Source organism: Barbus barbus (assembly GCF_936440315.1).
Source record: "Barbus barbus genome assembly, chromosome: 8".
In the NCBI taxonomy this organism is placed as follows: domain Eukaryota; kingdom Metazoa; phylum Chordata; class Actinopteri; order Cypriniformes; family Cyprinidae; genus Barbus; species Barbus barbus.
Window position 1 is genome coordinate 6,024,045 of NC_136736.1, and position 288,358 is coordinate 6,312,402.

At 37.3% G+C, this 288,358-nt stretch overlaps 12 protein-coding genes across 26 annotated transcripts in view; 8 read left to right on the top strand and 4 right to left on the bottom strand.

Moving 5' to 3' along the window:
* Positions 1-49,717: 49,717 nt before the first annotated feature.
* On the bottom strand, positions 49,718-60,811 carry morc3b (MORC family CW-type zinc finger 3b; the record flags this gene model as incomplete). Its single annotated transcript, XM_079423247.1, has 17 exons — positions 60,684-60,811; positions 60,096-60,168; positions 59,844-59,976; positions 58,780-59,004; positions 58,497-58,634; positions 57,507-57,621; positions 57,210-57,338; positions 57,005-57,124; positions 56,824-56,921; positions 56,634-56,741; positions 54,070-54,192; positions 53,702-53,776; positions 53,568-53,610; positions 53,329-53,404; positions 51,822-51,891; positions 51,197-51,722; positions 49,718-49,972 (listed from the first exon to the last, which is right to left on the bottom strand). The coding sequence occupies exons 1-17, from the start codon at positions 60,717-60,719 to the stop codon at positions 49,718-49,720; spliced, it is 2,343 nt and encodes a 780-aa protein (XP_079279373.1). The 5' UTR covers positions 60,720-60,811.
* A 126-nt stretch (positions 60,812-60,937) lies between these two features.
* cbr1 (carbonyl reductase 1) lies at positions 60,938-64,413 on the bottom strand. Of its 3 annotated transcripts, XM_079423404.1 has the most exons (5): positions 64,227-64,280; positions 63,805-64,103; positions 62,596-62,703; positions 62,071-62,503; positions 60,938-61,060 (listed from the first exon to the last, which is right to left on the bottom strand). In XM_079423404.1, coding segments are annotated over exons 2-5 (828 nt in total). In that variant the 5' UTR covers positions 64,091-64,103; positions 64,227-64,280; the 3' UTR covers positions 60,938-61,059. The 3 variants fall into 3 exon arrangements, with proteins under 3 accessions (XP_079279530.1, XP_079279528.1, XP_079279529.1); XM_079423402.1 differs by lacking the exon at positions 60,938-61,060 and having other exon boundaries at positions 61,105-62,503; positions 64,227-64,413; XM_079423403.1 differs by lacking the exon at positions 60,938-61,060 and having other exon boundaries at positions 61,105-62,503; positions 63,805-64,120; positions 64,227-64,363.
* setd4 (SET domain containing 4) lies at positions 64,283-69,034 on the top strand. 2 transcript variants are annotated; one of them, XM_079423394.1, is made up of 10 exons: positions 64,283-64,671; positions 64,760-64,855; positions 64,943-64,980; positions 65,074-65,162; positions 66,310-66,739; positions 67,154-67,328; positions 67,406-67,487; positions 67,619-67,699; positions 67,866-67,989; positions 68,067-69,034. In XM_079423394.1, the coding sequence occupies exons 1-10, from the start codon at positions 64,596-64,598 to the stop codon at positions 68,196-68,198; spliced, it is 1,323 nt and encodes a 440-aa protein (XP_079279520.1). In that variant the 5' UTR covers positions 64,283-64,595; the 3' UTR covers positions 68,199-69,034. The 2 variants fall into 2 exon arrangements, with proteins under 2 accessions (XP_079279520.1, XP_079279521.1); XM_079423395.1 differs by having other exon boundaries at positions 64,459-64,671; positions 67,154-67,295; positions 68,067-69,032.
* On the bottom strand, positions 68,367-74,437 carry cryzl1 (crystallin, zeta (quinone reductase)-like 1). Of its 6 annotated transcripts, none has more exons than XM_079423397.1 (14): positions 74,133-74,190; positions 73,711-73,789; positions 73,508-73,585; positions 73,291-73,363; positions 73,153-73,197; positions 73,001-73,069; positions 72,771-72,904; positions 71,952-72,063; positions 71,279-71,299; positions 70,997-71,095; positions 70,216-70,328; positions 69,953-70,058; positions 69,382-69,427; positions 68,627-69,197 (listed from the first exon to the last, which is right to left on the bottom strand). In XM_079423397.1, exons 2-14 carry the CDS (start codon positions 73,771-73,773, stop codon positions 69,098-69,100), a joined length of 1,059 nt encoding a protein of 352 aa, XP_079279523.1. In that variant the 5' UTR covers positions 73,774-73,789; positions 74,133-74,190; the 3' UTR covers positions 68,627-69,097. The 6 variants fall into 6 exon arrangements, with proteins under 6 accessions (XP_079279525.1, XP_079279526.1, XP_079279527.1 ...); XM_079423396.1 differs by having other exon boundaries at positions 74,129-74,190; XM_079423398.1 differs by having other exon boundaries at positions 74,002-74,139.
* A 2,530-nt stretch (positions 74,438-76,967) lies between these two features.
* Positions 76,968-127,011, top strand: LOC306873427 (intersectin-1-like). Of its 2 annotated transcripts, none has more exons than XM_079422698.1 (39): positions 76,968-77,167; positions 84,918-84,981; positions 87,107-87,202; positions 89,743-89,806; positions 90,942-91,102; positions 91,575-91,736; positions 91,831-91,909; positions 93,140-93,249; positions 93,620-93,683; positions 93,979-94,116; positions 94,284-94,390; positions 95,261-95,523; positions 95,610-95,759; positions 100,314-100,454; positions 100,769-100,856; positions 104,601-104,740; positions 108,705-108,814; positions 108,907-109,118; positions 109,262-109,383; positions 110,709-111,028; positions 111,136-111,307; positions 112,233-112,438; positions 112,732-112,814; positions 112,912-113,078; positions 113,185-113,230; positions 116,348-116,469; positions 116,764-116,887; positions 117,301-117,492; positions 120,917-121,038; positions 121,370-121,476; positions 121,743-121,926; positions 122,622-122,720; positions 122,902-123,069; positions 123,254-123,466; positions 123,567-123,688; positions 123,826-123,908; positions 124,014-124,097; positions 124,210-124,383; positions 125,686-127,011. In XM_079422698.1, the coding sequence occupies exons 2-39, from the start codon at positions 84,954-84,956 to the stop codon at positions 125,832-125,834; spliced, it is 5,172 nt and encodes a 1,723-aa protein (XP_079278824.1). In that variant the 5' UTR covers positions 76,968-77,167; positions 84,918-84,953; the 3' UTR covers positions 125,835-127,011. The 2 variants fall into 2 exon arrangements, with proteins under 2 accessions (XP_079278824.1, XP_079278823.1); XM_079422697.1 differs by having other exon boundaries at positions 76,973-77,167; positions 94,281-94,390.
* Positions 127,012-128,370: 1,359 nt separating this feature from the next.
* Positions 128,371-136,176, top strand: LOC306873428 (uncharacterized protein). Its single transcript, XM_079422699.1, has 7 exons — positions 128,371-128,571; positions 128,730-128,797; positions 129,321-129,423; positions 133,561-134,655; positions 135,637-135,700; positions 135,784-135,908; positions 136,025-136,176. Exons 2-7 carry the CDS (start codon positions 128,747-128,749, stop codon positions 136,054-136,056), a joined length of 1,470 nt encoding a protein of 489 aa, XP_079278825.1. The 5' UTR covers positions 128,371-128,571; positions 128,730-128,746; the 3' UTR covers positions 136,057-136,176.
* A 205-nt stretch (positions 136,177-136,381) lies between these two features.
* On the top strand, positions 136,382-154,771 carry LOC306873379 (homeobox protein PKNOX1-like). The gene is made up of 13 exons (XM_079422633.1): positions 136,382-136,458; positions 142,660-142,772; positions 143,588-143,724; positions 143,799-143,970; positions 145,489-145,659; positions 145,738-145,852; positions 145,946-146,043; positions 146,181-146,306; positions 147,347-147,423; positions 147,501-147,664; positions 149,268-149,472; positions 152,922-152,965; positions 154,322-154,771. Coding segments are annotated over exons 2-12 (1,317 nt in total). The 5' UTR covers positions 136,382-136,458; positions 142,660-142,721; the 3' UTR covers positions 152,923-152,965; positions 154,322-154,771.
* On the bottom strand, positions 153,213-165,073 carry LOC306873766 (transmembrane protease serine 3-like; the record flags this gene model as incomplete). The annotated part of the gene is made up of 13 exons (XM_079423248.1): positions 153,213-153,230; positions 154,246-154,395; positions 154,502-154,629; positions 154,814-154,909; positions 155,019-155,188; positions 157,207-157,372; positions 157,618-157,664; positions 158,461-158,589; positions 160,156-160,279; positions 160,492-160,611; positions 163,510-163,632; positions 163,841-164,123; positions 165,005-165,073. The coding sequence occupies 13 exons, from the start codon at positions 165,071-165,073 to the stop codon at positions 153,213-153,215; spliced, it is 1,623 nt and encodes a 540-aa protein (XP_079279374.1).
* A 3,926-nt stretch (positions 165,074-168,999) lies between these two features.
* LOC306873429 (1-acyl-sn-glycerol-3-phosphate acyltransferase gamma-like) lies at positions 169,000-211,242 on the top strand. Of its 5 annotated transcripts, XM_079422704.1 has the most exons (13): positions 169,000-169,303; positions 172,560-172,614; positions 177,567-177,671; positions 180,519-180,602; positions 181,246-181,280; positions 181,420-181,505; positions 181,749-181,794; positions 182,949-183,060; positions 183,349-183,485; positions 183,587-183,653; positions 185,233-185,706; positions 191,443-191,705; positions 200,226-200,284. In XM_079422704.1, exons 1-11 carry the CDS (start codon positions 169,223-169,225, stop codon positions 185,343-185,345), a joined length of 921 nt encoding a protein of 306 aa, XP_079278830.1. In that variant the 5' UTR covers positions 169,000-169,222; the 3' UTR covers positions 185,346-185,706; positions 191,443-191,705; positions 200,226-200,284. The 5 variants fall into 5 exon arrangements, with proteins under 5 accessions (XP_079278830.1, XP_079278827.1, XP_079278826.1 ...); XM_079422701.1 differs by lacking the exons at positions 169,000-169,303; positions 172,560-172,614; positions 177,567-177,671; ... (6 more) ...; positions 183,587-183,653; positions 185,233-185,706 and adding exons at positions 191,104-191,345; positions 201,679-201,909; positions 202,738-202,907; ... (4 more) ...; positions 207,396-207,594; positions 208,148-210,492; XM_079422700.1 differs by lacking the exons at positions 169,000-169,303; positions 172,560-172,614; positions 177,567-177,671; ... (6 more) ...; positions 183,587-183,653; positions 185,233-185,706 and adding exons at positions 191,164-191,375; positions 201,679-201,909; positions 202,738-202,907; ... (4 more) ...; positions 207,396-207,594; positions 208,148-210,492.
* A 212-nt stretch (positions 211,243-211,454) lies between these two features.
* On the top strand, positions 211,455-215,375 carry dleu7 (deleted in lymphocytic leukemia 7). Its single transcript, XM_079423312.1, has 2 exons — positions 211,455-211,884; positions 212,727-215,375. The coding sequence occupies exons 1-2, from the start codon at positions 211,621-211,623 to the stop codon at positions 212,931-212,933; spliced, it is 471 nt and encodes a 156-aa protein (XP_079279438.1). The 5' UTR covers positions 211,455-211,620; the 3' UTR covers positions 212,934-215,375.
* A 62,724-nt stretch (positions 215,376-278,099) lies between these two features.
* Positions 278,100-281,980, top strand: LOC306873637 (SPRY domain-containing protein 7-like). Its single transcript, XM_079423065.1, has 5 exons — positions 278,100-278,349; positions 278,726-278,842; positions 278,946-279,112; positions 279,501-279,603; positions 280,898-281,980. Exons 1-5 carry the CDS (start codon positions 278,244-278,246, stop codon positions 280,993-280,995), a joined length of 591 nt encoding a protein of 196 aa, XP_079279191.1. The 5' UTR covers positions 278,100-278,243; the 3' UTR covers positions 280,996-281,980.
* A 1,427-nt stretch (positions 281,981-283,407) lies between these two features.
* Positions 283,408-288,358, top strand: part of LOC306874173 (importin subunit alpha-4) — a 19,002-nt gene continuing 14,051 nt past the window's right edge. Inside the window, exon 1 of one of the 2 annotated variants that reach the window (XM_079424005.1) lies at positions 283,408-283,517. In XM_079424005.1, coding sequence (XP_079280131.1) covers positions 283,449-283,517 — 69 coding nt within the window. In that variant the 5' untranslated portion in view covers positions 283,408-283,448. The remainder of the gene's footprint in view (positions 283,518-288,358) is intronic. The other variant, XM_079424006.1, reaches the window with a different exon arrangement.

The following is a 288,358-nucleotide window of genomic DNA, read 5'->3' on the forward strand; positions in this document are numbered from 1 at the left end:
ATTGAAACGCTTTGGTCATTTTTGATGACCAAATGCTAATGGTCTAATCCGATTCAATTATCTATGCTAAGCTAAAAGTGCTACCGCCAGACCCGGAGATCGGCTGAATGGATTCAAAAACGGTAAAACTCAACTGTTTAACTTTAGGGGAGTAGTAAAATGAGCCTATTTCCAAAAAAAGTGGAGTGTTCCTTTAATTCATAAACACTTTTTTTGCACTGAAAGAAAACATTACTGATTTGTGAATCTTATCTTAGCTCTATTTTGATTTTAAGCTAGTTGTGATCCAATTCATGTGTGAGAAAACACAAACCCAGAGTTTTCCCTCTTGGTCACCCACAATCCAGCCACCATGTTTGCATATGTTTTTCCTCACACCTGAAAACAATTAAGCCGCCCAACAAGATGAGAGACCCTACGAATTTCTTGCCACACTAAGTTTTAAGTGTTTAGCTTCTGTACACCAGCTTCATCAAACACGCTTCTCTCCACAGACACAAAAGTTTGGGCTCAAGGAGTAACTTGAACTGAAGCAGAACCATTATAATGATCTGAAATAAATATTTGTCATAAAACAGCTAAAGGTGTCCATTTTGATAGGAAATCTGACATTTGACTAGTGTGAAATAAGGGATTTATTATGTTTGCTGCAGTCCAGGCTACATCTTTGGCCTATAGCTAACAGCACTGGGCAAATGGGGGATGGGAGAAGTGGGAGAGCAGTGATTGAGAGCAAAATCAGGAAAGATGAGGGGAGTTTCAGGGACTGGGGTGAGTAATGGATATGGAGAGAGACAGTATGAGGGAGGCGTCAGGAGGACCAGTGTTTATGTGTGTTGCACAGTTTACTCAAGCATGTATTTGTATGGAAAGAACATATGTGTGAATGTGTGTGAGTGTGTTGAGGCCCAGTGGTCTGGAGCCTGATACTGGCCCCCTGTATAAAGCTGCTCCCTCTGTCTGTCTATGACTCGCTCGCTCTCTATTTTCTGGCTTTCTCTCAGCACTGTAGGATGACTGGCGGTCACAACTATGCTTTCTAATTTCATCATACAACTGAGTGAATCTCGCGAAACCTCTTAGACACATGTCTTGATTCACCCCAAAATAAAAATAAAAGAAAATAGAAAAAATGCTTTGCAAATAGGAAATTAAGCCAAGGTTATTGTTTGCATTGTTGCATTTTTATGAAATCTGAATGGACAATTCCTTCCTTATTTGTGATCTATTCAGTCATGCATGTTATGTTAATATTAAAATACCAAAATATACAACAATTTATTTGATTGATTATTCATTTAATGAGTCATTTCCATTATTCTCAATGGTGGTTCTCATTACTATGATACAGTATTTTATTCATAAAATGTAATCAAAATATACAGCACTTAAAGGGGGCCTATTGTGCAAAAATCACTTTTATAAGGTGTTTGAACACAGTTGTGTGAAAACAACCAGCCTATAATGTTAAAAATCCACCAACTCATTTTTTAATAAAACCAATAAATCATGAACAGTCTCTCCAAAAGAGCGGTTTCAGATTCTCCCTCTGTGCACGTCACCGAGGGGGGAAAGTCCCACACATTTGTGACGCTCTCTGCCCTATTAGCATAAACACAGCCCTGAGTGAGAAGCTGAGGTCCGCCATTACTGGAGATATATACAATGTCAGCACCAAAGAAGCTTTACAAGTGTTGTGTTTTGGGATGCACTAATGAACATAGGAGTCGCCATAATCTCCCCTCATCTGAGCCGAGGACACTGTGGTTAAATGTTTAGGAATCAATATCAATGCTTCGTGCACGAATGTCAGTTCCAGACAAAGTAAGTATAACGCATTTGTTTTCCAAATTGCCGTTCTGAAAGAGCTTCTTGGCACTCGGTAAGGCTAATTGCTAAAGCTATCATTGTCTCTGTGTGTTTTCACTGATGCTCCCTTCAAGTGCTATCAGAATGATCGTGAATAGAAATGTGGTAGTTAAAAGTTGCATATGAAAGCAATGTGAGTCGATCGCTTGAGTTTATTGAGCTCATAATCACGAGTGGGACAAAATAAAGTTTGTGATAGCATGCCATGCACCATGAGACCAGCTATGTTGTTATTTTTATCCCGCCGTGCTCCCCGTCTGTGTAATTCATAAAAGCGAATTTATTATGCACAATATAATCAGACGATTGACTTTGAACTCTCATGAAAACATTGATGCAATGCAATACAAATAAATCTCTCCATTTCCTTTTTAACAAACTGTAATTTCTTATTTTTTAAAGTTGAATTGTGGGTGTGAAATGTGACCCGGACATGTTCTTGACAGCTTTCGTGCGATTCATCCCAACTTCAGGGTACAAGAAAATGAAAGACACACTCAAGACAGACAAACAGAGGAAGACAGAGATAAAGCGAGAGAGAGTGAGGCTGTAAAACAGAACCCACTTGTTAACAACCATATTACAAACAATCTCTCCACTCATGTGAAAAAGAATAAACAGGCCGTATCAGCAGAAACCACTTTCTGAATAAGAGCTCATTCAGCATATGAAGTACAGATGTGCTCAGCGAGAGTAAGTGATCACAAAAGAGGAAGACTGTTGACAAGGTGTTGCACAAGGAAGGAGTGGTGGAGGAGAGGAAAGCAAGAGGAGAGGGGAGGGAAAGAGAGAGCGGGGGGAAAGCAGCCAAGTTGGCAGGATGAATGGAGAGTGCAGAAGGAGGGTAATGTGGGAGTTTGATAAATTGTATGCGTTTTCAAGTGTGTGGGTGTTTATTTTGTGTGTGTGTTAGTGTCTTGCGGAGGTGTGCACATGATACTCTGTGTGTGTGTGTGTAGCTTGAGGCTGTAACACAGACACAGCGCTTCAGCGAGTCTAGCAGCAGAGACGGACTGGAAATGATTTTGCCTCTTCACACTGGTAGAAGCTGCTGGACAGTTTCTCTGTAAACTTGCCTGACTGGTTGCCAAAGTATATATGTGTGTTAGAAGGAGCGAGAGAGCGCGTTTGTGTAGTATGTGATGTGACACCTACCCTCAAACACACACACACACACACACAGCGTACCTATGCTCCTCCCGATACTGTACCTTTTTCAAAACATAAATATTACGGCTGTATGTCTGTTCATATGCATTGTTATTAACCACTTACGTATTTGGACAAAGCCCTGACCCAAAGTATTATTCCACACATTACTCATATATCACTGTTTGTGCAAAAGGCATGGATAATATCTCAAATCAAGCGGTTTGTTGAGGAGAGTGTTGTTCTACTTTCCTAAATGATCATGAATTAACTGGTAATAAAATAGCCAAAAAATAAAGATATAGAAACATCTCACAAAAGACTTACATTAAAGCATGGACACTATATATATATAAATTAAATTACTGTTAATATATAAAAATTCTTAGGTGTCCTACACATAATTCATTATTTAATATATGTAGAATTAAAAATATTACATGTATATAATTCATTACATAATGAACCCAGGTTTACTGCAGTTATTTACATATAAATAATATATTTAAAACTTAATATATTAAATATATTTAGAATTCGTTTTTTAAATGCAAATTTATTTAATTTTAAAATACATATTAATTTTACTTACACTCATATTTACTGCATACTGTATTACATCCAACAAATCAGAGCAATGACAGATATGCAGATTAAAAGACTGTTTAGGATTGACAGGGTTTTGTGATAATTCCACATTAAATAATAATGATTTAAATAAATTCAGATTCATAAACAGCAATTTCTCTGAGTTCTAAAAGCCGTTTGAGTGTTTGACAGTGATGAAGTGAGACTGATGGAAAGGTGAAAGCTGTCTGTCAACGGCACACTAACAAAACGGCACAATATTTGAGATTCAGTTTTGCCTCTGATTTTATTCTGTTTATACTAAGCAGCTTTTCTTGAAGCAACCTGACATGTTTCCAGTGACATGTCTTTTTACGAGCTTTCGTGTGTGTGTGTGTGTGTGTGTGTGGGTGGGTGAATGTGTTGCACAGCTGGAGGGACAGTGTGTGTGTGGCTGTAATCCTTCATCCTTCACTATCTCTCACTCTACCTGCAGTGTGTGTGTGTGTGTGTGCTCTGACAGCATCAACACACCTCTGTGGTAAATCAGCAGCAGCTGCGAGCAGCGATCACACGAGTCTGTCATCAAATCAGGTGGTGTCACCATGTGTGTACACGGCATGGGCCACAATCCCCGCAATGGGAGCTACGCAGAACCAGTGACCCTGTAAAACTGGACAAATGAATCAGTGGTCTGAGTCTAGTCACCATCGCTTTATAATCAGAGGTGTTCAGTAAATATGTGACCCTGGACCACAAAACCAGTCTTAAGTCGCTGGGGTATATTTGTAGCAATAGCCAAAAATACATTGTATGGGTCAAAATGATCCATTTTTCTTTTATGCCAAAAATCATTAGGATATTAAGTAAAGATTATGTTCCACGAAGATATTTTGTACATTTCTTACCGTAAATATATCAAAACTTCATTTCTGATTAGTAATATGCATTGCTAAGGACTTCATTTGGACAACTTTAAAAGCGATTTTCTCAGTGTTTTTTTTTTTTTTTTTTTTTTGCACCCTCAGATTCCAGATTTTCAAATAGTTGTATCTCGGCTAAATATTGCTAAGAATAAATATGGCTTCTAAGTAAGTAAATTATTTTAACATAACTTAAAAAGTATATATATTTATATCATTATATATGTCATATATATATATATATATATATATATATATATATATATATATAATGAATTTAACTAAATATGTTTAGATATAATATTTTATATATTATTATAATATTAAATGTATTCAGATTTTTTTTACACACACCTATATATATATATATATATATATATATATATATATATATATATATATATATAAGTTAGTGCTACACTTGCGCATGGCATTTTAGCATTAAAAAATGTGTCTTATTCACCCACCCACAATCCAGTTTAACCAGACATCGTCTATATTTCACTAGGTGTATTGACTTTAAATATTTATTTAAAAACTGAATTTTTTATCTGTTCGGGCTGTTTATTTGCCTAATTTCATTCATTATTCAGGTGCTAAAGCATCACAGCCAGCATTATTTTTGAACATTAAAAAACTGCTTACAAAAAAATTGTTTCTGTTTCGAACACGTCAAAATTTTTGCACTGAAAAGTCTGTACTATAATAAATAACTCTACCCTGCTCACTGTTTTAGAATATATCCAAACCGGAGCCTCTTAAAATCAGATAAAACATTTCACGTTGTTAATAAAAATTCATATAAAAGTGTAAGTTGGGAAGATAGTGTGCTTGAGAAATCATTTTCTTTCTGTTAATCTCTCTTTCTCTCCTCCAGTCTCTCTCTCTCTTTCTCTCTCTCTCTCTCTCTCTGCCGTGCTCTGGCTGGGTTGCTATGGGAACAACAGCAGACAGGTTCTCACATCCCCTCCTTCAGATTCTTCCTGGCTCACTCACCATTTATATTCATGCACAGCAGCTCCATAAACACACACAAACACGTACACAAACGTGCAAAAACATGCTTAAAACAAACACGGCGTCACTGAGCATGCACACAGACACACACCCCAGAGACACACACACAGACCTATAAACGCACTCATAAATACACAATCACACCCCGCGCTCAAACACTATCGATTCTCTCCTGGGGAGGTGTTTGTGTTTGGATGAAGCATTAAACCACACTGGCATTACAATTTCTGACACACAAAGCCGATAAACACCATCAGCTCAATACAAATGTGCATTTGGTTTGGGTTTTCGGGTTTAATCAGAACTAATGATTGTAGAGACGAACTGAAAAACACACCGATTTTATTATTCAGGCATGTGATTATTACAATAAAACACACCTGACAAGAAATATGGAACACCAGTGATGGAGGTTTTGGTGTAATCAAAATTAATACCCAGCAACACCCTTAACACATTAGCCAATGCGCACGCGACAGCAGAGGGATGGATAAATTCCTCCTCCTGTTTTTCAAAATGGGGTTATTAGAATAGAGGAGAGTAAGAACGCATGTGTGTGAGAGCGATAACAGTTTTTCTTGCTCTTTCTTGAGCTCATTTAGCAGGATCAGCATCGATAGAGAGAGGAGGATTGATATGCTGAATAATATTGCCATCTCCCTCACTGCGTCTACTATAAGTGTTTGTACACAATAGCTAAAACGCTCATGCTATGATCACATTAGTTGCATGCCTTCAGTATAAAGTGTGACAGCAGTTACGTTAAATTACAAACATGATTTTAAATGATAAATTAATGATACGTTTATTGTGTTAAATGATTATATTAAATCTTCACCATTTTTATTATTATTATTATTTAAAATAGAATTTAATAGTAATCTGAACCAAAATCGTGGCAGGCTGATTTAGTGAACGGGTTCATCCAGTTCAAGTATACTACAAGTGGTAACTAAATACATTTTTTACTACAGAGATAGTAAAGCACATTTTAGTTCATATTCATGGTGGCTCAAAATAGAAGGTTTGAGTACACTTAGATGTCCTTAAGATTATCTTAAGAAGTACTAAACGCTATTTGAGTCTTGTTACTCATGTACGTACTATGTCCTTATTATATTACAATAACTAGTTAGGTACCAACCCTGTATCTACCCCATGTAGTTACCTTATATTACCAGTACTTTCTTAGGTAGGTACATTAGAAGTATACTTTAAGTACATGTAAATTGACGTACTATAAAATAAAGTGCAACCAGAATATTTTTAGTATATCAAGTACAAAATTAGTGCACGAAAATAGAAGTGCAATTTTGGAAGTGCACTTATTTCACCTGGGTCAGGCTATTAATTAATGTTGCAAATAACATTCAGTTTCTTGCACAGAACAATCGTTTCACTTCACAAGACCTCAGTATATCATCAGGAGCCACGGGTATAAATTTTGTCTTGCCTATATGTGTTATTTTTCTACTATGAAGTGTCAGTAGCCACTAACTTGCATTTTATGAATCACCAAAAACCATGGTTTCACTGTTCCTCTGAAGAAAAAAGTCACGTATATTTGAAGGCGAGCAAGTTAATAGCAAATTTTTATATTTGGGGGGGGGGGGGGGGGGGGGGGCAACACCCCTTTAACCTTTAACTACGTATATTACAGTTCAAAAGTTTAAGGTCTGTAATTTTTATAATGTTTTGAAAAAGTCTCTTATGCTCACTATGGCTCACAACATACAGTAGAATCAGTAATATTGTGAAATTTAATATATCTGCTTAATATTTAAATATATTAAGAAATGTAATTTACTCCTGTGATGGAAAGCTGAATTTTCAGCATCATTATTCCAGTCTTCAGTGTCACATTATCCTTCAGAAATCATTCAAAATCCTTTCTTATAATTATCTTGAAAAGAGTTGCTGCTTAATATTTTTGTGGAAACGATACATTTGTTTCAGGATTCTTTGATGCACAGACAGTTTTACTTATGATCAGTTTAATGTATCTTTGCATCCTTAAGGTATTAATTTTTCAAAAATAAATTAAAAATCCTATTGACCATAAACTTAAAAATAAAAGAAATTGATTTCATATTTATAATCAATACAAAAGTAGTCTAATAAGTAGTCATTGTACTATAATAACCGATTCAGTTGTGTCATTCACAATGATTTATATTATAAGATGAATAGTTCATTGCCTCAAGTCTTTAGCTGTTGCGTCTGGCTGATTTTTCAGCGTCTTGCACCATGTGCGTTGCATTTGTGAGACAGAGTTTGAAAGATGTGACTCCTGCGTTGTTACATTCTATTGCGAGGGGTTTTTGAAATGCAAGATATGTCCTGTGTGAACAGCCCCGAAGCTCATGAGCTACACTGTCTGCATACTCATTAGAAGTCATTAGAATCATAATTAATTAAACAATGAATTAAACTATATCATTAATACTATATAGATGGATTAAATCTGTTCAGATTAACATGCATGTATGTAAGCCTTGTGTAAATATATGTTTAAATATGTGCCAGCCCGAGGAGGTGGGCTTCCACTCAAGATTTCTTCCTCATCTGCTCAAACATCTTTGGCAGTTTTTCCCTCTTCTAGCTACTATTCATTACAAAACTGCTTTAAAACAACATATATTGTGAAAAGCACTATGCGAGTTGAATAGTCGCTGTGCATTAGCATAAAGCTGACCTCTGCTCGCTTCTCCAACGGTCGCTGTTGCTTGTCACTTCAAATCGCCAACCTTCACTGCAACTGAACGACTTCCAGACGCTTTGTCGCTGCAAATCGGCATCTAGTATAGCTGTGTTGTTCATTTTCAGAGTAGACGGGGTCTCTCTCTCACCATCATTCCTACTTTCTTAAATCTCTCTCTCATACACACACACACACACACACACACACACACACACACTTCCATGTTGATATTGTTCTCAGAATACTAACCAGGCACTGAACTTCTGTAATAGACAGCACATCACTGCCTCTGAGATTAAGATGGACAGAGAAAGCGAGAGGTGGTTCGAGGTAAATGAAGCTGATTCTGTGCCGAAGCTCGAGCTGTGTTTTATTCCGTCTGTCTGTGTGTTTCAGTCCGTTACATCAGCCAGGTTTCCTACCTGCACAATAGCACCAGCATATGCCATATTGTGCACACACCATAAGAGGGTAACCGTTAACGAGATTCGTTGCTAATAAGAGTCAGCCACTAGATTTGATGAATAGTATGTTAATTTCTTACTCCCACAATCTCCCAGGCTGATTTACATGCGCTTCGTACATGCACAGCCACAGGAATTGATATGTTTGTAAAGGTCTCGCTGTCTTGCTGCTGTTTCTAAAGTCAGATTCTGTTCTTTATTGCAGCTGAAGGTCTGCTGGGTTACAAACCATAGTCCTGCATGCTGAAAAATACAAGTAATATTTGTTAATTTCCTTTTTTTTAAAGAAATTCATACTTTTATTCTGAAAGGATGCATTAAATTGACCAAAAGCAACGTTAAAGGTTTCTATTTCAGATAAATGCTGTTCTTTTAAACTTTCTATTCATTAATGATCCTGAAAAATATGTATTACGATATGTAGCGCAACTGTTCAACAATGATAATAATTAGAAATGTTTCAGCAAATCAGCATATTATCATGATTTCTGAAGGATCATGTGAGACTGAAGACTCAGCTTTAATAACACAGAAATAAATTAATAAAAAACAAATATTACAATACAAAACAGGTATTTTCAATTGTAATAATATTTCACTAAATTACTGTTTTTACTGTATTTATATCAAATAAGTTGTCTTTGTGACCGTCTTTTAAAAATCTATCTGCAAACTTTTGAATGGTAGTGTTAATGTTTTCGTAAGAAAAGGGAATTTAACCTATTCAAGAAAACAAAGTATTTGATGAGCCAGCAAGATACAATGCTGCTGTAGTTTCTCTTGGAAAATACAATCTGAAGGGTTTTATTTTGAAAAATTGTGAGTCAAAATGTCCTTATGCAAACAGTCAGACACTGTCTCATTATCTGACTCTCTTTCATTCGGTCACAAACACTTTACATGTTGCAGTGTTTTCATGCAATTTATTTGATTAAACAAATAAACAAACAAACAAAAGTCAGTTGCCCCCCTCCTCCCCTTTTCTTGTCTTCTTTTCTCTTCTCCTTCTTTTTGTGTCTGCAACATGGAGCCCATCGGGGATGGGCAGCCATCGTTGTCATGGTAACGCTTTCCACCAGGGCATCCGATTGGCCGGTGGACACGAAGCAGTCTCTGTCTGGTTTGGACGCAGCCGTTTGAGTCCTCAGGGACAGCGGTGGGGACGGGCGCCTCATGCAATGCAAATATGACACCTTTGAACTGACTGGGTGTTATAATTTTGAGTCATTTAAAAAAGGAAAATGTGGAGTTTTTAAGCGTGAACACCGCAGATGTGCTTGTAGGCAGCCACGCGTGCAGACCAAAAGTCATTTCACTAACGTCGAATGAGGATTCGTATACGTATAATTTATGAAAGCTTTTAGAAAATGGAAAATGTTCAATTTTACAGACAGAATCACTAAGTGGATCATGCCTGAACGAATCACTGTGTTCATTTTAAACATCATTTTCCACCTCGCAACTCTTAAACATTGTTTTATCATAAAACTTACAAGGCGCAAGATGTCAGACTTAACTAACATAACGCGTAACTATTCGGATGCCTATAATGTCTAAAAAGGTATAGTTCATCCAAAAATTTACATTTTGTCATTGTTTTCTCGTGTCATTTCATCAATGAATCCTGAAAAAAGTATCACGAATTCCTCAAAAATATTAAGCAGCACAACTGTTTTCAACATTGATAATAATAATAATAATGGTTTGTTGATGAGCATATCATCATGACTGAAGACTGGAGTAATGATACAGAAAATTCCATTTTTCCATCACAGGAATAAATTGCATTTTAAATTATATTCAAATAGAAAATAACTATTTTAAAATTCAAAAATATGTCACAATATTACCCTATTTATTGTATTTTTAGAGTTTCACCTGTACATTATTTTACATACTTTATACATTATTTTACATACAAACTTTACAAGGTACAAGATATCGGCCTTCACTTATACTGTACACATTCAGGTGTCTATTAGTTCTTAAAAAGCAAAAATTCACCCCCAAAATGAACATATTTGAACATGCTTATTATGACTTTCTATCTTCTGTGGAGCACAAAAGGAGAATCTTCTCAGAATATTCAAGCTGCTCATCTAAACAATGAATGCAGCATTTTGCAAATTTTTTCCTGCAATGACTTTAAGGATGGGTGTTATCATAATACCATCGGTTCTTCCATGTAAAGTGCAGTAAGTATGAACATGCAGAAGTGCATATGACTTGTGTGATCTATCAAAGAGGAAGATTTCATATGATCATATGACTTCAGAAGCATTGCAGTATACTAATTTTATGATTTTTCTCTATACTTTTTGAGTTTAATTGTCACTGCGTCAGTGGAACAAAATCATACAGGTTTTGAACGAGTGAGTAAATAATGACACATTACATTTGTGGTGTGAACTCTCTAATCTCTTTTAGTATTTTACACACACATACACACACCTCAGTTACTGGTGACCTCTCAGCATTGACTGGCCTTTAATCTAGGGGGGTCTTATGGGCTGAGGTCTACTGCCTAGATTAGCATGATCAGCACACGCTTGCTGTTTTTCATTATCCGGACGGCACAGATCAATACCTTACAGGAAAAGCCGTCTCTATTAATGATGTTTGCATGATTAACTGCTGAGTGCGATTTTACCAATTACCATATGCAAGGAAGAAAATGCCTAACCTGCATGTACGGGTCAGTGTTTGGATATCTGTATGTACCAAGAGGTTGTGAGTAGTTCAGTTTTACCTGGTTATTAGTAAATATTTAAAGGGACAGTTCACCCAGAAAAGAAGATTTTCAACATTTACCCATCCTCATGTCTTTCTAAATACAGAAGACTTTTGTTCATCCTCGAAACACAAATGAAGACATTTTGAATGAAACCTGGAAGATTTCTGTCCCTCCTTTTGAAAGTACATTACATCAAAACTTTGATACAGCAAACAAAAGTTCATTTTAAAAAAAAAAATCGATATGAATCCAGCAGCTTTATCCAAGTCTTCTATGGAGACAAAACTACTTTATATTAAAAATTATTTCATTTTTTCACAATTTTTCAAGCACATCAAATATGGCAAACGGAAGCTCAAACATGCAAAAACAACCTTGCTTTATGATGACAGAATTTTCATTTTCGGGTGAACTGTTCCTTTAAGGCTCATTCTCACTGCCAATTTTGCCATAGGAAAAATCATAAACCTCAATATGGTGACTAGGAACAAAAAGTGTGCTTTAAAATGGAAAGAGACCATTATTTTTCAATGAAAGTTTGTTTACTAATGCAAATTAGCTGGATCAGCCAGAAAAAAAAAAATCTGCTTTTTGGTGTGATTTGAGCTACATGCTAAGAAAAAGGAAAGGAAAGGAAAGGAAAGGAAAGGAAAGGAAAGGAAAGGAAAGGAAAGGAAAGGAAAGGAAAGGAAAGGAAGTGACATGTGGCCAAGTATGGTGACCCATACTCGGAATTTGTGCTCTGCATTTAACCCATCCAAGTGCACACACACAGCAGTGAGTAGTGAACAAACACACACACACACACACCATGAACACACACCCAGGGCAGTGGGCAGCAGTTGGGGGTTCGGTGCCTTGCTCAAGTGTCTCACCTCAGTCGTGGTATTGAGGGTAGAGAGAGCGCTGGACATTCACTCCCCCACCTGCAATCCCTGCCGGACCGGAGACTCGAACCCGCGGCCTTTGGGTTACAAAAAAAGACTCTCTATCCATTAGGCCACGACTTGATTGCACTGCCATACTGCACTGAGCTGCTCTCAAAAAATGCTTTGTCTTCCTTTATTTATCCAAGCCAAAGTGTGTGTTCGCGGGCCATCAGGACAGTGTGTGTGTGTTGTTGTGTGGGTGGAAGGAACATAAAAATGTGTGTGTGTGTGTTGCGGGTGATGACAGAACGTGTGCATGTGTGCATGTACATTCACATGCATCCATACAAACATGCATGTTAGGACAGAGAGACTAATGAAAGGAAAGTGTGTGTGTACATGGAAAGAAAGCAGAGAAGGGTGTAAAGCTGAACTAAACTAGGCATGAGGCCTTTATTTATACCCCAAGTCTTATTATCAAAATAATTATAGTCACGGACAGGTCCGCACAAACCTGCACCCACAGAACTCTGCGAAAGCTCTGCAGATTTCCACAGACTTCATGTCATTTATAAAGCTTTACATATCCTCTGTTAATGATAACCATCTGATAATGGTTTCAGCTACCAATAAGAGTGTGGTGCTCTCAGCTCCATTTAACATATCTAAATCTATCCCACAGATTCTGCTGATTTTTACCTACACTGTACAAACAATTAGGTATTTGTAGAACATGCAGAAAAGTAGAAAACAATAGAACAATGATGGCAAAATGTTTGAATTTTTTATATAAAATGATATAAAATGTGTCATAACTAGTAAGAGTTATTCATGTAGATAAGGTAACCCTGAGAATATTTCCTAAATTGTAATATCAGTTGAGTTGAGTTTATTTGACACAAAAAAAGTAGTAATTCACTGTTACAACCTTCATTGTCAAGGATGACACAAAGTTACAGTAACTTATTTCCATTGTGGTCCTTGCTTTGACATCAGGAAAAACTTAGTCCTATTTGGGAAAATAAATAAATACATTTTATATACACCTCACATTTTTATGCTTGTTGCTTCATAAAGGTTCCTGAATGTCATTAGGACAAGTAATTTTTTACTTAATAATATAAGAATCATTTGCAGTGCACAATCAGTGTAGAAAACATGGAAGAAGTATACAGATTCTGTGTGAGTTCTGGATTCCTTCTAGTCATTGGCCCTTCAACACTATGATGAAATGAAGGATGTTTTGGCATGTATTAGCAATATCAGTGAAATCTGCACTATGAAATGAAATCTCATGGATGCTTAAAGGGGTGGTTCATCCAAAAATGAAAATTCAGTCATCATGTACAAACCCTCAAGTTGTTCCAAACCTGTACGAGTTTCTTTCTTTTGTTAAACCCAAAAGATGATGTTTGGAGGAACCATTCTCCTCTTCTCCGCCAAAACTCTCTCTTTATCATTCTGTCTCTCTCTCACACACAATTACACAATTTCTTCTCAGCATTTTCACAAACGCTGATTGAAGAACAAGGACACCACACACACACACACCACTAATCTCCATCAGATAAAACAGAGAGCCTTAAGGTTCTGGTGCTAGCTGAGCCCTGTGCTGAAATGCCATTCAATGACCTTTTATCTGTCTCTCTCTCTCTGTCACTGAAACCCTGAAGCTGTTAGTCTTTAGAGGATGGGAAGACTGTCCCTGTGCGATTATGATTATTTATGTCTCTCTAAATTAAACATTTACACATCCCAATGGCGTGTGGTGGACTTCTGAAACGTATTTCGGCATTACACCCCTCATATTCACGCCATGTTTTAGGGCCTCAATAAGTGTGCTTACATGCACATTAAAAGTTCTATTTCTCTCGGACTAAAGCAATAATTCATGTTATTAAAATGTCATATAAATTCCTAAATCCAACTGGAATCATACCTGTCCAATTTTTCTAAAGTCAGATTAACAGAGTGTCGGTGCTCTGCTCGTGGTAGGGCTGGGTCGGTCACACGCTGGTATCTGCAATCAGTCAGAGATAGCACATTAGTTCTCAGCTTCATGGAGACCAGTCTCCCCGTGTGTTAGCCTCACGCGGCTTATGTGGCTGATCCAGCCATGATGAGCGAGTACTGGTGTCTCGCTTCTTTCTCCAGGGCAACGCTGATGAGTGCTCTGGACGCTCGTCGCCCCCCCCCCAAGCGTTGTCCTGGTCCTGGTGGAAACATATGGTAGCAATAAGGTGGAAACTGGGGGCAGGTGGGGAGTGACCCCTGACAGACCTGCGAAGGCTGACCAGATCCGAGATAGTCTGTCCGCGTTGGCGTTGGAGGCTCCGGCTCAGTGGCGGACGACGAAGCAGAAGTCCTGGAGCGTGAGGAACCACCGCGTCACCCTGGCGTTGGTGTCCTTGGCCCTGGCCATCCATTGAAGGGGCGCGTGGTCCATGAGGAGGGTGAATTTACGGCCAAACAGGTAATAACGCAGCTCCAGGACTGTCCACTTTATGGCCAGAGCCTCTTTCTCGACCGTGGCGTAGTTCTTCTCGGCTTTCGTCAGCTTCCTGCTAATAAAAAAGACAGGATGTTCTTCACCTTCCTGGACTTGGGACAGGACGTCTCCCAACCCTGTCTCGGACGCGTCCGTTTGCAGCAGGAAGGGGCAGCCGAAATCGGGGGCGTGTAGGACCGGTTCCTCCGTCAGGCCTCCGTCAGGGCCCGCTTGATCTGCTGGAAAGCCTCCTATGCCTCTGGACTCCAGGCGACGCGCTCAGGCTGCCCCTTCCTGGTCAGGTCTGTCAGGGGGGCAGATAGAGAGGAGAAGTTAGGGATGAAGCAGCGATAATATCCCGCCAACCCTAAGAATGCCCGTACCTGAGTCTTCATGCCGGGTCTTGGGGCGGCGCGGACGGCCTCCACCTTCTTCTCCTGCGGCCTGATGAGGCCCCGTCCAACCTGGAAGCCCAGGTACTTTACCTCAAAGAGGGCAAGGTGACACTTGCGGGGGTTGGCGGTGAGTCCAGCCCTTCGAAGATCCGTAAGCACCCTCCGCAGACGGTCCAGGTGGTCTTCCCAACGCTCCGAATGAATGATGCCGCCGCGTACTGTTGGTACGGCCGAAGGATGATGTCCATTAGCCTCTGGAAGGTGGCCGGCGCCCCGTGCAGGCCGAAGGGAAGGGTCCGGTAGTGCCAGTGGCCACTTGGGGTTGAAAAGGCGGTTTTCGGTTTGGCACTTTCGGAGAGTGGTACCTGCCAGTAGCCAGGTATATTTCCAGGGTGGAAATATACCTGGCCCTTCCCAGGCGATCCAGGAGTTCATCCACCCGGGGCATTGGGTACCCGTCAAACTCTGAGACTTCGTTGAGGCGTCGAAAGTCATTGCAGAAGCGGAGGGTGCAATCCGGCTTCGGGACCAGGACGATTGGGCTGGACCACGGGTTGCGTGATGGTTCGATCACCCCTAACTTCAACATCTGCTGAATTTCCTCCTCAATAGCCTGCCAACGAGCCTCTGGGATACAGTAGGGCCGTTGCTTTACGACTACTCCCGGCGGTGTCTTGATGTCGTGTTGCACTAGGTGGGTTTGCCCGGGGACTGTAGAGAACACATCTGAGAACTGACCGACCAGGTGCTGCAGCTCAGCCTTCTGTGCCGCCGACAGACCGGGGTTGGTGTCCACCAGAACGGGTTCCACGGTGGCAAGGGTAACGGTCTGTTCTCTGGTCCCCACCCATCTCTTCAGCAGGTTCACGTGGTACAGCTGCTCGGGGCTCCGTCTCCCAGGTTGCCGTATACGGTACGTTACTGGACCCACCTTCTCTACGACCGTATGCGGCCCCTGCCAGGTGGCCAGGAATTTGCAGGCTGCGGTGGGGACCAACACCATAACCCGGTCGCCCGTCTGGAATTCCAGAGGCTGAGCTGCACGGTTATAGTGGCGCTGTTGAGCCTGCTGGGCTTTTGCCAGGTGTTCCCGGACTAATGGCATGACACGGTCGATCCGTTGTCTCATCTCGGCGACATGCTTGACTAGGGACCAGTGCGGGGTGGGTTGTTGGTGCTCCCAGGCATCCTTTGCTACGTCGAGCAGCCCGCGAGGTTGCCGACCGAAGAGGAGCTCAAACGGCGTAAAGCCTGTGGACGCTTGGGGGACCTCCCGTATACCAAACAGGACATAGGGCAGCATCTGGTCCCAGTCCCGTTTGTCCTCTGCTGCCACCCGTCGTAACATTTGCTTAAGGGTCTGGTTGAAACGTTCGACGAGTCCGTCCGTTTGAGGGTGGTATACGGTCGTCCGCAGCTGCTTTACCCGGAGCAGGCCATTAGCCGGGACATGAACGGGGTTCCCTCATGGGTCAAGATCTCCGTCGGTATGCCGACTCGGCTGAACAGCAGGAAGAGCTCGTGGGCGATGTTCTTCGCTGTGGCTTTCCTGAGAGGAATGGCTTCGGGGTACCGGATGGCGTAGTGGACTACGACGAGGATGTGTTCGTGTCCCCGGGCCGACTTCGGCAACGGCCCTACCAGATCCATCCCGATGCGCTCGAAGGTCACCTCTATGATGGCCAGCGGAATGAGCGGCGTAGGGCGAGGTGTCTGGGGTGATGTCTTCTGACAGACGGGACAAGCTTGGTAGAAGCGCTTCACTTCGGCCTCCAGGCCGGGCCAATGGAACCGGTCCCGAATGCGCTGGGTGGTATTGGCCGCGCCGAGGTGCCCGGCCAACGGATGCGAGTGTGCCAACTGCAGGACCGTCTACGTCTTTGAGCGCGGTACCACCAATAGTTTTTTTTCCTCCCCCCTCCGCTGGGCGACACAATAGAGCAGGCCGTTCTCTACGACGAAGTGGGGGAGAGGATGAGGTTTTGGCCGTGTGTCCTTGCCCTCTAATACACAGACCTGTGTCCAACAGTGTTTTAGCCATTCATCCTCTCTCTGGGCACGGCCAAAAGAGCCCCCTCCCGTAACCTGTTGGTAGACATCATAGAATAGAGTTATGGGAAGGGGACTCACCATCTCTCCCACTGTCGGAGGCCAAGAGAACGGGGCAGCGGCTGGTCCTTGTCGTTGGGCGCCGTCCGCGGCGACCCCCTCTAGGGCTGACAGGCTGTGTGGCAGCGGTTAACAAGGTTTCGAAACCCGGCCAGTCTCGGCCCAACAACACAGGAACTGGCAGTCCCTTAACAAGCCCCACCTCTACGGGCCAGGATCCCGGGGCTGCGGAGATGGTGATGCGCCGAGCGGGTACCTGTCGCGTGTCCCCATGTACGCAGGTGATCGGTATTATGGTCTTGGTCTCAGTACGGGGAGGCAGAATCTCCGCTTTGACGAGACTGACTGAGCTGCCTGAATCAAGCACTGCCTTGAACAGTCGGCCGTTGATCTTGATCTTAGCCTCCGGGGCTTCCCTAGGCACCTCCTGGTGCACCACACAACCTGCCATCCAAGCCTGAGCTTTGGGAGAGGAGGGCGCTGTTGGCATGGACTCATCTTGGGGCTCAGGGGCCGCCGTCCTGTCTATCTGCCGCGAGATGCCCTCCGGCGTGCACTGCTCTGGAGCCACCCTCCGGGGAAAAGGCGGTACTCGCTCCCCAGCCTCCCGTCGGTGGGCCACCTCGGCCAGCTCGATCGCCTCCACAAGCTCCAACGTGGTGGTGAGGTTTCGCATGCCTACGGCCTGACGGTAAGTGCAGAGGAGGCGATCCATGATCACGCGTTCCGTTACCTGGGCAGCTGTAGGCACTCCATCATTCAGCCAGTGCTGGGCTAGGCGAGACAGTTCTGTGGCACGTGCGGGACGTCGAGGTTGGTATCTCCAGTCATGGAAACACTGGGCCGCGCACACTGGAGACAGCCCCACGCGGGCCAAAATTTCTCTTTTTACTTCCACATACATCTCTGCCATCGCTGTAGGGAGGCTGAAGGCGGCACGCTGAGCCTCACCGGTGAGAAGAGGGGCCAGTGCGCGGGCCCAGTCGTCCAGGTCCCATCCCTCCGTAGTGGCAGTGTTTTCAAACATTTGTAGATATACCTCAACGTCATCGTGGGCGGTCATTTTAGGCAACAGCTGAGCGGCTTGTACTCGCGGGTCCGGTAACAGAACGCGCTGGCGGGCGGCCGTGCGGAGGGCTGCGATTTCCTGGTCAGCCTGGCTCTGGTGGGTGGCAAGGTGCTCCACAATTTGATGCTGGCGCAGGCTGACCTCCGTTAACTGCCGGAGAAGTTCTTCCATCCTGAGGGGAGGAGTAACCGCCTGTCTGGAAAAGACAGGAAAAAAAAGAAAAAAAGACGTGAGGATACGGAGATTACTTGTCGGCGAAAACTTACACTTAATATGCCCGCATTCTCCACCACTGTGACGGGGTGGAAGAATCACGCGACAAGGAGAGCTCAAATAAATACCCCGGAGGGTGGATTTATTAACAATAAAATGTGCTGAGTGAAGAGTGGCTCGCTGAAGTAGTGCGGTGCTCTCCGTGTGTGATTTCCTTGGGTGCGGTGAGACAGTGCTGTGCTCGTGGCAGGGCTGGGTCAGTCACACGCTGGTATCTGCAATCAGTCAGAGATAGCACGTTAGTTCTCAGCTTCATGGAGACCAGTCTCCCCGTGTGTTAGCCTCACGCGGCTTATATGGCCGCGGGCAAATGGGCCACAGGTGTGGCCGATCCAGCCATGATGAGCGAGTGCAGGTGTCTCGCTTCTTTCTCCAGGGCAACGCTGATGAGGGCTCGGGACGCTCGTCACAAGAGCTAGATAATGCAATTGTAGCTCGGATTCATCCAGTATTTATGTTAATCAGACTACATCTGGCCTCAGAGTTGTCCACTTGCTCTGAAGACAGAAGTGATGTGCAACACATATTTAATACTTAAAATATTCTCCTATACATGTGTAGTGTATAATTGTACACACAGTTTAAGACATTAGCTATTAGCATTTTGGGATAGTGCATAAAAAAAAATAAAAATAAAAAAAACGCTGGATGGAAACGCAAAGATGCGCATAAATTCTAAAAATGCGCATAAAACATTTCTGCGCTCAACTAAGTTGGATAAATTTCTTATTGGTAAGAAAACATGCATAGACTACAATGGAAACACTTTTACCGAAAAAATTCCTTAATTCACTTCAAAAAAGACATGTGACTTTGCAATGGGACAGCATAAAGCTGGACCAACCAATGGACCGAATTCATTGTCCAGCACCTGAATTGCTACGACCAGAATTCCGGAAATGTTGGGAAGTTTTTTAAATTTGAATAAAAGGAAAACAAAGACTTTCAAATCACATGAGCCAATATTTTATTCACAATAGAACATAGAGAAAATAAATGTTTAAACAGAGAAATGTTACACTTTTATCCACTAAATGAGTTCATTTCAAATTTGATGCCTGCTACAGGTCTCAAAAAAGTTGGCACGGGGCAACAAAGGGCTGAAAAAGCAAGAAATTTTGAAAAGATTCAGCTGGGAAAACATCTAGCAACTACTTAAGTTAATTTACATCAGGTCTGTAACATGATTAGCTATAAAACGGATGTTTTAGAGAGGCAGAGTCTCTCAGAAGTAAAGATGAGCAGAGGCTCTCCAATCTGTGAAAGAGTGCGTAAAAAGATTGTGGAATACTTTAAAAACAATGTTCCTCAACGTCAAATTGCAAAGGCTTTGCAAATCTCATCATCTACAGTGCATAACATCATCAAAAGATTCAGAGAAACTGTAGAAATCTCTGTGTGTAAGGGACAAGGCCGAAGACCTTTGTTGGATGCCTGTGGTCTTCGGGCCCTCAGACGACACTGCATCACTCATCGGCATGATTCTGTCATTGACATTACTAAATGGGCCCAGGAATACTTCCAGAAACCACTCTCGGTAAACACAATCCGCCGTGCCATCTGCAGATGCCAACTAAAGCTCTATCATGCAAAAAGGAAGCCATATGTGAACATGGTCCAGAAGCACTGTCAGGTCCTGTGGGCCAAGGCTCATTTAAAATGGACTGTTTCAAAGTGGAAAAGTGTTCTATGGTCAGACGAGTCCAAATTTGACATTCTTGTTGGAAATCACGGACGCCGTATCCTCCGGGCTAAAGAGGAGGGAGACCTTACAGCGTGTTATCAGCATTCAGTTCAAAAGCCAGCATCTCTGATGCTATGGGGGTGCATAAGTGCATACGGTATGGGCAGCTTGCATGTTTTGGAAGGCACTATGAATGCTGAAAGGTATATAAAGGTTTTAAAGCAACATATGCTCTCCTCCAGACAACCTCTATTTCAGGGAAGGCCTTGTGTATTTCAGCATTACAATGCAAAACCACATACTGCAGCTATTACAACAGCATGGCTTCATAGTAGAAGAGTCCGGGTGCTGAATTGGCCTGCCTGCAGTCCAGATCTTTCACAGAACATTTGGCCCATCATTAAACTAAAAATACGTCAAAGATGACCGCCAACCCTTCAGCAGCTGGAAACCTATATCAGGCAAGAATGGGACCAAATTCCAACACCAAAACTCCAGAAAATCAAAGCCTCGATGCCCAGACGTCTTCAAACTGTTTTGAAAGAAGAGGAGATTCTACACCATGGAAAACATGCCCCCGTCCCAGCTATTTTGAGACCTGTAGCAGGCATTAAATTTGAAATGAGCTCATTTTGTGCATAAAATTGTCAAATTTCTCAGTTTAAACACTTATGTTATCTATGTTCTATTGTGAATAAAATATTAGCTCATGTGATTTGAAATCCTTCTTGCAAAAAAATTATCTCTATGAAGAATTTCAGTCAGGTTTCAGGCCTCACCATAGCACAGAAACTGCACTTGTTAAAATTACAAATGACTTACTTCTTGCTTCAGATCAAGGCTGCATCTCATTGCTAGTATTACTTGATCTTAGTGCTGCGTTCAACACTATAGACCATGATATACTCATAGATCGATTACAAAACTATACTGGTATTCAAGGGCAGGCTTTAAGATGGTTTAGATCCTACCTGTCCGATCGCTACCACTTTGTTCATTTAAAAGGAGAGTCATCACAATTATCACCAGTAAAGTATGGAGTACCACAAGGATCTGTCCTAGGTCCTCTGCTATTTTCAATATACATGTTGCCTCTTGGTAATATTATTAGAAAATACTGGATTAGTTTTCATTGTTATGCTGATGATACTCAACTATATATCTCAACAAGACCAGATGACTAAACTAAGCTAATAGATTGTGTAAAAAATGTAAAAGATTGGATGACCAATAATTTCCTCCTATTAAATTCAGATAAGACAGAGATATTACTTATTGGACCAAAAAACAGTACACAAAAATCTGGGTGTTATATTCAACAGCAACTTGTCCTTTGAAAATCATATTTCCCATGTTACAAAAACAGCATTCTTCCATCTTAGAAACATTGCCAAGCTTCGAAACATGCTACCTGTTTCTGATGCAGAAAAGCTAGTTCATGCATTCATGACCTCTAGACTGGACTATTGTAATGCACTGCTAGGTGGTTGTCCTGCATCTTCAATAAACAAGCTACAGATAGTCCAAAATGCAGCGGCTAGAGTTCTTACCAGGTCAAGAAAATATGATCATATTACCCCAATTTTACAGTCTCTGCACTGGCTACCTTTTCAGTTCCGTATCACTTACAAAATATTATTACTGGCCTATAAGGCCCTAAATGGTTTAGCTCCTGCGTACCTAACTTGTCTTCTACCATGCTACAATCCAAACCGCTCCCTAAGGTCACAAAACTCTGGACTTTTGGTAGTACCTAGGATAGCAAAGTCCACTAAAGGAGGTAGAGCTTTTTCACATTTGGCTCCCAAACTCTGGAATAGCCTTCCTGATAGCGTTTGGGGTTCAGACACACTCTCTCTGTTTAAATCTAGATTAAAGACACTTCTCTTTAGCCAAGCATTCACATAATGCATTTTATAATCTTGTACTGCAGTTATATCTGATCAAATGTACATTTATTATTATTCTTTAGCTTGGGTTGAACAAATCATTTTTGCTTAGATGGAACAGCAGCTATGCTAATTATGTCTCTATTTGTTTCTCTGTTTCTGTCACGGGATTAACATCCCGTGGTAACTAGGAATGACAGAAGCTTCAGTCTGGATCCAACCCTTAAATGATCTGAGATGACCGAACACCTGAGAAAAGATAATGCCAACCCCTCAGAGGACCTCAGAGGATGCCAATGCTCAGACAACATACAGAATTACCAAATTTTGCCATAAATCAAACATATTAAGGTTCTGCAATATATAAATATATTGTGGAAACTTAAATTCCTGTAGAGCTGCTTTGCAACGATTTGTATCGTAAAAAGCACTATACAAATAAATAAACTTGAAAAATAAATAAACTTGAAATTCTTTTAGTTGTCATTTTATTCAAATTTAAAAAATGTCGCAACATTTCCGGAATTCGGTTTGTAGTTTTGTCATTCTAAAATGCTTGAGCAAAGTGCTTCGCTATAATTAACTCCCAGAACTGCATTCCCAAACAGCAGGCTCTGAAAATAAGATAACTTGACCACATTTTATCTGCACGCTCTGAAGCTCGTAATTTATTGTATACAACTTTTTTTATATAAAGTGCCTTCTCCTACTGCAGCAAATAGAATTTTACTTCATGATATTTAGCAAAAGTTAATCAGGAAGTGACGATTTTGTTCTCTTCAACTCACTGGATGGAAACGGTGCTTTATTCTCAAATGTTTTATGTGATATTCCAATTTTGCACATAAGTTTAATTCGTAACATTGGATGAAAACCTAGTTATCGTTCCAAACATATGATTTACTTTCATCTGTTTAACAAAAAAGAAGATATTTTGAAAAACAGTTTTTGTCCCTAAAATGAAAACAACAACTCTAGACCCCATTGAATTTGATTATATGGACATTTTCAAAATATTATGCTCCACAGGAGACAGAAACACTTACAGGTTTGAAACCACATTAGGTTGACTAAATTTGACAGAATTTTTGTTTTTGAGTGAACTATTCCACAGCAAAGCTCAAGGGAGGCAAAAGTAGCTGCCTGCCTCTGAAACTGTATCTGCAAGTGTCTCAGTTTGGCGTTACTTTAGAAAAATTTAATTTTTTGAGCTCATAGTTTGTAATATTTTTGTTCTATTGTTGTACTGATTGTTATATATTTACAACGCCCATGGCACACCCTAACATTTGCTGTCCAATAAGTGGTAGATAAGCTGTGTACATATCAGAATGATACTGTGTATGTGTTGTCTATGCTCTCTCAGAGGAGCAGTCACCAGTACAGCTGCACAGATGCTGGTGTGACATGCTAGACTGAGCATAAGCACTGCTGCCATGCATCACAGCACACACACGCATGACTGTAACACCGTTTCATAGTGAATCTGCCAGTGAGTATTCACACTAAACACAGCTGCTAAATATAAATCCGCAAGGTATGTTTGTAAATCACAGACAAAATATAGGCGTTTCCAAACAGTGGTTAATGTACACTGCTCACACGCATGCCATCTGATGCTTGCGTAGGATATACAGTGTTCAGCTTTGCATAACCAAAAAACACCCACCCACATACACACAAGTTTTCTCAGTGAAGGCCGACTGGTGTTGTAGGTATAGTTGAGCTGAAAAATAAGACCCCGGTGAATGGCAGTTCTAAAGACCTGGTCTTCACACTGCCGGAGTATAATAGCCTAGCCAGTCGTTTTTCACACAAATACACACACACACATACACAGGAGATAATACCACTGTTGCCATGGGAGACAAGTCCTAAAGGTATTTGTCTGCAAACGCTATATTGAGAAGTGTTTCAGAAATCCATTCTCCCTGACTGTCCGCCTGAATATTCATCAAGACGATGGCTGGACGTGGATTGGGTTTTGCTCTGGAATCACATTGTGAACGAGCTCACTAGAAGGCAGATGATCAGCACGAATCAGACCTGAGAACTGCTTGCGTGCATTATGATGTCATTATGATGAAATACTGTCACAGAGAGCTGGTTTAAAAACAGTTCACGGAAAAATTTAATTCTGGTGTCATTGATTCACCTTTTTGATGTTTTAACACTATTGTGCAATGGAGAGGTTCCATGGATATTAAACGTTCCATATGGAACCAAGGCTAATAAATAGATCAGTGATGGAAATTCTAGGTTCAATTCTATCATTTTGAACTATTTGCAAATAATATTTTAAATATGCACACATTCACCCTTATTTTTATGGAATAGATGGCAGCTTTCATTAGTCAAGGCCCGCCCATGAGGCCGTTTGACCGACATGCCAAACAACCGATCACGGTTTGTTTTGTTCAGCGTCATGTTTTGGGGCGTGGAAATGTCACTACAAAAACAGACTGTAAAACTCTTGGACGTATTTTAAAGATTCTATGCCGCGAACTTTAAATATTTCACATACTTTTGAAAATCCAGCGTTTATTTGACCCTGGTAAGCGCTCGTCGTCACAGTTGTAAAAACGATGGCTTTCTTCTTTCATGAGAGGGTTTGGCGCCACGGCATCTTTGTTTCCAGGTGGAACATTAAAGAATGCAACACACACTCCGTCTCTCGGAAATCCTGTATAATCTAACCAATCCGATGACGACTTTGAAACTCCTGAAGTGTTTCCAGATAAGTGTGCCATATGCATCAGATGTTTAGCCAACGGTCCGTGGACGTCACGTGACGTCTGAGGCTGAGACTACGAGTCTTCCGAGGCCAAACGATAAATTTGAGGAACAGCTCAAAGTCATTATTTACTGAAAATCTCATTTGCACTTCTTCTGCATTAAGAGCAACTGTATTTTCATCAAATAATGGACTGTTTCTCATAGAGAAATTGGTATGGCTTTAGAAAACTTGAGGCCAGATTTACTAAAGAAAAAAAATATCAATGAAAAGGTGTGGACAGTTATTTTTGCGACTGACCTTATTTTATATGCATTTGTAGAAAGTTCCATTTCAGACACAACATTTATGGGAGGAGAATATTTAAATCATGCTATGTGATTTGCGGAGTTAATTTACTCATATTTGCGCCATTATTTAACACCCCCCAAAAATCATGTCTTAACCCATTTTGCTAATTTGTGGCAAATAAGTTGCTAATTTGCACTGCTCTTGGTAGGCTGGTCATTATGGAAATGAGCTGGATGCATGTGTTCTTTAATTTGCACACCTGCAGAACTTTCCACTCCCATCTATGCTAATGCTTTTATTGTAACACGCTAATTGGACCCGTTTAGTAAATCTAGCCTTTGGAATATAATGCAGAAGTCACATGAACTGCTTTTATGTTGACTGGTTACCATAGCATTCCAGTACAGAAAAGAACTACATCATCTTTTGTGTTCCATGGAACACAGGTTTGTTACAATATGAGGGTGAGTAACTGATAGCAGAAATGTCATTTTTGGATGAACTATTCCTTTAAAGATGGGCATATACAGGCTCTGGTCCAAAATTTAGTGAGCTGCATTGCCTGTCTACTGCCAACAAAGACATCAAAATTTAAATCAAATTACACCATACACATAGCGTTCCTTACACAAAATGCACGGGAATCAATTTGAGTTTATAAATTGTGTTTGTTGTGGCAAAATCCAGTAATTTCTATAGGAATCTGTGAGATTTGCAGCTTCACGTGAGGGCGAAATGTTCCCCAAGCAGATTTTGCTTGTGTTCAAGTTGGTCATGTTAATTGGCGACATTGACTGCTTGGTTTGAAGGTGACTTCTGTTCTGTGTGAGCAGAGCTTCATGCATCGCTACATTATTGACAATTTTGTCCAAGAGGTGACCACACATTAATATTGAACATTTCTTTAAGCATAAACATATACACAAATACTGGGTAAAATAGACAATTTTCTGAGCTTTTTTGAATTTATACTGATAGTTTTCACCACTATCTTGGATGTCATTTTTTACAAAGCTTTTTGCAGTTTATTATGGTATGTTTTGGACACATACCTATGCCTTAATATGTAGGCATCTCACTAGGTTTTGTACAGATCTGATGTCTGACAAACTGTTGTGTTTCTGTAACTAAAAAGGTAGAGCATGGTCTTATAAAAACACCAAGGTCAAGGGTTGATTCCCAGAATCTGCTACAGTGTGTACCTTGAAAGCATCTATCAAAATTCATATAAAGTAAATGAATGCACTGTATTTGTGAGGTGCACATTTCTTAGATTCGTTCTATATACTAATGAGCAGCTCCCTGATCAGAAGTGTGTTTACAGGAGCAAAGTGTTTAAAATCGAGGGGGCTGGGTTGCAATCACGACCAAGACACACACACACACACACACGGTGTCTCTCATTCACGGGAGAAGTGTCATTAGCATCTTTCCCGAAGCTTCCATGGGCCAATAAATGCTAGCAGTCAAGCAAGACTGCTCTGAATTCATCACTCTCTCGTCTTCTCTCTATATCATCCCCATATTTCTCTCTCTTTCCCCTCCCCATCCCTTCTTTCTTCTTTCTCTCTGTCTATAGATGTGAGCAGCGTGCCCCCTGATGAGTCACCTCTGTCATCAGAGCACCGCAAAGGGAGAGAAAGACACACACACACACACACAGAGAGAGAGAGAGAGAGAGAGAGACAGACAGCATCTCTTCTGCAAAGTCTCACCCCATCCTCAACCCCCACCACACACATAACCAAAATCGACAGACTTAAAGATGAAAATTTACATTTTTATCTTTTTTACTCTCTTTCTCTCTTTCGTTCACTCCACCTATCTGTCCCCCTCCCCCATCTTTCGCTCTCTCAGAATCAAATTTCTAAGATTCAAAGCGTATCGAATGTGCGGCATTTCTTTGTGCACTGAGGAGAGGAGAGGAACAGTGATGCTTTCTCAAATACCAGAGGAAGTGGAAGATTCCCCCAGCAGAGCAGCAAAATTATGGAAATAGATAAATAAATAATATTACGGCTGGCAGTGTCGCTTCCCTGCTGCTGTGACTAATCAGAGGGTGTGAGTGTGTGTGTGTGTGTGCTGATTTGGGACCTTCTGCAAAAACACACACATGGTGCTGCGGCAACATCGCCGAAAAGCCTATCCTCTCTCAATTTGTATTCACATTAATAGTGGTGTGAATTCAGTTCTGTTGGTTTAACTCAAAGTGCAAAACATTTCATTTCTTTGATGGAAAACTGAGATTTTGTCCTAAACAACCACAACTGGGACAAATAATACATTTTGTCAATAATTTGGTTTCTATGTGGTTGAGATTAGCCCCGCCCTCTGTGAGGTCTCATTGGTCCAAAAAACTGCATGTCAATCATTTAATATCTTCTGATTGGCTGTGACTGTGTCAATTTTGTATTCTGTGAGGCCAGAATTAAAACTAAAACTATTCAAAATCATTCTTGGTAATTGAAATAGTTGAGATAAACAAAATATAAATACTAGATGAAAAAATACTGCCTTGGCAACTACCTAAAATAAACGAGTATACGTACTAAAATTTCTAAAACAAAACCAGAAATAAAAATAAAATGAAGCAGAATTGAATATTTAAAAATTATAATAATAATAGCAATAACACTGTTAATAAAACTAATACAAATTTTAAAGGAATAATTAAGTCATTTAAATTTTCAAAACAACTTGACAAGTCAAAATGTTAATAAACACTATTATGGCATATGAGTAATAATAAAATAACACTGATTATATTATCTGATTTAGTTATCAATTGTTTTGGTCGGAATCAACGAGAAAAATGTATCCTGAAAATTCCCAATTGGATTGAACCTTATAACCTTAAATCACTTGCTTACAAAACCATTCACACTGAATCCAGTACTTGAACTGAATTTAATGTGAACTAAATAACTTGTAAAGGAACAAGCCATTCAACCATACAAGTTCTCTCACAAGCAACCTAACAAAAGTACAGCAACTATACTTTTCTTGAAAAACGTGAACCCTGAAATAGAGGTACACAAGAAGAAGAAGTAGGAGGAGGAAGATGACGATGAGGGGAAATGGAGACCACCGATCCAGCTCTTCCAATCGCTCTCGTCAGCCAGAGGGATTCTTTCCTAGAGACGTGCTGAAATTGGATTTCTGTCACCGCCGGAGAAGTATGGTGGCTGAACACGGCAAATAAAAATGGCGCTTTAAGCAAAAAGACCGACACACAGGGTGAACCGGAACGACATAAACTAACCCAATGTTCACCAACCACTCAGTGTTTATTCCTCTGTACAGCATGGCAGTTAGTTGCCAAGTTATGTGTTAATTTGATTAATTTTAGTAAACTATATACAGGTATCTGCTGACTATCATAATGACCTCTCAAAGCACTTCTAAGAACTATCAGTGTTTTGGCTTCACTGAAGAACATCATGCCAGAAATGCACTTCAAGCTTTCAGGTTTTTAGCCACTTTGTCATAAAAAAAATGCAACTGACAGTTTTTCATTCATAACGTCTGTTCTGGGAAGCTCAATAAATCCCTGAATTGCACTAAATTCGACTACAAGAAGCTGCAAATGTTTTCTTTTTGAAATTGAACTAGCTGAGATCCTTTGTAAATGTATAATGAATCACCAATACAGTGTAATACTGGATCATTTAGGTCTACAGAGAAGAATATTAAACTATTAATAGGCCTGTTTAGGTAGTTTAGACTGATGCAACATTGAGACACTAAAATCCACAGAAACCCAGCAAGCCTTTCCAGTCACAGACCTGATAGTTAGACATAGTCAGCCGTCTGGCTATTGGCAAAAGTCTGCCAGATTAATAGTTGAAAATGAAGAACGAAGATGTTTAATGGTAGAAAGACTCTTGGAGGACCCTGACTGCCGCACAATATATTACAGTTCGCACAGGAACTGCAACCAGCATTATAGAGACCAACAAAAGTGTCACGGAGCATTACTGGTTGTATTGCAAGTGACTACTGCCTTACGATTTTTTGCAAAAGGCAATTTTCAAATTGAAGTAGCTTCTGTTATTTTGTTTACCTCATCAGCAGTGTTGGTTGCTTGGTAACAGACCTGAGAGTGGATTGTCGAGCTTGATTATGCCATTTAAGATTTCCTAACTAGAGATAAGATACTATTTTGTAAGATAGGATAAGAATCCCAAATCAAGTTAAGATTTGCTTCTGTAATACGAATTTGCGAAAAATCCTAATTTAACATATCAGATCTTAAATTAAGACCTAAGATAAGAAACTTTCTGTAATACGCCCCCAGGGTCACATATAAAAGCATACAGTCAATGAACATCTATAACTGAGATTACAGATCTGATCAAAATTGCTAAACAATGTAATGCTAACTACAGGTTTAAAAAGTCATTTGGCTAAAGGTATAAACCTTCATTTATGGCATCAGCTCTCAGAAAAGCCCTTGATGCTAGAACTTGAGTATGTCAACACAAGACCAAAACCTGCTTGCATCTGTGACGACAATAGAAGGATACTTGTTCTATTGCAATAACACAAACCCTCTGTTTGAGAGGAGCCTTTTATCATTCAAGTCCATCTCCCTCTTTTTACTCTACTGATGAGTGTTTGATACTACTAAAGCAATCTGTTGATTGTAATCAAGTATCTTTTAAGAAGATGAGTCTCTCTTAGATGTTGAGGATCCTTCTATAGAGGGAGGAAGCGGAGCAGAGAATAATACATGTACAGAAGGAAAAGTGAGAGATTCAAAAGGCAAAAAGGCATAAAATTGATTTTCAGTGCTGAATGCAAGTTGATCAATACAGCATTCATTTTATATTGTTTATATAGGAAGGAAGGTATAGAGGGATAAAGTGGAATATGGTAGTTTTATAGAAGAAAAGAGGGAGAAAGAGGAAAAGAGATGCAAGGGGAAGGGAAGGTGGAGGTGTTGGCATTTCGCTGATGATTACACAGTGCAACCAGCGACACCATGGCAACAACACTTTTTACTTGGCAGTCCAGAGAGGTGATCTGCTTACAAGATAAGTAATCTCTCTTTTTCTCAAATTTTCTCTCCCTCACCATCCCTTAACTAGTTTCTTTCTCTTCTCTTCCTTCTAGGAAACCTCTATTTGCCTTTTATTTGTAAAACAAATCTACTGTTAACACTCACACACACATTGGGAATCTGTTAGGTTTGTACTGTTCAACATTGAAATCCGAATGAGCATCGGTTGTTTCCAAAATAGGTTCCAAAATGGTCGCAGGTTTAACCGGAGAGACGGGCGCCAAGATGTCTCTCCACCTCCAATCACCTGATGTCACTGGCCCTTGAGGGCGCCCTCTACCAATCGGTGCAAAGCACTGAGCAGTAATATCCCAGACCTTTGGATTTGAGTGCTCATGTTTGGATGTTCTGGTCTGACTACAGTAACCGGAGCCAAAATGGCTCCAGGTGGAGTGGCCATGACTTGAGCCAAGATGGCAGCCAATGCAGCATGTCTGGCTTGTTGCGGAGGGCCTCTGGTCTTAATGGGGAAGACGCAGACAGTCAGGACAAGGCTTGTTTCTCCTGAAATTGGACCTGAATGACTTCTGCAGTCTCAAAGACAGGTGGTGAAGTTATTAAGGAGAAAGAGAGGGGAAGAGAAGGAAAAAGAGAGAGATATGAACACCAGGGACAATCTAAGAATGTTGCCAGCATGTGCCATTCACAGAACGGTTGGCTGTCATACGCTAATGAAAACTGGTCCCTCGTCATCCAAACCTCTGGAGCATAAACACAGCAGCTTATATAGGGATCAGCCACAATGTCACTAGAGAATGTTATCCCCCTCCTCGTCCTCCGTCTCTCCTCATCCTCTTCCCACCATTTCATCTGCCTTCCATCACGACAGAAGCCACAAGCGGCATGGTTGACTGGGCAGGTCAGTGAAAGACTGTACAGTGCAAAGCAAGAAAATTGATCTCCATATCAATTATAGAGCTGCTGGGGTCTTTTTCATTCCTGGCTGGAGAAGCCTGGAGAAATTGCTTGGCTATAGCCATGGCATATTTTTCACCACTTTGGGCAAAAATCCATGTCGATTACGCAGCCAATCGATGGCCTGCGTCTCTTGCTCAGCAGTGCTGCTAAACGCATCAATGATGAGCCCAGTGTGGGCGGCAGAGCCAGAGAGACAGGGATGAAAAAGAGAGAGGGAGAGAACGAGAGTGAGACGGGCAGGGAGGGAGAAAGACAAGGCACTAAAGAGAGAGACTGTCAGGAAAAGAAAGAGTAAGCGAGAAGGATGGGAGATAGACAGGGGAGAAAACAAGAGTGAGGCAAAGAGGGAGGGAGAGTGAGACAATCAAAGAGGGGGAAAATGAGAGCAGGAAGAGAGAGAAATTAGGAGGTAAAGAGGGAGGGAAATTGACAGAAATAAGAGTGGTATGGGGAAGAAAGGAGAGAGGAGGATACACAGGGAAGGAGGGAGGGAATAAAACAGGTAAAGGGGGAGGTGAAACGGAGAGGAGTGAGACGAAGAGAGACAATAAGGAAGGTGAGAGACAGGGAGGCTAACAGAGTGAGACAGATAGGGAAAGATGAAAGCGAGACAGGCAGAGAAGGAGAACAAGAGTGAGATAAAGAAAATTGACTAATAGAGGGAAGGTACACAAGAATGAGATAGACAGGGAGGAAATTAAAGTGAGACAGACAGGAAAGAAAATAGAGAGGGTGAAAAAAGTGAGACAGACAAGGAGAGAAAGTGAGAGTGAGAGACAAAGGAAGCTGGAGAGGGTGAAAAAAGTGAGAGTGAGACAGATAGGGAAAGATGAGAGTGAGACAGGCAGAGAAGAAGAACGAAATTGAGACTGATAGGGAGGAAGGTAAACAAGAATGAGATAAACAGGGAGGAAATTAAAGTGAGACAGACAGGAAAGAAAATAGAGAGGGTGAAAAAAGTAAGACAGACAAGGAGGGAATGCAAGAGTGAGACAGACAGAAAGGAAAAATGAGAGTGAGACAGTTGGAGAATAGTCAAGAATAGTCAGGAAGGAAAACAGTCGGGGAGGACACAAACATGAGATAGAAAGGAATATTAAGAGGGCGAATGAAAGTAAGACAGACAGGTAGGCGAAATGAGAGTGAGACGGTAGGGGTAGGAAAATAGTGGGAGAAAGAAAGCGAGACAGACAGGAAAGGACAATAGGGAGGGCAAAAGAGAGTAAGACAGGCAGAAAGGAAAAATGAGGGTGAGACAGCTGGAAAGGAATAACGGGGAAAGCGAAGGAAAACAAGAATGAGACAGACATGCATGAGACCGAAAGGAAAGTAAATCGAGATGGTGAAAGAAAGACAGACAGGGAGAGGAAATGAGAGTGAGAGGGTAGGAAAAGAGAGGGAGAAAGAAATTGAGACTGGCAGGGAGGAAACGAAAGCGAGAGAGACAGACAGGAATGGCACATACCGGCAGACAGTAACAGAAACTAAGAAAGAGGCAGAAGAAAATGATTGAGAACCATTTAAAGAGACAGACAGACAGACAAAGAGAGACTTGATGCTTTCTCTTCCTTAAATCAGTAGTTTGGTTTCACTGTGTGTGTGTGTGTGTGTGTGTGAGTCGTCTGATGTAATCGGTCGTTGGAGTGTGCGAGCATGTCCTGTGTCACTAGTGGAGCGTAGCGAAAGCTGTGATTTACAGGAGGCTGTGGGGGAAGCTCAGAGAGAGAGAGACAGACAGACAGAATTCTCATTAGAAGTATGAGGATGCTGTGACCAGAGCATCCAAACCGCAATAAATGACAGCTCTATTGCCATCTCTCATATTGAGCTCATACACAAATACCCATACACTCTGAACACCCATGACGTCCATGATAAACATACACGCTCCCACAATGCATTTCTGCAAAAGCTAGTTGTGGTAAAGTGGCCCAATGATGCTACTCAACAGTACTTAAGTGTGTTGTTTTAGCATTTTATTTTACATATATTACATAAGTTTTATTTTACTATATAACTGACGATTATCACCAAGTTTGGTCCAAAAAAGTGCAAATGCCGCAGCTAGCTGGTGACAGCGCCCAGCTCCGACTGAATTATTTACGTCAGAGTTCTGACACAGTGTTCAGAGCAGATTTGCTCCACTTTACATCGGCGAACGGTCGGTTGTAACATCAGTACTCGACCTGAACCAGACATTTGGCATTCTGCTAGCGCCTGTCATGCTAATCTGGCTAGCCTCCTCCTAACGTCTGTCACGCTAAGGTAGCCGCCTCCTCTCTCGTTGTCTTCGCTCTCCTCCTCCATGACATGAATACAAATGTGCTTTAAAAAACCCAAGGCATCATCTCTCTGCACCCCACCCCCTCCATCCCCACATCTTTGTGTGATAGGCACCTCTAAATGAATTTGCAATCATCTCGGTGGCTAGGCACACAAGGCTAGTCTGCACATTTCCACCTATTCAAAAAGATATAAAAGCGGAGGATACATTGGAAGGCGAGAGCGCTCAAAAGAGAGATGCTTTTCAAAAGAGCGATTCGAAATCTTTCTCCTTTTTACAGCTCGAAAATCCCTGCTGACCGAGATGTGCCTCGTCTCCAATGAAATAATGAAACAATTATGACCGTGCAGACGCGCATCCCAGAATTAACTAAACTGTCATCTAACTAAATGTGTTTTATGTTTGCTGTGAGTTATTAGCCATCCCCTTAACACACTCGTAATTTATGCATTGGATATTTGACAACTGTGAAAAATAAATCCATTTATTTCCTTTGGTTCTCTCTCTGGAGGCACATCCCTCCATACTACTGATCAAATCCCAACCCCTCCCTCCATTTCTTCTTCTCCTCCTTCGGTAGCAGATCTCCAAGGCCTCTTATTCCTTCCATTTCTCAATCCAAGTCCTGCAATCTTCCTCCCTCATTGGCACACTCTTGGTATTTATTGGAAATTCACGTGGATGGATTTACCTATGGCGGCTTTTAGCGTAGTCTTCAGTCATATTTAATTTGACCCAAACGAAAATTGGCTGAAGGATAGAAATAAAGTCCTACTAAAATCTAAGCTGTTCTAAGTTGGTCTTCCAGCAATATCACTGGTTTTAGAGGGTTGTTGGATGCTTATTAAACTTGGTTAAGTTCGAAGACCAGATGGCCGACCAGTTAAACCAGATGAACACCAGCTTGGCCAGGCAAGAAGACTCGTTAAACCAGACTAAACCAGTGAAGGTCAAACAGAACAGACTTCTATCCCTCACACTGTAAAAAAAAAAAAAAACAGTTGAGCCAACTTAAAATTTTAAGGCAACCAGCTTCAGCAGATTTTTGAGTTTTTTCAACTACTTGTTTTAAGTTTATACAACAAAAAGTTGAGAAATTTCCTAAAAAATAAGTTGAGAACTCAAAACTCTGCTGAAGCTGGTTGCTTTAAATTTTTAAGTTTATTTTTTATTTTTTATTTTTTTTATTTTTTTTTAATACAGTGCACAGCCTTATTTTCATACACTTCTGTTATAGACTTTAAATGGACAATGGCATTTGATGGCCCTATAACGATTAAGATTATGGTTTGTTTGACAGGAATTTTGTTCAAGGGCCAACACAAAAACAAAATCTTGGTGACCTCACTATCCCCATGATATTCCATATCAAACATTAAACTGAAAACAGCATTTAGTGGCCTTGGTTTTACAGCGTAGATTTGAGCATTATTTAACTTTACGCAAAACAAACGTAGGCCGTGAGGGATAGAAATACAGATGTTCTGAAAACTAAGCTGGTTTACAGGTCTAAACTGGTCGCCTAGCCTAGTCAGTAGTGTTGTTTTTGGCGGCCTGATTTAATTTTAGTTGTGTGAAGCTGTCATTTTAGTTTTTATTAGTTTTAGTCACGTTCATACTCGTTTTAGTCTAGTCAAGTTTCAGTTAACCAAAAGTCTGAGCATTTTAGTCTTATTTTAGTCCGAATTATACATGACTATTTCCGTTTTAGTCGATGAAAACTGATGGCATTTTAGTCTAGTTTTAGTGGACGAAAACTGATGATATTTAGTCTAGTTTTCGTCAATGAAAATTGTATTTTAGTCTCTTTTTAGTAATGCAATTCTATTTAACCCAGTCAATATAGTTTAAGTACCTAGTAGTATAGACGAAACCAAATTTTTTTTTTAGCCAAACCCATTTCAAACATGGTTATCTTATTATATTATTGTTACCTTATAGACTCAAGAATACATCCATTCCAGACATGGAAGACGCTCTGATTTGAATTTACAACATTTATTTTACCAACCAAACATGTTAGAAGTACACAAACACATCTCCCAAAGACGAACCCGCACTGGCCGGCCATCGGTCCATTTCTCTGTGTCAGACTTAACTTTGTTGTCGTCTTCTAAATAATGCCGCGAGTGGGGCTTGAGGAAGTGACGTCGCCTGCGTCTGCACAGTGCGACCTGATGCAGCCCCTGAAGTGAGACACAGGAAACAGAAATACTGCAAAATAATAATAACGCGACTATCCGAGACAAAATAACATTATAACATTTTGTTTCGTTTTGGTCAACGAAAATGAAGAGACATTTTAGCATAGTTTTTATTTTGTGAACCACATTTAAGTCACATAAAGGTTCGTTGACGACGATAGTCATAATTTTCTTTGACGAAAGCAACACTACTAGTCAGGCTGGTTTTATTGGGTTTTCAGGCACTTGTTAAAGTTGGTTAAGCTGTAGAACGGATGGTTGAGCAGCTAAACCAGATGAACACCAGCTTGGCCAGGCTGGGAGACTAGCTAGACCTGATTAAACCAGCATATTGGATAGACTTCTATCCCACATAGACTTGTTTCCATCCACTTTTGGAATATTCCATGTCAGACTTTGAATGGAAGATGGCATTTCCTTGGTTTTAGGCATATAATGGTTAAGATTATGGTTTGTTTAATAGGAATATTGCTCTAGGGCCAATGAAAGACAAAATGTTGGTCACCTCTGTTTCAAATCATGAAGGAGACAACTGACTCTGTGGTCTTTACCTTTCTCATGCCCTCTGTCACAACCTCTCGCTGCAAAGCACAAAACGAACATACAAACAAAAAAATGGCAGGTCAGTGAAGCTTCCACATCAAAACGGCAGGATACATTTACATCCTCTTATTGGCATGTGTGATGCTTTTAAAACATGATTAATGAGCTTTTGCAAACCACTGTAATTTTTATTCCACTTGACACTCAGTTTGCGTGTAATTGCTATTAAACTCAGGGGACATATAACCATTATGTTCACATCAAATAAAACACTATTTTCATGTTCCTGTGTTCCATCTCAAACATCATAAAAATCTATTAAACTGTATTGCAGTAAATATTTTAACATGAACTATTCAGTATTTCATCATTTATAAAACTGTAGCTATTTATACATACATGGCCCATTGAATCCATGGAAAGTATTTGGCATAATTCTAGTAGTCCTCAACTACAGCAATACAACAAGAGCAGTGGTCTTTTCATGGTAAAAATCACTGAAAACCACCTGAACCATGGTAAAACACTGTAACATGGCCTTGTTTTTTACGTTACATTTATGCATTAAAAATACATTATTTTCCAAAGCAAGAAAAACAAAAGCATTTCATCAAAGAGCCAACAATATTTATAATCTACAATGCCAGATTTATTAGAGAACTAGATTAGGAAGCAAGTTAGATAACAGAAGAAACGCAGAAATTAATGTTTTATAAAATAGTGGCAACAGCAATACTCTTAAAATAACCTATTTTCAATAATTAGTTCTAACTTCTATAATCTAACTGTCTATGGTTACCAAACAAAATATCAACTTAATATAGAATGCACATTAATAGAGAATGTTCAACAACAACTGTGCATTTATCAGACTTTTATAGTGCGTTTGAGCGTGGCTCATCCAATCAGAATTTAGAATCAAATTTTTATAGCGAGATTTTTATAAGACATGATCTGCATATTTACGTAAAAATATTGCCATCAATTACTGACCGAGATTATTCTTAATATGAAACATTGACCAGAATGTCCTCTGAAATTGGAATTACAGCTAGGGAAACCCGAGTTACCAACAGTTTCAGTAGTCAATGATAGACAATTATGTTTTTTTTTATATCTTGCAATTCTGGGCATACACATTACTGTTGCTTCATATTGTAAATTTTTTAAATGTGCATGAACAGAAGTCCAACTCTTGAACATGACATGCTCATAATTACAACTTCAGCAATGTTGGATTAAGTAACGTCTTCCAGTTAAAGACAAGTGAAGGCAGAATACATCCTGCGACCTATGGAATACAAGATCATCATGGGAACAGTAGCGCTCATAACTCCAAATAAATAAATAAATAGTTTTGTCTTTTCCACCTCAGCAGCTGGTTTATACGCATCAAACAGCAATAGAAATTGCATGTGTGAGTGACACCGGAGACGATTGGATAACCTTTAGCATGAGAGACAGGCAGAAAGGAAGAGAAAATCACTGCAGGTTTTCGGAACAGCTGGTAGTGTAAAAGCAGTCTGCTACCACCATGGAGGGCACAGACTGAGAAACCCCCCTAGGCAGAATAGAACCGCCCCCCAAACACACACACGGCTCCAATCATTGCACAATTCACCCGCAACCGAGAGTGACAATCCTGACATACAGAAAGAGAAAAGCTCTTGTTGCTCTGCAGCTATCACACACACACAGATGAACCCGCTCCTGAATAACCAGACAATAATGAGAGGAGAGGAAAGGAGAGCAGAGGAGGTTTACACTGGCATGGAGGGCAACTCATCCAGACTATCCAATGACACATTCCAAACCATCCACTCCCCCATCACCCCCTGCCCTTTCCATACACCCCTATATCTTTTCAAGGACTAAGAATAACGGAGCGTAATAGTAGTGAACGTTTTTACCCATGCTCACCTAGCCAGGAATAACCACAATAATAACAGCACGCCGTTTGCAGCCCCAACTTCGGCTCCAACTCTGGGTCTACTCATTTTTCGCACACCCACCACCCTCGAACAAAAGAGAGAGATAAAGTAAGAAAAGGTAAAAAAAAAAGAAAAAAAAGAAAAAGAGTGATCAGGTGCTGAAGAAAAAGAAACTGTACTCACCCCCTCTCTTTCTCTGTGAGCCCCAGTGTACGAGCGTCTCCTCCTATTTCTCTCGCTTTTCTCCCTTTCTATGTGCCCTCTCACACACAGCGGCCATACAAAAACACGTTCAGGATCATTTGGGTTTTCATCATTTGTTTCTTCTCTTATTTCTCTCCAGGCTTTTGTACCCCTCCCTTTTGTCCGTGCTGGCCCAAAAAGTGCACACACATCCACACAAAGGGCTGCTCTTCCCTGCAGTCCCTGGTCCCCTTCAGCATCTAGACACTAGGACAACATCAAAGCAACTTGGGGGGAACACTTCAGGGGCCTATTGTCTCCAGTCTGATCGTTTTTTCTCGCCTCCGTCCCCCCCTTCACTTTTGACGCCACTTGGTACGGTCCAGGCATTCAAGCCAAGCAGCTTTCACACATGCAGGGGAAGCTTGTCTCAGGCAATTGCTGACAAGCTACAAACAAGACAGCCATCCCCCTTCACTGCACACACACAACCACGAGTGTGTTAACAACTCCCTTCTCTTGCTGAGACTCAAGCCCTCACTTACCAGTCGCCATCGAGCCTGACAACGTCATTCAACAACTTGTGTATCTCTATCTTACTATCTCAAAGTGTGAGCTTCAGCTTTGGGGAAGCTACTTTGAAAGTGTCTTGGAAAGCTGCAAGAAGCTTAAAATTGAAGGTAGTTCAACTACAGTCAAGTTTAGCTTTTGGCAAAAAAGCTACACCACATGCTACTTAGAAAAAAATAGAGCGTTATAAAGAAGGATACTACATAAGAGCCGTACGTATCAGTACGGATATCAGTTAAGTTGACAGCATCAAACAAATATATATATTAACACTAGGACTGGAAAGGTTATGCCATTAATGCATGCAATTAATTAAATGCTTAACGGTGTTATTTATTTATTCTTTATATAATGCTATAAGAAGATTTCTTAAATTTCATACTATAACCGTTCTGTGTAATTTCTAAAAACTGAAGGTATGGAGCGAAAACATTTTAATCAACCTATACTCAAACAGTAGTTCTAAACAGCAATATTTAGATAACTAACAATGTATTTGCCGAGGGGGGAAAAAAAAGAAGAGAAAGACTCAACTGAGCACTAATTCAAATGAGTCTTTTGAAAGAGCTCAGAACAAACCAACTCACTAAAATGAATCAAACCTCCTATAACATTACTAAATATAGAGTGAGACGATCGCTGCCTCAATAAATCATCCAAACAAATCAACTCAACTCACACCAGGTACACTGGTTCTGGCACATAGAAATTTCTAGTAAATTTCACAGTTGATTACAAAGAAGTGACATGTAAAATTAAACATGAAATTTTGAAGTAGAAAGACTTCGTACTTTCTTGTAAAACATACTATTATAACCTTTAAGTACAACTTTGAAAAATCACTTTTTACAGTGAAGTGCTTTGTCATGCAGCTTGTTGGAAGAACTTATTGAAAAAGCTGACTAAAACAACTGTAATTGTACATTTCTGTGCTTCTAGCTTCACCAAATGGAAAAATAATGAATGTTTTTAAACAGGTTTCCACAAGTACTCCCCCATCTGTCATTGGTCAGTAAAAGGATAGTCCCGCCTCAAACTCACACCATTGGCTGAATTAATTATTTATTTTTACTGGCCCTCCATAATATTCTGAAAATATTTTAGAAATGAAAAACGATACACATCACCTTTAAACTAGTTTTAAACTTTCCAACACTGGTGAGTTTCTACAAGTCATATGAACATACACATCTACGGATTCTTGGGAGGCTTATGGGATACAAGAGCTTTCTCTTTCTTCCTTTCGCTCTTTCTGTCCATCTCTGTTACTTGTGTAGCTCTCAGGGAGTGAAAAAAAAACAAGAGGGGGAGAGGGGGACGAGAAAAGTGAGAAGGGAAGGGGGGTAGGGTGGGACGGTATTCGTGCTCTCATCTGGCTTCTATAGCAGTAGGCAGAAAAAGAGAGAAACGGAGGGTCAGGGGCCGCAAAAGGAGAGAGAGAGAGAGAGAGAGAGAGAGAGAGAGAGAAAGAGAGAGAGAGAGAGAGAAGGAAAAAAAGGGTGATGTGAGGGTGGGGGGAGGAGGAGGATTAAGGAACAATGAATCCCAGACCCCAAACTGAGGGGTAAGAGTTCTCAAGTTGTGGGCCGTTAAAATCATGTCTCAAAGTGAAGCCCTCGTCGTTGTGCTCCGACTCAACACAAACATTTCCAAACATGCTTGTTTTCAGATCTAGATTCACTAGAGGAGTCTTTGCCAACCTTTTTTGTCTTCTAAACTCCCAGCTCAGTGAGGCTGTACTGAATGTCATTTAGCATAATCATTAATAATGCTTATCCTCAGTAATTACTTTTGAATATATTTAAATAAAATCAACTGCACTCACATGAGATGATAACAGCAGTTTTATTTTACATGGAGAGAGTCGCCTCATGGGGGCCGCCATATTGAGATCACATCCAGCCAAAAATGACTCGCTTTATCTCTGTAACCCCTCTTTTATTAGGCCATTTTTTCTCACTGAATAAATTAACGACTGAGCAATGCATCCACATGGCTAGATCTAATAAATACAAAAATAAAATAATACAAAATAAAAATATATAAAAATAAAAAGTAATGTAGCCATTATTATAATGACTCCTTTTTAAACTAATAAATCCAGTATTACAGGAACGTTGTAAAATAAATAAATAAACAAACAAACAAAATTGAAGCTGTAAATAAAGCAAAGATTATTGCAGTATGTTTTAAAAGAAAATACTATTTCAGTCTTTTTACTTCAACAATTCTACGGTTATTTCAGCGTTACTTGACGTTTCTTTGTAAATCAATGTTAAATTCACAAGTAATTTCTGAGTGAAAATTGTACATTTGAAAAAAGGTACAAAAGCTGTCACTGTACAAAAGCTGCCTTTTCAAAAGGTGAACTTAGATATTAATATGTACACTTTAGGCACTGATATGTAACTTTTAGGTACCAGTATGGGCTTTTAGGTACAAATGTGTTCCTTCTGAAGAGGTACCACCCCAGTGACAGCTTTTGTACCTTTTTTTCTGAGAGTGTACAATAGTTTTTTAAAACTATACACACAATATAGGATTACCTGCATTAAATCTCATACACAAAATATTTCCTTAAAAAGAAATCATGATTACTCATTGTTAATTTATTATTTTTCTGTTTAACAAGGTTAAAGAGATGAAAATAAACAAATCTGTCAACATTTGCTATTATGTAATTCCAAACCGGTACGACTTTTTATTCTCTGTGCATAAAAGATATATTAAAAATGTCTCTGTGTTTTTTGGGGTTTTTTTTTTTTGAATGGGCTCCAACGTTATTTGGTTACCAACATTCTTCAAATGTCCTTAGTGTTCTGCAGAAATAAAATTCATACAGGTTTAGAATGATGTGGGTAAATAAATGATGACAATTTTCATTTTTGGGGTGAACTGTCCCTTTAACAAAGCAAAATGAAAAATGTTACCCCCTGAAATATCCCCTGGGCACACTTGGCCCTGGTTGGGAATCACTGTACTAGAGGACGTGAAAGAGTGAAGAGAAATGAAGGAAGGAAAATAAGCATGGAAGAGGAGGGGTAATAGCTGGGAAGTAGACAGATGTGTCAATCAGACACAATTGTAAGCAGATGGACACAAAGACAGCAACAGCCTTCCATGCAGTTTAACCACACTCTTTACCACTGCACCCTTGTATTAAAAGTTCAACAAAAACAAATGAATGAAGGGGAGGAGAGTTACTGAGATAAAGATACAGCTCATGTGATTTCATTATCAGGCTACTTATATTGGATTCTTCATCTCATGCGAGTTAAAAGCACCTTTCTACTGCATTGCTACACAAAAGTACATCAGGAGGGAATCCAATATGATCCTTTTACTGATGTCTGTGTATCAAGACATAACAACTGTACTCCGCAGCAAGGCATCTGTCTTTGGTTCAGGACACAGACTGCAAGCTGCAAGCGAAGAGTTAATATTTAAACGGACTGGTTGCTGGTGTGGAGGATGGCAGGAGGGGGCGGAGCCACGGGACGGGCTTCCATTGAGAATTGAGCTGCCTGTGATTGAGCTGAACTATTCTGGGCCGCGGGGGGAGGGTCTCATTCTCGCATTTACCTTCCTGTGCATGTAGTGATGAAAATGTCACATTACACATATTTCCTCGTAGTCGTTATTTAATAAATAGCTGTAAATGTGTAAAAACGTCCTCTCTGTGGGTGTAACGTCAAAACAATAGTCGAAAGTAATCCTATCGCCCCTATGATAGTATTCCCAGCATCAATGAATGGTGGTGGATTTATTGGCTGGTATGTGGAAAAATACACTGTAGATTATAATAGAGGGCCAGGCTATTAAAAGAAACCTTAGAGGTTTGTAATGAGCGTGTTTACGATTTCAACAATCTCAGCTGCCGTAAACGGCAATATCGTCAAAGCAATTAAAGTTGTTTATGAATTGCAAACTGGCTTTTTGGTTTTGAGCCACAATTCTGTCCCATCGAGACTTTGTAAAGCAGCACTGTTCCTGAATCTGTTTCACTACTCTTTAAGATGATTCTACACCAAACAGCTGATCTCGAGTCAATCCAAATTGAGCAGTATTGCATCAGTAAATCATAAGCACATAAATAGTGTTATTTTCATATTAAAAATGTTCAAAGGTTTGGGTTCAGTAATATATTTTTAAAGAAATTAGTACTTTTATTCAGCAAGGATGCATTCAATTGATCAAAAGTGACAGTATTTGTATTTTACAATAAAAATATTAAAGCAGCACAACTATTTTCAACATTGATATTATAAGAAATGATTTCTATATTAGAATGATTTCTAAAGAATCATGTGACACTGAGGACTGGAGTAACGATGCTGAAAATTCAGCTTTGAATCACAGAAATAAATTACATTTTAAAATATTTAAAAATAGATAACAGCTATATTAAATTGTAATAATATTTCACAATATTCCTGCATTTTGATCAAATAAATGCAGCCTCGGTGAGTATAAGAGATCATTTTTTTCCTGAATCAATGAACACAATTATAAATGTTCTTCAAAAGAAGTCAACGCTTTGTTATTCTTCTTAATTTAATGACACACTAAAACCCACAAAAAAAACAACATTATGTTAACGTTAATCTGTAATAAATGATACCAAACGGGCCAGTCAACAGTGTTTAGGGCAAATCTGATTTACTGGACAAAGTAAGCTCAAAATGAGGCAGTTTCTAGCTGTCATTTAGACAATCGAGGCAATTGTATCCAATCACATTCCACTGCATTACAGGCCACTGCACATTTGGACAGCGTCCAGACGACGCTGTGAGACCTCATGCTGGCTGGGATGATCGCTAACATGCCATCAGCAGAACTCACAGCCTGAAGGGGAAATGCAGGAGACGCTGGACGACTCTGGGTGCGGGACACACATGGGATGGCAGATGCATCAGCAGGCGTTCTCCTGCTCTCTACGATAACATGCTGTTTCATTCTGGATGCTGGGACACCATGTCCAGCACTGAAGTCAAGGGGGGGCAATGCCATGGCATATGTCTATGCATATCAGAGGAGCCTTGGAAAGACCATGCACTGCTTCAAGGAGATACAAGGCAAGAATATTCGATAATATTCAAGTATAATCTAAAATAATTCAGATAATTCCTTGTCTCCTTACAAAACAAAAATACAAAAGTATTTTTGTTTTATTTTCCATTAAAATATGTAAACAGTCTTAAAAGGTTTTATGCAAATGTACCTTGAATTAAGCTGGCAATTTTTACTTGTTTTAAGCGTAAATCTAAACTAAATTGAGCGAAGCTTAATAACAAGTATTGTTGGGCAACGATTACTCGTGATTAATCGCATCCAAAGTAAACGTTTTTTGTGTACATATTATATTTGTGTGTACTGTTTATATTTATTATGTTTATATAAATACACACACATGCATGCACATATTTAAAAAATATGTTGTTTGTATATTATATATATATATATGTAAATACATGTAAATATTTTCAAAATATATACTGTATGTGTGTCATATATATATATATATATAAAATATACACAGTACACACACATTATATAAACAAAAAATATTATTTTGGAAGCTTTTAATCGCGATTAAGCACTAAAAACAAGAACAAAAAAAATTGCAAATGGGGTAAGAAAATACACACTTTATCTCAACATCTTACAAAATATAACATATCAAAGAAATGTATCGTTTAATGATGTTTAGACAAACATACTGATTAAGTGTAGTTGATTTTTGCTTCCTGCACTCATCCTCAAAACCTGGTTTAATCTCTTCAAGGGTAAATTGACTTCAAGATGTTTCAGATATTTCAAAGAGCTGAAGCCATTTCCAACTCATTGTATCCTAGATATAAGATGATGTAATGATCCTTAGTGCTCATATTGGACCAGCTTGACCTTCTTTTGACAGAAATCTTGCATCAAAGAGCAACTTTTACCGTCTCATTTCCCATCTATTAAGGTAGTTGAATTTTGTCTGATGAAGCAATAATGGCTTTAGTTCTGGACTGCCGTCACAGAATTACTGTAGAATCAGGGGCCGTATTGCAGATACTTCCTATCTTAAGTTAAGATCTGACAAGTTCTAACTCAAATCGCCATGGTAACTAAACAGAGAAGATAGGATTTTACAGTTAACATGCTTCTTTAATAAATATATTTTGAAATGTAATTTATTTCTGTGATGCATAGCTGAAATTTCAGCATCATTACTCCAGTCTTCAGTGTCACACGATCCTTCAGAAATCACTCTCATGTGCTGATCTGCTGCTCAAAAAAAACATTATTATTATATCCATGTTGAAAACAGTTCTGCTGCTTAATTATTATAATTTTTTTGGAAACACTGATTTCCAGGATTCTTTGATGAATAGAAATTTCAAAAGAACAGCATTTATTTGAAATATGAAGACATTATAAATGTCTTTGTTTACTTGATCAATTTAATGCATCCTTGTTTAATAAGTGTTTCATGAATTGTTTTGAGTTTTATAATATTCCTATATATATATATATATATATATATATATATATATATATATATATATATATATATATATAAATAAAACAAGGCTGTTAAAGGGACATTCTATTGTGACAACTAGCCCCAGCCTCTCAGTCGCTCTCTCCATCTATCCCTCCACTGGTTTTTCAAGTTGAGACATGAGCAGATCAGAAACACTGAGCCAGATATGAGACTGGAGGCAAATAAGTGGCCTGTTTTGTCCTCATTACGACTTCAGAGCTGTGACGTGACCGTACGGCAAAAATTCAATCATGTTCTCACTCCCTAGTGATGCTGCTAGTGCTTAAGTGAACCAGGAAGGGCACAAAAACATTCCCTAATGCAACCCTATGTGTTATTTAAACATTATATAAAGGCTACAGGAGTGTAATCACTTTATGGCATCTAAAGGAGGAGGAAAATGATGCTCGGGTTCGGAAAGAATGAACATTGTCCTAAAGGAGCTGCTCATGCTGATATAGTCTCTTATGAATAAATGATTTAATAACTGCACACTGATTCTTGTGATTCGTTTTGTTGCTTTGTAATTAATAATAGCAATAGATGAGACCATAATGTAAATAATGAATGTTTTCTTGTATTGTCCAGACACAGCATGCATTTTCTTGTGCGTTTTGCTTCATTAGCTGAAATATGTAAGATAAAACTGTGTTTGATAGCTGTAATGAAGACTGAGCGTCCCTTTGTGGACATTTGAGGAAATGCATTAGGGTAGATCAACAACATCAATTTTAGGTCACAATTTACTGACAAAATTACACTCTTTATGATTACTATTTTCCACATTTTAATGGATTACAACTGATGGGGAAGTATTTGAGTGTCTAAGTATTTTTAACTAACAAAAACACAAAACAGTATATTACCAGGTACGGAGTCAATGCAATCTTGCTTCCTAAGGGACTAATTTACTTCCTATCTTTTTGAAGGGCACACTTGAATGAATCATTGTGTTAAGACAGCTAAACTGTGATCTTAATTACAATTAAGCTAAATGCCAACTTTACGGAGAGTTTTCCAGAAAAGAGATGATGACAAGAAAACCATGAAACAGAAAACTGAAAATTGTCTGTGTATTCTCAACACCTCCTTATATACCACTCTCACAGGCCTAGTACAAGTTGAGATGGATTGATGTGAAGTGCGGAATAAAGTAGAGCTGGCTGATAAGCCCCAATCTTGAATAACTCCACTAATGCGACTCCATTAAAATCCATTTCGAGACCTGGATCGGGCTCAGCATGTGGGCCATAAATCAATGCAATATTCAGAGGAGGTAAAGATCGAAGAGAATCACATAACCCTCAGGATACTACTTAATACAAAACACTGAATTTGTAAAAAATGGACCTTTCTAATTTTGCAGAAGAAAAAATGTCTGACCTCCGGTCCTGGTGTGACAGTGGCAAGTCTGGCGACTTCAGGATTTGGGCTGGGTCATTTTTCAAGGCTATTTCATATTGACCTCCACTAAAATTCTGCAGAAAGCAACAGTGAGAAGTGTTTTGAATGTCAGGTTCCAATTGAAGAGTTCATTTGCAAAAACAGATAACTCCATTTTGAACCATTTTCAAAAATCGTGTTTTTTCATTGTGCATTCCAGTTCATCTCAGTCAAACTGCAGTTGGGTTATTTTGATTAGGTTAAAAAATAAAGCTAACTAACACAAAACACAATAAGAACATGATAGCATAAGATAAAAACATGATTTTTGAACATAAAAAAAGGAGTTATCTGTTTTTGCAAATAAACTGTTCAATTAGACACAAAGGAACTTTTAACTTCCTAGTTCCTTAAATCATCATTGGAACCAAGAAATCATATGTTGACAAGTAAAACCAGTAACTTTTACATTTTTTGTATTTCAAAAGAATCATACAGCCTACTGAATAACTGCACATAGTGAAGGACTTTTTTTTTTAAGAGTTTAAATCATCAACTGTCTTTTTTCCCGTACTTTTAAAAATCTACAAACTTCAGATTAATATTTTACTCCTTACCAGTTTGATTTTGATGGTCCATGCAGAGATCTTGGTAGAAGAGATTGAATAACATCAAATCTGGCACAAGCCTGGACCTCATGACCCCTCATGACTGCGGCATCCAGAAGGAAAAGGATTCTGACAGATACCAAAGAGTGTGTACTAGATAAAAGTTCAGTCTGGAGCTTTCAAGCTTCAAAAATCACTGTAAAAGTAGACCATACAACTCGAGCCCTATAAAACCGACTCATGCTCATTTTGTGAATTAGATCAAACGATTCACAGAAAAGATCCAACTCAAAAAAGAATTCATTATCAAACTAGGCATAACTAATTCTCTAATGAACTTGCAAGGTGGGCTATGGCAAGATTTTCAGTGAATAATGGCTTTAATTTTGGCCTATTTTGTTGTTTGGCTTCAGAATATAATGCATGAGTCATATATATGACCAACTTTTATGGTCCTCCTTTGTCATTTTGGAGCTTGACAGCCCTAGATTCTATTCTTACCTAGGAGGAGGAAAGTCATGTAGGTTAGGAACAATATGAGGGCGAGTTAATGACGACTTTTAGGTGAACTACTCAGTAATACTATCACAGTATTAACCAGGCCATGACAAAGCCGTCCCACTGCCTTCCAAGAGATTACATCTGACTCTTGTTATGCTCTGGCAGAGCCAGTGTAATATTTTGGTAACCTTAGGCATTTAATGAGCCTGGTTGCAATAAGACAGTCACGTAAGCTTCCCAGAGTCGTCCATTTATAACACTGACAGGTGTTGCATGAAATTCGGCCTCTCCATCAGCTGGTAGGTAAGTAGTCTGACGAATTGACATCTGCTGGGACAGTTATGCCTGGCTAGGGTGTTGTATTATGATTCAGAAAATAAAATAAGCATGTACACTACTGTTCAAAAAGACTTTTGCTCACCAAGGCAGCATTTGTTTGATCAAAACTACAATAATTTTGTGAAATATTATTAGAATTAAAATGGTTTTCTATTTTAATGCATTTTAAAATTTAATTTATTCCTGTTATGGCAAAGCTGAATTTTCAGCATCATTACTCCAGTCTTCAGTGTCACATTCAGTTTCCTTCAGAAATCATTCTGATATGCTGATTTGGTGCTGAAGAAACATTTCTTATGATTATCAGTATTGAAAACAGTATGCTGCTTGATATTTTTGTGGAAACCCTGATTTTCAGGAATCTTCGATAAATAAAAAGTTCAAAAGAAGAGTATTTATGTGAAATATAAATTTTTTGTTACATTATATATGTATTTACTGTGATTTTTTATCAGTTTAATGCATCCTTGAAGAATAAAAATATTAATTTCTTTCAAAAAATAAAAAATCTTACTGACCCCAAACCAGTTATTCTGTATGGCACTGGCAAATCAGTACATAAGGGACTGAGTGATCAACTTATGACCTTTAATACATAGGGGTTTTCATTTATTTTATAACTTAGTCCCTCCCTGGCAGAAGAACTGACTGTGATGGTAAAAATAAATAGACCTTTTATTGATTAGGTCACATCTATAGGTTTTACACAAATGGATGTAAGTCGATAAGTCACTGCTGAGTTCACAGTATACCTTTATTATGTATTAATTGGAGGATGTCTTTAAAAGGGGATTTGATTTATAGTAAGAGTGACCGTTTAAGTGGTAGATGGGTATGTGTTGAGGTCAGAAACAAGATAGGAAGAGAAGGACGACTGATATGTGTGTAAGGAGCAAGAAAGCATAGAGGTCAGAGTGGAAAAGAACTTCATTAAATCTATGATAAATGAACATCTAGTACCTGAATGTGAACAAATTAAGTCTTTATTGGAGCAGGTCAGTTCAGTCGATGGCTTGGTTGTGCTATTTCCTAGGCATGCAAATACAGCTTCTATGTACCTGATTGGGGAGAGACAGAATGTCACAATGAAACATTTTGTCATACATTTGGTTTCTTTAGCTCAAATTACACTGAAAAACTCCTTTACATTCACATAAGCTAGCCCGGCTAATGCTAGTAAAAAAAAAAATAACAAGCAAAGCCTTTTTCAAAGGAAGACTTCCATTCCCATAGTTGTCCTACTGAGTGATTTCTCCTGCTATACTGATACAAGTCCATCTAAAAATGTAAATATATGACAAAGAATATTAGAAATTGTAATATTTTCACCCGGTTATAACAATGAAAACAATTTTACGCTACCTCAAGAGATTGTAGGTGTATATACGAATGTTTAGAGACTCAGTCCTAACTTTGTAAATCAGAGAAAGCATTCTAAGAGACGTGTTCTAGAACCTGGGTGAGGATGGTATCTATGACATCACTGTTGTAGTCCACATGCTCAAGATGAAGAGAGGGAATGAAAGACACCAGCAGATGACTCAGGTTTAGACGCAGTGTCCTCAGTTTGGAGCTGTCGTCTTTCTCTTCCTTTGCTCTCTGGCGGTGTTCCCTGAGCTCTGACAGTTGACTCCTCAGCTGATGACACAGGGCAGAAAGCCTGCTCTTCTCTTCTTCTACACTCTCCAGCTAGACAAAGCACAGACACAATTTAATACTTTTTATTCAAACATGCTTAAATAGTTGCTTAATGGCCAAATGTCAACATATCCAAACCTATTAACACCTAAAACTAAAGCTACTAAAATAGTTTTTGTTAACTGACATAAAGCGGAAATAAAATATAAACATTAAATTAACTTAAAATTTTTTTATTTTTTTCTTTGTATTCGTCATCCTTTCCTATCAAAATGCTTGTTACGGATGCAAAAATGCAGAAAATCGAAACTGATCCGAATTTTCTTTTTTTTATGACGGACGAAAGTTTTGGAGGCAGTGTGTAAACGGGATCGACACAACGTAAGGTCGTATTTATTTTTAACGTGCGAAAAATTCAGATAAAAATTTCGGACTGTGCAATGACCTTAAGGCGAATATTGCGTGTTCACGGCAATCGTGGCAATCATTCGCATCTTTGCATTAACTTCATGTAATCTACTCCTGCAAATAATTAAATTCGCTTTTGGTGTGCACACCATAAAAATAAAATAAATCTAAAATTAAATCTACTGTAAACAGAAGTATTTAAACAAATAAAAATGGTAAAAGCACATCAAATTACTAAAACATACAGAAAATTAAAAATATAAAAGTTGTATATAAATAACACTAAAACAAGTCTCTATTTTTACCCATTTGCAATCTTTTTGAATAATGAAAAGTAACTCGCATAATATAGGTAACATTTTACAACTAGTTTGTCAAAAACTAAAAATAAAAATAAATTAAACCTAAAGAGTAAAATTCTTAAAAAAATTACAAAAGCACATAAAATAATTTTAAAAATAAAATAAATTAAACCTAAATACTAATATTTAAAAATTTACAAAAATCACATTATAAAATTACTAAACATTAAACTAAAATTAAAATATATAATAATAAAAGACCATTTAAGAATTATAAAATTGTATCTGTTAAATTAATGCACTATGAACTAACATTAACAATGAATAATTGTATTTTTCTAAACTAACATTAACAAAGGTTAATAAATGGTTAATAATGCTTTATATGTACAGTATTGTTCACATATATTGTTTGTAGTGACTTCATGTTAACTAATGCATTCACTAATGTTAACAAATGAGACCTTATTGTTAAGTGTTATCATGACTTCTAATTATAATTGAGGGTAGTGGCAAGAAACTAACAAATGTCCCACAGCTCAAATCGATCCCCTCTGCCTCCTACCCTGCTGATGAGCTGGTTCCTTTCGTCCTCCAGGGCGGCGCTGTGCTCTCTAAGCACCTCTAGCTCCTGACGGCAGGCGTCTCTCTCCTCTGCCGTCTCGTTCATCAGCTCCATTAGCTCATCCTGCCACTGTTGCACCTCTGCCAAGTTACATTCCTCTTCCTCCTGCTCTTCTTCATCAACAACATGACCTTCATGATGCACCACCCCTTTCTTCTCATTTTTCAGGGGCAATTCAATTATCTTCTCCGCAGCTGAGCTGTATTCCCTCCCTGTCCCAGATGATGCATCTCTTTCACATGTCTCTTCTGCAGCGGCGGGCCCCTGATGCGACTCAATTCCTTCCATCATGGCGCACGCGGCTTTGCTCACGAGTGTGTCGGATTGAGTGAGAGGCTTTCTCTCCTCATTCAAAGCAGGCGTGTGAGTCTGAGAGGAGTGCTCTTGTGGTGGGGTGAGAGAGGGGGCAGGAAAGGACGGCGTCACCTCCATCTGTGTTTCTATGGCCGAAAACTTCTGTTTTGCTCTAGAAATGGTGAAATGAAAGATAAAAAAATCTTAATGTTATATGAAACATGTTTCTATAGAAATACATATGAACAAACACCAGTTATATTATTCCTACCTTCTTAGAGAGTTGGAGACAGCAGTCAGGTTAATGAGGGGCAATGGAGACTTCTCAGCAAAAGACAGTCCTATGAAAATAAATTAATATAATGATCTTTCAAAATATGTGACTCTGGACCACAAAACCAGTCTTAAGTCACTGGGGTATATTTGTAGCAATAGCCAAAAATACATTGTATGGGTCAAAATTATTGATTTTTCCTTTATGCCAAAAATCATTAGGACATTAAATAAAGATCATGTTCCATGAAGATATTTTGTAAATTTCCTACCGTAAATATATAAAAACTTAATTTTTGATTAGTAATATGCATTGCAAAGAACTTCATTTGGACAACTTTGAAGGCGATTTTCTCAATATTTTGATTTTTTTTGCACCCTCAGATTCCAGATTTTCAAATAGTTGTATCTCGGCCAAATATTGTCCCATCATAAACCATACATCTATGGAAAGCTTATTTATTCAGCTTTCAGATGATGGATAAATCTCAATTTTAAAACATTGACCCTTATGACTGGTTTTGTGGTCCATGGACACATATATGGTAGTGCAACATGAAATTAATACCTAAAGGAACAGTTCACCTAAAAATGAAAATTCTCATCTCATTCCAAAATTATGCATTGTGTTACCTGGATGTGTGTATAGTTTTAAAAACATAGTTTTTTTGGTTCATAAAATGAAAGTCGGTGGGGTTTAATGTTGTATTTTTATTGTAGGGACAAAAACAGCTTCTTTTGTAGAGCGAAGAAAGTTTGAAATGACATGTGGATGAGTAAATGATGACAGAATTTAAATTTTGGGGTGGACTATCCCTTTAAGGCTTGAATGAAGTGTGAGATTTTTGAAAGAAGAATTGAATATACATTTAAAAGTAACATGTTACACTACCATTCAAACATTTGGGGTCAGTAAGATTTTTATTTATTTATTTTCATTTTATTTTTGAAAGATCAGTTTATTAATTTTATTATTAATTTAATTTAATAAAATATACATTAAATTGATTAAAAGTGACAGTATAGACATTTATGTTACAAAAGACTTACATTTCAAATAAATGCTGTTCTTTTGAACTTCATCATAAAATCCTAAAAAATATATATTTTCCACTAAATTTTCCACTAATTTAGTTTCCACTAAAATATTAAGCAACTGTGTAAAATACTGTTTCTTGAGCACCAAATAAGCATATTAGAATACGTTCTCAAGGATCATGTCACACTGATATTACTTGTTTAACTGTATTTTTGATCAAATAAATGCAATCTTGGTGAGCACAAGAGACGTATTCGAAAATTTTGTATTTGTACATTTACACACGTTTATTTTTCACATACTTAACCTTCAGTGTTGATTCTCCAAAACGACTGAGGATAAAACTAGACACACACTGACTGTCATGAAAAGATTCAGGGGTCTCTGACGAGGCATCTCTGAATCCGCGCAGTAAGGTGGGTCAAAGCTATTTTAGTATAGCTGTTATGTGGCATTGCATCTTTACCAGACATAACAGAGGCTGGTGGATGTCTGTGTTCCTGAGTGGTTGTTAACGCTGGTTGCTCTTGAGTCTGTATGCTCTGAAAGGAGAACACAAGATTCTGGTATTGATTTTTGGTGAATAATCAGTTTACAATCTCTTAATGAATGTTAAAATATTAAAATTAAGACACTTTTACAAATGCTGATTCATTAGCATTTGCTACTTGGTTCTCTAGCTGTGTAGATTATAAATGTTCGTACATCTGGAACTTTCTCCTCAAGGAGACTCTTTGTATTTCTCCTCCTGAAAAATACAGATTGTGCTGAATATTAAAGGTTCTGGTATTCTTAACAAATGTCGTGAAACAATCAGTAACAGTGACAGCATAACTTACTGGCGTTTAAAGGGTTTAGGGTACGACTTCTGATCTTCCTCCTCATCCTCTAGTTCTTCCTCAACCAAGCAGCTCCTGTGTGGAGCTCAGAGTAAGGTCACAATAAAACTAACAGTACGCATGTTGAGAAAGCCGGCAAGGAGGTAGGCATAACAAAACAAAACTTCAACTTGTATGGGGCTCAACTGAAAATACTGAATCCATTGACCAGAAGCAATGGCAGTTATTCTTTCCATCTGTTGAACGCAAATATTTGGCTTCCTTTGGGTTCCTTTAACCTTCATACATCTTCTCAGATATCCCAGACCCACTCAAACCCCTCCTTTTCACTCATGATATCATGGCATAACTATTTTGTTTGCCGTCACCTGAACTGTGGGTCATAGTTCATGCTGCAGAACCATTTATCCGGCAGCTCAGTGATGGCATCTGGAAGCCTCCTCCACTTCAGGCAGTTGTCACACTGAACCCACACTTGATCTGGAACTTTCCTTTCGGAAGAAGACACCGGTAAGATTATGAGATATTAAAGGGATAGTTTAATAAAAAAACATTTCCTCACCCTCATATTTTTCCAAAACCTAGACTTTTCTCATCCAAGGAACACAAAAGGAGAAACTTTGAAAAATGTGGTTTACAATGGATGCTGACACAAAACACCAAATTATAGATTATTCTTTGCATCTCTTCTTGTTTTTATTTTTTTGTTTTTTTTTATTTTTATCTTAAACATTTATTTTAACATTTTAAATTTTCATGTACACTATAAAAAATGAATCATGGGTCTTGTAATTTTCATTTAAAAAAATTAAGGTAATAATTAAAAATAGTGAGTATACTTTTTACTACTAAAACCAAGAGATGCGTTTTCCTCTCTTTTTTTTTAAGGAAACTTAAGTAACTTAAGTTAAGTAACTTAAACTTAAGTTTTGAGGCTTGAATTGAGGAACTGATTAAACTAAAAAAAATTAAGGAAAGAAGGCTACCTATTTATTTATCTGATTGGATGTCAATGTTTGTATCATCGTTCATCAGGTGGAATAAAATCATAAAAAGGGGAAATTAAGGAAAGAAGGCTACCTATTTATTAGCTCAATTTTGCAGTTTTATTTTAGAGGTGATTGTCAGTTCCCAGCATGCTTTGCATATGGCTGGATATGGAGAGTAAATTTTGAAATTAAATGCTATTTTGTGTGTTTTTGAGTGAAGGGAAACATCTATTAATGTTTAATGTTAAGTTATGTTTGACATTTGAAAGAGTGTCTGTTACATTGAAGTTTCCATTGTGTAGAAGAGTAGCAGTATTATTGATATGGATACTACTCCTCTAAGCCATTAAGCCTTGTTCAATGAGCAGTAGCTTTGCTAGTGCAGTATTTTCCTACTTTAGTGAAGTGAAGTGACATTCAGCCAAGTATGGTGACCCATACTCAGAATTCGTGCTCTGCATTTAACCCATCCAAAGTGCACACACACAGCAGTGAACACACACACACACACCGTGAACACACACCCGGAGCAGTGGGCAGCCATTTATGCTGCGGCGCCCGGGGAGCAGTTGGGGGTTCGGTACCTTGCTCAGGGGCACCTCAGTCGTGGTATTGAGGGTGGAGAGAGTGCTGTACATTCACTCCCCCCACCTACAATCCCTGCCGGTCCGAGACTCGAACCCGCAACCTTTGGATTACGAGTCCAACTCTCTAACCATTAGGCCACGACTTCCCCTTTAGCTGTTTGGCTGTATACAGTCTTTTAAATGTACAAAACAGCTCAGTCAAATACAAACAGGCCTCACTAAAAATCACAAACTTTTTGAGAATCAGGTAGACTCCATTAAAAAAAAACAAGCCTTAAAAACTACTCCAAAATATTAAGTGTAATATTGTTACCATCATTTTTTTTAAACAAATAGCCCATTCCATTTATTACAGTGTATGTTTTTTATCTGATATGTCTATTTTATTTTAATTCTGCTTTATTTTAATTGATAAATTATTTTTTATAGTTTTAGTTAATAGCAACAGTACTGCTTTTGTGTTCCATAGAGAAAGTAACTCAGTGTAGGGGAAAGTAATGCATTACAATATTGTGCTACTCCATAAAAAGTAACTAATTGCATTACATAGTTACTTTTTATGGAAAGTAATGTATTATGTTACTTTTGCTTTACTTTTTGTCACCCTGGCAGGCCTTGCTTATTTGTTCTTTTTTTTTTTTATAACAAAAAACCCCAAAGTTATATTTTTGAAACTGTAAGCCCTTTGTTCACACCAAGCACGATAACTATAAAGATAACGATAAAGATATAGTTCTAAAAAACGCTCAATATTAAAGAACAGCCGAGTCCACACCACAACTATAACGATAAATGCACAGAGAAACGATATCGATGGAATCACTTCCAGAACGATTTTATTCCAGCTGATGAACGATGATACAAACATTGACATCCAATCAGAATCCATCCTGCTATAAGGAGCTTGTGAATTTAAAGCGGCAGACTCGTGCGCTGAGAATAAACAGACGATATTGTTCGCTGATGTGGACGCTAATATCATTATCGTTCTTGGTGTGAACGGGGCTTTACACACCAAAAGTGAATTTAACAAGCCTCAGGCTGAAGTAAGTGAAAGATGTCAGTAAATAAATGAGAAAACAAAGTAACATTCATTACTTATTTGAAAAAATAACTCAGATTTTTTTTGTAAATTTAAATGTAATGCATTACTTTACTAATTACTTGAAAAACTGATCTGATTATGTAACTCGCGTTACTTGTAATGTGTTACCCCCAACAGTGTTGGAGATTGGTACAACATAAGGGTGAATAAATAATAACAGATCTTTATTTCGGAGTGAACTATTCCTTTAAATTAGCTAGAAATGTCCTTTAAACCCTGTGATTTGTTTTGTTACTGACAGCAATACTCACAACACATCCTCTATTGCTACTGTGCACTTTGGGTCCTCTTTCTTTCGTTTGTAGCGGATTTCGTTCCAATAATCCTCCAGCTTTATGCTGAGGTTGTGCATGATCTTCCTGTACAAAATAGTGCCTTTCCATCAAAGTAACCCAAGGGTATCATTTGGGGTAAATACCAGTAGAGTTATAAACAGCGCACCTGTATTTATCGGTGTCATCAAAGTCTTGTTTGTTGTGAGTGGGCTGAAGGAAATTGCACTCTATAACACCAATAACGCCCACACCTTTTCTTTCGGCCTGTTATAAACGCAAACCATGGCTTTTAGTATTGAATTTATGGGTAAAGGAAGCAGAAGAAACATGCAATCATTTCTGATTACCTTACATTGGCAGCTCACTTTCACATATGGCTTTATTAGCCTGTTCTTATGGTATATCATAATCCCATAATGCTCTTTGCTTTTGGTGTTGTATCCGAAGGTGATGCGTACACGCTTGTTCTGAGCCCTGAGTTAAGAAATGCTGAGACGGTAATGATGTTATATGTGTGTGCACTGCGAAAAACAATATATTTTGTAAGGATACAAGGAATGAGGGTCTATAGTTGTCCTGCGCAATATGAGCCAGACTTTTGGATATCAGTTGACTCTTCACTCTTTGCCCTCGAATAATGATTTGCATGCGAGGCTTCAGGTATAAGATGCTACAATATGCCTACAATTAAACATAAAACATTAAGAATCAATATTCCTCCCAACCCATCACCAAACAGTCCTCCAATTTACATATTTGCCTCTTTTAATAAAAACTAGACACGGTTATGTAGATTTCTACAAATGTTTACATATAATACATTTATTTCCATGCCACATTCTTGCTCACCCGTAAGGAGTATTCACTTTCTGGGGTCATGTTGCTCTTGTCATGGGTGTTCACCCTGATCAGAATGTCATACTTATCTGTGTCAAAGTCAAATTCTGTCTCGCCATTTGAGCTCCTGAAAAACACACAATTTACACACTACTGTTCAAAAGTCTAGGGTCAGTAAGATTGTTTAAAGTTTTTTAAAGAAGTCTGTCATGCTCAACACTGTTTCGGCCACGGGAAGAAAAAAAATACATTTTAACAATACTGACTTTGTCACAATTCTGAGTTTACATCTCTCTCAAATTAGTTTGTTTTTGCTATGGAATTAAAAAAAAAAAAAATTGTGACTTTATATCTCACAATTCTGATTTTTTTCCTCAGTTGCGAGTTTATAGCTATGTAGTTATTGTGATTGTGAGTTCATATCTATCTTGCAATTCTAAGTTTATTTCTCGCAGTTCTTTTTTCGTAGAATTGCAAGAAACAAAGTATGAATTGTGACACTCATTGCTGGAAAAATGTAATTATGAGAAACAAAGTCGCATTTCTTGTATTTTTTTATTCTGTGGCAGAAACGGGCTTTCATAGCTCAACAAGGCTGCAGTAATTGGATCCAAAATACAGCAAAAACAGTACTATTGAGATATTATTACAATTTAAAGTAACTATTTCTGGTAATTTTTTCCTGTGATGGTGAAGCTGATTTTTCAGCCAGTCTTCAGTGTTACATGATCCTTCAGAAATCATTCTAAGATGCTGATTTGCTGCTCAATGAACATTTTTATTAATGTTAAAAACAGCTGTACTGCTTAATATTTTTGTGAAATTCATGAAAAACTTTTGAGAGACATCTCTGAAAGTTTACAGCAATTATTAGAAATATTATGAGAAATATTCTGTAACACTATAAATGCCTTTAATGTCAATATAATGGATCCTTTCTGAATACTATTTTATTTATTTTTTTAAAGTCAGTCATTTCTGCATGTCTGCAGCGGAGCTTACGTGCGAAGGTTCCAGATGATGATGCGTGTTCCTGTGCGTCCGGCTGCGCTGATGGCGCGAAGCTCTGCAAACAGCTCTTTCTCTGAGTTGAAGAGCGAGTGTGTGAGGATCGCTCTCAGACTGGCTCCATCCTCTACACTGGTGAGGTCAAAGGTCAAGAATTCAGTTTATGTCAAAGCTTAAGAAATACATCCACATGAATGCAATTATAATACTAATTAAAAGAGTCAGCGATCTTTGCACAAGCTTTAATAAAACTGAAAAGAAAGCTGTAGAAGATTACTGGTTATGTCCATCGCGTCTAAACGTGATCATGGGCACCAAGACTCGCTGTGCTCCGATGGCCTCAAGGTAAGACTGGGACAGGAGTCCCACACTCATGGCGTCTCTGGTCTTCGTGAAAACAATGGCATCTTTTCCCAGACGCATGGACCCCGATTTAAACCCATTGCCGTACACACCAACTGGAATGTGAAATTTCACTGCTTTCTTCTCACTGAAACCAAAGCTTAAAAACATCAGGAAAATTTGTTAACATGCATTACTTATACTAGCATTTAAAAGAGTCAGTAAATATATATTTTTTTCAATTTATAGTTTTTAGAAAGGATGCATTATATTGATCAAAAGTGACAGTAAAGACTAGTAAAATAATACAAAATATTTCTTTTTCAAATAAATGCCGTTTTAAACGTTCTTTTTATCAAAGAATCCTGAAAATAAGGTATCACGGTTTTCACAAAAATATTAAGCAGCGCAACTGTTTTCAATAATTGAGCAGCAAATCACCATATTAGAACGATTTCTGAAGGATCATGTGACAATTAAGATTTGGGTAATGAATGCTGAAAATTCTGCTTTGACATCAAAGAAATAAGTTACATTTTTGATACATTTTGATCACATAAATGCAGCCTTAATGAGCACAAGAGATTTCTTTCAAAAACTTTTAAAATATTATACCGACCCTAAAGTGTTGAACAATACATCTACAGCAGTATATCACACATCTGATCATAGTTTCATTAAGAGATTACTTAACCTGGTCGAAAGTTTACACTAATAAGCAGCTGCATTCATTCACAGCATGATAAGTATAGTGATTACAAGAAGCCAATTAGGTGTCCTTAATTATTCTGGCAGTGGGCCCCAGCACTCCAGTGTTGGTTTAATGTTATAGGCTTTTAATACTAATGACATAAGACCACTGTGAATCCCTTGAATTAACTGAACAAGAGTTCTTAATTCTCTCACAATTATAGCAACCACTAATTACAAGTCCATTTCACACACTTCTTACTTGCTGTACTTAAAATGAATAATAAATTAGGATGTAGTGATTTGTACCTGAGCATCTTATGTAGTCTGGCTCTGGTCAAACCCTCCCCGTTATCCATAAACGAGAGGCAGTCGAGTCCTCTGATGCGTGTCCAGTCTATCCATATCTGTCTGGCATGAACATCTGGGTCATAAGCATTATCTGCAACACAATTCACAGTTCACAACATAAAGAATATTTCATCTGACTGGAACATCTGCAATCTTGCAACTGTTTTGAAATATGCCAATAGCAAATTTCAACATGTCTAGAGAACTCACCGATCAGCTCAGCTATAGAACTGAATGGCCAGGTGTGACTTGTGGAATTAGCATGAAGAAATTTTGGACTGATCTGCATGAAGAAAATAGGATGCCGATTGGAAAAATGCTAAAAAATTTCATTTAAAAGTAAAATGTCATTGCACGCATTTTGCTAATTATTTAACAGGAATCTTGCGATTACTACACTGATTTTTCAAAGTTGTAAAAAAGTATAAAGATTACTGTACATTTTACTTCATAATTTCATGTTTATTTCAATGTGTTACTTGCAATTTCTTTGTAATTATTTCTGAAGTTTACTAGCCATTTCGGAGTATAAATTATTTGACCACACCAACATTTTTTCAGTTACTAGTTCTATATATTTTTAAATTATGGATTATGTCATTGAATTTGATTTTGAGGTAAAATATTATAATGATTTTAAAAAATGTTCTAACAATAAAATGTATGAAATTGCAATAAAAAAAAAAATAAAAAAAAATACAAGCTCAAAACTATTGCATTCTTTCACCTTTTTGAACCCAATAAATAATAAAAAAGCATAATAAACTACAACAAAACTGATAAATGCATGTTACTTACTGTGCTCAGAGGAATGCCACATTTTCCATTTGCCATGTTTGCAGAAAGATCTGTGTTAGATACTGAAGAAAGCTGCAAAGAAGGGTTTGTTAACTTACTGAGGACCTTTTGCTGTCTGTGTCCAGATATAGCGCACACCCTGCTCTCACACTCCAGATATGCACCCGCTGAGACTTCTAAAGGAGTTCTTCACATATTATTGTGAGCAATAAATGCTGGTACAAATGTGTAACCTGACACATCTTTATGTTGTTCTTGGAAATGCGGCTTTTATTTAAACAAGTGCTTTAAATATCAGTGTATATACTGTACTTCAGACATGGCGAGGATGCTGGATATTCAGTGGCCTCTTTCAAATCAGTGCTTTCTTCCAAACTCTGCAGACACATTCATCAAATGCTTTAAGAAGAAGCAATACAATTAGGTGAAAAAAATCATTTTATTTTTGTAATTCAATTTTTTTTTTCCAGATGAATGACACTTTTATCAGTATTATTTATAGGTACAACACTCATCAGTTTGAACCTAACAAGAGGACTGTTACAATCCACAGAGTAAAATTAATCATGAGTTCAGGATAAATGTTATGTAGTAAATGATTGTATTTGTGCATTTTGTATCTTCAAATATTTAACATACACAAGCAGGAGATCTAAATTATAGGTCTCTCGATTTTAAAGGGATAGTTCACTGAATTATGAAAATTTGCTAAAGATGTACTCACCCTCAGGCCATCCAAAATGTAGATGAGTTTGTTTCTTCATCAATCTTCACCAATCTGTTCCAATGAAGAAACAAACTCAACTACAACTTGGATGACCTCGGGTTGAGTACAAGTTTTCTGCAATTTTCCACTTTTTGGGTGAACTATTCCTTTAAGACCACATACATTTTGGTTGTTAATTGATATTCAGTTTGTCTATTCACCAAAACTTTGATCAAATTTTTAAGATTTCTGTGTAATATTTACAAAAATAAAGTACACAATGCCCATTGTAGCTTTTTGAAATACCTGAAGCCTTCTGTCATGGGCTCAGTCTGAATTCAGCCCAAAACTTTCTAGAAATAGCCTGTCTAAAGGTCATTGCACACTGAGTCCGAAATTTTCGCATGCGTTTTTCTGTTTTTTCGTATTCCCCGTCCTTTCCTATCAAAATGCATGCTACGGATGCGAAAACGCAGAAAATCGAACCTGATCCAAATTTTTTTGGATGGATGAAAGTTTCGGAGGCAGTGTGCAAATGTGATTGACACAACGTGAGGTCGTATTTATTTTTTTAACGTGCGAAAATTTCAGACTCAGTGTACAGTGACCTTAAATCTTGTCTGAACTTGACTCCAGCTTTGCAACGCAAACATATACACGATTACTCTTTCTAGCTCTCACCATGGCTGCACATTCTTCTCTGAAACAAACTGCCCATGGGGCTCTTTAGCCCCAGCAGGCAGCAATGCCAAGTACACTGGAGTGACGGCGCCCTCATCTGGTGATTTGGTTGCATTTGGTCCAGCCATGTCAGTCCTGACCCATCCTGGACAGCAGGCATTGCATAGGATCTCATCTCCAGGCCTCTCTTTTGTCAGATTTCGGGCCATGATTCTAGTCAGGGTTGTGAGGCCAGTTTTGGAGACCCCGTATGCAGTGCTAGGCCAACCTCGCTCTGCGTGAACCCCTTCCTGAGCATCACGGACGAATCTCTCCATCAGCCCAACTAGCTCTCCCTCTGTAATGTCATCGCTTCGGAAACGGGCCTGGAGTTCTGGACTGCAGCGGCTTAAAGCCACCGAGCCCATTACGCTGGAGACATTCACTATCCGACCTAGAGAGAAAAAGGAGTGTTTGAGAAAAGAAAAGAGAAGACAAAACTCACCAGACAAGCAGGTTCTGCAAGGTATAACAGACATGACTTACCTCCTGGTTTGATAATGGGCAGGAACACATTGCACATATCTCTAGTAGCAAAGAAATTAGTCTTCAATGTCACATCTGCTTGGATGCCAAAGGGGGTCGTGTCTGCCACTGACATGAAGAAATCAAACATTGTTTTCATTACACATAACACAGTAAATGTATTTATTCATTTTAACTCTTCTTGTGGTCTTTCTCATTTTAGACTGAAAAGTTTACTGTTACTTGTATTTATGTATTTATTTATTTTTAACTTTACTAGAATGATACAAAACTTTCTGTTTGCGTGGGACTTGCTATATGAACACAAAAAAGCATGGATGTGACTAGAAAATGAGCACCAAATTAAATGAATGGAAAATGCAAAACAAAAAACACTAAATACAGAGTCATTTTTAGGAGTACAATCTAAAAATCAGCCAAAATCAAGTAGTTTTTTTGTATAATGTTTAAATATAAATGCAAGCCTATTAAAATGAAGAAATTACACCTGAAAATATTCTTATAAGCAACTAGGCAATACACATAAGTCACCCTAGACCACAAAACCAGTCTTAAGTCGCTGGGGTAAATTTGTAGAAATAGCCAACAATATATTGTATGGGTCAAAATAATATTTTCTTTTATGCCAAAATTCATTATGATATTATGCAAAGTTAATGTTAAATGAAGATATTTTGTACATTTCCTACCGTAAATATATCAAAACTTTATTTTTGATTAGTAATATGCATTTCTAAGAACTTAATTTGGACATCTTTCATTTTTTTTGCACCCTCAGATTCCAGATTTTCAAATAGTTGTATCTCGGCCAAATATTGTCCTATACTAACAAACCATACATCAATGGAAAGCTTATTTATTCATTTCAATATATAAGTTTTATTTATTCATTTAAAAAATTTTACCCTTATGACTGGTTTTCAGGCATCTGGTAGTTTAACCATTATATTATATATGATTTTTGTTATTTCTCCCATCCACCGAATGCTACAATCTGCCTTCCATGTATTGGATTTTAACTACCTTTTCTCTATTTTTAACTGTAATAACTGTAGAGAGAGAGAGTTCAGATGCATAAGTCTCTAAGTGCCTTTTGAAATTTTCTTCTAAAATGAGCATTTTTATCAGGCTTCTATGTGTAGCTTCAGCCATTTCACTTCAGTGGCAATGAATAGGTTCAGAGTGTTAATTTCTGAAGAAATGATTTACTCTTGAAGGCGATGCCAGCGTTGTTGACGAGCACGTCGAGGCCGCCGTACTTCTCTGTGAAGAAGTCTCGCGCGGAGCGGACGCTGTCGGGGTCGGTGATGTCCAGCCGGTGAAAGAGCGATGCCAGCCCCTCCTTCCTCAGACTGTCCACAGCTGCGGTTCCTCGACCGACATCCCGAGCTGTCAGGTACACGTCTCCGGCGAAATCCTTGCACATTGCCCGCACGATTGCGAACCCGATGCCTTTATTTCCACCAGTGACCAGAGCTACTTTATTGCTGCTCATAGCTGCTATGTGTCTGCAGTGGACAAGAAACTGAAAATAAGACCATATTCCGTGACATAAACAGCAGCCTATTTAATAAAATCACGACATTAAATGCATTTGGGAAACGCATGCATGATTAAAAAAAAACTCGTACCTGTTCAATTCACTTTTGTTTATGGCAGTTTTTGGTGTGCGTCACTACTTAACTGCGCATGCGCGGAGGAACACGCTTGCATAAAGCAGTGCCGTTCGATGTCTATGTCATGTGCATTAAGTTTTACTTGCTGATATAACAACAGTTATGAGCTGTAAATCTTTTTTTTTTTTTTTTTTACTAAAATATTTAATTAATTTTCTGTACGTACTGCGATTGGTTCGAAGACAGTGACGTAACGACGCCTGAAGCACGTGATCCGGCTGTGTTTTTGACCATGTGGATGTGTGTTTTGTTTCTAACTGCGGTTTAGAATGACATTCCACCCGATATAAGCTTTCGTTTGCGCCGTTATATGGAAACTTTAAGATGAATAAACTTGGCTGCCGTGCTGGGAGAAGAGCGAGGGAAAAAACACGGAAAAAACACGAGGATGTATACAAAGGTTCAGTTTCTATGCTGATACATTGTAACTTTGTTGTATACTATAGTATAGGAAGTTACAATGAATGTTTTGTATTTTGCTCCTGTAGTGTCTCTGTCTCACGAAGCTCAGTTTGTTCTTTTGAGGAGATGGTTGAAAGAAAAAGGCTTCACCTCACAGTCTCTCATCCCTGTCAACTTCCATGGCAAGATAGTTTCAATGGTTTTCAGAGCTTGTATAATACATTTTCACACGTAGTAATGTTACAAACTCTTAAATTTTTCCCCCTTAGGTACTGGAAGAGGCCTTATGGCAACTCAAACTATCAAGGTAATTATTTGTTTGAACTTGTGTGGGCATGCGTATGTGCATAGGTCCAAAATATGAAACCACATTGAAAGTGTTTATTTGTTACCTTTTCAGGCCAAAGACAGTGTGATTTCCTTGCCTGAGAAATGCTTATTGACCACCGAGACAGTTCTCGGGAGTTACATGGGTGACTATATAAAAAGGTATTTGGACTGATTGTTATATTGTATTACAAAAAAATTAGAAAAAATTGTTTGACCCCCTGCTGATTTTGTACGTTTGCCCACTGATAAAGAAATGATCAGTCTATAATTTTAATGTTAGGTTTATTTGAACAGTGAGAGACGGAATAACAAAAACAAATCTGCATTTTAATGAGTCAAATAAGTACTGAGTTGAGTTAATGCCAAAGAGCTCGATTTTGGTCTCATCTGAGCACAACACTTTCACCCAGTTCTCCTCTGAATCATTGGCAAACTTCTGACAGGCCTGTACATGAGCTGCAAGATTTCAGTTCCTTCACGGCGTAGTGTGTTATCAATTGTTTTCTTGGTGACTATGGTCGCAGCTGCCTTAAGATCATTGACAAGATCCTCCCGTGTAGTTCTGAGCTGATTCCTCACCGTTCTCATGATCATTGAAACTCCACAAGGTGAGATCTTGCATGAAGCCCCAGGCCAAGGGAGATTGACAGTTATTTTGTGTTTCTTCCATTTGCGAATAATCACACCAACTGTTGTCACCTTCTCACCAAGCTGCTTCGCGATGGATTGGGCTACAAGACCAGCCTTATGTAGGTCTACAATCTTGTCCCTGACATCCTTGGACAGCTCTTTGGTCTTGGCCATGGTGGAGAGTTTGGAATCTGATTGATTGCTTCTGTGGACAGGTTGTCTTTTATACAGGAAACAAACTGAGATTAGGAGCAGTCCCTTTAAGAGAGTTCTCCTAATCTCAGCTCCTTGCCTGGCATAAAAGACACCTGGGAGCCAGAAATCTTGCTGATTGATAGGGGATCAAATACTTATTTGACTCATTAAAATGCAAATAAATTTATAACTTTTCTGAAATGTGTTTTTTTTGTTAGTTTTTTTGTTCTTCTGTCTCTCACTGTTAAAATAAACCTACCATTATTATAGACTGATTATTTATTTTTCAGTGGGCAAACGTACAAAATCAGCAGTGGATCAAATAGTCTTTTTCCTCACTGTACATATATTTAAAAAAATCAATATCTTATATATATATATATACACGCACACACATACATACAGACCGTACATTTTTTAAATGGACCATGAGGGGTCAATGAAGTGAATTTGGTTTTGGTTTCTCTCTTTCGACTTGTAGATGGCATCCTCCTGTATCTCCTCTTCTGGCTCTTTGTTGTTTCCTGATTGCGGAGAGACATCGTGGAGATGCATCAGAGTGGAGTCCCTACATTAATATCCTCCCAAAGACCTACACATGCCCTGTGTACTTCTCTGATGATATCATTGACCTTTTGCCGAGGAGTCTCCAGAAGAAAGCCACAGAGCAGAAAGAACAGTTGCAGGAACTCTACTGTTCTTCATTGATGTTTTTCCGCTCCCTCCAGCCACTCTTCACCCAGCTCACAGAGGAGTTGTTTACTCGGGATGCACTGCAGTGGGCTTGGTGTAGCGTTAATACACGTACGGTGTACATGGCGCATGATCAGAATGACTATCTCTCCAGGGAGAAGAATATCTATGCGCTTGCACCGTACCTGGACCTGCTGAACCACTGTCCTAATGTACAAGTAAGAGCACCTAACAGAAATACACCACTGTTAAAAAGTTTAAGGTTTATAAAAAATGTTTGATGTTTGAAGTCTCTTATGCTCACCAAGGCTGCATTTATTTGATTATAAAAATACAGTAAAATCAGTGATGTTGTGAAATATTCTTACAATTTAAAATTCCTGTGATGCAAAGCTGAATTTTCAGCATCATTACTCAAGTCTTCAGTGTCATTCCAATATGCTGATTTTTATTATCAGTAATAGAAAAAGTTGTGATGTTTAATATTTTTTGTTTAAATCATAATACATTCTTGGATGAAAATAAAGTTTAAAAGAACAGCATATATTTTTTTGAGCGGCAGTGTACTTTGTTGCAAAACAATAAAATTGCATAGTTATAAGTAAAGACTATAAACTTTCCTTGTGGTGCAGGTTGAAGCTGGCTTCAACAAACAAACTTGCTGTTACGAAGTTAAAAGTGTTCAAGGCTGTAAGAAGTTCCAGCAAGCATTCATAAATTACGGCCCTCATGATAATCACAGACTACTTCTGGAATATGGCTTTGTTGCCTCTGGTAACCCACACAGTGTAATATATGTTGATTTAGGTAAGGATATTAAATATTTTATATGCAAATATTAAATACTATGAAACTGCATTGATCGCTGTTTGTTGTTATTGTAGGAAATCTAAAATTATGTCTAGATGAAAAAGACAAACAGCTAACACAAAAACTACTCTACCTAAGGGACAATGATTTTTTAAGGTAAGTAATATGAAATCTTGCACGCTATTGTTCTTAATTTTATGTGTAATGTTGCAGTTCATAAGAGGTCATTTTAAACGACTTAAATTCACAACAAAAATCAAGTTCCATATGCTTTCACTCTTCAACAGAAACTTAACGTTTGGGATGGATGGCCCTTCCTGGCGACTGATGACTGCACTGAGACTGCTGTCCTTGAAACCTGAGCAATAGTGAGAAGTTAACACCCTAAACACATTATTTGCATGCATGGAATTTGACTGCATTATAATGCAAAATGCATGTCATTGTTATTGCTTTTACTTGCATAAAGTTTATTTTATACCATCTATTTGAATACATTCAAAACTGATTTTAATGCTGTCGTCTGGACTGTAGTTGTAGTTGGAAGAGTGTCCTCTTGGGGGCAGCAATGAGCCGGGATAGAGAAGAGTGGTGCATTCACTCTGCCCTAAAGCTTTGCAATAACCTCAACGATGACAATGTCAAGGCACTAGAGAGGGTGAGTCTAATTAAATCTATTCATTCTTAATGCTGCCTGTGTCTAATTAAAGATACAAAATCTTTTCATTTGTACAGCTATCACAGCTCAAACAGGGTGCAAACCTGTCTCGCCTTGAACAACTGTGTGTGGTGGAGAGTCTGAGACAAGAGGAGCAAAGGATTCTGGAGCACACACGAGTGGTTCTTCAAAACCTCTGGGGACAATAGTCACTGTGGTAACAGTAGGGCATTCAGAACACTGAGGAACCAGAAGCCTCATGCTGTCACTGCCAAGATTTAAACACAAGCCAAGAGCCAGCAGATATGGTTCAGCTTTGTGTTACAGCTCTTAACCGAATCACCTCCAAAACTGCAGGGAGTTCAAAATACTTCACTCAGAACCGAACATTGTCATTTAATCACCCTTATGACTTTTTTTTCTGTGGAACACAAAATGAGACTTTTTGAAGAATGTTCATGCTGCTCTTTTCTATCGGTGTTGTTATTAGAAATCAGAAATGTTGCAATGGCCAACTAACTAAAAATGAGTTGAAGTTCTACAATTACTAAAAATGAAAAAAATCAAGTTAAAATAAAAATGTCAAAAGCACATCAATTAAGAAAACTTAAGCTAAAATAAAAATTAAAAACAATGAGATCTTAAATCTTCTATTGAAAGCAAATGAGCTACATGCTGTGTTTCTGGTAGGAGACTACAGATAATCAACTGCATACCTCTGAACAACCATGGCGAATTCTAGGTCAGCATTATCCAGTCCATATTAATAAGCAAAAGAAATGGGATCAGATGGTGCTGTTAATAATCCATTGGGAATGCTTGACCAGGGAAAATCACATATACAATATGTCATAAGTTAACTAGGCTAAAGTTCCAAAGAAAAATGTTATGTAAATAATTTCAAAAGTTTTATATACACACACACTTTTTTGTATAATGTAAATACTATTTGCTTTGTGATGCATGTATTTTGGAATGAGCCGGATTTCCATTTAAAAAAAATTATGTTTTTAAATACCAACAATCCATTAAAAGTGCAACTGACAAAACGTGAGATTTATAACCACTAAATTTTACATAATTATGGAAAACACATTTTGAGCCCTCTTCAAAGCTTCACGGCTATTCTTTTCCTCGTTTGCTTTCTCTGTACCATCTCCATGGAGACTGTAGCTTCATACAAAGGCACAGGGTCCTCCAATTGCGGCCTGTGCAGAGACGAGTCAAATTCAACACCATTCGCACAACAAAGTTGTTTTCACACTTTCTCTCTCTGCATTACAAACACAGCCCACATACATTCAGATTTAAGTTCATAATTTGTGTAACTATTACTCTTTGTACAGACTCTCATACACACACAATCGGTTTCTGTTTATTCCTCATTCTCACCTGAAAGTCCCTGTGCAGAGTTTGTCCATCACATCTTTCAGGATATCTGAGAGAGAGAGAGCAGACTAAAGGCAAATAACCCAGTTACAAACAGGAAACCGCATGTCCTTTATGTTGTTGACAAGGTCGTTCCAGTAGCCTGAGGACACTGGGAGAAAACCCTCAGGTCTCAAATACATCAAATTGTCATGGACTAGCCATATGCACACTCAGGAACCCAATGACCTCATTCCAACATATAGCGGTTTCACAAAAAATGGCTCTGATACCATCTAGTTAAATCTCTTTTCTTCATTCCACTGGAGATTAAAGCAATGTTTTGGGTAAAGAATAAGGGTCAGAGTAATTTTTATGTGCCTTCATGGCAAGTAACATACAAAAGAAAATGTGTAAATAAAATCGTCTGCTTAATACATAAATATAAACGATACTAGACTGAGCTGGAAACTTTGAGAATTTGATATTTCAAGGTTGATAAACAAAGCTGAAGCATGAATTGTTTGTAATACAACCGGACCAATCAGAGGGCAGTGTTTGGTTAAAGACTAATGTAGTTTATAGTAAAAGATACGAAGATATCGGCCCTGCTTGGCACGGGATGTTGTCCACACCTCGTCGTTAAGGAATGAGAGAGATGCTGCTTTCAGGAAGAGAATGTGGCTGTCAGGAGGGTCCAGCTTGGAAAAGAGGATAAAAATTATTTTAATAAATGTATTTAATTGTAAAAATCGATTCGGCTAGTCAATATTTGATTTCTATAATGAGGACACAAAATGTTGATTGTTTAGGTATACAAAAGAGATCAGGGAACTGCGTTTGGAAGAAGCTGCTAACCTGTAAGTGTTGTTCTGTGGTGACCCAATGACCTCCAACTGAAAGCAGGGTAAGGAGGTCATGTTTATGTGGGCAGTGCCTCTGTGCTTCTAGCTCCTCATCATAGAGTCTCACTGCTCAAAAAAAGGCTCAGAATCATAGACTGCTGATTACAAATGAGCATGTACACTGCCGTTTGAACGTTTGGGGTCAATACAATTTTTTTACATAAAAATACATTTATTCAGCAAGTAACAGCAAGGTCTTTTACGACAGTTTCATTGTTACAAAAAAATTTGTGCTGCTCTTTGGAACTTTTTATTCAACAAACAATCCTGAAAAAAGTGTCATATTTGTATGTTTCTACAAAAATTTTAATCATCGCAACTATTTTCAACATAAGAGTTTTTTCAGCATCAAATCAGCATATTTAAATAATTTCTGTAGGATCATGTGACAGTAAAGTCTGCTGAAAATTCAGCTTTGCCATCAAGAATAAATTACATATTAAAATAAAAACCGAATTAAAAATATTTCACTGTTTTTACTGTAGTTTGATTAAATAAATGCAGCATCGGTGAACATAAGAGACTTCGTTCAAAAGCATTAAAAATCTTACCAACCCCAAACTTTTGAACAGTAAAATATGTATATTTTTATTATTTATGCATTTAAATAATAAATTGATATTGCAACACAACTGCTTAATGGACAGAAGATCCATATTAATATAAATAATTAAAAGCACATAAGAGACGACTTTGCTGAAACAGTTACAAATGTCATGTAAAGTGATGTAAACCTCCTGAATCAATGATGATGTCCACCCCAAGACCTCCACTTTCTTCAAGGCACGAGTCCACCAAATCCTCCTTTGAGTCCCACACTCTGATCACTCGAGCTGAAGGAAGAGATACACTTAAGTACCAATGCTTACAATAAATCTAATTAACATTGATTAAGCATATCAAGCTGATGTATACCGAATAACTATTCTCAAAGAACAGATTTGTTGTGAGGCTTGTGTGAATATGATAGCCTGAATGAATACTTATAGAAGAGACTGCTGCTATAAATAACTTACCCAAAAGTGATTCCTGCACACCTTGAGCAAGTGCAAGTGGCACAAAGAAGAAACAAGATGAAAAAGAAAGTCAATTGGCAAAGCAAGTCAAAAAGATGCTCAAGGGAGAAGTGAAAAGATGAGAAAGGCACTACCTGAAAAGGTTTAGCAATCAATATGCGTGAGTTTAAAGAAAGACAGAAATCTAGGACAAAATGAAATCAGTTTTGATTTCCAGAATAAAGGATGGGGTTAAAAACTTTGAACAGCCTGCATTACAACACATCTTTGAAATATGAGAAAATGCCCTTGGCAACAATCCAGAATAAAAGATTTCTACATTCGATTAGACTTGAATAGATTTTAGACTTTGCACTTGTACATAAAATGATACCAGTGTGATACTTTTCATACGCTCAGGAAATAAATCCACATTGCGTACCGTAAATATGAGAGGTAAACTTTACAAGAGATAACAACTAAAGGTTAATAGAGATTTGCTCCATTTGGCATTTCAGTTTGTTTGGCGTTTATCAGGGATTTTCAGAACAACTCATGCCGAGTGTTTCATGAATCTCCACTGCCAGTGAAGAGCTAAGTCAAACCAAGCTTGAACTTCATCCTAAACTGACACGTCATGGGGAAAATATCTTCGCTGTCATTGTTCTCCACAATGCTTTATTTCAGCACCCACCCACACTCGGCCGGAGCTCTTCCAAAAACTTCTGGTCCTCCGGAGACAAAGCTGTAGCCAGGACTTTCACACCGTGATAGTGAGCGAGCTGAATGGCCAGAACTCCAAAGGGCTGCATACACACAAAACAGGAAGTTAATGATTTGAAATTTTGAAAACAGAGAGCCAAATAATGCTTGTAAAGTACCAAGTTGATTCTGATGTGAGAAGCTAACTAAAAACAACAAAATCCATTTTCAAAATATCAGAATGACGAAATTGACCGGTATCAACAAATATACACATTCAAAAGTTTGAAGTCACTAAGTGTTTTTTTAAAGAATTAAATACTTTTATACAGCAAGGATGCATTAAATTCATCAGGAATGACAGTAAAAATAATATTACAAAAGATTTTTATTTTCCAACCTGAAAAAATCATAACAATTTCCACAAAAATATTAAGCTGCACAACTGTTGCATATATAATATATAATAAGAAATGTTTCTTGAACAGCATATCAGAATGATTTCTGAAGGATCATGTGACACTGAAGACTGGAGTAATGATGCTGAGAATTCAGCTTAGCATCACAGGAATAAATTACATTTTAAATTTATATTAAAATCCAAAACATTTATTTTAAATTATAATAATATTTCACAATATTAAAGCCACACTATTTCTGTAATATTTTTTAAATAAAAAAATAAATGCAGCCTTGATGAGCATAAAAAGAAAAAACCTTACCAACCCCGAAATTGAACAGTAGACTATATACTAATAGGAGGCAAGCATCAGGAAGGTGTTGCCCTTTTGACCTCTGCACAGATACCTACACCAGCCCCATCCAGCACCAGTACAGTCTGACCCGCAGCCATCCGAGCCAGTGTGTGGAGAGCAGTGTAAGCCCTGAGACCGTCTTTAATTACTGCTGCTGCTTCAAACCAGCTCGCTTTCTCAGGCTTCTGAACTGTTATTAAAACAGAAGCATATGGGAAATACAAAAGGTAGTGTATCTTTAAGGAACTAGGTAGGACTATTGTCTATAATGTAATGTGTGCAATACCTAAATTATATTCATCAGTAACCACAACAGAACAAAGGCCAGACTGCTCAGCATCCAGAGGGAGAATCCCTGAGAAGGCATGCAAATGTTTATTTGATTAAACACATATAAAGCAGACTCGGATAAAAAAGAGAGTCTAATAAAGTTCTTACCAACAACCTCATCATCTGACTGGAAAAAGGTAACTTTGGGTCCAACTGGAAAATGATCGCATCACATCAGATTTATCACATTTATTTGAATAGATGGCAAATGGTAATGGAGTCAAATATACAAGAAGTAATTTAAACCTTGAAGAACAACCCCAGCAATCTCCCTTCCAACTGGGACATGTTCTTTCTCAAGCTTGAGGTCCCCATACAGCTGAAAAACAGATTAAGAATGCAAATATTCTGTATATGAGACACATGCTTTGAGATTTGCTATTATTATCCAGTTGCTTTTCTGCAGGTCATTCACATCGAGATCACCAGATGTTGTTCAAGATCTTGTTGACAATTAAATTACCTTACAATCAACTGGACTTAATGCACAGCTTTTCACTTGAACTTTGACCTGATGGTCCCCAATGTTAGTGGGTAGATTCTGTGACAGAAAACAACGGACATCATGCAATCAGTACGAATTGCTTATTACAGATTTCTCCAGGAAACTGTGGATATGTAAATACATGCATCAGAAAATACAAAAGCACGATCGTGCACTCTCACCGTCTCCTGTGAGACAAACTTCACATCACCCTGGTCTCCTGGTTTGCAGTAAAGTCCCTTCATGGCAATTCTAGCTGTTCTGTAATCAGATAAATCAATGCCCAATGAAAGATTAACACAAGCAACTGCAACAAGCTGAATGAAATACTGTATTAATACTATTATTATAATAATATGCCATACAGAACACTCTCTAAAGAAATTCACCACATTTATTGTGTGTTTGCACTTGAACTGTGCAAGTTAAAGAATATAAACTCCAAATCATACAGAATACGATTGCATACTAACTGAGCTACTTGTACTTTGCAATTTCCCTTTCACGATTCTCTTTTTAAAGCATCGAGATCGGTGTTATAATATCTTCTTGTGTTATGCTATATAATATTTTTGCATGCAAGAGCATTTTAGATCCTACCAACACATATAGACGACTGCGGTAGTGTTTTGTTCATTTCCTGCACGTGACTGCTCCTGTGTGACGTAGGTGAAGTAGAAATATAAACACATAGAAGGGAAACGAGAACATCTCACAACATAATCCGATGTGTGAGGGATTAGGTTAGATAACGGCCTGCTTATTTCCACTAAATATATGTCCTCAGTGAATCTAAAATATAGAGACCGTCATCTAAATCATTTTAAATCAATAAATCAATGAAATGTTACATTTTATTTGTAACAGTACATTAAAACAGCAGTAACGACCTGAGAAGTGAATGGGCTCAAGATTCGTAACCGAATCGTTCTTTTAAAATGAATCGGTTGAATCGGTTCGATTCACAAACAAGAGAACCGCTTTCATATTTTAACTATATTCTCAGTTAATCGAAATATAGAGACCAAAGTACTTTAAATAAAATCTATGCTAGTAACTTGTTTTTAAATCAATAAATAATGTAACAAACCAATTAAATATATTTAATATTTAATAATAATAAAAAAGAAGCCAGCAATGACGCTCGTTCTAGGCAAGCAATGTCTGATTCGAATCTATTGAATCGGTTCACAAAACCGGTCTGAGTGCGTTTTCCAAAAGCATATGGTCGCAAGTTCCGTCGTTACCAATACAGTTCATTGGAACTTGCGATCAGTGTTGGGAAGGGTACTTTGGAAATGTAATAGGTTACAGATTACTAGTTACCCTACTTAAAATGTAATAAGTAGTGTAACTTTTTCCGATTACTTTACTAAAGTAATGTAACTGATTACTTTTTGATTACTTTTCTAAATTCCTAATGTATTCAACTGTTAATCACTTTCAAACAGGTAAAGCAGACAGGGTTAACCTTACAGTAGTACTCAACACTGATTACTGTCAGACTTTCGAAATCCTTCATCACTTGAATTAAGATTATAAAATTTTTAATTTAAAGGAGACATTGGATGGTAGTGTGTGGACACAGCCACCCTACAATGCTAATTGCTCCAGACTGTTTTCTGAATGAGGGACAATTCAAGGCAGGTTTTGTTCAAAAGTTAAAACTCAAGGATGGAGCAGTACCCATTGTTCATGATCCAGCTGCACCTCCAGAAGAAGTAAGTCTCACACTTATGATTATTTGCGAATCGCCTTTGCTCTTCCACAGAAGAGAGGGGCGGGGTGAGCAGAGCTCATTAGCATGTAAAGAGATATGCAGCAAAACAAGTTGCTGTGAACAGAGCTGTTTTTGACAAGGTAAAAAGGGACCATTTCGAGAAGACCCTAAATAATCATACCAACTTGTGGAAAATGGGCATCCGATGTCCGCTTTGAAGCACAGCCACCACAAAATCAGACTTACTTTAAAATCATTCTGATGTTAAATACAGATTTAAAATCATAACAAGATATAGTTTAATAGCTATGATACTGTTTTTGAAATCAAAGCTTTTCGTAGCTATGACCGGAAACATTGCCTTAGGAAAAAAAAACTGTTAAACTTAAAAAAAATAAAGCATATACATAAACCCATATAGGAAATATAAGAGTTATCGGATAAGCATGTTACAGTATAAACTTCTGAAATATTAGTGTTTCATATTTTAGAGCAGTCACTGCTCTAAAATATGCTCTAAAATCAATAAATATATATGTGTGTGTGTGTGTGTGTGTGTGTGTGTGTGTGTTTTTTAATTAACTGTTCCCTCCTGGTGGAATGACTTGTCAAACTAAACCTGAGCAGCTGAGTCCTTCATCTTCAAGAAACGGCTAAAAACACATCTCTTCCATCTTTATTTGACCTTCGAACACTAGCACTATTCTAATTCTATTTTCTATATTTCTTTTTTTTATAATTTTTTTTTTAAATAAACTCTAACCTAGCTTTCTATATTCTTTTTCTATTCTATCTGTGTGTGTGTTTATATATTAGTGCTGTCAAACGATTAATCGTGATTAATCGCATCCAAAATAAAAGCTTTTGTTTACATAATATACATGTGTGTACTGTGTATATTTATTATATATATATATATATATATATATATATATATATATATATATATATAATACACATACATGCATGTATATATTTAAAAAAATATGTTGTTTATATATTAAATAAATTTATATATAATATAAATAAATGCATGTAAAATAAATTTTGTAAACATTTTCAAAATATATATGGTATGTGTGTATTTGTATATACATAAATATACACCGCACACACACATATTATGTAAACAAAAAACACTAGTAGACACACATATACAAAGAAAACAAGTTGATACACTAGCTTTCTATATTCTTTTCTTATTCTAAGAGTTTTTTTTTTAAGAAAAACAAGCAGTTAGAAAACGAATAGAAAGAGCAAGTGATAGTAGGTCAAGTGTTTTTTAATGTATATTTATATATATATATATATATATATATATATAAAAAACCTTGCTATGTGTACTGCGTTGGGCTAACCGAGACTTGTCATAGCACTTGCATTTTATTGCTCTTTGTTGGTTTTGATTGCTTCTATTGTCCTCATTTGTAAGTTGCTTTTCTGCTATAAGACTAAATGTAAATGTAAATATACACAGTACAGACACATATATTATGTACACAAAAACTTTTATTTTGGAAGCGATTAATCGCGATTAATCATTGCCCAGCACTAAAATGCATCATAAAATATAATATAATAAAAAATAATTGTCAATGCATTGAATTTTAGAACACTACAGACTTCCTCCTGGTTTGGGCCGCATTGCGCCCCCTGTCTGCAGTACACGCGCAGACACGGATGATGGATGTCTGCGCACGTTTCATTTTCCCCCTTTTTACTTCACTACTAGCGAAGCTACGAGGAAAGAAACGAGGAGTCAGAAGGAGCAACGAAATAAGCCTGGAATTGATCTCGCACTTTAAAAAAAAAAAAAAAAAAAAAAAAAAGGAAAGAAGAGTCCTCCTTCTGTCATCCCATGCTCCTCTAGCGTGTTCCCTCACAGAGTGCTAGAGATATAATGGGAACTGAATGATGAGGTAAGAGTGTTTGTGTGTCTCGGGCCGATTGTCCTTTTTTGACAGTGACTGCGGCCGCTACATTTCAGGGCGCGCTTCGTGCGAATTTACGTTACTAGTAACGTTCTGCTGTTTAGCGCAAGGCAACGGTCACCTCAACGGTGTTTTCGGCTCGGTAACTGTAATAATACCCTCCTCTAGTCGTTTATTCGTAAAAGGAGGCCTCTGTAATCTCTCTTTCCACGCAGAGATTGCAGCTAAAGCTCAGCTCTGATGTAACGTTAGTTAGCACACGGCTAACGGCTGCTGGTGTGGTATTATCACTGACAGCAGGTTAAAAACTGGATTTCTGAGGTAAAACTCACCGATATAGTGGATTATTTGGACCTTGAGAGTGCTGAGGTATGTAGGGTGTATTAACAGTGATTTAGCCAAATGTGTGATGGAGATGAAGATCCCTGATGGGGGCATTTTTTAACCAGCTTCTTCAGCTCATCTCCACACAAGGCTGCAGGTCTCACCTCTAACTTACATATTGTTGTTTTTTTACTGTGACTCTCCCAATTCTTCTCCAGTGCAGTCAGTACACATGTGTGTCTGGAGAAGCAGAGGTTATTATCCTGTGATTATGTCTGAAGGAAGGTGATTAAAAGGCTCAGATCCTGTAGTGAAGTCTGGCCGTGGATTTGGGTGCTTTGTCTGAAAGCCACAATCATACATGTAAACACTGTCAGATTGGAGGGTGGTTTACAAGATCTTGTGAGCAATGCAGCTGGAGCCTGTTGGCTTGGGTCAGTCTGGTTGTAAACCTGGTTTATAGAGGCACTCTAGAGTGGAAAACCTGCTTCGGTAGCCATCCTGAGAAATGCTTTAAAAATGTGATCTCCCTATAACTGATATAAGATCAGATCTTTAGTTTACCAAAATATTCAAAGGCATCCAAATGTAAAAGTTGAACTCAAATTGATCTAAATATCAATTGTTAACCTGATAATTGAAGATGTGTTTCTGTAATGTACTGGTTAAATGTATAATAATATTGAAACATTAATCGTAAGTTGGTCATCTTGTGATTTGTAAAAGTATAAACACATTAATTAAGCAGATACTCTGGTTTCTAGAAACCTAGAAATAATTTTTTGGACATTCAGAATACCCACCATGAATGAATGTCAAGTTATAATTGCACATAGTAAAACCACAGTAAATCTGAGTAACATCAGGTAGTGAGTGATATTTAATTAGACTATTTTACAAATATTTACTGTTATTTTACATAACTTGCAGACAAGTGAGAAGTAATGGGTTGATTAGATTGCTGTTCAAAATTACTGAAATTCAGCATAAAATGTAAAGAGCATCTTCATTATTTTCGTTATTTCCAACCCTACAAAGTATGAATGGATGATCACGCTTTGACATATCGATCTTCTTTTAGTCACACTTGTTCATGTGATACAAATTCGTTCACTAGACCTTTAACACTAGAATGTCCAGCGCTCTCTCCACCCTCAATACCACGACTGAGGTGCCCGAACCCCCAACTGCTCCCCGCGCGCCGCAGCATAAATGGCTGCCCACTGCTCCGGGTGTGTGTTCACGGTGTGTGTGTGTTCACTGCTGTGTGTGTGCACGTTGGATGGGTTAAATGCAGAGCACGAATTCCGAGTATGGGTCACCATACTTGGCTGAATGTCACTTCAATGTCACTTCACTTTGAAACACACGACGTAAGCTTATTTCCCGTTTCCCACATTGGCATGTGAATAAATGGAAAAGTGCAGTTTGGTTGCCCCTTTAGTTTGTTCTTATTACATTTATACAGGAATGTTCTGATGGCTGTTGAGCATGTAAACTCCTTTTTTGAATGAAAATTTAATCAGAAAATGTCCTTTAATCTGAAAGTAATGTAAATGGTGTTGCGCTTACAGACTTGCTTAGATGAGGATAATGGAGCATTTGAAAGCCTCTGTTTTAAGTGCAGGCTCAAGAGGAGCTTATTGTTAGGCCGTTCAGTTCATGAGTCATTAGAGGCTGTTTTTTGCAACCTCAAGTTTATCTGGCCACTTTCTCTCTTGCATCCATATATTCACCATTCTCTATTCCCCATCCCCCACAGGTGTACAGCAGAGATTTAGTCTGGGGTGCGAGATAAAAGAGATCCTCAATCCACTATGCACCGCTCTGTCTCAGCAGAATGGATGATAGGCCAGCTATGTGTGTGTGTGGGTCTGGTCTTTTTTTGTTCACCGCTGATGTGCGCTTTTGCTGCTCACTTTGAAATATGTTTCTCTTTGTACGATCGTTGGCTCAGAAGCAGCTTTTTGTCTAGATAATTAGGTTAACAGGAAGAGCGAGGGACCCTCAATCTCTCACCCCCGTGGTCTGCTCCAGTAGGCCTGAGTCATTCCTGCCTGCTTTTTGCTAAACAAATTGTGAATGATGGTCTTTAAGTGTATTTGCTTTGCTGCTGGAGTTAAAGTTTGAGTTTATAACTTGTGTATAGGCCTTCATGCATGTAGAGCAGGGACGATGATTTTTGAAATGCACAATTAATGATGAAATAATGTGTATTACAGAAAATTGTAATAATCTCAAACGCATCGTTTTCTACAAAGCCCCTCCTTCTGACAAGTGCAGTCTGCTCTGATTGGCCCAGTGCATTGTGATTGGCCGAACACTACTAGCGCGAGCTTCAGCTTTCAAGATAGTTTTATCAGCTCAAGCCTGAAAGGGGAACAGAGTCGCGTGACAGACACAGTGATGATGCTCCTATGTATCTGCAGTACACAAGCCACGGTTAAGATGATTTCTGACGGGCTGTGACTCCCGTCACTCTCACACACACACACACACACACGACACGTTACGTGCAAAACGCCGCATTTTAACAGTCAATAGCAAATACCTGAACTAATAACAAAACATACTTACAGTCGCTGATTCAGAACTTTCCAAACATCCAAAACAATGCCGTGTGCTGGGCTGAAATGTGCTCAATGTATGTGTGTACATATGGTGGTATTTTTTACTAGCTCATAACTCGCAAAGAGCTTATTAAATGTGTAAATGCGTCAAAATTGCTCACAGAGATCTGCTGCAAGGAGGCAGCGGCTCCAATGCCTGTATCTGCAAGTGGGCAACATTGTTGAAGAACTGGAGATGCTGGAGCATTTTGTCCTTTAGGGTCACATCTTGTGACATCACATCCTGTTTTTGGTTTGTTTAGATGTCTTTGTTCCATGTTGCATCCATATTTCAATCAAACCGCTCCAGAATTCATTTTGGAAGCGGATCGAGATTTCTGACCGTTTTGTGCGCATCAAGGTTCGGAAGGCAGCGATCACGCTTATTAAAATGAGCCACATTAGCAGAGCAATCAGGGTTTGTTTTCATCAAGCCAAACATGCCAAGTGTAAGCACCCTAAAACCGTTTGCTTCCTTCTTGTTCGGGTTTGATGCTTATTTTTCATTAACTTACCCATACAAAACATACCCATATGTTTATCGTAATTTTAATTCATAATTTGTTATTATTGTGAACACCACTTAATTCTAAAAGTTTTTGCTGCTTTATTTATTAAAGCTAAGTATTATTTAGCATCTTATTTACAGTATATTGATCAGCCATGAATCTTTAGTCTGGCTGTGTGTGTGTGTGTGTGTGTGGCGTTTTCCACGGAGCAGTGACTGTAACCTTGTCATAATATTGGACAGAAGTACAACGATACAGCCCATCTTCCGGAAGCTGATGTATTTAGTCTAATGGTTGTTCCAGGCTCAGATTCCGCTCAGACAAAACCGGTAAAATCCATTGAAGAAGTATTATCTGCTCTCACTGTTGCATCTGAGCTGTTCTGCCTACCTCAGCTGCAGAGAAAGCACTTCTGCTTCCGTGTTTATGGCCTTTCTTAAATGCTTCAAGATGGAACTGAACAAATGAGCCGATATCAGATTATTATCAGAGTTTTTGTTTCTGTTTAAGCGAGCAGGTTGTGGTACTGAATCTTTTACTAGCCTATGTGAAACAGCTTGTGTGTTTTGAAAGATCAATGAGGATGATTTGCAATCAGTGATGATGAACGCTTAGGGTTGTGTTTCATTTTAAGCTAGATTAATTCCTCTGCATGTGTCTGGACTGCAGCATTATGTATGGGTGGGGTACAGAATGTCTGTGTTTTGTTGAGTGTTGAATGGAACAGTTGGGGGTGTCAGTGGAACCATAAGCATCTCTGAATATCATTTGAATGCTGTACGACTGTGGCGAGATTGACTCCCACATATCTTTCGGCCTTGTCCTTGAAGGAAGCCAGCAGCTTTGCAGTGGTTTGTGTGCATGCTCTTCTTAAATTGCTGTTTTTTCTAGTACCGTATTAGGTATTGATGTTAAGGGGGTTGAAATTGTATTCATTCTGCAACCGTTCAGGCTCAAATGACTGCTTGTGCAGTGAAAGTGACCTGTGGGTAGAAGTTCAAATACGCTGTTTACTCTCTGCTTATGTTCTGCATTTGAAGCCAAACGTGGTCCAGGAAAGACTGTTGTGAGGAATGCAAACGTGTGTGGGTGCGTTTGGCTGAGTTATTCACATAGAACCCCAATCTTTTTTTGAGTGTGATGTTAACACTGTTAATACTCACACTTTCTTTGGCCCTGGGCTCTCTTGTCACCTGACTAATGAATCCACAGCTGGATGTGTTTGAGTGTGTGTGTCTGTGTTTGTTCAGCGAGTGAGGGAGACTAATCTTGCTTCTAATTCTGATATTGACTGATTAGCTCATAAAGGAATGAAAAATTGATCAGCACACCACATATTTATCATAAGTATTGATATTTTTCTATATCATTCAAAAATGTTTGTATTAGTAGATTTGACATTATTTGTTAACAATATTAGTTCCTCGATTAGGGATGTCTGAGTTTATTCTGCAGCTTCTTGTCAAAATTGGAAATACAAGTCATTATATTTTTATGACATGTTCACGCTAGCACTGCAGTGTTTTATAGAGAGTACGTTCAAATTACTGCCATGTTAATGTTACATTTTAAAAATAATGTTGTTTTTTTTTAAAGTGTATATCTGGAGCAGAAAACAATCATTTTGCCTCGGAGCTTGCAGGCATTTGTTTTCTCATTGTCGAGCAAGGGGAGATAGGCTATTAACCTTTAATATCATGTTTTCATTTCTTCTCTTGAATTATTTCTCGCTGAATGAAATATTTAATTGTATTTTCTTCCCTCTTGTGACATATAGCTTAGTGAATAAATGTTGGATGGAATGGTTTTGTTCATCAGGAATTTGTTGGATTTTTGAGTCATTGTCATTTACAGATTTTGCTGTGATCTCATGGTGCACACGTCATCATAGTCACTGAAGAAAAGGGGAAGTTCTTTTGATGTAAATATTATAAAGGTATAGGGCTGGGCGGTATGGCCTAAGAAAAAAAAATTTTTTTTTTTTTACACTATACTTAAAATCAATCTGCCGATGACAAAGAAATAGTTCAAAACAAGTTTTAACTTCATTTTGTTTTGATTTTCCCTTCTGGGATTTAATCTGGATTTCCCCCTTGGGGTTAAAGTGCAATCAGAAACAACAAGCCAAAAAGACAAGATGGCAGGCCCTGCCATTGTAAAAAGTGAATATGTAACTTAACATAACGTAACATAAAATAAAATGATGTGACCCTTTTTGATAAGTTTTCTTTAAACACAAGTTTTAACATCTTGCTATTCAGTAGATAGGAGGTAGTTCTGATAAAGTGCAAACAAAACATTCAACAGCATTAAATATCAGTGACTGTTGGTTGTTTTTTGGCGGGACGATGACGAATGGTTTGCAGATCCTCAGCACCACTGACAAACATCTGATCTTGTAAAATTTGTGGTAAGTACTGCCGCTCCATAGTATAAACAGTACATGCGATCGCAAATCTCGAAAGTGAAAGTGAAACTAAAAAGCTATCGTGCATTCAAAAGCAGTTTCAATGCCTGGTGTAATCCCTGATGCCTGCAATTTTATATACAATTACCCATTGATAAAATTGTGAGAGAAAGTGTTGAAATATATATTTTCCTCCCATCTCGTATTTATTCCCTTTAAGGAGTTCAGTAGTACACGTAATTTCCTTTCCGTACACGGGATGCAGCGGATTGCGGGGGGAGGTCACGAGTACTTTGTACGCTCGGGATGCACATGTGCACTGAAGTTATTTAACAGTAATCAATCAAACAAATCGACGTAAACTACACATTCGAGTTAATCGATAAAATCGATTTATCGGCCAGCCGTACAAAGGCACATTTTAAATAAGAATGATTGTACAGATGAATCATTAATAAAAAAAAGACCACTGCAATATTCCATGAAAAAATATATGAATTGCCCATTTTGATTTTGAATATAAATGCCCTGATTGCTTAGTATTGTAAACTGAACGAAAGTATTTATTGGACTACTTACAGTATGACTACAACATATTTTCCTAATGCCTGGATTAGCAGGTTTATTTGTGTTTTATTTGTAAAAACCTTTCAGTTGTATTGTGATTGGACCCTGCGGAGACAGACCAATGAATTCCATTATGCAGGAGCGAAAAGGAAGAAAAGGGTGGAGTATGAGTGGGGGAGAGACAGAGAAAGAAAGAGAGCGAACAGTCTGGCACTGATTAAAATACTTTGGCCAAGGAGTCCCTGGGTGTCTCTGCTGGAGAGAGTGTGTGTGTGTGTGTGTGTGAATTCTCGCAGTGCGTTTACACAGCTGGGAGATAACTAGTCCCAGACTGAGGCCTTCAGATAGTTGCTTTGTCAGTGTTTTGTGTCCAAGTGTGTTACTGAGGTTACTTTCAGGCTTACTGTAAATGAGAACTACAACAAACTCAGTTTAGGGACATATATAGACTAGTTGGTGAGGAACGTGGGTTACACAGTTTTTTTTTTTTTAAAGTTTAGTTTCCCATGCAGTTCATTTTGGAGAGTCAGGTGGAATAGTCGGACATACATCACCAGAGAGAAATCTGTCTTTTTCACATAGAAGACTGAGTTGATATAAGGATGAATTGTTCACAATAAGATCTAAAACATACATTTACAAAATTGATTTTAAAGTCACCATAAAAATTGTAAATTATTTATCTGTGCCATCACCATCATTGTTTTAAAATTCATGTGGCCTCATAATCTTTTAACAAAAACATTGATTCCCCTCACCTTTGCAATGACATCCCTTCTCTGGTGACTTGTGCAGCAGCGTGAGGGTTGAGCAATAATCCAGCAACCTGTCACTCACATGAGATCGCAGCAAGTAGCAAATGACAATGATCCAAACAATTCCCAATTTTTTGGATATACGTCACAATAGAGAAGAAAAAGGTGATCAGAATTTCCAATTAATGGCAACTCTAAAGCTTTGCTTTATAAAATATTACAGCTGAACACAAGTAAGAAGAAAAAATCAAGATGAGTTCTCAGTAGGTGAACAATCCTGACGTATCTCTTACTCAAGTCAGTTTTGTGTGTGTGTGTGTGTGTGTGTGTGTGTTTAAGTGAGAAAGTGTGAGTTTATTTGCAGGGACTCTGTTTTGTCCTTCCTCTCACAGGAAGTTTTCTGCAGGTCAGAAGCGATTCACTCAAACGTCTTTTCCTCTTTGCCCCTGATGAGAGTAATCTTGTGTTTCAGGATGATGAACAAGTCATTTCTGTTGTTTCTCAGAGGTTGAGTGAGTGAACGAGTGTAAGAATGAAAGCTCAAGGTTTGTTCTTTGTGTTTTGCAGGAGTTTGTGGCTGGACGGCAGCTGACGGACTGAACCATGGCTCAGTTTCCCACGCCCTTCGGAGGTGAGTTGATGCCTTCACTGACTCACTGACGCGTGCGTGTTTGTGTAATGAAGGCTGGGTAGCTGTGTATGGAGCGCTGTGAGTGTTTGAGAGAGCGAGGCAGAGAGAATGAATTCAAGTGAGTCAGTGAATGTCTAAAAGAATCAATGAATAGAAGAGAAACGCCCTCACAGAACGGCTGTCACTTTTGTTCAATTTAATGTGGCATATTTATGTACAGTGGGATTTAAAAGGTGCTTTGCATTTTGGAATACAAGATTTTTATTGTGATGTTATCTGGAACTTCAACAACTGATTGATAATTATCCATGGTAAGATGTATAACCTAGTGGAGTATAAGCGTAATATAATTACCATGTTGTTCATATGAGTAAATATATGTTCCTCATACAAGTTAACATTTAATCTGTGATTTCTTTGATTTTAATGTTTAATTCAGTCATTTTAACTTATTTTAAAATGGTAAGCAATCAGTTGGGGGTTTTTTTTATAATCTAATATTTATATTAGATTTTTTTTTGCATTGTTTTTTATATACACACTCTCACACACACACACACACACACATACACATATATATATATAAATTAGTGTTGTCAATCGATTAAAACAAATAACTAATTTTTCTGAAATTAATAATCCCACCTAACATTAAAGTTTTTAAATATCCTTTATATTGCAATAATTTCACTTTCAATCTTCAAATTAATGTACAAACAACATACAGTATATTTGTTTAATGGCATCTTTTTTTTTTTTTTTTTTTTTTATATCTAATACTGATACTACTGATGTCTCTATAAAATAGTTTTTCCCACTAATATTTAACCATTAACAATAGCCATTCAACATTACAGTATAATTAAGAGCTATCAATTTTAACATGTATTACACTTTAAAAAATAACTTCTAATTTAAGTGAACTTAAAACAATCTTCACATAAACCCATTATAATAAATGTCATATTTACCTGTGCCCTTCAGCAGAAATATACAGAAATTGAAATTAAAGTTACCAAACACTAAATTCTAAATTAAATATAGATGAATCCTTAAGGCTGTACAAGTTATTGATTTCCTCCTCCTTTTTTCTTTGATTAACGGTCATCATAGCAGCCGGGTTATTAGGTTGTTTTGGCTGTTATTTTTTAAGAGCTCCCAATGCTGAACATGACGCAGATCTAACACGCTTCATATTTTCTCTGAACTCTCTTCACCTTTTCTGACCCACTTCAGGTCTCTAGATGAACTGAGTTGAATCGAGGGTGTTAGATTAGGAAGACAGTGCTGGAATGCTCCAGGACAGTTTTGAAAATCATTTCAGAGACGTGTTCTTAAATGTGACTCATCTGTAATATATTACATGCATGCACAGTTTTAAGGCAGCTTTAATCGCCTTTTTGGTAACTTCATGACTTAACTGACCACGACATTGCATGTATGTTAGGGCTGCACGATAAATCGCATGGGATTGCAATGTTCATCTCCTCAGTAAAGCCGGTTCTGTGAATAGTAATCGTAATCGCAAATGAATCGCCTTCTATTATGAGTGCGATATTGCATAGCTTTTTAGTGAACTGCGGCTCTGTGTATAAATGCCGCTCTATCTGAAAGCAGGTGATGGAGATTTACTACTAATCACAGAACCGGCTTTACTGACATGATGCGCATGGCAATACGTTGTTTCATTTGCGCTTTGATATGAAAAGATACAGGCTACAGCACGCGTTGGCGCCTTTGTGCGTGCGTTTGAAGAGCACATGCGGCGAGCACAGTACCGTTTCCACGCTCATTTGACTCGCGCCTGGCGCTGAAGTGAAGTAGAGTGCACATCTGAAACGTCTCTGGTTTGATGTGATCGTAAAGACGTTCTGCAATTAAATAAATGCATTTTTTCTCAAGGAAAAAAGAGACAGAGGCAGCACTTGTGAGTGAGTTAATTTTATCAACACAACAGTTTGAATGCGTTGCATATTTGTCGGTGATGTTTTACACAGTCAAACTTCAGTAAGAGTTGATTTATCTGGTGTTGTGATCTGTCCGTTTGATAAAAATGTTAGCAGATTAAACATGTTAAAGTGTTATGCTGCTGTTTGTCTGATATCTTCTCTCTCTCACTCTGTAGGGGGGTCGGACACATGGGTAATATCTGTGGACGAGAGAGCCAAACATGACCAGCAGTTCCACAGTTTGACCCCCACACCTGCTGGCTTCATCACAGGTAATCACCTCTGGTTTTCTTAATGTGAGAAAACGCTCATTAGTGCTGATGGTTGCTAAAACCCTTTGGAGTTTGATGTTGTCTGAAACGCAAGAACAAATCCCTTGAGTTCTGTGCAACTGAACATGACCTCCTGCAGTGCTGTCAGTCATACATCTCTGGTAGTCAGACATTTTTATGCCTATTATTTCTCTGTTGGATACAGAGAGACGGAGCAAATGAAGTGAAAACTGAAAAACAAAATCAACCGCCTCTTTCCCACCATCCTGTTTTTAAACGCATCCCCCATGACGGCAGTTTATTAAAACCATACGACTTCCTGTTTTCTGCCTGTAAATGGGTGGATGACTGCTTGTGTTATCTTCCATCAGATTCGCATCTGTCTTAAAATACTATAAGAAACAGTCTGAGAAGTGTTAATGTAAGTCTCAGCACCTCCTCCACCGAAACAAATGAACTCTGGCTTTGCCGCTGACCCACAGTAAAACCATCCCACGTATACATTAGTCAGAAGAGCAACCTTCTAATGCTTGTGTAAAGGTTTGCCCAATGCAGATGTTTTAGTTCAAATTCTAATTCGCTGTAAACATATAGTGAACGTTTCAGTTGTGAGTTGACTCTGTGTGATGTTAACAGAATCACTGAGAAAAAAAACAGAAGGAAACCGATCAGGGTGTCGATCAGGGTGTCGCATGTTGATTTCCATGTCCATGACTTGTCTAGAAAAGGTCATTTCTCTGTCATCTTTTGCTGACGCTGTTTGTTTCTAATCTCTAGTTGAAGCTTTGATATGTTTGTTCCTGTTCTAGAAAGCCATCTTTCTCACTGGACTCTCTTTGGAGACATTTTGCCGGTCTGAAGAAGATTCTGAAAGAAATGTTCAAAGTACACAAAAAACATTTCATGATCTCATTCTGCAATCATAGATAGATGTGAAATTAACCTCTAAAGAGCTAATCAAAATCACAAGACGCAAACAGTAAAACCAGCTTGTCCCAGCTGGACTTTGGACATCTACTGAAGAGATGGTACTTGTGGGTTTCCTGTTGACCAGTGGATCTGAAAGAGCCTCTTTGTGTTGACTGAAGGACGGCTGAAGCAGTGAGTGGCCCACAGTCAGGCAGGCATGGGGAGGGAGTCTGTTTTTGGCTCTGAGGGTATAAAGGCGTTCTGTGTGTTTGTGCGCGCAGAGGAAGACACCTGTTATTGAGAGGAAAAGTGTTTAGAGGAAAGTGAAAAGGTCATTTAGTGTGCTACATCATTTTGCTTTTAACATGGCAGAGGCACAAACTCACATCTCCCATTGCTTTGTTCATTGGTTGGTAGGTTGTAAAAGGCCTGCTGTGGTATTATTAGTTGACACTGGGATAAGATTTTTTGTATAATCAACCATTACGGGCAATGTAAAAAAGAAAGAAAGAATGTTGTAGTTGGCTGCTTAACACTGTTTTTTGTGTTTAGCTGTATAGGCTGTCATAAGAGCAGGACATCGGTTTGATAGGTTAGATAACATATGAGCACACTAACTAGCTTTCCTTTCTTGCTCCGGCTGTAGCCGGCAGATCACTCGCCCCAGAGGCCAATGTCACTCAAGTGCGGTCAATAAACCCTCTGCATGTTTGTTAACAAGATGGTTTAAATGTGGTTACGTAACTCTTAATTATGTTGTTCATCACATCATTTTAATGTCATAAAATTCTTTGAAGACATATTCATTTTAAGTTGTGGGGACATAACCATTCTATTTTGTTTGTTTATACCATGCAATTAGGGATGTAACGATTCACTCAACTCACGATTCGATTTGATTCACGATTTATTTTTTTATTTTTTGTTTACAAAATGAGATTTAAGACAAATTACAAATTAAAATGTGGCCTTTTATTATTGCTTGGATAAGATGCAGCATGTTTCTTTGTGAAATTGAAATATAACACTATAATAATATACTAATATAACACTTGCATTTTATTTCTCTTTTGTTGGTTTTGATTGCTTCTATTCTCCTTATTTGTAAGTCTCTTTGGATAAAAGCATCTGCTAAATAACAAAATGTAAATATAATGTAAATGTAAATAACAAAACTAAATAGAAATTTTAAAACAAGCTCCAAATCAAATAAGTAACACAAATAAAAGAAATCTCTTCATATAAACAAAATAAGGCTTTTTCTGTGCTCTTTCCACTTTAGAGGCAACCACTGCATTTTAACAAAGTCCCTTTAAAGGTATTAGTCTTTGATTTTAATCATGATCCAAACAAAGATGCTGCATACATGCAACATGAGCAGTTTATAATCTAAATTAGATTGTATAATTTCGAAATCTGAAGCAAAAGAAGTGTTATTTTGTAGTAACTTAGTTCATATAAACGCCTACCCCTAATTGAATCACGATTTGTTTAGCATCTCAACTGATTTGAATCGTTACACATATGAATCGATTTTCAACCAGCTCGTGGTTGATCGTTACATCCCTACATACAATGTGTTTATTTGTATGGAATATTCAGTATTCGTATTAATTTCTTTCTCTCTTTAGGTGACCAGGCAAGGAATTTCTTTCTGCAGTCAGGTTTACCTGCCCCCATCCTTGCTCAAATATGGTATACAATTCCTATAACGCATATTCATTTATAATCAAGCGCGCACTTTTCATAATCCAATATGTGGTTTTGTTCAATAATTACTATACATTGTAAAAAAAAATATTCCATTACATTTACAGGAAAACACTTGCAGCTGTTGTTGCCAGAAATTCATTGCACAAAATACTTATGACAGTGTTTACAGTATTGCCAGATGGCTGTAGATTTTACAACTTAGATGGTGGTGCCCTTGCTCCAAAAGCTATAACAAAACGGGGTATGGGGTGGTGATGGCGCAGTGGATAAGACACATGTCTTTGGTGTGAGAGACCCGGGTTCGAATCCACTGTGAGACACCAATGTGTCCCTGAGCAAGACACTTAACCCCTAGTTGCTCCAGAGGCGTGCAACCTCTGACATATATAGCAATTGTAAGTCGCTTTGGATAAAAGCGTCAGCTAAATGAATAAATGTAAATGTAAATGTAAAACAACCTTTTTTCTTTAAAATGGTTACATTAATCATGTTTGTTATATTTTTTAATCAAAGTGGAAATCACTTTACTAAATAATGTAAACTTAACTGACTGCTTCACTTCCACTTTAAACAATATAATGTTAATATACCAATTTACTTCACAAATCTGCTTTTTACCTTGTAACTTGCACTGATAACCACCATAACAATACGGGTACAATAGAAAACCACATTATGAATCAGAAGTGTACTGTCCATAAAGCATGGCCATTATTGGTAGATGGACCACAGGGTCATACACAAAAAACAAACACTGTTAGGGTAAGACACACGACACTAAAATAATTCAGAAAACATTTACATAAGATAAAATTTAACACAAAACATCTTAATGTACATTACTGGTAACAAAAATAAGAACACAATTATATGCGATGTATCACACGGGGGATTCTGAGTCTTTTTACTGTAAATTATAAATTTACAGTTAACCAATTACTGTAGCATTTTTACATTGTTTTTCTGTAAAAATTTATCCTTTTTTAAGTTTCAAATTGTGCAGGCTATTGTGTCTATGAAAGCCGATTGTGTAGCAGGTTGCAAATCCTGAATGAGACTGATAATAAAGTTAACATGTTGTCTGTCACTCAACAAGATGCTCTGTTCATGTTTGCAGGGCCCTGGCCGACATGAACAATGATGGGAAGATGGACATCCATGAATTTTCCATTGCGATGAAGCTGATTAAATTGAAGCTGCAGGGTCACCCCCTCCCTCCTTCACTGCCCCCCTCCATGAAGCATCCACCCCTCTCCATTCCCCCACAGCCGCCTTTTGGTAAGAAATGGCTGATGGCTTGAATGACATGTTTTTGTTTTCTTTCTGATGGCTTGAATGACATGTACCGTATTAGGACACAAATTAAGTCTCAGTCCAAGACCATTTAGACTAGTGCTTATCAACCTTTTTGACTCAAACACTGCTTGTCACATTGCTTGTTTTCAAAAAAATGTATTAACCTAAAGTTGAGAGCCACTGATTTAGACTAGACAGCAGTTTTTTAGACCGGGACTATATTAGAAAAGATTGTATATTAAATTCTTTATTCTAGAGCTACAGAAGACCACTTTAGTCTTGTTCAGGACTTGATTGTGTTTCAGTCAGTTCCCTCAGAGATTTAGTGCACCTTATAGAATGTTATTTTATAATTAAATTAAATTAGCAATGCATCAAGCATACCTCATTCGTCCCACTATTTATTTATATAAAAAATTGTATTAATTATTATTTCATTTATTTTCTTCACCAGGGATGCCCAGTATGGGGGCAATGCCAGGCCCCCTGCCCCCTCTGCCTCCAGGAGTGCCGGGAGTAGGTGTGTCTCCACCTCTGGTAGCATCAGTGACCCCAGCCGTACCTTCCCTTGCTAACGGCGCTATGATACAACCCATGAGCGGATTCTCACATCCAGGTACTGTAAACAAACACTCACACTACCCAGACCAGCTTATACAGTTTGTTTACTTTGGCAGGATAATTTATGGGTGTTTGTCTCTGTCTCTCAGCTGCTGCGCTCAACAAAACCTCTTCATTCAATCGTTCCAGTATCAAGCTACAGAAGGGCCAGTCATTTGAGGCACCCAGGTACACACACACATTTACACTGTTCACAGAAATTGTATAGATGTTAAAAGCACATATTATGAATTTACCTTTGTTTAAGCATGTAATATAGCTGTTTGTGCATTTAAGCAATCTGCAGAAAACACTTGTCTGAAATGCCTTGTTTGTAGTCCTGCCATTATTTCCATCATTTTGCTACGTCAAAAAGGAACTAAAACAGAGTGTTTCAGGTGAAAAGAGGTGCTGAACCAATGTTCCATTTGAGAATTTTTTTTTTTTTTTTTTTACTGTAGATCATGTTAATGTACTCGTTCGCACTGTGATGTGATTTAAAACAATTTAAGTGCAGGAGCGGAAAGAACTTGCACCCTGTTTGTGTGTCTGAAGTGCAAGTGCGAGCACAGAGTACAGCGGTCTCGGTGCAGGCTCCTGGCCTGTGTCCGTTCTCGAACTGTTCCGTGTATTTCCTCTGCAGAAAAGGTTGTTCCAGGCCAGAACTGACTTCTTTCATATTTATCAACCAGTATGCAGAAAACTACGTCAGTATATCATCATAAACACAGCCGTTTTTGTCTTAAGTGAATGTAAACAGATGAGAAATAAAACATACGTGTACAGTATTTTTAGATATGCGTGCGTTCGGTGTTAAAGAGACAGCAGCCTAATAAACTTTAATGTTAATCAAAGAACAAAAAAGATCACTGATTTTGACTGAATATCTTTAATAACTTTAATAATTAATATTTTATTTATGAAAAAATGAAAGTTTTTTTGCAGTGTTTTTAAACTTTTAGATGCAGTTTCTGTACCTGAAATTTGGTTCTGTTGTATTTATGCTATCGCTAATCGATTTGTTTGTTCCTATTTTATTACTGACTGTTTACTTGTCTTTAACACTTTTGTATTTGAAATTTATATTATAGTGGTGTTTGCTGTGGTATTTTTGTTAAAAGCATAGGCAAACGTTCCTCTTGAAGGCCTTCGTGTTCTGCAGGCTGCTGATTTTTGCTCATGTTGTTCAGCTGCAACAGAATGCTTTGTAAAAAGACAGAATAAATGTTTGATATCTAAATGTTTGACTTTTTTTTTTTTTTTTTTTATCTTGGATTTTTTTATCTTATTGGAATTGAAACTAGGAATTGATAAGAATCGGAATCAATACATTTCAAACAATACCCAACCCAAAAATAAGATAATTAACTTGTAAATGAGCATAATATAGCCACTTTAACACACACATTGTCTCTTTAGTGCTCCCGCTGCTCCTCCACCCACTGACTGGGCCGTGCCTCAGTCCTCTCGGCTCAAATTCCGCCAACTCTTCAACAGCCATGACAAAATGATGAGTGGTTATCTCACAGGTATGGTGTCCGTCACACAAAGCATGACGCATAATAATCATCAGGCGGTGAAACACTAATTATTTTGTTTGTTGTTCAGCTAATTTAAATATCAAATTTAATTGCTGCATAGCTGTACATTTTAACAAGGTTATTATTAGTTTTGTATTTTCAGATTTGATTTAATACTCTTTTCATATGCATATGTCACCATTCAAATTTTCTTTGTAGTGATGTAGTTTTTAATTCAATGCACTTGCGGAGCTCAAAGCTCATGTGATAAGTGACGGTGATTACTCAGTACATCTTAGAGGAAACAGAGGTTGCTGACTCAACTCTTTCTTTCACTTCTCTTTCCCCTCTCTCTGTTTTTCTTTCTTTTCTGCTTCAGGTCCACAAGCCAGAACTATTCTAATGCAGTCCAGTCTACCGCAGGCCCAGCTGGCCACCATTTGGTGCGGATCCAACACATTTTTCTTATTGTGTCTCTGTCTCACATTTAAAACTCATCTCAGAATTCTGAGATTTGTTTCAGCGTAAACATGAGGATTGGTGTCTGGTTATTGTTATAAGTACATCCGACTGTTGTTTTGATTTCTTTTAACATGCTGTTCTAGGGATTTTTGTAGTGCCTATGGTCCTGTTTACACTTGATGTTAACATCGGATCTTGTGTGATCTGGTGTCATTTGGAAAGGCAAGATAAATAGCTGTTTTGACTCCATATAACATCCACTGTTTATCTATATAGGAACCTGTCAGATATAGACCTGGACGGAAAGTTGACTGCAGAAGAGTTTATTCTGGCCATGCACTTAATTGACATGGCAATGTCCGGTCTGCCTCTTCCTCCTTTGCTGCCCCCTGACCTCATACCTCCGACATTCAGGTGAGCGACCCCACTGATGGCCCACAACCGTATTTTGTCAATTATCAGCTGTCATGCCTTAGAATAGTCTGCCAAGTTAGTAAAAAGTTAGACTTAAGACAACTTTTATTCTAACAATGCAAATGGTTACAACTATAGGACTTAATTCTTTCCTGTTTGTTTAGAAGAATGCGTTCTGGTAGTGGAGTGTCTGTGACCAGTATGCACTCGACAGATCCACGGTCTCAGGATGAGCCCGAGGAGGACGAAAAAGAGACAGAGAAAAGACTTGCAGGTCAGAGGACAAGAGTAAATGCTAATTAGTTTCATAAAGGAAACCCAGCTTATTTGCTGATAAAATATTTGTGGTCTACAGACAAGAAAAAGGCCCCCTTTGCACCTGGCATTAATGCATTTTCTATCTGGACAGTCTTTAACTGGATTTAGCTCTTTAGCTCTCATTTATGTATTGCAGTGCAATTCGTTGTGAGATCTGATACCACTTACCCATACAAAATGGAAACCGCACTTACATATTAAGCTACATTAATTGTAAATGTTCCGCCATTTACCGATTTTTAAAAACATTAATTCTAATTCAAAGTGCTTTCCCTCAATTTATAGAATACCAGGTTTCTGGGTACTTTTACCTACTTCAGAAACATAGCCATTGTATATAATTCGAATAGACAATAGAAGTGGAGAAAATGGGTAAAAGAAGTTTTAACGTTCCCCTCTCAAAATAAAGCCTCCTGAGATAAATATGAGTGAAGGTCTGGGGAGATAAAATGGAAAATTGCAAGTGTTGTTCAGTGGAATAATTCATGAGATATTGTTCTTTTATTTGACCAGATCACAAGACATAATAAAAGTAGAGCATGATAGAAAATTTACAGCCCAGCCTGTCAAAATGGCAGTTAATGTGTTGAGCAACCTTTTACATATTATTTGCATAGTTAACAAAATGCATTAAAATTTTCATTGAATGTTCTGACGACTTCTGAAACTGGTTTCAGTGATCTCCGTACAATCTCTGTTGGTGTGTATTTACATGTGGCTTTTAATGTGGTCGAGTGTATCACCATAAACACAAGTGTGCCAAAGGTTGCTACTTTGTTTTAAATGTAAAAATCTGTCTTAAAATTGTTTCCGTATTTCCCCTCAGTCACATTCGAGGATAAGAAACGAGAGAACTTTGAGCGTGGAAACCTGGAGCTGGAGAAACGTCGGCAGGCGCTGCTGGAGCAGCAGAGGAAAGAGCAGGAGCGACTGGCGGCGCTGGAGAAAGAGGAGCAAGAGAGGAAGGAGAGAGAACGACTGGAGCTGGAGAGACGCAGACAGCAGGAGCTGGACAGACAACTGGAGAGACAGAGAGAGCTAGAGCGACAGAGGGAGGAGGAGAGACGCAAGGAGATCGAGAGAAGAGAGGTGAGTTCAAAAGTTCTCTGAGTTCAGTGCATGATAAACACTATCAGCATCATCTGTAACCTCTTAAGTGTGTGTTGTGTGTGAAGGCTGCTAAGCGGGAGATGGAGCGTCAGCGACAGTTAGAATGGGAGAGAACACGCAGACAGGAGCTGCTCACCCAGAGAAACAGAGAGCAGGAGAACATCGTCCTGCTCAAAGCACGCAAGAAAACACTCGAGTTTGAACTGGAGGCTCTGGTACATGCACTTCCATACACTTTAATGTTTTAAGTTTAGACAGTCCAGTTGAATTGGGTAAAAATGTTAACTGGTGGATATGACCATACTTCCTCCGTGGATTAATAAAATGCACACATTTCTTCTTTATCTAATTAAATATGCACTAATTTGCATACATTACAGGTTTTAACCCTTAAAGACCTAGAACACTTGGGGTACCTGACACGCCTGCACTTTTCTTTGTTTTTTAAGACCTATTCTACCAGTCAGCATCAAGTGCCATCTATCATTATAAACAGGAGAACTTGAAGTTTCCGTCTAGCTAATTTAAAGTCTCAATTTTCCTTTTGTTTTCTCTAAGAATAAATAAATTTCCAGAATTTTAAGAAAAATGCAAGCAACAATTGGGTGTTTTTTATAGGGATGGGCATTTTTGGCAATTTCTTATTTCGATCATTGATAGGTTTCAAAAACGATTAATCGAGCACTCGGGGGGGCGGGGCATGGCCATAATGGAGATAATAAAAATATCTGAAGACTGTTATTAAAATAAAAATATGACATGAACACATGATTAGATGTTAGATTATGATTATAATGCAGCAATGTTATTAAAAAAGAAGCATCTAAAAAAGAATAGCTGCCTGAGGTGAAGCTGATTTTATTCCAATAAACTGAAACCCGTTCTATGACACTTCCTATGATATTAATCAGATAACTTAGATACACAACATTAATGTAACGTTACAACTTGTATCTGCAAAAAAGGATGCATATGCCAGTGAACTTTAAGTTATGCGCTATAGTGAGAGAGAGAGAGCTCCCATCGTGATGCGCGTTCAACAACACGCTGAAACACGGGTAAGGATGGAATTTACTATAGATTTCACATCCTACAAAGTTCTCATTATCATGCTTCTGTGATTATTGTTTATGGCAGATTTGTGCTATATTTTCATCTACATTATAAAGTGATTCCTAAAATCGCCTGCGTGTTTTCGAAGCCACATGAAGTGCCGAAAACTATTTTAATTGAAGTATGCCTACTGTGGAACAAATATGATGAAAAAATCACTGCTGCATTATTATAGGATCAGTATTTTTGAAAAAGAAACATCTAAAAGCAATACGACCGTCTCAAATAACTCGGTCAATATCGGGCATTGCATTTGAGCATGAAACTAAACACTGGTATGAAGCACATTCAGCATGTAAATTAAATGTTAATATCCCAACGCATCCTATATTAGATTAATCAGATGTGTATTGTAGCTAACCCAGACATCTCTACGTGACTTCAAAGCTTCTCTCTCTTCTCTTGCTCTTGCAAGCTAAACATTCAGAGCTCAGGGTGCCGCCCAAAGTGCTGCTATAACCAATCAGTTTTTTTTTTTTTTCTCACGATCACCGTTTTCATGACCGATCATCGCTGTCACAGCCGTGTACTCGATCGCTGTTGCACATCCCTAGTTTTTTTATTGTGTACTCAAACTGAAACTCCTGAAGTTTGGATTTTTTTTCTTTAGAAAGTTGTATCTGGGTGTTAACATTCCCCAAGCAAATTATAGCCATTTATTACAATATTGTTATAAGAGATTTTCAGTGAAAAAACAGGTCCATATAGTTTTCTAACAATATAGATGTGTTAATATCTATATAAAAAAAAACATTTAGGGAGTAAAGAAAAGAGTCAGTGTTATATAATAATAAAACACAGTAAAAAAGTGACTTTTTTCAGAGTATATTTTCAATCTGAGTATGAACAACAACAAACACAAACCGTGCAGCTAATAGTAAAAACAATTGCACAAATTCTTCTGTAACAAAAATACAAACAATGCAAATGGTTCAAAAACTACACACAAAATTAGTGAAAAATATGCAGAGTGCAACAGAAAAAATTGTGAAAATTATCTTTATGAACTATATAATTATTGTTTACATAATATAAATGGATCGATCCGCTGACTGTACTCTTTCTCGGAATCGATTTTACCGAGACATCGCCTTGCGACTCGAAGACATGAATTCCAGTGCTTTATCCGATATGTACCGCTGTTTCATCCTTGTTTTATGTCAAAGTGCTCATTCGTGTGTTTTTCTGTGCTTTTTCAGAGAGTTCTCTAATGCAAATGTGTTATTTTGTGTGTTTTTTTCATGCACGCACAACAGACTGTACTTTCACTTTGCATTTGCTCAAATTTCCAATGAAAATCCTAAACGGTGGTTCAAAAGACCAAAACCTATGTTTATTGGTTGAATATGGGACAGTTTGAACCAATCTGGGCATGGGGGTGGGACTAAGCGTCAACAATCGTTTCTGTTTGGCTCAGAGGGACAAGATGAATTGGTTTCTTCAGAGTCTGACGAATCAATGTTGTCAAAATGTGATGACGTAATCACGTATACTACAGAACCTCTGAATATCCAAATGACACACATGCGATATCTCCTACAAATGAGATTCTCCGCTTTACAACACTTTTTAAAGCAATCAGATTGGATTAGCGGTTCAATAGTTATGAAACATTTAAGAACAATAGTTATTTTTAGCCACGGGCAGCTGTCTCGGTCTTTGAGGGTTAATAGGGAATTTTGGATATCTCTTTTTATCACTACGTAAATCAGAAAATACAACCAGGTTTTTAGGAATAAAATCAGGTGTACGATACATGAACAAACCCCTCTGTAAAAACCTTCAGAATATAGATGGGTATAGAGTTTGATGTGTGTCAGTGCTACTGAAGTAAAGATTTCTGGCTCAGACACAACAGCCTTAAAATAAGTATTGTAATTGAAATCTACATATGTAAATAGATAATAGTGCAATAAAATATAAAAATGAAATCTGATTGAAAATATTATATTTTGGTATTTTCTTTACATTTAGTCTGAAGCAACATAAAAAGCTAAATCGTCCTAAATCTCAGAAATGACCAGTGCTTGAAAAAACTATTTTTTTTTGCATATAGTGTTTTTCCTAAATAGATTTAAATAAGCTTGGTCATACATCAGATATAATCACATTAAAGGGATAGTTCACCCAAAAAATTCAAGTCATTAATTACTCACCCTCATGTTGTTCCAAACCTGTAAGACCTTTGTTCAACTTCAGAACACAAATGAAGATATTTTTGATGAAATCCGAGAGCTTTCTGATCCTCTATTGACAGCAAGGGTCCTACCACGGTCAAGGTACAGAAACGTAGTAAGGACATCGTTAAAATAGTCCATGTGACATCAGTGGTTCAATTGTAATTATACTATGTTACAAGAATACTTTTTGTGCGCAAAGAAAACAAATAACGTCTACAGTTCTTCTCCTCTGCGTCACCCTAGCGTCGTTTTGGAGAGTATCGCGACTAGGGCTGCTCGATTATGGCAAAAATCATAATCACGATCATTTTGGTCAATATTGTAATCACGATTATTTAAAACGATTATGAGTGGCCATATGACCAAAACTTTATATGAGTGATTTATTTAAAGATAGTGATACATATCAAATGCATATTTCCTGTAAATAAGGTTGCTATGACATCTACATTGTAGAGACCAGCGAAATTTCACAATTCTCAATACCACAGCAGTGTATTAGGTAACTATTAGTAACAAACAAAAAGTCATAAAAATTATTGAAAATAATTAAACTGTCAGTAATAAAATTTAAAAAAGCAAAGGACGAATACAATAGAATAAAAAGATACAAATTAAACTGCTTTTTATGCAAGTCTCAAGCAGTAAACAGCCTACTAACTTACAGAAATGAATAATCAAATGTAAAATAAAACACCATAGTCTTCACTATAAGAATTAAACTTTCTTTTTTTTCTTATTAAAGCTACAAAAGTCCTTCACTCAAGAGCAGTGAGTGAATTTGTAAGTTTTTTTAATTTTAATGCTTAAATGTATTTTTTATTTTTTTTGTTTGATTAATATTAAGCACACAGTCGCAACAGGAATATAGTCCGCTGTCACTTTAACTGTTTTTCGATTAATTGCACAGCCCTAATCATGACACACATGCGTACTTTTCTCTGCACGTATTTTCATTTTTGAAGTGAAGTGAAGTGACATACTGCCAAGTATGGTGACCCATACTCGGAATTCGTGCTCTGCATTTAACCCATCCAACGTGCACACACACAGCAGTGAACACACACACACCGTGAACACACACCCGGAGCAGTGGGCAGCCATTTATGTTGCGGCACCCGGGGAGCAGTTGATCACTTGCTCAAGGGCACCTCAGTCGTGGTATTGAGGGTGGAGAGAGCGCTGGGCATTCACTCCCCCCACCTACAATCCCTGCCGGCCCGAGACTCGAACCCGCAACCTTTGTATTACAAGTCTCTAACCATTAGGCCACGACTTCCCCTGGGTGAACTATCCCTTTAATAAGGTAGCTAAAAAAGACATGTAGACTAATTTTAAAGCTGCCTTTTGTAATTTCTGCATTATCAAACAGAATTGTAATCTGTTTGAGTGGTCCCATATGCATATTAAACCAAAGTGAATCTGATGCTGAGTTTAATAGTTTGATATCTGTTGTTCTTTTTGGCTCTTCTCTAGAATGATAAGAAGTCACAGTTGGAGGGTAAACTGCAGGATATTCGTTTCCGTCTCTCGGCTCAGAGGCACGAGATTGAGAGCACCAATAAGACACGAGAGCTCCGCATTGCTGAGATCACCAACCTGCAACAGCAGCTGCAGGTGTGCACTTCTTCCTTCCTCTCCATTCTCCTTTCTCTCTTCCTTCTTCTCACTCGCCTCTTACGGAGGCATCATCAGCATCCTTTCAGCATTGGTATCATTTGAGTTAGTCTCTACTCTCCAGTTTGGGGTGTTTTTGAGTGTGTGGAAGAGAAGAGGCAGTTTAAACTCCTCACGGACAGAGACAAGTGTGTTAGACTATGCATATCTTGCTCATCTACAATTATACACAATAAGATATCAGTTATATGTTGCTCTCTGTTGAAAGTAAGCAGAATATTTCATGTGTTTTCTCTCTCTTTTGTCTCCATCAGGAGTCTCAGCAGTGGTTGAGTCGGTTGATTCCTGACAAACAGTGTTTGAATGACCAGCTGAAGCAGGTTCAGCAGAACAGTCTGCACAGTAAGAACATTTTACTCAACATTGCTTTAAAGATCTGGTTAGATATTTTCACCCTAGACATTTTGGTGCAACCCAGAGTCCATTTCATGTTGGAATTTGTCTGGAATGAAAGTGTATTCCAGACTCTGAACTTTGATGTTCACCAGCAAATTCAGCCTAATTTAAGTATACTTTGCATCTTTTCTGCTTCTGTCACACAGTGTAGTATACCTTTCTCTGAGTAAATTGCTTTTGGATATGTTTGCATCCTCTTGCATCGTCTAAAGCAGTGGTTCTCAATTCCAGCCCTCGCTCTGCATATTTTGCATGTCTCTCTTTAACACACCTGATTCAGATAAAGCTCCGTGCATGAACTGTGTTCCGATTGACATGGTCCCTACACAGTGTTCATTGCTCCCTACTCCCTGAGCAGGGGAAATCCGTTTTAAGTTCACTTTACTTCGGAACATTCATTCATGGATTTGCGCTGCGCAACGTCTTCACACACGTGTGTGTGTGACATAATATACCTCTGTAAATATATACAATTTAAATTCACATCTCGCACACTTTAATGCACTTTGAATGGAACATTCGTTCACTTAGAACTGGAGTCATGGTGGAATATCCTGTGATGTCCACTTCACAGGGCACTTAAGTTCGAATAGAACAAACGTCTGAAGCGATAAGAGAAACACAAAATGTGCAGAGCGGGGGTGCGCGAGGACTGGAATTGAGAACCGCTGGTCTAAACCAACAAACGAAAGTGCAGATGTGTGTTTACACTATTCATGATCCAAAGTGACAATAGCATAAATTAAACCGTTTAGCTGGTATCTACTCATTTTATGTGGTTACCTAATTAAAGAGGTAAATAGCTGCCATTAGTACTTACTGTGGTACTTGTGTCTTTGTCAGTGTTATATATCATAAAAACTAAATATTGTTCGAGTTCACAGACTCAGGAAAAAATTAAATTAATCTGTTTGGAGGTGGCATGTGTCTTCTGCCATTTTTATTTCAAATAGGGCTGTCAAAATTAACGCTAATAACGCGTTAACGCAAATTAATTTTAACGGGTCTAGCCCGTGATGTCTCTCTTTCCTGCTGCGCATACCTCTCTCTCTCTCTCTTTCTCTCTCTCCGCGTCTGCTCTGCTCAGCGAGCGGCGGAGAGGAACAGCGCTTTCAGTTAAAACAGATATTATGTTGCTTCCACTGATCTATAATAGAGAACTGGATTGCTCATGACATCATGAAAGTGAAGCCGCTGTGCCGCCATATTGGTATTCCCCACTGTTCCCATACATTCCATTGAATTAATAGGAAATCGTACAAATTTAATGAGAAAACATCACCTAACAAGTAGGAATGGGTCACGATTTTCGAATATTCAATTAGTCGATTTATTCATAGAATATCGAATAGGTTGTGAGATTATATATTTGTCAAAAAATTCCTCATGTTTTCGGTGCTGAAGCAGTGGTGACGCGTAAGCACCAATAACGCACCTAAAATCTGTCAGACAACAGAAGAACACACTCTCTCTCACGCGAACACTGTAGACTTTCAACTAAGAACGATGTCAAATAAGAGTTCTGTGCTGACCACAAATATCCCCGACTGGGTTAGAGGTGTGCCGAATCCGTACTGGGAAAGGCATGGAAAATTAATAACGCGTTCTACGGAACCACTAAAGGGACATATGGTTAGCCGCATGCTAGCAATATTTACATTACAGTACATACAGTTTCACTTGCCAGCGACAGAGTAGGATGATGGTGAATGATTTGTAGATCCTGCGCACCACTGACAAATATCTAATCTTGTAAAATGTGAGATAAGTACTGCCGCTCCATAGTATAAACATGTGATTGTGAATCTCCAAAGTGAAAGTAAAACGATCGTGCGCACGCGCATTCAAAAGCGTTTTCAGTGCCCCGCATATTATAACGGCTCACTGATGTCCGCAGTTAATATACAGTATAATTACCCACCGATATAATTGCGAGAGAAAGTATTGGAATATATTTTTTGAACAGTTTAATACCTTATGAGCAGTTGATTTATGCTAATGGATGGACTGCTATGTTAATAAGTCCTGTCATTCTGTTACATTTTTATTGTATTAATACATTACAATCATTATATGGCTTGAGTTAAGAGAGCCTATCTTTAAATAAATTAAACGGTTTGTAATCATACAGATTAAAAGCATGAATGGTCTCTCTCTCTCTCTGTTTATGGGTGTGTAACACTAGCTAACGTGACGTGCATGCATGCATACAGGGAATGGGTGCTATTTTCGAATAATTCCTAGCAATTTTCGAATATAACTTTTGCTTGAAATGCCCATCCCTACTAACAAGTCAGTGTTTTTAAATCTGAAGTATCCCTGTACATTCTTACAGTGCAAACACCCTAGGCATGTAAACAGGTTTTTTTTTTAATGTCAGGAATTTCCCCTGCTTGTTAAAAAGTTACGTTCATTACAGTAGCCCGTACACCTGAAGCTCGCGCACTAAAATGCCTGTCTAACAGCGCCTGATTACTCAACTAAGTTATCTTTTGAGCTAATACTGTCAAAACACACAAGGTTTACATATAGACTCCATTGGTTATGTCTAAAATTAAAGTAAACAGTTCAGAGAGAAACGGATATTAGATGTGTGCAGGTCTTAAACTTAAAGGGTCAGTACTAAACATGCAGCCGACTGTCATTTTAAAGGGATAGTTCACCCAGAAATGTTATGTGTGTGTGTGTGTATATGTGTATGTATGTATGTGTGTATATATATATATATATATATATATATATATATATATATATATATATATATATATATATATATATATATATATATATATATATATATATATATATATATATACATATATATATATATATATATATATACATATATATATATATATATATATACATATATATATATATATACATATATATATATATACATATATATATACATATACAGTCTGGCGAGAACACAAAAAAATAGAATATATAATGTTTGGAAAATGGCACAGCTTTTTAAATATCTAAAATGACACTCTTAACATCAGTCAGTCAAGCATTATAAATATATTATGATAATAAAGTATTATTTAATTACAGAACTTTAGTAATTAGAATTAAAACTTGGTAACCATGAATGCATGCATATTAGTCATTTTAACTGAATTTAGGACTGGTGGTGGTGCTTTTTTGGTCATTCAGTGTTTCTGTAAAAAATGGGGGGGGAACTATCAATGATACTGATAAGATAATAATCGATTGACAACCCTAATTTCAAAGTTACTGTAAAATTGCTGGTATTAAAATCGATGATCAGCCCAACAGGTCTTTGTTTTGCAAACCGGTTGAAATTCAGGACACTCAAATCAAGGTGTGTTCAGAGTCCTCACCCTCAACGTGGCTATATAAAACATTTGTAACACTTAAAACAAACAGTGACATATACTCACTGTAATCTGTAAAAGGGAGTTCCTGACTAGTCACATCTGGTACTGCAGGAACAATTACAAATGACAGTTGAGCTAACTGAACATAAAAACAAGGTTGCAGAAGCAAGAAAACAGTCAAAAACTTATATAATCAAATTGCTGAACTAAGCATTATTTGAACAGTATTCTTGTTTCTTTTGCTTCAAGTGCAGTTTTAGGGACCATATTGATGATTAAAGCTTCCTTTTGTTTATATTGGTGTAGAGAAGTGAAAAATAAATGAGATTTTTTTAATTTGTAGGAGACTCTCTGTCCAGCCTTCAGAGGGCCATTGAAATGAAGGAATCCACCAAACAGCAGCTGAGAGAACAGCTGGACACTGTGGAGAAGGAGACGCGTTCCAAACTGTTGGAGATAGACTCCTTCAACACACAACTGAAGGTACGGAAGCCCTGAAAGACCTAAACACACACTTACACAAACAGACACGTCATTTTGTCTTCAGTAGTGTTATTTGTTTTAGTTATACTTGGCATTTTTGTACTTTTATGTTTTGCATTGTGTGAGTGCAGGGTGCAAATTTAACATTTGTGAAAAATGCAAGCAAAAATTGGCAAAAATTAAACTGAATAACTCACCAGTTAGTTAGAGCTACGACAATACATCATAGAAATGAATTTTCAGTAATTGTGTTGCAAGTGATTCAAATAACCTTGTACTGAAAAAACACATTTTAAATATCATCTAAATACTTACAGCAAGCAATTTATCATATATAGCTGTTTCGCGGCCAGTAAGAGAAAAATTGTGGCCAGTAAATTCACTCACCATTGAAAGTTGGGGCAAAATGTTAATTTTGGACCCTCTGTGTTTGTGCGAATGAAAGAGGAAGTAAGAGAGAGTGCATTTTGAGACATCATTGAGCTTCCACCCAGTGTATTTAATAAAACCAACAGAACACTGCTAATTTTGTCTTAATGTACCTTCAGAATAAGAGAAAGACCGTGTGTGATAAAGCAGAAGCATTTTCACAGTATCACACAATCTCTTGTTCCTCTCTCACTGTATCTGCCTGCTGCTCACTCTGTCACCCTGCCCTTCATCCTCCTCATCCTCTGTTCATCCTGGCTGACTCCCCCTCAACCCTTCCCTCCACCGTGTTTATACGGCTTGGCTGGCCCTCTTTGTTCTGACTTGATTATGTTTCACCCCGCTTTACCCTTCGTGGTGGTACAGTCCTTGGGGCTGTTCTATCAGACCCATGCTGCCAGGATGGAGAACCTGCAATCGGAGCTACTTATTGAAGAGCAGAGGGGGCGACAGGTAGACAACCTGATAATGCTGTTAACCCCCAGAAAACTACCACCAAACTATTACCCTCTACTCACAGCACTGTGCTCTCTGTTGCCCTGTATGAGGGGACTTAGAGTAGCACACTTCCAGTTGTGTCTTGTCTTAACTACTTCCCTTTACTAAGGCATCAACAGGGCTCTACAATAAGGATTTTTTTTTTTTCTGCTCAGATTTTTACATGCCGTTGTCACATTTTTATTAATGACCAAAATTAAAATACTACAAAACACCTAATAGTAATAAGTGGTAAATAATAATTAATAAATAAAATGATCAGTTGTTTTGGAAAGTTTGATTTAAACTAAATATGGCATATATGCATTTATAAATACATTTGTTGTTTTGATTGCTGGGCTACTGATCCATGGTTGAATGGTCAAATACACACAAAGTGATGTCAAAATGCCCGTCTTACAAAGTATTCATGTCAGTTAAGTGAACATAAATAGTTGGGAGAAAATTGGATGTTTATCATCACGTGGGTATGTGCATTAGGTCTTAAAGTTACAGCAGTCTAATATACCTGCTGCTGTGTGTGACATTACTGTTAATGAAACAACAAGAGAAAAATCACACACTGCTCTTGGCGAAATTTAAAAGCTTTAATAAGGGTCATTATATTCAAAATTACAATATATAATTGTATAAAGTATAATCAAAATTCTGGAAATTATGAAATCAGTCTTTTGTCAACCAGTTAAGTGGAATCCTGGTGGGACTGTGTGCTAGTTGTCATGATGACAGCAGAATTTAAGTCTCTCATACTGACCTTATGACATGGGTCCATCTATATTGTTGAGCCCTGATGAATAATATTTCTGAAGTAATAATTTTGGAGATTGTTTTTTTTACAAGCCTGTAGCTTGCACTAATTAACAGAGCAAAGGCTCTGATTTAGTTCAGATGTCATGTCTGGTCCGTTTGTTTCTCGCTCTGAACTTTAGATAAGTAAACTTAAGAGGCTCTGCGTTGTGCAGAGCTGAGTACACATCAGAACAGATGCAAACACGATGATGATAACGATGATGGTGGTGTGACCTTTGACCCGTCACCATATGGGTGGCTCTGTGTCTCTTGCAGTCAGGGAGCTCTGTGGACGAGGTGCTGTTGGACTGTCTTGCAGCACTGCTGACCTGTTTGAAGCATATACACTTCTACTTCCAGGTCATCCCTCCCTCTCCCCCCTGACCTTTGATTTCACCCTACACCATGTCCCCTGCTCTTGTGTCTCACTGCACCTCCTCCAACTCCCTTTGAGAAACCCATCAAAGGCAGTGCTGTAGCTATTCTAAACCTTCACGTATTGGTAGAAAGCTAAGCCTTTTTGTGCACTGATCTGTGGCAGATCATCATAATTATGCGTAAGGTTGATCGTGCTGCTTTTTTTCCCCCAAGACATGCGTCAGTTAAAGGTTCACCCAAAAATGAAAATGTGGTCATTAATTACTCACCCTCATGTCGTTCCAAACCCGTAAGATCTTTGTTCATCTTCGTAACACAAATTAAAATATTTTTGATGAAATCCAAGAGCTGCATAGACAGAGATGATATGGATAGTGTTATCAAAAGTACCGACATCGGTACTAGTCCTTTGATTAAAATTACATCCTTTGAAATCTCTTAGCAGCCATTAAATATTTTTTTGCATCATTTTACATTTGCATTCTAGTAATTTGAGAATATTTATTTTGAGGAGTTTTTAAAATAGAGTAGCTAGCTGTAAATTCCCTTACACCAGTTTGAGATATTGTAATGCAGTGATCTGTCTTTCTGTCCATTGGCTAGGATTTTAGCATTTATTTACTTGGTTGGATACTGAACAGTTCATTTTGGAATTCAAGCATTCTATAGAGAATGACAAATATGTAGCAGTGGATACAATCTAAATAGTTTTAGTTCACAATTTTTTTTTATAATTGTATAGGTTCATGTCATTTAGTTACATTGATCCTGGTGTGATCAAGAAAATTCTATACAGGCTTTCCCAGCAAAAACTACATTTAAAAAGAAAGAAGAAATAAATTGTCAGTGAAGTTGCTAACAGAAGCAAACCTTACATCTTCAGTGTGTGGATTTACAAATGCATTAAAAAGTGCATGTCTGGTTCGTGAAATCTAAACACTCTCACCCTTTTACTCTGGTTTGGTGTGTATATATGTGTGTTTTACAATTGAATGGCTAACTCTCTCTGTCCATCCATAGTCTGTCTGTTACCAAACCGCTTGCAGTCGTCTTTCTTGATTGTATAATTCAATGTGTCAATTGTGCTTATGTGGCATTCAACATTGAACAGAAATGTCGCTTCAATAAGAGATGCCAGACCAGAGAAAGATACACTTCAGTAATAAGTATATGCTATCAACAGGTCTGTCAGTTTAATATCTACAAAAAAGATAAAAAATACTGACTCCCTTACCATATCCTAATGGTTTTTCCCAAAGATCTTGCTTATTGGTGGAATGGTCAGGCATTACATAAGCAGCAGTGCTTTCATTGGTCTGCTAAAGCAGTCTGTTGTTTCCTCTCTTGTGACTTCTGTGGTTCATGTGACATTACCCAGCCGGCATTGCAGCCTGCCGTCATGAACGCAATTGCTATGCAATTTGCACCATGTACCATGCAAGTGTACGATTTACGCACACAGTATTGAAATATAAATGCGTTGAGTATGTTGTCAGTCAATTGTTACATTAGTGAGTCATTTGCCTGCCATTTATGAACATAATATATGATTATATGAATCATACAGTCAAGCACGCAGTGTATATGCTGTGTACTGTTTTTACATTTTCTTTTTTTTAAAATGAAAATATTTAGAGATAGCAGAGAGTATCAAATAGTCTGGAAAAGACGACTGAATCTTTTCAATATTTAGAAATATGATTCCCGTATAGAAATAATTAGAGACTGTGTGACTGAGACTTCGAACAGATTGTCCAGACAGCACTTGCAGCTGTGAACGTGTCTGAGTGTGAGAAAGAGCGCAAGCAGAGCCCCGTTGCCCCCTATACTCCCCCTTACCTGTCCTCCAATATCCCATCATGCATTGCAGGAGCTGAGAGAAATCCACAACAAACAACAGAGGCAAAAACAAAAGGAGCTGGAGGCTGACATCACCCAGCCATCGCATGACAGGAAGTCCACAGAATTACAAGAGTCTAGGTATTTTATATCCTTCCGTGGCTATTCTTTGCGTAAAAGAAGTAAATTGACTTTTTTAACAGGCATTCATTTTGTCCCTCACTTTCCCTCAGGTTGTCAGGAACAGAAGATGGTGTGTCTCCTGTATGGAGAGATGATGGACTGGGTAAAGCTCCCACTCCTCCTGCGTCTCAGGCTTGGATAAGCCAAGTGAGTGAAGAGGAGAACCACAGCAGAGGCGAAGTACAGGATAACCTCTCCAAACTCTTCACACAGCATCCACAATCGGGAAAACTACAGGCGCACTCCCCTTGGTCTATGGCAGGTGAGACAAAGATGATGTTGAACCAGACAGACGTGAATTGGATTGTTTTGCAGCTGCTTTTTGGTTGTTTATTCATATTGAGACATGTTAAGCTCACCCTAAATGGCATAACTCAATATAACTTTTCTGTGTTTCTGAAATAGATAAGATTCCAGTGACTGGCTTTAATCAGGACAAAGTAAAGGTGGTCTACTATAGAGCACTCTATCCCTTTGAGGCCCGCAGTCATGATGAAATCACCATCCATCCTGGAGATATAGTGATGGTAAGCAATTTTTAACATTCTTGATCAGCAAATCGGCATATTAAAATGATTTCTGAAGGATCATGTGACACTGAAGACTAGAGTAATGATGCTGAAATTTAGCTTTGCCATCACAGGAATAAATTGCAAAAAAAAAATTAAAATAGAAATCATTTAAAATGTAATAATACTTGAAAATATTGCTGTTTTTACTGCAGTTTAATCAAATAAATGCAGTCTTGGTGTGTGTAAATTACTTATTTAAAAAAAAAAAATCAAATCTTACCAATCCACAGTTTTGAAAGACAGTGTATATAGAATATTTAAAGCAATAGTTATCCACAATTATTTAATTTTGTTATTTTTGCATTTTGCATATAATTACTCTGTTTACTATTATACTAAGGAATAGTTTTAGCCCTACAGTGTGTGCTTTTATTTTCTGATTAGACTGCCATTAAAGTTTAAAGAATGTTAATTATATGATGTGCTGATTAATAATCTAATAAATCGCAAATGAATCAAACATCAATTTTGGTTGAGAAATTATCCTCCAAAGATAAAGTCATTATTGTGTTAAATGAGAAAAACATTATTAGACATTACAAAAGTAGCTTTAGAACTAAATATATTGCATGTAATAATGTAAGGTGACGTCTCGATCTGTGACAGGGCGGGGTGTATTAAATGCTTTAATTTTTTTTAAATGTTATTTGTTTGAAAAATTAACTGCGCCAAGTTAACGTGTCAAATCAACAGCCATAGTTCTGATGTGTGCTTGCCAGAGAGTGTGCAATTGTCTTTGCTTTGTGTGAGAGAGTATATGTTTGCTGCTAGTTTGTACATTTACTGACCTCTGACCCTGCCTCTATGCTCCCTTTGCTCTCTCTGCCTGAAGGTGAAGGGAGAGTGGGTAAGTCGAGGTTTCTGCTCCTTGTGCACTTTTATTCATTTCTAGTTTGCCTCTGATGTTCTCTGTTTTGTTCAACTGTCACTGAGCTGAAACAGACCCTGTACAGAGATCATAATGTGTGGCTACATGTCTGTGTCTGTTGTTGAGTTTTTTTCCAAGATTTCAGAGGCTTTGCTGTGTTTGCCATTAGATCACTCAGAGATGATGCCTCTGGGATGCCATGACCATTTAATCAATTTCCTGTATTTAATCAATTAAATGAGTCCTTTTGTTTCTTCACATACAGTCACAGTGCTCTGTATATTCCAGTTCATGTTTCTCTGATGTTTATTAAGATGCTGTGGTTCCCTGTGATTCTTTATCACCCAGTTATTTGTGATTATTGTTTTGTCACGTCCTGATTTTATGTCTCTCATTTGCTTTCTCTTTTCAGGTGGATGAGTCTCAGACAGGTGAACCTGAATGGTTAGGCGGAGAGATTAAAGGGAAGACTGGTTGGTTCCCTGCCAATTATGCAGAGAAGATTCCAGAATCTGAAGTTCCTCTTAATTTGAGAGCTAGTGCTGCTTCTAGTTCTGCCCCTAAATTGGGTTCCCATATGTCATCCGCTTCTTCAACAACCACAGCCACACCCTTGCAGTCAGTCTCCATAGAGTCTGCATCGATAGCCCCGCCCTCATCAGCCCCTCCCCCTCCAGGCCCCGCCCCCTCATCTTCCTCAACATCCAGTAACTGGGCAGATTTCAGCACTACGTAAGTAATTTGTCCAATTAAAAAATGTTACTAGCAAAGATAATTTTTTTCATTTCAGGTTTATCTGCATCTCTTTTGATTCTATGTTCTTGTGACTTATAATTCAGATGGCCAGCTAATTCTGCTGTGGAGAAGCAGGATAACGATGGATGGGATGCATGGCCGACCCAGCCCACTCAGCCGTCCCTGTCAGTGCCCAGTGGAGGGCAGATCAGACAGCGCTCTGCTTTCACCCCAGCCACGCTTTCAGGCTCCTCACCCTCACCTGTGCTCGGCCAGGTACATATACTCTCCAAAAAACTGCCCCCTACTATATTAAGGAATTTTTGCATTAGATTTCTTATATTTTCTTAACTACTTATATTGAATACGTACATGCATTTTAAATCAATAATTCCAACACAAAAGTTAAATAAAAGTTGACTGAGTCTCAGACCAGTCAGAATGTAGATGAGTTTGTTTCTATTTGATTCTTTCATTTGTTTCTATTTCTATGCATTACATCACTTTCACACCAATAAATCCACTGCAGTAAATTGGCGCCGTCAGAATGAAAGACCAAACAACTGATAAAAACATCACAATAATCCAAAAGTAATCCACACGACTCCAGTCCATCAATTAATGTTTTGTGAACTGCTCCATGTTTATAATAAACAAATTCATCATTAAGGCTTTTTAACTGTTTTTAACCATTGCTTCTGGCCAAAATAGTCCATATTGATGTTTTTTTGTTTTGAAAAATACACCGTTTTTTTGTTTTACTAGACATTAATTGATGAACTGGAGTCATGTGGGTCACTTGTGGTTTATTGTAATGTTTTTATCAACTGGTTGGACTCTCTTTCTGATGGCACCCATTCACTGCAGATGATCCATTGGTGAGTAAATGGTGTAATGCACAATTTCTTCAAATATGCTCCAACAAAGAAATAAACTCATCTACATCTTGGATGGCCTGAGAGTAAAAAATTGTTGTAAATTTTCTAGCAAATGAACTATTGCTTTAAAGACTGCAAGGCCTCGTTCTTTCAGGCTATTACTTTGTTGCTGCATATGAAAAGAATCACAGCATTGTTCATCATTTCATTAGATGGAAGTTATGATTAGGTGCTGAGATCTTGTGAGTGCATTACTGCTGATCTTTTTTTATTTAATTTTTTTTTTCATTTTTGAAAACTCTTGCTGTCTTTCTTGTTTCCAGGGTGAAAAGGTGGAGGGTCTGCAGGCACAGGCTTTGTATCCATGGAGAGCCAAGAAAGACAATCACCTAAACTTTAACAAGAATGACGTGATCACCGTCCTGGAGCAGCAGGATATGTGGTGGTTTGGGGAGGTGCAAGGGCAAAGAGGATGGTTCCCCAAATCTTACGTCAAACTCATCTCTGGCCCCGTCCGGAAATCTATGAGGTGTGTATATTGGTGATATACGATTACCATATTGGTTACTGGCTAATATTAGTGGATGTTAGCATATTAGAATGTTAATTTTAGTTTTCAGTCAATGCATCTGTTCAAAATAGTACAGATTTATAATATTATATTTGTAATATATATGTTTATCACTTTTTGCATATAACATAATAAATACAACCATTACGTCCCCATTATGAAGTACCAGTTTTATTACAAAAAGTAATGTTGGACGCACGGTTTCATCCAGACTGTGATTTTGAGTTTTTAATGTCATTGTTCTGTTTCAGTATTGAATCCGGCTCTTCAGACAGCCCTCCCAGTGTTAAGAGACCCAGCCCATCTCCAAACAAATCCACAGATCTCGGAGAAGGTCAGTTTACCAGCGACAGCTCGATAGATTGTGTTTCTCCCTCTCTCCTTAATCATTTTATATCTGAAAGTCTTTGTGTGATTTTGTGTAATCACAGAGTATGTGGCTATGTACACATATGAAAGCAGTGAGCAGGGTGACTTGACCTTCCAGCAAGGTGATGTCATCACGGTCACAAAGAAAGAAGGAGATTGGTGGACCGGCACTGTGGCCGGGAAGACCGGAGTCTTCCCTTCAAATTATGTCAAGCCTAAAGAATCTGAGGTACTTTGATTTAATTTGCATGAAAAAATTATTGTAGTCAAATAAGGAACAGTTTCAACCAGAAAAATCATAACAATAGCATTCTTTACCCTTTTTTTATTTCTAGGGTTTGGGATCTGCTGGGAAAACAGGAAGTTTAGGGAAGAAGCCAGGTGGGTGCTCATGTCCTCATGCTATAACTCTCATAAAACTTGTACCATATAACTTTTATGTTGGTTTAGTTGATGTTTGAGAGAATTTTAGCTGGAAAAAACAGCTGCAAGCAGCAGTTTTGTGGCCTTCATAACAAAACCCGCCCACCTTCAGTTACCGTTGCCATGACCGACAAGCAATGCCGCTCTCACACTACACACACGTTCTCATGCAATGAAAAATACATTGCAGAGCAAATAAGAAACTGACAACACACCGACAGAGAAGACAGAGTAGGTTACTTCTGATAAGAAACAAGGTCTCAGGACCCTCAGCTTTTAAATCGAGTAATTTTTAAAGAAATTCAAACAATAAATACCGTTTTGTGGCTCTTCATTGTGTCGTGACAGATCACTATATTGCCTCAGTTCAAACACGTGAACCAATCAAAGGACCTGTCATAGTTTAATGAGTGAGAAGATGACATGAAGTGATGCGAGGAGAGTTGCATTGAAAATGATTTCATATGAGGTGTGCATATAGTATGGGACGTCCCATATACAAACTGGCCATTGTTTTTTTCTACTTATTAGAAATGCGGTCTGTATACCCCTCTAAATTTAATAATGTCCCATATCTTAAAAACACTGCAGTAAAATGGTTTCATATGAGGTGTGCATATAGTGTGGGCCGTCCCGTATAAGAACTGACCATTAATTTCTTCTACTTATTAGAAATGAGGTCTTTATACCCCTCTTAATCAAATAATGTCCCATACCTCAAAAATGCTGCAGTAAAATGCTTTCATATGAGGTGTGCATATAGTATGGGACGTCCCATATAAAAACTGACCATTGTTTTTTTCTACTTATTAGAAATTAGGTCTTTGTAGCCCTCTAAAGTATAATAATGTCCCATATCTCAAAAACGCTGCAGTAAAATGGTTTTATATGAGGTGTATATATAGTATGTCCTCTATAACAGTGGTTCATGAAAAAAAAATCCAGAAAATCACATTGTATGATTTTTAAATAATTAACTTCCATTTTATTGCATCATATAAGTATTTGATCACCTACCAACCAGCAAGAATTCTGGCTCTCACAGACCTGTTAGTTTGTCTTTTAAGAAGCCCTCCTATCCTCCACTCATTACCTGTGTTAATTGCACCTGTTTGAACTCGTTACCTGTATAAAAGACACCTGTTCACACACTCAATCAATCAGACTCCAACCTCTCCACTATGGGCAAGACCAAAGAGCTGTCTAAGGACACCAGGGACAAAATTGTAGACCTGCACAAGGCTGGGATGGGCTACAGGACAATAGGCAAACAGCTTGGTGAGAAGGCAACAACTGTTGGCGCAATTATTAGAAAATGGAAGAAATTCAAGATGGCTGTCAATCTCCCTCAGACTGGGGCTCCATGCAAGATCTCGCCTCGTGGAGTATCAATGATCCTGAGAAAGGTGAGGGATCAGCCTAGAACTACACGGGAGGATCTGGTCAATGACCTGAAGAGAGCTGGGACTACAGTCTCAACAGTTACCATTAGTAACACACTACACCGTCATGGATGAAAATCCTGCAGCACCACTGCAGATGATCCAGAGGAGGCATGGGAGAATGTCATGGGGTCAGATAAGAGCAAAATATAACTTTTTGGTATAAACTCCACTCGCCGTGTTTGGAGGAAGAAGAAGAATGAGTACAATCCCAAGAACACCATCCCAACCGTGAAGCATGGGGGTGGAAACATCATGCTTTGGGGGTGCTTTTCTGCAAAGGGGACATAACCACTGCACCGTATTAAGGGGAGGATGGATGGGATTAATTATTCAAAAATCATACAATGTGATTTTCTGGATTTTTTTTTAAATATATATAAAATAAATGCAATAACAATATAATTTTTTGTCTCTTAGAAATGCACATTTGACATTGAGTTGACAGTAGTAGTTTGAGTTAGGATGCAGATGTAAATTTATGTTCACTATCAAAATCAGTAACATCTGTAAAAATTGCAACAACCTCCTTTTTTTATATGGTGAAATTTTATTTTTCTGACTGTTTGAGTTTTATTAAAATTAACCATTGTTCTTCCATAGTAGCATACATTTACATCATGATAACCAGAGTTAAAACCACACATATAGCACCTCAATACTGTGGTAAAAATGCAACTATATGGTTTCTAGGTAGCCTATTTATATGTAAAACAGTAGTCTAAATACATTTATTATAAATGCGCAAACGCTAGCCCCACATTTCTGCCACAATACCATGGTGCAGTTAGTGTTACTACAGTAAATCCATGGTAAACCATGGTGATTTGTAGATTGAAAAGCCTTCTGACTGTATCGTTGCACACAGTGTTCTGCTGTTTGTCAGCGCTGTTTTATCTGGATTTAAACTAGTTTATATCAGTTGACTGATATCGATTGATACTAGTTTATACCAGTCATTTGTGTTCTTCGCTGAATTCAAGCTCTTCTCACTGGATCTCACAGCGCTGTTTAGTGGTTGCGTGATCGGTGAGCTGCGCTGCTGTTTGAACCGAGCGGATATGGTCCGTGTGGCGCGGTACAAATGAGTAGCGCTGCGTTCCGTTTTTGCCGCATAAATGTTAAATTGAATATTTATCGAACTTGGTTTTTCTAGGAAAATTATATCACTATATAATTATAGTTATCGTTTTATCGCCCAGCCCTACCTCAAAGTATATCTGCTCCTGCGAGGCTGTGAACGGAACCACTGCTCTATAAGATCTGACCGTTCATTTCTTAAATTATTACATTAAAATCCCGAAATATGTCATTAATCTCATTTTATGAAAAGCACTCTGAAAGCGGGTTATCTCTGTGTTGGTCATGCAATTACTGTAATCATAGTAATACACTACTAATTTCAATCGCGGCTGGCTTGACCGTGTTTTTCTGAACTGCGGCTGGCTTGACCGCAGTGACAGGCCGTAGCTGTCGGGCAAGATGGCGGATAGCAGCGGTGCTGCATAATCTCTGCGTTCTGATTGGTCAGATCGCCTGTCAATCAAGCTCTTTGCGAACAGTCAATTACACCATCACAGTATTTTATTGGATAATGGTTCACCTTTTACCTGTGTTTTTCTTCTGTGTTCAGAGATTGCCCAGGTGATCGCTCCTTACACAGCCACCGGGACAGAGCAGCTCACTTTAGCACCAGGCCAGCTCATTCTCATTCGCAAGAAAAACCCAGGAGGATGGTGGGAAGGAGAACTTCAGGTCTGAATAACGCTGATGCTATTAAATACACCCACACTTTCTACCACAATAACACAAACTTTAAACATTTAATAGAATCTGCAGTTATAGAGGCAAAACCTATTTGGTGCTTTGTAATGTTACACCTGATTATTTGTGCTCAGATTTACTTCATTTAATTTATGACATCAGTGCTTGTGGATTGATATGATTTGGTGAAGCCAGTGAGGTATTGCTGTCCCTCATAAATTAGATTGTATGCTAAATTTTTACTTCAGATTCGTTTTAATGGCCCACTGCTGTTGCTTTCTCCAGGCAAGAGGAAAGAAGCGTCAGATTGGCTGGTTTCCAGCTAATTATGTAAAATTATTGAGCCCCAGCACCAGTAAGACCACACCCACAGAGCCCAATCCACCCAAGCTGCCAACACCCAATACAGGTACATGTAACTAATTCTGCGAGAAACTGGTTTCTCTTGGCACAGATTAAATGTTGTCTTTTGTCCAAGTATAAGCATTTAAGTATGTCAAGTTTGAGCATGTTGCCTCTTGTCATTTAGTACAGGCTAGGTTACTTGTATAATGCTGCCTACACACCATCCTCAGCTCTGTTTTTCATAGTATTTGCATGTCCTCATGGTTGATAAATAAAGGCGATCTACCAAATAGCTAAGCAAAACACTCTAGTAATCAGGAATAAAGGCATTATAGTATATTATACTATATTATATTATTCAAGAATAAATATTGAAATAGAGATTCTGAAATTGTCAGTATTTGAAAAAGATGTGAAGATGAACTACAGTTGTACAAAAACACATATTACATGTGTGTTTGTGTTTCCCCTCCATAGTGTGCCAGGTGATTGGCATGTATGATTACACGGCTCAGAACGATGATGAGCTGCCTTTTGGGAAGGGCCAAATCATCAATGTTTTGAGCAGAGAGGATCCTGATTGGTGGAAGGGAGAGCTGAATGGTTCCATTGGCCTTTTCCCATCAAACTACGTTAAGCTGACCACCGACACAGACCCCAGCCAACAATGTGAGTCCAGAACGTTTTCCTGTATCTTATACATGCACTCATGCTGAACCTCTCTTTATACTGCTCTAAGAAATTAGAAATAACAAATAAATCCTGCAATCCCTTTGAGAGACAATTGGCTTGAAGCGTCACCAATAATATCCAGTTAAATGGACTGTGCCAACACAGTCATTTCTTTCCAATCTTTGAGGACCTTCTCAAAATTAGTTTGTCCTCACAATGTGGTGAGTTATAGAGCGTCCAATGTCCACACCGAAGCCCCTCCTCTTCCTGTTTCCAGTCGACCTCTCACCTCATGTTGTAGAGCATTAAGTAGACTCATCTCTCTTTCTATCTCTGCCTGCATGCCGGTGTCCTTGTCATTGTGGCGTCCTGTGAAAAGTGTCTTGCAGAGTTCATTTAGTTCTCCTAGCTCGTAAAGATTTTGCACATTGTGGTTTTTCTTTCTTTCCTTTCTTTCTTTAGATTTTTTTTTTCCTTTTTTTTGGCTTATGTGCTGTGTTTTCCTCTTTCTAGGACTCTTATGTTGCCCATATCCCACTCAGCCTTGAAAGTCCTCAAAGCGACCCACTATCCCTTAAACCGTGCCCAGCGGGATGATGGGAGATGGAACATTGATCATGTGACTGCCCCCCCCAGCTGGCTTTGTGGCCAGAAGAGACGAATGCGACAGAGAGCAGTCGTTAACCTCAATATTCAGAACCGTAGACTCACGGGCAAAATTGCCAGCCAGCATCCTCCGCATTAAAGCAATTAAATAAACAAGAATGCCTAATATTTGAAGGATCTCTTTCCTTTTTTCTTTGACAAATTCATGAAATTAATCATTCACAATGAATTTGTACATTGAATTGAAACACTAATCAAAAAAAAGTGCTGGATAGTGGGTCCTTTTGTGGCTTTCTGTGATCTCGCCCCAAAGCCTTTAGGTAAAAAAGCTGTTATGAAGCAACCAATCAAAATGTGGTTCCAGTCAGTGTTAAGTTCCTCCGCTTCATCCGGCTAATGCACGCTTTCGCTCCTCCAAGCCCCACCCCCGGGTTTCTCATTGGACCATAGCACCACAGAATGACCCACTATTCATGAGTCATGATGTAACGGGGTGCAGTATCAAACATGTGTCATAACTGACGTGCTTACTAGTGTCATTGCAAACTCATCAAGGCTCTAATATGTGGAACTGAGACATAGCGATGTGTACAGCATATCCGACCAATTGAAATATCAAGATGTCATACCTTTCGGATGCCAAAGTGTGTCTAAAACAAGTCAAGTGATCTCGAAAACGAGTATACACCATGTCAAAGGTCCCCAAATGGTCGGATATGTGGACTTCATGTAGAATACTGTTGTGTGTCATTCAGAACAACCCCCCCCCCCCCCCCCCCCCCCCCACTCCTCTTCACCCCTTTCTGGTAAACACAGGTGCTGTCAGTCAATTTTACGGACAGGATGGGCGCCTCAGTTCATCCGGTCCAGTCACATGCCTCTTTGTGTCATTGTTTGTTACATGTTCATACCAAAACAGTGGATGAATTGATTTGTGTTTGTTTGTTTGGGTTTTTTTTTTTTTTTTTGATTGTTTGTTTCAATGTGTTTGTGTGATGGGGTTGAGAATTGGTGTTGCAAACCAAAAAAAAACTGCACAACTGCCACTTAAGGATAATGGTACAGTGATAGACAAAATGTTGCTTGAAGTGACGTACTCGTGAAGGGTTTCCTTACATGGTTGGATTTTCAGAGGGTTCATTTCTTGTATAATTGCATTTCCCATATAGATGGATGAATGCCTTTGTTTTGTATTGTCAATCGTTTGCTGTCATCATTCTGTCATGTTGATTGAATTTGCAATTATTTTTGAAATGTTGATTTTTGAGAACACTAGATTTCGAGGTGTTCTTGATATAACAGCTCACTATTTTTATAATGATCGAAAATTATGCATAGTGTTAAAAAAAATCCACTGCAGTATGTACACCGTCCTTTACTGGAAAACAAAAATATGATGGTACAAGTAGTGAATAGGAACATTTAGAAAGTCCAAATTTTATGAAATTGAGTTGTCATGCTTTGAATGAAACCCTAAACAGCATTAAGGAAAACATTAATGTACTGAATAGAAGCTTAATACCCTTTTAATCACAAATGCTTATGAATAAATAGACGTTTACAAGTGAAACACGAAAGACTGGAATTTTCATTTAAATGCAAGAACAAGAGACTGAGTTTTAGGACCTTTAGATCATCCAGTTTCTTGTTTTTTTCTGCTTGTTAGAAAGCAAACAAAGCATGGCATTAATTTGTACTCCTACAATATTGTACTGGCAACACATGAACTGATTTTGTTTTTTATCTGCCTCATAACAGTGTTGTAATTTTAATGGTGAGAAACAAGACATGAAATGATGTCTGTGTGGTTCTTTATTGGTTCCACAGTGTAAAGTATTTGAGGGTGCTGCTTTATTATTGGCTGGATGGACTGTCGGTCATGTCCGTGATCAGTCTCTTGCAAAGTTTTTGGTTTTGTTTTTATTTTAGGTGAACATCCCCATCCTCAGAATCCAGAAGCACAACCGCTTCCTACCCATTCAGTAGTCTGTAATAAAATGCATTTGTTCTGAATATCTCACCAAATTGTCCAAAACATTAACCGTTGTACTTGACTATTAAAGCATTTTATCAAAATAAAATGAATGTACAGTTAAAAACTCAACAATATACAACGATTCCTAGCTTTAAACAAAGTGTCATATCACCTTTATAAAAAATGTGTAACCATTAAAGAACTTCATGGCAACTGCAGACTGGCTTTATTTATTTATATATTTTCAATCTGCTACCAGATGAAGCATTTGTGTCAATATCACATGCATAATGTTTTTGAATGCACAATAATAATTCATTCATGACTCATATGGCATAAAATCAGCATTGCTTGAGTAATATGCCTGCATGCATGTTCTATAGAAGTAAATTTAGTTACACAGCTGTCTGGAATAATTGATTCTGATTGGGCAATCGCAGCATTCTGCGGTCAAATATTTTTGAATAGTTGAGTGTGTTCCTACAATAGCTGCTAGTTATGCCTCGTATCACTCCGTCATCTCTTTCTTCTCACATAATAAAGTAAGTTCAACTCAAATCAATGTTGCATGTCCAGTTATTTGGCAAGTGTAACGCTTTATATACACGCTTTGTTTTGCAATAATCATACATTTATTCCTTGCCTTAATGCAAAGAGAAAAAACATTCAGCTTTAATTTCCATTATTATTCTTACCAAAGTAATACAAGTTTGTTGTAAGTGCTTGATTTTTGTCTGCTTAAATTACAACTGAGTTAATGTACTAATTATTTATTAATCTTTTTGTAATGTATTAATCTAAGCATGAGATGTGACTGCATGACGTCTGTGCGTTTCACAGGGTGTGCCGACCTCCACCTGCTCGACATGCTGACCCCAGTGGAACGGAAGAGGCAGGGTTACATACATGAACTTATTGTTACAGAGGAAAACTATGTAAATGACCTGCAGCTAGTCACTGAGGTAAAACTCGTAAGAAATTATGGTTCAATCAGGCCTATAGTGGCCAAGATCAATAGTAGTCAGGACTGTTGCTTGATGTTTAAAAACAGTCAAGAAACTTATTTAATATGTTTCAAATATAAATATTTTGTTATTTTATGTAAATATATATACATACACACACATATTTGATCATTTTAGGGTGAAATAAACTTGCATATATCTATATAATTTTCATTATTTTGGGAGGTGGGATAAAATACTACATTTCTTGACATTCACCCAATGAGTATTAGCTGTAATAGTAAATAAATAAATAAAAAATTAACCAATATTTATGGTTTGCTTTCAGACGTTCCAGAAGCCTTTGCTGGAGTCGGAATTGTTGACTGAGAAGGAGGTGGCCATGATCTTTGTCAACTGGAAAGAGCTGATCATGTGCAACATTAAACTGCTCAAGTATGCCACCTATTGATTAACACAGAGGAAATCCTGACTCCATCATCTGTTTTAAGCTCCAATCGTGTTTATTCTATGATAGAAACTGATCTAAAGCTGTTAATGAGAATGCAGTACATCAGCATGTATTAACGTAATGCAGCATGTCAGGTCATTTAATTAAATATTCACACTTCAGAGCTTCATAACAACTATAAGAATAGATCAGATGTAATTCCATATAATGAGCATTATGTGGCTTACCCAGAATGCCTCTCTGTCTCCAGGGCGTTGCGGGTGAGGAAGAAGATGTCAGGTGAGCGCATGCCGGTGAAGATGATTGGTGACATCCTGACGGCTCAGCTTCCTCACATGCAGCCGTACATCCGTTTCTGCAGCTGCCAGCTCAACGGCGCCACCCTCATTCAGCAGAAAACAGACGAGGTGCCTGAATTCAAAGAGTTTGTTAAGGTGAGACTATGGGTTAATGCTTAATTTTTTTTTTATTAAAATGCCCAGTTTCTATTTTTGTTGTGATATTGTTTGCAGATTTTAAATGTAATAAGTCGTTTTAAATTGTTTTAACAACATTTTTATATTTTTTGAAGAAAATTAATTTCATTGCGGAATTTCCATTATTGATTCTGCGTATTTCTGCACATTTTATCTTTGTGAAGCTCAATCTGTATTGTATAATGTGGGAAGTCGTGGCCCCTTGGGAAGTCGTGGCCTAATGGTTAGAGAGTTGGACTCGTGATCCAAAGGTTGCGGGTTCGAGTCTCGGGCCGGCAGGGATTGTAGGTGGGGGGAGTGAATGTCCAGCGCTCTCTCCACCCTCAATACCACGACTGAGGTGCCCTTGAGCAAGTCACCGAACCCCCAACTGCTCCCCGGGCGCCGCAGCATAAAATGGCTGCCCACTGCTCCGGGTGTGTGTTCACGGTGTGTGTGTTCACTGCTGTGTGTGTGCACATTGGATGGGTTAAATGCAGAGCTCACGAATTCAGAGTATGGGTCACCATACTTGGCTGAATGTCATTTTTTTTTTTTTTTTTTTTTTATAATCTGCATTGTATAAAGGGCTTTAGAAATTGACTTAAATTGACTTGCGTAGTTGATATTTTATGCGTGTTTTGAATCTTTATGTATGTTTGCATGTTTTACAGCGGTTGGCGATGGACCCTCGCTGTAAGGGAATGCCTCTGTCCAGCTTCCTCCTCAAACCCATGCAGAGAGTCACCCGATACCCCCTCATCATCAAAAACGTACGTTGATAATCAACTATTTCCTAACTACTGTATGAAGAACCAGTGACATACTGAAAATGAAACTTTATGTGCTAAAAAGCAAATAAAGAAGCAATGTGTTCATCACCATCTGCACTCTTCCCTTTGGCTTTTTGTATCTGGACCCATCGTCTTGTGTTTCTTCTCCTTCCATGCACAGATTTTAGAAAACACTCCAGAAAGCCACCCGGATCACAGTCACCTGCGGCTGGCTCTGGAGAAGGCTGAAGAGCTGTGCTCGCAAGTCAACGAAGGCGTGCGAGAGAAAGAAAACTCAGACCGGCTGGAGTGGATCCAGGCACATGTGCAGTGTGAGGGGCTGTCAGAGGTACCATAACACAAACCTGGAAATCTGAAATATGGTGATACAGTATAAGGCATTAATATGTGCTTTATAAGTACTAATAAACAGCCAATAGGCTAGTAATATGCATGCTAATAAGCAACCAGTTAATAGTGAGAATTGATCCTCAAAATAAAGTGTTACCTAAAGGTTTTCTCTCTCTTTACAGCAACTTGTGTTCAACTCCGTAACAAATTGTCTGGGCCCTCGGAAGTTCCTGCACAGTGGAAAACTCTACAAAGCCAAAAGCAACAAGGAGCTTTACGGCTTCCTGTTTAACGATTTCCTGCTCCTCACGCAGATCATCAAACCTCTGGGCTCGTCTGGAACGGACAAAGTCTTCAGTTCGAAATCCCACCTGCAGTATCGCATGTACAAAACGGTGAGACATTCTTAGAAATCGTATTTATTTGCAGTCAGTTTTTGACCTTTAATATAATACTTATTCCTTGACCTTTAACCTGACTCGTTGACCTCTGCAGCCCATCTTTCTCAATGAGGTGCTGGTGAAGCTGCCCACTGATCCTTCTGGAGATGAACCCATATTCCACATATCTCACATCGACAGAGTCTACACTATTCGGGCTGAGAGCATCAACGAGCGGTATTTACTAATTATCTGTGTATTATTTAGATCTATACCTATTAACCTACAATACACGTGCTCAGATATAATTCTCTTGACAGTTCTCTCATAATAATCTTGACAATGTTCTTCTGTTCCACTCTCTAATCCTGCAGGACAGCTTGGGTGCAGAAGATCAAAGCCGCTTCTGAGCTCTTCATTGAAACAGAGAAGAAGAAGAGAGAGAAAGCCTACTTGGGTTTGTCTCACGTCTTTCCTTACTAACCCCTCGCTGATTTAATAAAGCTATGAATGCTCTGAGTGTTTGCTAAGCGCTGGTTTTGTGTTTCTGTTATATTTGCAGTGAGGTCTCAGAGGGCCACTGGTATCGGGCGGCTAATGGTGAACATTGTTGAAGGCATTGAGCTAAAGCCCTGCCGCTCAAATGGTAAAGAATGAATACTGCATAATAAAATCTAAGCTGCTTTTCGAGGTTATAAGCATTTTAGTACTATTGATCATATCATAAATGTCCATTGTGTGTGTGTTTATGTGTGCAGGGAAGAGTAATCCGTACTGTGAGGTGACGATGGGCTCTCAGTGTCATGTCACTAAGACGCTGCAGGACACTCTGAACCCTAAATGGAACTCAAACTGCCAGTTCTTCATCAAAGACCTGGAGCAGGATGTGCTGTGTGTCACTGTGTTTGAGAGGGATCAGTTCTCCCCGGACGGTCAGTATACTCATTCTCTTACTCGTGCACTGTATGTATGCGCTCGCATATAATCAAACATATCAGAATGTATAAATGCTGCTGTGTGGGATCAGTAAGATTTTTAACATTTAAAAAAAAAAAATCTCATCTGCTCAACAAGGCTGCATTGCATTTATTTGATAAAAAAAATAGTGATTTTAATATACTTTAAAATATTATTTATTTGTGGTGGCAAAGCTGAATTTTCAGCATCATTACTCCAGTCTTCAGTGTCATGATGTTTCAGAAATCTTTCTAATATACTGATTTATCATTTATTATAAATGTTGAAATCAGTTGTGCTGCAAATATATATGGGTAGTTGACAAATATAAATTGCACTGTGTCCTATGGTGTAACATAACAAAAAATGTATTCTTCATTCATTCTTAGTTACAAACAGCATGAGAGAGGTTTATCTTCAATGTTAGATTTTTAAATATTTTACATTTTTCCGTCACACCATAGGACACATTGATACGTCAACTACCCATATTTTTATTTTTATTTATTTGGGAAAATGTGATACTTTTTTGTGATTATTTGATGAATAAGTTAAAAAGAACAGAATTTATTCAAAATAGAAATCTTTTCTAACAATATAAGTCTTTACTATCACTTTTGATCAGTTTGACATCCTTGCTGTGCAAAACTATTAATTTCTTCCAAAATAATGTAAAACATTACGGTAAAAAGATGGTAGTGTATATTGTTACAAAAGATTTCTATTGCATTACGAGAATAAATTATAATTTAAAGTATATTCAAATAGAAAATCTTCTTTAGGAACATTAAAAATCTTACTGCAGTATATGTGTGTGTGTACAAAAAATATATTTCAAATAATGGCTGCTGAACATTCAGCATAAATTACATTTTAAAACTGATTATAATGGAAAACTGTCATTTTAAATTGTTAAAATATTTCAGAATATTACTGTTTAAACTGTGTTTTTGATCAAATAAATGCAGCCTTGTTGAGCATATATTTTTTTAAAACCTTTAAAAAAAAAATCTTACAGTCAGTGCCAATAGCCTCGTGGTTAGTGAGTCGACATACAGCGCAACTGCGCTCACGGCAACCCAAGTTCGATTTCCGTCTCGAGGTCCTTTGCCGATCCTGCTCCCTTCTCTCCACCCAATGCTTTCCTGTCATCACTCTACTGTCCTATCCAATTAAAAATAGGCATAAAAGACCAACAACTTACAGACTCCAAAGTGTTGAAAGGTAGTTTATACTCGTAACCTAAGTTTTTCTTTCTCTCGCTTCGTCTTTTGTAGATTTCTTGGGCAGGACGGAGATTCGGCTGGCCGACATCAAGAAGGACCAGGGCTCTAAGGGGCCCATCACCAAGCGTCTGCTTTTACATGAAGTCCCTACGGGAGAGATTGTGGTGCGACTGGACCTTCAGCTCTTTGACGAACCCTGACCCACGCTGTTTGACCTCACCTTTTGACCCCCCAGAATCCATATCCGTTGCTCCTCCGTGGTGAACGCCCACCAGCCTAATGTGACAGTCCCACTCCACCCAGCATCATGAATCCCAGAGTGTGAATGTGTGTATTTGCACAAGTGTTTGTGAGTCTGCAAAATGCTGTAACAGTCCTAATCAGTGATCCCGATTGGATTTTTATTGTCCTTGACACCTTTTCAAGACAAGTCAAGTGTGTGAGTGAAAATGAAGGATGACTGTAGAGGGAACCTTTCAGTTCCCTAATGATGTGAAGGATGTCTCAGGATGCTGTGTAAGACCTAAAGAGTCAAACGCTCAGTAGTTGTATTTAACACTCTAATGACCCGGGAACAGTAGTGCCATTTGAAACAATAGTCTTGTAGGTTTTCATTCTAGAATGATGACACGTTCCAAATGATGTGCCATTCCAGTGAAATCCGTCATTATGGGTGAATCTCATGAAAACTTATTTGCATAATTTAAAAAATATATATAATTCTCATAACTGTAATGCGAAAAAAATGCTGATATATTATTTAAATTGTTACATATATATACATGTTGGTAATATTTATTGCACTGCTTTTAATTTATGCAGGTTTACTTTTAAAAAACCGTTGTAATTGAAAAAAACTTACTCTATTACAGTAATGAGAATCATAAAGTATAATGGTCCTGAAATAGGTCATATTTTAATGCAAAATATTAGTATTTTGGTGTGACCTGGATATGTTTTTGTGAGATTCACCCTAATAGTCTTACTGGCTATTCAGCAATTTATTCCATAATTTCAGTCATTAACACTAAAAACTAAAACCAGGTTTTGCTGGCAAACCTCTCTAGTGTCAACCGACTCATTTATTTGTTTTCAGTTTGTACTGAAAGATATTTGGTGACCGTTCAACAACTGAATGTAATCGAGATGTTTTTTTTTTTTGGTTTGTTGTTTGAGGAGTTCATTAAACGTGAACATGTTCAGGGATATTTTCAGCAAGTCTCGAAAAGATACGGCCACAAATGCTCCATGGAAAGACTGCGTAATTTTAAAATAAACATAATTAATTAATAATTATGTTTTTCAGCATCTTTTGTTATGTAGCTTTTATTTATTTTTATGTTATTGAGAATGGGACGCATTTCAGAGGCTCACTGAAAAATAGCAGGTTTTCAAAGGTTTTATTAGTAAAAAAAATAATAATAATTAATAATAATAAAAAAAAAATGCATCTTTGTCAAATGTCCCTAAAGGTCCCAAAACTAACGATGTTCTTCAGTTCCCTGATGTTCTTAGTTTTCTTGTGGTACGTCACAAAGTAAACTATTTAATGCATAGTACTATATTTAAGTTTGATACTGCATTACTAATAAGTTCAGTTTGTTTTTGATGATTTTTTTAAATTATTATTCTTGTGCTGTTGTTGGGCATTAGCGATCAACACTGTAGTTATGTCATATTTGTAAAAATAAGAGATGTCAGAGTTCATATTTTGTAACTGTGTTCTTATTTGCTTTATCTGTTGTTTATTTGCAGAAAAATAGCAAGATGGTTTGTTGTGTTAAAGGTTTGGCAATGAACAATGAACCAGTGAGCAAAAGGGATCAATCTTCACTCATATCTTCTGCAAATGTCTTCAGATATGTTATAGAAAGAGCCATGGATGATGAAATATGTTGAATTTGTGTCTGTCTTATTAATTTGCCCTCAGTTATCACACTACTGAGCCTGAGAAAGGGGGGGGGGGGGGGGGGGGGGGGGGTCAGTTTTGTTAAATTTGTGTTTTCTTGTCTAGATGCAATACACATTAATATTCCACTGCTGTGCTAGTGAGATGCCAGAGTGATCAAGGAAAACAGCTATTGTGGGGCCAGCAAGTTATTCCACTTGGTTTTTCTATGTGTGTATGTGCGTATATATATATATATGAGAGAGTGATTCTTAGTGCTTTGGATGCTTTCTGCTGGGTCACTTTCCCCAAACCTCATCTCAAAGAATATTCCAGACAATGCAAGGGGTCGTGGTCACACATCTTTTCTTTAGTCCTCTCTTCTCTTTCTCTCCTTCCCTCATCTCTTACCACGCACACTGTACATTTCAGACCATTAGATTTGCCCATACCTTCGTTATTTTTTAATGAACAAACCCATTGATTGAACAGTAATATATGTGTCTATGTTTAAAACTTTGAATGGAGTATAATATATTACAAACTGAGAAGTAAATATGTTGATGACAGCGTATTGTTATCAATGTAGAAGCAGTGTGTTGTCTTAATGTTGCAAATAAAACTCAATTGGACCAACAAAGTAATGCAAACTATTATTTTTATATGCTGTCAAAACGAATATGTTTTGTGTAAAAGAATGCCACGGGCTTCACGTCAGCACATTTGTCAAAGTATTTGACCTTTTTATAATGGCTATTTAGTTTTTTTTAGATTGTGAGAATAGAGAAAACGACATGGACAGCATGTTTCTCAGGAGGCGTGTCAGTGAGTTACGCAACGTCTTTAAGCTTCACGGAACAATTAAAAAAAAAATTATCCTTGTGTATTTTTTGTCCTTATTGTACAGTAATCCTGCTTTTATCGTCTATAGAGGCGTTGTTAAATATGAGCATGTGAAACCAATTTTAACGACCATTGAACGGCATGTCCTCATTTGCGATGGACAAGTAAACAAGCGGTCGACGAGTCGAAACAGAGCAGCATTAAGGGTAAAAACACTCTGTGTTACCACAAGGCTTTATATACTGTGACGAATATTGTGTACGAATGTTGCATCTCGTTGTTGGTGAGAGTAAACTCGACTATTTTGTTCTGCACGTTCCCTGTCCTCCTTAAGTAACCGTGTGTTTACTCTTCCACCATAAAGCCATCGACTTCTTTGGGATGTTTGCGGTAATGTTCTTCCAGAGAATTCGGCGATTGAGGGTTTTGAAGGTACATGTTCACGACTGTCACTAAAGTTGAAAGCTAATTCAATAAAAAAAGTCGACTGTTAACGCACTTTCCAGGACTTGCTCGCCCAGTAACTTCAATACATGAAGACTTAAATGGTTTTCATAAACAATTGTCTAATATGAAAAATTACAGCATGAGCCCTCCCTCTGTCCTAAGTGGTCTGGGCTGGAATAATATAGCTAATATGTTGAATTGCAATGCCATCCATTGTAGAATTCAATGTACATTTTGAACAACAAATTTATTGATTGATTTGTTTAGTTTGTCTGTGTACCACAGTCATTTTGATAGGCATCAAAAGTAATTATTTTTGTAAGTTATTAAAAACAAATAATTGTAACCGAAAGTCTCAAATTCATGCAGAAACCTCTTATTACAAGAGTATGTCCAGTTATTTACAAAAGTCTGTCTTGTTCAGATGTGAGGTAATGTAAAAATGACAGGGGAGTATTGCTTGCAGAAGCTGTGAATTGCAAATTAACTTTGTGTATCTTAAATTCAGTTCCTTTGGTTGGATAGTTGGATTCAAAAGAACATTCCTCCATTGACACCACTCTGCACCAAAGCAAATAAGGTCAAGAAGCCTATCAGATATACAAGTATAAGTAAGTTATTTTGATTTTTATTGCTCTTTGACTTTTTGTTGTGTGTTGTCTTGTTTTAGGAATATTGAGGCACTTCTTTAACCCTCTGGTGCTGTTCGGTCATTTTAGACCGGGGAAAAATTTTTTCTGAATTTTTAAAAATCGCTACTTCATCGGAATGGTACGAAACTTGGTGACTTTTATGGCAGTCGCTATGTGACCACAACCCCCCCCCCCCCCCCCCCCCCCACACACACACACACACACACACATACACATATGAATTAGTGTGACTGTAACACAAAGCATGTTTCTGCAAATGCATGAAATAAAATAAAAAATTCGGCCAAAAATGCAGTCAAAACACAGACACCAAGGAAGGGGTTACACACTAAAACATCAAGAGTACAAAACAGACACACACACTCACAGACACACACAACACACTATTATACTCTCACAAATTAACTGGTGTGGCTGTGACAATATGGCAAAATTGAGCCAGAAGACTCAAATAAGAGGCAAGGCAAGTTTATTTATATAGCACATTTCATACACAGTGATAATTCAAAGTGCTTTACATAAAAGAAAGTGAAATATAATAATCACAGCAATAAAAACAAGGAATTCAAAATAATAATAAAAACAAGGAATTCAAAATAATAATAAAAACAAGGAATTTTAAAATGATTAGAAATTGATTTAAAATGAATTTACAACAGTTAAGAGAAAATGATTATACATAAAATACAGTGCAGTCAGTTCGGACATATAGCATAGTGCTCATTCAACAAATGCACAGTTAAACAGATGAGTTTTGAGTCTGGATTTAAATGTGGCTAATGTTTTAGCACATCTGATCTCTTCTGGAAGCTGGTTCCAACTGCGTGCGGCATAATAGCTAAAAGCGGACTCCCATTGTTTTGTGTGAACCCTTGGTATTTCTAACTGACTCGATCCTAATGATCTGAGTGGTCTGTTATGTTTATATTCAGTGAGCATATCTGCAATGTATTTAGGTCCTAGGCCATTGAGTGACTTATAAACGAGTAAAAGTACTTTAAAATCAATCCTAAATGTAACTGGAAGCCAGTGTAAGAACCTGAGGACTGGTGTGATATGCTCAGATTTTCTGGTTCTAGTCAGAATCCTGGCAGCAGCGTTCTGGATGAGCTGCAGCTGTCTAATGGTCTTCTTGGGAAGGCCGGTGAGGAGAACATTACAATAATCCACCCTGCTGGTGATAAAGGCATGAACAAGTTTCTCCAAGTCTTGACTGGAAACAAAACATCTAATTCTTGCAATGTTTTTGAGATGATAGTATGCTGATTTAGTTACATGACTACTAAAACTAAGGTCTGTCTCCAGAATCACCCCAAGATTTTTGACTTGATTTTTAGTTGTTTGACCCCTAGAGTCAAGGTATGCATTCACCTTGAGAACTTCATCTTTGTTTCCAAATGCAATGACTTCAGTTTTCTCCTTGTTTAACTGAAGAAAGTTCTGACACATCCAACTGTTAATTTCATCAATGCATTGGCAGAGGGAATCAATGGGGCTGTAGTCATTTGGAGATAAGGCTAGGTAAATCTGGGTATCATCAGCATAGCTGTGATAGGAATTTTGGTTCTTCCTCATTATCCGACTTAGTGGGAGCATATACAAGCTAAACAAGAGCGGTGCAAGAATTGAGCCTTGTGGGACTCCGCATGTCATGACCGTCCACTTAGACTTACGCTCTCCTATACTCACATAATAACCTCGCCCTTCTAAGTATGACCTGAACCATTTGAGTGCCTTCCCAGAAAGCCCGACCCAGTTTTCCTGTCTCTCTAGAAGTATGTTATGATCGACAGTGTCAAACGCAGCACTAAGATCTAATAGTACCAGCACTGATATTTTGCCGGAATCAGAATTAAAGCGAATATCATTTATTATCTTAATGAGTGCTGTCTCTGTGCTGTGATGCGCTCGGAAACCAGATTGAAAATTGTCCAGGTATCATTTGAGTTTAAGTAGTTGTTCAGCTGATTAAAATCTACCTTTTCAATAATCTTACCTATGAAAGTAAGACTTGATATTGGTCTATATTTGCTCATCATAGTGTTATCAAGATTGCGCTTTTTCAGAAGGGGCTTAACAACTGCAGTTTTAAGGGAGTTTGGAAAAGTCCCAGAAAAAAGTGAGGCATTCACCACTTCTAAGAGATCAACTTCCAAACAGTTAAGCACACTTTTGAAAAAAGATGTGGGAAGTGAGTCAAGATAGCAGGTTGACGATTTAAGATGCTGTACTATTTCTTCCAAAATTTTGCTATCAATTGCTTCAAAACCAGACATAGTCACTTCTTTTTGAAATTGCGGTTGAATCTGTGTGACCTCTGCATAACTTGAGGATGTGCCAGTCTCCTTTCTGATATTATTGATCTTCTCAGAAAAGCAGGAAGCGGACTCATTGCATTTGCTGTCGGAGAGCATTTCACTGGGAATCTGACTTGGGGGGGGTTTGTCAATCTCTCAACAGTCGCAAAAAGAGTGCGAGTGTTTGTTACTGTTTATAAGGTTTGAGAAGAAGGTCTGTCTAGCTATGGCTAGTTCCACATTGAAAGCATGAAGGCTGTCTTTATAGATGCTATAGTGAATTTCGAGTTTCGTCTTCCGCCACATCCGCTCAGCTTTTCTGCATTGTCTCTGAAAAGAGGTTGAAATCAGATTGATTAATCTCTGATAAAGTATTTTTGTTACATTTTTGTTTAATTTTGATGTTATGTGTAACAAAATGCCTTTCCCTGTGTTCAGGTTTGACTGTGGTAAAATTAATGCAAAAACTAACATTTAAAAAAATAAAATAAAATAAAAAATCTAAACCTTTACAAAAAGTTGTCCTTGAGAATGTCTAAATATATATCCAGAACCACAACTTAATAAAAATATGTCTTTATGCCTAAAAACCACTAGAGATTTTATAAGCCTTTTATATAGAGCTATATAGTCAAGTCAAGTCACCTTTATTTATATAGCGCTTTTAACAATGTAATTTGTGTCAAAGCAACTGCACAATATCCAAAAAAAAGAAAAGGAAATAGTGTGTCAATAGTGTAAAATGAAAAAAGAAAAAAAAATATAGGAATCTAGTGACTAAACCATGGAATTGCAGATGTTTTTCTTTTTTTACTCCAACCAGATGGCACTAATCTGACTTCAGAAATTGGATTTTAAAGGCATTGTCTCTATTTTAACATGAAATACTGCCATAATTGAAAAATAATATCAAAATCTTAGTAAAATATTTATATTATTATATTATATTATTATAATACTATTTTATATTATATTCAATGGGAAAATATTGATCATAATTATTGCATAAATATTAATTAGTACCATGACATTCTCTCAAAATACAAAAGAAAAAAAATTATGGAACAAAAATATATGACTGATTTTACTGAAAATGAAGTGTGACCCCCAAATGAACAATACCAGAGGATTAAAATGAAGGTTCTTTATTGGCATCTTGTAACGGGGTGAACGAGACGTGAGACGTGCGGATCCATATGCAAGCTTTTATTGATAAACATAGAAAAATAACAGGCAGGGTCAAAACACCAGCAAACGGGTATGGCACGGGCAAGACACAAGAGTAATCCAAGGGCACTCGATCGGCGAACAATATCCAGAGGGCTTGAGAAGAGGGGTAGTCCGATAACCTGAGCAATAATCCAGACAAGATATACACAGAGTCCGAAACGGTGAGACAAGGGTAAATCCACGATACAAGGGTGGGAAACAGGAAATGAGACTATAAACAAAACAAACTAAACTTTGACTTAGAAAACAGAATATCTACTGTATGATTCCATGTAGAACCTTTAACATCCATGGAACATTTCCATTCCACAAAAGGTTATCCAGATTATTAAAATATTCTTCATAGTTTAAGTGAAAGGTTTAAGTGAAAAGTTTGGTTTCCCATTCTTTGGGAAACCAAAAATATTCTTCTGCTGCAGCATGGCAAAATCCCCCTTTTGGTAACTTTTTACATGTTTGTGCACAGAATTTATAAGGGCTTATTCTGCACACTCTTCAGCAAGTTATTTGAGTGATTTTGCTTCTTGCTCTTGTTTTATGCATTAATATAATGTTGTCTTTACCCTAGAGAAAGCAAAACCAAAAACTATAATCGATATTGCCAAATTACTGCAGCAGAAGGCCAAGGAGACCAAAGAGAAGAAACAATCAGTGATCACTGCTTCTGCATTGAAATCTGCTACTAGTCCAACCAAACCCACTGCTACACCCCATAAATTGAAGGACCAGAGTGATGCCAAAGAGATTATTATTTCAAATGCAAAAGTTCAAACTTCTACCAGCAACCTTCCAACAAAAGATGCTGTGGATCGTTATACAGCAGGTCTGCATAATATGGCGTACACTGAAATGTTGAATACAAAATATGCAGCATCCCAAGCTGTAGAGTCAGCAGAATCACCCACAATTAATGCTCCACGAGAGGCTTCAGCTCAAGGAGAGATGACTACAAATATCAGTCTAGTTTCTGAGCTGCCTTCAACAAACCCTAGAGAAGTCATTCCATCTTCTGAGAATGTTGCTTCTACCTCTGAAAAACATGCAGGAGAAACTAGTGATGGGACAGTTTACATGCCTGATGTTATGGTGACTTCCAAAGTGATGGAAGTTTCATCTGCGCATGAGAACGGTCATCTACAGGAGCTTTTTGATGTTTCAAAAGTGGTTGCAGTAACCAATGCATCAACTTTTGTAAACATCGTACAATCACAAGACTCCTCACAGCCTCAGTCCACTCAATTTCAAGACTTTCTAGCTCCCACTTGGTCTTCAAATGTCAAAGCAGACAAACCATCTTCTGGCCAAGAGATCATCACTCAGGCAGTTGGGTCTTTTCTAAATGGCACAGTTGACTCCATATTAGATTTTTCCAGTGCTGACACTGTGGCTGTTACCTCTGGTGAAGTTTCAACCCTTCGAGAAATTTGTCATGAAGAAGCCATTTCAGTCTTTGACCCCATGTCTGAAGTCTCTTCACCTCAATCAACTGAGCATCTTCCTGTTGTTGAGTCCACACCTGCCTCTCTAAATAAAGCTGTAGATGCTATGTCAGAAATGTCTGGTGATGCTCAAAGATCTATCAATCTAACAGACCCAATTCTAGTGCAAACTGAGGTTTTAGAGGAAGAGGATCAGGCAAAGGCAGCTGAAGAGTTAACTGGAGGTACGTGTCACGCTTCCTGCATTCAATACCTACATAAATCTTACAAAAATAGGAATCTTCTGTCATTGTTTATGCACCCTGCCTATTTTTTGTTGACAGTTATTTGTGGGAAATTACTCCAAGATATTGAAAATGTTATATTATCATAAAGTTAAAATTCACAATCTCTATGCAATTTTCAAAAATGTATAATTTTATGCAATTCATTGTTGAAATACATTTACTTGCATAATTACTTTGCATTTAAGTTTTTATAGTGCAACAGATTCATTATCTTTAAATCTTAAAATTTTTTCTTGTTTCTTGTCATTTATGTTTTTGCAGAAAATACTTAAGTTCATTACATAGTTTAGAACTAGAATTCTTTTGCATTCTGTTTTTACTTTTTTTGTCTATTCTAACATCTGGGATGTTAGCTTTAGCAGTATTTAAAGTTTTATTTCCCCCTAAAATAAACAAGAAGACGTGCCATGCCACACAAATATACGCAAAGGGATTTCAGTCTCTAATCTGATGGATGTCTGAATTCAAGAACTGAGCTGTTGTAACAACGAAGTGACCGTTTATATGTGTGCGACTTCTGTAAACATTTTCCCACAACACAAATATTTGCTCACACTGATGTCTGCCTGTATTAGATCAGCATGGCTTGTTCTGTGGCTTTCTTTTGAGCTATTCTGATCTTTACCTCAAAAGGGTGGGACTGATGTCTCTTGACACCCTTTATAATGTTTTTTTTTCTTTTTGCTTGTTTACATTTCATAATGCAAATACTTTTATTGTGATAAGTTATAATTAATTGGAAGGTAGGCCTATAAATACCGGTATTTTTTATTTAAACATTAGTAGAATTATTAAAATTCTAATCTGAATTTGATCATCAAAAGTACTTGTAATGAAAGCATTTTGGCTAATATTGACATTTTAGAATTACTGCATATTTATATATGTAACTAACAGGTATTTCATTCACATCTGCAGCACAACTGGATCCAATACAGAAACTCTTTCTTGACAAGATAAGGGAATACTCCACAAAGAGCCAGTATATACTACATAAATCAGTTAACATTAAAGCATTCCATGCATTCCAATATAAGTTGTCACATATTTTAATATTGTCCATAGAGCCTCTGGTGGCCCTGTAGATGCTGGACCAGAATATGAGAAAGCTTTTAGTGAAGAACTAAACAAGCTCCTGAGACTCTATGGGAGTGGAGACTTAACCGAGTTCCCAGAATTTAAGTTCTCTGGTGGGTATATATTTTTGCCTTTGCTCTGCTTGAGTTACCCCATTTTTGTTGTGCATTTAGAATGATTATGAAAGTTCAGATTAACTTATTTATTTTTTTTTCCATCTTTTTTTCAGAGCCTGAACTGGATGAAAGGAGCTCAAAATGAAAAGCTCACAGAAGCATGCCATTTATGATACTAATATTTGAATTAAGTCCGTTTATAAATAGCTTTTTGTTTATAAACAAAAAAGGGAAAGCAAAAAAATAAAGTAGTTAACATTTTCACACTGTGCTTTATTTATTTTATTTTATTTAACGCTCCGAATGACCGTTTAAAACCACCGAGCACCGTGCAAAATCTCTTTTGTGATAATATGCATGCAACATTGCCCCCACAGACAGAAGTCTCAGGGGGCGAGCGCTTTTCCTTATACCGTAATGTCTCCTCCCACCTCATAAATATTCATGAGCAAAGTTGCCTGCGTGCCGTTACGCTGTGACGACATGGAAGAGCAGCGGGTCCCGATTGCTGCAGCCGCTTGTCATTGTGACGAAGATTGGCACTAAGGTAAGCTGTCACTCAAAATCTTCTTTTCCGACTCCCTATCAATCAAGCGATCAGGGCCGCGCAGTGAAAATGCACTCGGCGCTTCCGTGGGAGGCGCGCGGTCTGGATGGTTTTGGTCTGAAATCGGATGTTTGGGGAGATTTTCTGGCTCGACTCACAGTCAAGGCCCAGCTCTTTTTTATGATCTTTTGTAGAAGTGCGAATGGCGGCGGCGCTGGTGGGGAGGGATAGCCCGATGTCCCTTAGATTGATTGATAGGCGATTATGGGCAGGCTTTTTATTATATTTAAAGAGACAGAGACGATGTTTTAATAAGTGAGCGAAAAGTGAAGGTGTTTTTGGCATTATAATGTAGGCTATGCATTATAATTGTATATTAATTACGCCAGCGGTTCTCATGGGTGTCTAGCGTTTCGAATAAAACACTAATTAGATATGAAGATATATAAGCGATGGGTCTGAACAGAGACTCCGTGCAAACATGGCGCCTACAGTAATAGAGAGGATGAGATACAGTCATCTGAGGCTGAAGAAACAAACAGACCATGACCAAGATACTGTACGAGAAAATAGTGATTCAACTCGATTATGTGTTTAAATGCAGTTTTTCTAAGCCCATTCAAAGCGAATCACTCATTGAAGTCGTGTTGCAGTGCAGATATATATACATGTTACTATTTATATCACGAATATGCATTCGTCTGTTCGCACTGCAGATGTTGATCCAGTTCATTTTGAAGCAAATGAATGTAATGCATCAAATCAAACAAGACGTTTTCTCACTTATATGTAAAGTACAATGTTTTGATTCACGGCAGCGCGTGCAGAGGAAAATACAATAAAAACTGATTTGCATTTTTAATCGATACAGGTGTTTATAGAGCAAGCTGATTCATGTATAATGCTGATGTTTTTATATATTAAATGTAGAATTAAACAGTTATTTTACTATAACAATTTAATAAAAACTGAAAACAAAATGTTAATTATTCAGTTAGGTAAGGCTGCTAGTTATTTGCATAAGTATGCACCGGTTATATGCTGTTATAACGTCCAAAAACAAAAATTACTTTTGACCAGTAGTTTTAAATATTCATTAATTGGCCTGAGCTATATTAGCATGTCACTATATGGCCCTTATACAATGACTATAAATAATCAGAATCACCTGTATTGCCAAGTACTGTGAGTATACATGTACAAGGAATTTGTCTTGGTGTACTGTAAAAAATTCATAAATAATAATAACAAGAGTAAGTTAAATATTTTAAGGTAAGAGTAAAGACTGAAGAGTTATGAAGTTATGAAATGAGCAGAAATATATACACATACAGGTGCATCTAAAAAAATTAAAATATCATGGATAAGGTCTTTATTTTATACACATGCATATACATATACACACATATAGACAATTTCAAGGATGTAAACAATAACAGTCTGGATGCTTGCAATTAACTCCTTAGCAGAAAAGTTGAGCAGCCCACAAGATCCAGGGGGCGTGGTTGTATCCAGATCCAACTCCTCCCACTTTACATATACCTGAACCTACCAACCTCCACCCCCTAGATGTGGATCCAACCACGTCCCCTGGATCTTGTGGGCTGCAGCAAACCCAACTTGGGAAAAGTTGGGATCATTTGTTTGTACTATGGATGACATCAGTCTTATGTTCAGTTAAACTGAAGCAAGACAAACAGTGCTACTTACGATCTTATCATGGTTTGTGCTAAAATGTCCAGGGAGATTTTTGGTGGACATTTCACTTGCATTGCTGGGTCAGTCTGTATGGCTATGCAAATATTCATATTTATTTGTACAGCGCTTTTCACAATACATATCGTTTCACTGCAGCTTTACAGAACATGCATGTTTATTACAACGCTAAATGAATGCTAGTAAGCTAATCACTTCATGCCATTATTACTGGTTTCATTCGTTTTATACTGTGTGCTTAGTTTAGTCATGTGCTAGAAAGCATTTGAATGCTCTATCTGAGCCATCATGAGATCATAAACAAGATGAATGCAATTTAATGCCGGCTACCGTGTTTTGCATAAACCTTTACTAGTTTTTTTTTAGATAAAAGTATAGTCTACATGCAGATTAATAAATGCACACACACTACATACAGTATATATGTGGGTATGCATGTTTATGCACATTTACTGTAAACACGCATACAGGTAAAAAGTGTGGGCACTATTACTATTTTTTTATGTTTTCTGAAATAAGTCTCCAATGCTCATCAAGCCTGCATTTAATTGATCACAAATATAGACAAAAACAGTAATATTTTAAAATATTACAATTTAAAATAATGGTTTTCTATTGTAATATGCTTTAAAATATAATTTATTTCTGTGATCAAAGCTGAATTTTCAGCATCATTACTCACATGATCCTTCAGAAATCATTCTAATATGCTGATTTATTATCAGTGTTGGAAACATTTGTACTGCTTAATATTTCTTTATAAACTTAAGATCAGTTTAGTATTCTTTGAATAAAAGAACAGCATTTATTTATAATAGAAATGTTTTGTAAAGACATGCACTACTGTTCAAAAGTTTGGGGTCAGTATTTATTTATTTTTTTTAAAAAATATGAATACATTTATTCAGCAAGGATGTTACATTTTTTTTTTTTTTAAAGTGATCGTAAAGACGTACTGTTAGGAAATATTTCTATATTTTGAAAATCCCTGCCAGGATTCAATCAATCAATCCTGTATAAAGTATCACAGGTTCCAGAAAAATATTAAGCAGCACAATTGTTTCCAACAATAACCAAATATCAAATCAGCACATTAGAATGATCTCTGAAGGATCATGTGACACTTAAGACTGGAGTAATGGCTGATCAAAATCCAGCTTTGCATCACAGAAATACATATAAAGAATATTAAAACAGAAAACCATTATTTTAAATTGTAATATTTCACAATATTACTGATTTTGTCTGTATTTTTGATCAAATAAATAGAGGCTTGATGAGCATTATAAGAGACTTCTTTCAAAAACATAAAAAATAGTAATGTGTCCAGACATTTGACCAGTACTGCATATAAACAAAAGACACATCGGGGTGTTCATATGGTCACATGTGGTTTGGCACTGTCCTGTCTCCCTGTAGCACTCACCGTCTTAGTTGTCTTACATTACAGATGATGGCTTTCCTAAAGACAAAAGTAGAAAAACTATTATTTTATTTAATGCACAATATTTACAAATACTACTATTATTGTTTAATACATCAGTACATGTTGGAATTAACATTAGACAAGCTTAATAAGTGATTCAAATGTTTACCGTTACCTTTTGTAAACTACTGCAGTTAACTGTTACACTATACAACATTCAAGTTTACAGTATACATTTCTATAATGTGTTACTCACTGCATTTATCTGCTGACAAGATAGCTAGATGACTTATGTGAACTCATTTAATTATTGTCCACATAACGCTTGCAATAAAACGGAAATAAAAGCTTGGCCTTTTTCACGAAACAAGAACCAAAACGTTAGGCGCATATGTCAGCAATAACGAAAACACAATGCTGCATCATACTTGAAGAGTTAACGTAAATTAATACAAAGAATCAAATGGAAAAAACAAGAATTTGGCATATTGTGCATACTTGTATGGTACTAATATGCTCCCTTTTAGGGTAGGTGCACCTTTGAGGTTACTGCCCCAGTAAAGGGCTGAAATACAATTTATTTTATTTCTGAGTGTAAACAAAAAACAAAAAAAGCCTATGAAATGTTAAAAAAAAAAACATCTAATATTAAGTGAGTATAATTACTGATTATATTTTTTTAATAATTTAAAAGATCAGTTTAGTCAAGGTATCGGTATCGATATCGACGATACTGGGCTTAAAAATATCGGTATCGGATCGAAAATAAAATAAGTGGTATCGCCCATCACTAGCTCGAACACTAACCGGAAACGTCCGAGGAACAAAGACGTCACTTCCTTATGCAGTATAAAAAGTATAAAAAATATCGAAGTGCATTTAACGGGTAAAAGCAAAAAAAAAGTGCTCAGCACAACAGCGACCTGTTTTTCCGTTCATTATAGGTCATGGAAATTAAGCTTTTTAGTTAGTGAAAGTCAGGGAATTTGACAATATGGCTTAGAGTGGGAACCCTGTGTGTGTGTTATATATATATATATATATACGCACAGTCGTGGTCAGAATTATTGGCACCCTTGGTAAATATGATCAAAGAAGGCTTTGAAAATAAACCTGCATTATTAATCCTTTTGATCTTTTATTTAAAAAAATCGCAACACAATTGAAAATGGGAGAAAATCTCATTATTAAATACATGTTTTTCTCAAATACATGTCGGACACAATTATTGGTACCCCTAGAAATTCTTATGAGTAAAATATCTCTGAAGTATATTCTCATTCATATTCACAATTTTGAGCTCACCAGCGTGATTATGAACATGAAATTATCCAGCCATGGCTTCCTGTTTCACAGAAATATAAATAGGAGGGAAAACAAAGCCCAAATTCTCTTAATCATCCATCACAATGAGAAAAACCAAAGAATATATTTCTGATGTGCAGCAAAAGATAATTGAGCTTCACAAATTAGTGAAGTGGCTTTAAGAAAAGAGCTAGAGCAGTGAAAATTCCCATTTCCACCATCAGGCCAATAATTAGGAATTTCCAATCAACATAAAATGCTATCGTCCTAATGCACGGTGAGGAGGAGAGTTTTGCCTCATTCAGACTGTCAGCCCAAATCTGATTTTTGTGCAAATCCGATTGAAATTCGATCATATTTAAATAATCTGAACGGCAACGAAATACATGAAATCCGATTTGTGCAAATCCGTTTCGAGCTACATTTGTATGTGGATTGGAATCCTATTCAAATCGCATTTCTGGAAATCCTTTTCAGTCTGACCGGTCAGATCGGATTTAGCCTAGCTTTTTCACGTTCTCACGCCACGTAACACATAAATACGTCAGACATTTTTGCAGAAAACATGCTGAACATCTTTGCAGAAACAAGGTTGTGTCGTTGCGAAGTGCAAGTCAATGCTAATAAAACCACGACTGTATACATACACATATATATATATATATATATACACAGTATCTCACAGAAGTGAGTACACCCCTCACAGTTTTGAAAATATTTTATTATATCTTTTCATGTGACAACACTGAAGAAATGGCACTTTGCTACAGTGTGAAGTAGTGAGTGTACAGCTTGTATAACAGTGTAAATTTGCTGTCCCCTCAAAATAACTCAGCACACAGCCATTAATGTATAAACCGCTGGCCACAAAAGTGAGTACACCCCTAAGTGAAATATATATATATTAGTAGTCAACATTTGAAGTGGATCAAAACCTTGTCGTAAAAAGCTAAAACCAAAATGCATTCTTGTCTTAGGACAACTTTGATGAACTTTTTTGATCCAAGTTCAAAGTATTCAGTATTCAGACCCCCTTCACTTTTTTGCAGCCTGATACTACACTTGTATACTACACTCCGTACCTCATAATGACAAAGTGAAAACATATATTGTACATACAGTAGCACTGGCTACCAATAGCTGCTCGCATTAAATTCAAGGCATTAATGTTTGCCTACAGAACCACCACTGGCTCTGCACCCCTTTACCTAAATTCATTAATTCAGACCTATATACCCTCTAGAAGCTTACATTCTGCAAGTGAACGACGCATTATTGTGCCATCCCAAAGATGCACAAAAACAGTTTCACGGACTTTTTCATTAACTGTTCCCATCTGGTGGAATGACCTGCCCAACTCAATCCGAGCAGCCGAATCCTTACCCATCTTCAGGAAACGGCTAAAAACTCATCTGTTCCATCTTTACTTGACCCTCTAACTCTAGCACTCTCTATTCTAATTGAATTTTTTATCTATATGTCTTTTTATTTAAAAAATAATAATAATTATCTGTACTGCGTTAGGCTATCCAAGACTTGTAATAGCACTTGCATGTTGTTGCTCTTTTGTTGGTTTTGATTGCTTCTTATGTCCTCATTTGTAAGTCGCTTTGGATAAAAGCGTCTTTCTAAATGACTAAATAAAATATATATATATATAGGTTATGTATTTATATATTCATTTTTCTGGTAAAGAGTTGCAGCTGTTTTGCAGTTTTTCACATAAATCTTTGTCTTTTTTGTGACTGTGTCAGTTTAGTGGAGCTGAAGATCAGCTTTATAGAATGCCCAAGCGTTGTCCACAGCAACAGTAACTATGATGACATCCCCATCGGTGTCCATGGAGGATTACCAAGAGGCTGAGCAGGTTTGTGTTGCTAAAGATCTCTTCGTACAGCCAATGGAGTACTGTTTTGCGTGAGTGTGTTTAATTGCCCTTTTAAATAAAGCGATAATCATCTTTATATTGCAATAAAAATTCAATAAATGCTTTATAAACATGCAAGTATGACATCTCACAAACTGAGATTGATGTCTTGTGAATTCTGGGAAGTTTGATCTCTGCGGCATCGGATGGAGAGATAGAGAGACTCGAGACTAACCCGAGATTTTCCAGCAGTTGTGAAATATTTTTAACATTTGCCCCTTTTCAATCAACACTATTGTTGCGCTCCGTCACATGCACTCAATCATGTGGGCCTGTCCCAACTATGAAGTACAAAGAAAAAAACTGTATGATTGAGAAAAGAAACCAAAAGAACTGTGGGTACTTAGCTTACTGTATATATTCTGTATATTTTGATGTCCAAATAGATTATTACACAAGATATCTTGCATGTTGTTGAGTCACTCAATGTGCTGGTATTTCTGTATTTACACAGTTTTTCCGCTAAATAGTCTGAAACTAATGTGAAAAACCACTGTTAAATCTGTTAAAGCTTTCTAAATCTGACAGAAAAAGATAGAGTAGTCTGAGGACTGAGAGAGAAGCCCCTTTGTAAGAAATGAGGTTTTGCTATATGCTTTGAAACCCCATGTCAGCCCTTAGGGTCTGTGACAGAGAGGCTGTGCTTCTCAGAGCGGCCCACACACGGACGTTACCGCCCGCAGGCATGCCAGCTGACACTGCTAACTTCCACATACCTCATACATCTTCATTCTCTGCCCCTCTGTCCCGTGCAGATGCAAGTGGGAGAGCAGACGGCGGGACAAGTGGAGGAGAGGTTGGAGGAAGAGGAGGAGAGAGAGGAAGAGGAGAGCAGCTCAGCACCGTCTGAGCCACAAACTCCTATGGAGGTCTACAAGACGGCCATTTACAGGTAACTTCTGAAAAAGCATAGTTGAGTGTGCGCTTGTGGTTTGATGTGTAAATGATGTGTTTGTTGACTGTCAGACACCCCTTGTTCCCCCTGCTGGCGCTGCTCTTTGAGAAATGTGAGCAATCCACTCAGAGCTCGGAGTGCGTGACCTCGGCCAGCTTCGATGTGGATATCGAGAACTTTGTGCGAAACCAAGAGAAAGAAGGCAAGGCTTTCTTCAGTGAGGACCCCGATTTGGACAGTCTGGTAAGCATCGCCCGTTTAAAGTTTTTGGTGTTTGCACTACTGTTAAAGAAAAATTTAAATGAATTTTTATGAAAGAATGCTGACCTAGGCTGCATTTTTGATCAAATACTTTTTTTCTATTTGAATATGTATTGAAATGTATATTGATGTCAAAGCTGAATTTCCAGCATCATTACTCCAGTCTTCAGCGTCACATGATCCTTCAGAAATCATTCTAATATGCTGATTTGCTGCTCAAGAAACATGTATTATTATTATCAATATTCAAAACTGTCGCTGCTTACTATTTTTGTATGCATGAGACATTTTTTCAGAATTCTTTGATGAATAGAATTACAGCATCTATTTAAAAACAGAAATACTTTTAACAATAAAAGTCAAAGTTAATTTAATGTATCCTTTCTGAAAATATTCATTTATTTCAGAAATTAAATAATTTTACTGACCCCAAAATTTTGTATAGTAGTGTAAAAAAAACTTTGTTCTTTGTAAATAATTTATATTAATGTAATAACCTAATAAGTAATAATTTATCACATTTAATTAAACACAATATATTTTAAAAAGGAATCTTTTATAAATGTACCAGACATAAAAGTCTTTACTGTCACCTTTAAAAAAATAAAAAATAATATTCTGACCCCAAACTTTTGATCAGCAGTGTACATTCAGCAATGTCAATATTAAAGATTTAATCGGCATCAGTTGATATGGATATTTAATTGTGCATGCTAATTTTTGAATTTTGATTAACTTTGCCATCATCTAACGCTCACTTTGTTCATCTTTAAAAACACCAATAATTTAATAACACTGGTAACACTTTAAAATAAGGTGTCATTTGTTAACATTAGTTAATGTATTAAATAACATGAACAAACAATGAACAATGCATTTATTGCACTATTTAGTCATCTTTGTTAATGTTAATGAAAATACAGTTGTTCATTGTTCATGATAGTTCACAGTGCATTAACTAATGCTGAACAAACACAACTTGTGATTTTAATCATGCATTAATGTATAAATGCTGAAATTAACATTAGCTAAGATTAATAATTGTTCATTCTTAGTTCATGTTACTAATGTTGTTAACTTATGTTAACTAATGAACCTTATTGTAAAGTGTTACCATAACACTTTAATGTAATCTTTAGCAATGTAATATTTCTATTTTTATGCTTTACATTATAGTATTGTAATGTTTAATGTTTACCCTTATTGTATATAGAATAGTGAAGCAGCGTTAGGTTGCTGCCTAATCAGCTACTCAACATGAGGATCTGAAACATTATAATAATAAATATTAGTATTTTAACACACGCATTTGAGAATCCATCTCAGTCTACATGATTGGTGAGGAAGTGAAACCAGCGTGAGCAATTTCAGGTTTGGTTTTAGGGTGTCATACAGTGGGCTGGATTCAGGGTTCATTTTAATGCTCATGCAGACCTCTAACAGTTCATTAAGTTCGGTTTATCTTCTGATGACTGTACTGTGCTTTCTCATCGACCTCAGATGGTGAAAGCCATCCAGGTGTTACGGATTCACCTGCTGGAGCTGGAGAAGGTAAATGACCTGTGTAAAGATTTCTGCAGCCGCTACATCGCCTGCCTCAAGACCAAGATGAACAGCGAGACGCTGCTCAGTGGAGAGCCTGGAAGCCCCTACTCCCCAACACAGACACAGGTACACTCAAAAACACTGTAGAAATCTGTCTCCATCTCCGCTCAGGAAATAACCGCCCTGCACATGTTCTCCTTACAGCCGCTGAGCTCGTTCTCTGGAGCCATGAGTCCCCAAGGTATTGTAGTGCCAGCGTCGGCTTTACAACAAGGCAATGTTACTGTCACAGCTGTAAACCCCACACAGATGGTAACAGGTTTGTTGAATGTTTTACTCCTGCTTTCTGATTCTTCCTCGTTCTCTCATTTTGCCGTATATTGACCGTGTGAGTGTGTTTGTTTTAACCCAGGTGGTACAGTGTATCAGCCTGTTACAGTTGTTACTCCACAGGGGCAGTTGGTCACACAGACTCTGTCACCTGGAACAATACGCATCCAGAACTCACAGGTGAGACGCCGTCAACAAACACGCTCATTTCATGCAGCAAGAGTTTCTTTGATGTGCTGATTCATCTTCATAATCTATTACAATACAAATGGCAGTAGCACACACACTCCTCACAGCCGCGTCTGTATTTCCCACAGCTTCAGCTGCAGTTGAAGGATCTAAACTTTTTCAGTCAGGAGGACAGTTCGTCTAAGGCCAAGAGAGGCATCTTGCCCAAACATGCCACCAATGTCATGCGTTCGTGGCTCTTCCAGCACATCGGTGTAAGTTTTTTCTGTCCTTCACTGTTTTATAGTGTTCACAGAAAGAGTGATTTTCACTATTCACACCTCAGAGCCCTCTTATTCTTTTAACCCCAGCTTTATCATTTTAACGTTTAAAAAAAAAACAATGGTTTCAAACAGCATTTCATGTTCACTTCAGTGAAAAATACAGTACAGCCAATATCTCAAAAGTATCAAAATCGCCTGGATTGGGGTAGTAAAAGTAATGTATAATAGGAATATTTTGTGATAAAGTTATAATATGATTGGTCTGCTATTATCAGTAATAACCAAAATAATAATTATTATATTTAGTTTTTAATAATTATAATAGTAAGTAATAAAATGTTCCTAAGAAGGTATAATGGATGTATATTACTATTTACGTTGCTAATATTTTTTAATGTTTTTGAAAGAAGGCTCTTATAAAGTGGTATTTATTTAATAGAAAATACAGTAAAAACTGTAAAATTGAGAAATGTCATTACAAATTAAAACACCTGTTTTCTATTTGAATATATTGTAAAAGTTCATTTATTCCTGTGATGACAGCTGAATTTTCAGCATCTTTACTTCAGTCTTCAGCGTCACATGATCCTTCAGAAATCATTCTGATATCCTTAAGAAACATTTCATTATTGTTGAAAACCGTCGTGGAAATTTCTTTCAGGATTCTTTGAAGAATAAAGAAATATAACTAAAACTTCTAATCAGACCTTCTCTGAGAAAAACGTTCTGACAGCTTGAATTGATGTATAGATGAATTAAGAAATGAAAATAGAAAAGTATAGATGAATTAAGTGAGCTGGTAGGTGCTGATGTACATTTACACTCTCATAAATACCAGCTGCTCATGTGACTGGAGAGAGTGCTGATCGCTGAAGAGCCCGGCGGGGAGGTTTTCTGTCCGGCGTCTGTTTAGACGGGCGGCCCACAGAGACACATTGTTCTAATGAAGCAGAGAAAGACAAAGTTGACATATACTGAGTTCAAAGATAGAGACACTAACCAATAGAGAGAATTATTTATGTCGCCCCCAGCACCCTTACCCTACAGAAGATGAGAAGAAACAGATCGCCCTGCAGACCAACCTCACCCTGCTGCAGGTTAACAACTGGTGAGTTATCAGACGTTGATACATACAGTATGCAGGTCAGTCGTCTGGATCGCCTCTGACTGACTCAATGTCGTCAGGTTTATTAACGCACGCCGACGGATCCTTCAGCCCATGCTGGACGCAAGCTCCTCGGACACACCCAAGAGCAAAAAGAAGACACCCCAAACGCGCCCCCTACAACGCTTCTGGCCCAACTCCCTCATCTCCTCTGTGTCCCAGCAACAGGTCACCATGGAAGACGGTACGGCCCATGAGACATCATAGATTAAGCAGCACAGAATATGAGTTTAGTTTGAGGTGCAGTGGTACATTTTAAGATGTAAACGGGGCGTGCAAAACTCCTACTGTTGATAGGATGGCTGCCAGGGCATTGCTGTGTGGTTTATAGCACATTGTTGTATGGTTGCTCTGATACTCTAATGCTTACCAAAGCGAACCTGACTGGTTACATGGGTCACTTTTCTATTCAATTATTCAAAAATACATTAAAAAGCAATTCAGACATAGAATGACTTGAATACACCTCTTTTATGATTAGTATATTTTTAATTTAAGTCAAATTAATTTTGATCTTGTTGGAGGGTATAAAATAAAACATGCCATGTCAATTGTTCTAACATCATAATGAAGAAAAAAGACTTGTTAAACAACCGAAATTCTTAATAATTAATAATAATAACCAAAATAACAAGTAATATTTTAACAAAACTGCTTCACTTAAACAATTTGTCTGCCAAAAGTCATGTGGTGTGACCACTATATAGAAATATGCAGGAAAAAAATGTAATGGTATTTATGGATGAATAATTCATGATTTTTGTAACTATTTTAATGTAATAATCATTTTACGTCTTAATTTAATATAATTTCTTGTTTAACTAAAAATAATTGTAATGCTTATTCTGTCATCTGGTTAATTTAACTGAGAATTAATTTTTAATTGAATACATACTGTAAATATATTATGAAATTGATGGAAGAATAATTATATTTTTAATCTTTGAATTTAATAATCATTTTATTTAGATTTTATTTCTTAATTAAACTGAAAAAGAATTGAATTTGTAATGCTGCTTTAATTAAAAATGTTTTAATTGAATATAATATACATAAATATTTAATGATACAGTGTGTGTGGATTAATAATTCATAAATTTAGTAATTATCTTCAGTTAATAATCTTTTTTTGTTGTTGTTTAATTGAATTAAAAATATATATATTTTTTAATTGTAATGCTGCTAATAAGTTAATTTAATTGACAACATCCAGATCTGTAGAGACTGAATCTAACGAAATATAACACATTATCAAGCTAAGAAAGTGTTCTGACAGGCTGAATTAATGTTGTTTTTGTTTGTTAAAACTGATTAATAATCGATGATTAATAACTAGTGCTGTCAAACGATTAATCACGATTAATCGCATCCAAAATAAAAGTTTTGATTTAGTACATAGTATATGTGTGTACTGTGTATATTTATTATGTATATATATATAAATTACACATATACATGTATATTTACAAAATATATACTGTATGTGTATGTATATTAATTTTACTTATTAAATACATTCATATAAAATATATATAAACAACTTATTTTTCTTATATATATACATGCATGTGTGTGTATTTATATATATACATGACAAATATACACAGTACACACATATTAAATAAACAAAAACTTTTATTTTGGATGCGATTAATCGTTTGACAGCACTATTAATAACTCATGAGACTGTAATCGTTTTTGCAAAAATAATGATTAAGTGCAATAATTTAATTGCCAGTATTTATCAGTTTTGTCAAGATTAGAAGCGTTTTGTTTGTCATGCTCAGGTACTATGGTAACAGTTGGTGTGGGAGAAGACGGCCTCCAGACGCTCTCATCAGACGGAGCTACGCTGGCCATGCAGCAGGTCATGATGGGAGGTCACAGCGAGGAGGATGATGATGATGACGAAGAGGATGAAGAGGATGAGGACAATGATCCTTCCCACTCCAACATGACCAGGCTGGGCCTGGAGACCAGCGACTCACTGTAGTAGGACTGAACGACACACACACACACACACAGTTAGTATAGAGAGAGACATTTAAGGCGCATCAGAGCACTAAAAAGAAAGAGACATTCACACAAACACCTCAGCTGACGTGTTGAAGGTCACAGAACATCCTCGAGCTGTCAAACAGCATGTTTGAAGTACAGAGAAAGGGCTTAAAGCCACACACACACCGAAACAACCCACACACACAGGTCAAAATGAAGACACAAGCACAAGTCTCTCTCACAGCGGAGCGCACGCATTATTTCCGACGCAGTTAGCCGAGTGCACTTTTTGTATGATACTGTAAACTTAAAGAAAGTGTTCAAAGCACATATTAAAAGAGCTAAAAGGAAGGAAATTTAAAAAATTGTTGATGCTGGATGATTTTGGTTGTACTTCTCTTCGTGGTCTGAGATGCTACGATGATGAGATTTCGTCTCTTGCATGCCTGTGTTTGCTTTAATCAGGCACCAGGAAAAAGAAGGAACTATTTTTATAGCACACTGTCACAAGTGATCGGTGCCAATTAGTTTGTTGTCTCCATTTGTTTGTTTTGCTCTGGTTTGCTATGTTTTGTAAGGAGTATTTATGAATGAAAAAGACAAAAAAAAAACACTTTTAACATGCTCACCCTGTTTTGGAGGGGATTGTGGTAACTACTTAGTACAAAGTACAGAGAATGACTATCCGTTGAAGGCATAGACTCTGAAGCCTTACGTTTTTACATTTCTAATGCCACAATGTGAGACGCTCTCATATTTATGGAAGCTTATTTAAGCCACAAAATAAAAAAAAAATTTAAAAGGTAATCGCGACTTTTTATCTTACAATTTCTACAATTCGGATTCTGATGATTTTTTTTCAGTTTATATGTCACAAATCTGAGTTCATATCTTGTAATTCAGATTTTTTTTCTCACAATTCTGAGTTTTTTTCGTCAGAATTGGCCATTTATATCTTGCAATTCAGTTTTTTCTCACAATTCTGAGTTTATATCTCGCAATTCAGATTATTTTTTTCTCAGAATTGGCCATTTATATCTTCCATTTGTAAGTTTATTCTTCAATTCTGGGTTTATATCTCACAATTCAGTTTTTTTTTCTTGCAATTCTGATCTTTTCTCGCAATTCTGTGTTTATACCTAGCAATTCTGAGTTATTGTCTCTCAGATCTGAGTTTATATCTCAATTCAGATTTTTTTTTTGTCAGAATTGTGAGCTTGTCACAATTATATCTCACGTTCACGAGTTTATATCTCTCAATTCTGATTTGTTCTTGCAATTTTGAGTTTATATCTCAACTAAAAACATTTAATTGCAATTCTGATTTTTTTCTAGGAACTCTGACATTATATCTTGCAATTCTTCAATTAGTTTATATCTCACAATTCAGAATTGTGAGAAAAAAAGTCTGTTGTATTGTAAGATATAAACTAATTGTGAGAGAAAAGTTGGAAGGTATTATAAGGTTAAAAAGTCACAATTTCCTTTTTTTAATTCCATGGTGGATAATATAAGCTTCCATACATATCTGATGACACGTCCTGTGCAATCGGCATGGATACCGTGTCCAATAATGATATGTTTGCAAGGTTGTGATAATGTTTATGAAATTCAATGCCTGTAATTGTTGTATGAGAAGAAAATGTGCTTTTTAATGATTATATTGCAAAAACTCAAAGTGAAACAGAGAAGGACATCAACAAGACTTTGTATTTATGTATATGATTCTTTTTTTATTTTGCGTTATTATGGACAGTTCATAGAGTTTTTGCAGATAAACATGTTTTTAAAAACAGTGGACAAAACAAATTAACAATTGATTGCATGTGTTTTCATTTATTATTGTAAAGAACCATACAATATTATTTTTTGAAACATAACATATGCTCACAATAGAAATACAAATCTATCAGTGTAAACCCATTGAGATTGGTACAGTCAAGCTGTTAGTAAACTCTTGATGGTATATTTCAATAACAAATAAGCCCATATAATATATATTTTGTCCGGTTTTGCGAGCTGAAATTCTTCCATCTACAGCTGTCTCTTGATTGAGCTCATATACCCTGTTTTCTGGTTGTTTAATGTGTTCAGTATGTGCTGTAGGCTGTCTGTACCGAGCGGCTTTTCATTTGCAGCAGTAGTCTTGTGATGCCATTGGTCAGATGACGAACCCGAAAGGAGAAACTCCGTTAGCTTAGCATGGGGAGGTTTAAACGCTGCACTTTGGGCATTTTTCTCTTTGCTTCTATAATCGCTTCTCTCTCTCACACACAAACACAGATTTGCCTTTCAGACTCTTGATTTTGTAATAAAGAGCACTGTACCTAAAGGACACTTTTGTTGTGTGTGACTGTATTTGTGCATCCTGTAGTAAGACATCAGAGGTCATGAGCTGCATTCATGTCAGGGCCGAGAGAATATTGCAAAGTAGTTCATGGAAAGTGGAAAAAATAGCCATTATTTTTGGTCTGTTTTCTCTGGATTGTTTGGTTTAGCATTTATTCATTTCTGGAACACTTGTTGTATATTAAATACCAAACACAAAGGAAGTGAAGGCAAGAATACAGAGATTCAGAGGAGCAAAACAGAGACTTAAGAAGATCATTTTAATATGCTAAATATCTTATTAACATTCATTTCATGAAGATAATAAATGCATCACATGTTAAGCATGTATACATTTGGCCTTACATACAAAAATATATTGACATGCTTGGATAATTAATTGAGCACGAATAAATAATGTACAATAAATAGATACAGTTTACAAATAAACTGTAAATTACTACTTAAAAAAAAAAAAAAAAAAGTATTTTTACTGATTTTAATTTTGGTCAATAGAATAAATAGGAATTATTTAAATATATGGGTCAGTCTATAATTTAGTGTACATTTCATTTCATTTCAACAATTTTCTTAAGAAATATCATATAGTACAATATATAATCTCAAATATATTTGTATACCCTGTTTTTCAATTTGCTCTCGCCACATTAGACAAAGCTTAATTTTGCATTTATGTCCCTTAAATTTTTTAATTGAGTTTTAATTGCTTCAAAATAATGAAAAAAGTTCAAATACTCTCTATATTAAATATCAATAAAAAACATTTCTACAATCTAAATACCCAAGAAAAATAAAACATTTTGAACACATTATGGTAAATATCCTCTTAATTTTTTTCTATATTTGATCTATATTGGATTCGGATTTTGTATCCGAAATTAATTAATCATATTATATATATTATATATATATATATATATATATATATATATATATATATATATATATATATATATATATATATATATTCTCCTTCATAAATCATGTTGGATGTTCTGTATTGAAACAGAAGCTCATCCACTGTGAGACGCTCAGCGCCGCTGATCCTCTTCTTTCTGATTTAAAAAAAAACAAACTATTATTTGTATTTTCAGAAGGAAATCGCCACACATTATTAGCAGCTGAAGCACACAAGCAGGTATTTAAAAACCATTATCAGTTGGTTACATTTTGAATGCTGAATGTTATATTACCGGTAATGCGAGTAAATACAAGATTGTGAAAATTTCATATTGAATGTCTTGATGAAATTAAAACCAAATGTAAAGCTTGTGCTAGTATCAAATTCTGTGTTGGATCTGCAGTTCAATGAACTGCAAAACAGTCTCGAAGATAGTGTTTTACAACAATCGCCGCTAGATGACTCCAGTGTCCCAAAAACCTTTTCAAAGGTCAAAGAGACTCTGAAGAGCAGGGAGTGTGTCAGTTATTCATCAGCACAAACACAGTTAATGAAATATAAATCAGAGTGTTAACTAGCCAATGAGAATCAAATTCACTTGTCATCCTGGAACTGAATATCACCCGCCAAAGCTGCTTTACTTACTAGTTAACTATGACTGGTTGGTCTGGTCATTATTAAAATATGGTTTGGATTTGCCAGAAACAAAATGTTGTGCTTGAAATATCTCGTCTCTTCTATCTGGAATAACACTTCTATAATTTATTTTTAACATATTTTTGTAACATATTTTTAAGTAAATTTTTTATTTAATTATTTTAATTTAAGTAATTTTATATATATATATATATATGTATATATATATATATATATATATATATATATATATATATATATATATATACATATACAGTTTTAAACATTTGTGTGGGATCTTGAAGCTTGAAAAAAAGGACATTAATAATAATAAGAATCTAAATAATTGGATTTTGTTGATACTTGCATTTTAAAAAATATAAAAAATTGGAAGTACATCCAAGGTCAAAGTTCAAAGGAAGTTCAAATGTTCACATGGTGCGTGTCCCACCAGATTGAAAAAGTTACTACCTTTAATTTACCTTTAAGTAATTCAGCTGATTTAGACACTTCATTTGTGCTGCATTGTTTTATGTTTGTGTGAAAGATTTCTATTGAAATGAATTAATGGTAGGCCTATATTGTATTAAATATATTATCTAATCGATGTTTGTTTTGAGATGCTATTGACAGCATTGTGGAAATTCATCTTTAATGAGAATGTGTCACTGGTGTTAAAACCCTTGCTTTACAAAACAAAACTATATAAAAGTAAACAAATTAGATTTAACAAAGAAGAAAAGTTAAGTCATTCTGACTTTTTCATTATTAATAATGTCAAAAATGTTAATAAATACTTTGAGATTTTGGGAATGACAGCTTAACAGAACTGATTTTCCCACCAAGTGTATTTTTATTCATTCATTTATATATATATATACCTCCATTTGTTGCTGAATCCATGTGAGAGCTTTACTTATGCTGGTGTAAATTCCTGGTTGGTTTGCTTGTCCACAGCTCTCAGCCCAGCTGGCTGCCCCCGCCAATGTCCACCCGGACCCCTGACAGGCCAGCGGCCCTCCACTGTCTCCCTACAGACAGAAGACTAGGGGTTCAACTAAGGTGCAGATACATTTAAGAGTGCTTGCTTTAATAACAGCTATTGTAGTTTATAGTGATGTTACTCAGATGCAGTACCTGACATGTTCCAGCACCTCCCTCTGAGAATCCCGCACAGATGTTCCAGGAGGTCAGACCCAGTCTGCGGCAGTCTCTGCTGGACAGTAACGGGACCTGAGCGATATGTAGGGACCCACTGGCCTCTCCTGCGCAAACACACACGTGCATTCGGAAGAATACATTTTTTTTTTTTTTTACTTTAAAAATACACTCGAAAGCAATATAGTTCAACGTGTCTTCAAAAGCTGTGAAACTTTACAAGCATTTACACAATAAATACCAGCCATTCAATTTTTTCTCTATTAAGTTAAAACGTGTGCTAACACTCACCACCATTGACTGTGGCTCCCCAGCCTGAGATCAAACACATCTGTCCATCCTCAAAGCTCTCACCATAACTGGGCAAACAGATGGGTACTACATGGTCTGGTAAGGCAGAAAAAGGAGATGTATTGTAGTAAAACCGTGATTATATTCCTATTTAAAAGTCTGTTTATACAAATATTTCAGCCCGTGACGAGAAGCAAATTCTTACCATTGAAAGACAGAGGTAGTTTAAGCTTTATTAGAGCTATGTTGTAGCTGAGTCCTTCTGGCCTGTAGTTGGCATGGTAGATGATTTTCTCCACAGAGAGAGCTCCAGTTCCACTCAATGACTGATCTATTATCCCAGCATACACGGCCCATAACACTGGCTGAGCAAAGCTTTGAACAAAAAGAATCACAAATTTAAGTACTGGACCATCATAAACTAATCTGGATGAGCCCAGAGCTGGTATAAACTCAGCTGGATAAATATTAGATCAACATAAACTAGTCTGGACCAGCACAGAACCAGTACAAACCAGTTTGGACTGGTACCAGATCAGGATAAATGATTCTGGACCACTAAAGAAATAGCATGAGTCTAAACCATTACAAAATCAATGTAAACCAATCTGGACCAGCACCAAACCAGAATAAACCTGACTGAGCAGACACAAAATCATTATAAACCAGCCTTGATCACCATCAGTCCTAGCACAGAACCAATATAAACCAGTCTGTACCAGCATCCAACTAGCATAAAACAATCTGGACCAGCACAGAACCAGCTTAAACCAGTCTGGACTGCCATCCAATTAGAATAAAACTGTCTGGACCAGTACCAGACCATTATAAACCAGTCTGAACCAGCGCAGAACCAGTAAAAACCAGTCTGAAGTAGCATCCAAATGGCATAAAACAATCTGGGCTGTGTTTCCCAAAAGCATCCTAAGCTTAAGTAGGAACACTCCACTTTTTTTGAAAATAGGCTCAACTCCCCTAGAGTTAAACAGTTGAGTTTTACCGTTTTTGAATCCATTCATCTGATCTCCGGGTCTGGCGGTAGCACTTTTAGCTTAGCATAGATCATTGAATCAGATTAGACCATTAGCATTTGGTCATCAAAAATGACCAAAGAGTTTCAATAATTTTCCTATTTAAAGTGAAAGTGATGTGACATACGGCCAAGTATGGTGACCCATACTCGGAATTTGTGCTCTGCATTTAACCCATCCAAGTGAACACACACCCGGAGCAGTGGGCAGCCATTTATGCTGCGGTGCCCAGGGAGCAGTTGGGGGTTCGGTGTCTTGCTCAAGGGTCTCACCTCAGTCGTGGTATTGAGGGTGGAGAGAGCGCTGGACATTCACTCCCCCACCTACAATCCCTGCCGGCCCAAGACTCGAACCCGCAACCTTTGGATTATGAGTCCGACTCTCTAACTATTAGGCCACGACTTCCCATGGGTGCATGCATGGGTGCAGCAGGAGCAATGATATGACGCAGAGCCTGAAAGTAGTCCCCAGCTAGGTAACTAGTTATGATATAGCTGGGGACTACTTTCAGGTGCTGCGTCATATCATTGCGCCTGCTGCACCCATGGTACGGCAGCAAAGTCCCTTGATTATTACGCCAGAATATAGTTCCTAACCATATATGCCTAGAAAAACTTTTTATTTTCCGTCGGTCTTAATACACGATGTAACTGCAGAACTTTTAAATAGGAAAATTATCGAAACTCTTTGGTCATTTTTGATGACCAAATGCTAATGGTCTAATCCAATTCAATGATCTATGCTAAAATAAGCTAAAAGTGTTACCGCCAGACCCGGAGATCAGATGAATGGATTCAAAAACGGTAAAACTCAACTGTTTAACTCTAGGGGAGTTGTAAAATGAGCCTACTTCCAAAAAAAGTGGAGTGTTCTTTTAAGTACACCATAGACCCATTGAAACCAATGGAGCGACAATCAACTTAGGCTTATGATGCTTTTGGGAAACACAGCCCTGGACCAGCACAAACTAGTATAGTCCAACTAGCATAGCACAGAATAGTACCAGACCATTATAAACCAGTCTGGACTAGCATCTGACTAGCATAAAACAGTCTGGACCAGTACTAGGCCATTATAAAACAGTCTGGACTAGCATCTAGCTATCATAAAACAGTCTGGGCCAGTACTAGGCCATTATAAACCAGTCTGGACTAGCATCTAGCTATCATAAAATAGTCTGGACCAGTACTAGGCCATTATAAACCAGTCTGGACTAGCATCTAGCTATCATAAAACAGTCTGGACCAGAACCAGAGCTTTATAAACCAGTCTGTACCAACACCAGATCACCATAAACCAGTCTGGACCAGCACAAAACCAGCTCGGACCTGTTTTTTGCAGCAAGGATGACATGATACTCACCCATACACACAGTGCGCAGCAGTGAGAATCCAGCGCTCACTGATGACTGATCCTCCACACATATACTGGTTCTGGTAATGCAGGCTGACCTGCCACGGGACCAGCCCAGACCTCGACACGTTTCCTCCCACAATACGACTGCGGACGGCTGGCCTGGAGCCACACTCTACACCGCAACACACAAACTGGATCTGAGTGGAAAACTCACTGACACCATGCAAAATCACCAAACTTTAGTTTTGCATCACAGGAAAATAGTTATAATAAAATTGCAATAGCATTCATTTGTTTTCACTACATTTTTGATAAAAAAAAAAAAAAAAACAGCCTTGGAGAAGAGAGAGAAAAAAAAAAAAAAAATTTATTTATATATATATATATATATATATATATATATCATCAAACACTCACCTATACACTTGACAGCAGTCACTACACCAGAAGTGCATTGAGTTTTTCTGGAATAATAGAAAATGCACTTTTAATGCCATCAGTATCTTTCTCTCTATCTGAACTACGCACACGGTTAACTGTTTTGGTTTCATTTCTATGCTTACATTTCCCTTTGTATTAAAAATGCAAATCAACTCTGTCCCATTTCATTTCAGTGAGGAGTCAAGATGGCTTTCTTTAAGACAGAATCTGCTCAAAACCTTTTTTCAGCTGTCAAAAAAGGCAGTTCAGGCATTCATACATCTGAAGGTATGAGATCTCACAGCTTTGGGACTCAGAGACAATTCTGACTGCATTATCAGGAACTAAAGACACTTCTGAACATCAATCTACAGAAGCACTTCAGATTGTTTTGAGTCAGCATTGAACAATCTGCCATGCAATGTGTCAGTCACTGGACTGATCTTATTTGACAGTCTTTGGCCTGAATAACACTTCCTCAGGCATGAGTCAATTTGATTTAGATCTGAGAAAAAGAGTGATTGTAATGCTCATTTTTAAGCTAAGGCACAACTGCTGTCAATATTAGTTGATTACTTTTTAAAACTTACATGTTGATTAAAACATTTTGAATTGGACATGAAAAGAAACTGACTCGGTTCAGTAAGGGAGTCGTTTGTGACCTTAGTAATGATTCTGACACTGGCTGGATGATTCTGATTCAAAGCACTTAAAGGAATAGTTCATCAAAAATAATACATTTGATCACCCGCAGGCTATTCAAGATGTAGAAGAGTTTGTTTCTTAATTGGAACAGGTTTAGAGAAATTTAGCTTTACATCACTTCTAAAGAAGGTTTACCTGAGGTGTGAAGAGTTTTGGATCTTGAAGTTGTCTTGAAGGCCTGTTTGGTTGATATTAAGAGCCACTAGATTATTCTGAAAGACTGCTTCAGTGGAGGAGATGGGAACATCAGTAGAGCTCACGTAGCTACAATCAGACAGAGGACAACAAAAGAGCAATCAATAGTCAAATGAGAATCGGAAAAAGGTTTGAATGGAGTGTGACTTGGCTGTAAAATCAAAACAATTACATTAAAGCAAGAGCACTGAGTTCTTTCACATTGATATCATTTTATAGTTATTAAATGGTAAAATACACAAAACTAGATGCCCAACATAAGTGCTTTTTCTCTGTGCCTCTCGATTACACCCTTATTTATTTTCATTCAGAAGTTGTTACTTGTGAAAAGATGAAAACAATTGACTTTAGACGTGCTGATTGGTTCTCTTATTAAGGAGACGTGGCCTGAGGGACTGTAATCAGTCATTATTTTTGATCAAAACAACTACTAAATTCAAGTGCCAAGATGCCAAACATGAAGAACAGACCTCTGAAATTAAAAGACAGGCAGAAGAATGCAGATGTTAAATGTAACATCTTGACCTAGTTGAGGTGAAACAGCGTTTGCAGTGATGATTTTTCTTTCTTTCATTTAATGGCAGACTGATTTTAATTGGATTAACTATGCTGGTAATGAGGCCACCGGGAACAGAGGCTCCGTATAATTCGCAGACACCCACACAGTGCAAGAAAACACACTCACACAAGCACACACACACACACACACAAGAAAAGTATCACCATATTTCTGCATTTAAAAATGAGAAATCCCTGCTTTGCTCTGGGAAATCAATTTTCCTTAAATAGCAGGCATGGGAGATGATAATATCGGCTCTGATGTTAGTCAGTGGAGATGAAGAGAATAATTACAGACCAAGGATCTGAAATGACTGAGATTATACTCTGGATTTTTCACACCTGTCCCACTGAGCAGGACACTGACGGCTGATACTGTAAATAGCAGAACCCTATGAAAATTACACCAAATTTGTGCTAATTTGTACACCAAAAATGCCATGCAAATGTTTTTTAGATTAAAAAAAATTCTAGTTATTTTCCAAGTGCTGAAATATTTTATTGGGTATAAATTGAGTAAAAATATTTTTAAAAGGTAATTTTCCTTCATCTTTATCTAGTAATTCACAAACAGCTGGAAAGGCCATTAATTCATTGGTCAAAAAGAGTAGGAACCCTGAAGAACATTCGGCTTTTGAAACTAGAATTAAAAAAAAAAATTTTTACAAAATTTATTTATTTAAAATTTATTTCATTTTAATCTGTTGGCACTATTTTAATTTATTGAGGAGTAAAGTTTGAAAACAAGCAGCTTTATCATTACATCAGATGTACCAGACGGAAAAAAGACAAAAATTGCACACATCCAGCAGGCAAAAAGCTCAATGAGGGTGCTCAATCACAAAAGTCTGAAAAAGTCAGCAAACTAGAGTTCCAAAAGTAGAAAATTAATTTAATGCATGCGATATTTCAAGCCATATGGTCTGGTGAAGAGCTGTTCACTGTCAGTGTTGATGTACATGTATTCTTTTCTTTTTTTTCCTTCTACTTTTGAATCTCTGGGGTGCCACATTTTTCTTATGACCAGATATAGCAGAGGAATATAATTGTCTGATAGTACATTGCAATTCTTTGTACCTGTTGTATCCCAGTTGTCTGCAGGCTACAGAGCCCAGGTGAGAGTGCCAGCCTTCAGAGCACACAGTCCTCCATGAGCCCCTACTGAACACCTGCAGCACAGAGCGCCTGCCACTCACACGCACTGAGAGAGAGGCAGAGAGTTTAGGGTCAGGTTTGAGAATTGTGAAAGATTTGCTTGTGGGGACAAAATTGGTGTCAAAGTTGATTGTAAATCATTTTTTCTTTGGCATTATTTAGTGTAGGTCAACAGAAACGTACTGAAACAATAAATAGAGTCGATTCTGATTATATGTTGATTTTAAGGTCAAGAAGAGAAGAATGGGATAAACCCACCACAGTTGAGCTCGTCTTCTCCATCTCCACAGTCCTCGACTCCATCACACACAGCATTTCTGCTGATACACTGAACCGACGACAAACAGCGGAACTTTCCTGAGCAACTCTTCAGACCCACTGGAGAAAAAGGGATCCAATGAATGATGGTGACAAACACACACACACACTCACTCCTGTCTAAAGGAAGTTTACACAACCATCTGTTAGCAGTGAGCTGTCATCATAGAGCAGGTTGGAGCTCATTAAACATTTACAGTTCCCACTGCTTAGGATGAGTTTCATTTAATAAGGAGGATACTCACTTACTGTCAGTCCTCTGTCGTGTGTCTTGTGCTCCCGCCTCTTGTGTCCATATTTGTTTTGTTTCCTGTCCTCGTCTAGTGTGATTATTAGTTCATTGTTGTCCAGCTGTGTTCATCTCATTATCTATGATTATCCTGTGTATTTATAGTCCTGTCTGTTCAGTTTGAATTCGTCTGGTCAACTCATTACTCACCGGTGTTCCTGGCTGTGTCAGCCTAGCCTTGTCTTGCCCTGCCTTGATGTCGTCATTAAAGACTATTATTTTGAGTTACAGCCTTGTCTCAGTGTTCCTAGTTCGTCCCTGCTGTGTGCACCGTGACACTTACCTTCACACACACATATTTTCTTGCCGTGGTGGGGAATTGCTTTTGACTTCTCTCGTCTATTACTAAGCTAATAATATATATTTTTCCCATAAGCCTATACCTGAGCCTAACACTTTTATTTTTTTATTTCCATTTAGACATTATTTAGTTTGTCAGGTTTAGGCAAATCTGCCCAAACACAGGTTAATATATTTCTATGGATTTGGAATCAAAGTTTTTTGGTTTTTTTTGTAAAATGTAATATTGTGAAATATTATTACAACTTAAAATAACTTTTTTCATTTTAAAATGTAATTTATTTCTGTGATGGCAAAGCTGAATTTTCATCATTACTCCGGTCTTAAATGTCAAAAATTATTATAATATGATGATTTGCTGCTCAAGAATTTTTTTTTATTGTTTTATATTATTATTGTAAAATTAAATTTTTTCTTCAGGATTCTTTGATAAATAGAAAGTTCAAAAGAACAGCATCTATTTGAAATAGAAATCTACTATAACATTATGAATGTCTTTAATGTTACTTTCGATTGATTTAACGCATTCTTGCTGAATAAAAGTATTAATTTAGTACTTACCCAGAATTTTCCAATTTTACCACAGTTTCCACAAAACTATTAAGCACCACAGCTGTTGTCAGTATTGATAATAAAAATATTTTTTTCTTGTGCAGCAAATCAGCATATTACAACCCCAATTCCAGAGAAGTTGGACATTTTGTAAAATGTAATAAAATCAAGAATCTCGGATTTGTTAATTCTCTTTAACTTTTATTTAATTGCCAAAAGTACAAAGAAAAGTTGTCCAAAGTCTTCACTGACCAACGTAAATGTATTTTGTAAATATGAACAAATTTTGTTTTTGACAGCTGCAACACATTCCAAAAAAGTTGGGACAGAGACAAAATAAAAGTGAAAAGGTTATAGAATATCCACGTTAAACCGTTTTGAAACAGTTCACAGTATGCAGGTGATAATGGGACAAGGTATCATGTTTTGGTATAAAAAGGAGCATCTCAGTCTTTGCAAGCAAAGCTGGATAATGGCTTATCACTTTGTGCCAAATTTCAGGGAAGAATTGTCAAACAAATCAAAAATCACATTTTGCAATGCAAAATTGCAAATAATTTAGGTCTTTCACCAAGTACCATACATAATATTATGAAAAGATACAGGGAATCCAGAGAAATCATAGTACATGTAGGGCAAGGCAGGAAACCACAGTTGAACGTGCTTGACCTTTGAGCCCTCAGATGGCATTGCATAAGAAACCATCATGCTGCGGTGTTAAATATAGCCACATGGGCTCAGGAGTACTTCAGGAAACCACTAACATTTACCACAGTCTGCTGCTGCATCAAGAAATGCAACTTGAAACTCTGTTACTCTTGGAGAAAGCTATACATCAATTATATGCAGAGATGCTGCCGGGTTCTCTGAGTCAGAGCATCTCAGATAGTTAAAAAAGACAGATTTCAACTTGTTTCCGGGAAAAATGGATTTCCACATTTCAACTTGTTTCCGGGAAAAATGGATTTCGAGTTCTCAGTCCCAAAGACTAAAGGGACCATCCAGACTTTCATCAACGACAGAAGCAAAAACAAATGTCTGTCATGGTATGGGGGTGCAGCAGAGCAAACAGCATGGGTGACTGGCATATGTGCGAAGGTACTATTGAGACGGAGGCATATATTGGGATTGTAAAGAGATATATACTATACCATTCATGGGAAGTCCATGGTTATTAGATCACTTTTGTAGACAAAGTGCGCTAGACTGGCCAGAAGATCTGTCTCCTATTGAAAATGTATGACCAGTCATGAAAAGGAGAATTAGACAACGATGATCACAGACTGCTGAGCATCTGAAGTCTTGTATCAAACCAGATTGGACAACAATTTTACTTGCAGAACTTTAACAATTAGTATTCTCAATTCCTAAACAATGAAACATTGTAATTAAAAGGACTGTTGATGTGACACAGTGTTAAACATGTCTCTGCCCCAACTTTTTTGGAATGTGTTGCATCCGTCAAAATCAAAATTCTTCATATTTACAAAATACATGTACATTGATCAGTGAAAAAGTCTTTTCTTTGTACTTTTGTCAATTAAATAAATGTTAAAGGGAATGAACAAATCACAGTTTCTTGATTTTATCGCATTTTACAAAATGTCCCGACTTCTCTGGAATTGAGGTTGTAGAATGATTTCTGAATACCGGAAATAAGCGTTGCCATCACAGGAATAAACTACATTTATATAAATATATCATCATTTTTTCAATTGAAGATGTCTCTGGACATCCCTAAAGGCAGGTTTGGTCAGATTTTAATAACCTATGGGAGACAATTTTGCTCCTAAATTAAAAAAAAAACACAGACTCACCTCCCAAACCTATTCCTAGAACCAGAACCAAGACTATTAGCAATCCCAAGATGATGAGCAGAGCCAGCAATCTGCGAGACACATATGGCCAACACAAAGACTTCAAGTCTGACAGTCTTTCTCCTGAGAGAGAGGGAGAGAGACAGCTGAATAAAATCAGACTGCTAAAGGCCAGAGCTGCCAGCAGAGTAAGACTGATTAGATCACTGTTAGCACATCAAGTGTCTGTCCTCTAACCCCTGTTTAACTGGTCGTGTAAAGCACACGCTGAAGCCATTTTAGATTGTACTTACACAACGTGACATACCAAGAAAGCAAGAAGCCTGCTTACCGTCCAAGAAGGGCTGGACCTTGATGACGGGCACACCTGGGCTGGGTGGGATCTGAATGTTATGGGCTTTATACACAGGCAGTGGAGCCGACGCCACAGCGGGCAACTCAACGGGGACATGAGGGTCCTGCGTGTCTGGGTCGTAGAAGTGACTGGAATGGCTGTTTTGGCTGCTGAAGGAACTCACATTGAACGTGGTGGGTGTCTCGACAACAGGAAGGTCCTCTTCTGTGACAGAAACTAACTCAAGAGCACCAGATTCAGTGTTGTCCTCTACCACATCCTGAGAACAATGACAAATAAGAGACACTGTTAAATTGTATCAAAGAATGTACGAACAGTCAACCTTTGGAAGTAATTACATTTTTGTTTTATGATTTTGAAAGAAGTCATCAAGAGTGCATTTATTTGATTAAAAATACTGCGAAACAGTAATGTTATTAGAATTTAAAATAACAGTTTTTTTGAATATGTTTTAAATTTTAATTTATTCATGTGATGACTAAGCTAAATTTTCAGCGTCATTACTCCAGTCTTCAGTGTCACGTGATCTTTTAGAAATCATTCTGATATACTGATTTACTGCTCAGGAAACATTTCTTATTCATTGTATTATCATCATATGAAAATGGCTCTATTTATTCTTTGATTAATATAAAATTCAAAAGAACAGTGTTTATTTGAAATACAAATCTTTTGTAACATTATAAATTATTTTTTTTCATTATAAATAAAAGTAAATGTTTTTTTTCTTACCCCAAATTTTTGAAAAGTGTTTCTATAAAAATATTAAGCAGCACAACTGTTTCCAATCATGTGATCATATGACACTGAAGATTGAAGTAATGGCTGCTTAAAATTAATCTTTGCCATCACTTGAATAAATTGCTTTAAAAAAAATAATATAATAGAAAACAGCTATTTTAAATTGTAATAACATTTCACAATATTACAGTTTTTTTCTGTATTTTTGATAAAATTGTAAATGCAAGTGTATTCATTGTTTAATGACAAAAACGTGAGTGCATGATGGAAAGCGTGACAGCAGAGGATAAGCTGCTGTGATAGACCCATCTTGTCAACCTTGTTATAATTTTAAAGTGTCTGAGACACAAGGACACCCGCAAACACTGTGACATGAAATATACTGTCATGCTCCCTTACCCTCTCCTGTCGGCTTCCTCCCTGTGAAACGGGCCGCTCTGTCTCTCCTGCTGTCTGGGAAGAAGCCATGACTCTGCTCTCGTCCTCTCATCTTCACTCCATCTTGGATGACAGTGACACCGATCCACTTAGGAAGTGAAAAAGTGATACTGGGAATCCAAGGCCCTCAGTCTTTTTAATCCTTGTCAGAAAGAATGAATTATTTCCCAGCGAGTCCAAATCCAAGTAACCGCCTGTGAAATTAGCTTTTGAGAAATGATGGGTATAATTTGAAGGTGACTAACTAGAGCGCTACAGATCTGTCCTTCTGAGTGACTTCATATCTTATTCTTGTTCCTCTCTCTCTCTCTCTCGCTCGCTCTGCCACACCTGCTCTTGAGCTCAAAGTGACACCTGAGCAGGTGTGCAGCAGTGTTTTGTCGTATCACTACAGCTGTGGATCAGGTAATGCTGGACAGTCTAAGCTTCTGAGGTCTGGTTACACTGAAAGGTCAGGCAGGAGCGCCAAGCACGAAAAGGTCATCAGTCTTTAGGCTGTTCCCTAATTGAATCTCCAGGACACATAATTATATCCATCAAGGACCTTGTGGTTAGATATGTTTTATTAAATAAAATAACTTTTATTATGAACATAAAGTATTTTTAGTTTCTGAAAATGAGTTTTGATATTTTTATAGGGTGTAAAGTAAAAAAACAAAATATGGGTGTTCAGAGAATGTAATAAAGAAAAAAGTAAAAGACTGAAATTCTTAAAAAAAAAAAAAAAAAATGTCGAAAAACACCCAAAATTATATTCATTAAGGACATTAGAGTTGATAGATTTTTATTTTTGTCATTAAAAACATGAAAAATATGATAAACATATTTTTGAAAATTTGTTTTTATTTATTTATTTATTTAGAGTATGTGCTTGAAGTAAAATATATCTAGGTGATCAGAGAATGGTGAAAAAACCCACAATTTTATTCATATCAAAGAGTTTCTCAGTGTATTTTCTATTCTATAAAAAATACATTAAAACACAATTCAAAAGCAAAGTAAAACATCTATTTGCTCAGATATACAAAAGTATTTTTAAAAGCAATACTATTACTAAAAGTAAAAAAAACATGTCTACATGTTTGTAGATTATAACAAAAGAAAAAAATAACTTTTTTTTTAATAATTACATTTTTGGCATAATCTATAACTGTTTAGCAAAGTGAAAATAAGCAGCAAGGCTCTATTAGTAATAAATATCCACCAAAGTTTAGTGTAAAGCAGGAAGCCATTTTATTGTGACAAGAAACCTACAGGCAGACAGAAACCCCTTTATCTTAAATAAATAAATACATACATACATAAATGTTTGGAAGCTCAATTATTTAAACTGTATACTCGAGTATATTCAACGTGTAATGAAATGTTTTTTTGTACTTTTAACTTCATGGTCATTAAATCAACAAATCATTGTATTTGTTCAGATTGTTCATTAAGACAGAGAGTGTCATTACATCAGTCTAATACTGAGAACCCTTGTTAGTTTTCCATCATGCTCTGAGAGCCGTATCTGGTGTCCAGGTGTCTGTGTTACGCCGTGAGTCCATGTCTTTCTGAGACACATTAGATCTTCCATGTGATTGTGAGACGGATCCACGCACCGTTGCGTTCTCAAATCTGAGATGCGTTTGACTAGAAACACCGTGACCAATGAAACACTGCAGAGACCAAATATACAGCATTTATAGTTTCAAAACTTTACTGTTGCCTCCAGTGGAAGCACAACTAACGTTAAATCCAGATCGTTCATTTTCAGCCATGAACAACACCAGTAATCTGTTAATTGTGTTTTATTAATAAAATACGGGCTAAATTATCCATCTCTCATAAAAAAGGTAACATGACATGTATATTATGATTCGTTATATTCAAAAAGAATAAATGTAATATTCAGAAACAGATCATTTAGCCTTGAAATGTTTCTGATCATTTATTAAAATATTATTTTATAGTCCATATTATGTGGGAGTGTGTTTCGCTTCACAAAAATATCCCCAGACACAAAATCTGTCTTAAGGACAATTACTCAAAAGGAAAAGTAGCTGATAAATAAAGGAGAATAGTGTTGAAATTGGGGTGAGATTAGAGCTAGGCCCTCAGAGTTTGCTTTATTTAATAAATATGTTCCTATTTAGATAGCTCTTGAAATGATTCATATTCGATCATTCTTTGTAGCACCTTAGAAAAGGGGTAGAGAAACGTTCTCTCTGTATCTCACCTTTCACTGAGGCCAGACAAACTGCTCTGACCCTCGTATGTTTAGATTCATGCCAAAGATAAAAAAGCCTGAAGCTGCCAGCCCACCTGTCCAAAAATAGTCCAGTCCTGACCTGAGGCTTTGCATATGAGTCAGAATATTTTAGCTTCAGTGGACAATAAAGTACATAGGGCATTTAGGATAGTGGTTTTATACCATAAATATTCAATAGAATATGTATTAACCCCGTAAAGCCTGATTTATGAAATAATAGTCAGAAAGATCTAATTGATTTGAAATGGAAACCTTTATGGAACTTTTAGACAAAAACTAAAAATGCATTTGTGTTGTCTTTTCTGGCTCATGTAGTATGATATGAGAATATGGAACTCATATTCAAGGAGGAAAAATACCTCAGTTTTATTCAGAGGCCCAAACTGAGCAAAGATATGCAATTTATTGCAGATGTTGTTTTTATATGGCCAAATTAAATTCTGATAGCTTGTAAAGTAAATGTAGATCTTCACGCATATCAGTTGTCACTCTATCCCCCGGTTTCACAGACAAGGCTTAAGCTTAGTCCTAGACTAAAATGTAAGTCTGAGCTGTTTCAACTGAAATAAACTTGCACTGATTGATCTTAAAATATATCAGTGCCTTTACTGTCTCAAGATGCACCCCAGTAATGCTTTTTTCTAAGCGTGTTTATAAAAATGACTTAAATGTCCTAATTGAGCTATGACCTAATCCTGGCTTAGTCTAAGCCCTGTCTGTGAAACCTGGCCAAATATGTCTTAAGATATTTATATGCTTAGTATTATGATCAAAGCTCTAGTTTTATTGACAGGGGAAAAACATAATACAATACATAACTGAGAAATACAACTGAACATGAAATGAATATAAATGACAAATGTTTTTTAAATCAATAAATAACCAAGTTGCCTAAATTGTCATTTTGAAATATGAATAACAATATAAAAGTTATTATTTTATACTTTATTAAATTTACTTTATAAAAATCATCAAAAAGACACGTACACCACGACCTGAAGGTGGATATTTGTACAATTATAGACTACTAAAAGGCTTTTTACTTTCAAAAAGGTATAAATTATCTTTCAGATAACAGAACACTTATCAAATATGATACAGTAGGCTTTAGGGTGAAATATGTAAATCAGGGCAATTATAATATAGTTGGTAATTTAGGGGACGCATTAAGTCAATTACTGAGACATTTTATTTCTTTATTGGTTTTTGTTTGTTCAAGTGACACTTAGAATTTTATATAAAACAATTTATTAGAAAAAAAAAGAATAAAGCAACAATTAAAATTCTGAAAGAGACGGAAAGACATTACAGGCTGCCGACAGCGGTGACGTCAAACAGCACCCATTCACGGCTTGACGTCACCGCCGTCTGCGCTGGTGATTGGCTGATTCTGGAGCGCGTATTTGTGCAGAAGGACCCCACTTCCGCAACACTACATCCATCGCTGTATCACATGCCATTTCTTAAAGAGTGCACGAACTGCGTCGTTTCTCAAAAATAAGCGAAAGACAATAAATGCATACATTTATCTTCAATATAAATCCAGCATCTCCTAATACTCATAATTCCCAACGCAATCTGGCTTCTCCTTGGTTTATATGACAGATTCACGTTGATTTCCTCAGCCCATTCTCCTCTATCTGAATGCATGATAAATATAGCCCACGGCTCTACTAATAGCGGACACGAGCGTCGTCGTGATGTCAGAGGATTTTAGGTGCCCCCTCAGGATGCCTGAGTAGCTGCGCTCGCCGCCAATGAGCGTCTCCAGTGTGAATGTCCTTCATTTCTCTGTCTGGCTAGAGAACTTGCCATCACGGACCCTAATCTGGATTTAAATAGAAAAGAAAAGCACCTCTCCGGTTCGCCGCTGCCCCTCAATCGCCTGACATTCTGGAGCGTCTAAAACAACTTTAACTGAGCGCGACATGGAGTGCCGAGTGCTGTCGATTCAGAGTCATGTCGTGAGAGGATACGTGGGGAATAAATCCGCATCCTTCCCGTTACAGGTGAGCATCGTTCATCCGAGGCGCGTGACGGCTGGAGATTATTGTTGTGTTGTGGTGCATGACAGCGTGCTGGTGCTGCTGGAGAAAGGAAAGGTCACATGGTCAATATTTGCCTTGCATGCTGTTCTTGTGCAATTTGAGATATTTATGTAGTAAACTTCCCTTATATCAAATCTAGACAATTGCATTTCCAGAACTTGGCCTCTTGATGCTGGTTGCAGAGGCTGAATTTAAAATATGCTCCTATTAATAGTAACTTGGTTAATTGATTGTCTCAGAAACTTAAAGCTCTGGGTAAGGAGTGAGTGACACTGCCGTTAATCATCACCAGAAATGATTGGGATATCATTGAATCTCGGTTTCTGAGAAATCATTTGGCATGAGGGATCGCGCCGCGTCCAAACCATTAAATCTGGCTCATTAGGTTTTGAATGTCTCCAGCTGTCATCATGCCATCAGAAAGCGGCTGTCTTCTTGTGGCTCGAGCCCTCCTTCTGCACGCTCGCGCCGCTGGCGTGCTCTTCCCAGACTGACGTCACAGCCGGGAACTCAATTCCAGCGAAATCGTGACATTTTTCTTCACAAGGCTCTTCCAGCCGTGTCTAAAACCCGCGCTCGTGCGTCCTGCGTTTTAATGTTTCATCTTTAAACTTTTGAGTCAGCGTGTTTCAGTGACAGAGAGTGCTTGCTAGATTAACCCTCATGTTTTGGAAAGGTCTTTATGTTTGGCTTCCCAAAAACCCAAATCTGTACATGATGCGAGTACTATTAATAGTGCCACTACTTTTCATTTTCAAATCTGGAATCTGAGGGTGCTAAATATAAAAAAATCTAAATATTGAGGAAATTGTATTTAAAGTTGTCTAAATGAAGTTCTTAGCAATGCATATTACTAATCAAAAATTAAGTTTTGATATTTATCTGATATTTACAGCTCATGAAAGTCAAAAATCAGTATCTCAAAACATTAGAATATTTATATTTGAGTTTCAATTAATGACCATCCCTACAGTATAAATTCATGGTCTCTTGTTCTTTGAAACCACAATAATGGGGAAGACTGCTGACATGGCAATGGTCCAGAAGACCATCATTGACACCCTCCACAAAGAGAGTAAGTCACAGAGGGTCATTACTGAAAGGGGTGGCTGTTCACAGAGTGCTGTATCAAAGCATATTAAATGCAAAGTTGACCGGAAGGAATAAATTGGGTAAGAAAAGGTGCACAAGCAACAGGGATGACCGCAAGCTTGAGAATACTGTTAAGCAAAGCCACTTCAAACACTTGGGAGAGCTTCTTAAGGAGTGAACTGAAGCTGGAGTCAGTGCATCAAGAGTCACCACGCTCAGATGTCTTCAGGAAAAGGGCTACCAAGCCACTTCTGAAACAGAAACAGCGTCAGAAGCATCTTACCTGGGCTACGGAGAAAAAGAACTGGACTGTTGCTCAGTGGTCCAAAGTCCTCTTTTCAGATAAAAGTAAATTTTGCATTTAATTTGGAAAACAAGGTCTGGAGGAAGACTGGAGAGGCACAGAATCCAAGCTGCTTGAAGTCAGTGATGATTTGGGGTGTTGTGACGTCTGCTGGTGTTGGTTCATTGTGTTTTATCAAGTCCAGAGTCAATGCAGTCGTCTACCAGGAGATTTGGGAGCACTTTATGCTTACATCTGCTGACAAGCTTTATGGAGATGCTGATTTGCTTTTCCAGCAGGACTTTAGCGCCTGCCCACAGTGACAAAACCACTTCCAAGTGCTTTGCTGACCATGATATTACTGTGCATGCCTGACCTGAACCCCATATGGAATCTATGGGATATTTTCAAGAGCAAGATGAGAAACAGTCGATCCAACAATACAGACAAGCTGAAGGCTCAATAGTGCCTCAGCAGAGCCACAGGCTGATCGTTTCCATGCCATTCCTCACTGATGCTGGAGTTTGTGCTAAAGGAGCCCGGACTAAATATTGAGTGCATAAATGAACATACTTTAAAGAACTTGAACTTTTCTGCTTTGCAAATCCTTTTTTTTTATTGATCTTAGGAAATATTCTAATATTGTGAGATACTGTATTTTTAACTTTCATGAGCTGTAAGCTCTAATCATCAAAATTAAAACAAAAAAAACTTTTGAAATGTTTTACTTTACATGTAATGAATCTAGAATATATATTAAAGTTTCACGTTTTGAAAAGTAAAAAAAAGAAAATGAACATTTTCCACAATATTCAAATTGTGTGCGTGTGTGTATATGTAATATATATATATATATATATATATATATATATATATATGCATCATCTATTGAGCTCTGGAATTTGAAACCAACTATACTTGTGATATTAGTGTGATCATTTAGGAAGCTATTTATTTAAAAGCATATATTAGACGCAAACTTATTAAATTGTATCTATACTATGGATTGAACCTAGCAGATAGAAAAGCTGTTAGTTACTCATAATAACCAGATGAATGTTGATCATAACGGAGTTCTGTGTCCCACAGACCCCAAATGCTACTAATAGTGCTGCTGCAAATCATATGAAATTACCCTTTATTTTCCCATCAAATATGTTTCCCTTGACATAATCGAACCCCAGTAGGCCAATATTATGAAAGTGTAAACTTTCAAAATACCATGACTCATTTCCGATATGTAGCACCTTTTGAGCTCTCTGCCTTAAAAACAACAAATGTGCATGTGTTATCATTTAGGATGTTAAAAGCATATGCTAGAATTTCAGAAATATGCAGTGGTCAAGCTGAGACACTTAAACGTTATATAACTTGACTATTTACACAATAAATGGAGCCTAGCAGAATAGAAACTGTTAAATTTACCAATTGCATTGGATGCAAATACAATGGTTAACCATCTGAATGTTAATAATGTCATATTGTATAAGAATAGTTTATAGAAGGGGTGGCCAGCATTGGTCCTGGAGAGCCACAGTCCTTATTAAACACACCTGAACAAGCTAATCAAAGTTTAAGGGTTACTAGAAAGCTAGAGGCAGATGATTTAAAAAAAAAAAATTAAGGTTGGAGCAAAGCTCTACAGTCTCTCCAGGGCCGATGTTCGCCACCCCTAGTATATGTTTCTGTGTAGGTATATTATGTGTTCTTATTCTGACTATCACAGGCCCGTGTGATAATTGCTTTGAGTCTTTTAATGTAACTGTGTTACTCTCTAAGTGAGCTTCTATTCATGTTTGAAATGGGTGTGTGTGTGTGTGTGTGTGTGTGTTTTTTTTTCAGGTCTTGGGGTTTGAGGTGGACTCGATCAACTCTGTTCAGTTCTCCAACCACACAGGTAGGCTGACACACATTCTGCTGATTTTTGGATATCAGCTCGTCACTGTGAAACGATGTCATTTGAAAGCATTTTAGATAAAAGTAGTTCCGTGGCTGACTTTAGATAAAGTGTCTCGAAGTCTGCTTCTATTGTCCTCATTTGTAAAATCTGCTAAATTATTAAGTGTAAAGGTATTTCAAATGTTGTGGATGCATATTTGTTATTTTGATGTCACACATGCACTGATGAGTAGAATTTGTTACATAATTGGGGCCAGGTGGAATCTTTTTTTTTAAATTTGTTAAAAAGAACCGTAGGAGTTAATTTCTTATTATTAGATTTTTTGTTAAATTAGGAAGTTTTATGGCATAATGACAATAAAACATATGCACAAACAGGCACTGACATGTAAGATAATGTGTTCTTTGAGTTGGCAGCCTATTTGGGGCCGTGTGGACTGATCAGGTTGCAGACACGTGATTAAAAATATACTTGATATAATGACTTTGATTAATAATGCTTACCAGATGAAAATGTTCAACGATTTCTGAACTTTTCAGCCAGTCGCAGTATTTGCATATAAGGGTTTGAGGCATTTTTATTCAGATGGTTTTTGATTTAAGATCACAAGTTTTGATCAGCTATCGGATATATCACTTGTGCCGAGCACCCAAATGCATTTTTATATTCATGCCTTATATTTAATTTGCAAATGAACTGTAGTGCCCTTTGACCTCTTTCTTCAAGTATGTTGACCTGTTTTACAGCCAAGAGGACAGAAACAGATGCTTCATTAAAGTGCTTAATGCATATTGCATTCACATGGTGTGGCAGTTCATTTTGAGCTGTGTGCGAGTAGAAAAGTGCACTTAGTGAGCTGCCCAAACAGACCAAGCACTGATCCTTGTACTTCAAGAGAGTAGGAGTATTGTGATATGTTTTCACATCTTTGGATAGTGCACTTCAAATCTGATCCTTTAAAACATATCTATTATGTTCTGATTGAGACCTTTTTGCTCAAGAGCAGAATGCTGCTGATTTTTTTAGTACTTTTTTTTTTTTTTTTTTTTTTTTTTTACTGCTCCTCATGCTCTCCCACATGACACAAAAGGTTTTTTTATTGTTAGTGGGGGAAAAAAAACACAAATATGTCTACATGACGTATGTGTTTTATTCCAAGTCTTTTGAAACAGTAAATTAATAAGAATATGTTCTAGTTCATGAATTGCACTTTTAAGTTGAGCCTTTTAAATGAATCGGTTTGTTGAATTCACAAAATCGGTCTGAATTGTTATTTGTTCATAAATCGGACTCATCTGGTTCTTCGGTAGGGTTGCAAAAGAGGTGGAAAATTTCTGGTACAATTCCAGAAATTTTTCCCTTTCATTTTCATAATTTTGTTTTTGAAAGTTTCTGGAATTTTACCGGACATTTTCCACCCCTTTGCAACCCTGTTTTTAAATGCAACTCCCAGGAAGATCAGTAATGACTTAAATTTTCTTAAATCATATGTCACACAAAGCTATTTTCATGGGTAAATCCAGTCATTTCAATAGGAATCCACACGAGTGGGAATTTTACATAAGGGTTAAGGATTTTTTCCATGCAGATTTTGCAACAAGTTCACATGGATTTGCCATGATGACCAACAGTTTAAGCCTATAGATGGAGGGACACAGACTCGTGCGCTGCTGGCGTACTTACAGTAGTTTTCCCAAACCAGCGGCAAACTGGTTACCAGGAGTCTGAGTGCTGCACTGTGGAGAGATTCTCATCTGGGTTTTGTTGTAGTCATTTAGGTATGTGGTTTAGGCCTGTGGACTACATTAGGCCTGAATTTGTATGTATAATGAGTCTTTAGCAGTCCCAGCAGCTCTGTGGTTTCAGCACATGGCTAATTGAAATCATGGGTTTTTAGAATGAATGAATGGGCAGTTTGAAGGGGCAAATCATCTGAAAAATGAAGCTGAATAAAGTAGTGCTGTTTGTTGTCTTGTCCTTAAACTTATTTCTTGGGTACTACTAGGCACTTCTGGAGTTTAGAAGGTACACTAGACTTATCTGACTTGCTGTTTTTCCAGATCATTCAGGCTTGTCTCAGTGTCCATGATGTCAATTTTAAGCTGAAGAGAAAAATGGTCTGATTGTAATTCAGCATTTGAGTCGTCTTAGGCCAGAAGCAGTTTTATGATTCCATTTATAAATAAAAATAGTAATTTACCTTTTATAAAATTCACTTTTTGGTAGGAATGCAATATATTGGCATAGTATTGGTTATTTAATTTTGGCAGTTTGATCATTATTTGCTGATATTGGATATTTCCCTGCTCTATTATTATTAGTACCCCTTTTTCTCATTCAAACATTTTTTTTTCTGCATGGAATATTGGTCCATTTTCTGCTGCTCATTATAATGTTGTGATAACAGAATTCGCTTGTAGTATACAAAACTATTAAAAACATTTAGTGGTGTAATTTATTTCTTTTTAATAAAAAAGGTTTATTGGTTTATTACATCAGCCATTTATTGCTTATTGGCCATAAAATACAGTTCAAATGTTTGCAGTCTGTAAGATTTTTGCTGTCTCTCTTATGCTTAACAAGTCTGCATTTATGCGATTAAAAATACAAATGTGAAATATTATTATAATACAAAATAACAGCTTTTTGTTTGAATATATTTTAAGATGTAATTTATTCCAAATATTTTTTTTTGAAACCATAGTTAAAAAAAAAAAGTCAGGATTTGAAATTTAAAAATATTTATTTGAAATTATTTTTTATATTTTTTGCAACAATGCAAATCTCTTGAACAATTTAATGCTCCGTTTGTTGGAAAAGTAACATTTTCTTAAAAAAATGAATAAAAAATGCATAAAAAAAAAAAAACTTACTAACCCCTAACTTTTGACTGGTAGTAATTAATGGTGTATCGTTGATGCATCCTTACTTTTTGTTTTTCATGTTAGTTTACTCGTTAGTTTATAGAGGTGACCGTGTCCATTGACCTGTTAATTGGCCATCTCTAGTCAATGTACAAACATCTTTCTGAAACATCAGACTGAGCACTTATTTTTCTTCCAGCCACGTTTAGAATAAATTTCTTACTCGAGACACAGCATGTGTTAGTCATGAGAAGTAATAGTCATTATTCTGTTAACAGTTTTTGGTAATCAGCATCTAAAAGTACTTTCTGCCTGTTGACATGACCGCAAGGTGATCTCCAGTCTCTAGGACTTCATAGTTTGACCTTGGGAATATATTTTTACAGAGACCTTCATCTCTGTTCACAACATCAGTGGGCGCTGCAAAGCCTTATGGGTAGAAACAGCATGCACCTGATCACACGGCAGCTTCTGGTGGTGATTTGCTGTGAAATAGAGTATCTGCATGATCCGTGTGGGTGAAGTGACTGGGATTAGAGGTTTGTGGTTACAGAGTTGCGGCAGCAGGGAATGATGACGACTGACACCCGTCTTATCACAGATTCCCCTTTGCAGTCATCTTCTCCCCAAAACACACACATGCACATCAAGGCTACAATGATGCGTCTTTTTCATCCAGCCCCTCAGGCTTTCCTCTGTCCTGTTTCTTAGCAACAAGAAACATACCATGTGACCAGCTCGGTGACTCACCTGAATTGTGACATCACAGCTCCCGCAGCAACAGCAGTGGTGTCTGACGAAACGGTGGGGTTTCTGTCCGTAGCCCATAGACCTGTGAGTGCAGGTGGGGGAAGTATCATGTGACCAAACGAGATTTTCGTGCTCGTAGCGTCTCGAACGTCAGTGGACGCTCTTGTAGCAAAATTAGCTCAAAAGGGGAATATTTATCATTAATTATAACTGGTTATAATTAATAATAAATATTTAGAGTAGATCTTAGAATTAACTGTAGCAGAATCGATATTACAATTATTTGATCTGTCCGTCCACCAAGCAGACAATATAATTATTTATCAATTCTAGGAAAGATTATTTTCCTGGCCAAGGAACAATAGCCTTCCTACTTATACAGTACTAGCATTAGTTTAGCATGTAGCAAGGAGCAGCATTCAGTGACTTCGAATCATGGGCAGAACACAGAGACAATCAATTGTGAATATAAGGGATTTAATAAATGAAACTATAGCTAACATACAACTAAACTAAGCAAAACATATATATATATATACAGAATGAAGGAAAGTAAGGAAAAGAGAGAGAAGAGCAAAAGAATGGCAGTATTTCACATCAATTAACCACAACCTAAATGAGAATCATAATTCACCTTAAAAAATGGGTTCAAACTTAAACACGCATCTAAATAGTTGTAAACGGTTACTTGCATTGGTTTTATTGCTGAATAGGAGTCTTGATGCGGTAGACAAGAGGTTCTTGATGATTTCTTTGGGAGTGAGCCCTCCCAATTTTGAGCCCTGATTAGTCTGAGTTCGGAACTTTTGATAGTTCATAGCCACACCCACTTTTTGGGTGGAGTGGCCAATCAGAGGCATGAATTTTTAGCGGGAGTAACTTTCTTTGTCTCTGTTTATGATCTATTTGCATTTTTATTGCTGGTCTGGTGAATTGGTGCAGTTTTACTTCAAAGCATAGTAAAAATTGTATGATGCATTTCATGATCACATAGTGTACAACATTGTTCGAGGAATAAAAAGATAATTTTGATACCAAAAAAGTAACTCCTATGGTCTAGTCAGGCCGTTGGTGCCTGGCATGGGGGTCGTTCACTCCTCTTCGGAATGTGTTTGAAGTTTGTTAGGGAGACCAGAGAGGTGATCTGCTTAGCATCTTTTTTATGGTGGGGACAAACCATTGGCAATTTAGCACCCATATAAATGTAAACGGTGAGGCCAGGTCGGTAATTTATATGCAAATGTCAAAAGGCTAAAAGGGTCTCTTAAAACAAAGTGGACACTGGATTCTGAATCTGATTTCTGTGTATTTGATGTGTGATCTGTCTTTATTCAGGGTACTCTCACTGGAAGGGACAGGTCTTGACTGCAGATGAGCTTCATGTCCTGTATGAAGGGATCAAACTCAACAACGTCAACCACTATGACTATGTACTTACAGGTCAGTTCTTTGACTGCTGTTCATGCCAGTGAAATTCTGCACACTGTTGTGGATATTATTTGCATGCTTAGTAATTTTTTGAGCTGAGGGATGAAAAAAATGGGATGATGTCATTTTGTGATGGCACAGAGTAATGTACGTGGGCCCTGTGTGGGACCCTAGAGGCACCCGGGACAACTCTCGGAAATTTGGTCTCTTAGGATTTCTAGAAAATAAGTCAGAGTGGGACAAAGTGTTTGAACAGCTTACATTTAAGTTTATTTAATTTCATTGCTGTTATTTTACATGCATCATATATTCACATTTTGCATAATATTTGCATTTTCACATTTTTTTTCTAAAAAATATTTTTTCAGTATTTTTACATTTTCATAAAATTTTTTGTTCGGTATTTGTACAGTATTTCACATGCTTTGTACAATTTGACAATTTCAACTTGATTTTAAAAGATTTGTAAAAGTTTTATTTACCTTTTTATTTAAAAAAAATTTTTGCACACATAATGTCTCAAATTTCATCTCAAGCATTGTAACCAGGTACACCGGATTTTGATATATCTTTATTAGTGGCAAAATTGTTGGCTGTGGAATGACAACACAGCTTTAAAAACGTTTAGTAAAATATTTATATACACTATCATTCAAAAGTTTGGGGTTTTTGAAAGAAGTTTCTTTTATGAACCAAGGCTACATTTATTTGATCAAAAATACTGTTAAACTATAATGATATTGTGAAATATTATTACAATTTTAAATAACTCTGTTTTATTTTACGATATTATAAAATGCAATTAAATCCTGTTATGGCAAAGATGAATTTTCAGCATCATTACATCATATAGTCTTCAGTGTCACATGATTCTTCTAATATATTGATTAGCTACTCAAGAAACATTTCTTATTCTTATAAGTGTTGAAACAGTTGTGATGCTTAATGTTTGTGGAAACTTAATGTGTTTTATGATAGATTTTCATAGCTGAACCAAAAGAGTAAAACAATAAAATCTATATATAAAGGTATAAAATAAATACAGACATTGCAAAACATTTGCAGTTTTTAAATATTCAAATTAGTTTTATTAAAAGTCTACCCGGTGTATAAAAAATGCCAGTCATTGAAGAAGCTCCCACAGGAGCCAAATTGCATTGGCAAGTGCCCCTTTTCTTCAGAAAATGTAATAATCTAGTTGATTTGTTTCTCTTGTGCATCCAGTAGGGTTGTGTTGTGTTGTGTGGAGTAAGAGAGGAAGTGAACACATCTCTCTCCCTCTCTAACACCGCTGCTAATCCGCACCGGGGGACCGCAGAGGACACATGGTCATAGAGCTGCAGGTCTCACACGAGCACCGCAGACTGAGATGTTGTGCTCTGTTGAGTGTGTTAGCAAGCGAGAAGTCTCTGGTGCATGGGATCTCCTTTACCATCACCTTGAGAGGAAAGCACAGAACGGTTAAAGAGGAAAAGGGAGAAAGGGGAACAGCAGAGATATAGTTTACATTTTGTCTGTACGCACCCTTTCACACACTTTTAAACAGTAAAAATTTGCTTAGCTCCATCTAAACATAAATAGGATATAACAATGAGTCTGATAAATGCATATGTATGGGATTATTTTATTTTGCTTAAATGTAAATAGCTTTATTTTTAAATAGCTGTAGTTTTATGGCTTATTGAATGTACACTACTATTCAAAATATTTGGGTCAGTAAGTTTTTTTTTTTTTTTTTTTTAATTAATGCTTTTATTCAGGAAGAATGCATTAAATTGATCAAAAGTGACAATTTATAATGGTACAAAAGATTTCTATTCTAAATAAATGCAGTTCTTTTGATCTTTATATTCATCATGGAATCTTGAAAACATTTGAATGATGGGAAGAAATGTTTTTTTAGCAGTTAATTATTGATTTCTGAAGGATCATGTGACATTGAAGACTGGAGAAAAATTCAGCTTTGCATCACAGCAATAAATAACATTTAAAATGGAAAACAATGATTTCAAATGGTAATAATATTTCTCTATTATTGTTTTTACTGTCTTTTTGATCAAATATATACAGCCTTGGTGCGCATAAGAGACCCCAAACATTTGAGCAGTAGTCTACTCATAATTTACATTAAATATTACATTAACATCAAAACCAGACTATTTCAAAATCTTATGAAAAAGTGTTTTTTCTTGTATTGATGGCATTACACAACGAGTTGATTTTGGTGGTTATCAGTGCTTTGTTTTCAGAGCACTCATTCTGTATATTGACCATGTCCTAGTGCCTAGGCTCTGTTTCTAGGGCACTATTGTAAAGTCGGTCTTTGAACTGCTGCTGGACCCTCCTGCATGCCTCTCTTACTAGTGGCTTGTGTTGTCGCAGTGCAATTCAGTGTGTGTGACACACACACTATGACATCTTGAAAGCAGTGAAGGTCAGATGAATCACACATAGGAGTTATTTACCTGACTGGAGGGACAGAGCCACCACATGACCAGAAGCTGGAGAGTGGCCCTGGAACTTTCAGAGCTGTCCCAGCCCAAATAAATTAGGATATTTATGTCACTTCCTTTGATACAGTGCATGCTTTGATGTCTTTGAGTTCCAAGTCTATCTATTTAATACACGCATAACAAGGTGTATTGTATTTCACTGTATTGTAGTAATAACCACAGGTGGTCTGTATCATAAAAAAATTGCATCCACCTTAAGAGTTTAAAAATTGTCAGGCACAAAGAAAGAGATTGACCTGTCACTCTTTGTGCCTTCGTGCTTGTGCTGAGTGGTCAGTATATTTCAGTATATAGTAGTTGGTAAGAAAAAGGATTGATCAAAGCTCTGCTCTTCCCATTTCTGCAGGTTACACTAGAGATACATCGTTTCTGGAGATGGTGGTTGACATTGTTCAAGAGCTGAAGAGGGCCAATCCTAACCTTGTATATGGTGAGTGTTTTTCATCCTATCTTAACATAAAAGGTGTATAGATTTTCTACATTATAAATTGCTTTTACAAGCATGTTTATACAATACCATTAAAAAGTTGGGGGTTGGTAAGATTTTTTTTTTTGTAAAGAAATGAATACTTTTATTCAGCCAGGATGCGTTATGCTGATCAAAAATGACAGCGAAGACATTTATAATGTTACAAACATTTATAATGTTACAATTTCTATTTCAAATTAATGCTATTTTTAACTTTACTGTTGATCAAAGAATCAAAACGTATCACGGTTTCCACAAAAATAAAGCAGCACAAGGAAATGTTTCTTGAGCATCAAATCAGCATATTAGAATGATTTCTGAAGGATCATGTGACACTGAAGACTGGAGTAATGATGCTGGAAATTCAGCTTTGCATCACAGGAATAAATTACATTTTGAAAATATGTTCAAATGGATATTTAAAATAGTACAATTTCTTGATATTGTTGATTTTGTTTTATCAAATAAATGCAGCCTTGGTGAGCATAAGAGACTTCTTTCAAAAACATGAAAAACTTTGTCTTTGCGAGCCCAAACGTTTGAACCCTAGTGTACATTAATCTTGTATATTAAAGTATAACTTGTTTTACTGTGTTTTTCTCAGTTTGTGACCCTGTCTTAGGTGACCATGGTTCAATGGTAAGTTTGCTTGTGTTCTTGTTCCTCTCATTCTGATTTTCTTTTCTTTTTTGCCTTCTGTCCCATTCTGTTCATTATACAGAAAACAGAATTTGGAAAATGTGACATTTATTTCTCATAGTATTCTTTGTTTTTGCAGTATGTTCCTCAGAATCTCCATCCCGTGTACAAGAATAAAGTGGTGCCTGTGGCCGATATCATCACGCCCAACCAGTTTGAGGCTGAGTGAGTACAATACCTCCTCTTAACAGCTGTGTGTGTGTTATTTTGTGATTGGCTGTTTCTGTGCTGCAAATGTCAAACCTCTAGCCCCTCACCTGCTTTAGTAAGATTACTGACAGAAGAGTGATATTGTAGTTCCCTCTAGTGGTCCGCAGTAGATTGACACATGAATCTTCAGTGCCTAACAGCTGTTCACATCATACTGATGTGCCATCAATGCTTCTAAGTCCATGTTCTCTATTCCAGGTTGTTGACAGGGAAGAATATCAGCACAGAGAAAGATGCTGTTGAGGTGAGTTTGAATACATATATGAGAAATGGCCCTCATGATAGCCTTTAAAAATGGGAAGCAGAAATAAATGTTTGAATATAAATTATATGATACCCCCCCCCCCCTTTCAAATTTTATCATTATTATAAAAAAATATTTTTGTATTACTTTATGTATTATCATATATTTTATTTTCATAAATATTATTTCTTACTATATTATTATAATAATTATTATTATTAATGTTATTATCTAATATTAAATTAGTAATAATTAAAAATATTGCTAATAATAATAATAATTATTATTATCATTAATAATAATCAAATGTTTGAATCAATGAGTAATAAAAATAAACATTTATTATGTGTAATAATAATAATAATAATAATAATAATAATATTAATAAGTAATAAAAACGTTTTATTTGTATGTCTTATAAAGTATTGTTTTATATATTATTTTATTATATATTATGTATTACTGTATTAATATCATTGTTGTTGTTATTATCTAATATTAAATTAGTAATAATACAAACTATTTAAAAAATATATATAATTATTATTATTAATTCTAAATGTTATTACCAATGAGAGCAATAAAAAATGTATATTTATTGTTGTAATAAAGTAATAATTATTGTCAATAATTGTTTTATTATCTTATATATATATATATATATATATACACACACACATCTTATATTATCTAATTATCATGATATATATTATATATTTTATTATTATAGTAATGTAAATAATAATGATTATTGTTATTATTATTGATAATAAGAAATATAAGAACAATAATAACCATATATAAGAACAATAATAAAATATAAACATTATATTTTAAAGTTGTTGTTCTTATCTTAATATTATCTAATAATATACTAAAAGATAAATAATAGTAGTAGTAGTTTAAAATCATTATTCTTATTATTTTATCTTCTAATATTATTATTACTACTGTAATGTGAGGTTGTTGTTGTTGTTGTTGTTATTATTATTATTATTATTATTATTACACCTTTTTTTGTGAACCCTTTAAAGACTGTTGTCTGTATTTTTGGAAACATCATTTGAACATTGAAACCAAGCACATTGCTGTTTACATGTTACTAGCACCTGGCCGAGGTCTCTGACTGTGTGTGTGTGTGTGTGTGTGTTCAGGTGATGGACCTGCTGCATAAGATGGGTCCAGACACCGTGGTCATCACCAGCTCTGATCTGCCCCCTCGTCTTGGAGACAGATTCCTGGTGTCTTTTGGCAGTCAGCGCATTTGTAAGTGTGTGCACTTCCTGTGCAACTCAAAACTGCTTTGTCATGAATTTGAAAACATGTCAAACTGCTGAACAGTGGAAGATAATATCACTGTCTGCAGATTTGATCAATGACAAAATTTGCAATTAGGAGAGCTTGCAGGAATGCATATGAATTCAGATATTTTTGTTAATTTGTTTGAACCACCTGCATGGGATTGTGTAGCCTAGTGGTTAAAGATCAGGGTTGGTTCATGTATGATAAGTTCTTGTGAAGAGAATGAAGAATAAAATAAGCATGTTTATGCAGTGATGCCTGACGGTACAAGGACGACCCAGCGGATCCGAATAGAGGTGCCGAAGGTGGATGCAGTGTTTGTGGGGACCGGTGATCTGTTTGCTGCTATGCTGCTGGCCTGGACTCACCATTACCCAACAGACCTGAAGGTACAGCATATATTAAATCAGTGTGTCAGAAACGCATCACAGTGATCATGCAGCATAGTAAGAAAATGCTGATCAAGTCCCTTTCTCTCTGTTCTTCGCAGATGGCATGTGAGAAGACCTTCTCTGTTATGCACCATGTCATTCAGAGGACTATATCTTTTGCCCATGGTAAAACAACAACCAAAAGCTGTTTATTTTACATGCATGTTGTAGGGTTGTCAATACACTTTCAGCATCAGGCGATATCAACAGCAAAAGCTAGTATTATACTAAACATTCTTATTTATTCTATTTATTTAAAAGATTAAACAATATAAACATGAAAACTTGGCATGAGGCCTACAAGTACTGACATTAAAAATTCTGTCATTTACCTCAAGTTGATCTTTATGAATTTCTTTCTTCTGTTGAACATAAAAGAAGATATTTTGAAGAATGTGTGTAACCAAACTGCTGGTCCCCATTCACTTCCATAGTTTTTTTTTCCATAATATGGAAGTCAGTAGGGTCCATCAACTGTTTGGTTACCCACATTCTTCAAAATATCATCTTTTATGTTCAACAGAAGAAAGAAGGTGAATAAATACTGACAGAACATTCATTTTTAGGTGACCTATCCTTTTAAGTAAACATTTTTGGTAACACTTTAGAATAGGGAACACTTATTCGCTATTAACGATGACTTTTGACTCAATAAATTCCTAATTTGCTGCTTATTAATAGTTAGTAAGGTAGTTGTTAAGTTTAGGTATTAGGTAGGATTAGGGATGTAGAATAAGGTCATGTAGAATAAGGCATTAATATGTGCTTAATTAGTGCTAATAACTGGATAATATTCTAGTAATATGCATGCTAATAAGCAAGTTAAGAGACCATAAAATGAAGTGTTACCCCCCCCAAGTAATATTTTGAGTCAAAAATAAAAAAAGCACAAAAATACAAATGAGTGCTTGGAAGTTTTTCAGGTATCTTGCATCAGTATAAAGTAACAAACCCCATTAAACATTCAAAAATTGGGGAGAAATTACTACAAAGTACTTTTATATACTTATATGCAATTATATTCAATATTTTGAACTAATTAAAATGTTAAAATCCCAATCATAGGATATTTACGTATTCACTGTTTACGTATAAACACTACAGTTCAAAAATTTGGGGTCAGTAAGATTTTTTTTTTTTTGGTAAAGAAATTAATACTTTTATTAAGCAAGGAAGCATTAAATTGATCAAAAGTGAGAGTAAAGACATTTATAATGTTACAAAAAATAACCAAAAAATTTAAACTTTGCATTCATTAAAGGTCTTGGGGGAGAAAATATATGTATGTGTTTTTTTTTTTTTTTTTTTTTTTTTTTTTTTTTTTTTTTTTAGATATATAAATTACAGTTTCCACAAAAATATTAAGCACTATTTTCAACACTGCACACTCACAAGTTTCTTAAGCAGTAAATAATCATATTAGAATGATTTCCGAAGGAAAATGTGACCCTGAAGACTGGAGTAATTATGCTGAAAATTCAGCTTTGCCATAACGGGAATAAATTACATTTTTTTAAATATTAAAATAGAAAACAGAAAAAAATTGTAATAATATTTCACAATGTTACATATTTGACTGTATTTTTGATCAAATAAATGGTGGTTTTGGTGAGAATAAGAGACGTCTTTCAAAAACATTAAAAGATCTTACCGATCCTAAACCGTAAGCAGTAGTGTAAATGAATGATCTCTCGTGTATTTTCAGAGATGGCAGGTCCTGGTAGAAGACCCAGCCCGGCCCAGCTGGAGTTACGGATGATCCAGAGTAAAGCTGACATAGAGGATCCAGCCATAGTGATGGAGGCCACTGTTCTATAGAGCCGCCACACGCCACATCTCATCCACACATCTCACCCTCCGCTCACAACTGCACAATGTATAGATGTTGTACATTTTGATATGTAATGTGACATTGCCTTAGAATCTCAGCCAGAGCACAACAGTTCCATTTCCAGAGATTCAGCAGGGTACAGCCAAACAAGCGAGAGGGAGAGAGCCGTCGCGCTCCGAGAGAGTGTAACGCAGAGAAAAGAGAAGGGAAGAGAGATGATCAGCCTCTCTCATTCACACTATTTTGTGCATCTTCACCATCTCTGTCTCTCTCTCTTTCTCTCGAAGCTCCTCAAGAACTCCGGTTCATCCTGCACATAACGCCCAGTCACTGACATTTCCAGACCAGGTCAGTTATGTAACTAAACTGCCATTGATCTAGTGAGGACCAAAATTTAAAAAATGATATTAATATCTAGGTGTGACGCTTTCTACGCTCTATGATTTTGAGCAGTTCAGCAACAAACTCAGAAAACAAAACCTAGATGGCTGAGTCTCACAAAAACTGTCAAGAAATGCCTGAGTAATTTCGGCCTTGATTCAAAAGATCAAAATAAGATTTTTATTGCATAAAGGAAAAAGGAGGATATTATTAGGACCATTAGGGTTTTGTGCATTACGCTATTTTTTTTTTTATTGTATTCTTTTCCCCCAGTTCTCTGTTGCTCACTGCAATGTTTATAATTATCATCTTTATACCTTATTTTTTAATTAGATATATTTGAGTATATTTTAGTAATTTTAATTATATATTAAGGCTGTCGAATCGATTAATCGCGATTAATTGCATTCAAAATAAGTTTGTGCGTGTAATGTGTGTATCTATGTGTATATATGTACACAAACATACACACGTAAATATTTAAGAAATATTTACGTGTGTGTGTATATCTATCTATATATATATCTATATATTTCATTTATATATGATTTATATTATAAATATACACATTACACACACTTTATGTAAACAAAAACTTATTTTGGATGTGATTAATTGTGATTAATCGATTTGACTGGCCTATTATATATGTATATTATTTTCTATTTATTATTATTATTATTATTTTCTATATAGATTTCTTTTGAATCATTCTCGCCAGACATTTAATTGCTGTATTATATTTAAGACAAGTTTTTTTTTTAATTGATAAAATGTGATTATTTGTCACAATGCAAACAAGGTTGGTCCTTAACATAATTTTCTTTATGCAAAATATATTCATATTTTGATTTGGGAGTTTAGTATAGATTTGACTTTGTGAGATTTACCCAGAAAGCTTTGCTCTCTGCGGTTCTTGTAAGATACCTGTATCTGGAAAAGATATGTTGTAGCCAAGCTCAAAAATGAACAAGTTGTTAAATGTGTATTACAGACCCAAAGCACTACTTTGTGTGAGAGTCCAACTTGTGTCTAATATGTGTATTTTATTGTTTATTTTTTGTGACTATATTCTTCCAAAAAGGGAGATTTTATTGAAGAGATGCGCTGCTGTATTTTGTGACTTGTTGATGTTTTTGGTGAGATATACTGTAATAATTTTTGGCCTTGCTCACGTGTATATGATTTAATTCTCATTCCATTGATTTTATTTTACATTGTGCATTTATAAATGCGGAAGTTCGAGCATTTCACTTCATGTTTGTTTGTCAATTTAACTAACATTATCATCTCATTTGCTTTGAACTGATTGTATTTGCATTGATAATCTACTTGTTTGTACAAGCAGAAGAAACTTTAAAAGTAGTTTTAACTTTTTATTTGATAGTATTTTCATATCTTAAAAGGAAAAGCCTTGTATGAAGTCTGAAGGGGAACTTCTTAAAATGCCTTGATTAACAGTAGATGTGTATGTGTGCTAGTCTGGGAACCTGCGCCTGCTTCTCTCTCACTGTGTCAGAGAACATGGTGCCTTCTGGTTGCAATGCTATGAAAGATAATAAAAGGCAGATGAGTTATATATTTCATCAGACTTGTTCTCCTTTGTTCAGTTCATAAGGAGATTGATCAGGCAACATCTTCCTTTGTGTCATATGTCTGTTTATATCTCTGTTTGATCCATTCTCCATGACACTCTGCAGTTATATGTGACCCTGGACCACAAAACCAGTCTTAAGTAACAATAGCCAAAAATACATTGTATGGGTCAAAATTATCCATTTTTATTTTATGCCAAAAATCATTAGGATATTAAGTAAAGATCATGTTCCATGAAGATATTTAGTGAATTTCCTACCGTGAATATATCAAAACTTAATTTTTGATTAGTAATATGCATAGCTAAGAACTTCATTTGGACAACTTTAAAGGCAATTTTCTCAGTATTTAGATTTTTTTTGCACCCTCAGATTCCAGATTTTTTTAAATAGTTGTATCTCAGCCAAACATTGTCCTATCCTAATAAACCATACATCAATGGAAAGATTATTTATTCAGCTTTCAGATGATGTAGAAATTTCAATTTAGAAAAATTGACACTTATGACTGGTTTTGTGGTCCAGGGTCACTTATGGAAGTATTTTTGTTTTACTTTTAATTTCTATTTAACACCTAACTAATGCTCTTCCAAAACTAGTCACATTTCTTTTAGCCATCGTTTCATCCTCTGATCATTTCTCAGTTGCATTTGTATTTTAAACATTCAAAATTCCTTCTAAGTGAATCTCACAAAATCACATTTAACCCCAAAATCAAAAGAAAAAAGGAGAAGGAACATGAAAGACAGAAATACAGAAAAATAGTTTGAAGAAACAAAGCCTATTTTAGGACCAGTATCTTTTTTTTTTAAAGATTTGTTACATTGATTTTTATGCAATGTTATTTTTATCCAATTGTTTAATTATTTTTGTCCAACTACACACATTTTTTTGTAATACAATAATTGTTTACATATAAATGATAATTTATTGGTTAAGCAAAAAAAGCACAATAAAAGCAAGCATTAAGTTTTTTATAAGTGTAATGATTATAATTATTAATAATAATTTAAATATATTTTTTGCATTACCGTAATGATATATTTAACTGTTATTAAAAAATTATTTAAAAATAATGATTGTTAAAAAAATTGCTAACTTTAGACAGCAATTCAGGCCAAAATAGTGCTCAAAAAAATAAAATAAAATCCAGTTTCTCTTCATGTTAGCTGTGACTTTCAAAGCTCTTTTTTAATTTAAAGTCGTAATTGTATAAATCTGCCATTTCTTTTTATTTTGGGGAAAAATATGACTGAGGCATGTTCTTTCATGAGATTCTTCACTCATCCCAACCACTAGCTTTTCATCTTATTTTGCTTAGGAAAAAAACATGGCCATGTGCAGGACTAATCAGGGGTCAGCATTGCTCTGAGGGGCATGTGCTTCAGCTTCTCATTAGTTACCGAGCTGTTAACTTCTTATGTGTACTTGTATATTGTGTATGTGTATGTGAGAATGACTAATGGATGGTTGTACTGTGTGTGTGCGAGTATTTGTGTTCTCGGAAGGAATATGAGGGTGTGAAGGGATATATGGGGGAGGGAAGTAAAATAAGAAAAGCCAAGTCTAGTCTTTATGAATAAAAACAGTGAGCTGGTACAGATGATCATGACATTACTGTCTCCGAATGAACTGTACTGGTACCAGTTTCTAATGTGGCACTTGCTGAAGTGCCACTAAACAGGTTTAGTTTAGTGCAAAATAGCCACTTCTTCTAAATTTCATTATTCTTTATCACTTTCATGCTAACAATGAAAGCACACTTGTGTTTACTATTAATTAAACAACAAGGGTTTCCTGATATAAGAAACCCTGTCAGAAAAAGGAAGATGCATCTCACTCTGTCCAAATATTCTTTATCACAGTGATGTCTAGTGCATTCCCTGAGGGAAGTGTGCTCAAGAACTTTTGGGATGAACTACATTTTTTGTTTGTTCTGTATACATTATGTTTGTAAATTGTATATCGGTCTGTGGAAATTATGTGCTGTCTATTGTAAGACTGTGGATCAAAGATGACCAAATGACATTGAGCTCCTTCTAGTGGACGGAGCTTCTGTTGTCTGAGAAAAACTATTCCTCTACCATTATTTAGGCCATAAACAAAGCGATCTTTAGTATACTAGGTCCCTTAATGCCGTTCTTTTTTTTAAATCTGATGTCCTGACTCCATATGATACGGTTTAATCGCTTGGACCTATTTGTCATCAATGTATATGTCGTCATCTGTAGTTCACAGAGTTTTGTATAATTAGCTGCCTTCCATTACAAGGCATTGAACGCCTTACATCATGTACAAAAGCATTTCAGGCGTACTAGTGCTCAAAAAAATCCAGCTATTCTTCACGTTAGTTGCGACTTCCATAACTCTGACTCTTGAAGTAAGTGTAGGTTTTATTATTTCATTTTCACATAATAGACTGAGGTGCGAGACAGGATAGTTTCCGAGGATGAAACATCTTTAGAAAATGATGGAATCTGACAGAAATGAGTCATCGTGTCTTGGCCTCTCAGTGTGAATCGTTATTTCATCTGTAAAATGAGTGTTTCAAACCACTGTGCTTGCTGTAATGTACTCTTGTCCACAACAGTACTGTTTAATAGAAGATTCTATGGCAAGAGTACATGAGAATACACTTGAAAATGTGTCCTTCTTACAGAACGCCAAATATGAATTTCAATGACATCATAATGGGCAGGATGACATGTTGCCAGGGCAACAATAGGAGGCATCATTCTACTTCTCTGTAAATATGTCTCGCTCTTAACAGTTCTAATAGTGACATGTCAGTGCTTCACGATTCATTTTGTATCAGAAATAGTTTTTGTTGTTGTTGTTGTTCTTTCTTTGGTTTTCCGTTCTGAATGGGGTCAGAAAAGACAATAAAAAAGTTAATGTATGGTAAAGTTTTTAGTGCTTTGTTTTCATATTCTGAATATTTTATAATATGTAACAAAGATTGTAGTGTACAAATCCACATTTATAATGTATGTATGTTATAATGCAATAAAGAAAAACAACGTATTATATTAAATGTTGTGTGTATGTTTCTTAGGGTGTTAAGAAAAACAAATGCTTTTTACCATTTCTGTGTCAGGTTAAGGCTGCTCGCTCAAAATCCTGTGTAAAGACAATGCAGACAAAAAAGCCATCCTAAAGTATTGCAGCTCTGACACTACTTTGGTAGCAGCTTCAAACTTCAAAGGTGTCTTTGCATAGTCAAGTTAAGACTGCTCTGTGCCAGCTCAGAATTCATTGTAAACACATAATACAGCTTAAAAGCCAGAAATTATGTCTGCTCTGAGCCACCTCAGCCCCTAGTATAGATGTAATTGCTGTGTAAATGCATTTATGCCACCTCTGAGCAGCATTACACAGTCTATGTAAAGACACCTAAATGCCACTTCAGAAGCGCTTCAGTGCCACCACTGCAATGTAAATTTGTCATTTAAATGAAATGAAGCAGCATCAATGCAGCCTCAGACATTGTTTTTGTCATAACTTAGTCATATTGTATATATTTAATTAATTTTAAAGTGCATATATTCGCAATTTGAATATTAAAAATGAGTAATTTTACAGCCCTGATGCTGCTTTTAGTTCTGTCAAAATGAAATGTAGCATCAATGCAGCCTTAAAGGTGCAGTAAGTGATTTCGCTGTTGAAAGTGGATTGGACTGAGCACCAAAACACACTTTTAGCCAATCACCAGTAAGGGGCGTGTCTACACGTTATGGAGGAGTTACCAGTGTTGCATAGCCTATTAGTTAATTTGGGGGCGGAGCTATCAAGATGAGGGTTATTTTAGGCAGGGAGTGTTTGTCGTGGTGATTTCAGATATCAATATGGTTTCTCAGAAACCGCTTACTGCACCTTTAAACTTTGTCATGACAGTGTACATATTTAATTAATTAATCCACGTCAAGATTTACAGTTAGCTATTGATATATTTTATAATATGATCTCTGTGCAAATGCATGTGCAGGAAATCTATCCTACCTTTTATCCAAGGTATAATGCAAGTTCTGCACCGTCTTTGAGGTAAAGTTAATTTTAAAGAAGACTAACTGAAAGTCTAAAACACTTACAAATGTGTTTAATTCTCCAGATTGACTTTATTGACGAGGTCAGCAGCCTGAGAGAGATGGAACTACTAACCGCCATTGTTTCCAGTCGAAGAGGGGAGCTAATCGGACAGGAAGTCTCACGACTAGATGCAATGTGTGTGTGTTGTGCGTGGATGGATAACGACGCATCTGAGCAGCAGCCCAGAGGCTTAGATACCAGTTTCCGACAGCATTATCATATTGCATCGCATTAAGCGGAAAAGCACGAATCCTCCACGCAGATCCACTGATGACATTTAAGCAGGTAACGCTAATGCACGCGCATGCAACCTACCGCCGCGCGCTCTAGATGATGACTGTACTCCTAACCCGATTAATAATGCTCTTATTAACGTTGACTTGCGGTTACATGCGTCCACTGCGTAACCCAGTGTTTTCTCTGTGTATTTTATTATTTTGCATTTGTGTTTTGGTTACTGCAACGTTACTGCAGTGGCTGGTTTATAGGCACAGCGTGTTTGGGGCACTTCACAAAGCTCACTGTTTAGTAACCAATGCAAGGCGGTTTGACAGCGCATGGAGCACCCGTTTAAGATTTTTATCGTAAGATGTTTAAGATATTTATCGTGTTCATTCAGCAGTCGTTTGCATGCGAATGGCTTTAGGATCGCTGAAGATTAGTGGTGTTTATGTCTCGGTTGCCATGTGTCATTCCCGACCTGCTTGGCCGTCATTGTCGTGCGATTATCGGGGTTACTAGAGTTCAGATGCAGCGCTGGGCTGATACCTGCAGTTTAGGTGATGAGTGGGTTTTTCTAATGCACTGTAACGTTAATTGACATTAGTCATGTTTTTATATAATTCCAGGGCATGTGTTTAACTGCATTTGGTTCTTTAACATGTTAAATTGTTCCTATTATTAGTGATTATTTACAATTTTGACATTTTTGAAAGGCTTTTATTATTATTATTATTTTAATTCAGAACCGGTTTCATCAATAATACCTGGAATTCTGCGACGATCGGTTACGTTATATGGTTCCCAAGATTGAAGTACTGACTATTATACTAAAATACTCATCCAAATTCAGCTAATGTCATAGCATACAGCCATTATTATTTTTGCCATAGACTACTGTAAGAGTAGTATGCTATTCCATCCATATTCAGCTAGTGTTTCCTGCACTATTTGTATTCAAAACCAGAGTTGTCTCTCTATCTAATTTCTTTTGTCTATTCAAAACAAAGAGCGCGATCAGTGTAATCTGATTCATTCCAAACAAATAAAGGTGCGGCCACTTTTCTGCAAAATTTCATAGGAAAAAAAGTGTCTTGCCAGTTGTGTAGCGATGCATGGAGCAGTTCATACTTTGAAACCAGAAGTTGCTCCACATGGAAAATTTGTTTGACCAATTTGAATGTGATATGTGGATTCCCATTGAAATGACTGGATTTCACCAATGAAAAATCACTGAACAATGGTTAATGTGACTGTACTTTGAGTCTTATGCCGCCCATACTACATAACTTTCAAAGTCGTTAGGTATCTGTTCTTTTCACACTTCAAAGCTTTCTGTCACTTCCGGTCAAAACGCATTTCACCGTACAGGACTTGGATCGCAGACGGATCTGGAGAGTTAACAAGCTGAATATCTTTCGAGCTTCAGTGGTGCATCAACACATATCCCAGATCATTTCTTTGACAATTCAAACATAGCGGTTGTAACTCACTTGAATAAGCACTGATTTACTTCTGATTTCAGGCTTTTGTCAGTGATCTTCATTAATTGTCAGTGAACAGGAAATCAGGGCAATAATCATGTAGTGTGTGGGCAGCATTATGAACCGGCTTGGTTTTAGTGCATCAAAAGCAAGTATGAATAGCAAGTCAGGATATTCATTAGGTCTGATTCAAACTCACTTCATGAATTTGTATCTACATTAATGAATGAATAAAATTCTACCTCTTTTTTTGTATTTTAATTTCCATATTGTTAGGGCCAGTGAATTAATGGGTTGCAAAAGCTAAATTTTGGTAATTTCACTGCTTTGAACTTTATACTTTGGTCTTATTCCAAACCTGCCATTCTTTGCCAGCCATATGGCACATGCACAATATTTTGTAATCCTCTTTCAATAGAGCAATAATGAATTGGCTCAGAATAAAATGTTATTGAATCAGTTATGCATTGATGCTCATTTTAAACCGGTTCAATAGAAAGTATATGTAAACAAGGTTGTGTATAATAAATTTATAGTAGTTTTTAAATTTTAGTACTTTTTGTTGTGCCAGAACAATATATAATTGCATGCCATGGGGAATATTTTTAAATAAGAGATATATTCTTTATTAGTTTGTCACAGTATATCCATGACACTGCTCTGTTGCTGCATTAGATGCAACCGTTCTAATCTTACCTTTAATCTGATAAAGCTTCTTAATTAAACCTATCACTATTACTTTGTACCAGAGGTAGATAACACCATCTTAATTGGGGGCATGTAGTCACATTGTTGTTGGGTAACTTCATTTTTTGCGATTAGAATGTGGGTCAGAGGTTTTTAGTAGTGACGCCTTGACATTATCCTCTTAACAACTCCCTGCTTCCTTTGGACAGCAAGCAGAGCGTTTAGGCTGTCTTCAGTTTTGTAAAAAAGCTTGGCTTGACTTGATTTTGTTTATTTCAGCCACAGGAGGTGGTTTTTTTTTTATGGCTGCTCGTCTGTTTCAGGCTATTCAATTCTGGGTGGTTTGAGATATGAGGAAAGTAGTATCTACATGCCATTTTTACTTCATTTTTAAGATTATTTGCAATATTATGTCTATATCAGGAAGAGTAACAGACTTGGAAATCTCCTCCACAGCAGCAATCCAATTGAACAGATCTGGGGTTTCATGCAAATGTTGTTGAATTGCTGCTGCATTGACCACAATGTTGGAAAGGCAAGAGCTGAGGTTGTTAAAGTGCTGCGAGTTGAGGCCGGTAGGGAAGGAAAACCTGTAATGTTGTGCATTACAGTAAAAATTGGATTATATAGTACTATTCAGTTTTGTGTCTGCACTGTTCTTCTTGTAACGGTGGGCAAGAGATGTCATATCTATTTCTCGAGATCGGTGATTTGTGTGAGCGTCCTGGTTCTTCAGTGTCACCTGAAACTTGTATGAATAAAAGATTATACATGGATGCCCAAATTGCCCACCGTTGTAATTTCATCACATTAATTTATTGGTAAAGCCTTTGTATTTAAAATCAACAAACACAACTGAATGATTTCTGTTGGTTATCCCTGATAAATAAAAGGTGCAAGTCCATTCATGTGATTTTCAACTTTTAAAAAAATAAATAAAAATGATCTAGTTTATCATCACTACTAACTATTATCGTTCACAGTGCATTATGGGATTTGTAATTCATTAATTAATATTCAGATGTTAAGTGCGCAGGTTTTTTGTTTAGTTTTTTCCACTTTTTAAGCCAATCAATGGATGACTTCCCAAAGAATGCAGACACTGTAGTTTGGTGGTGGGATGGAAACTTATCTAGAAATTAAATGTCACCTTCTAGCATGGCTTTGGAATTCATTGAAAGCCCTTTTGGCAGCATTCATTTCAGTTCAGTAGTTAGCCACTGTAGCTTGCAAATTGGTTGCCAAAGTGAGCATATGCATGGTCAGGTAACAGGTTTGTTTGTCTGTTTATAAATGCCAATGTGTGGGTGCTATTTGGCATGTGTTTTTGTACTTGGACGGTTTATGTGTGAGACCCCTGGTGTACTAGGACTGAAAACACACTGTACACTGGCCCACTGAGAATTATTGACCACTGAGTCCCTTGTAATGATGATGACGTTCAGTCTGGCAAAGCTAGAGACTTCACCAAAGCACAAGCCCTGTCTGCTGTTAATGTTCATCTTTTGTGTGCATTTTTGATGAGTCTTGAAGTCTGTAGGATTTGCTGAGACACGGTAGCAAAGATAACTGACGAGGGGAGCTCTTGCAAAGAAAAAAAAAAGTGCCATTCAAAGGATATAAATTCAGAAGAATATTTATCTTCAAGTTTGGGGAAATGCAAAGAGAAACACTTTTGATGGATGAAATTTGTAATGATAATGTCTAAGTTTGTTTAAACAGTTGTTTAAAGAATTCTTAGAAATGTTTGTTTGTATGTATGTGTAAGATACGGATTAGATTTTAGATTTAGACATCTTGACCTCAGCTGCAGTCCAGTAAGCTGCTTTGGTCTCATATGGCTCATAATGTATAGGTTTTATGCTACACACTTTATTGGGAGAAGGCTTTACAAGGCTGCCATCATTGCACATAATTTCCTGGAAGCAGTTATGCTGACCTTTCTGAAATTTGAAGAATTGAGGAATCTGAGTTTAATGTAGGTTTACAGGGCTCACCGGCATAGTATAATCAAAGACAGACACTGAAATAAAAGAAGACGGAAGAAATAATGAGATGAAGTGATCAATAGAAGCAGAACGAATAAAAAAGGAAGTGCTGTTGTGTGCCGTGTAGGCCTGTGGCACATTGTGTTCTCTGTTTATGCCAGTAATGCAGTTGTGCATTCATGGCTTTGGGCCACAACCTGCCTGATCTTCTGTCACCACCTCATCCAAACTGGATTTAGGGCCTTGTCGACCTTGGATGCCAAGAACAAGTTCACAGATCTACAGCAAGGCCATGTAGAAGCTTGTCCGGCATGCTACAGCACCCACAAGACTCCAGAATCGCTACCAAAACACATCATGCCTCCGTGTAAAAGATCTTTGAAATGCCAGAGAATGTGCTTGACCCTAGATGCTCCTTCTGGTGACTAAAGAAAGTAACCACTGTCCTGTCCCACTTAGCTCAATCACTTGAAGGTGATGTAAATGCGATGTGACTTATCCAGGGTGCTGGTCCAGAGTGCTAATCATTGGTAATCTAATCCAGAGGAGATTAGAGAAGAGGAGGGAACACAGGATGCTGAGAACGGCTCTCTCTGGCTTAACGGAAGGTTGCCGCTACGTCCATGTTGTGCTGTAGGACTTCTGCACCTTGCTAAGGATTCGCTAACTCGAACTGTGCTTGGAATTTGGGATAGCAGTTGGTAACCGCATCCAGTTGGAGTTCAGCATTGGAAGACTGTCCTTTTTTTACGTCCACTGATGTGTGGTTTTGAGTGCTTGCGTCATCACAAAAGTGCTCTCCTTCAGTGGGATTAGCATTAGCATGTGGCTGTAGCCATAGCGAGACCTGGTGCTTCGTTCAACTTTTTAAAAGGATTTCTTTGCCAAATATTTTCAGGAGCATTTTTCACACTTTCATTTCATCGATCTCCAAGCTTGTCAAGAACAGAGCCGCCTGTCCATTTTTGAACGAAACCAGAGGAGGCTAATTTCCTAATTATTCTGCTTTGAAGGCCCATCACCAGAAGCGGAGATGCTGAACCAGGGGGCTGTGATGATCTTCACAGGAATCTGTGGGGCGTTAGTGGTCATGGCAGTGGCCTACTACGCCTACTGGTGAGTCCGGCTAAAGTGCAACAGTGGATTGATTAGGCCTCCTGCTGCTTATGTAAAGGTTATTGGATTCAACACAGGCAAAGGGCAAATGAGACACTCCTTGACTAAGACTTTAATTTGTTTATTTGTAGTTTTTTGCATGCCTGTCATGTTTGTGGGTGTTTAGGGCACTATGGTGACCACCTGTTTTACAGTTGTCTCTATAACAACTGAAAGGTCATGCAGTGTCTGTGTCTGTATATTCTTCGCTTAAAAGCTTCACAGAGAGTCAAACAAGCTGATACCAAATTGTTAGCTGAAGTCTATCTGAAAATGTATCTGCTGTGGAAGTGTTGTATTTTTTTTGAGGCATTGTGGATTAACTCCTAAAATGGTTGATCCCTCCATCTCTAATCCCCCCACCCTATCAGTGTAGTTGTCATGCTACTAAAAAGTGAATTAGGAACCAAGTCAAACAGACATAAACTTACATGTATCTAGGGTGTTTTTGGCATATTGCATTAATCATCTTAAGTGATACACCTGTGATACACCTTTTTTGAGCCTTGTGACACCATTTGATACCTCTGTGTGAGAAACTGGACATTAACATACTTTCAAACATAATGCTCAAGAATGAATAAGATATAGCGGCCGACTAGATGCAGCATCACTTGAAATCAAGGATCCAAAGTTTGTCAGTCATGTAGACTCATTGTTATGCAGGCTACAAATGAACACAAGATCTCACAGCTGAATTTGACATTTCGAAATTTCATAATTCTTGTCACCAGTGTCAATATCGCAAAAAACTAATACTAGCCTAAATTATTGAAAAAAAAAAACTCAATCTCACTGAAGACAAGTATACAATCAGCGATTTAAATAAGAATGAGAAGCTAGTTACAAAACAATAGGAAAAAAAACTACAGTAGAACAAATAAATAAGAAATGCTACATACACTGCGTAATCAAGTGTAAAAAAAAAAAACACTGTATATTCTCCAGTGTGTAAATTAAATATGTATTTCTTATTAAAGTCACAAATGTGATTTATTCAAGAGCAGTGAGAGATTTTCTCTCTTTTGTTTAATTAATTTGAATGAAAGGCAGCAGGAATATTAGACTGCTGTCACTTTAAGAGCTGCCCAGATACAATATACCGTTACACGTTTTCTTTCTCAGCTGTTTGCTTTCACTTAAGTCCTAAGTTACTGTGTTAATGAGGATACTTGCAAATACCAGCATTTTGACATACAAGTAGTATAGGGGTGCCGTAATGTGGGGGAAGGTTGTGACGATTCCAAGGGCCTGGCGAGGGAGGGGGCCAGGGACATGTTTTTTACTGCGGGGGGCCAGATTCAATGATGTTCAGGGGGCTTGGAAACCATAGTGAAGCCCCTGAGTGTAGTTTCACAAATAAGTCACAATAAAAGTCTCCCACAAACACATCGGTCAAACAGGAAAACTTATCTGCAGAAGCCAATCATTTTAAAAAGAGCTGAAATATCAACATTGGCTATATATCGGTGGACCACTAGGTGTCTGTAGTGCATATGATTTGGTGGAGAAAGCAAAATGGGTGAAGTGTATCTTAGTGTATTAGTCTATTAGACACTCCCCCTCACACACCTAGTGCAACACACCAACTGCTATAGGAGGTTTTGGCATTCAGAGCACTCTGCCATTCCCTTGATCTCAGACACACACACACACACTTTGGTAAGGTTCCAAAGTTTACTTCAGTTTGTGCTGTGGTGGATAGAAGGACAGAGTTCAACTCTTTCCTTTCCCATCCGCTCTCATTTTTCTTCCTTCGGTCAGTCTCTGTCAACTCTCAAGTCACAGTTAACCCACTACACTGCCTAAGGTTAGTACAGTTTGTGTTCTGTTTGTCTTGGCTGATGTGTTTATAGAGGAACTAAGGCTTTGTTTGTTTAAACTTTTACTTGCTGTTTTCTGACTGCCCCCATGTTGTATTTGAAAAGGCAGCACATTTGGCAAATTCGCTCTTATGATAAATGCTAATTCACAGGAATCAGTGACTAGCTGACAGCTTAGAAGTATTACAGTAGTTAGAATAGCTGGATTACATTTTCTGAAGAAATTGTGAGTGTTGCTTGCCTGTGCAGAATTGGTTGATGTGATACTGAGGTCAATCTGGTTGAATTTTATGTCGTCAGTTGAATTTTTCTGTAGGTGAGAAAACAATGTGAAAGCATTTGCGGTTAATTTGGTTGACATGCATCGTGGAGTATATGCATCAAGGCGGAGCTAGGTTATAATAAATAACTACTTTTCCAGTGTTTTACTTCCTAATATAAGCTGCTGTTGCTTGTCATCTGATGCTTGTTTTTACATCTTCAGATTTAAAGTTCAAACTCATTGTTTATAAAGCGTCATTCAAATGAGATCATAAGACTCTCCTAATCCACCATAAACTTTTGCTAGCTCCCCGCTCACAACAGTGATTTTACTTTTATAATGATTTTACATTATCTGTCTGATAATGTTGGCCTAAAGTATTGGCTGTCGGGCAGAACGAATGTTTAAATGATATCAGTGTAGTAGGATGGTTGACTGAACTTTGTTATCAGAGCCGACACATAATAACTGAGAAAATGATAGTATTGATGGGGTTAGACGGGCCTCCTGCAGGCTACCAGACGGCCAGTTGGAGTAGTTTGGCAACTTCATCCTGAGTATCAGATAAACCTGCAAGGAAGCACTGAGCTTCAGTCCTCTCTTTGCATTTGGTTTAGCAGTGCTTTAAAAGATTATTTGGCAAATAAATTTGCTGAAGCACTCATTTTGTTTCACTTGCAGTTGTTGTCTTGTTATTGGATTAAGCGGTGCTGGGAGATTAAAGCCTGATAAGCTTTCAAAATCGATTTGAAACGAGAGACCTTCAGATCCAATGAGAGTCTTTGTGTGATACTGTCTTTCAGAGTGGGATTTTTGTGCATGACAAGTCATGCTGAGGTGCTGCCATATAATAATGGAGAGATAGAGAGATACAGTTGGGGAGGAAATGAGGCAGTTGCGAAAATGAGGCAGTCAATGCATGCAATAGCGAGAGGGAAATTGGAGGAGGTGTTTGGAGCTCCTCCAACTGGGTGAGAGGGTCTGTGCATTGCTGGTGCATGTGGAATATTTGGTGCCTAAGGGTCTGTGGTCATGAACTCTTGCCTACTTTACAGTGGATTTTCGTATCTTGGAATAAGATGTGGAAGTAAAAATAAACAGGACTAAATGTGTTGCTGGTGACGGCTGCATTCACGGCTCGGGCCATCATGAATTCTCTAAATACGCTCTGTCTCTTTTTCTCTCAGGTCTGTGGTACTAAGTGAAGGGCCGTGTAAAAGAGGGTTGTAGAGACGAACCCGCTGTGGTGAGTTAAACTTTCATGATATTATGTTTGATAACTGAATATTTCAAACATATTATGTTTGAAAACATGATATGTTTGATCATATGATTGATGATATGTAACATAGAGAGTCGGACTCGTAACCCAAAGGTCGTGGGTTCGAGTCTCAAGACCAGCAGGGATTGTAGGTGGGGGGAATGAATAACCAGCGCTCTCTCCACTCTCAATACCACAACTGAGGTGCCCTTGAGCAAGGCACCGAACCCCCAACTGCTCCCCGGGCGCCGCAGCATAAACCGCCGCAGCATGGCTGCCCACTGCTCTGGGTGTGTGTTCACGGTGTGTGTGTGTGTTCACTGCTGTGTGTGTGCACTTTGGATGGGATAAATGCAGAGCACTAATTCGGAGTATGGGTTACCATACTTGGCCACATGTCACGTCACTTTCACTTATTAAACATGAACATAAGAGGGCAGCTGGTACAAATCCCATAATTGCAGTGAGTCCATAATTACGTAATGCAAATGCTACTAATAATGTCGATCAGCACTGATTTGCAGATATTCATAGAGTGAATTCAAGATTGATATTGCGCTTATGTTAATATATTTTGCATAACTGACACAATGACCAGCTGTGTTGTTTATTTTTGCTTTGTCAACTAAATAATTTGGTTGCAAAGTTTTTCTTTGAAAGTCTATAATAGCACAAACAGACAATTGGACTAACAAAACAGAAATATTTCTGTCAGTGTCCTAAATTAGCAGTTAGCAACTTCCAAATATGACTAAAAAATTACTTTTGTGTAAATAACACTAATTAGCTAACGGTTGGCTTATTTTGAATGGCTTATTTTTACTAGTTTAATAGTTGAGCATATATGTATATGTATACATATGGATGGATAGATGGATAGAGTTTCAGGTTTCATACTGTAGCTCGTAAGAGGTTTATTCTTTTGGTGATATTTTTCAGTATTTTTTAACACTAGTTTTAATGCGGTTATATGCAAAATCTTCTTGTCCAATCAAATTAGAGCACTACCATTGTATTTTTAATAGTTGTCTGATCAGTCCATGTAATTTCTGTGGGGGGAAAAAACAATTGTAAAAATGGAAAATAAATAAAATAAAATTGCTTTGTACAGAATTATTTTAATGGCTTTGCCGTACATGCATCTTAACAATGTTGTCAGTACATTAATATTGTACTCGCTCCCACTCAGTTTTATACAGTATGTAACTGGAGGTCTTTCTATCCCCCATGGGTTTTTCGGCCTTAAACAGTTTGTAGACCCCTCGTGTAATGTAAATAAACCATAATACTATTATATGCATGAGTCAGCCTGTAGGCTGCTGCTTAATTATCTGAGTACGTTTTAATTTGGTGTCTCCTCTGTCTGTTTTGTCTTTCAGCAGTGTGTGTGGGAGCGTGTGTGTGTGTGCGTGTGTGGAAGGGGCTCTCAGTCATGGGTGTGGTGTCGTGGCTGAAGAGCCTGTTCGTCCTGCAGCTCTTGATTGGCTTTGTGTTCGTGGTGAGCGGCCTCATTATCAACTTCATCCAGCTGTGTACCTGTGTGCTGTGGCCCATCAACAAACAGCTGTACCGCAAGATCAACACCAGACTCGCCTACTCGCTATGGAGCCGTGAGTCGTTTGTTTGTCCTCAGCTCACTATTAAGTTTGTGAATATGCTTTTATAGACCTGTATAGCAAGTACTTTTTGTTTACCTTGTTAATGAGAATGTTTACTTTTAAGTTAATTTATTCCAAAGCTAGGTAACTATTATTGTAATATGTATAAAGCATTTGTGAATGGATATCATTAAATGTTTTTGTTATATCACTTAAGTATTATGTAATTTATTTATTTGCCTTCATGACTTGGGCATTGCAGGTTACTGGACAAGAAGCCATAATTGTTATAATGCAAAATTTGAGAGACATGGTGTTTGTACTAAACATCACATGCACAGAATTTTGTACATTAGCAGGACTAGTCTAGCATGTTACATATGCATAATGCATACAAATTTCATACTTTTTGGTGTCAGATCAACTATGTAACACTAAATTTACATGAAAATTGCGTCTTTTTAAACTGTCCTCTCTTTCTATTGTTATTTCTATCCCTGTGCATTTATTTTAGTTTAATAGGAAAATTGTATAAAATGATTATTGCTAGAAATTAAAACCACACATTATTGTTTTAAACTTTTCTTAAGGCATACCATGTTTTCTAGAATTGTCAGCCCGTATTAAACAATTAGACACATATTTAATATGACATGCTAATTTACAGCATTCAATTCAAATTTATTTGCATTTACATTTATGTTTATTCATTTAGCAGATGTGTTAAATAAGCAGAAGCAATTGAACAATTTGCATGGTGCTTGTCATGATCTAGATCATCCTAACGCATCTGGCGTCATAATACCTGCTTGACACACGTTTCTACTGCTTTCTTAACAGAGCTGGTGATGCTGTTAGAGTGGTGGTCTGGCACAGAATGCACGCTGTACATCGATCAGGCCACGGTGGATAAGTTCGGTAAAGAGCACGTCATCATCATCCTCAACCATAACTATGAGATCGACTTCCTGTGTGGCTGGACCATGTGTGAGAGATACGGCATACTGGGGGTGAGTCCTGACAAGCAGTGAAGATACCGTAGTAAAGTGAGAAGTTGTGAAGGATGGTGCTTTGAGGTGTGACAGTTGTCCTTGTGAGCTCAATCACTCTTGACTTGAGCACATTAAAAGCATCCAAACTAAAATGGAAGCTGATAAATGTGACTAGCTTCTTTGATGTAGCTTCCTTAACATTAAATTGTGCACATGATGCAAAAGCACTCGACTCTTTGATTTGGATATTAGAAAGTGGCTAAGATACTCTTCTGAAGAACAAAAATCATGGGTGAAATCATGCTATTTAATTTTATGGAGATGTTTCCCATCAGTACTTTTCAGTAAATAAAACTTAAAAAATACTTGCAGGCACATAAGTGAATTATACTTCATCACAGTGATTTATAATTCAATTCTGGCTGAAAATCCATTCATGAAGAGCATAATTTTGTTATATACAATATCAGACATCTCTTGTGTTGGCATCTGTATTGCCCAAATAATGCTTTGTGCAGTGTTATTTATTTGAATTATATTTTTTATTTTAGTTGTAGTAAATTGATGTACTTTATTTTGATTTTTCTCATCCAGAGTTCTAAGGTTCTAGCTAAACACGAACTGCTGAAAGTTCCTCTGATCGGTTGGACGTGGTACTTCCTGGAAATTGTTTTCTGCAAGCGGAAGTGGGAGGAGGACAGAGAAACTGTCTTCAGTGGGCTGAACCGTCTCCGAGATTACCCAGAATACATGTGGGTGAGTACACTGAGTGACTGACCTGATAATCAAGCAGAGCTTTAGGAATGACTTGAGCCTTTTCTGTTTAACATGGTGATATGTACTGAGTATTTGATGAATTGTTGCTGTCAAATGTATGGCTAACCACAACCTCAAATCGACCTTGTAAATCTAAACCTATGCAAATGTTCTGTAATGGTTCAGAACTATTCAATTCGTAATAGGCAGATCTTGGTTAACCAGTAGTTCTGTCTTTTTCCTTGTTGTGTAGTTGAGATGTTTTCTATTATAGTTTTTGGTGGATTATCCTTTTTACAGTTTGAAAGTATGTAGTATTGCAGTTCCTAATAAAACTCCTCATTTACTGAATTCACAAGAAGAAAAAAAATCTCTTAAAGATTGTATAAACATTATGAATTAATAATTTGTGATCTTGTACCACTATAACCTCTAGTAACATATATTTACTGAGGCACGTGACAATCAAAGTCATGTCTTAATTCATTTTTATTTATTATTATTTTCTAATTATTTTAATGCATTGAAGCTGTAGATAAATCAAGTTTCACCTGGTGTTAATGTAGTAAAGTGTTTTGGTCATTCTTGTTTATTTATTCTATCATTGTATTATTTGGATGTGGGTCAGTGTTACTAGACAGGCACGTAGCTCCAGTGGTGAGGTCACTTGTGACGTTCTCTGATTGGAAGTTTCCGTTGGCAACAAGAGGCAGAGATTACGAAGTGATAGGATTACTGTGTTTAACACTGACCCGGGAGTTACAATCCTCTGGTGTTTGTGTGTGTTTGGCAGTTCCTGCTGTACTGTGAAGGAACGAGATTTACTGAAACGAAACATCAGATAAGCATGCAGGTGGCTGAGAGTAAGGGCCTCCCAAAACTGAAGTACCACCTGCTGCCCCGCACCAAAGGATTCACCACTACAATGCAATGCCTCAAGGGAACAGGTCAGATAAACGTTTCCACACACTCCATCACCGTAACAGAGCTGCTGTGTGTTACCCTGTTAAAACAGACAAACGTTGCTTCCTGGGTGGGTGATGGACAGGAGTCAAGAAAATACGAGTGGTCCCAGCAGAACATGTCCAAACCCATAATCTGGCCCTATTCATGATGTTTTTTTGGATTTGCACCAGCCTGGAGTCTAATAATAATGTCCAAGTGTCCACTTATCAGTGACCCTAGACAGAGTGCAGTTATTCACAACATGATGCTGCTAGCGGTTATGGTGATAACTAATGTTCACATGTTCCCAGAATACTCTTGACACGTTGCTATAAGAAAATCCCAACGCATTTACCACCTCAGTGGTCGAGAGACTCTTCCGTCTGTCACCTGCTGTCTAAATATAGGCTGTGAGTTTAGACTATATTTTAGGTATAAACTGCCATTTAGAAGTTTGGGGTCGGTAAGAATTTTTTAAATAAGTCTCTTATGACTACCAAGACTGCATTTATTTAATCAAAATGACAATAAAACAGTAATATAGTGAAATAATATTACAATTTAAAAGTTATTTTCAAAATTAATATAATATATATTATATGTTTTAAAATGCGATTTATTCTTGAGATGGCGATGCTGAATTTTCAGCATCTTTACTCCAGTCTTCAGTCACATGATCCTTTGCTGCTTAAGAAACATTTCTTAATATTATCAGTTTTAAAACCACTTATGTTGCTATGCTTTTGTGATACTTTACTTTCAAGTTCAAATGAACTGCATATTTAACGCTGCCGCCCGCACCTTTTTTTTTTTTTTGGTAAAAATAATCCGAAATCAATATTTGAGCAAAAACATAACCAGCCAGTGTTCAAAACTATCGCCTTACTTTAGCCTGATTCACAACGGTTAGCTTATAATAATGTTTTCTAATTTGGGTGGTATGTTTGTTCCACGTTTGTGTGTCTCTTTTTAGGTATATAACAATAAGATATTATCACTATGCATGTCACAATATGATGCTTATTACAATTGTTTGTGATGCATGTCTAGTGTTGTGATTGTGTTCAGTAAATAGTTTTATAGGATATCACTTGCAGATTGCTTGTTTCAGGATTGTTCTTTCCTCTAATGAGGTGACTGAAATGGACTCGTGAACTTGATTTGACTGCAGATGGGCCATCATGAATGTGTGCAGCCATGCTGCTCTGCTTTCCATCATCCAGATTTTCATGCCAATTATGCTCAATTCATACTCGATTTAGCTTCTTCCCCTCTTATCCTGACATGAATGATATCTGGTGCTCTGAATCTTTAATTACATTAGAAACATTATTTACTTTAGGAGTTTGCCCAAAAACAAATTGTCATTATTTGCTTGCTTTAATGTCATTCCAAACTTTGTTTGACTGACTTAGTTTCTTCTTTGGAACACATAATAAGACCCATTTGTCCATTCAATTATAGTGAATAGGGACTGACGTTTTCAAGCTTCAGAAAGGATGCAAAAGTGGTCCATGCAGCTCATTCACTTTATTTACAGTATTTTGAATTTATATGATGGCTTTGTGTGAGGGAAAAGACTGAAAATGAAAAAAAGGATAGTTCACCCAAAAATTTCTGTCATCATTTTCTCGCCTTCATGATGTTAAACCCGTATGACTTTTTCTTCTTTGGAACATAAATACAGATATTCTGAAGAATCTTGGTAGCTTGAGCAATTGACTTCCATTGCATAAACAAAAGCACAAGGATGAATGGCATCAGTATGAGAAAACGAAGACAGAAGTTTAATTTTTGGGTGAACTATCCATCCAAGTTCTATACACTGTATTTTTGCAAAATTCAAACATTTCATTCCGTAACATCAAAATGTTTTTGTTCTGTTTCAACAGTGAAAGCGGTGTACGATGTCACACTGAACTTCAAAGACAAGCAGAACCCGACCCTGCTGGGCATCGTTAACGGGAAGAAATACAAAGCAGACATGAGCATCAGGTGAGTCACGGTGCTGAAGTACACTATATTTTCATTCGCTTAATAGATTAGCTGCTTTACTTCCAAAATCTGAAATGAGATTTGAATTGAAGGATATATTATGATAAATGAGTGCGAGTGTCCAAGTTCTCATTCACAAGCTTTTAAGTGTTTTGTGTCTTATTGCTGACCTGAGATGTCCTTAAATATTTAGATTAAGGTTGTAACTAAGAGGATCTATACCTAGTTTAGCATCTCTTCTGCTGTGTGCTGCATGCGGTTACAGCACCCTCTATTGGAATGAAAGTGAAGTGACGGTGGCCCATACTCGGAATTTGTGCTCTGCATTTATCCAATCCAAATGAACCCACACACACACCGTGAACACACACCCGGAGAACTGCGGCGCCTGGGAAGCAGTTGGGGGTTCGGTGCCTTGCTCAAGGGTCTCACCTCAGTCGTGGTATTGAGGGTATCTCTGAGAGTGCTGGCTATTCACTCCCACCACCTACAATCCCTGCCGTACCTGAGACTCGAACCTCCGACCTTCGGGTTACAAGTCCGACTCTCTGTCTATTAGGCTCCACGTCATGTGCTCATGTGCTGCTCTGACCTCTCACTGTTGTGTCCGCAGGCGCTTCCCTGTGGAGGAGATTCCTGATGATGAGAAGGAGTGTGCTGCCTGGTTACACAAGCTCTACCAAGAGAAGGTATGAAGCTCAGGCTTTTTTTGAACTGTGTTTTTTGCAGTTTAATTGTTAAAACATGTTTGCATCTGATTCATTGTATTGATATGTGCTGCAATTCATCCCACGTCTCTTGTCTTTCAAGGATGCATTACAAGAACACTATGAGAAGGAGGGCTGTTTCCCTGGCCCCACCATCAAACCCAAACGTCGAGTTTGGACACTGCTGAACTTCCTGTTTTGGGCTACTCTCCTGCTTTCTCCGCTTATTAACTTTGCCTGGGATGTCTTTGTCAGCGGCTCTCCCCTCCTCATCATTGGCTTTATGATCTTCCTCACTGTCGGTTAGTCGTTATTTTATTCTTGTGCTCTCATAGTGGTTTGAAGTTTTTGTGGCTTATTCATAAAGACCCAATGAATTTTAGATAAGCAGGGCTATTTATCCAAATATGTTAGCGTAGAGATCTGTGTGGTGTGTACATTTTAAAATGACAAAACAGATGACACATGAAACAGATGCTGACACAGTCAAAACATGCCATTGGAGAAGCGCCAAGTGATGTTTTTAGGCAATAGTTTTAGCCCTCTGAAGACTGCTGGCTGAAACCATGATTTTCTGTTGTTGTTGCCAAAATTAACTTGCATCACTAGTTTGAAGCAATGCATAAAATAACAACAATAAAATATATTTAGTATGTGCCAAAACATGAAAGTAAACTGCATTTGTTAAGTGCATGAGGTGAACATGGAAGAACATACGATTAAAACCATAAATTCTCAGATTAGATAAATTCTGCACAAATATGTTTACATATGTCATGGCATCAGTTAATGGGTTGTATATCATTATCCCGCAACTGATGTGACTTCCTTGTCACTGTTTTTCTCTCTCTGCAGCTTCTGTAGCAGTTCGTCGGCTCATCGGTGTAACCGAAGTGAAGAAGACAGGATCCAGCTACGGCAACACAGAGGCCAAGAAGGAGAACTAAACATTTTCACCGTGTGGCCACTGTATCGCTCACCCTGCAGTCCAGCCTCAGGCACAGAGCTGCCCTGTGTGCAGTTATCCTTCTTTTTACAAAAAAAAAAAAAAGTTATTAAAAAAACGAATGAAATATTAAAATCTCAGCATTGTGAGGTATATAGGGATATAACTGTAGTTTTAACTTAATACGCTAGTCTATAAACATTACGATCATTTTTATGAACCAACTAAATGGGAAATAGAGGAGAAGAAATGCTCGTGAGCTGCGGATCGATGATGAAATGCTTGTCTTCTCCGGCGGAGAAAGATGAGATGAACTAGCGAGACCAAACACTTATACTAATCACCCTATCAGTGACTTGTCCCTCCTGTTTAGCCCCGCCCTTTAATATGATAAGACCTGTCCTTTTCCCCCAAACAAGCCCACTTCTTGTCATAGTTTCCCATTAATATTTATAATCTCCAGAAGTGCTTTGTAACACTTCCTTCACTGCATCTACAATATCGGTAGTTGTTTCTTCACAACGTTCCTCTTTGGATCTTCACCCAAAACCACACAGAGTCACTACGATCAGAATTTCACGTCACGGGCCGGCAGAGCATGCTGCGGTTGAGGAAGACAAACAGCCCAGCCGATCAGCAATGATGGTCACAACACCCCTACCCAACAAATGAACTGTTGTAGATCTTTGGTCTATTGCAGCTGTAGTGACTTTGGTGTAAACTGTGACCAACTTGATGGTAATAGATATGGACTGAGCAAGGAAAAGCATGTCTTCTGTAACTTCTGTACTCCCATTTTTGAGACATTTTCACAATGGTGTCTTAACCCACTGCTTCACCATTGTATTACTGGCTATGCTGAATAAGCGATAAATGTTTTCTACCAATGTACTCCAATTCACCTAGACCAGGGGTGTCAAACTCAGCTCCTAGAGGGCTGCAGCCCTGCAGAGTTTAGTTCCAACCCTGCTCCAACACACAAACCATGTAGTTTTCAAATAAGCCTAAATGACATTAGCTGGATCAGGTGTGTTTAATTAGGGTCCACACCCCTTACCTAGACTCTAGAGCATGTCTTTAGAGGCAGTTTTGTCCAAAAATTGAAGGCCCATGGACCATGATTCAGTTGCCCAATCTCTCTTGCCATGTGTAACTTATGAAATACAGGGGTTGAAGAGTGAGAGTAGCTGAATGACCAAGAAGAAAATGAGTTCCATCAATAAAGAAAGAGTATGAAACGTGTTTAGCGTGAACTAATGACTTGTAAATAAACTCTTGAAGTTTCTTCTTTACTCAAATCCACCTGAATTCGCAGTACCGTTATGGTTTTGCACTTCATTTAAATTTTTCACTCTCTGTTTGTCACCGTGTTCTCAATGTGCAACTTGGTACTTTTTCATAGCAAAACAGGAAACTAATCTCGCAAGCCTTAACGGAACAGACCAGTGCAGCTTTGTTTGGTGTGTGCTTGAACAGTCCAGTGTGGTTGTGATTCTCACATCTTGTGCAGGTTTGCTGACCCTCAAATCACATGTAGATCACAGATAGTGTTCGTCTGAAAGAGCTTCAGATGCAGTGAGGTGGGTTTAGAAGATCTGTTGAAGGTCTGCATGACACAAGTGTAGCAGGTGTGAGGTTTATAATTTGGGTCAAAGACCAAAGTTCATTAAACTAAAATATTACTGTAGAAGGTTTACTTTTTACTATAACCTGGTTTGAAGGAATATTGAGTTAATGTTTTTTAAGTTATTTCTGAGAGACTGAATTTATTAATTTCACAAAAAGCAGTGCAAAGTTTTTATTTTTATGAGATGATGCTGTTGAAAAAAAGAAAAAAAAAACTGTAATATATGGGTGTCGTTTCAGAGTACGCTTGCTGATCTGGGATCTGTGATTTTAGATAAGACTACTACAGACAGGGTAGGACTCTTGAGCCAAGATCAGTTCTAGTACTCTAATGCTGTTATGAGTGATACCTGATCTGAGGCCAGAATTCCCACTGCTTGTAATAAATGTTGCTACTGTATACTGAAATATAGGACTGACAAGATTGAGTTATTAGAACACAGACTAAGTGGTGGGCTTTGGAACAGATGCTAAATATTATTGAGTGTTTCTGACTTGCTTTCAAATCCCTCCTCAAAAAAAGCGGTATGTGAACGGAGGTCAAGTAGAACAAAAAATTTAGTCTGTTAAAATCACAGCTTTTTTTGTATCTTCTTTCAGATCAATTAAAGCATTCAGTGTATGATTGAAACTGGAGTTGTTTCATTTCATTCAATGAATAACCAGGTAGTCTATAGGAATGGGCTTTTTATATGTGAATATAATGAAAGATGCATTAACTGATAACACCTTGTAATGAATAGAACTGAAAAAAATGGTCCACTTATTAATAAATGGAATAGGTTGTTAGAGTATATATAAACTAACAATCAAATGTTTTGAATTTACTTCTTATGAAATCTGTGGGCTTATGCTTAAATGCTTATTTAAATTTTTGATGACTTCTGAAATGTGTGTGTGTGTGTGTGTGTGTTCCTTGTAAACCCTACATTGTGGGGACATTTTTGGTCTCCATGAGGAAGCAAGCTTGTAAATCATACAGAATGAAATTTTTGGAAAATCTAAAAATGCAGAAAGTTTCCTGTAAAGAGTAGGGTTGGTGTAGTAGGGCCATAAAACTTTGTACAGTATAAAACCCATTACACCTATGGAATGTCCCCATAAAACATGGAAATCCAATGTGTGTGTGTGAGAGAGAGAGAACTTTTGACACTTTCCATCAAAGAAATGCCGTCAGGTACTTTCATTTCTGTTAAAATCTCAGATTTGAGTATTTGTGTTTCGAAATGCCTGTTATGACAGTGTCAGTTGTGACCTCTTTTCGGGAATCATGCAAACAATGTGACATATTGGTTACATGAGATCATCTGTTTTTGTTCTTTTTTTTTTTTTCATTGTTATTTTGTTTTTGCAGAATAGCAAAAATTAAAATAGCAGTAACAAGTGCCATGTCATCATTAATACATTCACCAAATGTGCTGTTGGGAAGAAAGAAAGTACTCTTAAACCAGCTTGATTTGGCTGGGATAGGGTAAATGATAAATTAGGGGTTTAAAATGCTAACTGTTTCGGGTTTTTCTGAGTATCTCGATAGAGGGCAGGACTATCAGGTCACATTTGCATGTGTAAGCAAGCGCTCATCCACTCCAAACACAAACAATGAGGAAGTCGTTGGAGAAACAGTATGCCACAGCAAAAACATTTAAAACCGGTCATTTGTCACGCTGTTTCGACCATAGCCTCGTCTCTCTCTCTCTCTCTCTCTCTCTCTCTCTCAACAGTGACTCTGCTCTAGGCTGCCGATCAGGTGGCAGTCATGGGGCTCTGCTCTTTAACACATCATATCGAAGCCTTAAACATCCTAAATGAGCTGCGAGCTCATGCGACGACCAGCAATAGAGATGGCGAGGGTCAGCGTCCAGGTGCTTTGATGAAGGAGCCCCGCAGACTGAAGACTATCGCGGAGAGAGCGAGAGAGAGCTGCCTCGCGAGACTGCTCGAGATACTCACGCGACTCATTTCTATAGAGGAAGATGTTATTAAAAACGTCTCGTGCGGAAAGAGTTTGCTCAAGCATAAGGTAAGATGCTTTTTTGATATGAGTCTAGGCTGTAAAGTTTGTGCTGTAACGACTCAAATTGTCATGCCAGTTACCCTAATACCAATTATGTTGGGGTTGTATTTGATAAAATAGCATTTTAGTATAACAATAAAAGCTATGTAAACTATCGAATAACGCATAATGTGAAATGATTTTAGCTTCAAAGTAGCCAGTCTTTTGTCTAGATTCCTGCTGTGCAGGTGCATCATGGGATGCTTTGTAAACAAGAGTTCCCATGTGTGCTGTCTGCTTACTAACCAGTTTGATTCAGACATTTATATCTATAGCAATATAGCCATACACACACAAAAAAATAGGCTACTAATATGTGTGACCCTGGACCGTAAACCATGAATAAGCTTTCCACAGATGTATGGTTTGTTTGGATAGGATAGTATTTGGTTGAGATGCAACTATTTGAAAATCTGGAATCTGAGGTTGCAAAAAAATCTAAATATGGAGAAAATCACCTTTAAAGATGTCTAAATGAAGCAATGAATATTATGAAGTTTTGGTGTATTTACAGAAGGAAGTTGACAAAATATCTTCATGGAACATGATCTTTACTTAATATCCTAATGATTTTTGGCATAAAAGAAAAAGCGGTTATTTTGATCCATACAATGTGTTGTTGGCTATTAATACAAATATACCTGTGCTACTTATGACTGGTTTTGTGGTCCAGGGTCACATATTAAAATGATAAATATTTAGTCAACATTTGACCAGTGCTGCATGCTAAACTCACCTGCCCTCGTTTGCTTGTGATTTATATTTATAAGCTCTTTTTTAATGATTCGTATTTGTGTCCTCTCTTTCAGGACAGTGTTGACTTGAAGAACATATGCTTGAGAATGGCTGTTGCAGAAGGCGGTTCTCGCTCGGACAGAGACTTGAGGGAACTTCGGGACTGTCTTCGACTTATTGTGGGTAACCTACTCGCATATGTGCGAGAGGAAAACAACCTCTCATCCACCGAGACCATTCACAGACTGAGGGAGCTTTGTAACTCCTTCCCAGAAATATGAAGATCAGTATCACTTTGTGTATTCTAAGGAACTACCTCAGGAGCAGAAATGAATTAAAACACTACCTTTTTTTTCTCAGGAAATAAGCAAGCCGTGAGCTATCTGTGAATCATCTGTAATGTTTGATTAGTATGACGATGCTTCAGATTCTGATTGAAGGTGTTGATCTTCACAAGAAGTGTTTTGCCATGAAAGCTACCTATAGAGTTGACTTCATATTTATTGTTTTGCCTGAGTCAGTACTCAAGCCTAAGTACAAAATTTTCTCGACACATACCAGTATCATGCATCTGTGCTCAGCTGACTGTACGGGTAAAACAAGTCTAACAGCTGATGCTTCTGAATTCACTCTCAGCTCAGCAGGTGAGATGGCCGTCACACCTCAGGATGGGCTGGTGTGGCCGCCTTTGTCATCTGCTATAAAAGAAAGAGTTAAGGAGTGAATTGGGTGGGGGAGGGTGTGTGAAAATATGCATTTGTTTATGTGTATTCCAAAGTTATGACATCACAGTGTAACTATGTTCCAAATGGAATCATTTTCAGTGTTACAACAAACACAATCATCCCTGAATAACTGGTTATGAATTTAAGGTATGGCTCTTTTATTGCTGGTTTGAGCATTCTGAAATGAATATACACTTTTGCTGTGTTTGTGAATGATGCTGTAGCATTTGTGGAATCCTCTCTTGTCACTAGATGGTGCACAAAACCAGCGTTTTACGAATATAAACGTCTTGTGCTCCACTCTCTGAAGAAAAAGAGTTTTTGGGGTCTAATGTGAAAGAAGAACTGTGATGCTTTGGCTCAAAAACTACTGGAGAATTATCTCGCATGTATATATGTAAACACATTAAAATAACAAAATAGCATGTTAAGTGGTGTTTATTTTAAAGACAGAGAAAAAGCTAAATGTTTCACAAAAAGAAAGCTGTTAGGTTTTAAATGATGAAATATTTTTTGTGACGCTTTGTGGTCTAGAACAGTTTACGACTGTTAAAAATTACTCAAATTATAAGCAAACAATTATGAACAATCTTGTATCACTCGTATTATTTTGTGAAGTAATGTACATTTAGATAGGACAAGCTGGTAAACCTGTTAAAAAACATAGGACAGGATAACTTATTTTAAGTATGTGAAGTACTTTAAAGCATTTCAGTTCATTATTAATATATTTAAAAATCCTAAAACGCATAGAATCAGGATGTAGTCTGTGATTATATTTCCGTAGTGACTATTGTTTTATTTGAAGAAGATACAATTCTCATAAAAAAGTCATAACGGATAGCATAAAGTTTTATTAATGAGCAGAAATACAAGCGATATATTGGATTATATAAAAAGGGAGGAATTAATTCAAAAAGTTTGAGAAACTCGTTTAGGATGAATAAAGACATTCTGAGACTGCCATATCAAGTCTGATCAGTAGAGGATGCCATGCACACATTTTATTTGCTCGTGAATTAACTGAATACAACTGACACAAAATCACTGGAATTGGGGAATCCATTAGATGACATCACCTGATTCATATATTAAATTGACTGAATATGTGTGAAGCTGTGAAGGTCACTTAACTTCAGTAATAACACGAGTAAAGGTTTTCCAAATTTGCCATCCAACAGAGGAAGTGTTGATGACCACTTAAAACTGAATTAAAAACAGCTGAGTCAGTTAAAACTTCAAACTTCTCATTTTACCTTGGCGGAAAATAAATTCTCAAGTGGCTAACCATTTGAACAGTGTTTGTAAATAAACAGCTTTTACTAAATAAAGATACTACTGCAAACTAGTTACTTGTCAAAAGTATTTAATTTCTTTTAACAGTATTTCCCCCCTGGAATTATCTTGTAAGTGCACCGTCATTCTTTTTTGAGGCCCTTCACAAACACATCCTGTGTTTCACATTTTGTGTCCTAAGGCTGGTCCTTTATGACTTTGTTGTTTGCTGTTGTTTAGTATCTACTTCCACAAGACTGACTGAACTCAGCGACCCCAGGCTCGTGGAGGTCTGGGTTGAACCACTGTGGGCTCCTAACAGGCCAATGAGAAGCCAGCGCTGCGGCTGCAGACAGTCTCTAGCAGGATGGATGGCTGGGGTATTATGTCACTTCCTGGGACATGGCGAGAGCAGACCCAGACAGATGAGTAAAAGGATGAGTGTTGTGTGAGAAGAAGACCAGAGGAAAAGGCCAGGCATTGTTGGGGGTCCGTATCTGCCTGTCTTTGTCTCTCTTTCGCCCACTGTTTTTTTTTTTTAGAAGTTGTCAACATTTAATTGTTATGTCTTAAGTTTATCTCTCCTGACTTGTGCTTGATTGTCTTACTTTTGGACTTTTCCACAACATCCAAAGACTGCATCCACTTTTTTCACCCGTTTACCTCTTTTATGTTTTTTTTCTTTCTTTCAAATCTGCCTGATTAGGAGTTTACATGTTTTTCTTATATATATGTGTGTGTGTGTAACTAGGTCTAGTTGTCAGACTTTTTAATCTTGTGAATATTTCTCAGAGTGGGTTTATTAAAACAAAAATTAATTTCTGTAGGCATGTATATTATATTGCATGTTATAGTTTTTGTTTTAGTTTTTTTTTTCCAAAAAGAAAAAATATAAACAATTTATGATACATTAACAATGTAAAAATCTAATGATGCAAAATATTAAAATAGCTTACAGACCTCAAACTTTTGGACATGGTATAAACTGTTCATCAGTAGTCCTGGCTACCAGACTTAAAAATCTATTGAACATTTCACTACACAAGTTTTCTATTTCAAATCAACGTGTTGTTTTAAACTTTCTATTCCTCAAAAATGTATTATTGTTTCCAAAAATGTATTAAGTAGCACAACTTTTTTCAACATGATAATAATAAATACTAATTGAGCATCAAATCATGATTTCTGAAGGATCATGTGACACCGAAGACTGGAGTAATAATGCTGAAAATTCAGCCAGAAATATATTCAAATGGAAACAGTCAAATTGTAATAATATTTCAGAATATAACTGTTTACTGTATTTTTGATCAGATAAATGCAGCCTTGCTGAGGATAATGTCTTTCCAAAACATTTGCACATCTTACAGGCCCCAAACATTTGGAAGGTAGTATATAAACAATATATGGCTTTTCAAAACAGTGTCTTTTCAATTTATGAACCATCAGCAATGAAAAAATGTCTTACAAAATATTGCATTATTACTGAAATTACTACACTTTAAATTTTTCAAATATACCAATTTTAACTTTTGTTTAAAATCTACTTCGTTATACGTTTATATTCACTAGCAGCTACACTACACTTTTCTCAGGTATCTTTTCAAAAGGTGGTTTTGTACCTTATTTAGGGGTTGTATATTAGTACCTAAATGTTCCAACTTTGTGCTTTTTGTACCTGCCCCAGCAGCTTTTGTAACTTTTTTTTTTTTTTTGAGAGTGTATAACAAATACATGAAAGTGGAATTTTAATTAACAAATTTTTCATCGTTTATAAATTATCCAAATTTAGGACATACACTGTAAAAAAAAAAAAAAAGCCAACTTAAAATTTTAAGGCAACCAGCTTCAGCAGATTTTTTAGTTTTCTCAACTCAACAAAAATTTGAGAATCTCCTACAAAAATAAGTTGAGAACTCAAAAATCTGCTGAAGCTGGTTGCCTTAATTTTAAGTTGGCTCAACTTTTTTTTTTTCTTTTTTTTTTTTAACAGTGTAGGTGTTTAAAACTAGCATACAAAACCATTGGAATAGAATTTATGGTTTTATCTGTGAATTAAATCCTTACAATTAGCAGCCATTGTGACATTTCCATTTGTGAAACTTGCCCCGCTCTAATGTATCATCTTAAATTCTTTATCTACATCCACTTTCCCCTCTGTTTTCTCATGGACTGTCATACAGCAGACATGATGTGTATATTCCTGTGTGGTCATGTCATTCTCTCATCTTTTTCTTTCTATTCATCTCTCAGCTCTTTCTTTTTTCCTCTGATGCAGAGCCAGATGAGGACTCTGGGGTGGTTGTGAGAGTGGGGGACTGACTGGAAGTGTGTGTGTGAGTGAGTGAAATCTCACCCTGCGAGTGGGTGGTGGATGATGACCCCTTACTCTCCACCACTGTGTGTGTGTGTGTGGGGGGGGGTGGCCCTGGCCCCTAGACGTCTATCTCCAGAGCTCAATCTCATGTTGAATAGAACCTCCTCTGTGTTTCACTACGGGGCTTTCCCGCACACTTCACTCTCAATGTATGATTCATTATCCAATCAGAGGGAGGGTGACGCATCCGTGAGTGATCTTATCGAACCCGGGTGCCCACGTTCAGCCTTCCAGATGCTCCCTCTACTAAAGAAACAGAATTAATAGAGTTACTTTTATTTCTGAGATTCTTAAAATAGGCTGTGAAGGGTGTGGTGGGACCTCACGATCACGGCCTGTAGTTGAAATGAACTGGGATTGAATGAAGTCACGAGAATCTTCGTGACTGGTGTGTTTGGTGGTTTTGAGATGTGCAATGTTTTTGCAGTGTATTTGATTTATTACTTTTGAGAAAGTAATGTCTCTCTTGTAGGCTACTTAACTAACTTTGAATCAACAATCTTATAGATATTTATTGTACTTAATTACTCCTCGGGTGATGTAAATACACTTTAATTTTAGATTCCTCCTGTTGATATTAATAATTTATCATCTGTTAATAATTGTACAGTGTATTTTACTTAAAACAGACCCTGCTTGATGTTTTCATAGAAGCAGAATAGGAGCGTTTAGGAGAGCCTAATGTTCAACTTTGTGAGTTTTGCATTCTTGTTCAGCAAAACGGCACATCACAGGTACAGTTGATTCCTCTTGCCTTTCCAAAGTAATTTTTTAGCTGTGTGTCACAGTAAGTATCACATAAAATCATGTTTACGAAACAGATGCCATAAGTTTGATCCCCTCAAGCAATTCTATTAACACAATTACCATCAGTCTCACTGCACCATTAAGAATAATGGTTCTTCTGTGGTTCTTTGTAGTCATGTCAGCAAAGAACCTTCTTTCCACCAACAATAATTTTTCTGTAAAGTACACTTCGGCCTCCAATTTGACATCCAATCCAATTCCATATATCCAAAATATATATATGTATATACAGTCGTGGTCAGAATTATTGGCACCCTTTGATCTTTTATTTAAAAGAAAAATCACAAAAATCTAACTTTTCATTGAACTAAAACAATTTAAAATGGGGAAAAATCTCATTATGAAATAAATGTTTTTCTCTAATACATGTTGGACACAATTATTGGCACCCCTAGAAATTCTTATGTGTAAAATATCTCTGAAGTATATTCCCATTCTTTTGTACAATTTTGAGCACTCCAGGGTGATTATGAACATGAAATTATCCAACCATGGCTTCCTGTTTCACAGAAATATAAATAGGAGGGAAAACAAAGTCCAAATTCCCTTAATTATCCATCAAAATGAGAAAAACCAAAGAATATATTTCTGATGTGCTGCAAAAGATAATTGAGCTTCACAAATTAGTGAAGTGGCATTAAGAAAAGAGCTAGAAAAGTGAAAATTCCCATTTCCACCATCAGGGCAATAATTAAGAATTTCCAATCAACATAAAATGTTACAAATCTGCCTGGAAGAGGACGTGTGTCTATATCGTCCTAATGCACGGTGAGGAGGAGAGTTTGAGTGGCTAAAGACTCTCCAAGGCCCACAGCTGGAGAATTGTAGAGAAAGGTTGAGTTTCGGGGTCAGAAAACCTTAAAAAAGATATTGTCAAACAGCACCTACATCACCACATGTTGTTAGGGAGGGTTTGAAGAAAAATTCTCCTAGCTCATCCAAAAACAATCTCCAGCATATTCGGTTATCAGACACGACTGGAACTTCAAATGGGACTGGCTTCTATGGTCAGATGAAACTTTTTTTTAAAAAATAGCTTTTTAGCAGCAAACACTCAAAATGGGATAAAAAAAGTAATAAATTGAATATATAAATTCATAATTTCTTTGTCAGTGGGCAAATGTACAAAATCAGCAGGGGATCAAATAATGTTTTTTCCCCACTGTATAATTCTCACCATCAAAAAAATATTTGATCCCCTGCTGATTTTGTACGTTTGCCTACTGAAAAAGAAATGATCAGTCTACAATTTTAATGGTAGGTTTATTTTAGCAGTGAGAGACAGAATAACAACAACAAAAAATCCAGAAAAACACATTTCAAAAAAGTTATAAATTGATTTGCATTTTAATAAGTCAAATAAGTATTTGAACCCTTCTCAAAACATGACTTAGTACTTGGTGGCAAAACCCTTCTTGGCAATGACAGAGATAAGACGTTTAAGAGGGATTTTGTCCCACTCCTCTTTGCAGATCCTCTCCAAGTCATTAAGGTTTCGAGGCTGACGTTTGGCAATTCGAACCTTCAGCTCCCTCCCCAGATTTTCTATGGGATTAAGGTCTGGTTAGGCCACTCCAGGACATTAATGTGCTTTTTCTTGAGCCACTCCTTTGTTGCCTTGGCCGTGTGTTTTGGGTCATTGTGTAGGTCTACAATCTTGTCCCTGACATCCTTGGACAGCTCTTTGGTCTTAGCCATGGTGGAGAGTTTGGAATCTGATTGATTGATTGCTTCTGTGGACAGATGTCTTATATACAGATAACAAACTGAGATTAGGAGCAGTCCCTTTAAGAGAGTTCTCCTAATCTCAGCTCCTTGCCTGGCATAAAAGACACCTGGGAGCCAGAAATCTTGCTGATTGATAGGGGATCAAATACTTATTTGACTCATTAAATGCAAATCAATTTATAACTTTTTTGAAATGCGTTTTTCTGGATTTTTTTCTCTCACTGTTCAAATAAACCTACCATTAAAATTATAGACTGATAATTTCTTTGTCAGTGGGCAAACGTACAAAATCAGCCGGGGATCAAATAATTTTTTCCCCCACTGTATAAAAGGTCTTTGTGTACGTTAAAAAGGTTCTGTTTTGAAACATTTTTTTGTCTGAAAGTTGTGTGATAGTAACGTTCCCATTACTACGGCTCATTTCCCATCAGAATGGCCTCTGACTCTTTTGTGAGTAAGTCAGTCATTATGAGAAAACAGGAAACTGATGGCCACTATTGTGCTTGTACTCACAGAGGGTCATCACAACACTTCTTTAAATATTTTAATGAGGGATTTGTGGCTACAGTACTTTTTTGTTGTTGTTTTAAGGAACAATTAAAAATGACTTCTCAGCCGTCATAAAATATAGAGAACTCCTGGTTTTGAATATGAGCCAGTTTTTGAAATTTAAACTGAATTTAATTTTGGGGTTAATAGCTTTTTGAACGGATATTCTGAACTCTGATCTCTTTTTTACAATTGGAATTAGGATGAAATCGGGTCTAAACTGCTTTCAGAGTTATTTGCCCCTGACTTGACTCCATCTGTGCAGGGTCACACATTAACAACAGTTTTTCTTGTGTGTGTGTGATTGGTTTCATATTTGCATTATAAAAGCAGTGCAAAAAGACTTGACACATAGTCATAGTCGCACAATTGAGATTCATTATAAGCGTGAGTCAAGCGTAGGGAAGAACCCATTTCTCTGCTTGACAATATGATGTAATGCAGTGCTGAGGTCATTCTGTGGTTGCCATGGCATCACCTTGGGAATGTGGATTTGAGGTAACAAATCAAGCTTTCAATCAGTACCTCATAAGTCAATTAACCTTCACCGAATCTCTTTATTTCTTATTGTTCACGTGTCTTGCATTAAATTGAGCCTTCAGAACTGGTTTCATCGTCAATAAACCTCATTCTTTTTACAAGATGTATCACTGTCTGACTAATCTGTCCACAATCCAGAGGCTGTGACTGTAAACTCTTGTTTTGAACCACAGACTAAATTTGAGCTCAGCACCTGTGAAGGGTTTGAAAAGTTTCCAGGGATCTAATTCAAGAAGAAGAAAAAAGGTTCAGATGATTTTGCATGGGTTTTGTTTGTAGCATGGCTTTCACTCTTAAAAATTAAGGAAGAGCCATTTAAAAATGAATAGAATAACCATTATTGGTTCCCCAAAGAACCATTCAGAGATCAGTTCTTAAAAAAACCTTTCTATAGTGCGAAGAACATTTTAAAAATGAATAGAACCCTTTTCCACTATAAAGAACCTTTTGTGGAATGGAAAGGTTCCGTGAATGTTAAAGGTTTTTAAGCAACATTAGATGCCATTACACTCTCAGAAAAAAAGATACAAAAGCTGTCATTGGCACACCTTGAAAGTACATATTAGTACCTAAATTGTACAATATAGTACCTTTTGAAAAGTTTCCGGCCCAGTGACAACTTTTGTACAGAGAGAGTAAGGAACAATCTTCGTTGGCAGTCATTGTCTAAATACAAGTAATGCAAGGCGTGTTGGAATACCAATCTTACAAATGTAAAGTTTATCATATGCCATTCAAAGTTCTGCATTTACAACCATGACTTATTTTTCCACCTCTCTCAACCATTGCTGTGTAAAGAAAGCAAATCAAGTTACAGCAATCCTCTTTTTGGATTATTTTCTTTGGGTTTGGGCGCTATAACTCAAATCACTCCCTGCCTGTCTCTCTCGCACACACACCACACACCCGCAGGCTCAACAAATGTTCGAAGATAATTTATCTCACAGTTTATATTGCGGACACCAGCATTCAGGTGACTGCTCTCAAATTAAGCCTTCATGTCAGAAATCGTCCCAGATTGGATTCTAACACACTCCATGTATGTGCAGTGCTGTGTTCACTTAAGCTCATGCAAGAGCATTTAACTGAAGGCTTATGAACACTCAATATTGCCCCTTGCCCCTCTTTCTGACACAACTAGACCGGCTGAAGGTGTCTCCTGGGAGACATTAGTCAGTGAAAAAGCAAATACTCCATTTTGAATCCATGTTTTCAATTTGGAGGCACATGGTTTGAATTAGGGTCATGCTTACTGAGGTGGGTGAGTGGGAGGGTTAGCCTCAGGACAGAGGTGAGTGAGAGCTTCCTTTACACCCACAAAAAACACACCCACATTTACACTTTAACAGTCAGCTTTGTTTCAATTTTTAGGGACTTTTGAATTCAAGACAGTTATGGTTATTCATTAGTTTGTAATTTAATTGTGCAGCTAACACATTCAAGTAGTAGGCCTACTTCACCCAAAAATGAAAAATCAGTCAGTTCCAACCCTGTATGACTTTTTTTTTTTCTTCTTCAGAACAAAGACAGTTACTTTAAAAGACACTGAACCCCATGAAGTTTAGAATGACATGAGGGCGAAAGAATGATGACCGAATTTTAAAATGTGTAAATTATTTTATATTTAAAATGTAATTATATAGACTAGCCTATATTTAGCAAGGATTAGAAATGTGCATGCATGAATATTTGAAAACAATCAAAATTTAGGATTATTGTCCATGTAAATTGCACTTAAAAGAATTAAATAATAGTTATTTGTTATCTTAATCTCAATTTATAAGGTAGCTACAATAATATATAATGTGTTACATGCAATAAATAGGCTACAATATTGTAGAATATACATAACTACAGGGGTGTAAAATGGTAGGCCAGTTGAAGAGAACGATTGTAACAACAGACTGAAAGAAAAAATGGAATCTAGTGGTGTTAACTTTATAGGTAATACATTTTATGTACACCATGCTTCCAAAATTCAAAATTACACTTTGCATTCAATAGAATAAAAATTATAAACAATAATTTCCAGTGCGTAATGCTATATTATTCAAAAGTTATATAATGCTATAATGGATGCTAAACTCCAGCCTAGTTTATAATAGCATAAACCTATTCTGTTTTTTCCATTAAGATTTTCATTGCTTTCTCTCATTGGCAAAGCAACCGCTTTTGGCATCTAAATTAAATTTTCAGTTCTAATTGAGGGATTATGGTTTTTTTTTTTTTTCACCCTAGTGCTCCTCGTTTGGAAAAGTTTTCTGATTGTGAAAATAGGCACGAGGGCTAGTCTGGAATTCTTGGATTACATCATCCTCTATGATGTCATCATCACTGGGTGACTTTGGCGCGTCCCCGAACCGAACGGGTGAAGTCAGGCAGAAGTTTTGCTCTTGCTGCCCTGCAAATCATTTAAAACGGAGCCGCAGGGTCACTGTATCCGTACGGACAACTGTTAACCCCCCATCCACTCTCCTTTCCTTTCATTACTTGTCTCTTCAAGGGGACAGTCGAGAGAAGGTGACGTCTTCGTTTAAAAAATGGCACAAAAAAAGGGGGGTAATGGAAGCCTGTGTTTTTCTCTTGGGGGACATCATAATGATTTGATTTACTGGCGGTCATTTGATCAACAGCGTGCGCTCCACTCCCTAAACACACACTCCTCCTAGAGAAACTATCAGCGGCAGACGCGCGCAAGAAGAAGGTGCAGGCTGCCGGACATCTCGGGGCTGGAATCACATTTATTCTCATTAGACTGAGATAGTGTCAGCTGGAGGCAGGGGAGGCACGAGCCAGGGTAATAAAAACTACCTCACTACCTTTTCCTGCCATTACCTCATACAGATCACATCACACCCAGTCAGCCCTTCTCCAGTCAACGCCGAAGCTGCACGCTGCCGTATGTTTGTGCATCGCTTTTTTGCCGGTCAGTTTTACCGACAACTTGTCAAACTACTCTCGCAAACAGGGAAGGGAATGGCCCGTCGTCAACCTTCAACATAAAGTTTTCAACAGGTTTGTGATTGTGAGTAATTTGCATATGTCAAGTCGATATGCAAGTGTTTACTTGTCTTAACTGAAGCAGCCAAAGTACACCTTTTGTATTTGTATGTAATTGATGGCTAATTCGTATGCATTTGTCCTTTTTTATTTGCACATTTTCGTACAATCTGCTTGGGTCCCATTGATGGTTAGGCTTAATGGTGGGGTAGGAGGGGACTTTTTATGCATGCTTTTTTCTAAAAATCGTGTTTGGGCACGATTCACATGATATGAAATCGCGACATAAAATAGTTAGTCTACTTTTCTTATGAAACTGGTCTTAAAATGTTATAAGGGGGAGGGGCTTTCACATTCTAGAGTATTTGATTGGACAAAGATGAGTGTAGTGCAGGATGAGTCATCATTATTTTGGTCAGTTTTCCTTGTTTTAAATGCATGTATCAAAGAGTGAATTTTGTTACGTTTAAGGAATACACTAGAAAATTAAATGGCCTAACTAAAACATGGACTAAAAGACCAAAATTTCTATAGTCTTTTTTTTTTTTTTTTTTTTTTTTATAAATGTGCCATAAAAAATGGTGACACATGGGGTTGAGACCTCAAGTTTGAGAAGCTCTGTTCTATCAGTCATCAGGTCATCTTTTTTACCACTTATCCTCTTATTTCCCAATTACACATCAGTTTCAATCCATGGATGTCCAGAAAGCTTCTATTTCAGTTTTGTCAACCTCACTTAATGGTAGTTAACTGTGCATAGGCTTTCCTTTGGCCAGCCAAAAATACCCCCACCCTCGCTCATTTGTCATTCACAGTAAATATTTTGTCAGGATGCTTTTTACAGATGGCTGTTTGTTTTACAGCGACAGCGGAGGTCAATAGAGATGGCTCCACGAGATGAACTGGCTCGCTCCCTCGAGACGTGCGTTCTCCGTGAGGCCCAGTGATAGATGAAGTGTGTGAGGGATCGGTTCGGGCCCGTGTTCAATCAAACTTCATGGCTTACGTTACAGTGGATGAGGCATGGGCACTTCATACGACCTGTTTTATGTTCTGTAGGCCCTGGAGCGTGGCATTGTTTGCACTGGTGAGTGTTTAGTGGCTATTAAAATGAAGATTGTTTTTCATTTTGCATGTTGTAAGTTTAGATGGAAATGAATGACAGATCTGTTGTTTTTCCACAAAACCCTCCCATATCCATTTAGACTCTGTTTATGTTTGTACACAAATTAAGAGCTGGCATAAGTATTTCAACTTTAACAGAAATTTAAAGGAACAGTTCAACAAAAAGGAAAATTAGCTGAAGATTTATTCGCTCTTAGGCTATCCAAGATGTAAATATGTTTGTTTCTTCATCAGAACAGATTTGGAGAAATTTAGCATTACATTACATCACTTGCTCACCAATGGATCCTCTGCAGTGAGTGGGTCTCAGAATGAGAATCCAAACCGCTGATAAAAACATTACAATAACCCACATGACTCCAGTCCATAAATGAACGTCTTGTGAAGTGAAAAGCTGTGTGTTTGTAAGAAAACAAATCCATCAAGACATTTTTGACTTCAAACCAATGCTTCTGGCTGAAATACAAGTCCTCTATCCATGTTATTGATTTCTCCAGAGAAGCCATCTCATTTCAATCAGGAGAGAAATAAAGCGACCGTTGCTAGTAAATTTCACAATTAATTACAAGAAACACATTGAATTAAATGTGAATTTTTTTTTTTTAATGTAAGACTAAAGTATTTTCTTATAAAACATACTCCAAAAAAGTTTTAATTACAACTTCAAAAAAAAAAATGTTTTAAACTAAAATCATAAAGGTTCAGAAAAACATGAGGGTAAGTGATAAAAGACTTTTCATTTTTTTGGTGAGCTATTAATTTAATATTTCTATCATAATAGTTTTCAATGATATTTGGACTTGTATACAACCAGCTTAAATCAACAGTATAGTAAAAAGACAACAAACACTCCCTGTATAAATGGCATAAATCAAATGAAGCAGTGAAGGTAATAAAATAAAAATGTATCTTTTCATCAGAACATTATTTTGCTTACTGATTTGATTTGTCTAGTAACCTTTCTTTCAGTCTTGCGCTCTTTTTTTTGCACGCACACACATGCCAAACACACAAAACCATTGAGGTGTTTCTTGGGCTCAAGCCACATGCAGTGATGTCACTGTGCTTATTCTGAGTCTTTTGCTCTAATGTATGCTGACTTAAGCAGCCAAGAACACACTTACACACACAACCACATACACACATCACATAACTTTAAATACATACTGTATCTTATAAATCTTAGCGTTATGGCCTGCAGATTAGTGGAAAGGATGCATTCTGATATTATTTTTGAGAAGATTAGTATTTTCAAGCTGTATGCCATTGCACTAGATTGCATCTTGCTTTTATGCAAGGACAGTAAGGATAATTGCAACACATTTAGACTTTTCTTCAAACATTTGGGCTTGAGACAAATAAATGTATTACTTAATGAAGTCAGATAAAATTGTACTAGAAGTAGACAAAAGCAAATGCTGATTTCATTACACTATATTTTAACTGTAACTGAAATAACTGTAATGTAAAATATATTTAATTTCTACTTAGAGGAGACTTACATTTATATATGATTTTTTTTTTGTTGTAATATTGCTAACCAAATCATGCAGTAAATTGTAAAAAAAAAAAAAAAAATTGTCCATAAAACTAAAAGTCGCATTAGATATTTTTAGTTGACTTGCTCAAATAATTGTAAAATAATCCACATTACTGCAACTTTTAGTAATTCTGAAAGGAGGAATTATGCATGGATATACCAATATATTTTAGTGAGTTTGTTGTGCTTTAAAATTTTACAATTTCTTGTTACAATTATTCTGCTCTCCCCTACAATTCAATTTTGATGTATAGTAAAGTCTTACACAAGGGCATTACCGTGGATCGTCCTTCCTGGGGGTCTGAACCTACAATCTTTCATTTACCACCCCAGATCTATTACACCACCCCCACAGTATTACTTTCTACAGTCTTGCATATTTAATGCACACTTATGCTCTTACCAAATCAAGTGGCATTTGTTTCATAGGTGCATGTATTGTGCTTGCTTCCCAGACACTGAAGTTAATTCCTGGTTTAGACTAACCAAAGTGTTTAAAGCACATTAGCGGTGGAGAATTTTAGACCAGAGAATCACGTAATGACCAAAGTAGAAAATTATTCCTGGGAGGGTTTCTGTGTTTACCATTTCTTTACTTAGACAAAACACATACTGTTTAATTTAAAGGGATAGTTCATCCAAGAAATAAAAATTGTTATCATTGACCACCCTTTTGTTGTTTCAAATGTATTTGACTTTCTTTCTTGTGTGGAACACAAAAGGAGATGTTTACCACAATGTATAAGCTGCACTTTATCACACAATGCAATAATAATTACTAGAATCATTTAAAGGTGACAAATACGGGAAAAGTCAGATTTTCATGATTTAAGTGCTATAATCAGCCACCCAGATTGTGCCCCCCCCCCCCCCCCCCATGATGTAGATGGGGGATCTTATTATATTATTACTGCCCCTTAATCTGCAAGTTTCCACCCACAGTGCCGCAATTGTGTTTTCACAAGTGACAACGGTGTACGAGTTCTAGCGTCATGGTGAAAGTTCAAGAAAAGCATGCTAACTGTTCTGTCTTTGGCTGCTGCCACATAGCATATTACACTGCTGCCACACAGATCTAATAAACAAGCTATTTTTCCCCAGCTGTTTACAGACATAACCAACTGTTTTTGTAACTTTGTGTGTATTTGACAGTTTAAGCGCAATAAGACATGAAAGAGTTTTGTACTCGCATGGTGTATGCCAGCTGCTTTCTTTGTGCGAGCTTCAGATGTGTGCACTCAGAAAACCGTAAATCAGAAGTTTAAACTCCTATGGTTTAAATCACATGATTTCAGCAAGATAAATCAAAACCAAACAGGTGTTTTTTAGCAGAGTATCTGAGGTACAAGCTGTAAAGGCACAGCCCTATTCTGGAAAAGGGGACGGGGAGCAGCAGCTCATTTCCATTTAAAGAGACGTGCATGAAGACAGCGTGTTTCTGCTTTCACTCAAAATAGGCATTTTAAAAATATAATATATGATCTGTGGGGTATTTTGTGCTGAAACTTCAGACAACCTGAAACTTATATTGCATATTGTAAAAAGGGGCATAATAGGTCTTATTTTATGCTGGTTTTTAATTTGATGTATTTGTTCTCTATTATATTACATAAAGCTGGTAAATACTTCAATTGAAAGTATTTCTCTGAAATATCAGGTGGATAAGCTTATTTCAATTTCTTTCTGTCGCTCTCATTCGCTAGTTTTCCTTGCAACATCTAAAAAAAATCCTTGTTACTCTGTTATTCTGAAAGTAGGAATTACGCATGCGTATACCAGATATTGTTGCGGTGAGTGGGTTGCGCCTTAAATTATTACTCAACATTTATTAAGCATTAAAATGATCCTGCTTTCCCCTGCATTTGTTTTTTTATATATTGCATTTCAAATTAATGCTGGTAAATATGCTTAATTTGAAATGTAGTTTGTTTATAATATAATTTGGATATGCTAATATTTCAAATTCTCTCCGTTGCTGTCCTTTTTTTTTTTTTTTTTTTTTTTCAGCAACACTTGAGAGTCTCTCTAAACAGATTCCGAGTCCCGTAACTACTCCTGTGGGAGTTGGACACACTGTATGTTTAGTCTACAGTATGACCAAAAAAGACAACGAGACAACAAGCATGCAAACACTCACATACACATGAAATGCAATAACAGAAATTGGATTAGTACGTTTCTATGTAACAGTCCATTGACAGTGTGCAGGGTATTGTTTGTGCATGTGTGGATGTGCTTTGTATTCAGAGGTGTGTAGTGATGATGACATCCTCCTCCTCTCGTCGGCAATGAGGGGGTTATTTTGACAATCTCCTGTGCTATTGTTTTGTCCCGCATCTGCCCACAGATTAGGGCATGTCAATTATGGGCATGAAGGTTGGTCACAAACATATATGGACTCGGTGTTGCGAGTCTGAGTTTTTAGTTATACCAGCCAGCCAGTCGGGGTCCTTTCCTCCTTTGTGAGATCATGTTTGGCAGGGGTGGGCAGAGGTTCCCTGTCTTACACTTGTCTGCTGTGGGGTGGCCGCAGATGTGTCAGTCCCACATATGAATCATAGTGATTTAGATGTGTCTTTTCAATCCCCCTGAGTGGCTCATTCAGTGAATTAAGAGCAAGGCGTTGAGACAATCAATTTTATCACAATGGGGCCCGTTCCAGGGTGACGTCATCGCCTGCTCACGGGAGCAAGTCGGAAGAGAGGAACAAAAAGAAAATGTACCATGGTAGCCATAGTGTCAGCCAAAAGTACCATCGTTCATACCAAAGCAAGCATACTTGGGTTGGGGATTTGAAACTAACCCTTAACCCTAAGTATTAATATTTGGTATGTAATTCGTCCCACACTTTTTGTGCTACAGACTCAAATGATACCTCCAATTATTCGGCTTGATATAGAGAGGTGTACTGTTATTGTTTTGCATGATCAAATTTACTAATTTTTGCTTTCGGGTGATAAAATCAGCTAAAAAAATATATATTTATATAACCTGTCATCTTTTTTGTGTTCCATATGAGCAATGGTCAGGGCCTTCAGTAAGCAACTGTAAACTACATGCACACATCTTTAACACATTTCTGTTACAGCTAACGCAGCCATATGCATATAATGCACATATGTCGCACACAGGCTCTCAACAACCATGATGCTGATCAACAATTTCAACAGTAGGCTTGATTACACCACACACTGCACCACAGCATTATCAACGCACCACGTACACCTCCATAGCATGATACAATACTCATCAAATAATAAGTCCATCAGTCTGTCATTCCATGTCCCTTTACTTGTATTAAAAAGTAAACATGGTCAACAAAATAACTTGTGCTCTGTGCTAGCTGTTAGCCACTCATAGTTGCAATCTTTGAAATGGCGCATAAAAACTTTGCTGGCATTTGTTAGCAAATTCGGTTTGGGTGTAGGTCTTCCTTTCTCAGTTATTCTCGTTTGTCTGCAAAAGAGCGCCATGAAAAAGGCATTTTTAGTAGATTGGCAACAAGATCTGGTGTAGGCACAGACGACTGCAGCTGTCATTTTCTTTTCATTGAATTTCACTTTTGTACCTTGGAAATCCCTGACTAAAGGGGCGGTCTAACGCTGGGGGCAGACCTAGAGGGCGGGCTGTCATTGAACGTTAAAATTTGATTGGCTGATGATTCTGTCACTATTGCTCGTAACAAATCAGATGTGATGTCTTTCAACAAAAGGGTAGCACTATCTGTACTTAATTATGTAGGATATTCCAGTTCAACCTCAACTAAACTAATCATAGGCAATTTTGTGGACATTACAGAAATTAAAATGATACCTAAATAATCAATAAAAACATTTTTCACACAATTTTATTTTTTATAGGGCCAGCAGAGAAGGCCCTGCTGCCCTTGACGGCCCACCACTGGAAAATAAATATATATATATATATATATATATATATATATATTTTTTTTTTTTTTTTCCAATACATTACCGGTTATTTTTTGGATACACTACCAGAAAGACATCACTTTGGCTCACCTTGGCTGCTTTTATTTGGGGGGAAAAAATAGAAAAACAGTAATATGTAAAATGGTTTTGTAATTTAGAAGAACAATATTTTTTTAATATAATTTTAACACTCGTTAAAAATGTTTCTTAAGCCGTAAATCAGCATATTAGAATGATTTCTGAAGGATCATGTGACACTGAAGACTGGAGTAATGATGCTGAAAATTCAGCTTTGCATCACAGGAATAAATTACTGAAAATTACCGAAAACTGTAGTAATAATGATAATAATTCTTCAGTAATATGATTGTTTTTTACTGTATATTTGATCAAATAAATGGAGTCATGGTGAGCATTAGAGTTTTATTTTAAAAACCTAAAAAATTGTACTGACTACAATATATTTATTATTTATTTAATATTATTTTATATTTATTTTATAATATTTATATTTATTAGTTTATTTTGTGAGAGAGTGAGAGGAAGGAAATAGGAAAATTATATAGTGACATCTCTTATTGGTGAGTCTAGTCATTGTCTAGTCATTGTCTCATTCATACTGCTTTATTTATCACAGTCTGGAAATCATAATGTCAGTGAAACATCCCTCGCACAAGTTCTCAGAGTGTGCTATGACATCACTCCACCCCTGCAAAGGTGAGGTGGGAACCTCTGTGTAGGACTAACAGGAAGAATGTCTCGAGTGCTAGTCTGGAAATACTTTGGATAGTTTTGCTGGCGCGGTTTCACAAGAGGAGGATGCCTGGCCGGTTGCATTGTTTTGGATGACCTCAGTGGAATGTTAAGGAAATTATGTTTCATGTCGTGTAGGAAATGGGAGATACAGGAGTTTGTAAGGTTTGTGTGTGTGTGTGTAGTTCCTGTGTGGAGTATTTAGACGATTAGTCATAAACGCCGACCAAGACCTCACAGAGAGAGACATAACAGTAGCATATTGAGCCGTTTCATGTTTGCATATTTGAGTGATAAACTACTTTCATCACGTTTCCATTCAGCGCAGCTGTGAATCAGAGACTGGAGTCTGTAAGGTAATGGGACCCTGCTAGACATCCAGTGCTCTGGCAGACAAGAGCAGAGTCCTGTTCCTCAGCCCACAGAGAAAGCTCTTAGTCAGGCCTGGAAAAGCAAGGGGGACTCCCTGCTTTTGGGAAACCACTACTGCAATTCCATTATCCCTGACTGCTGTTTTCTAAACTCCGTTAAGACAGCAGAATCCTGCCAGGCAGCAGGTTAGAGTAAGATCCAGATGTCGCCCTTCTTATCATATGGCGGAGAGCTCGGATTGTGCTGATGCAGATGTATTCAGTTATGTTGTAGGATAGAGTTTGCTTTCTCTTCAGTGGTAAGCTATATGTGACCCTGGACCACAAAACCAGTCATAAGTGTCATTTTTTTAAAAAATTGAGATTTGTACATAATCTGAAAGCTGAATTTATAAGATTTCCATCGATGTATGGTTTGTTAGGATAGGATAATATTTGGCCGAAATACAACTATTTGAAAATCTGGAATCTGAAGGTGCAAAAAAATTAAAATACAGAAGAAAATCACTTTTAAATTTGTCCAAATGAAGTTCCTAGCAATGCATATCACTAATCAAAAATTACATTTTGATATATTTACCATAGGAAATTTACAAAATATCTTCATAGAACATGTTCTTTACTTAATATCCTAATGATTTTTGGCATAAAAAGAAAAATCGATAATTTTGACCCATGCAATGTATTTTTGGCTATTGCTATAATATACCCCACCAACTTAAGACTGGTTTTGTGGTCCAGGGTCACATATTAAAAGTGACGGTAGATGTTAAAACACTTTACAATAGACAGTTGAATTTTAAAGTCGGTAACACTTTAGTATAGGGACCAATTCTCACGATTAACTAGTAGCTTGTTAGCATGCCTTTTAATAACATTGTCTTTTATTACTTATAAAGCAAGTACAAAAGGCTTAAAAACATACTAAATAGTTTTTGAAAATCTAAAAATGCAAAAAGTTGTCTGTGAGGGGTGGGTTTAGGTGATAGGAAAATACAGTTTACCATTACGCCTAGAGTCCCTGTAAACCACTAATACCAATGAGTGTGTGTTTCAAAGAAGAAAGAAAATCACAGGTTTGATGACAGAATTAATTAACTAATGTATTAATTAATTTACTTTCTATCTATTTTTTTAAGGATATGGATTTGAACAAACCCCTAACCTTCAGTATTAAACTTTAGCATGTTGATAAAGGCTAGAATACATTACACAAATGCACTGAATACTTTTACCGACTTTGTTAATCACAGAGGAAAACTGGCCATCATACACTACATGACTGAGCGAGGATCACACACTACCAGACTTTTGTTGTTCCGATCTCAACAAACTCATGCAGAAACGTGCGCCTTGCTGCTAGGACACCCGTAACAAATGAATCTCCAGACTGGCTCTGACTTTTGGCAACTAGCGTCAACTTCTTCAGACTGTTAATCAGGGGAAAATTGGGGCAAAAGTCATAGTGTATTACTTTTTTTTTAAACAGAAAAAAAGAAAGTCCAATAGACATTGAATGAGGAATCTGAGCTATATAGGGACCAAAATATCATAGAGACTTGGGGGTGGATTTTTTGTTGTTAACTTGGGCCAGTAAGCAACCACTTAGTAACCACACAGCAACGGGCAAAAAAATCACTCGGATCACCTTAGCAACCACATTGCAATGCCCTAGCAACCACCCACATCATCATTGCATGGGCAAGCACCACACAGTTTTGTTCAGTAAAATGAAAAAATTCATTGACATTGTTTAGTGCTTAAGAAATCATTAATGTACATGAATAGACATTAATGTCATGAAACATTCATTCATATATATTTCTATATCTATAACTGCTGAGATGACTTTTTCATTGATCTTATAATAAAGAAATCACTTTCTCAGCTTTATTTCTGTAACCTTAATCATGTTATACTTTGCTCGGTTATTTCAGTACACATTGCCTCTGTATTTGACATAAGCCAAGAAAATGTATATGCTCATGAAGGTTAATTGTTCTCTTTTTTTACACATGACGGTCAAAATCAATCATTTTTGCACATCTGGACTTTAAGATGTAAAAGACCGTTAACACCATTTTCAGAGTTGGATCAAAGAAACAAACAACACTCTTGAAATGATTTGTGTTGATAGCTCTGTTTAATGACAGCATCAGAGTCTCTCTGCTCTCTAATTTTTGCAGTGCGTGGTCCTCTCTGCATCTCCCGAGGGGCATTTGGGTCTGTTTGCTAGCACTCATAATTGCAGTGGTGAAAGAGAGAGAAAGAGAAAAAAACAGTAACCGTAGACAAGAGAGATGTAGAAAAAACGTAATTAGAGTTAGAGATGGTAGGGAGCCAGTTAAGACTTCAAGTCATCATGGACAACATCCTTGTCACATAGAAGACGTAGAGGCATGTGTGTACATGGATCTAAGTCAGTCTCAATTCTCAAATAATGATGGAAGACGATTTGTAGGGCCCTACGAAATCCGTTTTATTTTTTCCCAAATTAAGTTTTATTTTTTTAATTCAGTTTTATCCGTTTTAATTTTTCTAGATTAAGTTTTTTTTTATTTTTTTATTGTTTTAATGGTAAAATTTTTATTAATAAAAAAAAATGTGTAATTAATTGAAATAATACAAATTACAATATTAAACAGCAGTTTATTAAAAGTTGAACAAAAATGACATTTTAAGGCCCTATGAAATGTTTTTCTTGTTTTTTTCAAATTCTGTTTTCCATGAATTTGTCAGAATTTCATTTTAATGGTTTCATTAAATATTAATTATCAAAGCATGTATAATTAATAGATTTGATAAATCATTTCTTATTTTATTCATTAATTTTTTCCATATTACAGATTGTGTATTTACATTTTTATGCTTTATAATTTCTGGTAAATTATTTTTCTCTTAAATATTTATTTAAAAAGAATGTTTAATAATAATTTTATTATTAGTAGTAGTACTATCATTAAATTATTAGTATAGTAATATTTCTGCCACGGTTTCTGTAAAAACGCTTTGAAATGTCTAACATTGTACTTTTGATGTATCTTTCCAACATTTGGCAAATTCTGTGACATTTCACGTTATACAGTAAATTCCATTTTTATGACTGGATTCCGTGATTCAATCCTTGTTTTCCGCATTGTGGAAATCATTGGGCCCTAAATTTGATAGGAAATATTATATTACTGACTAATATAAGTCAGTAACTAAAGTCTTACTAATAAGGCATCAAAAAATCTTTATATGAGGTGTCTAACATTTTGGCCATACTGTGGATTTCTGTAAGAATGACTCAGAAGTTTCATTATGTAAAAAAAAAAATCCACATCATTCAGAAACGTCGACTCACTTTTCTCACAAATGTAGCTCAGACTTGACATCACAGTTCTTATTGCAACCCACATTGTATTTTTATTTTTTTATTTTTTTGAATGAAATAATGGTAGACTTTATTTAAATTGATTGGAGTATTGTCTATGATTAACTTTGCATTCAGTAGATGATGTGAGAATTGGATGGAGTGATTATTGTAGGCTCGGATTGCTTTTGACTGTTGTTGTTCATTTCGTTTACACACATCAGATGGAAATTGCTACCTGCTGCATCCGTCCAGAAGAGCAGCTAACTGTGAAGTCTGTGAAGACCTGACTCAACTCCAATCTGCAGTCCAAGGCAAGTCAGAAGTGAATGCTATAATGTCAAGTCTCAAAGACTCTAACATGTGCCAAGTCAGATTCACAATATCTCTGCTTAACGTGCTCTCTAGAGAAAATATTTTAATTTAATAACATATTGATGTATATTCATACTTTGGGTGAGTTAATACTTTTATTCAGCAAGAATGCGTTACATTGAGCAAAGGTGAAACTAAACCAAGATTTCGATTTCAAATAAATAGTTTTTTGAACTTTACTATTGATCAAAGAATCTAAATGTGTCACAGTTTCCACAAACATATTAAGCAGCACAATTGTCTTCAGCAATGATGATAATAATAAGAAGAAATGCATATTAGAATGATTTCTGAAGCATTATGCGATGCTGAAAATGAGTAATTATGCTGACAATTCAGCTTTGCAATCACAGGAAGAAATTACATTTTAAAATGCATGAAAACGCTGTTATTTTAAATTGTAATATCTCACAATACTGTTTTTATTTTAAGAGACTTCCTTCAAAAAAAAAAAAAAATCTTACTTAATCCAGACCTGTGAACTGTAGTGTATATTTTTACGGGGCGAATGAGACGTGAGACGTGCAGATCCATTTGCAAGCTTTATTCCAAGACGTGGTCAAAACATCAGCAAACAGCAGGTATAACACAGGCATGACAAAGAGTAATCCTAGGGCAAGCGTGGGTCTTTGAGCGGCGAACAATATCCAGAGGGCTTGAGAACAGGGGTAGTCCAATACCATGAGCAATGATCCAAACGAGATACAAACAGAGTCCAAATAGCAAGGCAAAGGGTTAATCCAGGAAACACGGGCAAGAACCAAAACACGAAAAAACAGGCAAGGCCACTATGATGACTAAGTGGGCTCCGTAGTGTAGCTATCGCTAGGAGAGTGATATGCTATACAATACTCGGCGATTTGACTGAGGAAGTCCATGGCTTTTAAGTAAGGCATGTGATAGGAATCAGTTGTGTGATCAGTGCAATCAGCTGTGTGTGTGTCGTCAGTGCAGTGGTTGATGGGAATTGTAGTCCAGCGGTGACGTGCAATAGTTAGTGTAGTGCAGTGGTTCTCAAACTTTTTTGGTCGCGCCCCCCCTTTAATATAAAAAATCACGACAAATCCCCAACAGTAAACTGATGCCTTGTTCTATTTATGACGTACTGACACAAAATTAAAATTAATTTGAACAGTCGCTTTGTCGCATCCAGTGTATGGTGCGACGCAACAACTGTAGCGTCCGGTGTAGACACGGTGAGTGAAGCCGAGAGCAAGATATGTCATTTTCTGCATTTAGCTTTTGAATGACCAGCACCTGCCTGGGTCTGTGCGACTTCATCTATGGCTTTTCTTTTCCCTTTCACAAACCGATCCATTTCCCATTCTAAGTTACGTCCTTTGGCTGTTTAAGGTTTTATTTATTTTCTTTTTCTGCTGATGGCCCGCACCCCCTCTGCAGTACTCATGCGCCCCCCCTGGCGTAGATGGAACAGGAGCCCACCAGGGCGGAGCAGATGATCTCCACAGCAGAGCAGGTGGAGCTGAAGACCACCAGACCGGAGCAGAAGACCACCTCGGCGGAGCAGACGGACCTGAAGACCACGGCAGGGACTGGAACCTAGGGAACACTGAGACACACGAGACAGACATTTATGGCCCTAAGGAACGAGGCAGAGAACACTATAAGTTCATCGACAGTCTCCCTGATGACCACTGAACGGGTAAATAGTTCATAATCAGGCTCATTGACTGTAACTGGAACAACAGACAGTTCATAATCAAATGCATTGGCTGGAACAGGACTGACGGATAGCTCAAAATCTGGGGCATAGATAGAGACTGAAGCAGACAGTTCAGTGTCAGAAACTGGCAAGACAGACTCATTGAGGGAAACTGGACAGACATATGGTTTAAACTTAGACTCCTTGATTGAAACCGGATGGGTAGACAATTCATTAATGGTTGGCAATGACAGGGGTAACGGGACAGACATGAGTGCATTTATAGTTTCTGAGTTCATGACAGGCAGTGTTAAGAGTTCAAAGGCGGGTCTTTGGGCTGTGACGAGGCAACTAGAGCCTACAGGGAGCTCAGGTAAGGTTTCTGGGGTCGTGACTGGGCTAATGGGGTAAATAACAGGTTCATTGATTGCAATAGGACTGACAGAAACTTCAGACACATTACTTGAAATGTAACTGACAGATGGCTCAACATCAGACACATTAGTTGTGACCGGACAATCGGACAGTTCACAATCATCCTCCATGGCTGGTTCAGAACAGGACAAATGTTCATAAGTGGCCTCTGTGGCCAGTTCGGGACAAGGCAAGAGTTCACGAGCGGCCTCCTTAGCCGTGACAGGACAGGGCGGGAGCTCACAGACGGCCTCCTTAGCCGTGATGGGACAGGGCAAGAATTCACAGACGGCCTCCTTAGCCATGATGGGACAGGGCGAGAATTCACAGACGGCTTCCTTAGCCGTGACAGGACAGGGCGAGAGTTCATAATTGAGTACCAGTGACACCTCTGAAGGTTCTGCAGCAGATGCCACCACCTTTGGAGGTTCTACAGTAGTACTATCAGGATACAAGGATAGTTCAGCAACGGTTCCTTCGACCATGACATGACAGGCTGAAAGTGCGTTGCTGGGCGCCACCACCACACAAGGAGCTGACGGGAGCACCGCCGCTTCAGGAGGTTCTGCAGCATGCTCCGCCACCTCTGGAGAAACTGCAGCGGACACCATCGCTTCGGGGAATACAGCAGCGCCACTACCTCCGGAGGTTCTGCAGCCTCAGCTGCCACCTCTAGAGACGACATAGTGGACGCTGCTGTCTCTGGGAGTTCTGTGGTGGTGTATGCAGCCCAAACACAACAAAAAAACTCCGCGGAGACGTGACGAGACTCTGGCAGATCAGCTGAGACGTGACGAGACTCGGTAAGTTAGCTTAGATTTCAGTGGTTGATTAACACCTTCGCAGAAAAAGTCTATCAAAACACAGTCTGGCATCAGAGTAATAAGCAACGTTCAAACTCTTGAATATAGTTCTCCAAATCTCCAGATCAGTCATTCTCATTACGATCACAGCTTGATGTGCTCACTATGACTATTTCCGATACTTTTAGATGGCCACAAACTTTTAAAATGGCCAATGAACTGAAATGTTTAGGTAATGGCTTGGGTAGGCTGGTATTTTGCGAAGATGTTGTGGAGTAGTGGTTTTAGATCTGGGTTGGTTGGCTTGAACTCTGCAAGGGGCGATCAGTGAGCTGTTATCATTGTGCCCATGAGCGGGGGAAGTAAACCCCAGGTTGCTGTACACTATAATAAGTGTACTGTGTGTAAGCGAAATGACTACTGACTAGACCACTGCACAGTTTACCTCCTATATATACACTTTGTATTTAAGCAAAGCCTTTACTCTGTAAGCGTCCACTTCAAATGGACATGAATTTATTGCTGTGACACCTGAAAAGCGACCTAGCCTTACTGGAAATGCGACGTGATTACAGTATTTTAAGAGCAGCTGTAATAGAGGTCAACCATGTGGTTCAGATTGGCTGAAATACCTCACAGATGATTAGTCTAAAATACTAGACATTCTTTGTCAAATTGTCCTGATGATTTCCTGGCTGCACAGTGTGAAGCGCGCCACAAACACGAGGCCACAGTGTTACAAATGCATTAGCACACCCCCTTGCCAAGGGCCCCAATCAGCATTCCTTCCTAAAAACACTCCATTCTTCCTGCCCGTATTTGGGAGAGAGGGGTAGGGAATCCCTCGCCATGACTCATCGAGTTTCTCTGACTGTAAGGGGAGTTCAGTGGATGGAACGAACATGACTTATTCATTTGTTGATTAAGGGATGTGTAGGGCAAACTCCCTGCTAAGTCATAAAGCAGGAGAAGTTTTAAACTGCGGCTGCTGCTTGCTACGGCTCAACATGTTTCTGTTGCTTTGTTGGCAGAATACAGATGGGTCCAGTATGTGTCAAGTCTAGTAGGGATCCTATATGTAAATTAAAACTTTATAGCAATATAACTGTTTAAGGAATATAATTGTATAGTTTAAAATCCATACTCTGTCACATACAGTACATAATACTCTATTATATCAATAAAAATGGTCTATATGATGTATGATGCAGAATATAAATAAAAAGATTCCATTTTTATTTATATACTAAACAGTATTTTTTACAGTTGTAGTTTTTATGTATTTTATCATTTACAACTTTATATAGTGTTATAAACTATAATTAATCTCTTATAGAAATAAAAACTATACATGTATATCTCTACTATGTAATATAGTGTTAAAAATTTGGTAAGGTTTTTGAAAGTCTCTTATGCTGTATTTTTGATCAAATAAATGCAGGCTTGATGAGCATATGTAATTTATTCCTTTGCAAAGCTGAATTTTCAGCTTCATTACTTCAGTCTTTAGTATTACATGATCATTCAGAAATCATTCTAATATGCTGATTTGGTTCTCAAGAAACATTTCTTATTATTATCAATGTTGAAAACAGTTGTATTGCATAATATTTTTGTGGAAATTGTGATTTGTATTTTTTTTTTTTTGAATAGAAAATTCTTGAAACCATGAAAAATCTTTTGTAACATTATACACTGCTTTAACATTTTAATCTCTTTACTGAATAAAAGCATTAAATTCTTAAAACATCTTACTGACCTTAGACTTTTGACTCTGACTTTATATTGTGTTGTATTTTAAAAATAGCTTTTTTTTTTACAGTTAATTAATTGTGCAATCTTAATGAATTACTAGTCTTCATGAACGAAAGTTTTTTTTTTTTTTTTTTTTTTTTTTTTTTCATTCAGTTTACAGTTTAATTTAGTTTTCGGTGTTAGTGCACAGTATTCACTTCAGGTTCTGTAGAATTATATACAAATGTGCTTTTGTTTGTGAACATGATATGAATAACTGAATCACATATTCTGTCCCTTCCAGTCGTAACAAACAAACTCTATCACTGCGACAGTAGGCAAGAACAATCCTGAATACACTTCCTCTCTCTCATTTTCCACACTTCACTTCTTCCACTGTTAACCATAGTGGATTCAAACACAAATAAACGAGCAACGCTAACGATTGCAATGACCACTAATTTGGAGGCCCAGCTCTCCACCCCCACTCTCTTCTCCTGGACGCGCTCCATCCCAGAAACCCTTAGGGCTCCAGATGGGTGTACTGGCTGTCGTGAAGGGGAGAAAGGACAGAGGAGGTGGTTGGTGTTTTTGGAAGGAGTGCATATCTTTTTCTCTCTTTTCTTTGAAGTGAATTTTCATAATACAGCTCTCGTCTTTAAAAAAAGAAAGATTTTATAACAAAGGCTGGTTTTAAATTGGAGATCATGTGTAAGATCAGCCTTAGGACTGGATCAATATTCGACCACAACAAAGCATATTTCACAAAACAAGTCTTTTACTGCTTAACTAGATCTTTGCATTGTGTCATACTGCAACCACTGAACAACGCACAAATCATGACCCGAGGCCAGTGAAAAATTGCCCCAGCCAAAAGCATAACCAGAGGATGGAGGAGGGCAATGGAGGGAGTGGCAGAAGTTGTCGTAATTGGTGTAAGTTGGGGGGGGGGGGGGGGGGCACAAAACCCAGCCACACCGCTGGGTTTTGAAAGAGTGTGCAAACGGAGCCCTGTCATTTACCAGACGCCCGTTGGGCTGGGCTGTGTGAACGCAACTCACAACTGTTCTCTAATTAACTCCTGCTCAGAGAGAGAGAGAGAGATGAAGCACTGCTCTGCCAGAGCTGACTAAATGCGGGAGAAAAGAAAAACACTCCGTTTGGATGCAGTTTGTTTGATTCAGCAAAGTTCATAGTCGGTCTGCGCATGCATTGTCAGGTTCAGATTGTTTTTAGTGGTTCCCGATTCAGAATCTAATTCTGATTCTAAATCTCGCAGCAGTGCTCGAAATCAAAACAAACAAAGATCACAGCATTTCCAACACCAGAAAGCTGAGACAGTGGCCTGGAACAAGAAATATGAAGGTGCAAGTTAGTACTTTGTTACAAAATCTTGTACATTTTTATTAGCTCTTATCTTGCACTGTAAAATATTAAATTTTATCATAGTCAGGATAAGGGAAGTGTGTTTATACACTATACGTAGCTTGTCAAGTTAAAACCTCATCATACACCCTGTAAGGTCTGTAGGTGCATCCCAATTCACATACTTATGGACTATTCTGTGACGTTTAGTGGAATAAATAGTGCAAGTAGTCCATTCACACTGAAAATTTCAAAAAGAAAAAGTGCACTTTAAATACCTGGATTATGCACTAGGCAGTAGAGTATGGAGTGCCACAAGGATCTGTTTTAGGCCCTCTGCTATTTTCAATATACGTGATGCCCCTTGGTAATAGTTTTTAGAAAGTAAAAGTGTTAGCAGATATTAAAGGTATAGTTCACCCAAAAATGAAAATGCTCTCATCATTTACTCACCCGCATGTCATTCCAAACCACTGACTTCCATATTATGGAAGAAAATGCTATAGAAAGTCAAAGTCAACTGTTTGGTTACTCGCATACTTCAGAACTCATACAGGTTTGGAACAACGTGAGGGTGAGAAAATGATAACAGGATTTTCATTTTTGAGAGGACTGTCTCTTTAAGTTAATTAGCTAAAGGCCGTGAGTGAAGCTGAATCATATTTAGTCTGTTTTTCACAGCCCTCTGGGATCTGGTAGGAATCAGTTTAAGTCTCTCCTTTCACACATGCACACTCTTCAGAGTGATGTCATTCCTGCTGGGCTTTTCAGCAACTCCCCTGGCCCATGTCAAGCTCGGGATCAAGCTGGCCAGTGTCAAGCTTTCGTCAAACGTACACGATATGCATTAACTGCATCAATGAGGCTAAAAGCTGTTGAAGTCCAGCTCTGTTCAGCAGACAAATGAATCAATCCAGTTCATCTGACAGATACGGGCCTCCCTTTAAGAACTATTGTGGGACAGAGTGACAAGAAAACGCTTTGTGTTTGATTGACACAAGGTTCGCTGGTCTCTCAGTGAAAGGAGAGTTCAGAGGTCAAACTCAGGCCTCCAACTATAGCCACTTGCAAACGAGATGAGCTCTGTTGGGGAACACTGTCACCAAGATTTTAGCATAGTGAAGAATGACTGCCTTTGTTCAGGCAAAGAGAGAAAATGCTGTATCTGTTAGGGCATAAGAGGCCTGTGTGAGCACTGTCCCTGCTTCCATCTTTCGCACTTTCTTTCTTATGTTAAGAAGCGCAAATATTTTCATATTAGAGCTTTTGTATGGATTAGCACTAATTATTAGTTCATAATCTAATTAAGAGAGATTTTTGGGACGTATGTACAGTGTGTAAAATATACATTTATTTTTTGACTGGAAAACTATGAAACTTTGTTTAATTTATAATTGTATGTAATATACATATATAATTATTTTGAAACAAATTGTGTTTATATTTAAAAACAATAGACACTTTTTAAAAGTTTGGTTTTGCTAGGAATTTTAGATGTTTTTGAAGGGATTCTTCTGTGTTCATCATGGCTGCTTTATTTGAACAAATATACAGTAAAAACAGTAATATTGTGAAATATTATTTAAAATCATTTTCTTTTTAAATATATATTATGTAATTTATTCCTATGATGAAAGCTGAATTTTCAATCTTTTTTCAAAACAGCATTTGTTAGAAATTTAAATTGTTTTTTTTTTTTTTTTTTTTTTTTTTTTTTACATAATTGTTTTCTATTTATATTTTAAAATGTAATCTTTTTGACAAATAGAAGTTCAAGAGATCAGCATATGTTTGAAATTGAATTATTTATAATTTTTTTTAAACATTATAAATGTCTTCACTTTCACTTTTGATCAATTTAAGGCATCGTTGCTGAATAGTAGTATAAATTCTTTAAAGAAAATTATAATAAAACCATACTGACCCAGACTTCTGAACAGTAAGTCTAGGGTACAGTATACTGTATGTCTGTTTAGCTAGCTAGCTAAACGTGTTTGTATTTATGTTTGTCTGAACTAACTATACGTGAGCTACAGTGACAAAACTGAGAATGAAAAGGGGGATTTTCCAAAGAAATTATGATTTAAAAAAAAAAAATCTGTAGTCCATCCTTTATTATATTTCCACAGACGTCTCATTTGGGCATTTCCAGCCACAGGCGAGACCAAAGCATTCCAGCAGAAGTCCCCTGATCTCTTCAAAGCCTTGACCGTAACTCTGTGGTCAGAGTCATTTATACCTTGAAGAGCTTAAATGTTTTAGACGCACCACATATTAATGATAAATGCTTTAGTTTACTAGCTGCTTTAGTTACTGAACTTCAAAGCGGTCTGGATTACGTTCTCCTCCTCACTCTGTTTTCCTTCCCTCCCCTCCACTTCCCTCTCTCTCCTCCTCCCTGCAGGAATTCTGTGTAATTAGCATGCTGTTAATGGTCCGTGCGATTAGAGCCTTTTAGATAGTGAGGTTTTACACATTGGCCCAATCTAATCACTAACAGGCGTGTGGAGTCGTTCATTTGAACCATATGCAGGAGTTGTGGAGACTGAGCGAGAAGGTCAGATACTGTTTAGTAAAGTGTAGCATGGTTGTCCTGGTTTTCGGACTTCATGCTTTTCAAGAATTAGTGGATAGTGGAAACTTGCATGACGTTTCAAAATACCAACCTGGTATTTAGATGTGAATAGTTGGTGTGGAAGTGGAAGCCCAAATTACAAGTTGGTTTCCATGCATTGAAACAACACAGTCTTGGGCTTGGATTTATGTTTTATTATTATTATTTCTTTATTTCAGACCCATTTGGTCCATATCACAATAAGAATATTTGTAAGATGAAAAAAAAAAAAAACCTGCACAGAAACATGCATGCAATGCGCAAAGTCTTAAATCAGAGATTTCATTATATGCCAGCATTTGCTGAAAGCAGCATGTACATTTTCAGAGCAGCTTTGCTTTCATTTACATTCATTTTTGATAACAGATTTTATATTGGTTCTTTTGACTCAGGGTGACAGATGCTGTAGAATCAGGAGTCCTGGCAGCAATGCATCTCGCTTTCTTCCGCTCACTGTATCTCTCTCTCTCTCTCCCTCTCTGTCTCCCTCTCTTTTTCCCTTTTCCCCCCGTCAGTCCAAAACCTCCTGCTCCCCTGCTTGGCCCAATCTGGAGAGAGTTAGTGCCATCCCAATGGACCAGGTCAAGCATGCCTTTTGTGCTGATCTAGGATCAGCTGTGTTTATTTGAATCTTCACCTTATACACTTGAAGAGAAGCCACAAGACTGATCTCGAAATGATTTCAGGCAAACCCTTCAATCTCCGTCATGGATCAGCTGTTGTCCACAGTGCCTCAGTGTCACACTGAGGAGGACAAAAAAGAATATTGCTTGATATTCAGTGTACTGATTCATTTGGTTACTTAAGGGAAGTCAAAAATGACAATTCTGTTATTATTTACTCCTTGACTGTTTGCTTCCTTGGAACACACACACAAAAAAAGAAAAACATTAAGCAGAATGTTGACGCTGCTCTTTCCAATATACTGAAAAAAAGATAAAACAATTTAAGGTAAGTGGTTGCAAACAATTTATTTTAGCTACATTAAAAAAAAAAAAAACATGTTGAAAGTTAGTCAACTAATTTTGTTTTTTTAAATATAGCGAAATTAAATTGATTGCAACCACAAAAAATTAGTAAATTCAATGAATTTTTCTCAGTGTACAATGAAATAGAAACAGAAGAAAAAGATTCTAGCATTATTTTCTAAGTCTTTTAAAGCTATGATAAATTTGTGTGAGAAACAGAGCAAACGTTAAATGTATAAAATGTGCCAACAGCAGAAGTGGCAAAGATTTTTAGCATAAATTCTGACTATTTCTTACTCAAAGCTGTAATGTGTATATACTGCTTTTATTGTTTGTTTGTTTGTTTGTTTTTTAGTCCATTTGGTTTCATTTCAGAAAACTAGAGAAAATGTTTAATTCGCCTTCACATCATTCCAAAATTGTATCACTCTCTTTCCTCTGGGGAATATAAAAAATATATTTTGAGAAATGGTTTGGTTACCAACAAGCTTCAAAATATTTTCTTTAAAAAAATAAAAATAGTCATAAAGGTTTGGAATGACATGGGTATGAGTTTGTGTGTGTGTGTGTGTGTGTGTGTATATTGTATTTGTTTTAAATTTTCATAAACTGTTTAATAAACAAACAAAACAAATAAATCCCTTTAGGATTTTATCAAATCTCATGGTGATGCAATGACAACAATTACTGTAATGAGAATGATAATCATCTTCATTAAATTGGTCTGTATCATGGCATGTTCCAAGGTTTTTCGTTGTCATGACTGGCATACTTCAATGTCTACAGTTTTTACATTATGTCATGTTCCATAAGTGTGTTTGTTGCTATCTCTTTGTCCAGAACGGAGGAAATGGTTAGCGAGAGACTGTACCACTCCTCCCTGTGTCTTGCTGTGTGTTTGCGTTTGTGTGTGTGTGTGTGTGTGTGTGTGTGTTGACTGTTGGTCCGTATGGCAGAAGAGTGGCACTGAGAAATGTAATTAAACCAACCCACCCCCTCGCCATCGCGATCTCAATATCTATGTATCCTTCTCGCTCTCTCTTTTTCCCAATGTCCAGTGTCTCTCAGTGTCTTCCCACTTGTCCTCTTTTATTTACCTGGCATACTGGCCTTATATCTTATCATTAATTGTGTTTGATACCTAATGGTGTTTGAAACCTAGGGTTAGGACTCTTTTAAAATCCTTAAAGGGACAGCTCACAAAAAAAAAAAAAAAATCTGTCCAAAGATATTTAATATTTTGTTTTATATATATGTATTTATATATATATATATATATATATATATATATATATATATATATATATAAACAGACTTCAAAATATCTTATTTCATATTTCACTATCTGTTTCACATAAAAAAAACTTTTTTTACATTTTTATTTTATTATTATTATTGTTTTGGACATCATTGACTTCATTAGATAAAGCAGATGACATAATTTGAAAAATGTTTTATTTTTTGTGTTCTTTAATCTTATGTTGTTCCTTTACTCACCCTTATGTTGTTTGTTTGTTTAATGTCCATATAATAAAGGTCGATAGAGTCCATTGTTGATTTGGACCCCAATTACTTTCATTATATAGACAAAAACAGATATTTTGAAGAATATTTTCTTTTGTGTTTTACTCAACCTCATGTTGTTCTAAAGATGTTTTTTTTTTTTTTGTTCAAATGATATCAGTCAATAGAGTCTGTTGTTGTTTTGGACTCCATTGACTTGCATTATATAGACGAAAACAGGTGCAACACTGTCTTCTTTTGTCTTACACAGAATAAAGGATGGACGGACTGAGAGACAGACAGTAGTCGTATCTAGGAACCTGGGGGTCCACCCAGAACATCTTAGCAAACGCATACCAAAATACTAGAAAATACTCAAAACACCTTTGTGACCACATAGCAACGCCCTGGAAACATCCATGACACTCTTAACACTGTGGCAGCGACTTTTGCACAGGGGAACGCTAGTTTTGCTTCCATTGTTGTTGTCTTTGTCTGTTTCTTCCATCCCACTTTCTCTCTTCCTCGCTCTCTCTCTTTATCTATCATTCTGGCACGGATAAGTGAAGCAGCACCTTCTCTGTTAGGGTGTGTGGAGAGAGAGAGAGAAAGAGAATGAGAGAAAGGGATGCAGGGAAGGAGGTAGTGGGAGGAGGAGGGGGGGCAGTGATGACACTGCATGGTGAAGTCATACTCCATGACATCATCCTCCCAGGAGAGCCAGCAGTCTCTCTCTCTTTCTCTCTCTCTCTTACTCTCTCGTCCTCAATCTCTTTCTCCCTCTTTACACGCTCTTTCAGAAGGAGCAAGAGTAAAACTCTAGGAGCCTTTTGTTCCCACAATCCCCCACCACAAACAGCAGCCCCCTCCCTCCAGCACTCTGTCTCTGTCTCCCAGTCTCTGTCCGTCCGTCCGTCTGTCTCTTGTAGAGCCTCAGGGCTTGTGCTCGTAGATGAGTTCTGGCTGCAGCACGATCGATACAAACACAGCAAGTTGTGCGTCCCTGGTTCCCCTCCGTCTACACACACAGACACTCCGTTCATTTACTCCTCGCTTTTATGCAACATGTGGTTCAGCGCTCAGCAGTTTGCGAAGTGCTCAAGTTCTTGCACATGGACTTTCTTTGTTAATGAAGGTATTGTGAGTAGTGCTTGCACCGGCAAAAGCCGCCACCACTACTAAAGCGTTGTGAGTGGCTGCGAGGCATTTGGTTGCAAGTGTATCAGGGTGGTTGCATGTGGTCCAGACAAGTCCAAATCTCTAGGATTGTTTCAGATGAAAATTGAATGTCTGATCGCTTAGAAAGGCATCTGACAAATGGTTTAGGGCAAGTTACACACCTTTGTCTAGAGTTTTATTCATACCCTATGAAAGAGTAATTTCTGCGTTGGCAAATGTGCCTATTTAATGTTGTAGCAAATAAACCAATAGATATGTTAGATACCACTGACTCTGCATGTGTGCACACAGACATATAGATCAATGAATATAGTCAGTATTTTTTGTATGTCATATAGATATGCAAGTCAGTGGGTTTTGTGTATCATGTATATTGATTGTGTTCATTCATGTGTGGTCATTTTGTGCCCTTTTGTCTGTAGCTTTATTTTTTATTTCTCTTTTTCTTTCTCTCTCATAGTTTGTAATGTGGAGATAAAGAACATCTGTGTTCACGCTTAATGTACAGTTGCATGAAAAGCAAGAGCTCATGAAGATGTTAAAATAAGGTAAGGTTACTTGCTAAGTTTACAAGTTATTTGATCAAATAAGTGAATAATTAATTACAATTGAAAACTCAATTGTCTCTTCCCTGTTTGGTATTATCAATTTTGCTTTCTGTTGATTGTGCACATTAAAGGGGTCATAAACTGCCTTTATTATTGTGTACTGTTTTCTGAGGTCCACTTATAATGTTATCAACATGTTTACATTATTTAAAAAAAAAAAAACATTATTTAGAAGTAATAAGCTATTTTCTGTCCTGTTTTTGACCCTCTCATCAGAACGCTCTGTTTGAATAGACGTGGCGGATTGTAGACTCGGAATTAAACACCCACTGCTATGATTGGCTTACAGTTGTGCATGTTTGACAACATACATTCCTCATAGATGGACACTTCTGTGATTTAGGTCAAAAATGCATAAATAACTCGATACATATCAAACGATCTGTTATAACAGACAAAGCAATAGTGACCATGTAATAAAAACAGCTACTCACACTTGTGTGGTGCAACATTACTGTCGGATCCAATATAGCCGGCACAGCATCGTCTTTTAGTTTAAATTGTTCTGAAAATCCTGCGTCTAATTGTACCTTGTTTGTAAACGAATCCGTGGTAAATGAAGTGAACAAAGGACCAAGTTCTTACTGACGTGGTCTGGAACTTCATTAAAAATAAAGTTCATCCACTCTTTCCTAACGTTGGAATCAGAAAGAAGGCAATGCAAAGACAGTTTTTCCACTGTACAGTGTCTTGTTGTTTTCGGACCCATCTTTATCATTTGGTTTTTAAATAGACCTGCGTTTGCCTCTCTCATTATTTACACTATGTGCACGAATCGGTGGGTGGGGCTAAACAGGCAGCGATGTAGAAGCAGGCGTTGATCATCTTCTGCGGAGGCGGTGCTTATCCACACTATTGCATCATAGAGTGGCACATTCCACAAGCTGTCGTTTTGGCAGATTGGCTTCAATATAAGCTGTTTTAAGACTAATGAGAAAGATCTGAGTTCTGAAACTTACAGGATGTTTTTACAATGACCTTAAACGATCAAGGGAATTTTGATTCCTTAGTTCATGACCCCTTTAATGAAAACTGAACATTCAAGTACGAGAGACATTGTTTCTTCAGATTGAAAGTCTTGCCTATATACACCTTTGCTCCAAGTTTAGAAATGGAAATATTGATATAGAATAATTAGTTACTTTTAAAGTTTAGAACCAGAACTTCTGTTTGTAGTATTCTGGGTTTAATGAGGTGTATGCTGTTGATACATTGTTCAATTTAATGATGCCGTAAGCGATTTCAGCTATCAGCAACAGTCCTTTTTGCAAAAACCCGGCCTTCAAAGACAACAACAAACCTGAGCTTGCAGAGGGCATTTCTGATGTCTAGTGTACCATGTTTGTTTTCTTTTCCATGATCCATCTCTCATAAATTTGGCATAATGTGTAGCATGTCACAATATCAGCACAGGGATCATGCTGTCAAACCTGTTCCTCAGAATGCACTTGCAGAACCAGATCACCAAGGGCACTTCCACAGAGACCTGCTATGACGATGGTCTCTATAGCAATAGAGTCACCAAGCACTGTTTGTGCTGCTTTTATGTGATTGTGTCACCTAACTTCAGGTCAGCCAGCCCTGTTTGGGTTGCAGAAAATCATGAAAGCATCAACCGAAACTGGTCAGAAGTTTTTATAAGGATGTATACGCTGTAGTATAAATGGTTATGTTTGAGTGAACACATTTCTTTTGCACTCCTTGTAAAATAATTTCTTTACATGTCACAAATGTAAAAATTGACATTTTGATTGGTCAAGGAGAAGTCCTGCACGCCATTGTGGACCTTTTGCTTGAAATGCTAAATGTTCCTCGTAAAAGAAAAGGGACCTGGCCTGACTGCGCTACGGTACAAACTCTCACAAACCTGTAATTTTGTTTCGAAATGTCCGGCTGCTTTCTGCACATATAATGATAGAGAGAACGAGAGAATGTGCTCAATGTGTTGTGCTTAAAAAGTAGAGCCAAGATCTGAATAAGATCACATGAGAAGCAACACAGAGCTCATCAATAAAGCTCTTGTTAACTGCTCTAAAACATCATAGAAGTCAAATGCTTCACACAGAACAGCAGTAATGAGACAGTTATGAGACAGGATTACGTAAGACCAAAACTCAGATAATACAGTGCATGTAAAAATACTTATAAAGTGTATTATATTATTACATATAAAAACTTTGAAATATTAATATAAAGATGAATTTAGCCTGAATATGTGTTTAGTATATATTCATGATAATTTAATACAGTATGTTCTTGTATATATAATTAGTTGTGAATAATAATAAAGATTTATAATAAATTTATAAATAATAATTAAAAAATTATTTATAAATTATTATTATTGTTATTATTAGTAATATTATTATTATAATGCCTTAGTCCTTTAGTATATTATTAGTTCACATTTGAACCTGGTGTGAATCATTCCTAATGGTGAGTCAGAAAATATGATACGTGTGGTACATGCAAGGGCAAAAAAGCCACTGCTAAAAAAAATTGTATTTTCACACAAATTTGGATGTGATATGGAAAATTTTGAAATCAGTACTGTAGCATAATATCACCTAATGTACTTCCACTGATGTTTTGTCAAATGGAAGTTAATGGAAAATCTTGCATTTGAACATTTTTAGAAACAGAAAAGAATAGGAAAACATCTCTGTGTGTGTGTGTGTGTGTGTGTGTGTGTGTGTGAGACTGTGAGTCATTATTGATTGTGACTCATGGGTGCAGTACTTTTGAATGAAGAGCTTTCAAAAATACACGTACACCGTGCACAGTCCATGTCACGGTTAACAGTGCAACCGCATGTCGATGCATTTCTTACTTTGATCACTCAAATGTAATTTACAGTCAGGTTACGAGTCATTAATCTACATCTTGCAATAGTTCGAGTGTCAGTTCCTCTGCTTCTGTAGTTTTTCCACTCATAAACGTGCTACTGACTGATTTAGTTCTACAACACCAATCACAGCTTATCTCTCTGTTTGCTTTCTATCAGCATTTGAACCAGCGCTTGTCCCGTGAATTAGCATATCTTCCAGTTCATGCTGTCTGGTCTCTCCTCATGTTTTGATGTGTTGGATGCGTGTGGGAGGAAAGGCAACAGGGTGTGCGTGTGACCAGCAGAAGAGTGTGTATCTGAAGTGCTGGGTGAGTACAAAGGGACATTTACGCCTGTGTCCACCGAACACAAAGCAGAGCCTTCAGTCTGCAGACTAGAGAGAGCTGGAGGGCACGATCGCCCCCTCCTCAGCGTATCATCCACACCTCTCTCTCTCTCTCTCTCTCTCTCTCTCTCTCTCTCTCGCTCTCTCTCTCTCTTGCTCTCTCTTCTTCCACTTTAATCCCTAATGTTGGTTCTGGTCCATCGTGGATCCATGCTTGGCCTCCTCCACTTGCACAAGTCTCATTCTCCACATACACATGCACACAAGCTCACCCTCGCTCCTCTATGCCTATGAATGTCAATACAAAGCGGTTGTGGACACAATAAAGCGAAACTAGAAAAGTTCCTCAGGATCATGTTGGTTTGACGAAGCCTTGAAAAAAGCCTGGAAAAAGTTTAAAATAGTTTAATTAAATAAATATTCTGGGTTCAGTACAACTCAGTCATTAGCATTTATGGCATATGCACCACAAAAATTAATCTCCACTTATCTATGCTTTTGTTTAAAAAAATTATAAATAATAAAAACATATAGGTTAGTTAGGCTTGTTCAGTGAAAGTGAATGAGATCATTTTGTAAACATTAAAATACTGTTTCAATAGTTCAGTCACAAGACATATACAATGTTACTGTATGATTGTTGAAAAACGCACCAACATTTTCTGTGTAAAATTATATTTGGACATTATATCAATTATATCCATTTTGAGATGACAGTTACACCATAAACCCCAAAGTGACTGTAAAAACTGTTATTTAAACAACTTTACGGCTCAAAAAGTTTAACAAAAAATTAGGTGCTTTTATAAAATTATAAGATTCATATTCTACTTTTAGATAATCCCAAAAATGTGTCTGTTCACTTTTATTGTAAGTGCCTCATCGCAACCTTGCTCTTTGTTTTTGAAGAAAAGAAAAGACATGTAAAAATTATAAAATTATTTTGGTGATTTACCTATAGATAGATAGATAGCAGTGGTGCAGTGGCCAGTCATATATTTAATAGGAGAACCTGATCTGGAATCTGCTAACTGTATTTGTGCATGTGTGAAAGACACAACCAGACCCTGAGTCAGCTTTGTATTTGTCAGAGGTGGTCTCACGGATTTTACCCGCTGTCCTCCACATGGCTGTGCTGTGGGCTGCTGTTAGCATCAGTACTGTGGTTCTGGATCCACAAATGCTGACCCTCGATTAGCCTGGACCTGCATGTGACAGGCCTTACTGATCAGGAGATACTAATCAATGCTGGTCTCACAGTGGGTATGAAAAACACAGCTCTAGCACTGACAGAAAACTGCTCTGTGAAGATGACACTCACTGCTTAATGTACTTATGCTGTTCTCAGCTGCTGCATGCAGCAACAGGAATTGCAGGCCAATTCTGATAGAAAGGCACATTTAGAAATGTGTCACCAAGATAAATTTATGAGTAAAGGGACAGTTGACCCAGAAATGCAAATTATACCATCATATAGTCACCCTTGTGTAATTTCAAACATGTATGACTTACTTTCTACTGTGAAAATTTGAAAAGTGTTTTACAATGAATGTCAATGGGGTTAGATGTTGTTTGGACATTCTTTAAAACATTCTTTTGTGAATATCCTCTTACTCTTAAATAAATCATGATTTTTGTTTCTTGTGTGTTGTTGTTTTTACTGTGCAGTGTGAATATTTTGTATATTTTTCTGTATATATGTATGATCTTTTTTTAAATTGTACACTTTATTAAAATTATTTTAATATTTATTTGAAAATATGCATGACTGGGGAGTACTATTACACTTGTGTGTATCATTCTGTGACAAAGTGTTTATTTGATGAATTTAAAAGCCATTTTAGTGCATTACAGTGTAAGCACTCTGTACAGTTGTAGTGTAGTCATAACAAACACACAGAGCTCTATTATAAAGAGAGAGGTTATAGAATATATGACCTTTGACCTTATTCCTATACAGTGGTTGTTTTGCTGTAACAGCAACCAGGCGAACTCAAAAGTCCACCACTATAATTATCTCTCTCTCTTTTGTTGTGTACTACAGTGGGTTGCAGACTGATGGAGGGTGATTCAGTCTGAACTGAATGACTGCTCTAACAGAACGGCACCAGTGACCTTATGGAAGCATCATCATCTCACCCTGTGGCCATCTGGTAGTGTGATCCTCTCTCACACACACACTCACACATCCACCTCTCTTTTGAAAGCATGCATGCTCACACAGTCTTACACAAACACACAGGAACACAGTCATAAATGTGAGCTCATATACATGAGCAAGAACAAAAACACATGCTTGCACACTAATATTCTTTCTCCCCTTGGAGGCATGTATACACAATTGGATAAATGTGCGAGACTAAAGACATATGCTTATACTATTGCATAAAATACAAATACAAACTTATATACAAGTATGTCACTAAAAATGTAATACTGAAGGGGAGCAAAGGTGAAATTTTAAAGGAATGCTTCGAAAAATGAAAGATTCGTGATCATTTACTCACCTTCATGTTGCTCCAACCTGTATGCTGTACAAAATTATTACATTTCATTGGTTTCATTGGCACCATATTTAATATCCGAGTAAGATAATTAGCGGTGGCTTGGGACAAAATGCAACCAAAATGAACATAAATGCTCCTCAAAAAAATGCACAATTAAACTAAAACGATTGTGTCATGATTAAAGCTAAATTAATAAAATGCATTGAATACAATTATATCTGCTCACATTTCATCAAACATTGTGTTGTTTTTTTGCAGCATTGATCATTAACCAATCACACTCGTATCTGATGAGCACATGAACACTATTGTCCAATCACAGGCATCTAGGATTAGTCAGCTATGGACGCCGGTAAAGAAGAAATTCTCTGAAAACGCTGATATTTTTTCAGCGTGCGCTCCGACAGAGTTCTGCAGTTCCACGAATTCTCTCTTGATGAAAAAAAGATACAGACGCGAAGTAAATAAGGGATTCAGAGACCCTGCTTCAGATGACTTGAAATTTAGTAACCAAGTTAGTTAGTATGGAGTGGACTACCTTGATGGTACTGCATGGTGATTTTTATTCATTTTGGCAACCCGTGGTCACTATATATCTATAAAATGTCAATATAATGTATACTTTTTTTACAGAATTTTCCTCAAATTTACAATTTTGCCTTCCATGGACAATAACAGCATGGGTTTGGAACAACATTACTGTGAGTAAATGTGAAGTATGTGTGAGTGAGTGTGTGTGTGTGTGTGTGTGTGTGTACACGCGCACATGCACTTGCATAGTTTTTGTTAATATTTTGAATTATACTTTATTTTTACTTTTTATATTTCTTTTTGTTTGTTTAGTAGTTTATTATTTATATATATATATATATATATATATATAATAGTTTTGTAGTCTATATTGTTCTGTATAGTTTAAGTTTTAGTTTCATTTTTCTTTTAAGGAAAAATTTGAAGTTGTTGTCTTGGCATTAGCTGTAATGAAATAAGTTTTTTTATATATATTCTGTTTAATTTCAGTTAATGTTTATTTTATTTCAAGTCATGGAATTTTTTTATGGTTTTAGTTTTAGTTAATGATTATAACCCTGCTGCTAAGTGGCCATTTCTGTTTCATAATTCATATAATCATATATTACACGTACACATGTGCTATTCCAAGCACAAGCTTAGTTAGAGCTGGCATGTACAAAGAGTCTCTGAATTCATTCATAATTCATATTTCATTTTTTACCGCCACCTATGCACTTCTGTCCAGTTCAGTGGCTCTGCCAGTACAGTGTCTGCAGCTAGTGAGTGTCATCATGTCGGGGTTGAAAACATGTTCACAGGGTGAAGCGTGGTGTGGTTGGCAAGCCTCACCAGCAAGTGCAAATGACTGGGATGCCAGGAAAGCATGCCCTGATCCGTACCAGACATGCGCACACACAAACCTCTGTGCTACAAACAAACATATACCTGCACATAAACTCTGGTACATGCACACTGACACATGCATACATATGCTCGCACAGCAGGTGCGTGAGAGTCTGCGGGTCTGATGGGCAAGCGGATCAGAGGAGGAGAGGCAGGCAATATATGAGGAGTGTAAGTCTCTGGTATTCACTCTCTTTCACTTGGAAGCTTTGTCATGCAGTCAGACAGCAGCTGGACAGGGAGGTTACAGACAGCATGTGTGACTGTATGATTTAAACTGCTGTGAGTTCAGTTTTAATTTGGTCAGGTCAGTAGACACAATTCACCACAGTTTTTCTCCTCCACCCCAGCTAGTGTGGCTCAGAAACCGTAATGCAGGGCACTGGACACAAGTAGGACCTGTTCCTGGATCGCCCTACCTCTGACATCAAAGAGAACAAGTTTTCTTCCACAACTTGCAAGGATGTTGATCCAGAAACATGTACTTCTTGCAATATTGAATGTAAAGACATTTTTTAAATTGCTGAAGTGCAAGTTTATTATGTCTTTGATAGTCACTGATTTATTATATAATAACCAAAATCTCTCACAGTTGATTTTTCTAAAGATTATATGTACTTTTTTATTGTAACAAATTTTATTTGCATCATTGCATTTTTGAGCAGACATTAGATAATACACTCACAATCTTTCTCCATAAACGCTTGTTGATACAGATGTTATAGATGGAAGAGTTTGTATTGTTTATTTTTTTGTCGTTTTCTTTCTCTGCCTCTTTATATCTTTCTTTATGTCCTTCACTGTAAAAAATAAATAAAAAACCTGTTCAGCTGTTTCCTACTGTTTGCTATTTCTACCTTATCTGTCCAATAAAATTATTAGGACAAATATTTCATTTATTTATTTATTATAAGATCTGATCATTTAAAAGTTACCCCAGGAACATTTTACAGTGTGTTCACTATTATTAATGAATTCTCTCACCATTAATGTCTCTGATTTACTTCAGGCCCAGAAAACGGCAGGCCGATTTGGAATTGCAGTGGTTATACTTGTTAAATTACTCAGAAAATGGCATTTCACAAACTCATTAAAATCTTCATGGGCCTGTCATTTCCTACAGAACCTCTTCAGACAGAAATACACAAGACCCACCGACAGCTCTCATGACCCGTCTGCCGAACAGAAGCCAGGAAACTAGGTAGATTAAAGTTAAATCAAGAATTAAAATCAATTAATAGCAGGTTATTAAATAGACCAGTCAGTAAATTTTAGTTAATCAGCATTTAATTTTTCCACTTTTTTGTGTGTGTTATTTATCATACATTTGTGTCTAAAAATAAAAGTGAGGAGTATTTCTGCCACTTGAGTGGAGAATATATTTTTGGGCGTAGTATTTAGTACACACACACTCACTCACACACCCTTCTGAATTCCCCTCTGTGGCCATTTTCTTGTTTGGTTTCACAGGGCAGTCGAGGGAGCCTGGATACAGTGGGGAGCTGTGAGAAGAGGCAGAGGGGTATGTAATCGAAGAGGCCAGCAACTCTTTATAAATAGGCTTGGGTCGCTATCATTGTAAAGTGAGGAGGAATCTGATCCTAGATCAGTTTGCCCAGACTTTCATGAACACAGGCACACCCAGGATGAACCCAGAGAGGTGCAGACAACTATTTTACTTGATGGTGAGGGAGAGACAGGGAGCATGAGGGATGGATATGAGGATATAGATCAGTGGTGCCCAAACTCGGTCCTGGAGGGCCAGTGTCCTACATAGTTTAGCTCCAACTTGCCTCAGCACACCTGCCGAGAAGTTTCTAGTAAGAGCTTGATTAGCTGGTTCAGGTGTGTCTAATTGGGGTTGGAGCTAAACTATGCAGGACACCGGCCCTCCAGGACCGAGTTTGGGCACCCCTGATATAGATAGACAATCTGTGGGTGAGGGACAGCCTCACTTTGAAATGTTCCTCTATGACAGGTGTGAGACACTAAAAAGAGAGGGCTGTGCAAAACTTTCTTGATTAGATCATCACATTGAAAAGGCATGTCAAGCCTCTACTTTAATATAGTTTGAAGTTTACAAGGATGAAAAATGACCTAAACACAGATAAGGTCTAGTGCAGCAATCACAGATTCATCAATCAGCTTCAAAGCAGAAGTCACTTTGGATAAACGACCCACTGAATTACTAAACCTGGATTAAGATCGTTCAGTCATTCGCATTACAAAGCTAATATAACACTGTGAACACAAAACACAAGCTTTTTGTAATTTCATTTTCTTCCATTTTTAGCAAGCGCTTATAGCTATTAACCTTTTGTTACATCTCTGCTTTTTAATTTCAAGTCACATCTAAGTTTTAATATCCTGCCCATAAATCAACTATAAGTCGATTTAAGAATATTTCATGCTGCAAAATATATAATTATGCTAGTCTTATTGTAATTTTATGTTTGGCTCGGAATGTAAATGATTCTGGATGCCTCTGCCTTAAACAACTGCCGTGTTCATAACGAATATAACAACGTAACACCGCGTAATATCAGAATATCATATCTCATCTAAGGGTATTGACACTTTTTATAATAATTGCAGTTATGCAAAGTCTTTCTTGAATCGCCGAAGAGATACGTACACGGACACAAACTAGCTTTATATCTTTAGATTGCGCTCAGACCACATTTCCAAAACTTTATTACGCGTTTAATTCGTCTAGCATGAGCTCAAACGAAGCAAACATTTTCTTCATGAATCTGCGTCAGATAAGAGACAGGCACAACATCGTGGTATATATATTACTGGCATTATCATTTATACAATTACCTGTAACACTGATCAACTTTACAGGCTGTTTATTTTAGCAGCTACAATTCAATTCTTCATTAACTCAATAGTGAACACTGGCTTATTAATTTTTAAATAGATTCCAAAAAAAGAAAAAAAAGCCATTCATTTTGTTAGAAGAAAAACATTCTCTTAAAAACATGCTATTGTTTTAACCCCCTGTTATAGGTAGGCTAACAGTGGTTAAAAACTGGTCCTTGAGTAGCAAAGATTCATAGAAATACAGACACAACGCATTTGACATCACAATGTGCTTCAGCAAACGAATTCACATCTATTCGTTCAATTATGGCAAGAAAAATGTATCTTATTCTCAGAGATTAGGCTAATGTTGGAATTGTTCACACGGATTCGCAGGTTTCTTATAGATAACTGTCCAGTTCTTTGACTGAAATTTACATGAACCGTTTTGGTGTCTTCTGGAGCACTTCTGAATTCTGTGCACATCGATATTTGTCCTTTTTAAAGAACTGATTTTTTGCATTAATGCACATTTAGGTCATCCGTTCTGTGTCATAGTGTTTACGGCCTCTCTTATTCAGCATTTTCATTTATTCCAAAACATGGAGAAAAATGATCACGCATCTTAAACTCATATTCAACTTTTGAGATTCCAGGTTACTTATAAACATCTGGAAGAATTTATTTAAATTATAGCCTGCTTTTAAACATTTTGCTTGGTGATCGCAAATAATATTCAGTTTTCTATTTCTTTAACCTGTTGCACTGAATTTTAAATAACCTGCTATTCTATTCTAACACATGAAGATTCGTGGGATCCTCGATCCTGTTGTGAAACACATGCAAATATATTGAGATTCTTTAGTTCTCGTCAGTTACGATTCATAATGCAAAGAGAGGTCGCGAGTAATTTATTCTTTTTAAGTCTTTACCACAAAATACATTGTCATAAACCACCATATATGATCTATAACACGTTTGTTCCCAGATGAACTTTTGCGTCCCTGTAGAGAAACGGTGACAGCTCTCAGAAAAGTTTCACAAGGGCAGAATCCTGTGATTTATCAAAGAAAAGTCTTTATTAAATGGCAGACATTTAATTTTGAATTTCAGTATGAAAACTTTAACACTTAATTTCACATATAATACTCGCTATATATAAAAAACAACTAAGCAACATGTTTGGAACATAGACATTGCAATAAATGTTACCCGAACGTCATTTTACGTAGGCTATGTAGGTTTATTAACATGATGGATAGGCTACCTAAAAATTTGACCTCTGGGTTAAAAGAAATCAGTCGCAGTTCAATTTTTAATTGTATTATCGGATTTGTGTGGGTACCACGGTGCACAGATGTTTATGTGCTTACTTATTAAGTTTTAACATCATCTAAAAAAGACCCGATGGGTGATAGGGTATGTCAAGTTTGGGCCAAGGTCAACTCCAGTAAACTCCACAGGCCCCGGTGCACTGTCAAGGCTTATGGTCCCTCGGATATTTTTTTAAACCATTATAAAAATGGTATTACTAAAATCTGACTGAATGTATTTGTAAAATCTATTTGTCTGATCAGCAAAATGTTTTGTTTAGCTATCAACAACTGTTGACAATGCGGACATTTGTTCAATAGCCAACACTTTTAAGTAGGCTACGGATTTCAAATATTATCTGAATTAAAGCTTGAAGATGGCTTTGTTAAGCTTAGTTACATACACATACAAAAATTGGTTATCTAATTGGGTATCTACCGGACTCTTTATTGGCCGTGGAGCGAAGCAGAAAAGCGACAAGCAAAACTCCGTGATGCAACTCTGTTGTAACTGGAGCAATGGTCCGGTTGATTCAGAAGGACACGCATGCATCACTACATAAACTAATTCAGTTCACTGCCAACTATACTGTATGCATGCATGCATGCATGTTGAATCTACTTATATAAAACTATTTTAATATCTTTGTGGATACAGCATGGCAACATTAAGGCGTTCCGCCTGAACTTTGTGGTTTACAGCTGGATCGCCACCGTGCAATGACAGTCCTAATTAAACATTCAAAAAACTTTAAAGGCATGGCAAAATTACTTACGTTGACAAAACATGAATAACTATATTGCAAAAATATTCATCCAAACACATGACATGCACAGACACACACTTAATAAAGATATCCGTTCTCGCTATAGGCTGTAAGCTGCTCGAGCTTGTCATTGAAGACTTCGCGCTTCCTACCCCAGCGAGCGCATATCTTGCCCCGTACAGTGAGGGGGGACACGTGATCTCATCTGATCCCGTCGATTTTGTTATAGGGTGGAGGGTCTGGGTTTTGTGTACATAAGGTCGTGTGTTCTCTCTCTCTCTCTCTCTCTCTCTCGTACTCCAAGTGCCACCGCTCCGCCTCCTCTTTTCGCAACATTGACGCAATGTATAAATGCTGGAACAAAAGGACAACTTCCTTGAAGCTTGGCGTAATTGCAATAATAGAGATGGAGAAGGGCTTCAGTGACATACTGATGGGACCGGAATATCTTTCCCACCGCTTCACTGGCTCGACGTACACGTAAAACGGATTTGCACTTTCCCAGGTTATTCCAAGCCTGAAGTAAGTATCATAAACCAGCCTTTTCTCTTCCATATCCAATCTCTCCAGCTCCGCTCGCGCTCCCCTGCTTCATAAGAGGAAATGTGCGAAGCTTTGTTGTTGAGTTGCCATTCACAGTCGTTTTCTCGCTTATTGTCTGTGCGATTTAAATGTTTGAGGACGAAAGTTGCCGTGTTGTTTACGATTCATAATCGAGCTTATCTCAAATTCATATAATGGGATGTGGTAAACAGTCGCACAGTTATTATTAGGTCTGAAAAAGGCGCTAGTTTTTTGAATGAATGTTTATTTGTGTTTCTTGAAGGGTTTCAACAAAAGGCGATGGATGCGCTCTAGCTCGCGGGAGGGAGGGGGAATTGAAGTAAAGTCACCTAATGTCAATGACACTTTCCACGATTAATTTCGTGCAATCGCAAAGGTTGAATAGCATATCAAACAGCGGCTCGAGCGCGTATACATATATCATCGAGCGCAAAAAAAGCTGTAGTGCAAGCCAAGCAGTGAAGTGCCGGGTTTTATTATGTTCAACTACACTGAAGCTGCATTCCGCCGCTACAAAATGATACGAGGATGTGTTGTGTGTCTCAAAACCAATATATTCTCACATGTTGCTCGTTCTCACTGCTGGGTACGAACAGGCGCGTTTGATTTTCGCGACCAAACGGTGCCTGCGCTATTGCTGTTGATGCCGATCCGGTACTTTGCGAACAAAGGACCGGGGGAGAATTTGGTGAGGTGGAGGACGACAGTAAAAGAACGGGTAGACTGTTTACAATAATAACAGGATAGTCGTGACGTCGAGTGATAGACAGCGCTCTCAGCCAGAGAGAAACTTCTGAGGAATCAACAACATTCTAAATTTGGACAGGGGTTACATCATCGAAGTTAAAGCTGCTGGGGGGCGGGACTTCCGGTTGGATTTGAGTTCGTACCGCTGAAGCGGCTGCTCTTTCTGTTGTGTCTTTGTCGCTGCACAGTCGACTCCCTTTTTTTCACTGCCACAAGCAGAGTAATGCTTAACATTTTGACCACTTGCTCTGCTGGACGTATGAAAATGTTTCGAGGTGCTCGTAACGTTAAATGGTTTATAGTACTAACGGCGTGGATGTATTGTGTGGACCAAACTCACCACATTCAAATGATCAAAGCCAACTTAAAAGAAGTAATGAACTCCTATATTATGACTTAAGCTATCCAAAGAGGGTGTTTGCATTATTTCTGTCAAAACGTGTGGTTTTGTGCTGGTGCTCTTCATAAAATCCCATAATGATAGATAGTGGTATGCCATATATTAGACAGGGTTGATGAAATACCATGTAATGACTTGCTACAAAGTCAAGACAGTTCACTATCACATGAAATGACTACATATAATCACTGAATGAATATTATTCTTATATAATAAATACATGATGTTAAATTGACTGAAACTGAAAGTGACATAAGTATGTGACCCATACTCAGACCCATACACACACCCAGAGCAGCGGGCAGCCATTTATGCTGCAGCACCCGGGGAGCAGTTGGGGGTTCAGCGCCTTGCTCAAGGGTCTCACCTCAGTCGTGGTATTGAGGGTGGAGAGAGAGCACTGTACACATTCACTCCCCCCACCTACAATCCCTGCCGGCCCGAGACTCAAACCTACAACCTTTGGATTACGCGGCCGACTCTCTAACCATTAGGCCACAACTTCCCACCAATATGCAATACATATACATTGTATTGCCATTTCACCCCTTTGCATGGAATATAAATAGCATACATTTATCTTTTATGATTGGTGCAAAAATGTCCAGGCTATAATGCCAGAAACAAAATTTCAGATAAAGTGTATTTGTGCGAAATGACTTGTTTGCTCTGTTAACAGGTTCTGTGAGGTGATGTCAGATCTTATAGGAACAGCCTGACCTATTTTAAGTTCATACTTTGAGTGATTTCTATATTCTATAAAGCATTTAATTAGAATGTTTTTTTTGTATTGTAAAGCCATGCGATCAGAGACCATTCACCTTAAGATGTCTCCTGCTTTGGGTCACTAATAAATGAAGTTAAACCAAACAAACCAGCAGGAGTCAGTGGCTGTGTCTTGTTAGGCCGGCCCACTTAACAGGGGTCAAAGGTTGCTGTTGTATTCTCAGACTTGACTTGCAGGCATCTATTGGCTTTTGATGGATGTTGTTACTTAAGTGTGTAGGCTCTGGCCTCTGTAAAAGTGGGGGCTGTCCCCTCACATGCTCCCACCCCCTCCCTCATACTAAAGAGATCACAGGGGTGCAGCTGCTTCAGACAGCTTTGGGGTGGGGTGGGGGTCCGAGACCCTTCAATGAGAGAACAAAACCCTTTCATAAACACACACACTCAAGTTCACCCCTTACAACTGCCCCTATTTTCACACCCCTACAAAAAAAGGTTTGAAAAGTGGATGGTGTAAGAGTGTGCTGGGTGCACAGCACACTTATTTGTCCTTATTAGAACACAGCTAATTACTTAAATGTTGGTATCATGAATTCGAATAAATTCATGATTTTCTGTATTTTTCTTCATTATGTGGCTTGACTTGTGACTAATTTCTTTCAAATTTATCAGAAATATTATACATGAATGAGTAAGCCAACAGGTCAAGGATTTAATGTAATGCAAGAGTCAGAATAATCAGATACTGCATACAACAAAACACTAAATTTCTACTTTCAGTGATCCAGCAATTGTAGTCTGCCACAACCTACTTTGCTGACTCAGCACATTTTCAGCTTATATTTTTCTTTTTACTCTGGTGTCCTCTTCAACTCCATCAAATTGCAAAACAAAACCACACATGCGTTTAAAGAGAAGACAAATATATGCTTCTCACGCCAATTGGAAACTCAAAGTTAATCAAATTAAAATTCTGAATTTTTTCATTGAGTGTATATTGAATGTAATTTGCAGCCCTGCAATGTGTCTATTTCAAGAGTTGTTTAGGGAGAAATATGAAGGCAGAAAGTTTAATTTGATTCAGCAATTCAAGCTATGAATGGAGATTGTGTTAAAGTTCTGTAGCAACTTCTTGTTTGTCACACTTGCATTATGAAATGATACACAACCTATGACAAGAGTCCCGAATTCAGAAATTAGTCATTAATGATGTTGCTTGCTGTATAAAAAAGGGCCTTAAATATATGGCTGCATTAATTTTTGGTATGTTTTCCAAGTGAAAAATAAGGGACTTTAAAATTGTGCATTTGGTTATTCATATATATATACTTCCAAAAGCGTCATGCTTCTTATATTTAACTGTAATTCATGCTGTATTAGCTCAACATCTTTTAATATAGCTAATTACACAGCCCTGTAATAATTATATGCAATCTAACAATAACAAAGTTGATGTCCCTGATAAGGTTGATTTTTGACATCTATTATATACAACTATATAAAATGTGGATTATTAATATATTCAGATCATAAAAACAAGCTTTTGTAAAACTTCAGATAAAACATGTAGCTACGATTATCAGTAGTACACATCTATTGGGTGTAATGTATATTCAGTCGGCCTTGATACTGCTGCATATGAATGTTAGTTAGTAATAAATCACCCAAACTACAAGAAATGGGGTAACTCTCGTGGTGGTATCTTCTACTACAGAGTATGTGCGTGTGGATAAGTGGGCAGCATTAAGATTTGGGCGTTCAAGTGTGTCACAAAGCAGTTGCCGAGGAAAAACCAGGTCATATCTCCCTCTCTTTCTGAGCAGAATGGATATTTTACAACACCACTGAGACTGAACTATCAGTTTGCATAGGGCGTATACAGAAGAACACCTTACATAAGTTTCTCTATAGGGAGCTGGCAGTCGATGAAATAGCTTAAATGACAAGCATTAGATAGCCAAGGGCTACTTTTTGTCCTTATCTGTCCCGATTTGGGTGCTTCCCCTCAGTTGGCGGAGGCACATGGCATTCTTCCCCGCTAAACACATGCACGTGCAGTTTCACAGAATAAAAGACTGTTTCGCGTCGCTTTGACGGTGATGAAAAAAAAAGTTCCTTCCAGTAAATTCTCTCTGTCTCCCACCTTCAAAATCGCTCTCCAAGTCCATGTTCCCGGCATGCACATGCGAGCTGGGGGCGGCTCTTACCGATTTGAATGAGGAGAGTCACTTTAGGCGCCATTTTCGAGTGAGCGGCGGACAAACGTCAACACTGAGCCGCGCGCGACGCTTCGTCTTAAAAAATAACACTTATTATCTGAATAAACGGCACGATCGGACCGCGTTTAGAGAGTAAAATCGCCTGCGATCTAGTGTCGACGAGCACCGAAGTGACCAATACGAGCCGACTGTGGAGCCGAAGGAGAAAAGGGGGATATCGCTCAGCTGCGTATATGTGGAAAACCTGCGAAAAATATCTAAAAATAACGCTCGATGCGGGGAAAAATATAGAAAAATTCTGGAAAATACCAGAGGGTTTTAGGATTGGGATTCAGCTCAGCGGTGGTGAAGATTGTGTCGTTTTGGTGTTTTTCACGTCGCTTTTTGAGCGGGAGTAACGGACGCAGATATACACGCAGTTCAGTACGAGACTATAGACGAGACATCAGCCTTTTTTAGCCGGTAAGAGGTTTGAAACTCTTTATTATTCGAGCTTGACATAAAAAAGCTGACTTTGATTGTAATTTGTGTTTTTTAGAAGACCACGTTGTCGTCAAACTGTCTTGAAGCGCATTGTTTTTAAGGGAAAATACTTTGCGCCATTTTATAAGTCCAAGCACGGAAGCCTATGCTGATTAAAACAAGTTATTTGTTATTTTTATGAATTATTATTGTGACCTGATGCTGTCATAATGTAACGCTCTTGATTGAGACGTCACATTGTAATGCTACAACTAGATTGAATGGACAACTGTGGTGTTTATGTAACTTATAAAAACTGACACGATGAGGTAGTCTTGTGCTGAATTTTTTTTATTAAAAAACCTCCCAAAAACATCAAGTGTTGTTGTGTTAAGTTGGAATAATAGTAAAATTGAGCGTTTTTTGTTGCATCTAGAGCTGTGAGGGCATAGGACGCATTTGGTCTGCTTAAGAAAGGGAGATCATTCTTGCTTTTTAGCTTTTCTTGGAAATGTAAACATTATGGCGGTTTCACCTTAATCAATTTGGTAAATTTACGCACTAGTTTTGCTTGTAATATTCACAAAATAAAGAAAATCATTTATTCTGTCCTGACCTTCAATAAAAATCTGTATTTTTAAGTCAATTACTTGCTACGTTAATTATTAGTTTTCAGTAGCACCACTTACAATATTTATTTTTTCAGCTTCTCTGATGAGTGTCAGATGCCTTGTTTCCATTTTTGAAACCATAAGTAACTTTTTGTGCTGTTTTTGTATTCAACTGGATGGAAAAGTAAGCCTTGAACTACTGTGGGGGTGGAATTGAAAATGCAGGCCTGTTGAGAAAAAGCCTATGTCAGTTGCAGAATTGCTGAGGTGTGTGTTCCTCTCCTCACATTCAGTCTGTGTGTGTATTGGGTGTCTCATTGAGGGCGTGCCACACCTGGAGATTCAAATGAGCCAAAATTATGCTGACTTTTTTCCTGCATGGTTTATAATATTTGTACTTCTTAATACAGTTATGGCATAGGCAAACAAGTCATCAAACTAACAAATTTAACCTAAAGTACACAAGAGATAATCGTTTTGAATGCATTTAAGTCACACAGGCCTTTACCAAAAACGCTATTGGCATTTTTGTTCTACAGCTTGCTTTCTGCAGCTGTTTTTAACTAAACAGCTATAGACACTTCTGTCAAATGTGCAATAATATAGTGTAAGCTGTCCACTCATTCTGTAACAATTTTTGAGGCCAAGTGTGGCTTTAATCAGAGTCAGAGTTGATATTTCTTTGGTTATCGCACTACATTGTGTCAGAAGGACAATATTGTTGCCTTGAATGACTTTTTCTTCACTCACTGCAATTTATGTTAAAATTGAAAAGCTTTAATATTTCTGAAAAGCTTTAAAAAGAAACTGACCATTTAAACAGTTATAATCTTTATTTCGTAAAGCAGTATTAATGTATCACCTATCGATCACCTATCGCAAACATATTTTTTGAAGAAAAAAAGGCCTAAATAAAAAGTGGGCAGAAATCAATAGAATTCCTTATATCTGTTATTATCTGCACATAATTATGATTACTATGTTAAAACGTTATAGTATGTTTTTGCAGTGGATTTATTGTAAAACCGGTAATAGTTACTAATTAAAGTTGGCTACTTACTATTCAACACACTGTACACACGCATTCACTCAACTTTAATTCATTAAAAATGACAGGTGAACATAATCATCTAATATAAAGTGATAGTAAGATTTTAACATTGTAATGCGGTTTCCAGTCAGCTAGAAAAAGAATATCAGGAATGTATAAAACAGATATTGTCATGGAGACATGCCTCAGTTACTGCTTGTCCAGCCACAACAACAACTATTCTTTCACAACTGAATACTGAGCCTGTATGAATCCACCCAGTCTCTTCATTCACGTCCTAGACAAACAAATACATACATAATTATGAATAAAAAAAATATAACTTACACATTTTGCACAGATATTTCATTGTCCCATTTATAGCTTGTGTGAGGATTAAAAATGACCCCCCTTTAGGTTAGGACGAAAGGTTACAGCATTATACAGTGCTTGTGTTTCTTTGATAGGATCCCATTGGCTGATGTGAGTTAAAGTACGACGGATAATGACAAAAGCATGCCAACAAGGCCTAAATGAATGCACATTCTCAGACAGCCACTCAATTTGAAATGGTAATATGTTTAGTTTTATTTTTTTTACAAGCGGAACAGAGTTTGGGACAGTCTCATATTTAATTCGATAATTTACAGCCATTAGATAATAAGGTATTCAATAATTAGAGGTGATTTCTCAAAAACAAAAGCATTCTACACAATCTCTTTTGCACCTTTGAAATGCTGATTTTAATTTGAATGTTGCATTCACTAGTAGAAAAATTCCTCAAGGCCAATTATTGTATTTGATATTATTATAAGTCATTTTATTAACAGCGTTATATTTTGTTAAACACTCATCTACCCTTTCAAGGTCCAGCTGCATTATTTTCACCCAGTTGCTACAAAGAAGAAATTCTTCAAATTTTGCTCTAACCTTTGATCTTAGTGAGCGTTAGCTTGTTCTCTCGTGTCTCTGTGATCATGAGATATTAGTCACAATCATGATAGTTCATAATGACTTGTCCTAGTTCATTATGATGTGTATTGCAAGTGTCTTTTTCACAATTATAACACAATTGTAACCTCTTGGCCCAGATCCAAATAAAACCCTCAAATATATATATTTTGTAGTAGTAGTGTGTGTCATGTACATCAAAGACCACTGATTCTTTTGGTCCCTGTCATATGGCCAGTGTTTAATGCCATTTTTGTCCTATGTTAATGGTTATGTAATATTGCATTTGACTCGGACCCCATCCCACACTATATGAAAAACTCTAGGTGCAGGGCCTGTGAATAATTAGGTTTTTCTCTAATCATTATTTGTTTCTCTTAATTTGGATGCTTTGAAAATATATAGATAAAAAATGTGGAACAGCTTTGTAGCTTCCACTCAAATGGAGGTAAATATTTCCCTTAGTTTTTTTTTTTTTAAAACCTTAGCTATAAAATTATGCCCCATGTCTTACACCTCATATATAATTTAGTATACTGTATGAGAAAAAATAATTTAGTTGTTTTTGTGCTACGCATGAATTGAGGCGCTATCACCAGTTATATTATTCGTGTTGATTCTGATTGGTTTTTGTGGAGTTTTACATTGTGTAATACCATATTGACTCCAACTGGATCACATTTTAATCGTTTTTAGTAGCAACAGCTCTTGTAGATAATATAACAGGCCAGTACTGTTCTAGCTAATTTTGATATCGATGTCTCTTTGCTTTAAACATGCTTGTAAACATTGTATAGTGACTCTTTGAAGTAAATGCAATAGCAGAACTGGTCCCAAAATGAGTTTGAGGTTTCTGTTGTGTTCCCCCCCCATCCTCTTTTTGTTAGCTCATTTCTATGTGCCTCTTGCCACAAAGTTAAAGAAGGGCCTCTAGATGTTGGTTGATGTAGTTTCAAGTAGTAGCTTGAAGGGAAAATAAGAAGAGTCACTTGGCTGTGTTATTATCATGAAACCTGAATGTCACTAACATTTGGGGCGGGGGCTTTTGATTTCATAACTTCACTTGCCAGTAAACCGATCGGTATGAAACATGATTTTCGGGCCTAACTCAGGCCTCAGTTTTGCGTGTGTGTGTGTGTTTGTTTGCCCAGCAAGATCAGAGGACTCTCGATTCTTGGTGGGTGTATATCTCTGTGTGTGTGTGTGTGTGTGTGTTTGTGTGTCCTTTTGTAAATGATCATTTAGATGCGAAACACAGAAATGAAAATCTTGATCTGAGTGTCAATTACAAAGCTATCTGCTAAGAGGAACACAGCGCCAGTTGAGCTCTCTGATGCCAAACAGTAGAGCTCTTCATTGTAAGCTCTTCTTAGTACTACATGTGCTGCCAGGGGCTGCCCCTATCTGACGTTACCAAGGCAAATGCACTTGTTATGGGGACTGGCGCTGTTGTCAAGGTATTAGGCCAGTGCAAACCCCCCCCCCCCCCCCCCCCCCCACGCCTTCCTCGCAGTTAAAGTGCTTGATGTGTTTTTGCGACGTTAGTTCATACAATATGAAATAACTTGTATATTGCGATTGTACTGTGATGTTTCATGTACAAAGGCAATATATTAATCTGAAGCACGTAAGCACACTTTTTAAAGAAATACAAATGAACCTAATAAAAAAATACAGTGGTGCTAATTAAAAATGAGAAGTTCTGTGCCTTTTAAGACTGACCAAAAAATAAAACAGTAACGTCTTATAAATTGTGTATTTAAATGTCAATTGTGGAATAAAAATATTTAGTTTATTAATACAGCATCCCCGTTTTGATATTTACAGAGTAGCTCCAAATTTCCAGTTCTTTGTTTTAAAATGTATTTATCAAATATCTTTTATTTACACTATTTGTATGTAATTATGAATTATTTTGCATTAAATATTAGATTTTCTAGTATATCAAGTCTAGATGTTTTCGAGAGTACACCAATTGTGCACAAAGATCAAAAGTAGTTGTTGATAGTGTGTAAAGTGGGATTAAAATGTCAGATTTGTTTTCTTCAGTTCCAGGATTGTTTTATTCTGTCCTACTGGGCAGATCTTGTGTATAAATGTGCTTTTACACACACTTGTGTGCTCTCGTGTACCCTTTGCTTGTTACTCTTAAAAGCAAGTGAAATTATGGGAGCAGCTTCCCCTTTCTGTGGTAGGAGATGAATGTTTCTCTGCTAACTTCTGGCATATGAAGTTACAGGGAACAACACATCTAGCTGCAGTCTCGTAAAAGTACACTAATCAGACCAACCCCTTCACATCACCAGAGTGTGTCATTTTGGTTAGCAAATAAACTGTTTTGTTTGAGTATGCTTTACTTTGTTTTATTTAAGTACACATGGACACTGCAGTGTAACATTCAATGTATATAACTTCAGTACATAAATAACTTAATTGTTCTGATGGGCTTCTATGTTGTTGAATTCATCGTCCCATCTAGGTTTTATTGTCATTTTCAGTCATTTAATGAAAATCATCAGTGGGTTTTATGCCTTTATGAATTTGCTGTTAGCATAGTACTCAATAGTAAATCACAATTTAAAAAATGAATAATGATTTAAAAATTATTTGTTGGTGTAAATTCTTTTTTAGTTTGTTGCTGGGTAATTATGCTGAAATAATGGCACCTCTTTTTTTTGTAACATTGCTATCCCGTAAAAGTTAGTTTATTCAAAGCGTGCCCTTAAAGTTAAGTATTAGTACTACTACTTAAAAATACATTTATATTGTGGGCATTATTAAAACTTACTTTGTGTTGTTTGTCCTTTGGTTTTATTTTTAATTTTTTTTATCTTTTGTATGGACAAGTGTGTTGTTGTTGTTTTTACTAAATATAATACTTTTCTAAATTTAAAAGTAATTAAACTTAATTTTTTTTATATCACACTTTTTGTCATTTTTAGAAAACACCTCTTCATAGGTTTGGTACAGTTGGGTTATTTGTTGGGGATGGGTTTCCTTTCACACACACACACACAGTCACAAACCATGACACACAAGGATTAATCTTCAAACAAGATTAAGCAGTATTCATTTAAATATTTTGCATATTGTACAAGCACAAGATAATTACACCTGTCCAATAAAAAAACACTGCATGCTATGGGATGATATACTTTTGTTATTTGTACCTGTAATTATGTTAAGAAACATAACAGCCAGAATTTGTGCTTCATAAATATCCCTTTATTTTTGTTTTCTCCAGGAAAGGAATGTAGAGCACACGGCATGACACTGAGCTGTGACACAGTCAAGTAACTGTAAGTACACCACTAGTTGAACCATTTTGACTATTGGTTATAAGAAGCATAGTTTAGTATAAATGTATAAAATACCAGGAAGCGTATATCCTCATGAAGTGCCTAACAAAGAGAAAACAAGAAAGTGAAAGGCATACAGACAAAGCAAACAGCATAAGTAAATATTATAATGTGGGAGGTTACAGGCTTTTGTCAGGGAGCACTAATTTTTTTTTCTCCCAGAAGTCCATTGGGCTCTTTTCATGACCTGTAATTTTACCCTTTTAGACAGCAGATGCTTCACTGTCCTCTTGCTTGTGTTACACCAAAAGTTTATTGTCACCTGGTACAATAGCACGTGTGTTTACTGAATGGAATAGAAACCTGGGGGTTTACAAAAACAACTAACATCAGAAATAGAACATGATAAATATTGAAAGTTAGTCATGCGTGAAATTGTGTTATTATTAGCCTGTTTATTTTGCACTTTTCACACGTCATGTAAATTATTTCTTACACTCCCGCATAAGAGTCATTTCAAAGATTGGGGCTCAACTGTATGAAAGCTTCAGCTTACTCATATGGTTCTTTAAAAATTCACGTCTTGACTGATTTGAATTACATACATGAATCTACTTGCAAATCTTATATTGAATGTGAAAATAATTTTAGGAAAATACTATTCAGTTAGACATAAATACACTCAGAATGCACTCAGTTCATATGTTTTAACAGTTGCTGGTTTTCTGAAGTTATCTGCTTTTGTCAACTTTCTCTAAATGACGGTTTGGATACAGTGAACTTTTTAATCACGGTGCGCGCTTACCTGGTAATGGTGATTTCATCAGTGAGAGGCAGGAAAGTTGTGTAAGAACAGTGTGAATGTTTTTCTCAGAACAGGTACCAAATTACCAAAACTGACGATAGCGTTAAGAGTATGAAAATAGATTTTGAGCCCTGTGTACTTCTCCAGAAAAAGCCACCCATCGCTGTAGAATAGAAATGTGCTGTTAAAAATAGAAGTAAAATTGAGTGTAAGGAGCAGCAATGTAACATTTATATAACATTTCTGACAATACACATTTTATATCTTTAAAAACAGAGATGCTCACTTAATTTTTGCATTTGTCAACTTTGCTTTTCACGATGTAACAGACTTAAAAATGCAAAACAATGCATTTGACCTTGAAACTAGATATTGGCAGCTGCCAGTTTTTTTCTGGTTCCCATTTAAAACATTATAAAAACATTTACTTGACTCCTAAAACGTTCTAAAATAGATACACTTTCACTTGTTTTCATACATGATTATGTTAGTGATCCATGTCCTGCAGCATTTGCATAGCAAAACCAAACGAGAGAAATAAGTTCACACAGCCTCAGGAAGTCTCACGTTTTAATCAAAACTAACACTTAGTACTTTATCTCTATTCTTGACTTTAGATTCTAATGTTCTGAGCAAGCCTTTTTATTTTTTGTCCTCGTGACATCAGTTGATTACAGCATGTAGCCATATTGACACTTACTAGTCATTGTCTTTTTATTGATCCTGTGTTTTCAGGTTGCGAAACGTGGAGCGTGTCTGTTCGGCGGGGTGGGCGCGCGTGCGCTCGGCGCGGGGCCTGTCGGTACTGTAGCAGCACAGAATGGTTTGTGAGTTATAACGGGGGTGCAGGCCGTACTGTGCTGCGGCAAGAACGACAGGACAGACGCGCACTTCACATTCACGGGTGCAAAGACAGCAGCTGCATCAGCAAGACTACGTGTGCCGGCGAGTCTCCTGAACTTGGCCGTCTGACTGACTGGCTGCCTGGCTGTAGCAGCACGTAAATATTGGAGTCAAAGCACTAGCGAATCCTCCAGTATTGACCGTGCTGCTGGAGTTAGGCGGGCCGTTTACCGTCTGTGCATCGGGATCCCTCATCAGGAAAGCACAAGAAGATTAACGACTGACTAATAACATACTGTGCACATGCCGGTGTTCTGAACGCTTTTATTCTGATAACAGGTGACAGGAATTTGATAAAACATCAAATAAGCTTTATAATTGTTTATGTAATTTCAGTTTAAACGAGTCAGGTGCTTCTCTAAAAGTGCATGGAGCTCGTTGATACAATTTATGTACATGAAAAAATGCAATAAAGGAAAATCAAATTAAAAAGCATTAAAATCACAACGATTGCATCAAGGCAAATTAATTGTACAGAGTCGCGTTGCGCGCGAATTCTGCAGTAAATAAATCTGCCACATATCTCACAGAAAGTTCGAATAAAAATATATAGACTATAATGTTCACTTCCTGTTGTCTATCATGGACGAAGCACATCGTTATCAAAAACAGAAAAGAGTTGTTACAGTGTTAAGCATCATCATATCACCTTCCATCTTTATTTTCACATTTTGAATTACGCAGCATCGCCATCTTCTGGGAAACTAAATGGTTTGAAGTTTTCAGATTGCCTCCAGTTTCTTTTAAGTTAAGATTTAGGGGAAGGGTGCTGACAGAATCACTTCGTAGATCGACCCCTTTTGGTACTTTGCGCTGGTTTGATTCTCGCGTTTCTTTCCCTCTGCAAGGCTCGTTAATATCAAGTCTATTTACACTCCCTCTGTGTTTTGTCCTCAGGCGATACCGAGGAAACCATCCTTCAAAATCGTGTCCACCATCAATCAGGCCAAGAGTTTGCGTTCATCTGGATCAATTGTACAAAAATCTATCAAATAAGCAAATGAAAGATGAACATGCGTTAATAAAAATGCGAATCTATATAAAACTTTAAGGGTACTTCAACCCGAAAAACACTACGTAGACCCTGTTGTCTCGAGGGATACGAATGATCAAAAATCACTGAGACTAACCTAAATTTTAGCTCAAATTTCATTGACTTTGTGTAGGCCAAACCAAGATGCGCTTGTTTGAATATCTGAACCTTCATTTAAATGACAGGACTCGAGGAAGGACATAAAGTCGTTCAGTACAAGCAGATTTTCTTGACTTAAAATAATTTATTAAAAGAAGCCCTTATTATCTCGGATGAAGAAGCGCATTTATGATGGCAGTTGTTCCTTCTCCTCAAAAAAAAAGAAAGAAAGGAATATGACAGTAAATGTGGTTGAACTCAGCCACAGAATAACTTTAAAAAACAAAAAAATGTGCAACTGACCATCAACTAATTTAAGTTGAGCATTCACTTTCACTGCGTATAAAGTTAAAACAGACCTCGGACAACACGTAATCATCGCTGAAACTGATCAAAAAGGGGTACTGATTGTCCTTATTGGTTATATTAAAGACGTATAAACACACTTTTTAGATTCTCTGGTAGGATGCCATGCAACTGATTTCGTTCCAAAAAACATTGGTGTGGAGCTATATGCACTTTAAATCTTACTGGTAAAACATACATAACACAAATCTAAAATCATTTTATTTTGTGAAATTTTGATTGGTCATTTACGATTAGGCTATGTAACACACTTATTATTATTTTTTGAATATCGAGAAACTTTGGTTTAAACAGGTTTGTCACCACATATTGTTGGATTTGTTGTCTTTCACATAATCTGAATGTAAATGGATTCGTTTTTAATAAACTAGTCGAAACGAGGTGCCTAACATATTAGGAGTCCTTTGTCGTATCCACCTCCATTGTACATTACGTAATAAAAATCAGGTATGAAATCAATGACATATATTAGCGAACCGATAAAAACGAGGGAAAATAAGGCAGAAACCGGCACTGAGGTTATTCTTTCCCTAGCCTGAACTCGAGCTTAATACTGAATTCACTCTGAACACCAGGCTGCACAACTTCATTTTATTCTTTCTTTCTGAATAAGCTATTCTTGGCAGGTAAGGCGAGATCATACCCGGTAATTTCCACAGAAACATCATTTGGCGTCACAGCTGAGCCACGCGCAGGTTTATGGTGAAATCTGATTGGGCAGTTCTGAAAATAACGGTTTTGTTATCATTCAAACGGCTAAAGGCGAGTGAACGTCATCTCATCGCTGTTTCTAAACTTAAGCAAAAAGACCTCTATATAACATCACCTGCATCTCAAAATCACAACATGGCCAAAGTTACTATAAGTCTGCACCCTATACAAAAAGTAGTAATTAAAACGCTCTCTTGCCATTAAATGATAACGACAACGTATGAATTATTAAACTGGCTTAAGTTAAATCAATATATATATATAAAAGGTAAGACCATGATGAAACACTGTGCCTACATTACCTTATTTTGGTCCATTTACCTCGACATCTGCTTACTAGTCACCCCAAAGGACAAGAACTTGGTGTTTTTTACAATAATGCAATAATCCTATGAAAATTAGGGATGTTGGGTGAAACGGTTCCACCGCGTAACTGCGAACACATCACGCGCTCTTTTATTGGATGGAAACCGCGCGCGCCAGTTACTAGGGCACTCAGAAAACACAATCATGGCGCTTGTTGCTGTGCAGATTTCCACACTAGCGAACAACAAAAACAACACACAAAAGTTCATATCTAAGTTACGTATTACAAGTAACAAACAGTCGTCTTGCAAAATGTTTATTTGAACTTGTCTTTGATACGAGGGCAAGAAAATATATGAACAGAAGTAAAGATGTATTTTCGTTTTTGAAAGTAGTTGGTCAGATATAGATCCTCCCTTACTTTGAGCGGCGAGGTTGTTGCTATGCAAAACTTCACAGCTGTAACCGAGTGGCACAGAGCAGGTTAAAAGCTTTTAAGGTCACATCGATCCTGATCCCTCAGTCTCGTGCACACATATCCAGATTGTACACATAATGCCATGAAGTTAAAGTCTATCCAGTAGCGTTAGTCTACAGTGTCAAACTTTCTTCCTGTTACCTGTGCGGTCTGATAGACGAATTGCTGTAAAAATGTCTCTCAAAGACAACAAGGCCCAGATTACCTGACGAATAAGTGACCTTATGTATGGTGAGGTGATAATTCGGTTGTCAGGCTAATGAATTTAAAGGGATAGTTCACCCTGAAATTAAAATTCTGTCATTTTACTCACCCTCATCTCGTTCCAAACCTTACATGAGTTTATTTCTTCTGCTGAACAAGAAGATATTTTGAAGAATGTTGGTAACCCAAAAAGTGGACGGTAGCCATTGACTTCCAGAGTATTTTTTCCCCATACTACGGAAGTCAATGGCTACTGTCAACGTTTTGGTTACACACATTAGTCAGAATATATTCTTTTGTGTTGAACAGCTGTAATAAATTATGTATGGTGCTTCATATGGTGCCCTCATGCTTCAAACGCTCCACCATCATCCCCATCCTGAAGAAACCCAAAATTATTGGACTTAATGACTACAGACCTGTGGCTCTAACGTCTGTGGCCATGAAATCATTTGAAAGACTGGTTTTGGCTTATCTGAAGGACCCCTACTGGACCCCCTGCAGTTTTCCTACAGAGCAAACAGGTCTGTGGATGATGCTGTCAACATGGGACTGCACTTCATCCTGCAGCATCTGGACAGACCAGGGACTTATGTGAGGATCCTGTTTGTGGACTTCAGCTCCGCTTTTAACACCATCATCACGGACACCCTTCAGAATAAACAAACCCAGCTCTCCGTCCCCACCTCCGTCTGTCAGTGGATCACCAGCTTCCTGACAGACAGACAGCAGTTAGTAAAGCTTGGTAAATTCACATCCAGCACTCGAACCATCAGCACTGGAGCTCCTCAGGGCTGCGTACTCTCCCCACTGCTCTTCTCCCTCTACACCAACGACTGCACTTCTAAAGACCCATCTGTCAAGCTCCTGAAGTTTGCAGACGACACCACACTGATCGGCCTCATCCAGGATGGTGACGAGTCTGCTTACAGACAGGAGGTTAAGGAGCTGGCTGTCTGGTGCAGTCTTAACAACCTGGAGCTTAACACGCTCAAAACTGTGATGATTGTGGACTTCAGGAGAAACCCCCTGCTCTCCCCCCACTCACCATCATGAACAGCACTGTGACTGCAGTGGAGTCATTCAGATTCCTGGGCACCACCATCTCTCAGGACCTGAAGTGGGATATTCACATTGACTCTATTGTCAAAAAGGCCAAGCAGAGGTTGTACTTCCTTCGCCAGCTGAGGAAGTTCAACCTGCCACAGGAGCTGCTGAAACAATTCTACTCTGCCATCATTCTGCACTTCAATAACTGTATGGTTCAGCTCAGCTACCAAATCTGACCTCAGAAGACTACAGAGCGAATCATTGGTACAACCCTCCCCAGTCTCCAAGAGCTGTACTTATCCAGAGTGAGCAAAAGGGCTGGTAAAATCACTCTGGACCCCTCACATCCAGCACACTCCCTCTTTGAACTGTTACCGTCTAGTCGACGCTACAGAGCTCTGAGCACCAGAACGACCAGACACAGGAACAGTTTCTTCCCTCAGGCAATCCATCTCATGAACACTCAACAATAAACGTGGAACACACAACTCTATTATTTATTCACCACACTTGCTTACTTTTTAATTTATCTAATTTTTTCATTTCTAATTTGCACATACCAGACCTGTACACACATAATTGTCTATATTATATATTGTTTTGCTGTTTTGTACATTGCCTATTTGGATATTTGTATTATTCTTTATTATCTGTGTCCTGTCCTGTTGCTGTCTCTCTGTTGCACTGTGGAGCTTCTGTCACTACAACAAATTCCTCGTATGAGTAATGATTGGCCAATCATTATGATTCTGATTCTAAATGCATACATGTTTTGAACAACTTGAAGGTGAGCAAATGATGACAGAATTTTCATTTTTGGATGAACTTTACCTTTAAGTTTACCATTAAGGGATAAGTCCTCCAAAGTGATAATTTATTAATTCTTATTCCAAACTCGCATGACTTTCTTCCACATAACACAACAGTAAATCAAACTCTTGTTACCATTCACTTTAGTTTGAAAAAGATGCAATGAAAGTGAATGGTGTGTGATGCTTGCCAGCCCTTAACATTCTACATTGTGTTCCACGGAAGAAAGTAAGTCATACGGGCTTGTCATAATATGAGGGTGAGTAAAAGACAGGATTTTCATTTTTGGCCGTTATCACCTTAATAGCAGTCCGTCTTTTGGTCACTAGAGGTCGCCATTGACCTATCCTGGAAATAATATTTATTAAAACAAGTGAGAGAAAAAAACCTTCATGTCATATCCTGTTAGCTTAGCATGTAGGGAGAATAAAAATGACCTCCGGTGATTTGTATCACAAATAACAGCGTACAACAACTAAATAGAACGTAACCACATTATTTAATATTAAGGTTATAATTGTGAAAGAAATACCGTTATGGCGGCGTTGGTTTCATGTTGTTTTGACTGTTGTGGAGACAGTAACAGGGGCCACGTAACACTTAAGGAAATGCCCACTGTTCAGCTGGACACTCATCACATGGGTAAGTGTTGCGATCTGACATTTCAGACACATTATATTCACGGAAAAGAGTTGGAGTATGATAAACAAAGCTGTCCTTCTTCAACAATAAGTGCCTTTGTCGCCATACAGTGAAGTGTTATGATCATTTCACTGCTGTCAGACTGGCATTACAGTGTATTTACAGTTCTTTGAGTTTGACATCTGTAATGACTTGTATATAATTCAATGGGATGAGGGAAGGTGACAGTAAAATGACAAAATATATAGCATGTAGGATTAATGGAAAAGAGCAGCACAATTTCAGAACGTCATGAAGCTGAAAAAAACGCTAGTAAATTAAGTATGTGATAAATAAGTAGTTAATTATGTATGTGATAAATGGTATGATATTTCAGGTACTGATGTTGTCATTGTAAAGAGTGGAAGACGCATATGTGGAACTGGTGGTTGCATTGCAAACGCCCCTCTCCATCAAAACAAGAGCTACTTTGAGTTCAAGATTCAGTCCACAGGTAAGACGTGATGTGTGCAAGCATTTACGTGGAAGTTAGACAAATTAGTCTACAGTTTGTTTTAGTCATGAGGTGTGACTGCTGTGAACTTTGGCCTTTGCAGGTGTCTGGGGAGTAGGAGTGGCAACACAGAAAGCAAATCTGAACCAGATCCCCATGGGTAGAGACCCACACAGCCTTGTGCTCCGGCAAGATGGCACCGTGTACCACAACAATGAAGAAAAGAACCGATTACCTGCAAACAGCTTACCGCAGGAAGGAGACATTGTGGTGAGTCTTGGCGGCATCTAATTAATATTGGATTTGTTGGTTAATTAATCTGTTTGTGTGTGCTTGGTAAAGGGAGAAGCATTCCATTTTGGACTGAGATTCCATTGCTGCCTATAATAACAAGGGTTCTTAACTGTATCATTACAGACTCATTAAATACTGGAGTTTCGTTGTGAATTTCATTTTGGTGTACCACCTGACTGTAATTTCATACTGCGTTTACTGGGTTATCTGTAAGATGGAAACCTCTTAGCACTAATATGTATGCTGACAGGAGCTATGAGGGTTTTCTTCAAAGCAGTGGTTCATTTTCAGTGTAATAGCGTCATGTATCTAATTTTCTGGTTTTGCTCTTTTTGTGTGTGTGTGTGTGTGTGTGTGTGTGTAGGGTGTTACGTATGACCATGTGGAGCTAAATTTGTACCTAAATGGGAAGAATATGAACTGTCCAGCATCAGGCATTAGAGGAACTGTTTATCCTGTAGTTTATGGTAAGTATTTTGGAGTATTATTTAATTTTTCTTTTATAACTATTACTAACCACTAACATCTGTGGTTGCCAGTGCAGTTGAGATAAGAATTGATGTGTTACTTAGTAACATAATTACAAAATAGCCTTTTTTCCCCCCCTCCTGTTAATTAGTGATGAACTGCATAGAGATGAGAATCATAGTGTTTTAATGTTCTTTATTTCCAGTATTGTACAATATTTATATCTCTGTCTTGTTCTACTGTAAGGTGTACATGCATATATATATATTTTACCATTTTATGAACTTGTACACTTCTGCTCTTATTTATTGTTCTTGGATTAATTAAATTGTAGGGAAAATAATTTTTTGTATAAAAGTGTTGAGTTAGGTTATTATATAAAATCTTCAACATTATTTTCTTAAAGTCCCCCTGTGGTGAAAATCAAGTTTTTTTATGTTGTTTATTTGTCTATGTGGTGTTTTTAATATGCTTTTAGACAAACCATGTGCCAATCCATTAATCATCACCATTGCTGAGTATTTTCTCCTTAAAACTGTAGTTTCCCAAAAGCACTCCCAGAAATGCGGCTTGAAACAGCCCTCGGGTTGCTACGTCACAAACCAATAACCAATCACGTCAAGGGATAGATTCCTATCACTAGCATGCAAAATATACCAATACCAGCACAAAACCAAACATAAATTACAGCAAAAAACTCACGAAGCCATGGTTTAATGTGAATTTAGAACCCCTAACTTGCATTATAACCCGCGTCAACAGTGTAAAAGTAGCCCGGAGTCAGACCCACCTCTCCCGCATCGGCGTCTGCACTTCACACGTGAGACTTTAACAAATGTTACAGTATTCACTGTAGTTGTCCGCTAGTACAAACATAGCTTTATCAGTCATTATCCTTGTATGCCATTGTTTTTGCGTTTACTACAGTTCAGTGGATCAGGAGGCGCTGGCTGGTGTGACTGAGTGGAGGCTGGGCTAATTTGCATATTCATAGATCTGCGTATAGTAAATCATAAAGGGTGTTGAGTTACATTCAAGCTATTTTAAGGCATGAGTAAATTATTTTCACAAGAAAAAACATTTAAATAAATAATTTTGATGATCAAAGATAAGTTTTAAGGGATAAAATATTTGACTACAGGGGGACTTTTAATGAGTTCACAAATTGAGTTGCCTAAGAATTACCTAAAATAAGCATTTCGATACTTTTTTTCAGAATTCTTGCATTTTTAAATAGAATGTATTGTTAAATAACACATCTGAGCTTGTATGCCTTTGTCTTGTCCCTCACAGTTGACGATAGTGCAATATTGGATTGCCAGTTTAGCGACTTCTACCATCCTCCACCGCAAGGCTACCAGAAGATTCTGTTTGAGCAACAGATCTTCTAAAGTTCATGATGTGCTGTATATACACTAAAGAAATGTACTCCACAGCCAGTAATTGAAGTGCTATGGTTGTGACTGAACTCTTGACGATTGTGTGACTCAGCCTACTGAAAGGAGTTGCAGTGATGTCATCTGTGATTTTGACTCATGTAAAACTGACACACAAAAAGTCATCCTATGTCTTTCAGATGAACTCTGTTATATCATCTGCACATTAATGATCTGTGCACTGATCTCAAAAGATTTATTCAGAACATACATCTTTAATTTACATTTCATCAAACACTACATTTACTGATGTACAGTATTAACAGTGTGCTAATATGAACATATGGATTTTTGTTTAAAGGCTGGTTTGAAGACAAAAACGGGTAATAATGAAGTCACCATATTACAGCTGACAATCATGACTTTATACTTTATGCATTTCAAGAGAACAAAGTGATGCTGATCCTGATTCAAAATACTGTCAAAGTTGCTTTTGATTTCATTGTTGTCTGTCTGATGCATGACCTGCAGCTGCATCATGATGACTTGGATATATACAAGCTCTACAAAAGTACATATTTAAATTTCATGGAGTTTATATTTGGTTGTATTTTCCGAATTATGTTGCTGTTGATATACATTGTCTTATTGCAGTTTAGTGTAACTAATATATTAAATTTGAGAAATACAATAGAATAAGAAATGTAAAGGTTATTTACCTTAAATATTTAATCATTTGACCTGGGAAAAAAAATATCTGATTGTCTGTGTTCTCTAATTATAAATTGTTGCAACTGATCACAAAACTGATTTTAATAAATTAATGAGTATTGAATATATGTTATTTTTGTATGTTCTAATCTGACAGGTCTTATTTGTGTCTTGTGTCTTTAGTAATAAATATTTTGCTTTTGTCATTTGTTCATAAAGACCTCACCATTATTTAACACTTAAACATGTTTCTGTTATTAAAATGTGAATTTCTTGTCAATTCAACTGTACTGCGGGGTGACGTATCTTTACGTACGTAACCTGTCAGCTGAGCAAACTTGTCTCTAGTCTACGCACAATGACGCAAATCTACTGAACGGGTCCAATGAAACACGTCCACTAATGTTTACTGCAGAATCACTGCACATTTTACCTAAATCCCATAATGAAATGGCGTAAACTTGTAGTATGCATCCATAAGACCTGTTAATTGCCAAAAAGATAATATTACAGTTACCATAAGAGTCTGTGTCCCATCTGCTCCGCACTACCCCTGTTTTGCGTAAATACACCATCATCTACTCCCCCCGTAGTAATGACTCATTTCTGCGATTCGGACCTTTCCCAAGATGAACCAGCCCAAAAAACAAACCAGCAAGGTTTTTTTGTTTTGTTTTTTACTCATCACGGTCACTCACTAACATTCATTATTGGCATATTACCTGTCTAAAAACGTTAAATCAATACGTAAATGCATATGCAATTTGATCCAAAACATGGATTTTTATTCAGAAGTATTTTAATAAAAATGACATCCAAATAGCCTAATAAAATAAAATGTTCGTATGCGTGTTGATGAAACATGGGGGTGGGTGGAGACAGGTAGGTTCAGGTATATGTAAGGTGGGAGGAGTTGGATCTAGATCAAACCACGCCCCCTGGATCTTGTGTTCTGCAGTGAGGACCAATTGCGAGTTGTAAATTACAATTTTGAAGGTGGTAAAAGAATATGTTCTCAGAATTGCGAGTTTATATCTCACAATTATGGCTTAGACTAATAACTCGCAATTGCATCTTAAAGTCAGAATTGAAAGAATTGCAATTCTGAGAAAAAAATCCACAATTTCGAGATTAACTTGCAATTTTGTGAAAAAAAGTCACAATTGCAAGTTTATATCTCAGAATTCTGAGGGAAAAAAGTCAGAATTCTGAGGGAAAAAAGACAGAATTCTGAGGGAAAAAGACGCAATTCGTAATAAATTCTGTGGCCTCCATTTCCTAATCCAGTACTATAAAAAAAAAAAACTTTCTCTCCACCTACTAGCTTGTACTTATTTGAACAATGACTGAGACTTGGTGTTACGAACACTTCCTCTGTCTGACTGCCTCTTCAAGATGAATCGCTTTTTGTATTCCCCAATTGTAAGTCGCTTTGGATAAAAGCGTCTGCCAAATGACTAAATGCAAATGTAAATGTAAATACAGTAGTAGCCTAGTCAACATTTGAAGTGGATCGAAAAGTTAATCAAAGCTGTCCTAAAACAAGAACGCATTTTGGTTTTAGGACAACTTTGATGAAAGGTGTTGATCGACTTCAAATGTTGACTAGTATATTTACGAAAATGAAGGTTCAATGAGTCCTGACTTGTGAACCGGTTCATTAAAAGATCCGACACATATGAACGATTCAGTGACGAATCACCCCCCGCTCCGCCCGTCGGTCGGGACTACAGACACACACACATACACACAGAGCCATGGCCGAGAACGCCGGCTTGGAAAACCATCGCATTAAAAGCTTTAAAAACAAGGGGCGAGATGTGGAGGTAAGTCTTCCAGAGACCTTGGACTCTGGGTTTTATTTCAATTCAGTTTCCTCCCCCTGAGTCTCTGTGGTTCTGGTTTTATGGTGTCGGATCGGAGCGGGTGTTTGTGGTTCCAGCAAGAGCATCATGCGGAGCGGGCGCGGCCTAGATAGAGGCCTCTTTAAACACATTTGGCTTCAATATTCACCAGCTCATCGTGGCTTATACACGGGCTTGAGTAGGTATAGTGCTTTATTTAGTCGTGTGACATCAAGACGGGTTTGTTTATTAGGCCGGTTTAGCGGCTCAGCGGTTGATTTTTCATTTTAAATTACGCTGAGCCAAAACATGCAGATTTATCGTGTTAGCATGTGTGCTAACGGCTAACTGGTTAGCAGGCGGCAGATTAATCGCCCAGCAGACCGTTTATTCGTGTTTTTTTCCGTACCCATACTTCTAGCATTCATGCATAGAAGATAAACACCGTAAACGATATCACATAGTAGGAAATATAACTTGTGAACCAGATATATGCGACAGAGACAGGCGTGTTAACACCGGCTTTAGCAATCTCTCCAGAACTGAACTAATGAGCAGTCATACCTCAACATCTGACCTCTTTATTGCTCGTTTAGTCAGGCCATGTTGACAAGCCTATTGTAGTTGATTTTAGTAGACGTGTTCTTTGATTAGAGCTGTTTATGGTGTTTTAATAAAGATGTTATTGTGAAAAGACAGCTGCTTCACATCTTTTCCTCTTCAGTCAGATTGTCCTTTGGTGTGGCAGTTAGCATCTAAGCATCACCTGTAGATACACCAGAGCTAAATAAACATGATTTGATTGCCTTCAAACTGGAATGGAGACCTCCAGACGGTCGTGGTCCTGACTGCATGCCCCAGTGTAGGCTGTAACAAGGCGACCTATAAATACTAGCAAGCCAGGTTGTGCAGCAAGAGGGTAGATTATATAATGCAGCAGTGGAGTTTTTTGCCACTGTTGGCTTGAACACTAGACAACTAAAGATAAAATGTAATTTTTATACTGTTAACTTTTATGACATGCCTTTTGGTTAACTCCTCAGGGGTGGGTGATGTGATATTTAAATTTTAAACCAGGTTATTTTTATTCATCATTTACCATGGCAGTGATAGACATCACAAAATAAGCTTGTGACTACACCAAATTTATAATCCTCAAATTTCATAATCCTCAATATCACCACAATAAATAATGACTCCAACCTACAACTAATATAAGCATATCAAACTTTATCCACACAAAGTCCACTCATGTATGCAATATATACTATATAGCAAATCTCTATATAGTCTCCCCGCTATATAAAGTTGGATATATATTATATCCAGATTTATCCACATGCATACAGCATACTCGCATAAAGTGAAATAACCTATATAGCCAATCTTACCTGCTTGATTGTTTATATCGTCACAAAATGTAAACTATATTATCAGTTATTATTTACAGTTGCGGTCATGTAAAGCACTATAGTGAATATCAACTGCTTGACTGTCTATGTATGTTTATATATCAGCTCTATATATGAAGGTGGTTATATAAGTATAACTAACTTTATCCGCAAACATCAAGTACACTCACATAAAAAGAAATATATAGCAAATATCAACTGCTTGATCATTTGTCTTTTTATGAAGATGTAAACTATATTATCACCCAGCTCTATAAATAAACTTGGATGGATAGTGCATCCAACTTTACTCGAATACATACTCACTTAAAACTATATAGTAAATCTCAACTGCTTGATTGTTTATATCACACAAATCATGTATTACTGCCCTTCTCTAATTTGCTAAGTATGACTATAAGACAATCAAATATTATAAACATGATTTTCTGTTGCTGCTTTGAAAAAAAAAATGTTTATTGTGAAAAGTACTATACCATAGCTCATCAAACGTCATCTTTAACCCAGAGGACCAATGTAATGAGCGTTCAACGTCACTTTTAAATGAGTAGTATAAAAGTTGAGGTGCTGCGATCACATTTATAATGAACTCATTTACTCTCATACCCTGTTGATACTAGACCTCATTATCATCATCTGCCATGGGCTCATGCGAGTAACCCCAGGGGCCTCCTTCAAGTTTAACGGTGTGAATTGACTGCGACTGTAGGGTGCTGGTGTGACTCAGCCGTCAGACACACATGGCTTTGGACGAGGCCGGCAAAGCTGTCGCCCTTCTGCAGCTATTCCCGGAATTTGCAAACCAGATTCAGATTTCTCCTCTTGTGTTCCTATAAGAGCGACGGGCTCGTGCACAGTGGCTCAGCTGATGTGGCCAGCAACGGACTGTGGAACTGTGGGATACTTTGACTCATTAGCTGCTAGATTTAGCCCGTAACAAGGATGTAATCGTGGCTAACCAAGAGAAAAACAAGTGCTTATGTGTTTTGCATTTGCTAAGTGGCTGTGGAAAAAGAAACAGATGTTTGATTAGTCTGCCATGTCACACATTCTCTTTATACAAAGATCAAAGAGTTCTTGTTCAAATTTGCACAATAGTCAAAAAACCTTTTTTGATTGGGTTATAAGAGCTGAGTGTTGATGACACAGAATTCACAATTTGATTTGCATTCATGAGCTCTTGATGATCAATCGATTCATTGTTGATTATTTTAGATGCAGTACATGTCAATTTTTAAGGAAAAAATCTCTCAATTAAAGATGTAAACTATACAGGGAACCCTGTCAGTTGGTACGTTTTTGTGATAAAGTTTTACATTTGTTTATTTTTTATAAATAATAATTAACACTTGTATGCAAACATTTGTGTTGTACATAAGGCAGTTTTTATATTTAGTGATGTAATTGTTTCTATTCCAGTCCATTGTTTAAACAAACATTACGACATGACTAGTAGGTTCAAATTAGGGCTGTGAAGTTAATCGAATATGGAATATAGTGCATATATTTAGAAAAAATGTCCTCTATAGTTATTTTTATGCAACTTATTGTTTTCAAGCTGTTACTTTAATGTCTTTACACAGTTGAAATGACATGTCAGTAAGTTGTTCTGTTTCAACATACCTTCTGATGTTCATTCATGCTTATTTCATGTTATAGCTAGTAGTAAAGAGGAAGAGAGATGATCATCCACTGCTACATCATTTGGTGATTTTTGTGATTGAAAGTGACTATTAGAGAATTTGAAAGCTGGGACCCTTTTCTTATCACAACTAACAAAACAAAGCTTACTGGGATGACTGGATTGCAGGTGTGTTACAAATAATGTTGTAGTAAAGTTTTGTTCATGCATCAACATTAAACAGCCTAGAGTAAAAGATCGATCTTGGAATTGAAGACTCAATATTGAGATAATTTAAAATAAAGATTGTCCATCCAGCCATACTTAATAACTTGAAGTCCTTCCCTCAGTAAGTCTACATCCTGCTGTTTTGCATTTTCCAGATGCATTAGCTAAATATCATTTGTATAATATTTACACATTTATATTAAAGCAACTTACAGTTGCATTCAAGATAAACATTTTTATCAGTATGTGTTTTCCCTTGGAATCGAACACAGCCTTGTTGTTGCAAGCTGCATGGTCTAAAAACGAGTCAAGCCTGATGTTTGTGGCTATTATGCGGTCAGCCTATTTATTAGTATGTCGTGGACCTAACAGCAGTGAGACAGCATGACCACGTTGGCAACCAGACAAGCACATGCACACATACGGTGTCATTATGCTGGTCTCTAGAGTGCCAAGCTGTCAAGTCACTGGCGATACATCGCTCCGCTGACTCTTGGAGTGCTTCCTCTCAGCTCTGCCCTCCTGTCATTCTGCTGTGACACACATATATAGCATGCGCCGCTAAAATACCATTCATGTTGAGACTCCAGGAATCTGCTTTTTTGTGCTGAGAATTTCTTGCTTTTATTTGGTTTCCTGAAATGGGCTGAGATGTGACCTAGTGTTAGTTCAACTTTGAGCCATGGTGCTTTTGCAGGTGAAACAAGTTTGAATCTAGCATTAATTGAAATACAGTTTTGGGTGCAATGCTCTCTTAGTCACTATGATTTAAAGTGCAAATGCATAAATTGAACACTTTCTTTGCATATCCGATCATGCTTGGACGTGTTTATATATTTAAGAAGTCATGAGGAAATAAACCTTTTCTGTTTTCCTTTCTTGTTTGTCGGGTTCGCTTTACTTGAACATCCTCTCCCCCCCCCCATGGCTTTTGGATTGCATAAGGCACAGTATGGGTTTGCTGTAACATGAACTAGGATGCCTAATCACGAGATTAAATCCGATCCGTTCCACCATCCCCACCACACAGCAAATGCAGTCTTTACATCATTGGCTGCTGATGTTTTTCTTTTTCCTTCTATGTTCCATTTGATATTTCAAAATATTATTTAAATAATAGCGTAGAACTACTTGTGATGGACGGTCTGTCCTTTGCTATAAAGTCAGCGTAAAATGAAAATTATTTCTATTTATTTATTTTCTAAATGCATGTTACATGCATGTCCATGCATGTTTAATTTTGTTTTATGAATTAGACTTCGTAATGTTTAATCATTGTCATTACTGGGCCTTCCAGTGAAAACAGACTTCTTTCTAACGTTTCTAGGGATTTCTCCAATCATTGTTACTATTTGTTTCTTTAAAATACATTACTCTTGCAATGCCAATAGCCATAGATTCTGGTATGGCAATACATAAACAAATAAACCAATCATTTAGTTTGCTTAATCTCAGCCCCGCAAGCTCTTGTTCATCTGCATCTACTTTTGAGTGCAACGACCACATCTCAAGCCAATCAGCAACCAATACTTAAAGGACACCCATTATGCCCCTTTTTACAA

Bases quoted from the DNA above. Each gene is read 5' to 3' on its own strand.
- LOC306873429 (XM_079422701.1), top strand. From the start codon at position 201,732: ATGGGTGTGGTGTCGTGGCTGAAGAGCCTGTTCGTCCTGCAGCTCTTG. The intron at 207,275-207,395 runs GTATGAAGCTCA...TTGTCTTTCAAG, and splicing joins ACAAGCTCTACCAAGAGAAG to GATGCATTACAAGAACACTA. The intron at 207,595-208,147 runs GTTAGTCGTTAT...CTCTCTCTGCAG, and splicing joins TATGATCTTCCTCACTGTCG to CTTCTGTAGCAGTTCGTCGG.
- LOC306873427 (XM_079422697.1), top strand. From the start codon at position 84,954: ATGGCTCAGTTTCCCACGCCCTTCGGAG. The intron at 91,103-91,574 runs GTAAGAAATGGC...TTTCTTCACCAG, and splicing joins TCCCCCACAGCCGCCTTTTG to GGATGCCCAGTATGGGGGCA. The intron at 121,927-122,621 runs GTGAGACTATGG...CATGTTTTACAG, and splicing joins AATTCAAAGAGTTTGTTAAG to CGGTTGGCGATGGACCCTCG.
- cbr1 (XM_079423402.1), bottom strand. From the start codon at position 64,090: ATGAGCAGCAATAAAGTAGCTCTGGTCACTGGTGGAAATAAAGGCATC. The intron at 62,704-63,804 runs GTAAATCATTTC...TCTTCATGTCAG, and splicing joins CGCTGGCATCGCCTTCAAGA to TGGCAGACACGACCCCCTTT. The intron at 62,504-62,595 runs GTAAGTCATGTC...TTTTCTCTCTAG, and splicing joins GCCCATTATCAAACCAGGAG to GTCGGATAGTGAATGTCTCC.
- LOC306873428 (XM_079422699.1), top strand. From the start codon at position 128,747: ATGTTTGCGGTAATGTTCTTCCAGAGAATTCGGCGATTGAGGGTTTTG. The intron at 129,424-133,560 runs GTAAGTTATTTT...TCTTTACCCTAG, and splicing joins TATCAGATATACAAGTATAA to AGAAAGCAAAACCAAAAACT. The intron at 135,701-135,783 runs GTATATACTACA...TATTGTCCATAG, and splicing joins GAATACTCCACAAAGAGCCA to AGCCTCTGGTGGCCCTGTAG.
- LOC306873637 (XM_079423065.1), top strand. From the start codon at position 278,244: ATGGCGGCGTTGGTTTCATGTTGTTTTGACTGTTGTGGAGACAGTAAC. The intron at 278,843-278,945 runs GTAAGACGTGAT...TGGCCTTTGCAG, and splicing joins GTTCAAGATTCAGTCCACAG to GTGTCTGGGGAGTAGGAGTG. The intron at 279,113-279,500 runs GTGAGTCTTGGC...GTGTGTGTGTAG, and splicing joins CGCAGGAAGGAGACATTGTG to GGTGTTACGTATGACCATGT.
- setd4 (XM_079423394.1), top strand. From the start codon at position 64,596: ATGAATAAACTTGGCTGCCGTGCTGGGAGAAGAGCGAGGGAAAAAACA. The intron at 64,856-64,942 runs GCAAGATAGTTT...TTTCCCCCTTAG, and splicing joins CATCCCTGTCAACTTCCATG to GTACTGGAAGAGGCCTTATG. The intron at 66,740-67,153 runs GTAAGAGCACCT...CTTGTGGTGCAG, and splicing joins ACCACTGTCCTAATGTACAA to GTTGAAGCTGGCTTCAACAA.
- dleu7 (XM_079423312.1), top strand. From the start codon at position 211,621: ATGGGGCTCTGCTCTTTAACACATCATATCGAAGCCTTAAACATCCTA. The intron at 211,885-212,726 runs GTAAGATGCTTT...CCTCTCTTTCAG, and splicing joins AGAGTTTGCTCAAGCATAAG to GACAGTGTTGACTTGAAGAA.
- LOC306873379 (XM_079422633.1), top strand. From the start codon at position 142,722: ATGATGACATCCCCATCGGTGTCCATGGAGGATTACCAAGAGGCTGAG. The intron at 143,725-143,798 runs GTAACTTCTGAA...GTTGACTGTCAG, and splicing joins TACAAGACGGCCATTTACAG to ACACCCCTTGTTCCCCCTGC. The intron at 145,660-145,737 runs GTACACTCAAAA...TTCTCCTTACAG, and splicing joins ACTCCCCAACACAGACACAG to CCGCTGAGCTCGTTCTCTGG.
- cryzl1 (XM_079423397.1), bottom strand. From the start codon at position 73,773: ATGAAGGGACTTTACTGCAAACCAGGAGACCAGGGTGATGTGAAGTTT. The intron at 73,586-73,710 runs GTGAGAGTGCAC...TTTCTGTCACAG, and splicing joins AGTTTGTCTCACAGGAGACG to AATCTACCCACTAACATTGG. The intron at 69,198-69,381 runs GTGAGAATGAGG...GTCTCTGCACAG, and splicing joins CTCTGCACAGGGACTTTCAG to GCCGCAATTGGAGGACCCTG.